At 41.3% G+C, this 252171-nt stretch overlaps 5 protein-coding genes and 3 long non-coding RNA genes across 28 annotated transcripts; 6 read left to right on the forward strand and 2 right to left on the reverse strand.

Moving 5' to 3' along the window:
• Positions 1 to 72964: 72964 nt before the first annotated feature.
• CHD9 (chromodomain helicase DNA binding protein 9) lies at positions 72965 to 146275 on the forward strand. 12 transcript variants are annotated; one of them, XM_082232826.1, is made up of 42 exons: positions 72965 to 73070; positions 74845 to 75011; positions 81851 to 81953; positions 83873 to 83965; positions 88246 to 89833; positions 102658 to 102995; positions 110962 to 111073; positions 111185 to 111331; positions 112656 to 112724; positions 112818 to 112873; positions 113332 to 113449; positions 113816 to 113902; positions 114512 to 114649; positions 115229 to 115350; positions 116258 to 116501; positions 116984 to 117160; positions 119003 to 119146; positions 119830 to 120085; positions 120861 to 121071; positions 123215 to 123410; positions 124412 to 124579; positions 125205 to 125384; positions 125606 to 125716; positions 126994 to 127190; positions 127866 to 128065; positions 128494 to 128653; positions 129359 to 129448; positions 129561 to 129664; positions 129751 to 129868; positions 130699 to 130756; positions 131094 to 131136; positions 131271 to 131490; positions 131631 to 131833; positions 132695 to 133603; positions 136070 to 136233; positions 137376 to 137648; positions 138327 to 138495; positions 139933 to 140072; positions 141129 to 141350; positions 141658 to 141786; positions 142365 to 142469; positions 142900 to 146275. In XM_082232826.1, the coding sequence occupies exons 5-42, from the start codon at positions 88409 to 88411 to the stop codon at positions 143761 to 143763; spliced, it is 8667 nt and encodes a 2888-aa protein (XP_082088952.1). In that variant the 5' UTR covers positions 72965 to 73070; positions 74845 to 75011; positions 81851 to 81953; positions 83873 to 83965; positions 88246 to 88408; the 3' UTR covers positions 143764 to 146275. The 12 variants fall into 12 exon arrangements, with proteins under 12 accessions (XP_082088952.1, XP_082088948.1, XP_082088955.1 ...); XM_082232822.1 differs by lacking the exon at positions 74845 to 75011 and having other exon boundaries at positions 72966 to 73070; XM_082232829.1 differs by lacking the exon at positions 74845 to 75011 and having other exon boundaries at positions 72966 to 73070; positions 141156 to 141350.
• Positions 146276 to 148678: 2403 nt separating this feature from the next.
• RBL2 (RB transcriptional corepressor like 2) lies at positions 148679 to 179720 on the forward strand. The gene is made up of 22 exons (XM_082232862.1): positions 148679 to 149281; positions 151852 to 151982; positions 156816 to 157016; positions 157577 to 157641; positions 160732 to 160860; positions 161567 to 161727; positions 161818 to 161882; positions 164729 to 164915; positions 165667 to 165833; positions 166476 to 166585; positions 166891 to 166994; positions 168322 to 168459; positions 168628 to 168792; positions 170093 to 170204; positions 170537 to 170812; positions 171375 to 171643; positions 174787 to 174963; positions 175061 to 175132; positions 175616 to 175718; positions 176383 to 176588; positions 177705 to 177869; positions 178139 to 179720. Exons 1-22 carry the CDS (start codon positions 148934 to 148936, stop codon positions 178307 to 178309), a joined length of 3522 nt encoding a protein of 1173 aa, XP_082088988.1. The 5' UTR covers positions 148679 to 148933; the 3' UTR covers positions 178310 to 179720.
• A 425-nt stretch (positions 179721 to 180145) lies between these two features.
• Positions 180146 to 200830, reverse strand: AKTIP (AKT interacting protein). 7 transcript variants are annotated; one of them, XM_082233006.1, is made up of 12 exons: positions 200650 to 200830; positions 199194 to 199450; positions 193159 to 193276; positions 192332 to 192537; positions 189062 to 189126; positions 188878 to 188978; positions 185942 to 186030; positions 185746 to 185844; positions 184904 to 185011; positions 183261 to 183321; positions 182049 to 182210; positions 180146 to 181229 (listed from the first exon to the last, which is right to left on the reverse strand). In XM_082233006.1, the coding sequence occupies exons 3-11, from the start codon at positions 193198 to 193200 to the stop codon at positions 182064 to 182066; spliced, it is 918 nt and encodes a 305-aa protein (XP_082089132.1). In that variant the 5' UTR covers positions 193201 to 193276; positions 199194 to 199450; positions 200650 to 200830; the 3' UTR covers positions 180146 to 181229; positions 182049 to 182063. The 7 variants fall into 7 exon arrangements, with proteins under 7 accessions (XP_082089132.1, XP_082089129.1, XP_082089130.1 ...); XM_082233003.1 differs by lacking the exon at positions 199194 to 199450 and having other exon boundaries at positions 200650 to 200828; XM_082233004.1 differs by lacking the exon at positions 199194 to 199450 and having other exon boundaries at positions 180146 to 181232; positions 200650 to 200828.
• LOC309537894 lies at positions 186037 to 187409 on the forward strand. The gene is made up of 2 exons (XR_014222047.1): positions 186037 to 186343; positions 186404 to 187409. It is a non-coding gene; the product is annotated as an uncharacterized lncRNA (long non-coding RNA).
• Positions 189067 to 191816, forward strand: LOC309537873. Its single transcript, XR_014222022.1, has 2 exons — positions 189067 to 189210; positions 189443 to 191816. It is a non-coding gene; the product is annotated as an uncharacterized lncRNA (long non-coding RNA).
• LOC309537867 (uncharacterized protein) lies at positions 200140 to 208137 on the forward strand. Its single transcript, XM_082233046.1, has 3 exons — positions 200140 to 200255; positions 206459 to 207023; positions 207839 to 208137. The coding sequence occupies exon 2, from the start codon at positions 206472 to 206474 to the stop codon at positions 206856 to 206858; it is 387 nt and encodes a 128-aa protein (XP_082089172.1). The 5' UTR covers positions 200140 to 200255; positions 206459 to 206471; the 3' UTR covers positions 206859 to 207023; positions 207839 to 208137.
• Positions 208138 to 211511: 3374 nt separating this feature from the next.
• SNX20 (sorting nexin 20) lies at positions 211512 to 217804 on the forward strand. 3 transcript variants are annotated; one of them, XM_082232994.1, is made up of 5 exons: positions 211512 to 211650; positions 212044 to 212258; positions 214332 to 214498; positions 215169 to 215320; positions 216193 to 217804. In XM_082232994.1, exons 3-5 carry the CDS (start codon positions 214339 to 214341, stop codon positions 216859 to 216861), a joined length of 981 nt encoding a protein of 326 aa, XP_082089120.1. In that variant the 5' UTR covers positions 211512 to 211650; positions 212044 to 212258; positions 214332 to 214338; the 3' UTR covers positions 216862 to 217804. The 3 variants fall into 3 exon arrangements, with proteins under 3 accessions (XP_082089120.1, XP_082089121.1, XP_082089119.1); XM_082232995.1 differs by having other exon boundaries at positions 211512 to 212258; positions 214315 to 214498; XM_082232993.1 differs by having other exon boundaries at positions 211512 to 212258.
• On the reverse strand, positions 212592 to 242021 carry LOC309537877. 2 transcript variants are annotated; one of them, XR_014222027.1, is made up of 5 exons: positions 241870 to 242015; positions 229044 to 229277; positions 227749 to 227958; positions 219229 to 219398; positions 212592 to 213715 (listed from the first exon to the last, which is right to left on the reverse strand). It is a non-coding gene; the product is annotated as an uncharacterized lncRNA (long non-coding RNA). The 2 variants fall into 2 exon arrangements; XR_014222026.1 differs by lacking the exon at positions 229044 to 229277 and having other exon boundaries at positions 241915 to 242021.
• Positions 242022 to 252171: the final 10150 nt, after the last annotated feature.

Below are 252171 nucleotides of genomic sequence, written 5' to 3' on the forward strand. Positions count from 1 at the left end.
AGGATTTACTCCTTAGCGTTTTCTTCTCCCAAAGATACCTCACAAGGCAGCAGAGGTTTAGGGTCAGTTTTCCTTCTCCTAGATGGGATACCATCCCAGGCTGACAAGCCCCATGTGCCCCTCACCTCCCTCTACAGCATGTGCAGAAACCACCTTCTTGACCCATGGACCCACTATTGGTCTCATCCACTCAACCCACATGGACCTGTCTTTGCATGCAGTGGAAGTCTGTAATTCACTGAGGGTTTAAGACCCATTGGCTATTCTCACCTGGTTTAGCCAGCTGGTTAAAACCATTTCCTAGGGTGTGGCCACTGTTGCATGCTGACAGCTTCTAGGAGCTGGGTATGGCGTGGGGACCAGAAGGTGGACAAACTGCTCTACGCATAGCACAACCTTTATCAGTCTCTAACTATCCATGAGACTGTCATAAGCCCACCATGCATCATTTTGTCTCTCCAGAAGAGGAGAATGAGTTTGTGTCCATTGTCATCCCTTCCACAGGTACTGATTCTCCATTACCTCCAGCTAAGATGTTGCCAGCCTGCTACTAGGAATTGTTCACCTGCACATACAGGAGACAGAATCTGCAATGTCACACGTATAACACGAGTGCTGTAGTCCTTCCACCCCCATCGTTGCTCACCAACTCACTTCAAGAGATCGATAATGCTGAAGACTTCCATGTTCAAATCCTCCCATGTCTCACCTGAACTCTTGAGTGCTTTTCAGCAATTGTCTGAAAAGATCGTTAGCGTTCACCCAACATAGACCTTTCCTATTTGTTCAATTTTTCGATCCACTACATCTTCAAAAGCAGCTGCCTCAAATAGATTCCCTTTTAACCTCAGAATCCATACACTTGCCTGTAAAGCAAATAAGTGGTAAACTGTTCAATGTCCACATTAAATGGAGCCTGGCCTTTACTACTTCTCTATCTATCTATCTGCCACCCCCTTTAGGCTTATTTTCCTACTCACAACCAGGATAATTCAGAACATTTATCACAAGGTTTACATTACTATTTAGACTCACAGAACTGCGCTGTTTCAGAGTGGTTTAGTGGTTTAATGGTTCTTCATGGAAAACTCTGGGAATTGTAGGCTCTGCAAGGGGGCAAAGGGCCTTCTAATAACTTTCAGCACCCATAACAAACTACAGTTCCCAGGATTCTTTGGAGGAAGCCATGACTCCTTAAAGTGGTATAATACTGCTTTAAATGTATGGTGTAGAGTCTATAAGAGTATGGTGCAGTAAAACAGCTAAACTGCACAATGGAAGATGGAAATGGAAAAACAGACTTGTAAAATATGCTGCTCCCCAATGATCTGTTGGTTGGATCTACACTGACCTGTTTAACTTATTAGAATGATATTAGATATATTGTTCTAAAATGTCACCACAGGGAATAAAATAAAGTGTTTCTTACCTCTGGTTGTTGTTGTTGTCAAAATGGCTATCTCCCTACTGCTGGCCGCACTGTGGTGTCACATTTCAATAACGCATTACAAACATTAAAAGTAGAATGTCATGTGTCTCTCCATGTTATGAAAACCATTCCTTAACCCTTCCTTAATGTTAAATACCATGAATGCAGATCTGCCCCAAATTTCCTAATTTGCAGAGGGCAGCCCTATACTTTGATCAAGCAGAGGTCATTCCTCTGTTTTTTGTTGGGAATATGCAGCCTTGTATGTCTGCAGTTAGCAGAGGACAGGGTTGAGACTAATAGATAGACAGGGGAAATGACACTTCGTTGTTTCCTACTAACTTCTTAAGCTCCGCCCCCTCCTTCAGCTTTTGTTCCTTTATCTCTCTCCTGCATGAGGCAGCCATAAGAAACTTGCTTCCATCATGTAGGCTTCGACTCCAAAGCCATCACTGTAAATATGAAAACACTGTAAGTAAAGAACCTTTATTTTTCTTCACCAATGGGACATGTGTGTGTTTTGTTTACCTTTATTTAAGCAATGCTAGTGATGTGTGAATGAGACAGAGTGGGTAATGGGTCCACAATAGTTATGCAGGTCAATTTTTCATCACCATGAGCCATTTCATTTGGTATCCGTGAAACCTTCTGTTTAGCAGCATCCTTCTTGACTTAGCAAACAGGATGGGGGTTGTCTCCTACCTTTTGATGATCTCTGGGAGTGTTGAAGCATGGGAGGCACAGTGCCTCAAACTGCACATTCAGGATTCTCTTTAAGAATTACAGCATAATCATCTTCTGACAGATGCTCACGAAACCTGCAGCCATTAACGTCCATGAGCAAGGGCCCATTAAATTTGTAGCAAACTTCAGCAAAGAAAAAGAAAAGCACAAATGGAAGGACTTTAAAAAAAATATGCCAACTCAATAGAATCAGTGCACAGAACCTCAGCCATGCATACTGAGGTCATATATCACAGGACAAAGTTAAGTGGCATTATAGTTTTGCAGCCATCTAGCTTTATGAAGCACTGGTGTAATTCTTCTTTAAAAGTAAGTCATCCATGACAATAGAGGAAATCGTCCTGGTCCCAGTCAACTCGTCAGTGTTCTCTCTGATAACTTTAGGGAAACAATGTGGACAACACAGAAGAGAGACAAGGCAGGCTTTGATTCTAGCAATTATCTCCCTTCAGACTTGTGCAAAGGAGATATTCAGACTTCTAAAACTGGCTTCAGTCTGCCTAGAGCAGACTTATAGATGCCCTCCAGATATTCAGACTCCCGTCATCCCTGGCTAAGGCTATGGCTATGGCTGACTATACCTAAATGGAGTTGGAGCCCAAAACATCTGGAAGGTACCAAACTGAAATAAGATGACTGAGTGAGAATATGTACCCCTAAATAACTTGGAACCAGCTCATCTTGGGCCAGGCGAAGTGAAGATCTCAATGTTTTATTTGGATATGTCAGGGCTTTAGTTTTCTTTTGCGGTTCTCTGTAAGGCACAATTTCCCCAGCTTGGTGGCCTGCAGATGTTTGCTGAGCTATGGCCATATTGGTAGTCAGACTCCAACAACATCTAGAGGGCACCAGGTTGGGGAAGGCTGATATAAGGAGTTATCTTAGGCCAAGTGGCTTGATGTAAGAGAGCAGATTTTCTGGTTCAGGGATTTTGTTTTGTTCTTTTTTGTTAATAGGGCCACCCTACATCCATCAGGCAGAGCCAAGCTCTTCCCATTGTCTTACCAGATGTTAAGAACAGAAGAGGAGCCCTGATGGATCAGGGCAAAGGCCAATCTAGTCCTCCATTCTCAAAACAGCCAACCAGATGTCTGTTGGAAGCTTGCAAGCGGGACCTGGTTGCAACAGCACTCTGCCCACTTGTGGTTCCCAGCAATGGGCGTCCAAGACACACGGTGACCAGAAGGGGAAGGAGAGCATTGTTGCAACATGCTGATATGTGCTTCTAAGTTCCACCCCGACTCGCTCCAAGCCCAAAGGGCAATTTTGCAGCTGGCCTACCCAAGGCACATGGTGGTCAGGGGCTCACATGGCAAAAGCAGGATAATCCCCCACTCCAGGGTTGTTGATGTCCTGGGTTGTGTTTGTGAAGTGACTCTCCTATGTGGAAAGGTTGCAGCATTGGGGACTTTTCAGTTTAGAGAAAAGGTGGTTAAGAGCCGGCATGATAAAAGTTTATAAAATGGTGGATGGCAGGGTGAAAATGGATGGAGTTTTTCTCCCTCTCATAACACTAGAACTTGTGAGCATCCAATGAAGCTGAACGTTGGAAGAATCAGGACAGAGAAAGGAAAGCACTTCTCCATGCACAGTGAAATATAGTCAGAGTCGAGTGTGGATTTCATGCTCTTTATTCAGTTCATAGTAGTGAGGAATGGAAGTTCCCCCAAAATGTCTGCTTTATATACATTATTTACACAATGGGTGCCACGTGATTGGCTAATTCGGGATTCTCCTGTAGGCCAATCAGGTTGCGGCTTCACTTCCACCTGGAGTTTGTATTGGGTGGGTCCTGCGGACCAATCAGACTACTGCATTCTGGATCCTATTGTTCTAAGACCAATCAGACTGCTGCATTCTGGATCCTATTGTTCTAGGACCAATCAGACTGCTGCAATTTGGATCCTGTTCAACTCAGTACATAACACACAGCATACATAGTTAAACTGTGGAGCTCGCTGCCACAGGAAGCAGTGATGGCCACCATCATGGATGACTATGAAAGGGAATTGGACAAATTCATGGAGGACGAGGCTATCGTGATGAAGGATATGCTCTGCCTGCATGGTCAGAGGCAGCAATGCTTCTGAATGCCAGTTGCTGGAAACCACAGGAGGGAAGAGGGCTCTGGTGCTTGGATCCTGTCTGCATGTTTCCCACAGGCATCTGGTTGGCCACTGGGAGAACAAAGTGCTGGACCGGGTGGGCCATGGGCCTGATCCAGCAGGATCTTCTTCTGTTCTTGTGTCTGGACTACAACATGCAGGTTGTTTGTTGTACCAAGCATATCTAGATCCTTGTATATTGCAGTACTACACCCACACTAGAGCCCAGGATGTTGGGTGTCATTGATAAAGTTTCTAAGGCAAGAAGGATACCAGTTGTGTCAATATTTCTCAAGGTGCCGTAACACATATTCATCTTGTCATATCACTGAATAAATAGATGGGGAGCTGAAGCAACATGAGAAGCACCGAGTAGGTAAAGGTGATACATGGCATTTCTTGTACTTCAATTACCTTCTTTGTATAATGTCAGGAGGTAAAAGCTAACAAACCATAACTTTTCCTGACATTTCCTCCCTCTGGTGACCAGTGATGGATTTGCCTTGAGAAGCATTCATCATTTTGCAGTGTTCGGAAGCCTTTTATGAAAAAAAGAAAGAAAGAAAGAAAGAAGATGAAGAGGAGGAGGAGGAGGAGAGAAAATGAGGTTTAAAATTTGACATCTCACTGTTTATCTACAAAGATATCAAACATGCCTTTAAAAGTCATTTAATGTGTGCTCAAGGCAGGGCTAGCTAACATGCTACCCTCTTGGTTTTGTTGAACTACATTTCCCATCATCCCTGAATATTGGCTGTGGGGAAGATGAAAGTAGGAAGCCAAACCACATCTAAAGGGCACCAGTTCGATTGTTTTTCATCACACACATCTGATTGGCTGCTGTCAATTCCCATAGTTCCCTGGGAAGGGAGATTGACTGTTAAACCACCCTGGGAACTGAACTCTGGGAGGAAATTTGGAATCTGCTAACAACTCTCAGCACCCTTGCTTCCATTCCCAGGGTTCTTTGAGGGAAGCCATGGCTGTTTTAAGTGGTATCACAGTGCTCTAAATGCATAGTGCAAATAGGATCTACGATTCGAATACTCGTCTGGTTGGCTTCTGTATGTGGAATTGGCAGGCAACCTGCACTTCACTTCAGACAATAAACTCTCCTGGGCCAACCCTGGGATTAGTGTGTGACAAGCAGGGATAGTGTTTATTTGTTTCATGTGTGATCATTCCAGCCTAAGTTTCAACATAATCTACAACAGTGGTTCCCAAACTCCACCACCACCACCATGAACCACTTGGAAATTACCAGCGGTCTTGGTAGACCACTTAAAGATTCTTTTGCCTACTGTAGAAGTTGCAATGCACCATGCTAGATGCTGTATGGTTTCTAATTGCATTTTCATGGCTTCATTTACTTCTCATGCTGTATTTGATTGTATTACAGCTTGCATTCCAAAGAATGCAAATGACAATAGAATAAAATATAAGAAATAATAGAGTCAATTGTATTGTAATTAAAGATTGATATAAATATTTTATGCGGACATGCTGTGGACCACCTGGATAAAGCTCATGGACCAAGGGAACTGCAGTTTGGGAATCCCAACAATTAAAATTATTCGACTCAGCTCTTGCTGGCTTTCCTCATCCTGGTGCCCTGCAGATATTCTGGAATCTAACTCCTGTCAACTCTGACAATTGACCATGCTAGCTGGGGCTGGTGGAAGTTGTATTCTGGAGGGTACCAGGTTAGGAAAGGCTGTTGTAGGCTATTGTGTGCATTCTGAGACTCAAGGCACTTTAAATATTCTGTGCTTGCAAGAGATCATTTGTAAAGGTGTTTGAGAAGGAACGTCTGTTTCCTTTGCAATCTGACAGATCTACAAAAGGGACTCCACGGAGAGTTAGGAGTTACACAGAAAGTGAACTGAGGTGCCATATCAGTGTTCTGTACTCTCGCTTCTGAAAAGTCCATTAGAGGTGTCCCAGAGCTTTCTAGGGGATTTCCTATGGTTTAATGCATCATAACATCTCGCTCAAAGTTTCAACTCTCATGTAAATTTCACAAGATGGAAGTCTGGAAATTAACAAGAAGTTACAAAGCCTGCCCACTGATACACAGCTGTCTCCCCTCCACCATCAGAAGCAACAGGACAGGGCTGGCTTCTTGAAAGCCTGGAGCGAGAAAATCTCCTGAGAGGATAGACTGGAAATAGATGAGTAGGTGAATGTGCTGTGGAGAGAAATGTTCAGAACTATAATGCAGAAATGAGAGATTTTGCTGGGATATGGAAGAAATGGTTCAACTCCCTCCCCCTCTCACCATGGTCCTGATCCTTACCCCCCCCCCCAGACCCACATACACACACACCACTGCTGTTTAGTAGATAGGTATAAAAATAATCAGGTGTGGAAAACTTGTGGCCCTTCAGATGCTGCTGAACTAGAACTCCCATCAGTCCTAACTATTGACCATGCTTGCTGAGGATGATAGGAGTTGCAGTTCAGCAACATCTGGAGGGCCAAAGCTTTCCCATACCTGAGGTGTACAAACATATATACAAACATATATTGCAGGGGCGTCCCATAGGCATCCCATTGGCTACTGTGAGATCAGGTTGTGGGACTAGTCAGGTCATTGGCTTGACCCAGCACTATGTTCTTATGTTTAATTTCAAATGTATAATTTGGCCTTAAATCTGCCCTCCACAAGCCGTGCTGCAAATTCTATGTGTAAGGCGTTTGTTTTATGCACCAAGTATGACATTTAAATCAGGACTCAGATTCGAAAGCAGTTTGCCCTGTGGAATGGAGGCTTGACATTAAATTGACATTAAAACAACAGTGCAGTCCTATGTGTATGTACTCAGAAGTGATGCCATTGAACTAAATGGGGCTTTTCTCCAGCTGTAATAAGTCTAACCGTTGTTGGCTAGATAGGTGTTGCTGTTGTCCAGGGTGCTGAATAAAGATGGTCGCTGGTTCCTGCCTCCCTGTGGAAGATGCAGTTTAGAATTAGGATGCCAGAGGTCCAATCCGTAGCATCTCTAGTTTAAAAAAGCTTAGGGTGAAAGGTAAAACACTTTATGCTTGAGAACTTTGGGAGCTGCTGCCCATCAGCATAGACCAAGGATGGGGAACTTGTGGCTTCCAGATGTTGTTGGACTGCAGCTCCCATCACACCTGATCCATGGCCATGCTGGATGAGCATCCTATTTCACTCAGAGAGATGAAATTCCCAGAGTTCCCTGGGAAAAGGGACTGATTGTTAAACCACTCTGAGAATGGTAGCTTCTGTGAGGGTGAAAGGGGTCTTCTAAGAACTCTCAGCACTTTAACAAATAACAGTTCCCAGGATTTATTGGGAGATGCCATAACTGTTTAAAGTGTTATGGTACTGCTTTAAATGTATAGCACAGATAGGCCTAAGCAAAGCTTTGCAACCAGCCACTTTTAATTAATAAAAAGCTAAGGATAATTAATAAAAAAGATAAGCATTTGGGGGGAAGAGTCCCAGAAATGTTGGCAATTTTATGAAGCATTATGGTTGGTTTTTTATCATTTTTACCATCCCTCCCACCCGCAACTGGATTTAGAATTAATGCCCTTTTGGAAAGAAAAATCCAAACAGGGGAGCCAAGAGAAAATTACTTAGATCTACAGACTGCAATATACTTCTGCAGAATCTGGTATTGAAGAAACATTTTTACTCTTGCCTATGCCACCTCTTTTCATGTCTCCAGGAAGGACTCTGTCTACCACAAGCATCAGTTAGATAAAAATACAGACTTAGAAAATAGTTTAAGACACTTCTCGGAGGCAGAAGTGCCAGAAAAATAATATATTTGAATTTCACTAGCTGAAAACAAGACTGTCTATATTTACAACTGTGGGATAAACTTAGATGTTCCCTTAGCGGTTGCTTGTTCCCAAACCTTGTGTGAATTATTATTATTATTTATTTATTTATTTATTTATTTATTTATTTATTTATTTGTACTCTGCTCATCTGACGGGATTGCCCCAGCCACTCTGGGTGACTTCCAACTGCCTTCAGATATCTACGGAAGGCCATATAATTGTTTATCTCTTTGACATCTGATGGGAGGGCATTCCACAAGGAGGGCACCACTACCAAGAAGGCCCTCTGCCTGGTTCCCTGTAACTTCCCTTCTCGCAATGAGGGAACTGCCAGAAGGCCCTTGGAGCTAGACCTCAGTATCCAAGCTGAATGATATGGGTAGAGACACTCCTTCAGATATACAGGGCTGAAGCCTTTTAGGGCTTTAAAGGTCAACACCAATACTTTGAATTGTGCTCGGAATATTGTCCTTGAGAATACTGAAAGGAGAAATGCCCAGGATGGTTTGGCACAAATTTTCCTGTCCCAACAAAATGAATAATCCTCCTATTCTCCTAAAAAGGGATTTTTGAAAACAGCAATGCAGGACAGAAAAAAGTAATAATGCTTGGTGCCACCATTTCCTGTGTTATTGTCATTTTTTCTCAGAAAACAACACTCTTCCCTAAGCTGAAGAAAACCATTTCAGATTCTATCTGTGCCCAATGCAGGAGGACTCAGTTAAGATGTACATGTTTTTCTGTAAGGTTTGCTTGTGCCTGGAGATAAGTAGGGGGCACCGGGGCACTGATGTTTGAGCTCCTGTACACCCCTTTTGCTTTCATGTGAGAGGTGAGAAGCCAATTGCTTCTGAATGTTGGAATCTAGCAAAATGTGTTTTAGGAATTTAGAAAGTGCTATGATGCAGGCCCATCACCACAATTGCCCTTTGTTTCTTCTTGCATAAAAGCTAGCCATGACATTCTCACAAATGCGCACGCTCTCTCTCTCGCTCTCTCTCTCTCTCTCAATTTGGCAGTTTTTAAAAAGCAGTTTCCACAGCAATGCTTGCTTGCTTCTTCTTCTTAAAAAAAGAGAAAAAAACTCTCCACATGTCTCTTCAACTCGCCATGCCGTAAGCATAACCAATCACAAAAGGTTTAGTTCCCATGACAGTTTGAGAGAGGCAGACCTCTACTCTATCTTTCTTGGATTTAATTAAGCCTGCTGGAGTGGAAAAAGCCAATAGAAAAGGGGGCCAAATTCTCTTTTCTCCCTCCCCCCCTTCCTTTGCAATAAAAGTTGCCCTGGATTTATACCAGACAAACTGAAGCCCACGAGGGTGGGGGAGTGGGGGGGGGAGAGAAAGATTATTGGGGAATTGCAGGAGAGGAGAGGAGCTTCAAAGACAGTGTTATTTATTACTAAAGTACTGCTTTATTTTAATTATTTCCCACCCTTCAGTTCAGTTATGTCCCCAGGAAGGAGTACTGTTTTGTAAAATAAGTAAATGAAAACAATAAATACACCAGATATTTATTTATTTTGTGAGATTTATATGGCGCTCGATTGCAATAAAGAATTTTATATACCGCTTAATAAACAGAAATAATAAAACCATAAAATTATCAGTAAAAATATAAATATAAATTTGAACCCACTATTTAAAACATTTGAAAAATCATAATAATCAGCAACAAGCCAGTCAATAATCAGCAACAATGTCAAAATTTTACATGTCTGGAAAGGTTTTTAGCAGGTTCTGAAAAGTGTATAGTAAAGTTGCCTGATGCCAATAGGCAGGGAGGTCTAAGCGATCACAATGTAAAAGCAAATTCAGCCACATACTAATTAGGAGAGGGATTTCCACTAAAAGCAGATGATAGGACTGGGTCTTTTAAAAAGTATTGGTGCCGAATGGACAACATATTTGGCAATAGGTATGCCTCTGATAAGGCCGTTTCTATTTAAATAGTTGCAATTTTAATTCTTGTTATCTATACACGAAAATTAGCAAATGAAAATTTTACAAAATTGGATAATCTATTTGTTTTAGTTTTTGGAAAATAGTTTCCACTTTCTTTCTTTCTTTCTTTCTTTCTTTCTTTCTTTCTTTCTTTCTTTCTTATGGCAAAATAAGTGGTTACTCTAACTGCATAGGCAGCTGTGCAGTGTAAAGAAAGTGAGTTGGCCTGTAATTTCTCAGAAAACTGTATTACCTGATTACCTATTTTGAGAGGCTCCACCCAAGCTGTTGGGGAATTTTAGTCCCCATCCCCAAATACATTATGGAAAAACCACCTGGAGAATTTGGGGAGGTCATTTTTTTGCTCAGCTGACATCATAAGGCACAAGCATTCTCCAGCCTGCCCTGAGCATTCTAATGCCAAGTCTGATTCGAGGCATAAATGCTGCTCCTTTACCTTCTGGTTGTCTTGGGCGCAGGTGTATTTGTGCGTGCGTGCATGCATTTGAATTCAAATTGCATTGTGATAACATTAAACACTTTTATGTTGTGATAAGATTAAACATTTGGCAAAACAAGCATAAGCTGTAATGATTTAACCAAGGCATGCTGGCTTTGTTAGAGAACATGAAACGGAAGACACGTCTCACTGGGTGATCATCCCCAGGCACGCTCGCTTATAATAATGCGGCACTTAACGCTGTGCAAACATCATTGGGGGAGGACAGCATCCCAGCAAAATCCTGCTTTCAGGGTATACAGGACCATTCTTATGCCTTCCCCCCCTGCGATTGTTCTTAATTGAAAATGTGTGCTGTCGTCACCCCTTGCTCTGAAAACTTGGGGCACCAGGCCCCCGTGGGAAACCAGGAAGCAGGACGGAAGCTCAAGAGTACTCTCTCCTCCTGTGGTTTTGCAAAACTGGCATTCAAAAGTGTTGCTGCCTCTGACTGTCGAGGCAGAACATAGCCATCATGGCTAGTAGCCATAAGTAGCTGTCTCCTTCATGAACTTTTAAAGCCATCCAGGTTGGTGGCCATCATTGCCTCACCTGGGAGCAAGTTCCATAGTTTGACTATGGCCTATGCCAGGGGTCAGCAAACTTTTCCAGCAGGGGGCCGGTCCACTGTCCCTCAGACCTTGTGGGGGGGCCAGGCTATATTTTGAAATAAAATAATGAATGAATTCCTATGCCCCACAAATAACCCAGAGATGCATTTTAAATAAAAGCACACATTCTACTCATGTAAAAACATGCTGATTCCCGGACAGTCCGTGGGCTGGATTTAGAAGGCGATTGGGCTGGATCCGGCCCCCGGGCCTTAGTTTGCCTACCCTGCGTGAAAGAGAGCTTTCTTTTACCTGTCTTGAATCTTCCAACCTTCAGCTTCATTGGAAGTCCATGAGTTCCTTCTTGCCTGTTGCCCGACGCCACAGGATTAATGTCTCTGCTCCCCAGCTGTTGAGCAGAGGCATCGATCCTGTGAAGCTACACAAGTGACTTTCCTGCAGGAGAGCTGCTTGGAAAGCAGCGCCATGCAATATTGGATCCTCCTGTTTAACAGCTGGTAAGCAGTAGGGTCCAATCCTGCATGGTTCCAGTTGCTGCTTCTTTGGGAGTGGCTGTTAGCAGAAGGATCCAATTTTGGAGGGTACAGTGCACACACACACACATACACACACACTTTTTAAAAACTCAATTTGAACTATATGCTAAAATAGGCTCCAAAAACCCACAGCCCTAACCCTAAATTCTTTCAGGGACAGATCTCGGATGGGGTAAGTGGCCCCAAAGATGGCAGCAGATGAACCACCCTGATCTGGGGGCCACAGATTGGGACCATGGGGCAGATCAAGGGGTCTGTGTGCAACCCTATCAATTACCTCCATGTTGGGAGTTAGCTCTTTTCTCTGTTTTTCTTTAGCTATTTCATATACCCCCCCCCAAAAAAAAAAAGCAGCCCTGTGTAATTTCTATTTGCCTGCCTTTTGAATCCTCACGGTCTAAAAAGACTCCAGCCAGGAATGTTAAAAGTTCGGTTTCTCCTTTCATTATGGCTGACAGTTCTCTTGAAATGCTATTTTAAGTTTCTGCCTATGCTTTCATTAAGTTTTAAAGAAGTGTTTCTTTTTTAAAAAAAGCCAACAAAAAACAGTACATGCATTTGCTTTTTGTTCTGAAATGGAAAATGAGTCTGGAGCATAGCTTTCTGGAAAACATGGCCAATGTTTTGACTGTTGTGCTGAAATGCCATCATATTACCATGGGAGGCTTTATATCGTTCTAGTTTACTTCATAAAAGTTAGTGAGGGGTGAATGACTTTGGCTCAACTGAAACTGAAGTTCCTGCTCAACATTAGCGACATATCTGGAAAGCATTTTATTCCATGCATTATTGCTTCAGGCTAACACATTATTGTTTCTGTTTGGCATATATCCTTTCATAAATGTGCCACAGTTCTTTTAGTGGGGACCTGAATACATTGTGCATGCAATATAGTACAAGACAGCACATGTCCCCAAAGGCTGGATAGATTATTATTATTTATAAATGACTATGTTTATGTGGCTGGTCCCTTTTACCATTATTATGTGGTGACTAAGGATGGGCTCAGTGGTCAGTTTCAGTTTCTCTCCAGTGTGGTGTGGTGGTTAAGAGTGGTGGACTCGTAATCTGGGGAACTGGGTTCGCGTCTCCGCTCCTCCACATGCAGCTGCTGGGTGACCTTGGGCTAGTCACACTTCTCTGAAGTCTCTCAGCCTCACTCACCTCACAGAGTGTTTGTTGTGGGGGAGGAAGGGAAAGGAGAATGTTAGCCGCTTTGAGACTCCTTAGGGTAGTGATAAAGCGGGATATCAAATCCAAACTCTTGTTGTTGTTGTTGTTGTTTCTCCAGCTGTAAATTCTGTTCTCCACATTTCAACATTTGTTCATGATTTTCTTTTTCATTCAAAGATCCTCCCACAAGCTCACCAACATTTTAGTGCAAATTTCTCCTAAAATGCAAATGTTTGCATGCAGTGTTGCCTAATGTACACATTTTGGCAAAGCCATTTTCCTGGATGTGATGCATTTTGTTTGCTATTTTCACTAACGTATGCATTTTATGTGCACTTAACCCCCAGTATGTGGACACATTACTTGGCAGGAGAACAGCAAGGCAAAATGCATGGCTGTGTTTTAGAAAGTGAAAATTAGGTAGGTTTGTATTTAAATGCCAAATGCAGTGAACGTCTCCCCCAGTCCTGAATAGTAGTAGCCAGGAAGAAAAGATAATTGAGAAGTGACATTTGAAGGGCCATCACATAGATTATCAGGCAAGTTTATTCTCTGTTGCTCCAGAGTATCTGAACCAGTGGGGGCAAGTTAGAAGAAAAGGGATTCCCAGCTTGGCTTTAGGAAGTACTTCCTGATGGTTGTGCTGAACCAAAGGTGAACTGTTCCAGAAGCTCTGCAAACGTCATCTTGATAATCAGGATAACCCCACAATTAATTGGTAATCGTTACAGCAATGAGCTCCTATTCACTTGCTTTGATATAGGCTAATTGGCTTGGTTTGACACTATCCTTATCTGTGGGCTTGGGGTGCTGGGCTCTGAACCCAGAAAGGGGATCTATCTGTAAGATTTGGGTAGTTGCCACCTATGGTGGACTGCAAAAAATATATATTTATTTATTGCATTAATATCCCACCTTTTTTTTTTCTTCAGGGAGCTCAATGTGGCATACATGGTTCTCCCCCTCCTCATTTAATCACCACAACAACCCTGTGAGGTAGCCCAGGCTTAGAGGCAGTGACTGGCCCAGGTCACCAAGGCTGGATCTGTATTCACTCTTTAACCATTCTTAGAGTGGTGCTTTTGATATCGTTTGATATCGTAAAAGCATTTGGTTTCTCACTTCCTTTTTTTACAAGGGCTACGCACTTACTTGATGGGGAGAGCTCTACATCACATTTTAATAACACATTATTGACGTTTTAAAAGAACGTCATATGCCTGTTAGCCTTTTAAAACTGATTTTTAGCGTTAAAAACCATGAGTGTAGATGAGTTCCCAGTGAGCCTTGTGGCTGAGTGGGGTTTGAACCCTGTTCTCCCAGGCCCTACTCTGACACACTATATCACACTGGCTCTGAAGCCTTAAGAATAGAAATGACACTGTCGCCACCGCCGTCCGCCTGCCCTGCTGAATATTAAGAAAAGTAAGCACATTAGTTTGTGTCTCTTGTTACTGAGCATTAAATTAACTTCCATTTGATTCAAGTATACCAGTAGCTTTATGGAAACGGCTGCTCCAAAACTTCCAAACAAAAGTCGCACATGCACACACAAACTTTGCATAATCTAAGATCCTGAATGCATGAAGGAAAATAGCTGGTTCCTTGTACTTCATAGCATTTAACTAGGTTTATGGACTGCTGTTCTTCTGGTTCCACCCCTCCCCCCCCCATTTCTATAATCATTTTTAGGCACATTTTCCTCCAATTATTGCAACAAAAGCACCTTTCAGGCTCTAGAAAATGATGCTATTTTCTTTCAGGAGCTAGCACCTTTCTGTCGGAAAGTGGGGCGGGGGGAGTAACAGTGATGCTAAACATTGCCGATGATTGTTATGGAAATCCATTCCTCCGTATGCTGTTGTCATGGCAGCTGAAGATCAAGACGACGCATGTCACATACAGTAATTTATACTGATTTGAAAGAATGTTTTGGGGAAAACATTTAAATACACTACCAATTTTGTTTCAAAGCCTTATCCCGATTCAGCTTAATGTTGTTGTTGTTTTTAAATAAAGTAAGATGCATCGTCTGGTTTGATCCAGGTGTACTCTATTATTGATGCTCATTGAATTGCTTTAATGGCCAATGTACTGGGCAATTTTATTACTTAGACATTCAGAATCTGTTTGTAGGAGGAGTTGTTTTTGTTCTTTTCATGCTGCCCCCAGTTTAATTTTAGCCGTCCACATCAAAGTCCACATCAAAGGACGGCATGATGTCATATAGTTCCCCCCCCCCAAGTAGTACAGATTACAGGGATGCAAAATTACTTTCTTATACTGAATCCCCTTTGATTCATAACAGGGATAGGGTAGAAGATTAGATTCTCCCCGTCAAGGCACATGGAACCCATCTTTAAGTTCTGAGCAAATTAAATGCATTTTGTCAGCAAACTCTGTTTACACAACCACCAGCAAAGCGAATGCTACGTTTAAAAAATATTTTCAGGCAACGTTGCCTTGTAATGGTGTGTGGGTGTGGGAGGGTGTGTTTATATTGCTTTTCTAATTGTAGCAGAGTTTTATCCATCTCTGTACTCAGTTGTTGTTGGAGCAATGGATGTTGTTGTGGGGAGCACCCAACGCCTTTCAGCATTCTGGAAATTTCAAAATTAGGATCCTATCCTATGCTCTCTGCTTGGTGCCTGCATAAAGATGCTACAGAAGATAAAAATGCAGAATTTTGACTGTTTCATGCTTCAGGGTTTGTTTGTTTTTACTTGAGAGGTGCAGTGGTTTTTAACTGAGGTTTTAACATTTAGTCAATTTGTCGGTTAGATGACTCCATGATTTAAAACTTTTTTTTTCAAATTCACTCTTTCAATGCTCAGCATTTATATAAATGTATTGTGGATGTGGCAGTCCAGCAGCAGCAATAAATAAGTAAGTAAGAACTGGGTTGAGGTCTGAGCTATGGCTCAACCCCAACAAATCATGAGCTCTGGAACTTGAGACCCCCAAAGCAAGACCTCCAAACCTGTGCCTTCGGAGTGTGAGCCCCCTAAGGAGTCCCTAGACTGATCCCACTCCATGTTAGAGACACACATCCCTAAGCTGCCATGTTAAGAGAGGAAGTATGCACTCCCACAGGCAACCTGTGACCTCTGCCCTTGGTGAGGCCCTCAGTGCTGATTTCAGGCAAGCTCATGTCCATTTGGGGCAAGCTCTCACCCAAAATTGGCAGGATCTTGCTTGAAATCAGCACCATTCGGCAGCAGCAGTGACAGAGTGACAGACCAGGCAACGGAATTAGCAGGTCTAGTGGTGGCGGCGGCAGCAGCAGCAGGGCAGGCAAAATGGGATGTGGGATATAGAACCCCACATCTAAGTACCACGTTCTGTGCTACCTTGAAGTGTTTCTGAGGAGACAAAAAGGGGTGGGGCTGTTTGGTGAAAAGCAGCCTGAGCGGTAATAAAATCTCTCACCTGGTAGCAAGTAGAGTTTATTGGGAAGGGTGGGCAAGGGAAACTGGGGGTGCTGTGGCATCAACATGCCAGCATCGCCTCCTGACAGAGGATGTGGGATGCAGGGTTCAAGGGAAGGATATGGGACGTGGCCCCAGAGCTCCCCCTATAAGGCACTGAGAAATTCTGCACACTGATGGGAGTGGCACACAATGCTTGGTTATACCTCAGGGTAGCACGTCAAAATTAGCCATCGGCATCACTTAAAACTGTGGTTTCTCTGATAGAGGCCTATCCAGAACTTGCCTTTGAACAGCATAGCCCAAAGAGGAGAATTAAAATGGAGAGGTTACTGTAACCTCAAACAATAATGGTATCTTAATAGCATTCTAATGAGGAGATCATAAATGAACATTAACATCATTTTGGCATTTTCTAATTCAGGCTGTAATGGCTTGCAAATGATAATTCAATGGGTGCCACTCTGCCCACCATTTAGCTGAAATTGTTTTGGCATTGTGATATCATACCCTAAATGCACAGTAATTGGATCATATTATATTCTCCATAATCCTTTGCTGAGATTCTTCTGCTATTATGATTTCACATAGAGGGGACATCCTCAAGTGGCTTCCTTGGGAAGAAAAGGCACACAGCCCGGAGAAGAAAGTGGTCAAAAGACATCCATAGCGAAACGCCGGGGAAGGGGGGGAGAAAATCAGCTTGGTTAATGAGCCCTGCCTAACTTGCGCTTCCTGACACAATCCATGAACCATAACACAGCTGTCCTTCAAAACTGACACTTCTCTGAATTTTGCAATGTGGTTCTCCCACAAACAAATATAGAATCATACAATCATAGGTACCATAGAGCAGGGATCATTTGCCCAATGTGGAGCTCAAACCCACAATCCTGAGATTAAGAGTCACATGCTCTACCGACTAAGCTATCCCAGATGTGTATATCAGGGGGAAACATGCGTAAAAAGGCACACGGCCAGCTTCAGCACCCTTTCCCATTCTGGTGTGGCTCCTTATGACTCTGAACTAGATGATACTTGTGGTCACTACCAAGTCTGCAATTCTATGTATCCACCCTTACCCTGATAGCAGCCATTTCTCCATTCAGTCTGCAGTCCTATGCACACTTAGCTGGGAGTAAGTGCTATTGAATTCAATGGAGCTTTCTTCTAAGTAGACACTACTAAGATTGCCCTAGAAACACCCTTTCCCTGTAGCTTGTGATTGCATGAGGTTTCATTGCAAAGTGCATGGAGAAGGATAAAGGAGACATAATTATTAGTGGTGAAACACAAGTCATAAATGAGATCGCATGAGGTTTCATTGCAAAGTGCATGGGGAAGGATAAAGGAGACATAATTATTAGTGGTGAAACACAAGTCATAAATGAGAATAGTAATGTGTTCTGCATCTTTCAAAGACAGTGACATTGCTTTGGGGAGTGGGGAGGTTCATTCCCCAAATATTGATTAAATAACTATATGCATTTATTAAATTATCGAATGAGCTCCATTAGAGGTTTTTTCCTGGGTTTGATGTCAGTCCCCATCACCACCACCTTCATCCCAATTAACAGGGAGAAATGTAAAGTATTGCACTTGGGGGGAAAAAATGAGAGGCACAAATACAAGATGGGTGACACCTGGCTTGAGAGCAGTACATGTGAAAAGGATCTAGGAGTCTTGGTTGACCACAAACTTGACATGAGCCAACAGTGTGACGCGGCAGCTAAAAAGGCCAATGCAATTCTGGGCTGCATCAATAGGAGTATAGCATCTAGATCAAGGGAAGTAATAGTGCCACTGTATTCTGCTCTGGTCAGACCACACTTGGAGTACTGTGTCCAGTTCTGGGCACCACAATTCAAGAAGGACACTGACAAACTGGAACGTGTCCAGAGGAGGGCAACCAAAATGGTCAAAGGCCTGGAAACGATGCCTTATGAGGAACGGCTAAGGGAGCTGGGCATGTTTAGCCTGGAGAAGAGGAGGTTAAGGGGTGATATGATAGCCATGTTCAAATATATAAAAGGATGTCACATAGAGGAGGGAGAAAGGTTGTTTTCTGCTGCTCCGGAGAAGCGGACACGGAGCAATGGATCCAAACTACAAGAAAGAAGATTCCACCTAAACATTAGGAAGAACTTCCTGACAGTAAGAGCTGTTCGACAGTGGAATTTGCTGCCAAGGAGTGTGGTGGAGTCTCCTTCTTTGGAGGTCTTTAAGCAGAGGCTTGACAACCATATGTCAGGAGTGCTCTGATGGTGTTTCCTGCTTGGCAGGGGGTTGGACTCGATGGCCCTTGTGGTCTCTTCCAACTCTATGATTCTATGATTCTATGAACTCAAGCATTCAGATTAATTTTGTATGGTTAGTCAAAGGGAAGATCTGCAGCACCTGCGTTTATATAACAGCAGACGGTTGTTGAAACTGATCCATTTAACAGCAGGGATACCAATTCACTTATGTCAATATTATAACAGGTACGACTGATGCAGCACATTAAGAGGATTGTTTTAGAAAGAAATGAGTTTTGTGGGGAAGCCCTAGCCTGGTCATCACATACTAACACTTTCTAAACTCACAGAAGCTTTGCGTAGGATGGAGGACTGGATGCCATTTCAGACATTCTCCTAACCCTCAGCAACTTATGCCAATGTATGCCTTTCCATGATAAAGAACTTTGAACAATTTAATTCAGTAGCCAAATCTGAGAACTATAGGAAGCAAACCGCCTTATGCCATGACAGACCAGTGCTGGATCTTGCTCAGGAACGTCTACAATCCACTGTAGGCTCTTCAGGTTTCAGCTTGGAGTCTTCTCTGCACTTGGAGATGCCAGTGTTTGAACCTGGGACTTTCTGCAGGCAAAGGAGGGGCTCTCCAGAGCTACAGCCCTTCCCCTTACAGTTCAGTCTGTTTTTTCATCCAGTGCTACACACTTCACACACAGGAGGTACCGTCTGAAATATGTTGTGATGAAGCCCAGATTAGATCTGACCTTCATGCAGGTTCCTCAAATTAAATAAGCCTCTTCAGCAGAAGATGTGCTCTGGCAGACTCCATCCATATGCATATTTGAGATAAATGTTATTATTGCTCTGAGATTGCCTATTATACACATATCCAAGCTGTACACCTCCTTCATCCCTTATCTGCTAAAATGAATTATTACCCTTGGTTCCTCTTGTTTGAATAGGTAGCCACCTGTTGTCAACAAAATAATTCAAGTGAGAACTGGAAAATTAAGCTGCTTTTCCCCTTCCAAACATGATCAGCCCTCTCCATTCATGAAGTTACTGGAAATAATGCATTGTGGAGTGTTATTTTTTTCTTGCCACTTCATGCTCTTTGATGGTTACTGGGCCCTTGGGTGACTGAGAAGATGCAAATTAATACTGTGTCACGTCCTTGCTTTGAGTAGAAAGCCAGGTGGGCAACAGAATAGTCTCTCCTTATCGTTTAAATGGCAGAATGTTAAGGACTTACAGAAATATGAAATCTAAAGCTTTGCGAAGTCACCCTGTACATGCTGACAACACCACTGTTCCAACACAGAAAAACTGTGGCTTTCCATGTACTTGGAATTTTTTGTTTGTTTGTTTCCAATAATCATAAAATCAAATGGTCCTGAGGGAAAGCTCAGTTAGTAGAGCATAGAAGTCTTCATCTCAGGCTTGTGAGTTCAAGCCCCATGCTGGGCGAAAGATTCCTGCATTTCAGGGGCTTGGACTAGATGATCCCTTTCCAATTCCCACAAGTCTATGATTCTACAAAATGCCATTTTTATAAGCGATCAGAACCAGCATAATATATAGCTTCTGGGATCCTTTAAAGGTCCACCACTGATTCCTGTCTTGACCATAGACGTTGCTAAGTACTTGGGACACAGGCCCAGGACGCAACTCTGCATAAAATTTCCATATGCTAATTTATATTTAAATCTCTACATATTTCTGAGCAAATCAAGAAAGCAGTTAACTTGGGTCTCTCCACCGCTGCATGTTGCTGTGTACATAGCTGTCCTGTAAACTAAGGATAGGGAGCCTGTGGCACTCCTGGCATTCCAGCTCCCATCTGCACCTACAAAACAGGCTACAAAACATTTTGATGCTGCATGGTTTTCGTTTATATGCTTTATGAATAAAAATAGAGCACTGTATAGGCCCCCAACGACACATGTCTCTATGTGGCAAAGCTACCTTGTCAATATATATGACTCTGGCTTCCAAAATGTCCCTTTGAGGAAGCTATTTTATGATGATGCCTGTAAGCATGTCCTGAGCCTTCTGTTTATTTTATTCCAACTGCAGTATTGCGCGCACAAGCCATTGTTCTTTGTTTCTTTATTGTTTGGATATCTTTTTTATTAAAAAAATAATAATAATTGCATTTGTTGGTCACTTTATGCAAAAGAAGTCTCAAAAGTGTCTTAACTGGATAAAATACAAACACATAAGATCAATTAAAAGCCAAAGGAAAAGGAAAAACAACAATATACAAAACAAAAAATTCTAAAGTGCGCATAGAACCAAAGGCAGATTTTGGGGAGTGCAGCTGTCACATCCAGTGGAAGGTGAAAGGGAGGGAGGGGAGCCGGATTTTGGCATCACACAGGGCACCACTGAGACGTCAAGGGCCTCCACTGCCTAGTACCAATACAGGCTGTGCTAGCTGGGGCTGATGGGAGTTGTAGTCCAAAATGTCTGGAGGGCACCAAGCATATGAGGCGACAGATTACTGCTACTGCTGTCTTACAAGTTTTTCTTCCTATTTTAGTTGCTGTCATTCAATCCTGGAAGACTGTCTTCATGTTATGCTCTTCTTCTTCTTCTTCTTCTCTGATCCAAATAAGACTATTACAGACGCTGCAGCTAAATTCCTGTTGAGAGCCATGAAGACAAGAGCTGAAATCTTATCCAAATAAATGTAACAGCATTTTCCTCCCTGCCAATAGATTTATTTGATCTAGTGTCTCGTTTTCAAATGTGAACAGGAGTCTCATTGTGAGACCTGTTGCCTAGTGTGATAAAGCGATTGAACTGGATAATGTTTAAGAAGAGTTGTCATGCGCATTTTTTCTTTAAAAAATCATTTATTTCTCAATATCAGGAAAAGGTTTGTTTTATTTTATTTTATTCTTTACACTCCATACTTTATGCTACTGAGGTTGAATTGCCCACAAGGAGTCTTGTGGTGCTGCAGCTAAAATATCAGATACATGAAACTGAGGACTATAGCTTCCCTCTCAGGCTTAACATTCAGCCTAGGGCTGGTTGCTCTCTCTTGTTGGGAGCTGCCCAGAGTGGCTGGGGCAACCCATTCCAATGGGCAGCATATAAGCAACAAAACTATTATTATTACAGATGTGGTTCACCAGGTAGGGCAGAGCCACTACACTACCTTCTTGGCTAGTAGGTCACTGACCTCCCTGTCAACTTCCCTCTACCTTTCTTGCTCCTGCCAATCCAGGAAACCAGCACAGTGTCTGCGCCCCACCTAGTAAGCTGCCTTGCAGAATTGTTGTGTTCTTTTGTCTAATGAACATCTTATGCTACTATTATGTAAACTACTTAGAGGTTGGTTGGTTGGTTTATTGTTAAGCGGTATACTTTATAACCCTTGCTAAATTTAAATTAATGCCTTCTCTTGTAGGGAGAAATTTGAAATTCACAAATAAGGAGTATTACTTGCATTTGTATTATTTATTTATTTTACACACAGCTTCAACTATTTTTAAGCATGGCCAGTGTGCGAACGTGCAACCATAATCTGGTCCAGGCAGGGAAGGAGTGGCTGTCTGAATATTAGCCTTCAACAAATTTATAAGTTGGGGTGGGGGGGGGAGTACCTCATTCAAAATGCTAACATTCAGAAGGTTTTTAAAAAATAAAACATTGACAGCCATGATATTTTTTTCACTGCAATTGTCATGCAGCCTAATAAATCATTATGCAGAGTATTACACATCCACTTGTATTCCTGAAGCTAGCTGATCTGAAGGACTGCTAAATTAAGCAGCCCCAATTCATCTCTGCTCTTTAGAGAACCAAATAAAGGGCAGCCTCAAAAGGGAGGGGCACAGAGGCCAGACAGAGGCAGATGATAAATTATTGTCGAATAAAGCTGTCCCCTCCAGGATTCAAAGTTCCCAAGCTGTTTTGAAGGCTTGTGTGATTTTTCTCAACATGCCTGAGACCTGATCCACAAAGGAGATGGTCACTAGGAGGCAGTATAAATGGGGAGAAAGTGAGATGGATCAGGCCAGTGACCCATCTAGTCCAGCATCCTGTTCTCACAGTGGCCACCCAGACGCCTTAACAGGAAGCCCACAAGCAGCAGCTTAGTGCAACAGCACTCTGCTGTTCTGTGGTTTTGATATTCAGAAGCAGAAGTGGAACATCGCTATCACAGTTCGTAGCCATGAGAAAAGTTGCTTGGATGGACCAGGAAGTTGCTTCACGTCTTCATGATACATTTTGCATTCAGTTCTTCTTACATTGCTCAGATGCATCTATACATATAGCTCAGTGGTAGAGTTCATCCTTTGCATGCAAAAGGTTCCAGGATGGACCAGGTCAAACTCTTTGACTGCTTATCCCAGAACCTTCTGCTGATGGGGAAGGGTCACAGTTCAGTGGTAGAATGCAAGCTTTGTATGCGGAAGGTCTGCATCCTTGAACTTTGAGGTGGCGCAGCTCAGAGCACCCTCAAATGGACCACCTCCTCCATCTCTACAGTTAGACAATGCCAGGAATCTCCAGCTCAGTCTGGATTTTATATGGCCACTTTAAGGCTGACAGCAGCAAGCAAAGGATAACAGGGGGCTGTTTAAATGGTCAAGTCTTATTGTCTCTAGAGATGGTAATTAAGAAGAAGAAGAAGAAGAAGAAGAAGAAGAAGAAGAAGAAGAAGAACTAATAAATTTATGCCAACTCATTGGTGGGGGGAAGAAAAGAATCTGCTAATGATCATTTCGGCCCTTTGCCATAGTTTAGCATCTTAAGCCTCACTAGAGTAGATAAATGAGATCATTAGAGGTGGGGGGGGTCTTGCTAATGACTGAAGAAGTTGAATGTGCTTTTTATTCACTGCCTCAGCCTCTAACAGTATTGAGCACATGTCATTTTAAAGGATGTTCATGTGAACATGTTACAATCATAGGAGGCTCAAGGAATAGGCCAAAGGGGGCTCATCTAGTCCAGCATCCTGTTCTTACACTGCCCCCCCTCCCGCTAATGTTGGAAACCCACAAGCAGGACCTGAGCACAAGAGCACTCTCCCCTGGTGTTGTTCCCATCAACTGGTATAACCAAAGACTGCATTGAAACTAGTCTATTTGAGGAATCCCAAATCCCTTCTATTCCTTGTGGCTTTTGGAGTAGAAGTTGTGCTTCGAGGACCCGACCCCCGCGATGCGAAATGAATACACAAGGACACATGATATAAGGTTAATGGGCATGAAAAGGCCACAACTTTATTGGTTACAGCAGTGAAAAGGTATTGGCTTAGGCATTGGATCTCACAAACAAGTGGGTTTATTCACCAGTAGGTGGAGCCTGTTGATGCTAATCCAACTATAGGCTCCCCCCTGATGTCACCGAGGGTCGTGCTATGGCCTCCCAAGCAGGCATCGGACAGAACACACGACCGCCAGATTCCTTTAACGGAATACGACGAGACGACGGGAAAGAATGAGGCCGGGGAGAGGCTGGCGCCGCAGCAAAAGGCTGCTGAACACGCCCCCTCCGAGGCACCTGGTTGGAAGCCTCCAGAGGGGCGTGGGCACCAGCCAGGTGAGGGGGAGGAAGGGGGCTACGCCCCCTGCTAGGGGCGGTGCTCTGGCTCCCGCCCACAACAACTCCCCTCTCTTCCAGGGAGGAGAGTCTTAAACAGTAAGGGTCATTTCTCATGTTTGTGTTTGTGTGTTTACACATACGGATTCAAGAAGTTAGGAGGTTATAAAAATTCTTATTTGTTAGGACAAACTTGTGGTCCCTTCTGTTCAGTGCCTTGACTGTGCAATGGTCGTCTGACCAGCTTGCTTGAAGAAACAGCATTTTGCTGCTCTCTTCTAGTCAGCCTATCGGTCCACATCCTTCTGAATCATGACCAGGAAAAGTATTGCCAGAAACTTAAAAGTAATGCATGATTGTGTTGCAGGACCTACAATCTTTCACTTTGTAGCGAGCTCTCCCCACTTCCCAAAACACACATAGGAACTGCATAGGAATAGCTTGGCCTACTCATGCTTGTAGACTTGTAGAGCATGATCAGTGCCTCTGTGACATCAGCAGCCATTGCTGAAATCCCCATCCTCACTTCAGATCTATTTGCATGCTTAGCAACCAACAAACTTCATGCTAAATAAAGACACAAAGTGGTTGGCAGGTTTGAAAACAAAGCACAAAAGGGTGAATGTGGCATGCAATTGCCAGCACAGTTGCTTTCTAGAAACACAATTGTGTGACAGCAGGGGAAACAAGAGACACAGCTGACAGTGTCGGTGGATAAAGAGAGAGGGGAAAAGAAGAGAAGGGGAGAGAAGGGGAGAGAAGAGAAGAGAAGAGAAGAGAAAAGAGAAGAGAAGAGAAGAGAAGAGAAGAGAAGAGAAGAGAAGAGAAAGCGGAGCATAGTTATCTGGGAAGAGCAGCTATGGTTTGCTCTCATCTACCAAGTTCTGCTTCCATAAAAGCATTATGACAGATGTTTCTCATAGCTTCACATAATCCACACTCCCATTTGTTAAACACCTATGCAATACGCAGAGCCAGCCTGCCCCTGACACGGAGTAAAGCACCCACCTCAGGTGGCAAAAGTGCAAGAGTTGGCATTCTGCCCACCGCACCACTTCTGCCGCCGAGAGGGAGGCATTTCAATGTATGGCATTGGCACTCTTCTTACCCACTCCCAGGTGAAGAAGCTGAGTGAGCAGCAACAATGAGCAGCGCCCTAGCTCCCAGTGAGTTTGACAAGAGAATGTGGTTTTCAATGCTGCCTTATACAAAACACCCTGGAAGTAGAAAACTATTATAGCAGACAGAGGACTGAGCTACACCCTTTCTCCCTGATGTGCTAGATGTCTACAAACAAAGTTTTTACTAACCATTCCTTTAAAAACTTGTAGCTTGAAGTGGTCCTATCCACGACCACTTGAAGGCATAGCTGTCAAGCGTCCCTTATTTGGCGGGACAGTCCCTTATCCCAGCACCATGTCCCGCTGCTGTCCTTTATTGATGCTGTCCCTTAAATTTCCAGGGTTTCAAAGGAAGCAGGTCCTCTCCCTCCCTCCCTGCCAGCCAGGTAGGAGGGAGGCTCCAACTGTGTTGCTTGGCTGTGTTGCTCACCCAATAAGGAGTCTAAGAACGACTGGGGGGTGGAGCTTGCATGCCTTGTGCCGATCAAATCAGCCGCGTTGCCTGGGGACTCGACTTTGCACAGCGCTTCCCAGCAGAGAGGTGATGGTGGTTTTCCTTGCTGCACCCCCTTTGCCGGGTTGCTGCGCTATGGGAACTACCACTTGAGGCTTCGCTTGGCTGCTGGTTGACTAAAATCCCTTATTTTGGCTGCTGGTCCCTTATTTTCGAGGCTGCTGGTCCCTTATTTTCAAATCTGTAAGTTGACAGCTATGCTTGAAGGACTTCACCATCTCATTCTGCTACATGTGTAGATCTGGCCCATTGCAAGTGGTGGGGGGGTAACACAGCAAAAGTTTGTGTTGCATTCTTATTTTTACCTTCCACCAAGTTTTCTGTAATTCCTGCCCCTCGGTGACCTCATTTAGCAAGGTGGAAGTCAAATTTTCCTGGTCTATTAAGACTTCAATAAAACCACCCATTCACAGTTAACCAAAATTGTACTTGCATTTAGAGCAGAATATTAATTGTCTGATAATGAGAAGATAAAGCTGCTTCTCTCTGCAGGTGCACCAATCAATTGTAGTGAAAATGGGGAAAGTTGGGGGGGGGTGAAATTTTTCCTCTTATTGCATGTGAAATTAAAAAGTGATTTATATTTTCTAATAAAGTGCTTTTTCATTGATCCCCTTCTGAAAATGTATGGTTTCATTTGCACTCTTTTAAATTACAGCGGTTTCGGTTTGTATAAGAATGATTTTTCCAGTATAATTTTTTTGGCCTCCAATTGATTATTAGCTCTAATGTGACTTCAGAAGATGTTAAGGGGGGGAAACATGGAAAATTTCTTTACTTTTAATAAACTTTGAAATACATGATCAGCAGAATGATTCAGCTAATACACAAATCAGCCCAGACGGCTCTTTTGAAGAAAAGTCTTTATTGACTCCATAGACTTTTTCATTGGCGTACAATGTTTTACTTTGTTATGACTCTTCCTCAAGAAAATAAATTATTTGCTTGAATACAAAGAAATACATAAACTTTCTTAAGATTTTTTAAATTAGGTAAAACAAATGTACAATATTTATTGCTAACCAGACCAATTAATACTTAAGGCTAAAGGTTTTCATAGAATTTCATAGAATTATAGAGCTGGAAGGGACCATGAGGATCACCAATCCAACCCCATACAATGCTGGAATCCTTTGCGCAATGTGGGGCTCAAACCCATGACCTTGAGATTAAGAGTCTCATGCTCTACTGACTGAGCTATCCCAGAAGTGTATATCAGGGAGAAGCATGCTTTTCATGTTTGAACCTGCAAGAGGTTTCCAGTGATTCCATTTGATGCTGGCTTGTTTTGTAATGGCCTGGGTTTTGTCAGCTACAGATATCAGTGTGAAGTGCTAATTAGAGGAATAAATCTATTCTGTAGTACAGATTAACTCCGAAAGTTATCCAAGCAACTTTGAAAGGGACTTCAGCAGGCTGCACTTTGCGAAAATGCTGTCAGTACTTCTCCCTCCAGCTCTGCCTCAAATCCCAGGTTTTTGTGCTGTTTAGTACGGGCCAGGGAAAAGTAAAACAAAGTAAATATCATAATATTAGGTAACCTAAATTAAAGTATTGCACGGCAGCAAAGCATATCTCTAGTATACTTTATGTCCTGTAATCCAGAGCTTCAAGTTCAAGCCATGGGCTCCAGACTGAAGCACACAGTTTTAGGACAGAGCTGCCTCCTACATGAAACTGAGTCAAGCCACCAAGTATAGCAATGAACACATATCACAATGAACATGCATATCATAATGGCATCAGAACACTGGTCAAACTTAACTAGACCAAGGGTAGCCAATGCAATGTACTGCAGATGCTGTGGACCTCAACTCTCATCATCCCAGATCATTGACCATGCTGGTTCGGGCTGGTGGAAGTCCAATCCCATCTTTAGGGCACCATGATGTTTACCATCGAACTAGATGCTGCAGAGGAGCAGAATGGGGGATGGGAGTGAAACCTACCTATATTGAATCAAATCACAGAGTCCAGTTTCTACTCCAGAGATGAAGAACCTGTGGTCCTCCAGTTGCTGTTGGACATGCTGCCTGGGGCTGATGGAAGTTAGAGTCCATCTAGAAGACCACAGGCTCCCCACCTCTGGTTTACACCAACTAGAAGTTGGTCTACAAGAAACCTTGCCCAGTCTTACAATCTGGTAGCTTTTAAACTGAAGGACCAGGGACCCTTTGCTTGCAATTTTTTTGCTATAGGCTGTGTGTGTGTGTGTGTGTGTGCGCGCGCGCGCGCGCAATCAGAGAAAGACAGACAGACAGACAAAGAGAGAGATAGGACTTTCTTTTTTAATTAAATATGCTTGAAAATGATTAAAACTTCTTTTCTTATGGCCAAAATATACCTCTGTCTTTGAAGGTTAGTGACTTTGCTAGAGATCTCTAACTGTGCTTTAAAAATACTTATGAATAAGTCATCAGCATTTTTCCCCTCCTCTGTGGTATAAATCTATTTCATACGAGGAATTTTTAGCTTCTTAATGATATAGTCTAGCCATACCATATTATTGCACATTTAGAAGTAATTAGTTTTCCAACTGCAGTAGAGGAGAGTAATGCATTTAAATTAAAATTGATTTTTTAAAAACGTACTCAATGTTTCTAATGGTGGGGAGGGCATCAAGCTTTATTTTACAAGCTAAAAAGAGAAAGTGATCTTTTTTTCATACTAATCTTTGGGAGCCATATGCCCTCTCCTCCCCCCCCCCTCCCATTGAATGAGATGCAGGGGCACAAAGTTTCATGGAGCTGCTTACATACCTGCCGCATCATTTAAATTAAGTAGCCCATCCCATGTCTGTGATTGTACCCAGATCTAAGGAATACGTAGCTTCCATAATAAGCAATCCTTGCTCATCTTTTAGCAAGTATAGAAATGAGCTGTATTGTGCTGGTGGAATGGCCAATGAATCCCCTAAATGTTCAGCCTAGGACGAGAGGGGTAAAATATATAAGAAGCAGGGAAATGGTAGACCAACAATGACTAGCACACGTCCAGTATCTGCAGAAGCACCAACAAAACCCACCAATTAGAGACTCTGTTGGCAACAATGTCTCCATGCAACACCATATGGAGTGATGAACTTGTGAGATTGTGACATGCACCCAACATATACCCCACCAGTACTCAAGACTATGCCAGTGTGACCCTGATCCAGCAACACCACCTTGCATAGGGCAACTGAGGATGATCAAGGGGATGGAAAAGCTTTCCTATGAGGAAAAATAACAACATTTGGGGCTCTTTAGTTTAGAGAAAAGGGGAGTCGCTAACAGGATTCTTCTTCTTCCCCCTGCCTCAGGGGTGGCACAGAACCCCACAAATCACTGGCCCCTCTAGATCATCTTCTGCTCCCCTGCTCAACCTTTGGACTCCTGCCTCTCCCTGGCATGTGGGGAGAGTGCTGTCACAGTTTCTCCTTGTGGTCTTCCCATAGGCAACTGTCTTGTTACAGGAAGAACAGAATGATGGACTAGATGGGCCCATGGCCTGATTCAGTCTGGTCCTTCTTATGTTCTTAGGTTGAGAAAGAGTGACTTACTGAAAATCACCATTGAGCTTAAGTGGGAATTGAAAGCTGAGCCTTCCCAAACTGAGTACAACGCTCTAACCCATACATCACATTCAGCTTGGCTACCATATACATGCTTAAACATTATGGATCAGCTGCCACCATGTGTCGTTTAGCCTAGAGTGATACCAGGATGGGTTTCATTGGTGCCCATAAATTTCAGACTGTACATTTTCCATAAAGAAAATGTGTATACTAGCTCTAAAATATCTCTCTGTTACACATTCCCGTCTCCACATGCCACCATAATGGATTTCTTTAAGAACTGAAAAGGCCTGTCACTATGACAGAGTAATGTTATCTGCGCAAGAGTTGCAAATAAGTATGTGGAACTCACATAGGTGCAAAAACTACTCCGTTTCCCCCCACAAAAGTGTAAGTGCATGTAAGAATGAGGTGTCTCCATCGAAGCTAATGGGTAGCCTGTGTGTGCCTGTAGAGCTTTGTATTGGGGACACAGACTTCATGAGCATAGATTCCATTCTGTTGAAACCATTGTCAATGCCTCTTTGATGTGCTGAAGCATTAGTAAGACATTATCCGGGCTCAGCTACTGAAACTGTTGCATTGTTAATGAAATTGGTTTTTATTTAAGCTCCTTTAATTCACTGCTTCTTCTCACATTTCTGCCTGAAGGAGGGAGAAATCTTTGGGTTTTTTAACCAAAATAATAATAATAAAGCTGGAAAACTTGTGTTCTATCGTTGCAAACAGATGTTGAACCTTTTGGTGTATACATGTGTACCGAAACCTAGAGGTGCACTATTTATTTGGCAGATTGGTTAGATTAATTGATTAAAAACAATGGGTTGAACTGCAAAGATGCCTCGGGTAGTAAGGAGGGCCCATAATACAGGCTCTTGGGATGGGTGGCTTTCATGTTAAGGAGAAAGACAAGTTAACCAGTTCTGGATGGGAGTGGACTCCCTATGGAGGATCAAGTGCATGGCTTGGGGGTACTCTTGGTGTGGAAGCATCCTCTGCGCCTTTTACCAACTCCATCAGGCTAGACAGGTATCTTAAGCACCAAGGTATGGGGGGCACCCACCGCTCCTGCGCACACTTCTCCCCCCTTCTGTAGAGTGCATCTTGCTCTGCTACACACAACTGGGTACAGGCCTCCCCTTGCCTCTTGCTCCCCCCCTGCCCCCACACAAGAGGTTTCTGCCCACTCATCCATTCCCCCCGCCCTCTCACCTGCCCGCCTCTCCTACCGGTCTACCTGCCCATCTGCCTCTCCCCAGCTGCCCTAGCTCAGATGCACTCAGAAATGGTACCTAAAGCTGCGCAGCAAGCCAGGAAAAGAGGGGGGTGCCTGGCTGGGGGGGGGTGTCTGCCCAAGGGAAGTAAGTACCACTGAACCCAATAGGGCTCAAAAACTTTAGGATTTCACCCTTGCTTTTATTTAATTTCCTGAAATGATAGTGATTCACATATCGTTTTTCATTGAGAGATGTATTTGTTTGTTCAGTGGGGGGGGGGGAATCAAGGGGGTAGATAAGGAGGGAACTACCCGAGACTGGGATTTTTACATTACCCTTTTAGCTGCAGTAATGGGTTATGTTAGAGTTAAATACTGACTCTGATTATTATTATTGGATGGAGCTAAAACTCCTCCCTTTAGCTTGTTCTTGTAGTCACTTTCATTTTGTTATGCAGTTGTGAATTAACCTGTTTTTCAACAAACAACCTCTTGTTCTTGGCCTACAAAGCGACTGGCCCCCTGTCTTGTAGTAAATAAGCACTTAACGCCAGTGAATTCTAAGGGAGCAATGGATGCAGTTCTGAAAAATCACCCATCTTTTTTGCAGCAGGGCGAGGGGTTGGTTGATAACGCAGAATGATCCTGCTGTATTGCATCAGTACATAGAGGTCTCTCTCACTGAAGAGCTCTTAATTCCTTTTACATCAGTGCCATCTAGTGTCTCCTCATTCAAAAGTGCCAAGGACCATATTTGAGAGCAGACGGCGCATCGTTTAGCTCCAGTGAGTTAGAACATTGCCAATGGACTTTCATGTCTTTGATAGCTTTGCATTCAACAGATATCCCATGGCTGGGGGGTGGGTGGGAGATAAAGAGTGTTCAGATGGTTAGCTGCCTGCACGTAACAACATGTTTACTTGGCAGATTAGCTAATTATGATTTAAAAAACCACACAAAACAGATTATTGAGATGTGGCACGTTGGCTTTGCCTCGTGTAGCAGGAACCCCCCCACCCCAATCATTCTGTTTCCACAAACTTCACACACACTCACACTCACACACTACATACGCCACATTTCTGTTATAAATTCATAGAAAATCAACCATACATCAGATTTGCACTGTTCCATTTTTTACTCCATGTGACAAGGACTATCAAAGGGGGGTGCTTGGTTTCTGGTCAGCCATAATCCCTTCACCATCCCAGCACATCCACAGGAGCCCTGCCCAGTTGCTATGTCAACCCTGATAATCCCAGACAGAAGACAATCAAAATCACAAAGAACAGTGGATTCACCACAGGCTGAAACAAAGGACAATGATCAGATCTTCCCTCTGGGGGCAGGAAACTGCAAACTCCCCATTGTCACCTGGAAAGTACTCATGGGGAGGGGGAAAGGAGGAACCAGCTGGGTGACTGGACACTCAGGTTACCACCACAACTCCTCCCTCAACCCCTCCTTTCTGTAATGTATGCATGATGTCAACCCCTTCTGTAATGTATGCATGATGTCAACCCCTCCTTTCTGTAATGTATGCATGATGTTTCTGGGGGTGGGCTTGACCTAGAGGAGGGGAATTTCAAAAGTTTTTATAAGGTCTTGCAGCCCATTGTTCTGGGTCTTTCCTCTCTCTTGCAAGGGAAGGGAACCCTGTTGCAACAGTTCAATAAAGGCCAAGCCTACAGGCTGCTGTTTTGCTCCAAGTTATCCTGGTTGGTGTCTTTGTTTTTGTCCAAGGGAGCCCTCGGATTTTTCCGTTAACAGTTGGCGACCAGACTCTGGGACACTTGGTTCTCCTGCAGAGGTGAGGAGGGAGATAGAGGGGATCAGGCGCCACTGGGCAACCTTAGCCCAGAGATCCTTCTTCCTCTCCCTGCCTCCTCTTTGTGGGCGGTAATCAATCGTCACCAAAAGCTCAACCAGGGGAGCAAAGGCGAGGTCAAGCCGGCTAAAAAGAAAAGGATCCTGAGATCTGCGGGGGGACATCTTCGAACGTGAGTATGGTTTGAAGTAAATACATTGGGAGGGGGGTGGAAAAGTAACGTCCCCACGACAGCCAGACTTTCCTTCTTTCATTTCTGACGTTACCCTTCGGAGTCGGCCGGGTACGTTCTCTCTCTCTCCTTTTCTCCCCCGATTCTCCCCCTCGGAGGGTGGCCAGGGAAATCGCGGAACTTTTCTGTCTGACGTTATCTCTCGGGGTCGTCTAGGAACGTCAAAACCTTTCCCTTTCTCTCCGCACAAATTCTTACGCGGTGCTGGGCCGGGGAAATTGTGGTACCTTTTGCTGTTTTCCGACGTTCCCCCCGGGGTCGTCCAGGAACGTCTTAATCTCTCTATCTCTTTTCTCCCCCGTTTTCCGTCTTGGAATTGAGTCCGGGAAAGCGTGGCTCTTTTACTGTTTCTCTGACATCCCTCTCTCGGAGTCGTCCAGAGGAGTCTTTCAAGTATTCTCTTACTCTCCACCTACCCTAACTCTGCAAATGAAGCTGCCCCTCCTGCCTGGTGACCTTTGTTAGGGATGACCCGGGTATGTGAGAACGCAAGGTCGTTTGCTCCCCTTTCAAAACTTTGTTTTCTCGGACCCCCAATCTGGCACTGCACAGCGCAGGCGTCCAGTAGGGAGCCCAAACTTAGTCTCAAAGGCTAGGCAGGAGGCTGTTGTGGAGGGTAGAAGGGGCGGTTCACGAAGTGGGGCCCCACACTAGGATTAGTCTTGTGAAGCAGCGCTGAGGAAAAGGAATTTTAGTTTTGTGGCTGAAGTTTTCTCGGGCAAGGAGTCCCGTGGCTGGAGTTTGAGTTCATGTATAAGATTTCTTGAAATGAGTTTGTAGCTTGTAGATATGTAGGAATTGTGTTAGTCAAGGGTACTTTGAGTACTGAAAGGATATTTTTTTTCTGTCCCCCCTTTCTTTCCCATTGCCTTTCCTCCCTTGTGTGTGTGTTTCCACTCTTTCTGTCTTTACCGTACTTCATTAACGGGAAAAAAAGCCCAATAATAACATATGAGAGAATGGGAGCTCACTAAACACCCTAGCTGGACTCCTCCTGGCAACAAAGCTTCCATGAAGCCTTTTTGCCCCAGAGAGGATTCTAATATGCCCCTCCAGCTTGTCATCTCCAATTGGGAAAGATAAAATAAAATAAAGGGGCAAAATGGTCTTTCCAAGTACAAAGTACGAGACCGCTGTAACTTTTAGTGGGTGGCTTAGGCCCACCACCTAGAACCCAGGGCACAGTGGCCACCTCAGGGATCCTTCAACAAAATCAGGGTGTGAACTCTTAGGGAGAGCTGAACACATCAAATTTGTGTTGTTAAACTATAACCTAAAGCTAGAACATGAAACTGTAAACTTAATGGTGCTCAGAGGCAAAAAAAAAAAAATGAATAAGAGATGTACTCAAAGATTTAGAAATATTTCAAGGGTTTGTATTTACATTGGCCTCGGCATCCACAGACTGTTCTTAAAATGCACATAGTTTTAAATTGCAAGCTTGCTTCAAAAATCTCAAATCTAAGGAAGCCATGTTGCGCCTTATCAATCTTAAAACAAAACAAAATGGAGAATGGAGTGTGCAAATGTTTGTTATTTGAGAGAGGCTCTAAAAGAGAGTTTCCCTCCCAAGTGGTGAAATCCTGTATACATGCTACTTGTGTTCTGAAAGGGGGATTACCCCACTCCTTCCTCTAGTTTAAGTGAGGAGGGCGATTTTAAGTGTAATGGTAAATGATGTTGTGTTGTAACTTTTGAGTTTGCTCCAGTCTATTTTGGAAGGAGAAGTTAACCTAATGTTTCTGCTGCAAAAGCCTAGTTGAGCACAACTGCTCTCTCAAGCTAAAATGCAGTGTATGTATTTCATTAAGCGTATGCCTATAAAAGTATGGTGTTCATTCTAAGAAAAAACATTTGAGTCCAGTTTTAACTTTGATTTGGTTGGACAGAAGAGTTATTGTAAGGCTCCTGATATCAGTCTCTATAAGACTTCATGGCCTCTTTTGTTAGAAAATGCCCCCCCTCCCCCTTGTTTCACTCTGCCTCTCTCAGTTGTTTTCTCCCTTCTTACTTCTGTGCCAGGTAAATTTACTCCCGAGTAAGCTTCCTTTAAAGGAAACTGCAAAGAGGGGAGGGGGCAACACTTGTGTATTCCCTAAAAAAAATCAAATCTAGGGCTGCTTTAACTGTGCTTTATAAGAGATCCTCTCAGGAGTATAGATGTTTCCTTTCCCAGCTGTAAATCTGTACTTAAATGTGTATGCCTCTTTGGTAGTACAAATCTTGCTGCGAAATCTTGCTGTGAACCCTATATTTTGGAGGGTTGGACTAGATGACCCCAGGGTCCCTTTCAACTCTCCCAATTTGTGGCTGTGTGGAAGACCATGTGTCTGCAAGCATTGGAGGGTAATTCTTAAATTCTGGTGTGGTAATGGAGTTGAAATTCAGCCTAGCTTTGCTCTTTAGTTTTAAAAGGTGAGAGGTGAAGCCCAACTGGTAATATCAAGCATTTGAGTGATTACAGTGTTTATCATTTTGTCTACTATTTAAAAATCAGACTTAAAAGTCTACTCAAAGTTTAAGCACATACAAATGAATAATCAAGTAGAATTAGCCTTGACCATTCCTGTAAATAAAGGGCAGGAAATAATAATATTAATAATAATAATAATAATATTTTTTTGTCTGCAAATGGTAAGGCTGAAATGGCTGAGAATGTTAAAAAAAAAAAATCCTACGAATTCTAACTCTGGCCATTTTTACTCATAAATAAGAGAGCGGTTGATTGTTCCGCGAATGGCCAGAGGGATATTAGCCCTTTCCTGTACATAAAGGAAGCAGTCTCAGTTTGCTTGGGCTGAAATTGCTAGCTTTGGTGAATACTTAAATTGCTGAGTTTCTCTTTTTTGTTTAAAATCAAACCCTGTTTTCAAATCTACTCCTTACCCTTCCCTTCCCTTATTCAAATGGTAATTTAGCCAAAGGATGCAACATTTTCAATAGTATAAAAGGTTTGCTGAGACATGAACTCTGCACATGCACAGAGGCTAGATCAGCTAAAGAAGAGAGAGAGAGGAAGGGGGGAACTGTAAGGGGGGAGAGGAGGTTTCTTCCAAATGTAAAAGAAAACTTGGAACCATTGAGGAACCATTGAGGGAAATCACCCTTAATCTGTCTTTGCTCCAGGGGCTACTTAAGACAAAAGGCTAAAAAACAAAACAAAACAAAGCAACAACTAGCCCATCAAAAGTCAAGAGCTTTCCAAGTTCCAAATCTTAACATGCCAAATTCTTTTCACAGGTAAATATCAAAGCATTCCCCCCCTCAATGGGAATTTTAGGAACAGCATTTCCTGACAGGCTTCTCACATGAAATAATTTTCCCTTTTAACAGGATATGTGAACCCCGATAACAAAGTGTTTGTCCCTTTTTCCTCCCACAGCAACTTTCTTTCTGTTCTGTGAAGCAAGTCTGAATCCCTGCTATATTAATGACTTCCATCTCTTTATGGCTTTGACACTTTTTTTAAAGTTACAAATAATCTGTTTTCATTTATTTAATCTGTTTCCCCATGATGTCTATGAAGTTAATCGAAGCACAACCAAACATTGTTTGGTGAATGGTATTTGTTTACCTTTTTGCCTGAGCATTTCTTATTAATTCTGTCATTTTGGCTAGTGCAAGGTACCTGCACAACTTTAAATTGCCATTCATTTTTCTTGGTATTAACTCATTTCCCGTATTAACATTACAGTTGATGTTGTCACATCAAGAAACACTATTTTATTTTCATTTGGGATGTTAGAATGCCAAAACAGATTACTTCAGGTTACTTATTAATTGTGTGTTTTAGCATTTATTTATTTGGTTCCTCATAGGTCATTTTGTGTGTGTGTGTTTTACTTTGGGGACATGTTCATCACATGTTGAAAGTCAGTTTCATGAAGTTCTTTTATCAAATAGCACATGGTGAATTTAAAGTTTTTTCCCCATGGTTTTCCCATTTTTTTCAGTCTAGTAGTAATCTGCGTGGTTTTGATAATATATATAATAATAATTCTTTTCTAAATCTGATGTCTTTGTGTCAAGTTTGTTTTCATCTGACTGGTAATCTAATTTTTTTGCTTTCTTTTGTATTTCTTAACCTTTGTATTTTTTACAGTTCTCTTTCTCTCCAAAGTGAAGGAAAGCAAACGAACTTGGCAGATAATAACAGTAGTTATAGGAAAATGTGATAATAATATTGGAATGAATGAAACGCTTAATTCGCTAAGATTTTTATTATTTGCAGCTTCCAACAGAAACCGAAGGACATCCTTTTTGCCTTTTGCCCCCTCCCTTTTCTAACTGTCTTTAAGCCCCCAAACCCTGCCCCTTACAGGATATCATCTATACAGATGTGCAATGATGAAAAGCAGCAACAACCCCTCAACTCAGTTCTTCCGTCATCACAAGACACCAGAGTTTTCAAGTGCCCACAGCTATCTCTTTCAAAGGATATAGACTGCCAGGGGAGTGGGCCTGACAAAGGGGGGTGGAGTTGACTTGCAAGGACATCTTTTCACTTGAACCTCAAGCCTCTGTGCTCCAGGATTCAAAAGATACATGCGTAAAAGATCACAATTGTGTCAAGATATGCAACTGATATTTAATTAGTTTGTTTTGTATTAAGTGTTATTATGTAGGAATGTTGAAATGTGTCTGACAGTGTGTTATTTCCACAAGGGGGGTATTTTTGTGTGTAATTTTTATGTTTAATGTCTTATTGCTTGCACACCAATTCTCATGCATTTTATACTTTCTGATAGCTCACACTATTGTGTAGTCCAATGTTTAGATAACCACATTTCATTGTCCCACCTGGCACTCTGCCAACTTTCCCTATCCATTTTAAAATGTGCTAAAACTTGCTTTACCAAGGAGAAGCTTATAAGATACATAAAGGTGCACATGCTTTGGTTTAGCAGGAATGATCCCTTATAGAGTTAAATTGACTTATTTGGACAAAATGCCCTTTTAAGAACGGTTTTCCTTTAACAGACTGGTTTGAAAGGTTGAGAACCATGGGCACATAAATTCAAATTGGACTCAGTTTGAATTGGGCAAGTGTATCCAGGCTGCAATTAGCTTTTTGGCCACCTTTGCAATCTTATCTCCGAAGGGGGGAACTGTAGCAGGAACCCCCCCACCCCAATCATTCTGTTTCCACAAACTTCACACACACTCACACTCACACACTACATACGCCACATTTCTGTTATAAATTCATAGAAAATCAACCATACATCGGATTTGCACTGTTCCATTTTTTACTCCATGTGACAAGGACTATCAAAGGGGGGTGCTTGGTTTCTGGTCAGCCATAATCCCTTCACCATCCCAGCACATCCACAGGAGCCCTGCCCAGTTGCTATGTCAACCCTGATAATCCCAGACAGAAGACAATCAAAATCACAAAGAACAGTGGATTCACCACAGGCTGAAACAAAGGACAATGATCAGATCTTCCCTCTGGGGGCAGGAAACTGCAAACTCCCCATTGTCACCTGGAAAGTACTCATGGGGAGGGGGAAAGGAGGAACCAGCTGGGTGACTGGACACTCAGGTTACCACCACAACTCCTCCCTCAACCCCTCCTTTCTGTAATGTATGCATGATGTCAACCCCTTCTGTAATGTATGCATGATGTCAACCCCTCCTTTCTGTAATGTATGCATGATGTTTCTGGGGGTGGGCTTGACCTAGAGGAGGGGAATTTCAAAAGTTTTTATAAGGTCTTGCAGCCCATTGTTCTGGGTCTTTCCTCTCTCTTGCAAGGGAAGGGAACCCTGTTGCAACAGTTCAATAAAGGCCAAGCCTACAGGCTGCTGTTTTGCTCCAAGTTATCCTGGTTGGTGTCTTTGTTTTTGTCCAAGGGAGCCCTCGGATTTTTCCGTTAACACTCGCAATCCAAACTTTTTTTAGATTTATTGGTTTCACTCATTAATCACATGAACCCCAGATGTAAGTCGATGAGGGATTCTGGTTTTACATTACCCCCCCCCTCCTCCTTTCTGAAGCTGGGACTGAAATGCAGGATGCCGTCCCAGGCCTTTGGTCTGATCTAGCAGGGCTCTTATATTTTGCTTCTACTGTGATTCACCACATTAAAACTGGCCTGGCCTAATCCTTGGTACCATCAGGTAGCCTCCGTAAAAAGAGTTTCGGCCGTCAGGTAGCCTCCGTAAAAAGAGGTGAAGAGCGCGGCGGAACGAGCAGTAGGCGATCGGGCGACCATTGCAACGGCTAATAAGCGAAGCCCCGAGCCTGGGGGGGATAGCGCTCCGCTCTCGAAACAAAGAAATTCGGACACAAAACATCTAAATTGGCTGGAACGAATGAGCAGTTAAAACAAGGAAGTCTTCGAATTAATAAGAGAGGAGCTCGAGTTCAGCGGTCGTCTGCCTTCGTTAAAAGACACAGGCTGTATGCGGAGCCTAAAAATGAAAGTAAGTTGCCGCTAGCGGTTACCGTCTTCGTCTCCCCTGCAACAATTTATCTTTGTGGACTACGGTAGGAGAAGTAACTCTCTCCAAAAGAAGAAAGGGGGGCAGAAACTTTCGTGAATGAAGAGGGTTCCCAGTGTGGGTGAAGCATCGGAAAGATAAAGAGAGCTGTATAAATACATCCCTGTGAGTTCTGTGAGTGACTAATTATAGCCAATAACTGGAAAACTGTGAGTGAACTTCATGCTAAGAAAACCTCTGACGCCATATTAAGTTCAGGAGGTATCTAGATGCTATACTAAATAACTTTCTAAGATATTTGCTTTGCTTTTTGTTTTTGATAAAGAAGGCTGGTCTTTGGTGATTAGCCTAATAATTTTTGTATCCATTTTCTGTCTTTGTTCGGGACACTAAATTGGTGAAAATTGGACTTTAAAAAGAAATTGCCGGAGCAAAGGAACCATTTTAGGATTTTCCTTTTCCTCAGAACTTTCTTCAAGACTGGGTAGAGTCAGACTCCCTCTAGGGGTCTGAACTAAGTATTACTACTTAAAGTAGAAAACCTGTGTGGAAACAATCTAAGACTGTGAAATAGAAGAAGATTACCTTTAAAATTTCTTTAACACCGAACGGAAAATCCTCCTGGAACTATTTATTTTAGAAACCTATTTCCAAGGGGTAAATTTATCTCTAAGGGACTTAAAGATACCTGGAAATTTGGATGTGAAATCTGAACTTGAAATTGGAATATATCTGAACACATTTGGAACTTGAACTCATTTGGAAGTATAGTTGGTTGTTATATTTGCTATCTTTGCTCCCTGAAATCTGAATTTTGTTTCTATTACTTTTGCCTTCTGGAATATCTCTGGACCACCAAGCTGAAGGGAAATTGTTTGCTTCTTCTTTGGAGTGCCTTTGGACCCTTAAACTAGAAATGGATTAATTAAAACTCTAATTGGATTAGCCCGAATGGGGGCAAGAAGAACACGGATTAACAAATAAATTCCTCTAAACCTTAGTGGACGGGACAATATTTTACATAAGCCCTTGAGGAGGAATTGCTAAGTTATTTGTAAATTATAATTTATCCCTCTGTTTGGTAGTGCTAACTTGCAACGGATATTCTAAATAGCATTTAAGGATAATAACAATTGTAATTGTAATTATTTAGGAATTGTTTAGAAATTGTACAACTTAATTTAGTATTTGATATTTGATACCCGATATTTGGGGGAATGTCGCATACACAAAAAAGGGGGCGGAGGGGGGGACCCCAACAGATAGAAGAGCTTCAAAACAGGAAGCAGAGTTTAAAACAGAAATATTGAAGATGTTTGCAGAAATCAAGCAGAGTGAAAAGAATTTGGAGATAAAATTAGAACAGGTTGATAACAAAATTGGAAAAATGGACAAAAAGATTGAGGAGACAGTTAGTGAACTAAAGGGACAAATTAAAGAGGTCTCAAAGAGAGTGGATGAGGGTCTTAAAAAAACAAAACACGAAATGAAAGAGATGAAACGGGAAGAAGAAAAGATGAAAAATGAGATTGCAGATTTAAACAAAATACAGGAAGAAATAAAAGACTCTATCGCAATGAATGAATTAAAACAGAGAGAAGTGAATTTGAGACTGAGGCAGATACCGGAAGTGCAAAATGAAAATATAAAAGAAAGATTGATAAAAGAGATTGCGCAGTGGATGGGGTTATCGGAGGAAGAAGTTGGGAAAACAATACAAAATGCTTTTAGAATGAAAATAAGATCAGGCAAAGCAAAAAAATTCCCAGGTGACTGCCTAATAACATTTAAAGATAGAGAGATGAGAAATCAGATTTTACAAAGAAACAGAGAGAAAAGATTATATATTGATGGGAATTATATAATTATATTCAAAGATATTCCAATAAGACTGTTGAAACGAAGAGAATCTTATAAACCATTGGTGCAATTGCTTAAGAAAAATAAGATTGATTTTAGATGGGAGTTTCCGGAAGGGGTCTCGTTTTTCTACAAAGGGGTAAAAAGAAGATTGATTAGCCCGGAGGAAATAGGGAAATTTACAAGGAGATACAAAGAGCTTCAAGTAGAAGAGGAGGAGGTCAAAGGGGCAGAAGGAGGACTAAATTTAAGGGAGGAATTCAAATTAAGAGAAGAAGAAGAACAGGTTGAGAGAGAATCAGAAGAAGAGGAAGAGGACGAGGTAGGAGAAGAGATAGAAAGACTATAAGGTAAACCTAAATTCAAGTAGGGACAAGAAGAATGGCGTTAAAATTGTGGAACTGGAATGTGAACGGAATGAATGATAAGAGAAAACGGAATAGGATTGAACATATGTTAAAAAAGAAAAATCTAGATATCATATGCTTACAAGAAACCCACGTGATTAAAAAACACAGAAAAATTTTAATAAACAAAAGGTTGGGAAATGAATTTGTATCCTCGGACAAAGAGAAAAAAAGAGGTGTTGTATTATATATTAAAAATAAAATTGAATCTCATCAATTATTTAAGGATCAAGAAGGTAGAATTATAATGGTTCAAATTAAGTGGCAAGGTGAAAAGTTGATAATTGTTGGGATTTACTCACCAAATGGGAGTAAGAAGGAGTTCTTTAAACTACTGGAGGAGAAACTACTTGAATACATGGACCAAAAAATTATAATAATGGGAGATATGAACGGGGTGGTTTCATTAGAAATGGACAGACTGAGGAAAACGAAAAATAAGGAAGGAAAACTACCTAAAACGTTCTTTGCAATGACGAAGAATTGTAATTTAGTAGATATTTGGAGGCTCAGACACCCTCTGGAGAAGCAATTCACATACCACTCAGAATCAAATCAAACAATGTCAAGAATAGATCAAATATGGGTATCAAATGAGTTAACTCCAAGAATTCAAAAAATAGAAATACAGGCAAAGGTGATTTCAGACCACAACCCAATAGAAATGGAGTTAAAAGGCTTTGAAGAGCGAACTTTCAGGTGGAGGCTGAATGACAATATATGGGATGATCAAAAATTTGTAGAAAAAGCACAAAAAAATTTATCCAATTACTTCAGAGACAATATGGATAAAGGGACAAAAATGAGTGTGGTGTGGGATGCGAGTAAGGCGGTGATGAGGGGCCTTTGTATTCAGCAGAATGTATGGAAAAGAAATAATAAGGAAAAAAAGACAAAGGAGATCTTAGAACAGATTATGAGTAAGGAACAAAAACTGATTAAAAAACCTAACAACGAGAAGATAATACAGGAAATAAAGATTCTTCAAACTCAGTTTGCGATGTTAATAAATAAAGAGGTTGAATGGAATATTAAAAGGTTAAGGCAAAAAAATTTCGAGTTTGCTAATAAATCAGGAAAATGGCTTGCTTGGCAAGTCAAGAAGAGAAAAGAACAAAATACAATCAACAAAATTGAAGTGAATGGAGAAGAAATAACAAATCCAAAAGAAATTAGGAAAGGATTTGTCGATTTTTATAAACAACTATATAGGAATAAAGAAAGGAATAATAAGAAGAAAATAGAAAGATATCTGAAAGAGAAGATGGTGAGGAAGATCCCAATAGATCAAAAAGAACAGTTGAACGCACCAATTTGCAAAGAAGAAGTAGAGGAAGTCATAAAAGAACTAAAAAGAGGGAAAGCACCGGGCCCGGATGGGTTTACTTCAAGCTATTACAAAGAAATGAGAGACACGTTGATGGCCCCGTTAATCAAAGTAATGAATAACATCTTGAAAGAAAAGGACATCCCAGGAACATGGAAAGAGGCATTTATTACAATAATACCAAAACAGGATTCGGACTTGACCCAAATTAAGAACTATAGACCCATATCGCTATTAAACACAGATTATAAAATCTTCACAGGAATTCTAGCAAAGAGATTAAAAAAGATATTAGTAAAAATTATACATAGAGACCAAGAAGGTTTCCTACCGGGCAGACAATTAAGAAATAATATAAGAAACATAGTCAATGTTATAGAATACTTGTCCGATAGGTGTAACAAACCAGCAAGTTTAATATTCGTAGATGCGGAGAAAGCCTTCGATAACGTGATCTGGGAATTTATGTTGAGAAATTTGGAGGCTATGGAGGTGGGTCAAGAATTTTTTAATGGCATTGAGGCAATATATACAGAACAGAAGGCAAGGTTGATTATAAATAACATCATCACGGAAGATATAAAAATATCTAAAGGAACAAGGCAGGGTTGCCCGCTTTCGCCATTACTATTTATAGTGGTCCTGGAAGTTTTATTAAATGCAATAAGACAAAATAAGCAAATTAAAGGGGTGACATTAGGTGTTAACGAATATAAGGTAAGGGCCTTTGCGGATGATGTGGTTGTAACTCTGGAAGAACCGATAGAAAGTATAAAAGAAGTACTGGAAGAGATGGAACAATTTGGGAAACTATCAGGATTTAGATTGAATAAGAGGAAGACTAAAATGATAGTGAAAAATTTGGACCAAGACAAAATTGAAGTATTAAAACAACAAACGGAAATTGAGGTAGTCAAGAAGATCAAATATTTGGGAATTTGGCTCTCGGATAAGAATATAGATTTATACCAATACAATTACATCCCTATGTGGAAAGATATAAAGAAGGATCTGGAGGTTTGGAATAGATTGAAACTATCACTATGGGGAAGAATATCAATGGTAAAAATGATGGTGCTCCCTAAGTTATTATTTTTATTCCAAACTTTACCCATATTAAAAGGCACAAAAATTTTTGGGGAATGGCAAAAGGTAATATCAAGATATGTCTGGGAAGGAAAGAAGCCCAGAATTAGATTCAAGTTATTGACGGAAGCAAAGGAGAGAGGAGGCTTCGGCCTCCCAGACATGAGATTGTACTATGAGGCAGCGTGCCTGTGTTGGTTGAAAGATTGGGTAAAATTGGAAGACAAAGAACTATTAGATTTGGAGGGGTTCAATAACAAATTTGGGTGGCACGCATACCTATGGTGTGATAAAAAGAGGTTACATAAGGGATTTGGAAATCATATTTTTAGAGGAGCATTAATAGAGGTCTGGGATAGATATAAAAACATTTTAGAACCAAGAGTCCCACATTGGCTATCTCCGTTAGAAACTATGTGTGTTAAGAAAATTAATATGAGAGGAAAGTGGGGAACATATGGAGAAATGGTCATTAATGAAGGAGGGAAGTGGAAAATGAAATCATATGACCAAGTTAAAGCATTAACATACGATTGGTTGCACTACTTTCAAGTAAACGAAATGTTTAAAAAAGAGTTGAAGGAAAGGGGGTATGTAGAAAAGGAATCAATTTTTCAAAAAGAGATAATAAATAGTGAATTTAAAAACCTATCAAAAATGTATAAAATAATGTTAGAGTGGCACACGAAGGATGAGGAGGTGAAGTCAGTGATGGTGCAATGGGCAAAGGATTTGGGATACAATATTCAATTGGGGGATTGGGAAAGGTTGTGGAAAGAGAATATAAAATTTACAGCTTGTATGACATTGAAAGAAAACATGATGAAGATGCTTTACAGATGGTACCTGTCACCTGTGAGACTGGCAAAGATGTACAAAGTAGATAACAAATGCTGGAAATGTAAACTTAAAGAAGGTACATTCTTCCACCAGTGGTGGGAGTGTAAGAAAGTCAAAAGCTTCTGGGAAGAAATCTATAACGAGATGAAAAAGATATTGAGGTACACTTTTGTGAAAAGACCGGAGGCTTTTTTATTAGGTATTGTAAGGAAGGACATCAGAAGAAAAGACCAAAATTTTTCCAGTACGCTGTAACAGCTGCCAGAATAGTATTGGCTCAGAGGTGGAAGCAGGAGGAAATTCCAAGGGTAGAAGAATGGAGAGCAAAGTTAATAGAATATGCAGAATTGGACAAATTAACAGGGAAGATTAGATATACAAAAGACCAAAAATTTATAAAAGACTGGGAGAAATTTGTGTGTTATCTGGAAAATAACTATGGTGTAAATACAACGCTGGTGGGGTTTAAAGAGGCTTTGTAAAGAACTAATGAATATTGTTTAATAGAAATATAGGAGGAAAGGAGGTGTAAATGGCAATATGGAAGAATGGAATGTGTACTAAAAGAATAACTATGAAAGAATGTCAGCGACGTTGAAGGAAGTCGAAAATGCATATGATTTGTTGTAAAATGGATAATGTATAATGAGTTGGATTTAATAAAAGCATTTAAAAAAAAAAAATCCTTGGTACCATTCTTTCTCCACTCAAGCTTGCAGGATCCACATCTGACACAATGAACATAAAAAGAGCCCTGCTGGATCAGGCCAATGGCCCATCTAGTTCAGCATCCTGTTCTCACAGTGGCCAACTGGATGCCTGTGGGAAACCCCCTAGCAGGATTCGAGCACAAGAGACCTTCCGTCCTGCAGTTTCCAGCAACTGCTATTCAGAAGCGTGGCTGCCTCTTATCATGGAAGCAGAGCACCCAAGGGTCTTATTGTGCAGTTAATGAGCAGCGCGTTACCCCCTCTACCCCCTGTGCACCATAGATGCCATACCAAGTTTAACTCTTAAGCTTCTACCTTGTGTATGCTGTCATGCAAAGAGTTAATAATGCCTTTCTGTAGTCCCTGCATGAGGAAGCATTCAGTGTTTTAGTTACAATGCAAAACTAATGTTGGAGGCATGTTAAAACTTGCACAGTTGTCACAAGAAGCCTGACAAAGGAGTTGAAATTAAGAGCTTGGAAGGTCCAGTTCCATCCTTGTGCCATTTTAATTAGCTAGCCAACTTACCCCCTGCTAAGCACATTGTTAAAAAGGAACTCTGGCGTGGGTAGACTTTGAGCCAAATTGCGCATGATGTGCTCACTCTCATTTCTTGGGCTGTGTGCACACCCTACATCCAGAGCACATCCAATTCACATTTGATGCACATGACTTCTCCCAAAGAATCCTGGGAACTGTAATTCGTTAAGGGTGTTGGGAGTTGTAGCCTTGTGAAAAGTAAACCAGGGTTCCCAGGATTCTTGGGGGAGAGTCACGTGATTTAATTGTATTGTGTGGTTGTGTGTAAAGGTAAAGGACCCCTGGACAGTTAAGTCCAGTCAAATTCAACTATGGGGTGTGGTGCTCATCTCTGCTTTCAGGCCAAGGAAGCTGGTGCTTGTCTGCTGACAGGTTTTCCAGGTCATGTGAGTAACATGACTAAATCGCTTCTGGCACACAGAACACTGTGACGAGTGCCAGAGTGCACAGAAACACTGCTTACCTTCCCACCACAGTAGTACCTATTTATCTACTTGTACTTTTATGCTTTCGAACTGCTAGGTTGGCAGGAGCTGGGACAAAGCAATGGGAGCTCACCCCGTTCCGTGGATTCAAACTGCCCACCTTCCGATCGGCAAGCCCAAGAGGCTCAGTGGTTTGTGTGTACACAGCCTTGGTCACATATAAAGCAGAGAATGGGGAGGTCTATTTTTTACATTAAAAGATGCACATTTTACATCGAAAGTTTGTGTTCTAACAACAAACAGCCTCTTGTTCTGAGTGAAAAGAGGCTCGGGGTGGTATTCAACTCAGAGTAGAGCTGTTGAAATGAATGAGCATGGCTAAGTTGGATCCATTCATTTCAGAGGACCCACTGAAACTTGAATACCACCCTTGGTGTGAAATGCATGGAGACAGTTCCAGGTTCAATCCTTCAGCTGAGAAGAATGTAGCTGACACACAGTTTGGAAAGCTGTGCCTCACAGAATTTGGAACCCAATCCCTAGTATGCCTGCCAATGAATTCTTAGGGATAGGAGTTGGTTCAGGGGCATATACCAGTTTGCACAGGGTGCCTGAGCAGGCTTGGCGAGTCTCAAGGCCACCTTACGTGAACTCAATCAATCAATCAATCAATCAATTTATTACAATCAATAGACCAAAAAGAAAAAGCATGCAGTACACAAGAATTTCAGAGCAAAACAGATGGTGAAATACAGCATGAAAACAATCATACAAAACTACAATCATCTCCTGAATATAGTTCTTCCAGTTTAAAGTGGCGTGTTGTTGTCTTGTTAACTCTGCTGTCAATAGAAACTTAGCCACTTCCAATGACACATTTGGGTTTTTTTTATCTTCCATTAGATATTCAAGATAATATTGAATTGACCTTCCTGGTAGTTTGGTCAGCAAAGGGCCCATTGTAATGCTGCCAAACTCCAGACTCCAGCAAAGAAATTACAGAGCTGAAGGGCATTTTCTATAGATTCTACCGCCTGATGGCAAACCTTAAGGAAAGAGAGTTGCCAGCACACCTGCCCCCAAACGCCTGAGATGGAAGAATGTTAAATCTAGCCAGAATAAAAACTCTGCAATGTTTAACCACTTGCAGTTTCCTAAAGTAGGCAGCTAACTAGAATGTATCATCATAAGAGATATCCTTGTGTGAACTGAGCATACTCTATCAACGAAGCCTATGGCTAAGTGCTCTTCCAGAAGACCTACTTATTAAGCATTCATTCTGATTTCTTTCCACAAAGCTTACATGGAGGTTATATTATATCTGATCTTTACTGAGCATTCGTTCTGATTTGTCTGCAGGGAGGTTATACAACAGTGAGCATTAATCCTGAATTCATCCTGACTTGCTTGTGCAATATTTACACATTTCTCCATCCCTTCCCTAAAAAGTCTGTTTGTTTGTTTGCTTGCTTGCTTGCTTTTCAAAAGTGGCTTTGTTGCACTAGGATGACAAAATGCTTTAATTGCCCATTTCCCAGTACAGTAGTATCTCAGGTTAAGTACTTAATTCGTTCCGGAGGTCCGTTCTTAACCTGAAACTGTTCTTAACCTGAAGCACCACTTTAGCTAATGGGGCCTCTTGCTGCTGCCGTGCCACCGGAGCACAATTTCTGTTCTCATCCTGAAGCAAAGTTCTTAACCTGAGGTAGTATTTCTGGGTTAGCAGAGTCTGTAACCCGAAGCGTATGTAACCTGAAGCATATGTAACCTGAGGTACCACTGTATACCCTTCAATCGCTCCCACAAAGTACTGACCGTCAGAAGTGTCCTAAGACATGGTGAAGAAAGCTGTTGTTTGCTACTACAGCAGTTCTTACCGAGAAGATTCTGTAAGGCTCCTTGGGTTACCCAGAGCACAGTTTGAAAACCACAGAAAACCAAAATAAGAATAGCCCTCTTCAGACATTTGGTACGCATGGGTACAGAATGCATGATGTGACTGTTGAGAATGTGTAGGCTAGTCCTGTCCCCCTAGAAGTTGGCACATGAACTGACAACAGGGGAGCTTATGCATCTAGGGCTTCCTCCAAGGAATCAGAAACTTTCATTGACTGTTTCCATGGATGAACTTGCCCTAAGTGTACTCACTTAGGACTGATTTGGGTTGACCCTGATCAGATGTTGACCAAGAGTCATGGCTAAGGTGTACATTGGTTTCTAGGTACCCATGGGTACCAAATGTGAACAGAGCAAACATCATATGCAGTTGTTTTTGAATGCAAAAACGTTACAGTGCATAATACCGAGGAAGCTATATTAAAGATAGAGTATAGCAAATGTTGATCACAACTCATAACTTTAATCCCTTCAAACGCTTGCCTTTTAGATCCAAGATCTTGAGCAATCAAGTCCAATTCATGACTGTTAATTTGAGCATAGGGTTGGAATTTCATCTACTGTATTCAAACATGATACAAAAGAGTAGAATATGTGATCATATACAAGTCTACTGCAAGGTAAGCCCTATTAAGCCCAAAGAGACTTACTCAGAGGTAAGAGTGTATACAATTGAACCCATCATGACTATCTGGCCTTCAGCAGTCATGTAAACCTAAATATAGAAAATAAGATGGACCGTATGGTGATTTATATTTATATTTCATTTGCTCTCATTGAAGTTAATTGTCTCACTTCAAACCTGGCCCAAAATGTCCAGAGAAAGTACTTTAAAGGTATGCAGTGTCTTCCCTTTCCTGAGCATTTTTGCTAGTTGCGTTAAATCCACTTCTCTTGAAGTTCCTTAGATCTCTCGAGGTTCCTTAGATTCTTTTTAATTTCATGTGAAATCCTGTGGCAAACAAAACCACTCTAAGATTATGGATAGTTTTAATTCTCTTGCACTAGATTTTGATTCTTGTGGGTGTCCTTCAATCTTCTGGCCAAGTAGGAACCTTGAGAATCATTTAGAGTTTTACTTTTGGCAAAAAATCAGTGGCAACTCAAGTGAAATTGCAGCAAAAATGAGTCTGCCCATAGGAGCAGCCAAATCACCTTTGGAGTTCAATGTGGAAGAATCCTCAGTCTGACATCCAGGTGGAATATGAAATTGCTCCTTCCAGAAGGATCCCTTGAGCAGTCTTTAAGGAATGTGTAATTCATGAAAGAGTTTCTCCTTTCTTCCCACAGTCCTGATTGGGCAAGTAATGAAAATGAACCTCATTGTTCCTCTCACAGGCAAAGAAGAAAGACCAAATTGATAAGTTCATTTGCCCAGTCATAGCGGCTATTTTGGGAGGGGGCACCTCTTTTGTTTCAGCTTTTGCAGGTACCCTCTTTCGCAGACGAGTTCTGTATGGAATCTGCCTTTGTTTCAGAGCTGGCATCCTGGTTATTTTCTTCTCCCTGAGGTGGGTCACCAGGCTTTTCAGCTGCTTCCACAACTGTTGTGCTCTTGCTGGTGGTGCAGCCCATTGTCGTCAGTGGCAAAATCAGCCAAGGCCAAGGCTGCCTCCTTCACACCACGGCAATCCTGAAATGAGAGAATCTGAAGGCTGTGGGCATCTGAGTGGTTTCTGTACGTGTTCAGAGCTAAATAGCTCTTCCCACTAGAAAACACAGAACTAAAAGATGTTTGGGTTCCTTTGACAACCTATAGATGCTGCCACTCAAATCCTCCTTCATAAAGGCCAATAGTTCATTCTTTCGCCTCTCCCACAAAGCAGCCTTGCAAACGAAGAAAAGGAGCTGACTTTCTGACGGCGCAGTGTTCTAGCCCACTGACTCACAAAGGTCGCACCCAAAAGAATTCTGTTTAATTTTAACTCTGAAAAAGCCCTGAAGCCTAGCTACCCAACAAACACTTCTGGTTACGGTAAAGGAGCCCTTGTTGTTATGGCAACACATTGTCTGGCCTGGTAAATATTTGCTGTATTCTACCCTGATACGATCTCTAGCATGACACAGATATTTCTGTTATAAAAGAACACATATAATCAGGCAAGGGTTCGTAGTCCCCCACAGGGGACAAAGAATATACCACTATTGAATCTTATATTTATTTATTGCATTTTTTGCTCTGCCATTCCTTCAAGGAGCTCAGAGTTGCCTGTAAGGTTCCTTCTTTCATATTATCCTCAAAGCAACCCTGTGGTGTAGAACAAGCTGAGAGACAGAGTGAGTGGGCCTGAATCAGGAATTGAATCCGAAACCCTCTAGTCCTGGTTTAGCATTCTAACCACTACAACAAACTAGCTTACTATATACAGTGGTACCTCGGGTTACATACGCTTCAGGTTACATACGCTTCAGGTTACATACTCTGCTAACCCAGAAATAGTACCCCGGGTTAAGAACTTTGCTTCAGGATGAGAACAGAAATTGTGCTCCGGCGGTGCGGTGGCTGCGGGAGGCCCCATTAGCTCAAGTGGTGCTTCAGGTTAAGAACAGTTTCAGGTTAAGAACAGACCTCCAGAACGAATTAAGTACTTAACCCGAAGTACCACTGTAGTGATAATTACTTATCCAGAGGTATTCTGCTCCCAAATGGAGCTGACACCCTTTCATGGTGTTGTAGCCAACTAACTTTTACTCAGAGCTGATCCACTTAAATTAATAAACGTGTTTGCTTTTGTAAGAATTCTTACCCACACTTGACCCTAAAGTCAGTGCTTTTTTTCTTTAAAAAAAATGTTTAGGGGTACTCTCATCTTCCTACTCATATTGAAATACTGCCCCTCAATGAGGCCAAACTTAGATTCACAAAATGTTTAGGGGTATGCGTACCCCTGCGTACCCCCAGAAAAAAAGCACTACCTAAAGTTATAGCAATAGAAAGCACAATGATGAAAACAAGATAAGATAGAGTTGCCATATGTCTGGGATTTTCTGGATATATCTGGACATATCGGCAGCAGAGTCCGGGCAGAAATCTCAAAAATGTCTGGGAAAATCTGGACGTATGGCAGCCCATGTTGGCCATTTTTGCCAATTTTCCATAAAAATAGCTTTAAAACGGCCAAACAACTTTGCCTTCAAAAAAAATAGCAACCCTAAGATAAGATCACTACAATACATAAAACTATTCCAAATGGAACAGAACAGGATAAATATGTTAATCATGCCCATTAATTTCAATGGGTCTAAAATGCAGGTTGTTTACCAGTCTTTCATTGGTTGAACACATAGACCGCTTTCACACCATACATTTAATGCAGTGTCATACCGCTTTAAACAGTCAAGGTTCCACCAAAGAATTATGGGAGCTGTAGTTTGATAAAAAAGCAGAGACATCACCTTGCCAACAAAGATCCGTATAGTTAAAGCTATGGTTCTCCCAGTAGTGATGTATGGAAGTGAGAACTGGACCATAAAGAAGGCTGATCGCCAAAGAATTGATGCTTTTGAATTATGGTGTTGGAGGAGACTCTTGAGAGTCCCATGGACTGCAAGAAGATCAAACATGTCCATTCTGAAGGAAATCAGCCCTGATTGCTCACTGGAAGGACAGATCCTGAAGCTGAGGCTCCAATACTTTGGCCACCTCATGAGAAGAGAGGACTCCCTGGAAAAGACCCTGATGTTGGGAAAGATGGAGGGCACAAGGAGAAGGGGACAACAGAGGATGAGATGGTTGGATAGTGTTCTCGAAGCTACCAACATGAGTTTGACCAAACTGCGGGAGGCAGTGAAAGACAGGAATGCCTGGTGTGCTCTGGTCCATGAGGTCACGAAGAGTCGGACACGACTAAATGACTAATCAACAACAACAAAGTTTTATAAGGGTGCAGAGAGTGGTTAGGAGACCCCATGCATGCACACTTCCTCTCCCAGAGCTGCAGTTCCCAGGACAGCTTAACAACCAATCCGTCTCCCCAGAGAACTTTGGGAATTCTAGTCCCATAAGGATTTTGCTTTAAATGTATAGTGCAAGGGGGGGGTCTGAGTTGTATCCACCTTAATAAAGCCTGTCCTTAATTTTCCAGGGAAGATCTCCCAGCCACACAATTGGATACAATCCTTTGTGTCATAGTCCCTCTTCTCCCACCCCACCCCGCTCCACACTCTCTACTGCTCTTGCTGTGTCTTATTTATGTTTTTACCTGAGAAACAGCCTTTTGTGTACTGATGTGTTACAACATTTCGTATAGCATCAGGACCGGTGCGGGCTGGCTCCAGCCAACCCCGGTCTCCATAGCAACACAACTCGTTCTCCCTACAACCCCCCCCCCATCCTGAGTTTCCAGTTCTCAAAGGAGAGACACATAATAGTCCAACAAATGAGAATGTATATTGAATGGTCAACTTTATTTTTTATTTTTTCGCAGATACAGAAATAAGGAACTTCTTAACTCCTGTGTGAATACAGAAAATAATAAAAAATAAATTCTGATCAGCTCTGGCTGGTTAGAAGATACATATTGCCTGTGCTTTATAAAGAACCAAAGGAGACAACAGTGTGCATGGATGCATCTGATATTTTTCAGTTACTCTCATTTTTTCAATCTTAAGTTTGCCACATTAGCTTGTTTTCCTCCCCCCCCCCTTTTTTTTTAAAAAAAAGGGTCCTCATGAAAATTCAGCAGCAGCTTAGGGTGAATTTTTTCTTGTAAACAAATTATTGTAAAGCAATTTTCCCAAATATAACACATTTGATGGCTATTGCTTTTATTGGTGCATGCATTTTTGTACTCATTACTTGGCTGGAGAACTGCACTGCAAAGTCTAGAGGACCGCAAATTTCAAAGGATGGCTGTCTTTCAGTCCACATATTGTTTTGGAAAGGGAAAATTTGGAAACTTTGCTTTTAAATGTAAACCAAATAGTATTTTGCTCCCAGCCCATTTTAGATTTACCACAGTTTGTCATGGAATTTTAACCCTAAGTGGGTTAATTTTAACTGTGTTTTGTTGCAAACCATACATGTAAGGTCAGTGGTTTGTTTGTTTCTAATATAAAAAAGGTGCCAGTACTCACTATTAAGTTGTTATAATAAGTGCCACACTTTTAACATTGGGGGCGGGGGGGGGAGGTGCCGGTATTGCTTTCCCTTGAGTAACCCCAGGGAAAAAAGCACTGGCTAAGGTTAATCACAGTTTTTTTGGGTTTGGACAACATGGCAAGCTGTAGTTGGTTGATGTTAAATGAAAGCTTAAAAAAATGTTCTCATGTTGCCACCCTCCTGACTTCTCAAGAAGGAGGCACGCGAAGAAGGCCCTCAGAAGTTGATCTCAGGGTCCTGGTGGGTTCATATGGGAAGAAGCAGTCCTTGAGGTATGGCCGCAGAAGATCTCAGGGTCCGGGTAAATGAATCAAAGCTAAAGCCTCTGATCTTCTCATGGTTGCACCAGAAGATGAGGAAGGCCTGAGGTTCACCTCATTCTTGTGACTATGGTTTAACATTACACCTGGTTCAGTATAATCCCACCCTTACACATCATACTAGATGGCGCAGCACACCACTGCCATAGAAATGTTTCCTTCCAAGCATTTGCCAATGTGGGCTGAAATACTAATCCTGCAAATGATATCTGGCAAATGAATGGGTGCCAGCATGCACAAGATTTACCAATCCTGTTCATATCAAGAGGCCCATTAAAGAGGGATGTGCCACTTCCCTAATGGATGGTTAGTTGGTATGCAAGTGTTGACACATGTGTGAGAGGGAGTGTGTATGAATGAGCTATCACAGATCAAACGGCACCACTAGAATTTGGGTTCACCTTGAAACATCCCCCAATCAGATAGTTCAGATAGTCAGCTGTGAGGCCTCAACTGATGACATTATGTGATGCAGTATCACAAGTTGTGTGAATGGGTGGCTCAGCTCTAGCTAGTTTGCTGGTATACGTGTGTGTGCCAATGTGCAGATCTGCATCATGAGAGCAATGTGAGACGTTTCAGTCTTTTCTCTGTTCATAATGGATTGTATCCAATAATAATCAAACTCAGACGAAATTAAAAGACACCTGTTCCTTGGGAGAAAGGTGATGGCAAACCTAGACAGCATCTTAAAAAGCAGAGACATCACCTTGCCAACAAAGGTCCGTATAGTTAAAGCCATGGTTTTCCCAGTAGTGATGTATGGAAGTGAGAGCTGGACCATAAAGAAGTCTGATCGTCGAATAATTGATGCTTTTGAATTATGGTGCTGGAGAAGACTCTTGAGAGTCCCATGGACTGCAAAAAGATCAAACGTAGCCATTCTTAAGGAAATCAGCCCTGAGTGGACAGATCGTGAAGCTGAGGCTCCAATACTTTGGCTACCTCATGAGAAGACTCCCTGGAAAAGACCCTGATGTTGGGAAAGATGGAGGGCACAAGGAGAAGGGGACGACAGAGGATGAGATGGTTGGACAGTGTTCTCGAAGCTACAAACATGAGTTTGACCAAACTGCAGGAGGCAGTGGAAGACAGGAGTGCCTGGCGTGCTCTGGTCCATGGGGTCACGAAGAGTCGGACACGACTAAACAAATAAACAACAACAAAAAGTTAGTTAAGTCCTTTAATTTGATTATGACTGATTTTAGAGACAATTCTCAAACTTTTTTGAATGTTTGGTTTGACTGATGGATTTAGTTATCTTTGAGGGTGGGAAGAATACCGTTTTCCATTACTCTACTAAGTTTTATTAATTTTTTATTGGTCTACTATTTTTTAAACCACTTTTATGGACCTGAATGCAAATAAATGCATTGTTTAATGTGGATTATATGGCTGTACTACCTTCAGTTTTATGGATATGCAGTTCTCATTTTCTGTACTTTTCAAAGGCAGAATATTAAAACCACCAGACACAAATCCTGTGTCTCCTTTATTAAATTCTCTCCACTATCTCTCAGAGGTCATATGGTTTCCATTTTTTAAAAAACAAGCAACTTTTGACAAGTTTTATTCACCTTCTGGATAATCCCCTTTTCTCATTATATAGTTTGGGCTTCTTAATTAGTTTTTCCACTTTTCAAGCTCAGACTCTTCTTAATCCTTATTTATTTTCCCTGTGTTTTATAATATTTCACTCTACATGTAATATACCATCTCCACTTAATAGCTTTCACAGTTTCTTTTAACAGCTCACCTGCTTTGATGTGTCACCCTCCTTCCTGAGATTTTTTGCACAGTCTGAGCTTCGTAGGAACTTCCATACCAGTAGAGGAGCCCATAACGCAATTTAATGAGATATTATCGCAGGGCATTGGCCAATGGAAAGTCCTTTAGCAGGTAATGCAAGTGCTCCCTCTGGTGGTCAACAAGGACATGGCTAGTGTACATAAGGAAACAATTTTCATTGCAATATGTAAATTCCATAAATAATGCAGATTCTGTTTGTATAATCATATGAGTGTGGATACAAAATCTTTTTAGCACCAGCAGAAGTAGCTGCAATTTCTCAGAGACAGAGCCACTACAGAGACTGCAATCTTTTTCTCACTTTCCCAGGAGTAAGTCATCTCAACAAGTCTTACTTCTGAGTAAAGGTGCACAGGGCTGCACTGTTAAATACGGAGCCCCACCCCCACTTAATATTTTAGGTTCCAGGTCCTTGGACCAAGCAATTTTGATTCATGCCAATTATTCCTTGTTTGGGGGTGTAGAGAAATGCTACCTAGGATCAGCCCATCTCATCACTTACTCATAAGTCGAGCCTCAAGGCAGAAGAATGCTACTGAATGCAAAGCCAAACATGCCCCCAGCTGTTTACCATCCTTATTGGACACAAGAAAATGGTCACCCTAGGCCTAGAGGCTCACATTATTCTCAGCTGCATCCACCCTCCTATTCTGATGAACTGTCTGGTGAATAAATGGATTGACTCTAATAATAATAATAATAATAATAATAATAATAATAATAATAATTTATTATTTATACCCTGCCCATCTGGCTGAGTTTCCCCAGCCACTCTGGGCAGCTCCCAATCAGTGTTAAAAACAGTACAGTGTTACATATTAAAAACTTCCCTGAACAGGGCTGCCTTAAGATGTCTTCTGAATGTCAGGTAATTATTTATCTCTTTGACATCTGATGGGAGGGCGTTCCACAGGGCGGGCGCCACTACCGAGAAGGCCCTCTGTTTGGTTCCCTGTAGCCTCACTTCTCACAATGAGGGAACCGCCAGAAGACCCTCGGCGCTGGATCTCAGTGTCCGGGCTGAACAATGGGGGTGGAGACGCTCCTTCAGGTATACAGGACCGAGGCCGTTTAGGGCTTTAAAGGTCAGCACCAACACTTTGAATCGTGCTCGGAAATGTACTGGAAGCCAATGCAGATCTCTCAGAACCGGTGTTATGTGGTCCCGGCGGCCACTCCCAGTCACCAGTCTAGCTGCCACATTCTGGATTAATTGCAGTTTCCGGGTCACCTTCAAAGGTAGCCCCACGTAGAGCGCGTTGCAGTAGTCCAAGCGTGAGATAACTAGAGCATGCACCACTCTGGCGAGACAGTTCGCGGGCAGGTAGGGTCTTAGCCTGCGTACCAGGTGGAGCTGGTAGACAGCTGCCCTGGACGCAGAGTTAACCTGCGCCTTCATGGACAGCTGTGAGTCCAAAATGACTCCCAGGCTGCGCACCTGGTCCTTCAGGGGCACAGTTACCCCATTCAAGACCAGGGAATCCCCCACACCAACCCGCTCCCTGTCCCCCAAAAACAGTACTTCTGTCTTGTCAGGATTCAACCTCAATCTGTTAGCCACCATCCATCCTCCAACTCCCTCCAGGCACTCACACAGGACCTTCACCGCCTTCACTGGTTCTGATTTAAAGGAGAGGTAGAGCTGGGTGTCATCTGCATACTGATGAACACCCAGTCCAAACCCCCTGATGATCTCTCCCAGCGGCTTCATATAGATATTAAAAACCATGGGGGAGAGGACAAAACCCTGAGGCACCCCACAAGTGAGAGCCCAGGGGTCTGAACACTCATCCCCCCACCACCACTTTCTGGACACGGCCCAGGAGGAAGGAGCGGAACCACCGTATGACAGTGCCCCCAGCTCCCAGCCCCTCTAGACGGTCCAGAAGGATGTTATGGTCCATGGTGTCAAAGGCCGCTGAGAGATCCAGCAGAACTAGGAAACAGCTCTCACCTTTGTCCCTAGCCCGCCAGAGATCATCAACCAGCGCGACCAAGGCAGTTTCAGTCCCATGGTGAGGCCTGAATCCCAATTGGAAGGGATCCAAATGGTCCGTTTCCTCCAGGCGTGCTTGGAGTTGTTCAGCAACCACCCGCTCAATCACCTTGCCCAAGAATGGCAGATTTGAGACTGGGCGATAGTTGGCCAAATTGGCCGGGTCTAAAGATGTTTTTTTAAGAAGCGGTTTAATGACTGCCTCTTTCAGCGGGTCTGGGAAGGCTCACTCACAGAGGGAAGCATTCACCACCCCGCAGAGCCCATCGCCCAGCCCTTCCCGGCTCACTTTTATCAGCCAGGATGGGCAAGGATCAAGGAGACAGGTGGTCGGTTTCACTTGTCCAAGCAGCCTGTCCACATCCTCGGAGGTAACAGATTGGAACTGATCCCATGTAACAGGACTAGACAGAACTCTAGCACTCTCCCGCCCTGGCCCTGCTCCCACGGTGGAGTCTACTTCCTTCTGAATCTGAGCGATTTTATCTGCAAAAAACTTTGCAAAAGCATTGCAGGAGATCTTAGGGTCCCTACCAGGCCCCAGTGGTACAGGTGGTTCCGATAGATAGTCTCCTGCTGCTGTTTTCTGCAGATGCAATGGAGGCGGCGAAGAAGGCATCCCCTACCACTCTCTGGAAGCCAATTGGATCCATTAAGTGGCGGGGGCGGACCATCCGAATCGGTCCCACCTCCCTGCAGAGGGGAAGGGTTGCGGAGAAGTCCAGTTGCACCAGGAAGTGATCTGACCATGGCACTTCTTTTGTTTCGCTTTTAGTTAGTGTCAGATCACCAACATCCATAGAGGTGAACACCAAGTCTAAGGCATGTCCACGGCTATGAGTTGGGCCAAACTTATTCAGGGACAGCCCCATGGAGGCCATGCTTTCCACGAAGTCCCGAGCGGCTCCTTGTAAGGTCGTGTCGGCATGGATGTTAAAATCCCCCAGGACAACCAAGCTAGGTGTCTCCAGGAGCATATCCGCCACGACCTGAAGCAGCTCGGGCAGGGAATCCTTGGTGCAGCGGGGAGGTCGGTACACCAGTAGGAATCCTGTACTTCCCCTATTGCCCAACTTCCAGAACATGCACTCAGAAAACTGGGTCTTCCCAATAGGACACCTGGTGCAGGCTAATGACTTCCTAAAAATCACTGCAACCCCCCCTCCCCGCCCACATGACCTGGGTTGCTGTGCATAAGAGAAACCTGGTGGGCAAGCAGCGGCAAGGACAGGCCCATCTGCTTCATCCAACCAGGTCTCTGTCACACATGCCAGGTCAAATCCTCCATCCACAATCAGGTCGTGGATGGCAGTGGTTTTATTCATCATTGACCTGGCATTGCACAGCAACACTTTCAGGTCATGTGGGTTTCCCTTGTTGATTCCAGTATCCTTCCGGTCAGGACCAGACCTGGAGGCAGGGATAGTCCTCAAACAACGACTAAACCTGCCTCCTCGGTAATGACATGGTCTGCTCTTAGCATAACTCCTCCTCCTGCCCGTGATCACTGAGATCGGGTGTCCCAATACATCCCCCCCTGTGGAACCTGCCCCACCCAATCTATTGGCTGAGGCCCACTCCCAGGCAGCCATGACCCTTCCCCTTAAAAAGCAAAATACAAACTATATAATAATTTAACAGAATAATAATAATAATAAAACAAAACAAAGCAAAGCAAAGCAAAGCAAGAAACAATAGCGCTGACTAAATGCTTATCCCACCCCAAGCAAAAATAAAATAATGAAATAATATAATATTATAAAAAACAACAACCACCATTTAATGGTGAATAGATGGATTAAAGATAAGGCTGGGGAAGAAATTCAAACCAGTTACATTTCACAGCGAACTTACAAAGTTTGCACTTTCCAGAACAATACGTAAACTGAAACACAGCCATTCTTCGAACTTTGCACTTCTGTGAATTTTGCAAAGCAGTTCTCCACCCAAATATTGCAGATTGTAAGGTAAAGTTTGCATATATGTGCATATATTAGTGTAAAGAACAACAATATTAGGAGAAATTGCTTTGCAGCAAATGTGTAATTAGGCCAAATTGCATATCAAAATATGTATATTAGGAGAAAATCGCACAAAAATGCTGATAAATTTTCACAGGGACTTTTAAAAAAAATGCAAACTGATGTGGAAATTTGAAGAACAGAAGGATAGAAGAATTAGAAACTGAGAGAAGGCAACATTGGTTTCACATATATCTAACTGAAGATGGATGGTAGATAGATAGATGAGAGACAGACAGACAGACAGACAGACCTATTGCAAAATCATGATCTTAATCTCATCTTCAGAAACACACATTAAGCATGTTAAAGTGCTTTGTATTAGAGGAGATATTTATTCACTGTACTGTGGATTATCAAGTTGGCTTATTTGATAATACTATTCAGTTAGAAATAATAAATTCTGCAACTATGCCCTTGGTCAATTAAATTAGGCTGGACTGCAATTCAGATTACTGTTTCTTCCTGTGCCAATGTGCACCTGTGTTGTTTTGACTAATCCCAAAGAGGTATGGGGAACTTGTGGCACTCCAAGTGTTGTTCAACTCCAACTTCTATCTGCCCCGACAATGATGACCAATGACCAAGGATAATGGGATATGTAGTCCAGGGGCACAAGTTTCCCACCCCTGCTTTAGAGAACAGGATTTCTTTGATTCCAACATGTGAGAATTCAGAGGCAAAGGAAGTTTACTAAAGGACTCGTTGGAAGTTTTAGCAAGTTAGACTGTTGGACCGTCTAGCTCCAAAGTGTCTACAGCAGAGGTGGGCAACCTTAAGCCCGGAGGACAACTGTGGACCTTCAGGCCTTTATATCTGGTCCTCGGAAGTCTCCCTATACATCACACCTCTCACTGGCCCAGCCTGAATGTGTCTTGGCTGTAATGTGCCTGTCAGCTCCGATATCAGAACTATTCCATTTTACAGTGGTACTTCGGGTTACATATGCTTCAGTTTACATACGCTTCAGGTTACAGACTCCGCTAACCCAGAAATAGTACCTTGGGTTAAGAACTTTGCTTCAGGATGAGAACAGAAATCGTGCTCCAGCAGCGCAGCAGCAGCAGGAGGCCCCATTAGCTAAAGTGGTGCTTCAGGTTAAGAACAGTTTCAGGTTAAGTACGGACCTCCGGAACGAATTAAGTACTTAACCTGAGGTACCACTGTAGTTTGGATTCCTCAGATGCAAGAAACTACTTTGCTTGCTTGACTGCACAAGTCTTTGCTGAGTTCAAATGCAAGGATCCAGCATTTTCGCAGAGCAGGCTGGTTCTAGAAGACTTCCTTTCCAGATTATTTGTGCAAGTGCAAATCATGAACTGTAGGAATGCCTTGGCAGCTAACAGCAGCTTCTCCCCTTGAAATGTGCACTTTGCAAATAGTAACAAACTTCTGACAGCAAAGTGCTTGCACTGGTCTAAAGTATATGTTAAAGGCATTCTGATAATAAGGAAATTTCCATTGTATTATGCAGGGAAAATGTGCAGAGGTCAGTGAAGAATGTCATGCCAGGTTTTAAAAATATACAGACATACCACAAGGGGGCATCAAGACCTCAGAGCTGAGAGCTTTTTCAGCAAACTGGACTTGGTTTCATTTTGAGGCACAGGGACATCACAGCTTCTCCATGGAACACGATGGGCTTGTGCTATAGCTTTGTTCAAGCCGAAACCAGGGGGGGAATCCCACTTTCTACATTTCATACAGTAGACAAGTTTTGACCAACGATGGCATTAGCAACGGTTAGCATACAGTTGCGGGTCGTTTCACATTTTTACATGCACAGTACATTGAAGACTGGCTGTTATATTTAAAATATAAATTGTAAATGAGATAAATAGGAGTTAGCATGTATCCTATACGTGGATATATTGGGCTGGCAACCAGGATTAGCTGAATAGCAAGTATACATACCTGGTTGGTGGCTGTGTCATGTGTGAAAGACCAAGGTGACACTAGTGCAACATGGTCCTATTGGTGCCACTTACACTGGTGCTACTACTCTTGTGCCGGGGTACCCTGAGCCCGTCTAGCCATCGTTTGGTTCAAGAATTGCATCACAAAATTCAGAAAAGTGTGCAATTTCGAAGGATGGCCATGTTTTAAATCTCAGATTGTTTCAGAAATATGAATAGGTGATAAACTCAGTTTTGTGTAATGTGAGGCCCTGCTCTGTGCCCCCTCTCCCTGAGAAGTTTGGACAGTGACAGCAGCATGAGAATTTTCTGTTGTGGTTCCCCATATATGGAATGCTTTCCCCAAAGAGGCTAGTCATTAAGTAATCTATGGCATGTTAAAAATGGGGGGTCTGTTATTATTTTTGATTATTATGTTATTACTATTCTTTATTTTATGTTTTTATTATTATGTTCCATAAAATACGTTTTTAATGTTGAACACTTCCCTGAGATCTTTTGATACAGGGCAAAACAAACAAACAAACTGAACATCTCCCCCACCCTTGCATGAGATACAAAATGGAAACTCTGTCTAGGTATCCTCACCATCCAAAACAATGGCTTTTTGTGTATCAAGTTGCTAAGCCCATGATATGCATGCATTTGAGTGTTACACCAGAAGTGATCTCATTTCAGTCCAGACAATTGAATTAAATCCATATAATCTGCTCCTCGGTATTTACGCTTCAGGAAGCAAAAACATTCCTGAACTGGCTCTGTGCTAAATTATTTCCTGCCTGGTTTGAGCCATCTTTTCTGTGATTCATGGAACAATTACCGCAAAATGGAAAAAAAATTCAGGTTTGGGACTGATAAGCAAAAGAACCATATGCTAATTGGTCCAAAAACAAAAGAAAATGAAAACTGAAACAAAAGAAAAATGGGTTCTTGTAGCTCTTGTAGTGTGAGTCAGCTAACTTTGAAGTGAATCCTACAACGTTGAATGGGGCTTACCCCAAATTAAGTATGGATAGGGAAACCACCTTCGGCTAATTATGCTAGTCTCTTGGACAGAGATAATTTAGATAATTACTTTAGGTTACAATCCTACACCAATTTACTTGGGAGTAAACCTCATTGAACTCAATCAGACTTTATTTATGGGCTACACAGTGAGTGAATTAATCAGCCCAATGACTGGAAGTATTATGATGTGTTTTAAGTGTTATCTCAATTAACTGGTCAGCAGATTTTTAAAAAATACATGTGCTTTTAAAAATGGCACCATCTTAAGAGGCATTCTGCCCCCACAGAAAGAGGCAACTGGGCTCTTGCCACATTCCAGGGTCAAGGGGGATGACTGAATGAGCAGTAAAATGGCAAATGCAATTCAACGAAAAGAAGTGTAAAGTTGGGGCAAAAATTCCTTAATTTCACATATGCACTCATGGGGTTTGAACTGGCAGCGTCTGATCAAGCAGGAGTGGGCAACTGGATCTGGCCAGGTTTGGCACCCACCTGTCAGCCATCTGATATCACAATGACACCAGGTGACTTTTTATATCCCTGAGGATAACATACCCAAAATTTAGTACATTGCAGAAAATGGCTACTCTGGCCAGAGCTGATGAAAGTTACAGACTAAAACATCTGGAGGACACTGGGTTGGTGAAAGCTGTCCTAAGCGTTTAGCCAGCACTAAGCAAGCAGTTGAATGGGAAGTTCAGTGTCCACAAACAGAACTAGCTGTACTCTCGATTGCCTTTCCAAGTGCCGGATGAAGAGTCATCTGCACTAAAGAGTCTATGGCCTTTATGCAAAACGTGACTGCAGCCATTACATCAGGCTGTATCATGGGAAGGAAGACCCAAGGCCTCTCCATCAATACAGCTGAGAGGCCAGCAACTTTTGCCTGCATTGGAGAACGTTGGACTAAATGGCCCTTTGTGATCCCTCCCAACTCCACAAGTCTGATTCTCCTTGATTTCCCCCCATCCCAGCGGACTATTATAACAACTTGTAGCTAAGAGCTTGAACCTAATTTTGCTTATTTCCTCCTCCGTCCCACTCCATTTTCCTTTTGAGTCCTTTTATTTTTAGATTGCAAACCTGAGGGCATGGACTTTCTGTTTTAGTTATTCGTAAGCTGCTCTGGGAACCTTTCTTTTTTTGGCTAAAGTGTGGGATTAAAAAATTCTGCACAGAAATAAAGTAAAAATAGGATTTCCTCCGCGTGGGAGACACAGCAATTTGCTTAGCGCTCAATACACATGATTTTCGCATATTTCACAGGGGAGGTGTGGCTGTGGGTACTTGAGTGCTGTTCACCCTCAATTGTGAAGATGGAGTCATACTTTTGAGATGTGAGCTCCTCTTCTCTGGTGAGATTCTCCCATTGTTTACCTGAAAGGGGCAACTTCTCCATGCAGCCCCACCTGCTGCAGTGGAATTGAGGTGGGTGTTTTTGCCAGAAGTCCTGAAGCAGGTTACCTGTGCGTACTCTGAGAACAAAAGAGATACCCATCTGCCCATCTGCTGCTAGCCTTGGCTGTTGGCTGATTGTGCAAAGTGTTCCCTTTGGACAAAGTGCGTTTTTATCAAGTTCTCCTTCAGCAAAGTCCACATGTGTGTTCAGGTTTACAAATACCGGGACAAAGTGATGTTGCCCCGTGTTGTGTGCGTTGTTGTATGAGCTTTGTTCTTTGGCTAGAGCTTATATGCCCCTGTTGGTGTGCCATGACTGGCTCTCTAGTCAGAATCCTATCTTCTGATCTGGCTGTGGGACAGAGGAAGCGAAGGGCAGTCAACTGGGATTTCCCATCCACTACAATGGGACTGTTTTTACTTAGCCATAAGAACATGAGGGGCCATTGGTCTGGCCCAGCTGGCTCTTTAATCCTGTTCTCACAGTGGCCAACTAGATGCCTGTGGAGAAACCTACAAGTACCACCCAGGAACAACAACAATAATAATAATAATTTATTATTTATTATTTATATAGCATTCTCCCTTCCTGTGATTTCTGGCAACTGGGATTCAAAAACATTACTGACTCCAGCTGTGGAGGCACAGCATAGTCATCATGGCTGGTAGCCATTGATAGCCTTTTCGTCCATGAATTTGTCCAATCCTCTGTAAAAGCCATCCAAGTTGGTGGCCATCACTGCCTCCTGTGGGAGAGAGTTCCACAGTTTAACTATGTGCTGCATGAAGTCTCTCTTTTTCCTGGCACTGGGGACAGGACTGACCTCCAATCTTCTACAGGAATCCACACCACAACATTTCCAGTCCTCTTCATCCTCCTCTATACTCCCAACTCCACCCAGTTTTGCCCCTTGCACTGGTGCTGTTCTACTGTCATAGGAGTTATGCTGGCACAACAGTATCAATACACTACTGTAAATCCACTATGTAATGTTTTGTTCCTCTGACACAAAGATATTTGAGATCCTATCCCTGTCCAGTTGGCATAATACAGGGCTATCCGATAACCAGTAAATCACTAACAAAACTATAAAGGAATTAGGCTTGCCGTATTTTTGAAGAGGGGAAAAAAGAGGGCACATTTGCCAACTTCTACTTTTAACTATGGATCACTATGATGAATCTACCATGAGAAAGAGGATGTGTCCTGCAAAAAGAGGACATATGACAAACCTACACAGAATTCTGTTGTTTCTTTGGGAGATTCTTCACTTGCTGGTATCAAGGATAAGGAACAGTCTTTCCCACCTCCACCCCCTCAAATAAGGTTTGGATTTTCCTTTGGAAAATTCCCCAGTTAAGTTTTGCCACCTGGCAGAGTTTCAGCATGTGGTCTCCATTTTAGCTTACGGTCTCCAGACCTCTCACTCATAAATTGCACTGCACTGGTGTGTGCGTGCGTGCGTGCGTGTGTGTGTAGATAGATAGATAGATAGATAGATAGATAGATAGATAGATATAGATATACACACACACCTCCTCATCCGTCCCGCCTCCTCCCCCCCCCCCGGTTTTATTTGTGCTAGGCAAACTCTGGTTCTGTAGCAGGTTGCAGATTCCTATCTGCCCCTCACCCAGCTTGAAGCTCTCCCCAAAGTCCTCCTATTCTTAACTACTAACAACACACTGAGCAGAAAAAAGTGACAAGCAGTTTAAAGTAGGATTTTCTGGGGGAGGAGGTGTTCCCCTCCCCACGATGCAGCCACTGCCAGCACCTTCATCAGTTCCTGTTGCAGCACCTTCCTCCAACATAACACCAAGGCAGCTTTTTAGCTGCAAGCAACATGAATTAATCTCTGCAAACAATACTGAAACATCAGCAAAATGAACCAGGGACTAGTAGAGAAAATGTATTACTAATACATCCTGCAGCTCTTTTAGGCATCAGAGTGTTATGCAACCTCTCTCTCATTTACCTACACAGCAGCCATGCTATAAATTGAGTTATTAATACTGCAATCTTGTGCACATTTTCTTGGCAGAAAATCCCCCTGGACTTTGGAGGGCTTACTTCTTAGTAAGAGTAGGCAGGATTGGCCTGTACAGTAACGAGCTGGGATTACAGGTAAGACCTCCCCCCTACAGCAGGTGCTTCTAATCTCAGCTCCTTACATACAGTGAAGATACCAGGTAGCCTGACATCTGGCTGGTTGATAGGGGATCAAATACTTATTTCACTCATTATAATGCACATCGATCTCCGACTTTTGTCTTCGGAGTTTCTGGGGGTTTTTCTGTTGTCTCTCACAGCTACAATAAACCTACCATTAAAATTATGGAGAGGTCATTTCCTCGTCAGAGGGCAAACGGGCAAATTAAGCAGCGGATCAAATACTTCCCCCCCTCACTGTAAGCCTGTCTTCTCTAACAAAAAGACTGGGGTTTTCCTTACAACCAAGGAATTGTAACTTTTCTTATTTATACATGCCTTGTCCCTTGCAGAATGCACGGTCTGAAGACAAATATCACATAGGGCTTAGAAATGGGGGAAGATCAAGGGACCGGGAGACCACTAGGACCTGGATAACTTTCACAGGGACCCTGTGCTGATGTGGAAGACCGTTCCAAATGCTGGTTCAAAATAAGAAGGCCTAACCTACCTCACAGGGCTGTTGCGAGGATAAAAATGGAGACCCAAGTACACCACCTTGAGCTCCTCGGAAGAAAGGTAATGATGGCACCCCCCCCACCTTGTAGTGCAATAGGAGAGCACAGTGGATGCTTAAGCTTCCTCTCTGGGCATGAATCATGTCCATTGTGCATCCAACCTTCCTGGGTCTCTCAAACCAGCGAGAGAATGTGCACTTTGGAGGTACTTCTGCACAGTCATCTCCTTTGCCAGATGATGAGGGCGTCCGTTCTTACAAGAAATCACAAACAGTATTTTGCATGTTAGCTAAACCATTTATTTTTCATTCTGGCAGCTCAATTATGTGGAAATAAGCTCTAATTAAGCTAATTGAGCTTTACTTCCAAATAAATTAGTTTCAAATTGGGAGGTGCCAGTGCTTTTTTTTTTTTGCCAAGCTTGTTATGTATTGCAGCAAAATCCTATTTGTTACTTGTAAGTAAGTCCCATTGAGCTCAATAGGGCTTACTTCCAAGTAAGTACACATAGAATAAAACCGTGTAGGGTGACTTACTGGTAAGTCTAATTAAGTTTAACGGAATTACCAAGTCTGGTTTGGTACAGCCATGAAGTACAACCAAACGCATGTCTGCTGGAAAGTAAGCGCCACCGAGTTCACTGAGACTTACTCCCAGGTAAACACATGTAAAACTGCAGTCCTTTTCAGGGATTGTTACTCAGGGATTGATCTGCCCACCTTCATGTCTTTGTATGGCATGTAAACATGTGCATATTAAATATCAGGTGGCTCACAGGTTACACATTAAAACTCATTCATTCAAATACAATTAGGCAGGTTACAAACATTTTTATTCCAAGCTAAGTTCAATTGGGTTGATTCCATGGTATGCAAGCACTTGGCTGCAGTAGCACTACAATCTTAACCATATTTATTGGAAATCACGACCCATTGTTCAGTGGGGCTTCAGAGTACACATATTTAGAATCGGGCTGTAAGGGCATATCCTCACTACTAACTTAAAGTGGTTCAACAGTCTTGTCAGCTTCCCAGAGGACCCTGAGAATTGTTGATTTGAGGCTTTGGGTGTCCGACAGAATTCTGAGCATCTCATAAAAATAAAATTCCCACATTAGGCTAAGACAAATGAAGGGTGACAGGATAAATATTTCAGATATTCTGAACTTACTGATGAAGGTCTCATTCATTTCCAGGTTTATCATTTTTTCCTTTGAGTCTGTGCTCCTCCAGATGGCGTTGGACTCCAACTTCCATCAGCCCTGGTCAGAATGGATAGGGGTGACAGGCCCAGCAATGTCTGATTTGTAGACTGACCTTCTAAATTGAAGGCCGTTAGCTGGGGCAAGACAGCTGCTGTTTTATTAATAAAGCAAGAAAGGACGTTAGATAAGTATGCAAAACTCTGTAATAAGATTGCCAACATGAAAGGCAGGCCTTTTTATTATTGTTGTTGTTTTAAAGTGAGGGGCAATTGCATAACAGGGAGATGAGAAGGCTACAGCTATCTCCCCTCAAACCCGGGGCACATGCAGAAAATCAACGTATTTCCCTTCAAGAGAGAACCTAGAGAAGGTGATCTCTTTACTCGCCCTCCCACTAAGCTGCCACAGCTGGAAATGCATCCTGCGAGAGGAAGAGCATCCACCATAGCTAATAAGGCAGCAGGAACTGTAGTCTGTGTCAGTATGAGAAAAAGAAGGAATGCTGTTGTTGGTGTGTTTGTCAGGAAGCAGGGAGGGAGCGAGCAGCAGGGCTGCCAAGTGTCTGCTAGAGGGAGCCACAGGCAACCAGAGCCTGATCTCTCCACCAGAATAGTACAATTTCGCCATAGCACGCCTGTAGAATTTCCCATCTGAAGCTCTCAACCAACGCTAGAACACACACATACATAGCTGATTATAAATACTGTAGTTCTGGCCTTGCTTACACCTCCATTTGAGACTTTATTTGTATTGTTCTCATTAGCTCTTCATTGTCTTATAAAAGGGAATTAGGCGATTTCGTGGAGGAAGATAGATCAGTTCCAGACCCTCCAAGTGTTCCTATTTTCCAGGGACAGTCCCGGATTTACAGAAGCCGTCCCAGTTTCTGATTTGATCCTGGGATGTCCCACTTTTCCTTAGGATGTATCTATTTTGGCTGGGTCGGGCTGATATTGGATTGGGGGGGGCAACTCCCATCTCTTGCAGGGGCGCAATTAGTGCCAGCACCGTCCGTTAAGAGTTTGTGTGTAATCTTCAACACCTCCCTTTCCATGGAGGTGCAGATTGCAGCAAAACAAAGGCGGCATTTTTTCATCTCTGCCAAGCTAAGCAGTTGGCTCCTTACCTCTCTCGCCCTGACCTATCCACTGTGATCCACGCGACGGTCACCTCCAGGCTGGATTATTGTGGCTCGCTCTACGTGGGGCTGCCCTTGAGACTGACCCAGAAACTCCAGTGGGTACAAAATGCCACGGCGAGACTCCTTATGGGGTCCTCGCTGCAGAATCACATTCACCCAGTGCTATACCAGCTGCACTGGCTCCTGATAGAGTACAGGATCAGGTTTAAGGTGCTGGTTTTAACCTTTAAAGCCCTATACAGCCTAGGACCCTCGTACCTACGGGACCGCCTCTCCTGGTATGTCCCATGGAGGACCTTATGGTCTTCAAACAAAAACATATTGGAGGCCCCAGGCCACAGGGAGGTTAGGCTGGCCTCAACCAGAGCCAGGGCTTTTCGGCTGTAGTTCCGATCTGGTGGAACGCTCTGTCACAAGAGACTAGGGCCCTGGTTTGGAACTGATTCAAAAATTTGGACAGGTTGCAGGTTTCAAGTTGAATAAGATGAAAACCAAGGTTCTAGAGAAAAATTTAACTATGAATTAGAGAGAGAGGTTTCAGGAGGAGACAGGACTAACATTGGTTTAAAAAGTGAAATACTTAGGGGTTAACATGACTGCTAAAAATGTGAACTTATTCAAGGATAATTATGAAAAATGTTGGACTGAAGTGAAAAAGGATTTAGAAGTATGGACAAATTTGAAGTTATCATTGTTAGGCCGAATTGCTGTGATAAAAATGAATGTGCTGCCAAGGATGTTATTTTTGTTCCAAACATTGCAAATTTTGGATAAGATGGATTGTTTCAAGAAGTGGCAGAAGGATATTTCTAGATTTGTCTGGCAGGGCAAGAAGCCTCGAATAAAATTTAAGATATTAACGGATGCTAAAGAAAGAGGTGGATTTGCCCTGCCAGACCTTAAACTTTATTATTAATCAGCTGCTTTTTGTTGGCTGAGAGAATGTCTGCTTCTTGAAAATACAGAAGTGTTGGATTTAGAAGGTTTTAACAATGTATTTGGTTGGCATGCATATTTGTGGTATGACAAGGTAAAAGCACATAAAGCATTTAAAAATCATATTGTCAGAAAAGCATTGCTTAATGTTTGGATAAGATATAAGGATTTGTTAGGGGGGGAAACCCCAAGATGGTTGTCACCAATGGAAGCGAAGGCTCAGAAAAAACTCAATATGAAGGCCAAATGGCTGAAATATTGGGAAATTCTGGAACAAGATGGAGAGAGAGAATAAAATTGCAAAGCTTTGAAAAATTGAAAAACAAAGTGCGAGATTGGCTCCATTATTATCAAATAATGGAGGCATACAAATTGGACAACAAAGTTGGTTTCCAGGTGGAAAAATCAAAATTGGAAACAGAATTGTTAGATCCAAAAACTAAGAATTTGTCAAGAATGTATAACTTGCTGTTGAAATGGAACACTCAGGATGAAACAGTGAAATCAGCTATGATTAAATGGGCACAAGATGTTGGACATAACATAATGATGGCTGACTGGGAACGGTTATGGACCACAGGTATGAAATTTACAGCATGTAATGCCTTAAGAGAAAATTTAATGAAAATGATGTACATGACACCAGTTAAGCTTGAAGAAATCTACCATTTGCCTGATAATAAATGTTGGAAATGTAATGAGACTGAAGGTACATTCTTTCACCTTTGGTAGACGTGCCCAAGGATTAAGGCATTCTGGGAGATGATTTATAATGAAATGAAAAAAGTATTTAAATATACCTTCCTTAAGAAACCGGAGGCCTTTCTCCTGGGCATGGTCAGCCAATTGGTGTTAAAGAAGGACAGAACTTTTTTTTATGTATGCAACAACAGCAGCAAGAATACTCATCGCAAAATATTGGAAGACACAAGATTTACCCACCAGGGAAGAATGGCAGATGAAGTTGATGGACTACACGGAATTGGTGGAAATGACTGGCAGAATCCGAGACCAGGGAGAAGAGTCGGTGGAAGAAGACTGGAAAAAGTTTAAAGACTATTTACAGAAATACTGTAAAATTAATGAATGTTAGAAAAATGTTGGAATGAAGTTATATGGCTTTAGTAGAAATGTTATAAGGAATTAAGTATAAATAGATTAATAGAGCATTAAAGGGAAAAATAAGGTTAGAATGTGTTAAGATAATTATAGGATAGAAAACAGAGGAAGATGGAAAGGAATTGCTGAAACAATTAATAGAAGTGGAATACAAAAAGGGAGGTGTGAGGAGGTCGTGGAAATTAGTGAAAGAAAGATAAGATATTGAAATTGGATTGTTTTAAATGGATTTTGTTTTGTTTTGTTAGATGTATGCTAGTGGGGGTTTTTTGTATTGTATTGTATGTTTTTTCTTTTTTGGTTTTTTGTAGTGTTGTGTTCAATTTGTTGGAAAACTAATAAATATTATTATAAAAAAAGAGAGACTAGGGCCCTGCAGGACTGCAGGACATCTTTCCACAGGGCCTGCAAGACAGAGCTGTTCCACCAGGCCTTTGGCCAAGGCACAGCCTGACCCCCCTCCTTTGGTAATCCTCACAGAACTCTAGCCCAATGGTTGCCATTAATTTGTTTTGAACTGATTTTATAATGAATTGATTTTAGAATGCTGTATTATTTTACTGTTTTTAGGAGGGCGGGATATCAATAAATAAATAAATAATTTTCAGCAGAGAAATTTTGGAGGGTATGGAGTTATGCGACCCCGGAGATAAGTAACTATACAACCTTTAGAAGACATCAGAAGGAAGTACAGTGGTATCTCGGGCTAAGTACTTACCGTATTTTTTGCTCTATAAGACTCACTTTTCCCCTCCTAAAAAGTAAGGGGAAATGTGTGTGCGTCTTATGGAGCGAATGCAGGCTGCACAGCTATCTCAGAAGCCAGAACAGCAAGAGGGATTGCTGCTTTCACTGCGCAGCGATCCCTCTTGCTGTTCTGGCTTCTGAGATTCAGAATATTTTTTTTCTTGTTTTCCTCCTCCAAAAACTAGGTGCGTCTTGTGGTCTGGTGCGTCTTATAGAGCGAAAAATACGGTAATTCGTTCCAGAGGTCTGTTCTTAAGAGGAAACTGTTCTTAACCTGAAGCACCACTTTAGCTAATGGAGCCTCCTGCTGCCGCCGCGCCGCCACTGCACAATTTCTGTTCTCATCCTAAAGCAAAGTTCTTAACCCAAGGTACTATTTCTGGGTTAGCGGAGTCTGTAACCTGAAGCGTATGTAACTTGAAGCATATGTAACCCGAGGTACCACTGTATAGGCAAGTTCTTTTTAATGTTTAATTCTTTATTGTTTTTATATATGTCAGATGAGTGGGGTATAAACAATAAAATTAAATAATAAAATGGGGGTTGGACTAGATGACCCTCAAGGTCCCTTCCAACTCAACAATTCTATGATTCTAAGCACAAGAGAAGCCCCACAGAGTTTCGTTTTTGTTTGTTACCATGTTGTGTATTTTTGTTTTTATATTGTAAACTACCCTGTGATTCTCAGGTGAAGGGCAGTGTAAAAATTTTATAAACAAATAAAAATAATGCAAGTAACCAATGCATGAATTACTGTGGCCAGAATGTAAATATATACATATATAAGCACCCCCACCCAGTCTCATTTCTCCCACAGGAGATGTCTATGTTCCCTAAAATGATATTAATAAAAATATTTTTCTTATACTGTATTTATATTATTAATGCATTATTTCTGAGTAGTAGCCGCACCAGGATTTCCTGAGCCTCTCCTGCCCCCTCTCTTGCCAAGTCCTTTGCCCCGCCCACTCCCCCCCCCGCAAAAAATGGGGCGGGCCAAAGTCTTCCCCTTTTTCAACTCTCCCCCTCTGCCAACCACCCACTGACTCCACCGCTCACCCTGCCTTCTGACCAATCAGCGAGCGGGTGACAAATATGCAAATACAACCTCCCTCCTCTCTTACCTTATACCACCCGTAACCAACCACCTCCTCCCAACCGCCAACAGACATACACGCGAGCCCTCCTCCCCCGAAAAAAGAAGAAGAATAAGAATTAAGTGTCCCCTCCCCGGGTTGGCTGGGGTCGCGGAGCAGGCGGTTGGCGGCGCGCGCGCGGCTTCCCTCTCCCTCTCTGCCCCTGTCACTTCCCCTAGTGAGAGGGAAGGCGCGCGCGAACTAGAGAGAGAGAGAGTCCGTGAGGAGAGAGAGGGAGGGAGGAAGGGGGAGCGGGAGGCGAGGGCGGCTCCGCCAATAGGCTATTGGCGGGCGACGACGAGAAAGGGAAAGGGGAGGGGACGGGGGAGTCTCGGGGTGAGCAGGGAGAGGGCGGGGGCAGGGAGCGAATCACGCCGCGTCGCGCCCCGCCCCCCTTTCCCCTCAGCCACCGCCGCCGCCGCGCCACCTCCTTGCCTCAGGCAGGGCCTTTGCCAGCCTGCCAGCTACCCGCCCTCCTCCTCAGGCTCAGCCACCGCCACCGGGTAAGCGCTTCCTTCTCTTGCCCTCCCTCAGGCAAGGAGGCGCTGAGGGAAGGAGAAAGCCCGGGTGGGCGGGAAAAATTAGGCGGGGTGGGTGTTGGTGGTGGGGTGTGGGGGGGGGAGGGAAATGGGGGGGGGATTCCCTGAGGAAGAGGGGAGTGGCCGCCTCCTCGCCCACTGCTGCCGCCGCCGTCTCCTTCTCCCTTGTGCCACCCTTAACCACATGGAGGAGGAGAAGGACAGCGAGTCCTCTCAGGCGGTGGCCGCCGCCGGGGTCGAGCTGTCAAGCCGAGGCGGGCGTGGGGCATCGCCTCAGACGCCACCTCTTCCACACACGCGCGCGCGCAAAAGGGGGAGAGAGGGCGAGGGAGGCTGCCCTGGCGGGCTTGGTGAGTACGTGAGAAGCCGAGGCCCTGCCGTGCCTTGCCCTTCCGACACCCCTCATCCATCTCCAGGGACCGACGCGGCCAGCCTGAGCCCTCTTGCTGCTCCCACTCTGCGTTCACACGAGGAGGAGGAAAGGCGCAGCTTGGGCCTTGCTGCTGCTGCTGCCGCCGCCGCCTCTCTGTCACACCTTCTCTAGCTGTCTTTCCCTCCCTCTCTCTTCCACCTCTTTCTTTCCCCGCGCCCTTTCTTTGCTCTTCCCTTCTACCAACCCCCTTCTGCCTTCAGTGCTTTCTTCCTTCACCAGTTTTTAGCCCAAGACTGTTTAGGGAAGGAAGTCCTTTTACTTGTTGGAAGTGGGGGGGGGATTAATGAGCAATGATTGCAACCCTCTTATACCACACAGACACTCCATGCTCTCCATTCTTCTTTGAGTTATCCCTGGCTTTACCTCCATATATATATAGTCAGGTGTATATTGCCTACAGCATACCTATATAGTGCTATATAGTGCTATTTTAGCAGTATCCCTCTGAATACCAGTTGCTGGGGATTAGGAGCTGGAAAATGTCATTGCCCTTATGTGCTGCTTGTGGGCTTCCTGTGGCCACCATGAGAACAGAGTGCTGGACTAGATGCAAGGCTAAATAAGGCCTAAATAAGGCCTCCGGTCTGTTCCATCAGGGCCCTTCTTACCAGTGCATAGGGTAGTAAAGACAAAATAAAAATATCCAGTTGCACCTTAGAGACCAACTGGAAGGATTTTTAAAATTTTGTTTTGACTACAGCTACCTACCTGTAACTAGGGTAGTAATGAGCACAGATCACCACCCACCCAATATATATGTGTGTGTGTGTGTGTACACACACGGGGTGTAAATGGTGGGCATGTGCTTCACATCAAATTTGGTGAGGTGCTTTTTTTCCTGAAGTGGGTGTCACAGAACGTCCAAGTTAAAAGGTAGAATGCCACTAAATCACAGCTGCTGGGAGGGAGAGAGGGCTGTTACTTTAATGCCCTGTTTGTGGACCTCTTGGAGGAATCTGATTAGCCACTGGGAAACAGGTGCTGATCTAGATGGGCTACTTTAATGTTTCTGCAGGGATATGTTTTGCATGGTGAGGAGGTCATTAGGGTGGTTTGAAGTAACTTTTTAATCACCGCCCCACTTTCCAACAGGTTTGAGAGCAAGGTATACTTCTCTGTTGGCCTTGGATGTAGTTGGCTGCCTGCTACATTGGTTGGCAAACATTGTCCACTGGTCATATCTCCGGATCAGAAAGTCATATATGCATTTTACATACTCTCACATGGTCTTTGGTGCCACCTTCTACTACTGGTAAATTGGCAACTCTTCTCCATAAAATGTATTTACTATCTTCTGCTTGTCAGGAACTGGTTGTCACCTGGTACTCCAGTCTCTAACACAAGACCCACTTCCAAGAACCCATGCAGTCAAGAGGAGGGGCTGACTGATAAAGGGGCAGAGCTCATGCTTAAGGGTTGAAGCCATGCACCCCAGGAGGAAATGGAATGTTAAGGAAAATGCTGTGTTTAAGGTGTGCTTTTTCTTGTGCTTTTGAATCCTCTGCCACCAAGCAGCTTCACTTTACACATTGTGCTCCATGACCTGTTCACTTACCTTCTTCCTTGCCAACCCAGCACTTTGATGTCATTGTACAAAGGAGGAGACAAGCACCTGGAGAGCCTCTGCCCAGTCCTGGTGGGATATGCAGCTATTGCTACCCCCATTCTCCTGTCTCTCATGACTTGGAGCCAAGCATAGGGATATGGAGATACAGCCTCAGAACAAATGGGAAGAGCTCTCTGGGCATGTACATTGTGCCACACTCAGGCTTGCACTGTGTGAAGGGACAGTAGAGCTGCAGAGGGAGACACAGCTACCAAATATACCCATGGAGTTACATTTTAGCTTAAAAGTGGTCACTCTCTCTTACATCTCATTTCCTTCTGAGTGTGTGCTGTTCCACCCACTGTATTCTCCCTGCAGACAAATAATTGAAGGAGGAACAGCTTTTCAGTAGTGCATGCTCCAAGCAGGAGGAGGCTGCTCTTCACAAAACAAAACAGCAGTGGCATCTCTGCCAGGACCATCCTGAGATTGGACCTCCAGCCCTGAGCCACCTGTTGAGGGCCAGTGTGCTATTGTAATAGAAAGGTGGTCAAAAGGTGGAAAAGTTACTTACAGCTTGCTGGAAAGTTGGGATAAATGCATGTTGATTTCAGTTGGGGGGGGGGACAGAAGAGTAGAAATTTAGTATTGGATCACAATGTAGCAAGTAGGGTTGAGACCAGTGTGGTTGGGAATGTTAACAAAAAGTTAGAGGAAACTTCTCAGAATGAAAGTAGCAGCCCCAGGGCTCATTTTTATTTTGAGAATTGTACTGGAATTGCTTTAGCACTAGATGGTAGAAGTAGTGCAAGTAAATGAGTGCGTAATAACTTTTGGCTAAAATCGTGTAAAAACATGTTAATTTATATATTCTTTAACAGTGCTTTACCATATTTTTAGTGAATATGACTATAGTCTGATAAGATTGGATCATTATTTTTACAGATGAAGAAAGCCGGTGTAACCTGGCATTTCTGAACTGAAATTTGAATTCAGGCCTAGGTGCAGCACACTGCTCCATGAATCATCTAATCAGATAAAAAGTTGAGGGAGTATGTGGGAGTAAAGAGTAATAACATATCGTAAACTGTTTGGATGGCACTGTCTTCTGCTAATGAGGAAGCAGGGATAATGAAGTTGCTTATGCCATTTGATAAAGGTCTGTTATGTAGACCAAATAAAAGGATGAGGTATATACTCTTCATCATATAGACATTTCTGTTGATGGAAGTTATTTAATTGGAGTAATGTAGGGATTCCAGACTGTAATCCTCATGTGCTAGATACTGACAAAATTTAAAGGGCTTGGAATGTGAGTGGTTTTCCATCAGTAGCATTAGTGTAGTGAAAGTAAAAGTAGTTGGCTGGTATCTATTGGCCAATATTTGAAAAGTCTGAAAGTTGATTGTCCTTGAGAAAGGTTGGTGAATATTGAATAACTTTTCTAGAGGTTCAAAATCCAGGGTAGTCATGTTTATCTTTCCCAAGAACCTTCTTGTATTGCTGCTTTGTAGCTCCACCTGTTGCCTCGTGTCTTTTTCTTAATTATCTTAGGTTATAGGGTTTACGGACAGTTAAACATTGATATTTCTGACACTATGTCTTGTGTGTTTTCTTTAAGCGGTAGATTAAACTTTTGCATGTGGTTACAATACCACAAATAATATCTCAATCAGATGCATCCATAGGAACATCTTATCCAGAAGAGGGACTGGAATTTTCCTTCTGGTCAGCATGTAGCTGCTTCCAATAATAACCACAATGATACTGATATTCTTTCTCATTTTAAATATGTGGAAAGTACAGAAATGATCATTCTCATGAAATTAATAGGGAATGAAAATACACATTGACAAAAACTCTGTTTAGAAACTTAGTTTGTGACTATTGGCCTGCCATTTGTATTGATATCTCATAAATGAAAGAACGTTCAGTAGTGTATATTGCATGTTGTTATATTAATGCTTGGTATAGAAAGGAAAACTAGACAGATTCACACATTTTTGAAATATAGTGTTCAGTAGCTTTTTTGTACAAAATAGTGTAATAGACTGTTTTATTGCTATTAATCAACATAGAAGTGAGACCTTGCAACTAAAGGGCCTCCCTGTGCTATAAGAGGAGTTATTCTGTTCAGTGTGCCATTGGACCTCAAATAGGAACCTTGTAGTTCAGGTCTCTCAAGGGTGGATGATTTTCTTTCAGTCAAACCTCAGCATTTCATTGCTATATAGGTGGTAGGGTTTTGTAGAGTGGAAAAGGGAATACATGTCATTTCCCTATTTCCTGCCCTCTCCAAGATACCTACAATAAGCTGTCAGGGGCTTGAGCAGGCTAGTTTCTTCTCCTGCCCTTCAGTCCCCCTTGCCCCACCCCCCGCCTAGCCCATAGTCAACTGAAACCCTAATACTTAAGTGTCTCTATCTGCCATAGACTTTACTGAAACTCACATATTTTGCTTGGCCTCTGCTTTCAGTTCAGACTCTCTTCTCCCCCTGGACAGAAATAAGAGCTGCCTATAGAAAGCAGTGGTGAAATCTAGGATTTTGGGGCAGCATTATGTGTCTGCTTTCTCCAAACAAATAAAATGTGGCAGCCAAGACAGGAATTCCTATGTTTGCCATATAGTGTGAACCTGGAAGTTCCATCTGCAGACAAGGAACTGACTTACTCTAGTATTTCTAATACAGTGGTACCTCGGGTTACATACGCTTCAGGTTACAGACTCCACTAACCCAGAAATATTACTTTGGGTTAAGAACTTTGCTTCAGGATGAGAACAGAAATCGTGCAGCGGCAGCTCAGCAGCAGCTGGAGGCCCCATTAGCTAAAGTGGTGCTTCAGGTTAAGAACAGTTTCAGTTTAAGAACGGACCTCCAGAACGAATTAACTCTTAACCCAAGGTACCACTGTATATATAGGCCAAGCTATCATCAACATACTGTACCTGAAAGCTCATGGGTTCTTGTTGGTCAGGTTTGGGTAGTTGTTGTTGATTTAAAACATTGTTTGATCTTCTGATCCGCAGAAGAGGCTCAGTGGTTTAGACCACAGCACTAATTGGGAAGGGAAGGCTATTGCTTGAACTCAGAGTTTGTAGAATATTTATTTTTCTGATACCTGAAAAAATTGAAGAAAGAAAACTTGATATAAGGAGTACTGTATTTCTGTGATGTAATTATGTTTAGGTTCAAGTCTTAGGATTGCACCCTTAGGGAATCTGCCCTTTGATGTAAGGGTTCTTCTTAATAAAAGTCTGTTCATGTTTTATAAAGTAAGTAGCACACTGCACATGCTATTTTAAATACACAAAATTTCAATGGCTTTCCTTTCATTGCTTGTTATGAAATACTTCCATCTCTATATCCCTGTTTTGTAAAAGGTCTTAAGAAAACATATCTGTTTTTTAGACCTTGGGTCAGATTGTATAGAAGACAGATGAGTGCCAACAATTTCTCAGTCTCTTAGGAGTTGGATTGCATTATGTTTTCCTCTTTTTAAAAAAGCTTTTTTTCCTCAAGTGACAGATGTTTGAATACAATAATTCTGAGTGATTTCTTAAGGGTTTATCAACTGCCTTAGTTTTGGAATAAAAGTTGAAGTGAGTGTAGAGCCTGCCATTTCCCCCCATCCAGGAGTCAGATTAAAATCTCCCCTGACTTTCCACAACAGAAGCCTAAATTTTCTGTTGGTGGCAGTAATTCTAGGATACTTTGCTAATGGTCAGTTTATGTGCACTTGAAAAAATACTTGGTAGGTGGAAATAATTTGAACCATTGGAAACCTTTACCTAGCATTCTTATTGTGTGTTAGAATATTAGTCTCCAACTTGTTTAGCTTTTCTGTAGCTAATTTTGCATTGGGGTAACATTCATGCTGAAGAAGCAGTATTCACTGGCTTAAAATGTAAATTGTAACTAATTATACCATAAACAACATGTTAAATAAATGCATCTCCTATTCCACTTGGAAACTTTACATTTAAGTGTGGTAAGAAAATGATTTTATAGCCTGTATGTAATTAGCATGTGTGGGACGCGGGTGGCGCTGTGGGTTAAAGCCTCAGCGCCTAGGGCTTGCCGATCGAAAGGTCGGCAGTTCGAATCCCCGCGGCGGGGTGCGCTCCCGCTGCTCGGTCCCAGCGCCTGCCAACCTAGCAGTTCGAAAGCACCCCCGGGTGCAAGTAGATAAATAGGTACCGCTTACCAGCGGGAAGGTAAACGGCGTTCCGTGTGCTGCGCTGGCTCGCCAGATGCAGCTTTGTCACGCTGGCCACGTGACCCGGAAGTGTCTCCGGACAGCGCTGGCCCCCGGCCTATAGATGTGAGATGGGCGCACAAACCCCAGAGTCTGTCAAGACTGGCCCGTTCGGGCAGGGGTACCTTTACCTTTACCTAATTAGCATGTAGTATATAATGAGTGAATGTGTCTGGTTTGGGAGTAACAGGGAGGAAACATACATGAGGAATAGCTAGGTTGGTAGAGTGTGAGACTCTTAATCTCAGTGTCATGGGTTCAAGCCCCACACTGGGAGAAAATTCTTGCATTGCAGGGGGTTGAACTAGATGATCCTCATGGTCCCAAGGCCAAGGTCTAGGATTCTATATCTAAACGATTTAAAACTCAAATGGATTACAGGGCTAAACTGCCCACGCAGCAGATGCCATGAGGGCCAATTATAATTTCCCCCAAATATTCCAATTGTAAAATCATCATCAGTGATTCATTTTATTCGACAATAAATTGAATATTTATTCAATTATTCCCCCCCCCCAATAATTTGGGAAAAGTTGACTAGGAAAAAATGTAGACTCTCTTACTGTTTATCTTAACTGCCAGATAAGTAGAATGTGAGTGAATCAGGAAGACTGTTTCTTTGCTACAACAGCTTCCAAACTGGCACAGTGAAAGGTGATGGGATGGGCCTTTTGCTGTCACATGACGACAGGAGGGCTAGCTCTGGGTCCAACGGATTTTGCACTTGGCCAGGTCCACCTCTCTGCTCTGGAGGATACCTCTATCTGCTAGCAGAAGCTTCCCACTAGCCAGGTGCACTGGAGCATTCTGATAGAGCTGCACAGAGGGGAATCTCCACCTCATTCAAACCCCATTCAGCATAGTAGATCTAGGGTTTAGAATGCTAAGTAAGAACCTTCCAAAATTACTAGAAAATAAAAGCTTGTATGAAAACTTTTAGCCACAACTTGTGGAAATAAAGGAAGAATACCTGGCTCTTAACGTTTTAGAACACCATATGTAGACAACTTTACAAGCCTTTCTGTTTTATTCTGGAAATGCTACAAACAATATTTCATGCAGTAACAAATAAGGTAACAATATTTCTTTTCCAGTAAGCTTACAAGTATAATGTTATAGAAACCCTTGTCTTGGTTTCTGAAAAACTTACATATATCATTTAAGAAAAGACCTTCTGGGTCAGATCACTGGTCAGTTTGTTTCTACTTGTAGCTGTAGCCCTAGATAAAGTTTCTAACAGTGCAAGACTCTTTGAATATTTTTATCTCAACTGACAGCTAATGTTGGAGTCATTGAGGTTCATTTCATCAGTTGATTTCTTATAGTTTTAAACATCTTAAATATAATGTTGTCAATATGTTAGCAGAGTGAGTCTCACATTCCTGTATTTTCCACTGGGGGTGGAAATAGAAGTAATGTTGATTTACAAAACTGCCTTGGGAGTCAGAAACCTTACAAAATTTGGTTGAAAAAATAATAATTATAAAAATACTACCAATATAATAATTAAACTTAATAAAACAGTAAAAAAAGGCCTATATCCAGTTGTTATTTATTAAAAGCTTGAACCAATAAAAAACAGTTAAGCAAAGCAGAAGAAAGCATTCCAGGACCAGGGTACAGCTCCAGGAAAGGCTGTTTCGTTGGTTACCACCTGTCCAACCTTTGAAGGCACAAGAATCTCTCTCTTTCTTTGACTCATCTGCCTTTATTCAGTAAATAATTATCATCGAAAAATATTGATTTGACGGAATTGGAAAATATTGTTTGCACCAGAAGCTAATAGCCAGTTATATTTTCTTGCTATCATATGTAGGTAGTACATCCTGAGTATTTTGAGGACTAAGCATTTGACTTAGTATTACTAAGTATGGTGTAGGTCTTGGAGAAATTTTGCCCAAAGCACTTGTATTCATGCATGTATTATGTATCTCTTGTAATTTGTGGAGGCAAGAGGAGAGGAAAATTTGGCCTCTGAATTTCCAAATATTTTATAATTTCCTGTTCATATAAACCAACTTTGTTATCATTTCTGAGTGTGTTCAAATAATTGTCTATGATCCTTGCTTAGTTAAGAAAAGTTTCTCACTCTTCTCAGACACGCAAATGGGGGAAATAATGGGTCCTAATTAAAGAGCTTGGAATTAGAGGACAGTTTAAGGCATATAATGAATGTCATGTTAAAATATTTACAGATAAATATAGATCATAGTAAAAGCAGAAGTGAAAATTGTAGTTATATATTTTTCTTGAGAACTTCAAATAAATATTCCTGAGGTTGTTATGCATACATACATGATCAATGTTTGATATTAAATATATGTGTATACACACACATTTATCTGAATAGCATGTTATGTAGTTTGCATATCACCTCAGAAATACTTATTAAAAAGGGTATAAGGTTATTTGCAGACTGTTAGCTGTTTTTGTCTTGCAGATTGGTTATGTGATGGCTCTATCTTAACCTTCATAATAATCTGGGTTTTCCCCTTTTTTCTTTCCCAGTTCTTCTGCTGTACTGACAGTATTGCTACAAGGAAGTATTTGTGATTGACCACAATGTGACACAGTGTAACCCACCAAAGGGAACCAATTTTTACACCAAATGGTATGGTGATTGTTCTGAAGCTAGAATGTATTTATCAAGCATCTGTCTTAGAATCATTCAACAAAATGTATTAATTGCTGAGGTGATTGCAGATCTATATTTTAACTCTAGTAATGTTGAATACTGTGTGCCACATCTCGGTGGTTATTTTTATTTGCTAAATAACAAAAGGGAGTAGTTTTAAACTGACTGTCCTGGAGATTTATGGGTCTTCAGTTACCTCTGCATAAGCAGGTAACCAAACAGTGTCTCATAGTAACATATCTGATAGAACATATACCGTAAATACTGCATCCCTGACATAAACCATGGCTTATGCACATGAGGTCATCTTGTGAACCTTACAGCTGAATGACATGTCTTCCTTGATTACAAGAAGAGGCTCTGGGACAGTATTTCCCTGTAATTTCTGATAAAGGTATGAGTTGGACAGAAAATATATGCTAAAAATTTTTTGTAGTTTGATTAATTCATCATATTCTTTTATGATTTTATATGTTATATTGGCTTAACACCAAATCTGTTATTATGCATGTTACTACTATGAAATTCCAAATCTGTGGTTCTACAGCTCCTATTTTGGAAATAAGTTGTTTGCTGTCAGTATTGTTAAAAAATAAATTTTAAAACTTTTTTTAAAAAAAGAAAGTAGTTTAATTAGTTGCTACTTTGTATGACCCTGCTTCACGAGGACAGCCAGGATCCCTAAGTGTTTCTATTAAAATAAATTGTCATCAAGGCTGTGAAACATAGGGTTTAGAAGGAAGGATGAATCCTGAGAAGCGCAAGCAGGGTGCAAGCACTCTTGCAGTGTGGTTTCCCAACTCCCTCTTCTCCACTGCACTTATCTGCAACCCTGAAAATTCATTCATGAGGTTTGGGGGACTCTCTTCACTCTTACACAGATCCTCCCCACCCACCCCGGCTCCAATCCCTTTACAGAAGGGGAATCTGTAGTGCTCCATATATTGTTGGACTTCAGTGTCCTTACTGGCTGGAACTGGTTGGAGTTCAACATATGGAGGGCCAGATGTTTCTCTTCCCTGCTTTACAGCATTGACCATGGTACAGCATTATTTGGCATTAATGCCAACCATGGTTGATTTTAACCAGAACGTGCAAACTTTAATCCTTCTTTAAAATTCATGGGAGGAAGTTCATAAAACCAAAGGGTATTCTCAATCTCATAACCTCTCCTGTTTTTTTATTTAATTTAAATATTGGTTAATTTTGTAACCTCATTGTTACAAATACAGTGGAACCTCTACTTACAGATGTAATCAGTTCTGGAGGTCCATCCATAAGTCGATCCGGGTCACTGGTAGAAGCGCCGTTGTGCGCAGGCGCAATCGGCAGCAGCACACTTCTGTGCATGTGTAGGCGGCGGCCGCTTCTACACATGCGGAAATGGCAGAAGCTGCTTCTACGCATCTGCGAATCACGGCAAACCTGGTATTTACTTCTCGGTTTGCCACGGTCGCAACTTGGATCAGGCCCAAGTAGAAGCGGTCGTAAGTAGAGGTTCTACTGTATGGATTTTTCAGGAAACTGCATTTTTAAAAATTAAAATTTAAGTATTTACTTATTTGAGGTTTGTAGTGACAGGACATGTGCCATGATTGAGACTGACTGAAGTACAGCTGTTCAACCAGTGCAATAATGATAAAATATGATGATGCACTAGCACACAAGTTCTTGTTTTCTTTTGTTTTGATCTGAGTGAGTCTGTTGTCAGTTATAGTTTATATTTGTACTTGTGGAATGTTTAGTTTGGGCATCAAATTTTTCTACTTTTAGGCTGTGATGTATTTCAGATAGCATTCCTAAGCAAATATATGGTATTTGAAGTCAGCTGAAGCAAGCAATTAGTTTGAAAATTTGTGGTTTTCTTTAATACAGTACTGTAATTTGTCTTTCAGATCACTAATACTAATGAATTACCTTTTGGGGGGTCAAGGATTTCCTAGGATTATGTAAGACATTTGCAATGGAAATGCACTTCATATTAATGGGTAAGGATTATTTTGATTATTTCACCAAATTTAACAGCAAATGAAAGACCAACAAATTCTACCCTATCTGAGCTCTAAGCATTGTATACAAATTCTGTCCAGTTATATTGTAGTTCTGCCAGGTTAATTGTCATCTAAACAGGTGGTTTCAAATTACCTATTTTTCTACCATGTCATTGAATTACAAAGATGACATACGGTGGTACCTCGCAAGACGAATGCCTCGGAAGACGAAAAACTCGCAAGACGAAAGAGTTTTTCGTTTTTTGAGTTGCTTCGCAAGACAAATTTCCCTATGGGCTTGCTTCGCAAGACGAAAACGTCTTGCAAGTTTGTTTTCTTTTTCTTAAAACCGCTTGAAGAGGTGCAGTTGCGACTTGACCGTGCTTCGCAAGACGAAAAATTCACAAGACAAAAAAACTCGCAGAACGAATTAATTTCATCTTGCGAGGCACCACTGTATATAGATTCCCGTAGGTAATAGATAATTTGTGTTCCTGGCCTTCAATATTTTCCAGGGACAATTGGCTAAAGTAGGAATCGATGTTTTATGCAATTCTGTTCACCAGTAATTCCAGCATGGAGTAAACTAAGGAACTGGTTTTTTATCTTACATTCTTTGCACTGATAGATGTGGATATTTTCTCAAATTTCTCATTTCAGGAAACTTTCAGATCTGTCAGTGCAGTGGATGTAAGTTGAATGAATGGATGCTAATACACTTACCAAATAAAAACAGGATTTTTTTTAAAAAAAGGCAGAATCATACTTCCTGAATTTTATTGCCTTTTGGGAAATGCACATGCTCAAGCAATTATTATCACTGTTGGACATTAAAAGAGTATATATGATTAACTGATAATCCTCAGAATAGTATGCTTTACACTGTCTTGTTAAAATTCAGGCTTCTAAGACTGCTGTGCAGATGCTCAGGCAATTCCAGTCTCTCTTTTTTACACACACACACACAGTGCAGATTTTCCTGTGGCTTTTCATGCTGCATGTGTTGTGAAAAGGGGCACAATGACTGCAGTGGGAAGGAGTAACCCCTGAACTCCATTGAACTTGCAGAAAATCTTCCTGCATCTCATTGAAGTTCCAGCTGAAGTAAATGCCAGTGATTTAAATAAAACTTGATTCTTAAAGTTTGCTCTGTGTTACTTGGAAGTAAGTTACATTTGAAATTCCGGGAAAGTTATTTAGGATAATAATGCATACTTTTGTAGACTGAAATGTTAAGCAATTCAATCTTGGATAGAATTCTCTGGGATGTTGGAGCAGATGACACTGATAAATCTTTAGTAATTTGGATTTTGTGGATTATTTTGTTGGTGGTGATTTAGCATTTTAAATGGAGTTTCCATTCTGGACCTTGTATAAATGCTGTTAGCATTGATCTATATTTCTTGGAACAGTTTCATTGTTTTACATCTCTGCAAACAGAGTAGTACTTTCAGATAGTAAGTCCATACTGATATGCATGCCCAGTTTGCAAGTAGAGAAAAAATATAAACATTGAGGTCAGATAGAAATGAAGTGCAAAAAATACAGTGTGGTATTCCATGAAGTCATTCAGTTAGTGCAAGGACAGCTGAAGTTCCTCTCTGTCTTCTTTCCCCATGTGCTCGCTAAATCTGTTCCTGGGGCTCCCCCAAATCTCTGGAATAGATTTGCGTAGGGTGCCGGCAGAGAGGAAGGGGTACAGAGCCATTGTGCAAGTGGAAACTTTGTGTTAACAGAACAAATGCATTGGATACTATCCACAGTTGGTGACAGTTATGTTAAAACTTAATTGTATTCAATATAACTACAGTGGCAATTCATAACAGCAGTAGCTTCCATTGGCTAGATATTTCTGGATTAAGCAGTAATTGGTTGGCCATCTGTCATGGATGCCTTAACTGAGATTCCTGCCTTGCAGGGGGTTGGACTAGAAGACCCTTGGGGTCCCTTCCAACTCTACAATTCTATGGTTCTATGGTCTTGGACTTGCTTATTTGCTTTGTTACATATGGTTAACTGAAAAGCCTTAAGTGACTGTACTGAAGTTAAGGGGCATTACTTTAGTCAAGAGCTATGAAATGGATATGCTGATACAGTTTGTGGGTTTACGTAGGAACTACCATGGTAGCCAAATTAATATAATCAGTTTTTGTGTTGCTGCAACATAAATTATAATGCAGAAATGTTAGATAACGTGTAGAATGTGTTATGACTCTACCTGAGGCGGAAGATTGAACAATTATGTTAAATGATTGTATACATCCTCAAAATGTGAGTAGATGAACCTGATAAATTTTGAAGATCCCCCCCCCCTGTAAAACCGCTTGAAAGTTCAGCAGCTTGGTAGGGATTAAACTACAAAAACCCTCCATTTATCTTAAGATCAAAACAATGTCACAAAAATGTATCAAACCAAAGTTTTCACAGTGCCAACTCAACACCTATGGGAAGCCTGCAAGAACAGCATTACTTCCTTATGATTTCCAGCAACTTCCTCCAACAGTGATGGTAGTACATAGCCAGCATGGCTTGTAGTCGTTGATTACTTTACCATCCATGAATTTGTCTAATCCCCTTCTAATACTGAACTGAGTCATAACAGTAATGTCACTGACAAACAAAAACATAAATAGTTAAAATCCAGTATTGATCCACATTATCTTGAAGTTTCAGATCATTGCAAATAAAATAGATTTGGAGAAACTTGTTATAGCCCTTTTGACAACAAATCAACAAATTCCTTGAAAGAATACATTTTTAAAAAGTAAGAAGCTGTAATAAATCTTATTTTAAAAAGTAGCATGAGCATCCTGAGCTTGGATTGTCATGACATTTACTGATATGATGGGAGGGGACAGCCTGCAAATATAAATAAACTTTATAGTTTTAAGTATGATGTACCAAGGAGGAAATCAACAGAAAGACACTGGCTATGTTCAGACATCATATTAAACCATAGTGTAACATGATGTGAATGATCCTAGGCAAGCCCTTGGGTTCACATTTTCTCCCATCTGGTAGGAATTATGGATTCTGGGGGTTTAGCTTTTGCTTAACAAGTAGTTTCATCAGACCTGAAAAACTAGGTTTACAATGACTTTTTTCAAACAAGCCACATGGTTAATTTGACATCATTGTTTGGAAAGCCAGCTTGTTTCAACAAACTGTAGTTCAGATTAACCAAAGGTTAGAATTCTGATCTAATGCTAAACTGTGGTTAAGTCAAATCAGAAGAGAAAGCTTATAATCTCCTACTTGCAAATGCACTTAAAGAGGAGGGGGGGTGGCAGGGATGGTGATGTTAGGAGGAAACATTTGAACCTTAAGTTCTTTCCCATCATGCTATACCACATACTTCACATTATATATTGGTGAAATTTACAGCTCATTTATTTTAGAGCAGTCATTTTAAAATCCATATTGATATGGTTGAAGATTGTTTTGCAATCACTGTGGAAGCTCTTTATATGATACTTATGATAACACAGCATTACATTCTGTCAACTTGTTTGTGTCCCAATAAACCGTGGTGAATAAAAATCAATATTTTTGAAGCTAGTTTTTTTAAAGATTGACAGATTTATTTAAATATAATAAAACATCAAACTCTACAACCATCTCTTAAAATTGAATCCATGATTGTTTGTCAAACATTTAATTAAAGGCTCCTTTTCTATGTAAAAGAATGAAGCGGTGGCAAAATAATGTTATGAAATCAAGTGCTGTAGATATGACACAATTGATTGTTAACTGCATGTATTATTATGCATACAATGAGTAGTTACACTCTTTTAACCAGATAGTTACTTTCAGTATCATGGACAAACACAGGTTTTCCCAGTATCTACAAACCCTTCCTTCTGAAATGTTATGGGCATTTAACTGAAGATTAAGTTATCCTGCTTTTGTCTTCGCTTTTGTATATGGAGGTGACTAGAACTCCTTAATAACTGCTCCCCTAAGCTGATAAGATTTCTGTGTAAAAGGCATGACCTGAGATTTCAGCTTGTGTTCCTATATAGTAAAAAGGTTACATGTCTAATGCAAACTTATGTATTGTTATAGCAATTGATTAGTGGCATGCATATTCAGGAAATATATCAGAAAGTTGGAAATTTGGGTTCACATCAGTCCATCTGCAACAACATTTCTGTATTTTAAGTGTCACATGACAGGAGACAAAACATGATTTGGGGGGCGGTGGTAATTTAAAATACAGCCCCATACATTAACATTTTAAAGTAACCGCTTAATTGCTTTTTTCCCCTCTTACCTAGGGTATTTTAAACACTTCAAGACATTATTTCTTCAAATGTGCTAATGGATGTGGACATGGCTTAGATAAGGTGTTGACCACTGCAAATTCTCTGTTGCTGTGTGCTGCCGAAAGGCTAGCTGACTCCATTTGGAGTAGTGTCAAACTAGCACAGATATATCAAGATGACAGATCCTATGATGGACTTTTTTGATGATGCCAACCTCTTTAGTGATACCTTAGAAAGTTTGTCTGATGATGCTTTTGTACAAACTGGACCTGTTTCACTTGTTGATGAATTGAACTTGGGTGCAGAGTTTGAACCTTTACACATCGACTCGTTAAACCATGTGCAGGAAACACAAACTCAACAAAAGATAAATGAATTTGGGCAGCTAAATCAGTATGATTCATTGAAACTTCAAGTAAACCAGTCCTTCAGCAGCCCAGCTGAAAATGTTTTATCACCACACTCTGAGTTTAATTGCTCACCCATCCATCCCCAAAGCCAAACCAATGGGATGTTTCCTGATGTGGCAGATGGAAGCCCAATGTGGGGACACCAAACTTCTAGCAGTGTTTCAAATCAGAATGGATCCCCTTTTCACCAAGGTCGTTCACAATCTATGCAGCAGAACAAAAGCTTTGTAGCACACCATGACTTTGCCTTATTTCAGGCCAGCGAACAGCACCATCCGTGTGCCTCATTGCAGTCGCAGCAAAACAGAAATGGCATCAATGCAGAAGAGGACACTCAAAGTCAGTCAGAAAACTTCATGGAGGTTAATGCGTCTGTTTCACATAGAACCAGTGTTTCTCATGCACCTCAAGGTGCTACTCTTTCAGACTCACAACAGTCTATCTCTGTGCAGTCATTTTCTCAGACTGCAAGTAACTCACCTCACTTTTGTGGGACTCAAGACGAAAACTTTGATGGACACTCTCCTACTCCATGCTCTGTTAATACACAGTTTTCACCTCCTTATTCCTACTCTAGTAACCATGTCTCTCCTACCAGTCTTCTACAGTCTTCGACAGCTCTTTCTGTTAGTCAACAAACTCATTCTCTATCTGATTTTCCAGAGAGTGATGCCTTTGCTCCTCAGATAGGGACCAAGCAAGAAAATACAGATAACCTCCTTAACTCAAGTCCATCTTTAAATTCAAATAGTTTCCATGTGTTGCATTCAGCACATCCTCGGGGCAGCTTCAGTGGTTCAAAACTGTCTGCAGTGAACATTAATTTTTCTGCCCCTGCTGGCTCTGGTCCTCAGCTGAGCTATTTCAGTGATCCTATAGAAGGCAATGGTTTTTCGTCTTTGGATGAGAACTTGCTTCATCAAGTCGAATCTCAAGCTGAATCATTTACAGAACTGGATCCAGAAACTCTCCTTCAGGAAGATCTCCTTCCCCAGTTCAGTGAATCTACATTTGTGCAGGACAGCTCAAGTAATGAGTTAGAACACCACCTAGAACACCATGTTACCCCACAAGTGACAGAGCCCTCCCACCTTGTTCGGACTCAGACTCAAAATTGCAATCATCCCTGGTATCCTCCTAGTTCTAATCAACACCTGCAAGAGCGAAAACGTGTAAATGCTCAAGGGCAGGTAGGTAATGCTTTTCTGGGAGGGTTATATTTTGCTATAGCTAGTTCATTTTTACCTTGCTATTAGTCAAAAGTAGTTAGTAGTTCAACCAATATAAGGAGGGAGAACCATAATCCATTAGTAAGAAGAACTATCCTGAAGTAGAGGATCCTGTTTAAAAGGGGGGGGCGGTTTGGAGAGGTTTTTATAACTTTTGGCTGTTTGAGATGGAATACTAAATAGCATTTAAATCTTAGCTCTAAATGCCTTTTGCACACTTCACTTTACAGTGTCTTCCATCTCAGAAAACACAGCATTCTGCCATATCTTCCAAAATTGAATACACATTTCAGTTTGTTTCTGTACGACTTGGCAGACTGTTATTTTTGCTTTCGTTACTGCCAACTGTTGTTTTGTGGTATAAACTGGAAGGAAAAAAAATACAAAAAAGTGTTGAGAAATAAGCTTTATAATGCTGCTTGCTTTGTTTTTTCTCCCCCATCTCAAATTAATTGAAGTTATAAAACACCTTTATGGTCTTTTTAATAACACATAGAGGTATGACTCTAGCTTTGAACATTGTTGCCATGAAGAGTTGTATATATAACTATTATTGTTTAAATTAATAAGCAGAATTGAACATATATATATATATATATACACACACACACACACACACATACATACGTATATATAATAAAAAATGTAACAAATATTAGCAATATATAATATTGATGGAAATACTGGATTCTGTTTTTTATATTTATGTAGGTGGCTGTGGATTTTAATATTTTATTATGAGAACCTAGTATTTACTTTGAAAACATTTTGGAGCAAATTATGGTGTAATTTATAGTAGTGAGCATAAAACATCCCTTTGATTTCAAATCTGTTATTAATAGTGACTGCTATTTGAGCATAATTTTTCCAAGAGAGTATTCTTTTTGACATTTTGGCTTGACCAAATACTAGTGTAATATATTCTTTATATTTCATTTGTCTATTTACTTTTGGGCTGTAAAATACTTTTTTTCTCATGTGTTAAGCATAGCATGAATCTAGGAGAATGCATCTTTCTTTTCTTCGAAAGGCAGGTGTTGCTTAGCAGTAGTTAACTACATAACAGTTAGATGGCAGAGGTACTTGATGCTGTCAAATCATTAAGTCTTTAAGGTCACAGTGATTAATATGGTAGAATGTCTAGGGAACATAAATGATATTGCTCATGAGCCCTAAATATGAGATCACCGAGCTTTCAAAATTCTGCACAATGGGTGACAAGATAATCATTTGTATGAACTGAAGTGATATGTCAAACACTAATTATTATGTTGGCCATCCTAATCTTCAATTTAAGCAAGGGCGCCTAACTCACAGGCCATTTATTTTCATTTACAAATTTGTAAACCACTTCACACCCTGAAGCCACTGACCATTTTTAGTAGCCAGCTAAGCATCGAGACTTAAGACGCCTGCCTAATTTCAGCTGGTAATTGATTCTAGAGGGCTAGAGTTGTAACACAAAAAGCCCAGTTTGGGGTGAGGTGAACATCTGGGGCATGCAGAATTCTCAACCATGCCCCTTCTGAGGAGTGCATTGTCTGGGCAGGGATATATGGGACGAGGCCATCCCTTGGGTAACCTGGCCCCAAGTTCTTGACCTTCAAAAGTTTTATGTGAACCCCAGAAACATGCACACCAGCTTTGTGAGGTCATGTTTAACTCTCTTTGCACTTACCAGATGGCTCCTGCTGTGTCCATTCCATTCCCTGGCTGTTTTTGTCCCAAAACTGCATCCCTAAGCTGTTTGACCTTGCTGATATTTTGCACTTCCACATACTGGTAAACTTTCTGCTAATGTCAGGTGAACTGCATTTTGCTGATTATGTTCTGGGGCTAGCGCGTAAACCAAATTTCATATAGTCAAAACAGATTGTGTTCAATGGCAGGTGGGATTGGCAAAGTCTTTTTTCCTGGATGCCTGCCCCCTTTTAAAATGTGTTGGGGTTTTTTTTATAGCCAAGCATGTATAGCTGAATCCACATGAGTAAATGTGTGTAAGTTGCAAGTTACCTGTATTATTAAAAAGATAATATCTAGAGTGCAGCTGAAGCATCTGCTTTTAGGGACAATCATGAGGTATCATCTTTTCAGAAGACCTCAGTGGGAGCCAAATGAAGCAAGCATCTCAAAGTAACATTGAGATTTGTGATAAGGGCTGAATGAAACCAGCTGAGCTGAACGATAGTGTATTTTATCGTCGTCAGGGCAATCCTGGTGTAGGATATCCTCCACTACCAGTGCTGCCCTGAGAAAGAAAAATGCTGAATGAGTATGTGTCTACTGAAACAATCCCCCACCCTCGTTCTGACTGCTTGCTTGCATGTTTGCAGACTGCTCATCCATCCCCCTTCTCTGCTGAGCATGTGGATTGTTGTGTGTGTGGCATGTGGCAGTTTAGGTGTGGCCAATCCTCACTGCATCCCTCAGGCCCAAAAAAGTTAGTGCACCTGAGTTAAACCCATGATTTAGTTGCTTACATCCTAAATAGTTTTACTTTCCCACCTGCACACACATACAGTACAGTGGTACTTCAGGTTACAGACGCTTCAGGTTACAGACACCGCTAACCCAAAAATAGTACCTTGGGTTAAGAACTTTGCTTCAGGATGAGAACAGAAATCGTGCGGTGGTGGCGCGGCAGCAGCGGGAGGCCCCATTAGCTAAAGTGGTGCTTCAGGTTAAGAACAGTTTCAGGTTAAGAACGGACCTCCGGAACGAATTAAGTACGTAACCCAGAGGTACCACTCTATCTACATTTGCTTATGTTTTACCCGAAAGACAAGAAAAAGCAACTCTTCCAAAAGCTTCCCTGGATGTAATTCTTAATTGTCAGTGCTGACCAGGTGAGTGGTTATTTTAGAAGTTTTGAGTTGCAGAGCTTGCCGTTCGTAGAATGTCTGTTAGGAAGTATACCATTAGGAGAGGTGAAATCAGTGTTTTGCCAGTAACCTCATCAGCCGTGAAAATAAACTGTTAGCCTGCAAAAAAAAAAGTTACTCTTCCTGCTAGAGGATGACAGAGTGAGTAGTGGAGAGCCCTGCTGGGTTCAGAGGCCCTTCTCTAGTAGGCCTTTTGGTTTCTGTGCTTGGTGCAGAAGAGAGATGAAGCATTTCATTCACTTGCATGGAATTCTGTGCACTCACCTGTATGCTATTTCTTTTCAGCTATGACTACCAAGCTAGTTCTAAAATGCAAAGCTAAAGCTGGTGAAGGCTGCTAGTGAAGCAAATTTTAGCATGAGAAATGAAAATGTGGTAGCATTGACATTGCTTGAAATATTACTGACTTGGTGCTTTTAGACGTTGGCTTATGTTATTAAGCTCTGATGAAAAATTAAGCAAGATAAATTTCCAGTTATGTGGATGCATCTATGGATGCTACAAAATGACATGGATATGTAAATGAGACCTTATGAAGAAGGTTGATGGGTGCTACGATGGTTAATAGGTGTCAGTTAAAAGTCAGAAATTGCTAACAATATTTTGAAAGTTATAAATGCAGGTGCAAGTTTCAAAAAAGCCTACAGTTTTTCATAAGCGGCACCTAAAATGTCAACACCTAATTTTTCTCATTAATATCAGTGCAGAGAGGGAGATAACATTTGCTAAATATGTTAAGAAATCAGTGACATTTAATTTGTCCTCTTTTATTATTCAGAATAATAAAATTACTCCATGACACCATGTACTGTTGCCCATTTTTTTATTTGTTGCTTTAAATTTTGGCCTGCACAAATTAAATCCTGCATATAATAATGTAACATACTTAAAAGCAAGCAGATACAAATTCTTCCTATTAATGTTCTTTACAAACTTTTTTGGTACACGGGGTATGGACAAATTTCTAAGATGTCAGGTCAGCTTTTACATTGTAAGTATATTACAAAAATGTTTTATCCATTTTTATTAATATAATGTTTCTAAAGTCACAAGTTAGACCTTGGTGGTTGTTTGTTGTCTTTCTTGTCAATTCTTTGTTAGTATGAGTCCTCTGTGTCCTGGATTTGCATGGAATGACTGCCAGCAGTGAAATACGATCCTAGCTATTACTTGGTGTACTGCACTGCACAGGCTGCCTAGCACTCTGCCAGGAAACTAAGTAACAGAAAGCAGAGTTGTTAACAGTAGCTTTCGTCCTATTGGCCTCCTCCATGCATACTCAAAGCAGAGTACAAACAGGAAGTGGATTCCAGGAAGGGGAGGAGAGGCTGGAATTTGTGGATCACTCCAGTATATAAGGAGGATGTGGGTAGGATCAAAGCCAAACTAAACTGTATGTTTAATTTCTCTGGAACTGGAAGATATTAAACACTGTACTCAGATCTTTTGCAAAGTTTAAGATTTAAAATAATCCAGTAAAAAATAATAGTTAGAAACAGCTGTAAAATAAATTTCAGTACCTATAGCTCTCATTTTGGGGATCATGATAAATCATGGTTTACTGTAATGGGAACAAGCCACAATGAGTCTTAGGCTCACCTGTGTTTTGGTCCCCTTTCATCTAAATCACCTTTATAACCCATGGTTTGAAGTTGATTTGTTAGAAACAAACCAAAGTTAAGATTAATCACAGTTCATCAATGACAAGCTGAAAATAATTGGGGGGGGGAATAAATGTAAAAGCTTCCAATATCCTCATGGATATGTTGGAGCAATAGAAGAGAGAGGGGAATACACAAGCTCAAGGTTCACTGTAGCTCGTTTCAACAACAAAAAAATCCAGTTTATTCAACCAACTCACAATCACATGTCTCTTACTTAGGAAAGTAGAACTGATTCTTGTCCTTTCTTCCTGTTAATATTCCTGAGAAGTGAAACCTACTGAAGTGTTCCAAAATGCATAGCTTATGTTATGTGAAGGAATATAACAGAAGTTTTCAAACCGTGGTTTGTTGAAAGGTGGAACAAACTCAATTTCTGCACTTGACCCTAAAATTGATTTTTTCTTCTTCTTCTGGCAATATCAAGGCTCTTTTGCTCAAGCCCAGATTAACAAGCATCCTAACAAGGCCCTGGTTTAGAGCCTGTAATTTTCATAATATGGTGCTGATGTGAACTGAGATTTTCACCTCTTGCTGCTCTCAAGTCCAAATGCAGAAGCAGGTTGAATGCCAAACTTGACTTGAGGGTAAAGTAAATTTAACATTCAATTTTTAATAAATTTGTGGTTACAAAAACAGGCACATCCATCACATTAGAAAGGCCAGATTGTGGTTTATAAAATATCACTTATTTTATCATATGTGCTCTGATTTTCAAACATAAAATAAGTGGTCCAAGACCCCAGCAATGTTCAGTTGGTCTGCAGAGGGAAAATTAAAGAACTACTTGTATCTAGTATATAACATACATATATGACTTAATGTTTCTTCCAAAATGAATTTAACAGAGCCAATAAGAGGAAAAACAAAGCTTTATATTATGACCAAAATACACTCATAAAGGATTAAGTCTCATTAAATTAAGAAGGATTTGCTTCTGAGTAAAGAGGCTTGTGATTGCACTGCATGTGTTTAATTATATTGCAAATTTATCGAGAAAGCTGTGAAATAATATAAAATCCATATTTTGAGTATAGGTGGGATAATCAAGATATTTGCTGGTAGATTTTTTAAATTTTAACAATATACAAGTTTAAATTAAATTAAATTTCCAGTATCCTGGAAAATGAGTGATGATGATGATGATTTCATTTATTAAATTTGTATACCGCCCTTCATCCTTAGCTCCCAGGGCAGTTCACAACATAAAATTACAAAATAAAAACCACAAAGTACATAGTAAAGATAAGAACAAGAGCAAACAAAAAATGTGAAAGATATGCAGTGAGGAAATCCATCCAGTGTTTTAAGCAATTACATGCACTAGTACAGCTGTTATGGCATGAATGTGAGAGCTTTGATGCACGCTGGGAGTTGTGCATGAGGTTTTCCTATTCACTTCAGTGGTCTAACAATGCTCCATCCTCATAATCCTTTTGTGGAGAGCATCCTCTAACTGTAAAGTTTGTGGGGAACTCATATGAGCTCTATACTGACTATGAAGTTCTGTATAGATTTGGATTGAAACTAAACCTTGATCTTCTCCTTGTATTGTTTATACCATATAAAAATATAGTTTAGCATTTGAAATTTATACTGATAGTTGCTTATATTGTGGGACTCCATTTGTTTAATTATATGTAGCCTACACTTCTTGAAACTACAGCATCTTCCAACAATTACAACAGAAAAAAATAAAATTAGTTTATTATTTTAAAATAATAAAACCACACATCTAACCAGTCAGAATCTAGCAACATTTAGTTAAAAACTTGCATATACAAAAATGAGTTCACTTTCATGTGTTACAAGGAATTGGAATCAACCCATTAAAGTTCCCAGCTAGTAGGAGATTGGATCAGGCTCTCTTCCACGATCTTATAGGTAGATAGGCTCAATTGTGAGAAGATGTAGTGAAGATATACCAGATTTAAGCCCAAGTTTTTATTGTACCAGGAAGGTAGTTGGAAGTCAGTGCCATTAGCTATAAGTTTGCCTATCTGGTATACGATTCCAGTTAAAATATGGGCAGCTGTGTTTTTGCACACTTTTACATTAACTTAGTAGTAACAAAAGCATTGGCAGTGAATGAAATCTATTCTTCAGATAAGTGTCCAGTGGTACCTCTGGTTACGAACGCTTCAGGTTACAAGCTCCGCTAACCCGGAAGTAGCTGCTCCTGGTTGCGAACTTTGCCCAAGGATGTGAATGAAAATCGCGCGCCAGAGGCATGCATGCAGCAGGAGATCCCATTAGCGAAAGTGCACCTCAGGATAAGAACAGTTTCAGCTTAAGAACAGACCTCCGGAACGAATTAAGTTCATAACCAGAGGTACCACTGTATAGCCTTCTTATTAGGTTTGCCTGTGGGAGGAAGGGCAGGATATAAATTTAATAAATATATATAATAAATAAATATGGTAAAAATTGTTTTTGAATACAGCATCCACTTGTAAGTCAAGGGTGTGCTTTAGATCCATGGGTATCTGATTCCCCAGGGAGAATGCTAAAGAAAGAGAAAGGGTTCCTAGACTGCAGGACCACATCGTTCCAGATTTGTTTTTTTGTTTTTCCTCCTCATTCCAAAACTTTTTTCCAGAACTGAGGTCACCACTTGTAGATGTGGTAATAATGCTGGAAATCAGAATATTTCATATTTACCCTACTTGTGGCTTCATAATATTTATTTGTTTGATACTTTTATTCTACTATGTAGTCCTAAAAGACACACAAAGCTGCTTAAAAATATTTGCACAATACAATTACATTCAAAAAGATTTGCACAGATAATAAATTATGCCAGGTTTTTTGTCCTCATTCTTGGTCTTCTCTGGTGTCTGAGGATGTCCACTTAGGACCTCTGAGGTTAGTGAGTCTGAGCAGCCAGATCTTACTCAGTGAAAGTTGAAGCCTGCTGGAAGTTAGCAGTTCACATGCAACAGCTCTTACTGAGCACCTCTGAGGCAAGGGAGTGAGGCTGAGTTGCTGGAAGTCACTTAGCCCATTATGAAAGAAAGAGCTCCCACTGAGGACCTCTGAAGGCAAATCTTGATAATAATGTAAGAACTGTGTCCATCCTGGTGCATGCAGGAAATACACAGGCAGGATATGAGGCAGCAGCCCTCTCCTATATGGGTTCCCCTATCTGGTGTTCAAATTATATCATAGAATCTTAGAATTGGAATGGACCCCAGGGTCATCTAGTCTAACCCCCTGCAATGCAGGAATATCAGCTAAAGCACCCATGACGGATGGCCATCCAACCTCTGCTTAAAAACCTCCAAGGTAGGAGAGTCCACAGCCTCCTGAGGGAGATGGTTCCACTATCAAAAAGCTCTTACTGTCAGAAAGTTTTTCTGTATGTTTAGTTGGAATCTCCTTTCTTGTAACTTGAAACCATTGGTTTGAGTCCTACCTTCCAGAGCAGGAGAAAACAAGCTTGCTCCATCTTCCATCTGACAGCCCTTTAGATGTTTGAAGATGGCTATCATATCTCCTCTCAGTCTCTTCTTTTCCAGGCTAAACATACCTAGCTCCTTCAACAATTCCTCATAAGGCTTGACTTCTAGACCCTTGATCATCCTAGTTGCCTTCCTATGCATATGTTCCAGCTTGTCAACATCCTTCTTAAATTGTGGCTCCCAGAACTGGACACACTATTCCAGGTGTGGTCTGACCAAGGCAGAATAGAGCAGTACTATTACTTCCCTTGATCTGGACCCCATACTTCTGTTTATTTATTGCATTTCAATCTTGCCTTTGTAGTTCTGAAGAAGTGCTAAAGATGTCTAGTGTCAATACTGAAAACAGAACAAACGGGGAGGGATAAACCATGAAAAAACTTCTTTAAAGAGAATAGCAGACCAAATAATAGAAGGCCAATAAAATAATTTTAAAAGCTTGGTTCCTTTTTTGTGAACAGCACCAACTTTGATTTTGTCACAGAAAAGCAGGATATAAATGCCCAAATAAGTAAATCAAATTTGAGTAGCAGATAAACCACAAGTTCATTGAACAGTACTGTTTTGGAACATGAACATTTTATATAGTCTACTTTCCAATTAAAGCATGATCTTTCTGAAGCAATTTGTAGTCCTAAAATAGCCTATTAAACATAATTTGCAATCATACAACACAGAAAAAATACAATAGAACATTGATAAAAAATATAAGAGCATCTAGTTCTCATCATTTAATATAGATATGAAACAGTAGAGAAAGTTGGAACCATAAGAAAGTACCCTTAATAGCTGCTTAATTCCATTGGTGTTTTAACCTGTACTGATAGATCCAAAAGAATCTGCAGGAAAATTTCCTTTTGACCTTCAAATGAAGATCATCAACCAAGACTACTAAAGCAATCTGTCCCATGGCCAAGCTAGAAACTACAGTGGCATCATTTTCAAAACCATTTGTATTAATATTTTATTGAAAATGTTTCAATTATAAAGTAATAAAGTGATGGATAAAAATAAAAGGCACAAAAATGTGTAGAATATATATATATAAGAAAAAACATCCTCACCCATACATTATTTTCAGCAAGTACCTGCTTGAGACACCAGCTCAAAGACTGAATTGTAGGATCCAAATTCAAATGATTATTAGTATATTAAAACTATTTTTCAGACTCATTATTGTGTGTAGCACCTTGACATCTGGTTGTGATCTTTAGGTGCGTGACCCATGAGTAGGGTTTGGTATTTTCCAATCCATTTATTTCACTGGACACATTTCTTCAGCATTCTGGGACAATCTTCTGCCATGCACACTTAAGTCGTCTCCCCTGCTCTCTTAGCTCTTTCTGTCGCCCAATAAATCAAGGCGTGCAGCCCTGGAGAAAATGCGTGGTGCTGCTGTATTTATGCCCAAGGTCAGTCTTCATTGCAGAGGCGAGTAAGGCCAACTGCACAGAAGTTTATTAAATCTCTCAGAATTTTGGAAAACAATTAGATCTAAAGGTCTCCAGGGATAGGCAAACCTAGCTCACCTCCCACTCGGGGACCACAAATTCTGTGTGGCCTTGATATCTAATCATTTTCTACAAGTCAGCTGTGAAGTATATTCCTTCTGTGAAGGATATGGTGCATATTTTCAAAACTGATACAGTTTTCATCAGATTGAATAAAGCTGTGTATTAATAACTTTGACTTTTATAAAGATTAATACTTCTTAAACTTTTATTTTCAGTCTGTTACCCATTTCATGGGTTTTGACCATTTCTTCTCTTTATAATATTTAAGGCTGGCCTCCTCCTCCTTGTGCAACTGTATTACAGAATTGTTGTTGTTGTTGTTGTTGTTGTTGTTGTTGTTGTTATTAACAATATTACTTTTTATTATTTACTTTTTACTACTAATATTACTTCAAAAATATGTGAGTAGTATGGATTTTGATCAGTAAGGTCTTACCTACCTGTTCTGTCCAAATAGATACATTACAGAAAGGGAAGGAGATTAAAGGAATATAAAGCAGGCATGGCTCAAAATAGCTTCCGCAAAAACACCTCTGTACTGTCCTGCTAAAATATCAAGTGTTCACGTAGAAAAAAAGGATGCATGTCATTTTGTAACAATAAATATCTTATATGGTCCTTGTGCTTCTGGACTTCAAATATTTTTGCTCTGTGGACCTAGTATTATAAAGCTGTAGGAGGGAGGCTTTGAAATGGATGTCAGATTTCGGTGTGTTACTTGCGTGTGGTGTGGAATACATAGGTATTATTTTCAACTACTGTAGCAGCTGGAAGAGTAAGAGTTAACTACTGTACCACATGTAGGGAAGAACAGTCTATTGAGGGTTAAATTACAGAGTCTAATGGAATAATAACTGGTAGCACCATCTGCTGGCCTACTTCCGCAGAAGGAGTCAGTATTTTTAACGACATCTCTAATATTCATGCTGATGCATTTTGATGCTTTGTGCATTCATTTCTTTCTGTGTTTTGTTGGAATCTGGCTATCTGCTTACAGCTATTGTTGAAATTCTGCTGTTCCATGGAGGTTGACGGTTTCTCATACAGTAGATAAACAGAGGACTCTTGCTTGTCAAGGAAGGAATATGTTGATAATTCACAATGTGTATTTGTGGAAGGTTGTGTCTATCCTGGCTTTCGGCTTACTAAATAGGCCATTTAGCAATCTTCTTTCAATGCTTTTCTCTTGAGCACTACCTCGGGTGGTGAAAAATCAGAGGGCAAGCCTTTGTCTAATGCCAAAAATGTCTTCAGTGAAGAGGCCAAGAGGAAGGGTAAGTGAAAGCTTGAATGAGTGGGAGGAGGAGGGGTTCTTTGGGCTAAAAGGCTAATGGGATTGAATAACCTTCCTTATTACTGGCTGCTGCGGGAGTCGTGCTGCATCGCCATCTTGAGCTTGTTGCTGTTTTCTCGAGTCTTGGTGATTTGTTGTAGCCTGCAGGCCTTGAGGTGGCATTTTACTTAGCTATCATAAACCCTGCTTTCTTCTTCGTGCTGCAGCACTGCTGTTAAGCTTTGATGAGGCACGTATAGAAAAATGTATCCAGTAAAGCGAACTGGATCTGGCCTGAAAATGTGTTTGGAAATTCCTGGCTTTCCCCTATGCTGTAGTCAGAGGCACATTTATGGGTGAGAACATAGCAGAATTGTTATCTGCTTTTTTTGTCTGTTTGGATAGGAAATTCTTTCCATTCCTTACGTTTGTTTTTTTTAAAAGCTGTCCTCCGTCAGATATTCGAGAGGCTGCTCTAATTATTTGTGCTAGAAACAGGAATTTCAGTGTGCGTACATTTAGAAACAACAACCAAACAAAGGAGCTGTTTAACTGTTTCCTGTGATCAGTTCTACATGAATTTCTAAACAAAGGGTATTTTTTGTAAATAATTGACTGAAATTGTTTAGCGTTATATGCCTAGTTTACCTGTGAAAGCTAATTCGGCTTAAATATATTGCATCTGAATGTTGAACATTGTATTATGTACAGATTTTGCTATGACGTTAACTTTTATGTTATGTAAGTTTTTATAAATTTGCTTTTTCTTCATCAGTATATAGTTTCTGTATCTGGCTAGAAATTCAAGATTCATAAAACAGTATTTTTTATGTATAAGCATTCTTTTTACATGGGAGTTGTATAGAACTATTTGGCTTATCCTGAATATTTTCTTAATCAGTGTGCCGTAAATAAAATGTTTTATTACATATAAAATACAACTTAAATGGTCACAAAAAATTGGTAACTGTAGGATGAAAATTCTTTTAAATTATGTTTATATTTTTATTCACACTGGTGAAGGGTGAGTAGGCTGTGAATGTAGATTAATTTTCAACTGAAGTGAGATAGCACAGAAAATATGGAAGTAAAAAAGAAGGTAAACAGTAAAATGGAGAATGTGAATAAATGCAGTTGGAACAGGAGTTGTATTATGGCCCACCCTCATCAGTACATGAAGACTGTAAACTGGAACCTCCCCAGGCACAGATGCTAATTTAGTGGACACCACCCCTTTATTTTTACAAGGTTGTGAACAATTCAGCCTATGAAAATCTTATGGATAGAGAATTTTCACACTAGACAAAAGTTTTTAGAATTTAGAAGTTACAATTTTTAAAGATTTATAACTTCAAACTACACCATTTTTACCTTTTACTTTTCTATAGTACAGCTGCCAGCTCTATTAAAATGAGAGGGGGAAAACTTAGAATACTTCTTTGAGTTTAACATTTATATGTCTGTTTCCCAAGCCGCCTTTTATTGCACATGCAAAGACCTGGTCTAATACACAGTAATGTAGTAATTTTACTATAACTTAAAGCTACAGTATCCCCTCGATTTTTCTAAATATTGTCTGTGACAAAGAATGTCACAAAGAATGCAGATAAAAAGTTGGATAGCTCCCCCCCGTACCCACTCAAGAATACTATAGCTTTAACAGATGGTATTTTTATACTGACTTTGTATGATTTTATGATAGAATTAAAATGTTTTATTTTTATTGCATTTGCATGAATTATCAAACTATATTATATGTGATTAGGGCTTCAATCTGCAGCATACTTATCAGTAAGCCTTAAAGAACACAGTAGATCTTTATTTTAAGTATACATGTGTAGGATTGTGCTGCATGACTGCAGTTAGACTATGGAATAAGCACTGGGACTATCTCCTGAGTAAACATGTATAAGCCTGCACTGCAAATGTACAGTATAAGACAACACATTTCTTTTAGATGAATAACGTATATATATATTTTTTCTTTCTTGCAGCCTCCTTCCTCCAAGAAAACAGATGGTTCTGGGACATATGCTAAGTTGCAGAATACCCAGGTGAAATCTATGTCTGAGAAAAAACAGAAAAAAAAGGTGGAATCTGAAAGTAAGCAGGAGAAAGCTAATCGCATAATATCGGAGGCAATAGCAAAAGCAAAAGAGAGAGGGGAGCGAAACATTCCACGAGTAATGAGTCCAGAAAACTTCCCAAGTGTTTCAGCAGAAGGAAGAGAGGAAAAGAAGGGCAGGAAAGTTAAATCAAAACCAAAAGACAAAGAAAGCAAAAAACCCAAAACTGGCTCTTCATCCAAAACTAAAGAGAGAGCAAAAATTGGGTAAGTGGGCTAACATTCTGTTGTCTGACAGTTTAGCATCCCAACCATAGCCAACGTTTATGTGGAACTTGATTTCATCAGGGCTTATATACAATAAAACATGCATAATATTGCAACCTGGGGGTATTTGAAAGAGTTGAGATAGCACAGAGAGGATTTTTTTTTTACAAGGGTTGAGGAAGTAGTTAGATAAGTTCTATTTTTAAAAAAAAAACAAAATTCTTGTGAGAGTCTAGTTTTTCCTGGGTTGTTGTATATCAGTGCATGAAAGCAAAATGCCCCAGGAACTCATAAGCTACTGCAGAAAGTGTTGGAACTGCTAAATGTAGGTGGCATATCTGCTGCTGATTTTTAGTCCAGTTCCAGTCCTTATCCTTAATATGAGTGATAATACAATATTTGATGTATTCATTCTTAAGTGAAGTTTGCATGAAGCAGAATCCTAGGATCTGTGGTATTTGCAGTCTCTGCAGCTCAGACTGGGCAGGAAGATACCCTGCCAACAATTTATTTCAGGTCCCATTTGTTTTCATATATAATACCCTAGCCTTAATCAAAACCAGTTTTGGGCTGGCTGGCTTTGTATATAATATGCAGGATGTCTCTGTGTGCGTCCCTTACTGCTAAGAGCTTTTGTTACTACAGTATGTTGAATTCAGTTGTTAGAACTAGGGTATTCTAATATAGTGTATTAACTTAAAACTTTCTCTTATATAATAATTGTGCTGTGGGATAATTTTGTAAGCATTTTGGCCATGTGTTATGATCAAGCGCTATAGTTCTTAGCATTTCTCATAGCAGTATTTTTGTAACAATTGGCTTCTACACCAAATATGTATTGTCCTTTGCAGTCCTTTTCCCATTGCTGTTGTGCACCTATGTGTATGTGCAGATATAGATATGTACTGCATAATGTACTTGGGTTTTGTGGGGTTACTTGCACAGCTTGGAATTACTGTTGATGCAAAACTTTTAAACAATCAGATGGGCTGATGCTTGTCTTCTCCCTGGGACCTGCAGGGTTCCATTTCATCAGTGCTTGTGTTCAAAATGGAATTGAGGATGCTACATAAACTCTTGGAATGAGGGGCCACAATGTCATTGATGGGTTTCATCCTCTGATCAAGCTTCCACGTTTGAGTGCTTATGTATTTTTTGCATTGACTGAAATGTCATATAGCAGAAGTGGACAGATATGCTTTCCATCTGGTATGAATTCTGCAGTCCTTTCATTTACATTCCTTTTCAACAGACATAGCTGTGTTTTTTTTGTAAACTACACTGAAAGAAAGAATATAGTGAAAGAATTTTTTAACCAAATAGATTTAAATTTGAAGTGTTTATAATATTATGTATTTTTTAAAGAAAAAAATCAACATTGAGCATTGAATATTATTTTAGAATAATGTAAGCTTTTTAATATATACTTTGTTGCATAGTTCTACACAGGCTATCCTTAGACAGAGTAATATTTCTGACTTTTAACAGAAAAATACTTATTCTTACTATTTAGTGTGTATTTAAGTATATTGAGTTGTATCCAACTAAATCACACTCAGGTAGTACCCCTGAAAGCATTAGGCTTGATTTAGCCATGACTTGAACTCATCATGTTGTCTTCAAAACTGTACATACTAAGACAATGTCAGGAAGAATGAAAGTCTAGACATTTTTATTGGTTGTGAAATATCCAATGTATAGTCCTGCCTTTGTCTAATTCCATTCTACTTGTATATATTTTGCCATATTTCTTATTTTGCCTTGATTAGCCTTCGCATCTGCTTTTATCAAGCACATCCCTCTTATTTAAGAAGCAGTTTATTTATACAGTGCCATCTATGTACATGGTACTTTTCAAAGAACAGGTTTGACAGATAACAACCCCAAAGGGCTTACAGTTTAAAAATAGATAAAAGGGAAATGGAGGCAGGGTAAACAGGGAAAATATGTAACTATTTGGGTTAGACTTTGTTAAAGTACATAAGATAGTATGCCTAAATTCTTTGTCATGACCCACTTATGCAGCAAAGCTTTCCTTTACCTAATCTGAAGTCCCTTAACTGTTTCTTCATTGCATTTCCAGAACCCACTAAACTTCCCCAACACATAGCTGTTGCCACATAGTTCTCTTCATTCAGCTTTTCCTTCCATTTTGTATTAACCATTGTTTTAGCATTTCATCTGAATTTGGACAAAGCGGTTTACTAACACCAGCTTCAAACTTTGATCTATGAAGCAGAATTATTTTCAATACATTTATTTTATAAGCCTCAACTTCATCAAAAAATGTATTTCAGGGTGGTATGCATTGAATTTAAAATGTACAAATACAATATAAAATGTAACCAATAATCCATGAAAATGTAAAGTAATAAAAGCTATCTAGATGGCTAAAAAATACTATATTTAAAAATGCCTGGGGAAATAGAAATGTTTTCACCTGACATTGGAAAGAAAGCAGAATCTGTGCCAGGCATCCTCCTTTAGGAAGGCTTTCCACACAGGGTACAAATAAGGGCCTCTTCTAATTATCTTAATGCATCTGTAGGTTGGTTCCAGAGGAGGCCCTCCTTCAAATATTTGCATCCCAAGTTGTTTAGGGTTTTAAAGGTAAGCACCAGTACCTTTAATTGGGTTTTGTAGTGAAAATGGAAGAAATAAGAGTTCCTTTAGAATTGATTTAACTTGCCTCAGCATAAATCAACCAGAACCCTAGTAGCCAAATTTTGTTATAGTTGAAGCGTCTGAACTGTGTTCAAGGACATCCCTACATATAATGCATTACAGTAATCAAACCTGGAATTTACCAGAGCATGGTCAGACTGTCTTAGTCTAGGAAAGGCCAAAGCAGACAAACTTATCACATTTTAGGATTTGGACAAAACACCAACCTGTGGTTAATAGAAAATAGAAGCAAAAGCTTCTGACAGCATCCTCATTACTACACCAGTAGGGGAGAGTACATACCACTCGGGGTAATTCCACTATGTTATTGTTATGTGTGAATGAGACCTAATTGCTGTGTAGGACTTAGCACAATGTTGCTAATTCGGTAAATATTTAGAAGTTGTCAGGGGTGGCTGGTTCATAAGGGGGAAGGGGGCAGTTCCCCACCAAGAGCAGCCATTGTGCCACAGCAGACCCTGGTTCTCTCTTAACCCCAGAGCTTCAGCTCACTCTTCCTCTCCACTTCTCTCACATCCTAATTGTTCACTCTCTGCCTGTCTTCCAGCTTGGAGTCTGCATTACTATGACACAGGCAGGCCTGCCCACATACCTCTCCAGAAAAAAGGGAGAAATGGTAACTTACTTCAAAATTTCCCATAGGAAAAGCTTGTTCCATTGAAACTGGAAACACCTAGTCAATTAGGACAATTATTTACTTCAATTTGTATGAAGTGATTTGTTCCAGACTGATGCCTGCACCCAATTCACTGCAAGAACTTCATACCATTTCCCTCACCAGTGGTGTCCCTAGACCAGTCAGAATTCAGTTAGGATGCTTTCAACCAATCATGTTTTTGCTGCAGTACTGTTCTGAGAGAGAAGCTTAGCTAACACATCATTTTGGAGACTGGACTGAAGTAGCAGAAGGAACAGGCAGATTGTGTTGTGTTGATGGAAAGCACAGGCAGAGAACTACTACAAGATAGGAGGACTGCACTTTCTGTTGAATAGAAAGTTCTCCCCCTACACCTTTGTTTCTTCTTTTCCCCTTCTAATCCCTAGACTTGCTCTCTCTTCACCCTACTTCATTCTCACTGTTTCTTCCCACTCCTAGACTCTTCCCCTACTTCAATCTCTCTCCTTCTCTCCCAGCCCCCTTAAACTCTCTTGTGTTTTTGTCTCTATTCCAAGTGTGCTCTATTGTGGCATTCACCTTTATCAGCTGTTTGCTGACTTACCCTACCTTTTGCTCCATCAGCCGCCACGAGTAGTTGTATGAACAGAGAGAAATTAAAGATAATACTAGAATAGGAGATTGAAGTGTGGAGTATGACTGTGTCTGCTTCAAGCAAGCCATCCTTTTCATTACACACACACACACAGAGAGAGAGAGAGAGAGAGAGAGGTTTTTCTTCACTGTGACTACAAGGAGAGTGAAAGACACTCCTTATTCAATATATAGTCTTAGTCAAACTGTGGTGTTGCGGCAGATGCTTCATTGTGAGGTTGAGATAGCAAACATTAGTGAGCTGCCTCATAGTCCTAACAACTTAGCTGAAAGTAATTTCAGGGCAGATAACCAAAATGACATGCTGGGGCAGATACAGGAATTAGAAGGGTGTTTAGTCATGCTGGCCATATGACCTGGAAAGCTGTCTGTGGACAAACGCTGGCTCCCTCGGCCTCAAAGTGAAATGAGAGCTGCAACCCCATAGTCGCCTTTGACTGGACTTAACCATCCAGGGGTCCTTTACCTTTTTTTACCCTTACTTCAGTGATGTAGGCAATTGAGGAGGAGGAGCTCTCCTTGTCCTCAGAACTCATAAAACCTTTGTTGCCAAAGACCTTGTAGAGAACAAAACTGATTTACCAAGTTTCCAAAAGAAAATATTGGTAGTGTGCAGATCCCCACTCCATAATACTCATGTCTATAGTTATAATTTGTGTTGCTGTGGGAAAATGTAAGTATTCCACATGTCTAAGGCTCCACAAAAAACAAGATGATTTATGTATTCTGATTTATTTATTTATTGAATTTCATTTGCACCTTTCCTCCCCATATGAGCTTGGGGCAGCAGTCACCAACGTGGTAATACAATACAAAATTCAATAAAATCACTTTAAAAAGGTGTAAAAACATTTTTTTAAAATGTATGGCATAATCATAAACACTTTTGTTTCTGAAACAAGAAGCATGCTTTCTGTTGTTTTTGGATGCACTGCTAGCACATTTGCAAAGCTAAGCAGAAACCATGTGTTGAGATTCTTGTATTACAGGGCATTGGACTAGATGACCCTTAGGGTCCATTCCAGCTCTGAAGTTTTATGATTCTATTTGGCCAAGCAAACATAATCCTGAAGGAGACATGCCTGCTGCCCACCAGAAAAAGCCAAATGTCTCTTAAGAGAATTTTTGCCACCTATAGTTTGGTCACATCCACACCATACATTTTGTTCATTCATTCTTATGTTCAATTTATATCCCACCCAGGGGAGCAAACACATCTATAATTAAAACAGTTTTAAAGCATTCTAAAAATAATTTAAAGTATTCCTTCAATCAGTGATTTCAGCATTGCCAAGAACAGTATCTTTCAGCCATCTAATGCCTGGAAAATAGGAATATTTTTAAATACCACGTCCACCTGAAAGTGAGGTAAACAATGAGGGCATTCCACGAACAGAGAATCACCACTGAAGAGACCCTGTTGGATCAACACCAACTTGACAGCTTCCACTTTTAGTTGTTACCCCTACACAGCCTACCTAATATTTACTGCTTCTGATGTACTGCCTTAACATATTCATGATTAATCCTGAAAAAGATGTGTAATTGTATAGTTAAAATCAACAGTAACTGTGAAGGGAAATGTTAGTACTAATGGCTTATCATAGGCAATGTCCTATGCTGTGTTGTCCTTAATGAAGCATACCTTTAGACATTGGTTTGGACTTTATGGTCTTCAGGTACATTTCAGAATTATGAGTCATAAAGTTGGCAAGATGAATCATGTGCAAGGTCTGGCTGCAGCAGCTGCGTAATGAGAAAAGGGGAAAATATTTAAATGGGGGTTGGGAAGTACAGAGGATGATGGGGATATCTGCTGTTTGGTGCATATTTTCAAGTCGGGGTTGTTTTCTGCTTATCTGTTTGCTTTGTTAGTTAATGGATTTTGTGGTATGGTTATTAATGCATCTTAGTGCGAGTACTGATTTTTACGGTTTATTATTTATATGCATGCTTTGGAAAGAGTGGGTGTTCAAATGTCAGGCTTTTGACTTGTTCTTTATGTGTATAATGTTTTGATTTGATGTTTAGTAGCACTAGTGTCCAAAATATTTTTCTCCTGACGGACCTTGCCTGGCTCAGGATAGGAGTTCTTGAGCGAATTCATCAAAGGCTAGGAACAAACATAAATGTTCTGTATGTAGTCATTGTACTGCTAATTGTCCTTTTAAAAATAATTATAAAATATCCTGCAATCTGAGTTTATATACTGTGGATATGAATTCAAGCGGAGATAGAGAAGCAAGGTGGTCTTAATGTGTCATGTTGCAGATTTAAATTTTGGTTTTATGGAGTTGCATAATTTTACAGTAGTACGTTGGTGACATTAGCAAACAGTTTTCTTCAAGGCTTTTATGATCACATTAATCAGAGATCCAATTAGGTTTTCCATGGCTTTTGCCTAGAGTTGTCATACATCTGCTATGATTCCTTCAGAACATCCAACTAACCAATGATAGCTTTTTGTTTAATTTGAGGGAAAGCACTAAATTAGTCAATCAGATTCTTTTCAGTAACCTTTAGGCTGCTATTTGGGTTAAAGGGGCTGTTATCTCAAAAAACTTTACTGTGGGTTTCCTTAACTGAGTAATGTTAATACAATAGTAAATTTTCAGGATCATTGGTAACAAAAACTAGGCTTCTGTCATAAAAAGAAATGTAATGGGCTTCCTGGATTACTATTCATTCTTAAAAATGATTTGACATTTATAAGTAATCAGTCATCTCAGCCATATGTGACTTGTAATGTAGAAAGCTAATGAAAACTAGTGGTGTTGCTCTGGTGAAATAAGATCAGGATGCTTTTCTTAAGAACTTGAACGTTTAAAGGGATCCAGATAGTCTTCCTAATTTCTGTAATTGCTTCTACCAAATTAGATGTTTTGTACATGCACCATCTACAAACAAGATTTTATGTTATTAACTTTTAAATTTCATAAGCTCAGTAAATTGCTGAGTAATTATAATGGGTGCCATCTGATCTAAATTGTCCCCAAAGTAGATCCAATGGATGTAACTTGGGCAGGTACCACTGTTTGCATATATAGTGATTGGTGAATCATTTCTTTAAACCAGCTTCATTTATTCAATTATTTCTTTTAAATATGATACAGTTGAAAATGGTTGAGTTGCCCCACTTTCACTGCTTTGAATTATCTTCCAGTGGCCAGTCATGTTTACTGTTTTTGATGAATAGTAACTGCAGCAAATTAATAAAGGCCAATTTTTTTTTATAAAAGGGATGGGAAAAGTTCTGTGAAGCAACATAAATTTCTATAGTAAAGCAATTCTGTCATTGCTACATAGTATGTAATTATCAAATCTACATTATGTAAAGTGTGCATCTAAGGACATCTCTTTATCTGAATTTGGGTTTGATTGTAATCACATTGTGATTATTTTGAGAATGCATTGAAAAGCAGCACTTGTCAGACTTTAAATATGGAAAATTATATGTATTTGCAGCCCTCTGATTAAAACCAGATGGAATGATATTAATATTGTTCCTTTTTCTGTAACCCTTTGAATGTAAACTCAGAAATAATTAGCACTGTTGCATTAGGGCTGTAATTTCCCCTGCAATTCTGTAGTCATTATCAGTTGTTACTAATGAAATGGTTTCTGTACTTTTCGATGTTTCAAAATTTCAAGCTGTCAACTTGAATATATTTTTTAGTGTGCTTACTCTGAATTATATATGAAAATACTTTAGACTGATGCAATATGCACCACTTATATCAATAACTTTTTTGTTTTGTGTGTTAATAATAAGCACTTCCAGGCAATATGTATAGATATTATTCTACAGTTGTCCAGTCTTCTACTAAAGTAAGCTTTTTTTCTGGAGGGGAAAATTGAAATCTCCTCCTCCGGCTAGCACCACATCAGGATTAGGAGGAAATATTTTAAAATGTTGCAGCTTGACAGTGCATCTTTGATGTTAAATACAGAAAACATTTAGTATCTTAAATTTTATGACCAGGCTTAACTTTGTATTTTGTTTCAAAACAGCAAGATTATTATTACTTTGGGCAAAAAGCAAAAGAGAAAAAATGAGTCTTCAGATGAAATGTCTGATGCTAAGCAGACAGCTCAGCAGTCGTTCAAAGATGAGACTTCTCAGGTATTCAGAAATTAAAACTTTTATTTTGAAAATATGCTTAAAACATTAACTCAGTCCCCAACCTTTAGCAGTTTGGTCAAAACGCTTTCAATATTTGCAATTCCATTGTAGAAGAGAAGATCAAATCGACAAATTAAAAGGAAGAAGTATGCAGAAGAAGGTGAAGGAAAACAATCTGAGGAAGAAACCAAGGTTTCTGTCAAAATAAAAAAGAATTCTGCCCCTTTACCTGCTGAACAGCCTTTACAGTTATTTGTAGTAAGTGAAACTCATTATTTGTGGGGTTTACCTCTTGCAGTTCTGTAGTTAGTTTCCAAGGCTACATACACTCAAACATGTTCATAGCACAAAAAGTTTTTCTTAATCCAGAATCTTTCGTGCTAATTCTCAACATGCTGCTTTCAGTCTAGATTGATTATAGATCCTGCGGTCTACAAGAGCGGGTGTGGTTACTTTATATGCATTTGAAAACCCACTCCTTGCTTAGGTTTTCCAAACCTTTTCTTCCCTGCACATGCCCCAGGTGAGGGAAGAAAGAAGTAGTGATTTGAATCTTGGTATATGCCCACCCCACAACATAATTGGGCAGGTGTAAATACCCCTCCCCCCCCAAAAAAAAATCTCCTGTGCTGCATGATACAGCCAATCTATGACTTGGAAGACCAATCAAGGCCTGTCTTACAATAGACAGAGCAATATAGTGTGTATTTCAGGAAAGGGGCCACTGCCACCTTTTCTACCATGAGCCTAGCAGAGAAAACAAGTCTTTAAAATATTTTGATTTATACTACCCATTTTGCCAGTGTAACTTTTACCAGGTTGCTAGGTCACATGACAAATCTCATGACTGAACCAGGATGGAGGGAGACTTTGAGACTTTGCCTGAGCCAGGATGAGGGAATACAACCAGTAGCCTAGAGATCCACTTGTTCCAAACTGCTGATACCAGCAGGCCTAGAGTTTAGATCGCTCCTAGAAATGTGAACTAATGAAGGCAGCAGTCCATCAAATTATGTTCCTTGTATTCCTTACTGAAACAGTAGCTATATGGGAATAGTGCATTATGCATTGCACCATATACTCCCTCTCAGGTCAGATTCCTTGTATGGGTGGGAACTCATATGCATGCTTATAGGTCTTAACACCCATAAGAAATTTCAATGGAATTGGTACTATTTTTGTGTGCCCGGAACAGTGCATGGGCAAAGTTACCCACTTTGTGGAATGAAAGGGTCTATTTACCCTAAAGTGCACATGGGATCTGCATCAAGGAGCTTATGTACACTATGTACTGAATAATACTAATAATATATATTGGTGCTATTAGTAAATCTAAATGTGTTCCTTTTTTGTGTGAAATATTAGTCCTAAGAACAAAGTAGTTTCTGTTCTACAACTGTAAGAATTAATAGCTCCATAATAATAACTGTAGAGGGAGATTGAATATATTGAGTTTTAATCATTTGATTCCCCCCCCCCCACACACATTTATGTATAATCCTTCTCTGCTAATATCTGCACTCAGGACTGCTTTTAAATGGAATATAGCCTGTTTTGTTTTTGTTTCTTTGCACCTGATTAGGAGAATCCAAGTGAAGAAGATGCAGCAATTGTAGATAAAATTTTATCTTCCAGAATCATTAAGAAAGAAGTGAGTACATATGGGGATATGGGTTTTGGTTCATAGTTTTTAAAATGCTTTCATATAAAAGAATCTTAAACAGAACACTGTGTACTCTTTCAGATTCCTGGGGGAGCGACAGTGGAAGCCGAGGAATTTTTTGTTAAATACAAAAACTAGTAAGTATTGTAGTTACGTTATTTAAGTTAAATTACAAGTTTGAGACTATCAGGCTGACTGACAGTTTCTAGGGCTAGGTAGAAGAGATCTGTACATAGTGTTTGTCCCCCCCCCCCCCCATTTTCCATGGTAGCAGCATGGTTTCCTTGCAAAGCAGGGACCCCCATCTACAAAGAGTAAATATTAATTGGAACTAGGTAGTTACACCCCTGCTTGTAAATGAGGACTGTAATCGTGCTTTTTGCTTAAATTATTTTTACTGTTAAATATGGTTCTAAAATGAGAGAATGCAATTGTACGCAGGTACAGAGAAATAATCATATAAAGCATAGTGTATTAAAAATATGACCATCATTTCTCTTCGAAGGATTTATCTAATATTGCTAAGGGCATGTGTTGGAAGAAATATAACAAATTCCTTGCAGCAATGTGCTAACATACTGTTATGCCATTCTAGCTCCTACCTCCATTGTGAATGGGCTACTGAACAACAGCTTTTAAAAGATAAAAGAATCCAGCAGAAAATCAAACGTTTCAAGCTGAGGCAAGCACAAAGAGCCCATTTTTTTGCAGATGTGAGTATGCGGGAGGGAAACAAAAAACTACAAAGCTAATTAAATACTTGATTATCAGAAGCCTACACATATTTTGCTGTTTAGTATTTTGTTACATTCATGTACGTGTGCATTCTCTTTTTCATTTTAATTATAGGCATTAAACAGTATAAATGGGTTTTTATATTAAAAACAGTGAAAATGCAATATATTACTAGGTAATTTTAGCACATAATGCTGATCAATAACTTTTTTGTTCTTTATACATATATTAACAGCAAACCTCAACCCACCATTAATATACTTCAGTGCAATTTACATGGAATTGAACCATGCTATGCTGTTAACTAGATCAATTAATTCATTATAAAATGTACTCAATTTCAGATGGAGGAAGAACCTTTTAATCCCGATTATATTGAAGTAGATCGTGTGTTAGAAGTGTCCTTTTGTGAAGATAAGGACACTGGAGAGGTATGGATGTAACCAAAAAGGATCGTATATAATCTAAGGCACACATTTTGCAGCATCATGATCATTTTTAGAGTAGTGTGTGCACTCACATATATATGTATGACCTGTGTTGTATATATCTGTGACTGTGTTCAAATTGTAAGCTTCCTTGAGCCATAACAATAGGACATAATAAAAAAGGGGGGAATAATTAAATAACCTCTATAATGTAGGCATGGTGAACCTCTGACATGCATGCAAAATTTGGCCTGATACAAACTCTAATTTGGCTACAAGGCCATTTCCCCAAATCACACACATGTGCCCCGCATCAAAGTCCCTACACAGGGAACTTTGAGACATGGGTTATCTGGCTGACATTCTGACACCAATTGATTGGCCTATGGAAATGGGGACAGATAAAAATCTGGCAAAAAAAATGTTCCCCATCTGTTGTCTAATGTGTTTTCAAGTGTACAGTGTGGAAAGCATATAGGAATAATTAACCAAAGGGGGCAACTACAGGAAGAAAGCAAATATGTGAAATGTGTTGAAACATCTTACTAAATTGAGGCAGCATATATTCTTTCGTATTTTGTTAAGTCCGACTAATCATTTTCACCACTACAGCCTGTTACTTACTACTTAGTAAAATGGTGCTCGTTGCCATATGAGGACAGCACATGGGAGCTGAAAGAAGATGTAGACCAAGGAAAAATAGAAGAGTTTGAACAGCTGCAAGCTTTAAGACCTGATTCAAGGCGGTTGGTAAGGATAAATCATTTATCTCAGGTGTGGTTTGTTGTCGGTAAGCAGAGGTGCCAGCTTGTTCAGAAGGTGAAGAGGGGCTGATGACGTTTGCTTGATATTGGGATGTGTTGTCAGGATGTTGAGAGGAGCAAGGGGTGGAGCCCAACACAGCAGCGCGGCTTCAATGGTCAGTGGATCCTCCTCTCTTGTGCTTGGTCTCCTCCTCATCTTGCTGCCACCACCACTGGCCAGGGGCTCATTCCCCTCTGCGGCAGGAGGAGGAAGAGCTGGCGCCCAAACTGCACTGCGCTCTTCTCTGCACTCGGCCTCCTTCACCCCCTGATCGTTCTAAACATTGGAGGGGGGGCAAAAATTGGGGCCCAAAAGAGCTGGGCACCTAGGAGTTGGCATCTATGTCAGGAAGAGTTTCCACTCCCTCCCATTTACATATCTTGAGCCAATCTATCCCCAACTCTTTCAGTCTGTGCAATATACTGGACTGTGTGCATAACCCCTGAAATAATGTTTCACTTCAGTTTCTTTTTTCAGGTGAATAGAGAGCCAAAAATGTCATTTATGTTATGCTTTATTCCTAAGGATCGACCTCCTTCTAATTCATGGAAGAAGATAGAGCTGTCCAGGGAATATAAAAATGGCAACCAACTCAGGGAATACCAGTTAGAAGGGCTCAACTGGCTACTTTTCAACTGGTATAATAGGTATGTGTTCTGAATTAATCAAATCAATTTTTATGTTAGTGTTGCTTCAAAAGTAAATAGGAACAATGAAACTAGGAAACATTTGTATTTGAAATTTGTGTCAATGAGCAGTCTAGTTTTCATACCTTTTGGCATGTGTTACTTATTTAATGAACTTTTATTTACTTGTGACTTGGAAGAAGAAGAAGAGGAGTTTGGATTTGATATCCCGCCTTTCACTCCCCTTCAGGAGTCTCAAGGCGGCTAGCATTCTCCTTTCCCTTCCTCCCCCACAACAAACACTCTGTGAGGTGAGTGGGGCTGAGAGACTTCAGAGAAGTGTGACTGGCCCAAGGTGACCCAGCAGCTGCATGTGGAGGAGCGGAGACACGAACCCGGTTTCCCAGATTATGTGACTACCGCTCTCAACCACTACACCACACTGGCTCGGAGCATATGTACCCCACTCTACAGCTAAAAAAGGCTCCCATAGTGGCTTACATACAGTCAGTTTAAAAAGACAGTCCCCACTGCACAGGCTTACAATCTAAAAAACATAACAAGCAAAGAAAAATGACAGAGAAGAAAGAGGAACATGAACAGATCTACATTTTTTAAAAAATAAAAAATGCAATGGTATTGTTTTTAAGTGAAGACAAGTCTTTTCTGCTGGAAGCTCAATAACACAATAATAATAGATGCGGAAGAGAGATAAGAGTAAGACAATAGTTAATCTATTACCATGCAGAAATACGGTACCTATAGGGAGCATACAAAATTCAAGGAATCAGGTGCTAAATCACTACTCATTCTTTGCCCTGGGAAACAATGCAAAGAGATTCTTCAAATCTTTCTTATACTTAAACATTGACAGCCATCCTGAATGTGTGTTCTTCTAGCCCTGCTAACAATGTTCTTGTGTTTTCAGACAAAACTGCATTTTAGCAGATGAAATGGGTCTTGGCAAAACCATCCAGTCAATAACATTCCTGTATGAAATCCTTCGGACTGGTATAAGAGGGCCTTTCTTGATCATAGCTCCACTTTCCACCATAGCCAACTGGGAAAGAGAGTTCCGCACATGGACTGATCTTAATGTTGTGGTATATCATGGGAGTATGGTTAGCAGGCAGATGATACAGCAGTATGAGATGTATTTCAGAGATTCACAGGTAACCTTCTATTTTGTCTTATAGCTAGTAAACCAGTTTGATTTCTGTACATAGCGTTATCATTTATTTTTGTGATTTATGTAATTGAGAGTCTGTTTAGACCCTCAACTTAATGCACTAAAAATGTCAGTAGTATATGTAGGCATAAAATTATTCTGTTTCTGTATATCCTGTCATAGCAAAATATGTGGATGGAAATTTGGCAACCTGAGACTGCCATTATGGTGGCTGTGCATGGGTGGAGATAATTGTGGCCTTGTATTCACCCTTTCAATTATTATTTCGCTGGTTCATTATATATTGTTTCAGAATGTGCAGCTTTGGCTTCTTCTTTTTTAGGTTTCATTTAGGCTTGGACACCCAGCTTTCCCCCACATGTTAAAGAACATCCCAGATATGCAAGCACAATTTCCCCCTCCAGAAGCAATGGAAAGGTTCTAGATAATATCATATATTGTGTTCTGTTCGTTCACTCTTCCTAGGGTCGCATCATTAGAGGTACATACAAGTTCCAGGCTATCATTACCACATTTGAAATGATTCTTGGTGGCTGTCCAGAACTCAATGCCATTGAATGGCGCTGTGTTATTATTGATGAAGCACACAGATTGAAGAATAAAAACTGCAAACTTCTAGAGGGGCTCAAACTCATGAATCTTGTGAGTGTTTACTTTTCATTTGCATATATAGCCCTTAAATCTGTAGGGCTTATGGAGGCCAAGTTCTCAATAGTTTGTCCAACTGCTTGACCTTCAAAAGATGTATAAATATTTTATACTTCTAAATCAGGGAGTTGTATGCTCCTACTTGCACAATGTTAATGTTGCTTTACTACTCTGTTTCTGCATGACTGTAATCATTAGAGGCTAATGACTGGGCATGAAATCATGTGTTTGCAAATACAAGCTAGTTTCTCCAGCACTATAAACCCTTCAATCTATCTACCTTGTATATAGCATGTCATTTGTTTTATTGTTTGAATTATTAACACATGCCTTATTGCACTATGATGTAAATGTCTTTTTTAAAATGTAATTTGTATTGCTGAAAAATATAAATAAAAATTATTTCATAAAATAATCACACTTACAATAACATACCATATTTTCACTAGATCATCTACTATTTTTAAAATGTGAAATTCGGTTCCAAGCATTAAATCCCTGAAAGTTTGAAAATTCCTTATAGCAGTAAAATTTCAAAGCAATTTATAAAATGTGCACAGTCTTAAAATACATATACCTACATGCTAAAAAGAATCCATATTTTTGGTATAATATTGACAGTGCATCTTCTCTACACTAAGTACCAGGGCCGGGGAGAAATACTTCAGTTTAAAAGAATGGTTGATTAAATTACATAGTTCACAGGTTTTGAATAAAATTACATAGGGTGGAATTCAGTGCCACACTCTTCCCATCATTCTGCCTGCAAAGGCATCTAAGTTTGCCACACAAAATGACTCCCCATCTCCTCCTGTGCACTGCTCTGGAGATTCTCCCCACCACTGCTGCCAATTGTGGGGGGTGGGGGTGGGGAGAACCGAGGAAAGCCTTGCTGCACAAGGAGAAGTCCTTGTTGAAGGCTTCCACTGACTAGATTTGTTAGGTGACTCCCACCCATAGATTTTCTGGGTGAAGCAGGAAAATATAGGACCAAACAATTTGAGGGAGAATGGAAAACATTTAGAAAATAACAAAATTATTTACAGTGTGTGACAGACAAGAATCCCTTTCCATAATGATCTAATTCAAATACTGTAATGTAAATAAAGCTTAGTGTGTATGTGTTATTATTTTTCCTTTGTACTGCATGCTTTAGATAATAGTTCTATTTTGGAGTTAAAAGGAATAGAATATTGTAACAGCTTACTAATAATAAGATATTCATTAAATCCATAATGCATGAAAACAGCTCTGACTTGTCCACAGTTTCACCAGCAGTCCTTACAATCTTTATAAATGATGTAATGTATTAAAGGCAGAAAAGTTATTACAATGCTTGTTTATCATAGGTTATTTTATTTATAAATTAGCATATGTGTATTGTCTGTATGAGGGACGCAGGTGGCGCTGTGGGTTAAACCACAGAGCCTAGGACTTGCTGATCAGAAAGTCGGCAGTTCGAATCCCTGCAACGGGGTGAGCTCCCATTGCTCGGTCACTGCTCCTGCCAACCTAGCAGTTAGAAAGCACATCAAAGTGCAAGTAGATAAATAGGTACCGCTCCGGCGGGAAGGTAAACGGCTTTTCTGTGCGCTGCTCTGGTTCGCCAGAAGCAGCTTTGTCATGCTAGCCACATGACCCGGAAGCTGTATGCTGGCTCCCTCGGCCGATAAAGCGAGATGAGCGCCGCAACCCCAGAGTTGGTCACGACTGGACCTAATTGTCAGGGGTCCCTTTACCTTTATTGTCTGTATATTTCCTCTCAAAGATTCAAGATTGTGCATAACATACCCAGCTATATTTTAGACAATCATGCAAAATGTGCATCTTCTATAGGAGCACAAGGTGCTATTGACAGGCACACCACTGCAAAACACAGTAGAAGAACTTTTCAGCCTTCTTCACTTCCTTGAACCTTTGCGCTTCCCAGCAGAATCGACATTCATGCAAGAGTTTGGAGACCTTAAAACAGAGGAGCAGGTATTTAAAACTTTTTATTATGTTACATTCACACACAGGCCTTGTTCAAATGTCACAGTAAGTAATACTTTGTCTTAAATCTTGGTTTAATCATGAATGTGCCTTGCCCTTTTTGCGTGCATGCATGCACAGCTTCTTTCCCCGCTAATGACTCAAACAAGCCATAGTATGATTTGTTGGGTTACAACTCCAGAATGTCGTTTGTTCCATGCTCTAGGTTTGGATGGAACATGGGCGGGAGTAATATGTTAGGAGAGCAGCTGGACAGTGACACATACAACAGTGGGGAAGCACATTGGTATGGTTTGTTGTGATGTATGAACCAGAATACATTCAAAAATTAGAATTTAATGGGCTGTTTGTCCGGTAATGACTATCACCTCAACCATAACAGTAAATCCACCTCTCCCATCTTTATTACTATTTGAACTAATGATAAGTAAATTGAAAATGTTGTGATCAGCCATAGTATTGCTACAATTCATGGTGGCTGCAAGAAAATATGCAGAAATAATATGAATTTGAATCTATACATACATTATGTACATTCAGGTTAAGTACAGACCTCCGGAATGAATTAAGTGCTTAACCTGAGGTACCACTGTAATGATTTTCGCTCCCTTTATAAGCTTATGAAATGTAGCAATTTATATAGGGTTTCAACTAATTTTTACTTTATGTAGGTGCAAAAGTTGCAAGCTATACTGAAACCAATGATGCTGAGAAGACTGAAAGAAGATGTAGAGAAGAAGCTGGCACCAAAGCAAGAAACTATTATTGAAGTGGAATTAACGAATATCCAGAAGAAATATTATCGAGCTATTTTAGAGAAAAACTTTGCATTTTTGTCAAAAGGTGCAGGCCAAGCCAATGTACCCAACTTGGTTAACACTATGATGGAACTCAGGAAATGCTGCAATCATCCATATCTTATCAAAGGTAAATGTAAAAATGTTAAATTTTACTTTAGGCATTTTTCTTGTGATGTAAAATAATGCTTCCCTTGGAGTTATAATTTGGATACGGTTGCCATATTTCAAACAGTGAAAATCCAGACTTCTCTGTTGAGCCTTTTTTTTTGACAGTGGTTGAACTTCATTGGCAAATTTTCCCAAAAAATAAAATTAGAGCTATTTTTAAGGAAAATTGCTAAAAACAACACTGCCGACATGGGTTGCCATATGTCCAGATTTTCCCAGGCATTTTAGTGATTTCTGCCTGAACACTGCTTTTGAATGCAATATTCCAGATATGTCCAGGAAATTCCGGACATATGGTAACCCTAAATTAGGATGAGTGCTATAAGGGTGGCCATAGTGAACTGCCCTGAGACCTGCAGGTATAGGGCGGTATACAAATTATAATTAGAACAACAATAACAATTCAATTATTAATCTGTTGTATCATATTTTACTGGCGGAACAGAGGAACTTCTTTGTATTTTTAAAAAATTGTATATAAGTGCTTTTGAATTTAGTTGCATATGCTATAGTTTTGACGGTGAAATGTAAATAGCCACAATGAGGATCATGTATTACTGTGGTCAGTGTCAAGGGATGGGGACTGAAAAATGAAAAACAATGTGATCATAAATACTGTTATGAAATACATGGTGTATGCACTCACAATATTATGATGTGCACTTTGTATCAAAGCTATATGAAAATGTCAATACCTTTTAGAAGAAGCAAATCATACCTACTTTATGTGACAGGTGCTGAGGAAAAAATCTTAGGAGAGTTTAGGGAGACCTATAATCCAACTGCTCCTGATTTCCACCTGCAAGCAATGATCCAGTCTGCTGGAAAACTGGTCCTCATTGACAAACTTCTTCCAAAAATGAAAGCAGGGGGCCATAAGGTGCTTATTTTCTCTCAGATGGTTCGCTGTCTTGATATCCTTGAAGATTATCTGATACATAAAAGGTATGATACTATTCATAGTGCAAATAGCCATACTAATGGTATATTAAACAGTTTTGAATGGACTTGGTTCATTCATCTTTGAGTCATCGTACTGAGATATCAAGTGATAATTTGCTTTTAAATTACTAGTCATGCACTTCCTTGCACTACAGTTTCTGGCCTGATCTTGCACAGCAGGAGAGAGAAACTTTTTTTCCTGTTGATGGCCATGTGGGACTAATCTGTTGGGGACCATATGTCTATGGTGGCTGGAACCAGAGCCAAAAATGAGCAGGGCTACCTTTCTGCCTTTCTTCCATTTTCTGACACCTTCTCTTTGAGTGGGCTGCCAGGAGCAGTGTATTTTTTCCTTCTCTTCCATCAGATGCTTCTCCCCTGCATCAAATTAGGCCAAGGACCATATGCAGTCCTTTCAGTTGTAGGATGCCTATCCCTGCTCTTCCTTCTTTGGCGATCACTCGTAGCCAAATAAGATTGTCTTCCATGAATATGGTATTAATGGTGTATCCATAAGTGACTCTGGAGGCCTATTCTGGATCCGCATGTCCTTTCACAGTGGGGACATAGGTTTCCAGGCAAAAGTTGATCACAGTGAGGATTTGCCTTCCTCTTAGCTCGCTTCTCCTTTTTGTGCTGAGTTTGTGCTTCTTCAAAACCCATGACACCTTTGGTAGAGGCTACTCCAATTGGAGCACTGTCCCTGCTATACCCCAAGGCACCAGCACAACAGAGCCATAAGGTTATGTATTAGATAACATGTATAATTACCTGATTTTTATTTCATATAGAAAACAAATATAAACAGAATATTATGTCAGCTTCTCATAAGAAAGGAGCTAAAAATAAGCTCTGTTCCAGCAGAGGTTCCTTTCATCGTAGAGAATTTCAGAACTTCCAAGTCAGTGTGGTTCAGACTCCACAATTTAATGACATGTCCCAGATTTCCTCCACCAGACCTAACCTAGCCCTCATATGCAGAGGGACCAGAGAACAGTTCTGACTCAAGGCCTCCTCTGGTTCTTTTTTCTTACTTGGGCGGTCTTGGCCAAGGATACCTAGGAACATAATACCATTAAAAACAGCCTAGTCATAGAATTTCTGTTTCTGTCCCCCAGTTCTGAGCCTTGAAGTCTACTGAAAAACTATTATTTAGCAGGCTATTCACTACTTATTAGAAATAGGGAACAGAGATCCAGTTCCCCAGAAAAGAAATTAACCGCTGTCTGCTCTGTGTTCTTCATTGTCTTCAGGAAAGGATGGAAATTAAATTCTGGATTTGAAATATGAAAACAAGTATATAACATAGGTTCAGGATGGAATCCTCCACCAAGGCAATTATAATTGGGAACACTACCAAATGCAGCCATGACTGAACTTTAGGCTTACCTTAGGCCACTGAATTTTCAACAAACACTGCTTTCAAAGCAGCTTATTTGGATGACCTCTTTAGGTCCTCATCTGGAGCAGGACAAACAAAGATTTGCTTCAAGCTAACCTTCCCCCCCCCCCCGACTATGGCTTCTTTATCTATTGGCAAAGGAACGATCAAGTTCCTTCCAGGAGGCTCCAATGCCTTGATGTTCTTATCTTATGATATCTGAATAAAGTTTTTCAAGTTTCTATAATGATAATACCGTATTTTTCTGTGTATAAGATGCCCTCATGTATAAGACGGCCCCTATTTTGGGGGACTCCAAATTAAGAAAACACCACTCAGCACTACCTGTGTATAAGACGATACCCAATTTTAAACCTAATTTTTTGGTTAAAAAACCCTAATCTTATACAATACGGTATATGTGAATATATATTAAATGCCCCAAGAAAATTATTGTTGAATGCTTATGGGGATGGAATTTCACATACTTGTTAAGAATTCTATCATTCAAAGTATCTGAGGAGTGGAAATAACATTGTTATGTTTTACTGGTTCACCTGAATATGGACTGGATGCATTTTAACACACTTTCAAGATGGTGTGTAATAAAAAACCTGACCAAAAAAATTACAGCATCTGCTTGCAGTGTAGGCTCATTTGATTAGGACAGTAGGATAGTAGTATTCAGAAGTGCATGGTTATACTTGTATTCTGGTTTGCAATTACAGCCTTTCTTTAATGGTCCTTTTTTTTTGCACTTCAAAGGTACCTGTATGAGCGAATTGATGGAAGAGTAAGAGGGAACTTACGTCAGGCTGCCATTGATCGATTTAGCAAGCCAGACTCTGATCGGTTTGTTTTCCTTCTCTGTACCAGAGCTGGTGGATTGGGCATTAATTTAACTGCAGCGGATACTTGCATAATTTTTGATTCTGACTGGAATCCTCAGAATGATTTGCAGGTAAATATATTTGAGCAGTTTAGCCTTCTGCCATAGGGCTAAATACCTAAGAAACACCTACAAATGAACCTACTTCATCTGATCCACAAAGAGAGAGCAAGTATGAACAAGCAGGATTGCTTGCAGGTGCTTGCTAACTAGCTAGGTCATATGAGGAGAGACATTCTTAAATCTGCAGTGGGTTCAGGCCATTGTGTGTACTGTTAAATATATTTAAGCAAACCATCTATCCAGCAGGATCTAGGCAGCCCTTGTTGGCTGCCAGTACCATATATCTTCTTCAAGGAAGGGAGTCTTGTCCTGAACTTGACATTGTGCCTCTAAAACACAAATTGGAGATAAGAGGAAATCTCTTTCTCACTTTTCCAAGTCCATGCTTTATGTTGGGAAAGAGAGTGGAGGACTCTGTGCAATGTGAAAACAAGCTGTTTCCCCCTCTAGGTCTGAGCTAGTCATAAGGAGTCAGAGGTTTTTGGTCTTGTCTCTGCACTTGCTGGATTCTTCAAATACCCAGCAACAGCAGAGACAAAAGAAGCTTCCAGTTCCAAGCTGCAAGGTATAGATGGCATTGTGAGGGCTTTTCTCTGGTTGTTAGGTGCTCCAAACTCCTGAAAAGTCCAAGCTGAAACAGGTCCTAGGCTTTCTCTGAACTTTAGAATGTGGTTCAGATGGATCGTCCCACCTCCTCAGTAGCTCCAGGTTTCAGAGGAAACTTGAGCCATGCCAAACTAGTCAGACACTATCTGAGCACTTGCCACGGGGAGCAAACTTGTGAATCCCTGTCATACAAGGTAGAGAAATATTCTATAATACACAAAGCTAAAGTCCGTTTGTATTGACCTTAATTTTATATTTTATTGTTTTCATTTACAGCTTCAGTTTAATTGTATTTTGTTTTAACAATGTCTATTTAAGTAATTTTATATTTAAGTAATAATATATCATTATATTACATTTCTACTTGACCATGTGTCCAATGGATTCATGTACCTTTTTCTTAGGCCCAAGCTCGTTGTCATAGGATTGGTCAGAACAAAGCAGTGAAGGTCTACCGACTAATAACTCGGAACTCTTACGAAAGAGAGATGTTTGACAGAGCAAGTCTGAAGCTTGGCCTGGATAAGGCTGTCTTACAGAGCATGAGTGGAAGAGAAAATAGTGTTGGTGGTGTATGTACCCATTTCCCCCTCTTTTCTCTCCTCCAAAAAAAAAATAGGAATTTGAAATGGGTTTTTATTTTTGTAACTGTATCATTTACTCAAGAGAATAGGGGAACAGTTCAAAGCTTAGTCTGAATGAGATCTTAAAGCTTTGCACCACTTCCTAGCTCTCTGCTTTTCTATTACCCCCACATAAAGTCCTGTTGCTTTTCTAACCAATGTATCACCAAAGATTGGCCATGTTGGAGAGAGAATTCTATTGTTTGAGACTTTAGACTCTGTTGTATGGATGATCTTAAGGAACAGGTAGGCAAAATAATAGGTTGGGAATCCTTGAGATAGTTTACTGTGTATACAATAATAGGATTTTGATACTGTAAGAGACTTTTTAAAAGATAACAAAAATAATACACATAAAGTAATTATGTATTGGCTGTAGTTACATACCTTGGAAAGGACAACCAGTTTCTGTCAGTAACAGGCAATATTTACTGTAAAACTATTTTTTAGATATCCAGTGGAACTATTTCAAAATATAACAATTATATTATTCCATATTATCATTTTAATTGAACATTTTTATGTATCCAGCTGCATTAATAGCATAAGACTTACCAGTTTCTCTTTTACATAGATTCAACAACTTTCTAAAAAAGAAATTGAGGATTTGCTTCGAAGAGGTGCATATGGTGCCATTATGGATGAAGAGGATGAAGGTTCTAAATTCTGTGAAGAAGATATTGATCAAATCTTGCAGCGTCGCACAAAAACAATTACAATTGAATCTGAAGGAAGGGGCTCCACATTTGCTAAGGTAGTTACAAGCTCTTCTGGTGTCCTTTTTACAGAACACAGAGAAAAGTATAAGCATCCAGAACAGTTCTCTTAGAAGTTAACAGATATAAAATACCTAATTGATAGGCTTCACTTGAATGTAGCTGGTGTTTTTCCTTCCTTGAGAGCATGTGGTACCTAGTCTGTGATACTTGAAACTGAACAAATATACTGGTGACACTTTATATTGTGCTGTTACAGGCTAGCTTTGTTGCGTCTGGAAATAGGACAGATATTTCGTTAGATGATCCAAACTTCTGGCAGAAGTGGGCCAAAAAAGCAGAAATAGACATAGACACCATCAGTGGTAGAGTAAGTATGATTTATTTATTCATTCTTTCATTCATTTAGGCTCGAGTGTTCTTTTAATTGTCCTATTCACTTTGTTTGCTTTTTAAGTTGAGGCTTATTGTAGCAGTTTGGATCAAATCACTATTGGACAACTAAGTTAAGTTCTTTGGACGGCAGTATCCTAACTTAAAACATTTCCTCCACTAAAATAGTATATGTAGACCTATGCTTAGTATTTTGTTTACTCGAAGAACTAATTCCCCCCCCCCCAATCAAACTTGCCTTCTGTTGATCCTTGGAGGTATCTGGAACTAGATTGTGTCGAAAGGAAAACGTATGTTTAAATAGACCACAAACTTGATCTATGAAAACTTCATTACCAAAAGGATACAAATTGTGTACTAAATTTAAAATATCTGTTTTTGTATTCTGGGGCAGAGATTTTCATGTTGTGTCATGAGCTTTAATTGTACTTTTCATTACTTGAGAGAAAATATTTTTGAAAAGTGCAGTAATGTGTCCTGTCTACCTGATCATTGCTGGATGTTTCCTTACCAATTCATAGAATTGGGAGTGGGAAGCGACAGAAATGTTCTCTCTAACTCAGCAATGATTGACTGTTCTGATCATGAATCAGGAATGTCCTATCATCCTATGCTGTATTTGAGTGTTCGTAGTTTTCTTGAAATGCTACCATACTTACAGTTCAACAAGCTTTTGTTGATATAGTCGTTGAAGCCAGTATTAGTTCTACTCAGAATAGATCCGTCGAAATTAATGGACATGGTTAATGTTGGTTGATTAATTTTAGTGGGTCTTCTCTCAGTATAATTATGTTTGATGTAGTGAGGACACCCTCTTGACAGTGTCACATTTGCCAGGAATTTGATATAGGGCAGCCTCAGAGAGGATATTCTCGATAGACACTCTGATTGTGGAACTGTCTTGCCCCTCAAATATGGTTGAACCATGTCTTACAAGCTCTAGACACCTAGTGAAGACCTACTTATTCACCCAGGCTTAATTGAATCTCTGATACTGCACTATGTAAATGGTTATTTGTCAGTGTACATGCTTATTTTCTCTCTTACCGTTTATTGGGAGATAGATGCTAAGATTTGTTGTGTTTTAAAATCTTGCGTTTGGATTATTTTAAAATGAAAACCTGATTGCAAAATTTATAAAAACAAGTAAAATAATAAATAAAATATCAGACAAGGATGTTTTGATGAATTTTATCATTTTGTATTTTGAAAATGCTCACTTCTGTTGACTCAGAATATTGTTACATTTTACAGAATAGCTTGGTTATTGACACTCCTAGAATTAGGAAGCAAACAAGGCCTTTCAGTTCTACAAAGGATGAACTTGCTGAGCTATCTGACATTGAAAGCGAAGGGGATGATAAACCAAAACTTCGGAGGCCTTGTGACCGCTCCAATGGATATGGAAGAACAGAATGTTTTAGGGTGGAAAAAAACTTGCTAGTTTATGGGTAAAAATGTTTTTTGTTTCTTTGGTGTAAAGAGAGACAAAAATATAAATAATAAAATTATTATTATTTCCTAAATTTCATTTTCTGTATGGATGGTGTCTTACTTTACACTTGCTATTGTACCAGATTCCAGCAGTTTAGTAGTGATGCTGCAGTACAGTTACAATGTAGTATTTTGTGGCAATAGACATAATGACCAAAGTGCTTACTTATTGATCAGCAGACCTTAGGATCAGGCCATGTTGCTTTTTCTATTGCGGTCATGTAAAACACACACATATAATGTTACTATAGTTCTTCTCATAAAGAACTGTAGTAACAAAATGTGCCATAATCTATGTGTAGTAGAATAGTAGTTATAATAGCAAAGAGAAAATCTCCCTGTGGATATTTTTAAATATTTTATAGATACAGAAAAACCTGTGAGGGACCAAACTAATGCTCACAGACTCACAGATTTGCATAAAACTAGTGGCTTTCCCTATTAGCTTGCAGGATGATAAGGGGAGAAAACCTTAGATTCTCAAAGCAACACAAAAGGGGAAATTGTTAATGCATTAGAAATATAAAATATATTTTTACCTCTTAACACTTTGCAGCAAAACATTCTACAAGTAGTCTTAAAGATGCCATTTTTGTTTAAAACGTTAAACTCCAGTGTTAAACTCTAAACAGGTGGGGCCGTTGGAGAGAGATTTTATCACATGGGCGATTCAAGAGACAATTAAACGAACAGGATGTAGAGATAATCTGCCGAGCCCTTCTAGCATATTGCCTTGTCCATTACAGAGGAGATGAAAAAATAAAAAGTTTTATATGGGACCTTATTACACCAACGGAGGATGGGCAAACTCGAGAGCTACAGAATCACCTAGGTAAGAATCTGTAAGAGGACTATTTTTTGACATGCTTGTGATGAAATTAAAGACTCCTCAAAAGTACTGAAGGATGATACACCTTGTGAAATAAAATGGGGAAAAATACAAATGCATGTATTATTCTATTTTGTGGCTTTGGGGAGAAAAACAGCTGGTGGAGACCATTTTGCATGCACTAATGTATCGGAAGGGTTAAATGACCCACTCCATCTGAAACCGCAGCTGCTTTACCTTGGGGAACATTGAGAGTAATCATGGTATTTTATTACATGCAGGTCTACCCTCTATTGTCGTTTAGCATTACTGTTTGAATTATCTACACTTGCAATGTTAAGGGAAAACAGATAGTATTCTCTGTCTTCCTGAAACAAGGAAGTTCTGTTATACCATGCAGTTGTTACATTGTATTTTCCTATGTTGCATAGGTTTGTCAGCTCCTGTCCCCAGGGGCCGAAAAGGAAAAAAAGTTAAAACTCAGGCCAGCACTTTTGATATTCATAAAGCAGAATGGCTTCGAAAGTATAATCCAGAGCATTTGTTGCAAGATGATGGATATAAAAAACACATAAAACACCACTGCAACAAGTAAGTAGCAATATAAACACATGATTTAAAGTTTGTCTCCTTGATGTACAAGTAAAACTTTCATACTAAATGCTAATAATCTTTATTAATGTTAACAAGTGAGGTGCTATGGATTACAAAACTAGCATAATTGTAGTAGCCATGTTGTAAACTAGTCTCTATATTTGCACAGTGGTTACACCTTGTGCAGATGCCAAAAGTTGGAAGGGAGGAGGAGCAGACAGTAGGAGAGAACCTGTACATTTTGGCAGGAACTCTCCCTACTCCTGCAAAACAAAAAAATTGTGTGGGATTTGCAGAGAATGTCACCCTCCTTTGCCTTCCTCCAAATCACAAATTGTTTGGGCCTGACAGATGTGCATACGAATTGTTCTCATGTTGCCAGAAACTGTTGGCAGTAAACATGCTGCTGCAAGCCCTTAGTTAGCTGGGACTAAGCATTAGGCCCAAAGCATCAAGGTCATTAGGTATGGAGAAGGTGCGGGGGACTACTTTTACGGACTCGTAACCATTAAAATGTTACAGGTGTGTGGAGTGATGAAATTGGCCTCAAAATACACTTGGAAAATTTAAGGTTTTGTCTTAAATTTGTTGATAATAATGCTGAGCATGATTCCTATATATTTCAAAATAGTAGCTTGTTGAACTAAAATACAATCTGCCCGGGGCTGAAGAATTAATTGTCTTCTGTGTGTTTATGTTTAGGGTCTTACTTCGGGTTAGAATGTTGTATTATTTGAAGCAAGAAGTCATTGGTAATGAGTGCTCAAAAGTTTTTGATGGAGTTGAAGCCAGGTACACCATGTTGAGGCTCTTTCCTCTTTTCTCCTTAACCGTAAATAAAGTTGTTTCTCAGAATTCTTTAATTGAGTTGACTTAACACCAGCTTTCTGGGTAACTATTTCAGTGAAATTGATATTTGGGTCCCTGAGCCAGATCATTCTGAAGTGCCAGCGGAATGGTGGGATACAGAAGCAGATAAATCTCTCTTAATAGGAGTTTTTAAACATGGTAAGTGATAGGGATACTACTTGTTTCTTTTTCACATATAGGTTGCTTGTCTTTTGAAATAATATTAATAAATATCTGTTTCTCAGGTTATGAAAAGTACAACACAATTAGAGCAGATGCAGCTCTCTGCTTCTTGGAAAGAGTGGGAAAACCTGATGACAAGGCAGTCGCTGCAGAACAGAGAGCCAATGACTATATTGATGGGTATGATTTTTTAAAAAACACTATTTAAAGTGAATCACCCTCCAAACAAGATAAAGGGTGAGAACCAGCCAGAGTTAAGCCCTTTTAGTGGTGACTTCAAATGCAATAACAATCGTAAAAAGAAAGCTACTTCTTGTTGAATTGAGTATGAGAGAGTTAAATGTATTTTACAGTCCCATTGAATTTAGTAGGAAAATTAAATGCTTTGTTGTCTGGATTGCATCCAAAGGTTATACTAGGCTTTGTTGTTGTTTTTTTACAATAAATGCACAAAATGCTTTGACCCCAAACCAGTCAAATGTGGTCATAGCCCCAAAGGGTCATAGAGCCCTCTTTTCCCCTAAAGCTAACTTTTGCCTAGCACGAGTTTACAGGCCATGGAAATGAGAGAATTCTTTGTATGTCTCTCATATGCCCATATGGTCCTTTCTCTGAGCATAACATACATGTAACAACAGTGATTCTGCAGTACTGTACAGAAATTTGAGGTTATTAGAACCATTATTTATCACTTGCAAGGTTAAATCTGGGATGAGGAACCATGTTGCTGTACAACTCCCATGAACCCCTGCCAGTACGGACAGTGATCAGGCATGATGGGAATTGCAGGCCTGCAACATCTGGAGGGCTAGAGTGTCCTCCAGATGATAATTATCAGGATACATAGAACAAAACTTTAAATAAAAATGTCCAAATAGTTAAAACCATAATACATATTCTTTGTAGCAAGTTTTTTCTTCCACAAAATAATTTAAAATTTTCCAGTAGCTAAAACAATTGTATGAAAAAACACATACTTTACAAGCCTGTGCTGAATGTGTATTTTTCAGAGATGTAGAAGACCCAGAATATAAACCAGCCCCAGCAATGTTTAAAGACGACATGGAGGTAATGTGTTGTCAGTATTCTTTTTTTCAGTTACACCAAAACTTAAGAGTTGATGAGACTGTCATATTTGCCATTGATTATAAACATTTATATTGGTTAAAACAGTAGCTTTTTAATTAGTTTCTTGGCAACTTTTCAATTAAACTATAGGGAGTTTTTTTCTATGGAGAAATTTTGAGCCTCTTAATTTAAAAATGAAGTTAAAATAATCCATATTAAGATGAGCTATTACTATTCTTAGAGTAGTCAGTCATCTGCAAGATGTGTGACTTGTGCTGTGTCTGAATCATGCCTCTGTTCATTCTGCTTTTTTTTAATTAAAAAAAATCTTTTTTAGGATGATATATCATCACCGGGGGATCTTATAATAACAGATGGAGGTAAAAAAACCCAACACCTCATGATCTTAAGATACTACAGTGAATACTCTTGTTTGTATTACATTAGAGCAAACTTGTGTTTTTATGGAGGAAAAACAGAATCACCAGGAAATTCTTATGTTCCTTAATTATAGATGGTCAGATGATTGAAGGGGACAAGCTTTATTGGCCAACTCAGTCTGCCTTAACTACACGCTTGCGCCGCCTAATAACAGCATATCAGCGTACTAGTAAGAACAGGCAAATCCAACAGATACAACCTGCATTTCCAGTCCAGGCCTGTGTGATGCAGAATCCATATGAAGAAGCTGCTTTAAATCCAAAAATGGCTGCCAAAATTGAAAGACAACAAAGGTCTGTACATTCTAAACTTACCAGGTTTAAAAAGCTGATCACAAAAAATTTTTTTGACTACTTTCTAGTCAATCATTCTTTGTGCTTTTGGAGGAAAGTTACTTAATTGGAATTATTGTTCTTCTTGCTTTTCAATCTAGATGGACAAGAAGAGAAGAAGCTGATTTCTACAGAGTGGTTTCAACTTTTGGTGTAGTGTTTGATCCTGACAGAGGCCAATTTGACTGGACGAAGTTTCGAGCCATGGCTAGGCTACATAAGAAAACAGATGAGAGTTTAGAAAAATACTTGTATGCATTTATGGCCATGTGCAGGAGAGTCTGCCGCTTGCCTTCAAAAGATGGTGGGTTACTTGCTTATTTTTTCCTTTATGAAAAAGAAACAGGCAGCAAAGGCTACAACAACTTTTTTATTGAAAAATGCTAAACCAAATTGTTCTTTGCATGAAGCAGGAGCAACAATATATACAAACAGTTTCCCCCAGCATGTAAGAATAGCAGTCTTTATGAGACAGAACTCTATTGTATAAAGTGATATTGACTAGACAAAAATCTATCAGACTACAGTATTTTATTGCATTTATATATCGGGTAGTCAAAATGCTCAGCACAATTTCCTCAAGCAAAAGGCAGCAGATACATGTTTGTGGATAAGGAATTTTTCAGCTTAGCGACTGCCACAGAAAATGCCTTCTCCTGAGCAGCTATCCCCTGAACTTTTGAGGGTGTTGAAACTATCAAGAACCCCCCACCCTGAGAGAGGCTGAAGGCAGGGAGGCAGTCTTTTGGATATTTGGTGCTGAAGGTATTTAGGATTTTAAATGCTAATGTGAGTATCTTGAATTGATCCTGGAAAGTAACTGGCAGCTAGTGACACTGCTTTAGAACAGGGGTTATGTGAGTTCTAAATGGAACCTCAGCTGGTATTTCGGCTGTGACTCTTTGAACCAGTTGAAGTTTCCCAGTCATCTTCAAGGTCAGCCCCAATTAGAGTATGTTACAATAATTAAATCTGGTAGTGACCAGAGTATGGGGCATAGTTTCCAAGTAATCTCTGACCTAAAAAGGTAGTAGCTGATCAACCAAAAGTTATATTAATACTTAATATTACATTAGACATTCTAACCTCCTAAAGAGTGCTGTTATTTTTAAAGTTTAATTATAATTCCTGTTCTTGCTCATTCTTGTGTGTGTTTCCTGTGCAGAACTTGTGGATCCCAATATTTTCATCCAGCCAATTACAGAAGAGCGTGCCTCTCGAACCTTGTATCGCATTGAACTTCTCAGGAAGGTGCGAGAACAAGCTGTCCGTCATCCACAGATATTTGAGCGATTAAAACTTTGTCAGATTAATCCAGATTTGCCAGTTTGGTGGGAATGTGGGACTCATGACTGGGATTTACTGATTGGAGCTGCAAAGCATGGGGTGAGCCGAACAGACTACCACATCCTTCGTGATCCTGAACTTTCATTTATGTCAGCCCAGAGGAACTACAGTCAAAGTAAAGTAGCACTTCCAATAACTCCTACACCACTTTTGCATCAGTATCAGATGGTGTTGTCTGCATCTCCTCTTGCACCTCAGGCAAGGCTGCTGGATATTAAAGGGAACACACTTGAGGATACAAAAGTTAAGAATGAAAACCATAAAGAAGATCCACATTCTTCTGGAGAGGAATCCATATCTGCTGAGGATATGCGAACGGGAGTAAAGACTGAACCTTTGAGCCCAAATAATGGCACACCATCTCATGCTACAGACCAGAAACCTGTTGTAAAGGCAGACAGTGACAGGCGTATGGTTGCTGCAAGGACAGAACCCCTAACTCCTAACACTGCTTCCAAAAAACAGAGACCTAACAAGAGAGGATCAGAATCAAGCTCCGATTCAGATTCTGATTCAGATAGATCAACCTGTTCTTCCAGATCATCTTCATCTTCATCCTCCTCTTCATCCTCTTGCTCACGTTCCAGATCAGGATCCAGTTCCTCATCTTCTTCATCTTGTTCTTCAGCATCATCGTCATCTTCATCATCCTCTTCCTCATCATCCTCATCCTCATCCTCTTCGTCAGAAGAAAGTGACAGTGATGAAGAAGAATCACAAAAGAGACGTAAGTGCTGTTTCGCTCATTTTCACATTCAAAAGGCTAATTAAGGGCTAATTTGCTTTAAACATGCTGGGAGAAGGTTGACATAAGCCCCTTTCTCCTTAATATAGCATGTAAATAAATATTTTGAATTGTAGGAAACTGGACTACAGGGGTGCCATATAATGCTGTAATCACAAACAGGCTTGAAAAATATTGTTCTTGCTCTGTGAAAAGTATAAATTTGGCTACATGAATTGCAACAGCTGTTTCTGAAAGTTAAATTAGAACATATTTTTAGCTTTTTTCCATATTTGATTTCTTTAAAAAAAAATAATTAGGAATGCAACTACAAGAATGCTGCCTAGCCATTCATATTTGATTTTATGTAAATATAATAATATGTATTTGATATGTTAACTTCCTTTGATGTGCATAAAATTAATTTGCAAGGGTTTTTTCGGGGGGAGGGGAATATGAACATGAGTTTGACCAAACTGGGGGAGGCAGTGGAAGACAGGTGTGTCTGGCGTGCTCTGGTCCATGGGGTCATGAAGAGTCGGACACGACTAAACGATTAAACAACAACAACTTAATCTTAGTATAAGAGCTCAATAAAAGTATAGTTTATTTTTTTCTAAAGAGAATATATAGTATACACACTGTTTGGGCTTTATGACTGAATTATTACACTAAACCTCTAAAATATTTTGGCACATTCAGACCTCTCAGCTCTTCAAAGTAAAATTCCCCATGTATTTTGTAAACAACATCAAGATTATGGACAGCTGTAGTTACTGTTTTAGAATTCTAATGTCTCATATATATAAATCATATGTTCATAAATTTACAAGGCAAACACATATATAAGTATATAAACCACGTGTCTGAAATAGTACAGAAGAGCAATCCTGAAACCATTTTGCCTCTCCCAAATTGACCTCAAATATTTCTCTGCAGTGAGGAAGGAAATGGGAAAGCCTCCCCATTGTCTGTTTGCTCAAATCCTGTCTTAAGGGCATATTTATGTATGAATAGGGTGAGCCTGCGACCTGTATTTAGGATCTAAGTATTTACCATCACAAAAGAATGGCCAGGCTGTCCAGGTAGAAGAATCAGTGGTGATTATTAGTTATCCTTACAAACAGGAATTTTGTTGGAGACCGCCTCCTTCTGTGATGTATTTATGATGTTTTGGGGGTGGTCTCTGGCTACAGGGTGGGCAACTTCAAAAGTCTATAAGGGATTCCGCACCATTGTTCTGGGTCCCTCCTGCCTCCTGTGTGTGGTAGTGAGCACCCTGTTGCAATAGTTAATAAAGATCAGGCTTACTAGCTTCCTTGCTTCTCAATATTCTCTGGTTGGCCTCTGTTATTTTTTCCTTCCAATAGGACTCTATACGGGCTCCTTTCTACCCCATAAGGGAAATGAAGGAGTTTTTTCTTATAACATTGCATTTGCCATATTCTAGAGTGGTGAATGAAACCAACTTTTGCTAGCATTCACTACTACAGTGTTGACACTAAAAAATGTAAGACAGGATTCAGAGACTATAAGGTCTATTCGGATATTATTTCTTCCTATGGTTATCTCCAGAGAAGAGCTGGGCTTAGAAATTCAGGCCAAGCAGTTATTAGCTTGGTATCATGCTTTGCAGCCTAGAATGAAGCACTAGGTAATTGATAGAATCAGTTTATTTTGTTCTCTTGGGTTTCTAGCTTTCCATTGCTCCTGTTCTCATTGCTGTGCACTTGGTTTATCAATTTCTTGAGGGTTAAAATTATTGCCCATCAAATTTACCTAGTTATGATATTTTCTGTCTAAAGTTATGGCAGTAAATTGTTCATACCATGATAATCTCATGTCTTGATTTTCAGTGTAATGGCACTTGAGGACTGTTTTGGAACTGTTGTCGTAGCAGTTCTCAGCAGTTCTGTTCCTCAGAGTCTTGAAATGATGGTTTGTAAAGAGCAACTTGTACACTAGTCCTCCTGTATCTCATGCACAGTTGTCCCACAATGGCCTCTGATTCATGCTGTACTGTTTGTGTACAATCCAGACTGTGAGAGCAGTGGGCAATAGCAGCGCTAAGAAGTAATTTCTATTATAAAATATGATCTAGAATGTTTGATTTTTTTAAAATAAAAATCTTTATTTTACTATTATAGATGTTTGCATACTTGCATAGTATTCAAGGATCCTGATTAAGATGTCTCAGTTTTCTTCCTTTTTGACATCCAGAAGGACTGGCTGATAAAATACTCTCTTTTGGCCATAGAAGCAATCCAGGTTTTCTCAGGATAAAAGCTATCAAGTGATATCAAATGTTAGTCATACTGAAAGTAGACCTATTGAAATCACTTGGGTCTACCCTGAATATGACTAACGTTTAATATCACCATTTGTATATCAAATCATTATGTGTTGCAGAAATAGGGTATCCATTATTGGAAGTTTTATGTTCTAATAACCTAAAATTGTTTCCCTCAGCAGAAGGAACGCCTCTTTTGAAAGCATATGATGAAGAGAGTGTAGCTTCCCTAAGCACTGTGCAGGATGAAACCCAGGACAGTTTTCAAATGAATAATGGAACACCAAATTCTAACTGTATCTTACAAGGTGGATATATGTTGGCTGCTTCCTACTGGCCAAAGGTAAGTTAGGCTGGATCTAAACACATCAAAGAAGTGTTTCAGTTTAAAACGTAAATTTAAACAAGGGAAAACAGGTAAAGAAAAAGTGGCCTCCACATTATATTGCATATACATGGCATATAAATCACTTTTTCTTTACCAGTCTAGCAGAGTCCTAAGACTACATGTATATAAATCTAGGTAAATTTCCTTCCAAAAAATACTGAATTTGCTAATTCATTTTCTTCAAACTTCTGAATTTCAGAAGTATATAAATTTGGGCTTCAGTTGCTTCCTGACATGGCTGGGAAGAAGTAGTTATTTTATCATACAGTATCAGAGATGCCCACTGTGTTCCTTTCACTGGCACTACTGCATTTTTTTTTTCTATAATTGGAAGCATTAATACTACTGTGTTCTTGCCTCTTGGACTGGCCACCACATCTATAATTTCTCCAGCATATGGTGATTCTTTTAGAAGATATGTGGTATGGAAATAAATATTCCCCTCAGTCACATGCTGGTGACACCCTACTCTTTGCCCAGCCACTCAGTTATGCCAGAGATCCAGTTGTCTGCCACCAAATGTTCACTTTCACTATCAGTGCTAGAAGAGCTTAACCATATGACTTCATTCTAGAAGCTGCAGTCAGTTTTCCTGCCTAAAAGGAAAGGGGGAAGGAGACACAAGAATCTGTTAATGCATCCTGTTCAGAAAAACCCTTCTGACTATTGGCCTGTTCAGACCTGTTTTTTTTCCAAGCACTGCCCCCAGCAGTTCTGTTCTCTGGAAGTAACTATAACTCTTTGCTGTGGACAGGCTTCTGTCCCCGTTCCACCCCACCCCCCGCCAAACAGTCACATCAATCCTGAACAGTGATGCTAGCCTCAGTGGAATTTAAAACATGGTTTGTGCATCAGTAGAGATTATTGAAGGAAGTATTATTACCCTTCTTATGTACAAAGCAAGAGAAATCATAATGCCAAATTATGTCCACAATCAGAAGAAAATATTTGTTAAGTGATAGATCAAAACTCTCCTAATGATCCTGCAGCCTTGCCACATTTTGTTGGTTGTTTATTAATTACTCAGATTAATTTAGCAAGTTGTTTAACTGTTGAGATAGAAAAGTAGGCTATTAACTGCCTTCTGTTCCTTCTAGGATCGGGTTATGATTAACCGTCTGGATAGTATTTGTCAAACAATATTGAAAGGTAAATGGCCTTCGGCACGGAGAAGTTACGACAGCAATACCGTGGCTTCATTTTATACCACCAAGCTTTTAGACAGCCCGGGTGCCGCTGCAGAGTACAGTGAGCCCAGTGTACCAACACCTCCAAGTGCAGATGTTAAAGAAGAAAATGATCAGTCACCACAGATGTCAAAGGTGAAGAAGCATGTACGGGAAAAGGAGTTTACAGTGAAAATCAATGACGTATGTTTATTTTTATCGCCCTAGGACCTGATTGCGATTGCGGTGTGCAGCATGCTTTACCTACAAGTGGCTGCCTGCTCTCAATCTTATTTCCTTCACACACACATTTATGGGTATTTTGGGATAAATTTCTATGGGGCATCCCCCCTTAAAAAAAAAAAAGAATTCAGAATTGATCAACAAATGACAACAATTCTTGGACTTTTGAAGCCTTGCTGGTGGGATGCTTTCTCATATAGCCTTTCTTCTGCTGTCTTTAGTGCTGAAGGTGCTTTCCAGAGTGTCTAGCTCTTCTGAACTCAGTCTTGAATGTCTGAAAACAGGAACTTCCAGATATCCAGTTTTTAAATGCCCTTGGTGAACAAATCAGAACAATTATTCACATACTCAGAATTGCTTAGGCTCTTATGCTAAAAGGTCAATAGTAATACATACTAATGAATACAAACCCTTTATAATAATTAATTTGATATCCACAAATTTATGTTTTAATACATACTTATTTATAAAAGTATTCAGTTGCAGTCATTACTGTACCTGACTAAAGGCTGCCAGTTACTTAGATGCGTGTGTGAGAGAAGATCAATTCTTGAAAGAAATTGCAAATGAAGATCTTAAACTATTTCATTGGTTTGTTCTTCCCAAAGAAATGTGCTAACCCTCATGTTTGTTTAACAGGAAGGGGGTTTGAAATTAATTTTTCAGAAGCAGGGGCTTTCTCAGAAAAGACCATTTGAAAGTGAAGATGGTACATTAGGACAGCAGCAATACCTTGCCAGGCTACAGGAACTCCAGAATGCTTCAGAGACCAGCCTTGCCAATTTCCCAAAGTCTTTGCCAGAGTTGGGTAAGCATTGTGTGAAAGCCAGTGTCTAATGCCAAAAGGTTTGCTACTTAGATATTGTATTAATAATTTTTGGATTGCCATTCCAAGCTGTTTAACTGTCTGTCACCTAGTTTTACTAATGTGATAAGCTTGGTTCTGTGCTGTGACACTTCATACTTCAGGTGGGTGCTCAGCTGGATGCTATGTCATACACAAAAGCGTTCCCTGCACATATTAAACTGGTATGTCAGAGAGAGAGAAGACCAGACTAGAATCTCTCTCCATGGCTCTCTAACAAGGAATGTTACCATTCAATTGAGTCCCTGTTTGCAGTATGATGTGGTACAGTTTGAAGAGATTGTTTTGTAGCTCCTTACAACCCTTTCTGTTCATAACTTCCCTGAACAATTTAGTGTTATCAGTAAATGTGGTTACCTCACTTGCTTGTCCCTAACTCTGGAACATTTATGAACAAGTCTATTCTATTATTGCCATTGATGATTGCATAAGTGAAAGAATGCAAACACTTCAAATAATTTGGATGATGTTCTTCTATCTAGAACCTAACTCAAATAAGTAAGAATGTTACAGCTTTACAGGGCTGAATAGCAACTCTTTTGAAGGAAGAGCTGTAGCATAAAATAATGGTGATAAGTGAGCTGAGAAAATGCTGAGGTTTTCTTTGGCCTTGACAAGATATACTAGGCTACAATCTGTATGTTTGCAGGCCTGTTATTCCCCTGGTGTCAGGTTGTAATTGTGAGGAGAAAAGAATATAGAGCCTATTGAAGTTGGATACTTTGACATCAATATTAATATGTATGCCACATAATCCTGGAGTGGTACAGTGGCGGGGCATATGCCCGTGCTGCCCAGGGTGGACACGCTCCCAAGGGGAGCGGGGCACGAAGGGTGTCCTCCCAGGCACTCGGGTGCATGGAGCAGCACACATGCCCTGTAGCCAGGGGCAGAGTGAGCTGCCAATGGCGGACATTCGGCGCGCCACCCTCCACGACTCCTAACCCTCCCCCAAGCTGTTAAAATGAAGAGGGAAGGGGAGAATGCCACCGGCAAAGCGTTGCAGCTCCCCCCCTTCCGCCGATGGCTCGGGGTAGGCTTGGGAGTTGCAGGCAGGCGGCGCATCAAATGTCACCTCCCTCAGTGAAGACACCCAGGGCAGTCCGCCTCCACCACACACCCCTTCCTCCACCCCTGGGGTGGTATTCAACTAACATTTCTTCAGTGCATGCCCAGATAAATTAATGAACCTTAGTCATGTTCTTAATTTGAATGGGCCTACTCAGAGTAAAACTCTGTCTCATAGATACGCTAGAACCTTTTTCTATAAATTCATTTTACTTTCCGTGACTTTTTTCGTTGCTGCTTTTACAGATGTTCATATTCATTTGGAAAAAAAGTCTTTTGTTACTAATTTTATGAAACTGTTAATTTGATTAGGAGCTTCCAGTCAATCCACAGCTACTGCAAATGGAATAATAGTTGATGACCAACCTGTAATGAAAAAGAGGAGAGGAAGGAGGAAGAATGTGGAAGGAGTAGATATCCTGTTTATAAATAGAAACAAAGCACCTAACCACGTAAGCAGATGTGAATTGATATTTTAAGTATGCATGCTGTTCTGATGTAAATGTTATTAATTTTGAAGGCTTTAATGTCTTTAGATTGGCCAAATAGAAGCCCACCTGCCAGCCTGCTTCAGTAGATTTCTTGTATTGTACTACTGGTATTAGCTTTGGCATTGATATTATAAAATGCATTGACTTTCCCATCCAGCATCTTATTTAATCAGGTTCATATATTTTTGCAAGACAAAACTTTTTTAGCAGGGTTGACATCTTGAATATGTAAATGTGATGTTGCTTTCCATTAAATATCTATCTCTAGGTTTTCTTCATAGAATTGTAGAATTGTAGAGTTGGAAAGGACCCCAAGGGTCATGCAGTCCAACCCTCTGCAATGCAGGAATCTCAACTAGATTGTACATGACAGGCGGTCATCCAAACTCTGCTTTAAAACTTCCAGTGTTCTTCCTCATGTTTAATCAGAATTTAGTTTCTTGTAACTTGAAGCCATTGGTTCAAGTCCTACCCTCTGGAGCAGGAGAAAACAAGCTTGCTCCATCTTCCTTTAGATACTTGAAGGTGGCTATCATCTCTTCTCTGTCTCCTTTCATCTAAGCCAAGCATACCCAACTCCCTCAACCATTCCTCATAAGGCTTGGTTTCCAGACACTTTAGAATTCTGGTTGCCCTGCTCTGCATTTGTTCCAGCTTGTCAATATCATTCTTAAATGGTGGTGCCCAGAACAAGACACATTACTCCAGGTGTGGTCTGACCAAGGCAGAATAGAGTAGTGCTATTACTGTACTTCCTTTGATTTGGACACTATACTTCTGTTGATGCAGCTCGAGAGAGAGCTCTCAGACTGCAATCAGCAATCTCCAATCAACTAAGTCAGGCATAGGTGAACTCGGCCCTCCAGATGTTTTGAAACTACAATTCCCATCATCCCTGACCGCTGGTCCTGTTAGCAAGGGATGATGGGAGTTGTAGTCCCAAAACATCTGGAGGGCCAAGTTTGCCTATGCCTGAACTAAGTAGAACAGTACTCATAACACTTTGTATTTCTGCAGGTTTGCCATAGCATTAATGTCCCTCAGGTTGCTCCAGGAATAAACCCAGCACTTCCATATGTACCATCCCACGGCGTGTGTGATGCAGAAAGCCCAGTTCCAGTTATTAACTTGAAAGATGGAACAAGACTTGCAGGCGATGATGCCCCTAAAAGAAAAGATTTGGAGAAATGGTTCAACGAACATCCTGGCTATGTTGAAGATTTAGGAGCTTTTATTCCTGTAAGTATTTCCATTCTTTCTAACTGTGCTGTGATATTTGAATATAGAAAGCAAATGCTGTGTAATATTCATCTTTTAATATAGGGTTGTAATTTTGAACACGCCATGAGTACATATATGATAATTTTAGCATGGTTTGAGGCCATTTTAAAATATTGTGGTGTTTATTATAAAACGTAATGTGCAGCATATTTAAGAAGTAAAACCTTTGTTAAGTAGGTCCTTAAGCATAAATATGTTATTCATAAGCAGCTTGAATAATAGTGAGGGGTCACATATATGTGTATTTTTAATTCTGCTACCACAGAAAATGCAGCTTCATGAAGGAAGACCCAAACAAAAAAGGCACCGTTGTCGCAATCCTAATAAGCTGGATATTAATAGCCTTACTGGGGAAGAACGTGTTCAACTAATCAATAGAAGGAATGCTAGAAAGGTATTTCTTTAACTTTTGCCATCCAGAGACATGCCAGCTTGGTGCCCTACCTCAAGGACCGCCTCTCCCTATATAAACCATCACAGATTCTGCTTTAATCATCAGAGGCCCTTCTTTGTGTGCCTCCTCCAGAGGGTGGCAACACGAGAATGGGCCTTCTCTGTAGTGGCTCCCCGTTTGTGGAATGCTCTCCCAAGGCAAAAACATTTCTCTCCAACCAGGCTTTTGGCTGATTAATATTCTGCAACCTTTTAAATGTGTCTGTGGGAAGGAAGAGTTATTTATTTTGCTGTTTTGTTTTAATTATTTACTTGTTTTTATCCTGTATTTTATTCTGTGAACTGCCCTTAGATCTTATGATGAAGGGCGGTGTATAAATATAATAATAATAATAATAATAATAATAATAATAATAATAATAATAATAATGATGATGATGATGATGATGATGTGTCACCATAACTATTCTAGCATAGACAGAAACAATATAGCTTGTTAAGCTATGTGTGCAAACTGAGTGTTGGATCCATGAAGTATACTGATATATGTTTGATCCATTTTTGATCCTTACATTTCAGGTAGGAGGTGCTTTTGCTCCACCACTGAAGGACCTGTGCAGATTCCTGAAAGAGAATTCTGAATATGGAGTAGCTCCTGAATGGGCAGATGTTGTAAAACAATCTGTGAGTACTAGAGGGGGTGTCATAATTTTGTAGCTTTACTTACCAAAGAAAGGAGGCTAGCCTTAAAGCAGTGTGATCCCTGTTTTAAGCAGTTTGGAAACAACTAGGAAAATTTTGAGCCTTGAGACCACTCTTGCTTATTTGTATTGTTATGTGCCATGTACATTGAAGGCACTATATAAATTAAAGTTCAAAAGATGTAAAAGGCAGCTTTTGCAAATGATTTTATTTGAATTATTTTTCTGGTTTCCAGCTAACATTCCTAACTATGCTATATATCTATTCTACCATATTATCGGCAGATTGCTGTGTTTGAAATTGATTTTAATACTTATTTTTTCAATTTAGCTACAGCATATTTTTATGATGCAGAAATAGGTAGGTGCATTAAAGAATGCAATAACCCAAGTTTCATTTCCTCCCCCCTTAGGGATTTCTTCCTGAAAGCATGTTTGACCGTATTCTCACAGGGCCTGTTGTGCGAGAGGAAGTAAGCAGGAGAGGGAGAAGACCTAAAAGCGAGATTGCCAAGGCAGCTGCTGCTGCAGCAACAGCAGCAGCAAGCATACCGGTCAACCCTTTGTTAGCCAATGGGCTGCTGCCAGGGGTGGATCTATCTACTCTCCAGGCCTTACAGCAAAATCTGCAAAATTTTCAGTCACTGCAAGTGACAGCAGGCTTAATGGGAATGCCGACTAGTTTGAACACTGCTGGGGAGGCGAAAAACATGGCTGCTGTGTTTCCCATGCTGCTTTCAGGAATGGCTGGCTTACCAAATTTGCTAGGAATGGGAGGACTCCTCACAAAATCTACAGAATCTGCTTCCGAGGAAAAAAAGGGAAATGACTCAAGAGAGCCCGACGGGAAAAAAGAAAGGACAGAGAGCCAAAATGCACATAATGGTGGAGAAAACTCTGTGTCGGGTTCTCCTTCCACGTCTTCTGCTGCTGCTGCAGCCGCCAGCCCTCTTGCTCTTAACCCCTTACTGTTGTCCAATATACTTTATCCAGGGATGCTTCTCACTCCAGGCCTTAATCTCCATATCCCAGCTTTGTCCCAATCCAATATTTTTGATGTACAGAACAATGAAAACAATGGCACAGGCACAGCCAAGCAAACAGAAGAAAAGGAGGAAAATTCTAGAGTTAAAGATCAAGACGACAAAAGGGGAGCAGAGCCTAGCTCTCGCAACGAAAACAGCACAGATGAGGGTTCAGAGAAAGCCGATGCTTCCTCTGGGTCAGACAGTACATCGTCCTCGTCTGAGGATTCGGATTCTAGTGATGAAGACTGACCCCAAACTCTGCACTTAAATTATAAACTGATTTTGAATTTATTCTTGAATTATTTTGTTGTAAATAACCAGTGTTGAGTGAGTGCATCAATAATTTAATGACCGAACATTTCAGTATTTGTTTAGAAGTGCAAACTGCTTTCAAAGACGTTTTGCATGTAATATTTCTTGAAGTTCATAAGTTTCTGAACTTGTATGTACTATCAAATACACAATTGTGTAAAAAAAAAAAAAAGAATTACAGCAAAAGGCATTATAATTTTGTTTGGGGGGGGGTTAATTTTTAAAAATTGCTTAGTAAGAGCTGTATATTTAATATATTTGTAGTGAACACAAAATTCTTTATGCGCATTATTGATTTAATTTGAATATAGTTTTACAGCCTCCTTGACACCTATAATTTACAGATCAAAACTCAGCAATAATTTGGGCAGCTAATGAATGTCATGAAAGCTGTAGAAACTACATCACCATCCATTGTTTTAATTACAAGAAAATGCTCTAGTGTTGTGATGCACTGCTGATGTTTCCAATTCAGGTACAACTCTGTTTTAAAAGAAAAGTTTCCCATTCAGCCAATTAGATTGGCTACTTGTTACCTCAGCTGAGTTAGTTTAGGAAGTTTACATTGGTTTCTCTACTTGTTTTCATATTCTGCTTTGCTTTTTAAAGGCATCCTGTGTATGTTAATTTTGCAAGGGAAATTACCATTACCAGTTGCACTCTTGTAATAATAGTCACAAAAATCCCTTTCTTACTTTCTTCGACACCATGGATAGCTTTTTAATGTTAAAATTTTGCTCCTTCTACAGCCTTCATGTTGTTGAGGAGCTGTATCCACAAGCTGAAATAACTCAAAGTGCCACTTCAACACTGCATACTTCATGTTATAAGGATTAGATCCTTGTGAAAATGGCTTGTTTGTTTTGTTTGTTTCTCTTTTGTGTATGTTTGTCATGTAAACTCCTGTAGTTACCAGTTAATAATGGTAAGAGGAAATGTAGTCATGTTTAAAAATACTCATATTTCTCTACAGGTTTGGATTTGACTATGTAGAATAATGTTACCCAAAATCAAAATTTAGGGTATCATCTATCTGTTAGTTGTAATAATGCTGAGTTGCCCAATAACTTAACTTTTAAAAAGCACTTTCAACAATGATGTGAGAAATGTGTTCCATGAAACCATGGTATGACAGTGCTTATAAAGCATCTGTTTGAATACAGATCCTTAGAACCTTGATGCATAAAATCAGATATGAAATAGGATTCCTTGTTCTGATGAAGCTGCTATTACTCTGACATGGTAGAATCACAGATTCACACCATACAGTGGAACTGAGGTGAAAAGGTGTGAGCTTGTATTAATTTCACTTCTGGTCCAAGAATAGGCAAGTTGAGTGAATGGGTAAAAAAATACTGATGATATAGTCAGTGACAAATCTTTTCAAAAGGAAATAATTTAGTATTTTGATACAGTTCTGTTGCTTGCTTGTACAGTAAACAAGACTGTGTTGTTTTTTACCAAGATCTTTACCAATAAAAATAAAGTTTGTACATGCAAAATTATTAACCCCTTTGACTAGAAAGCAGTATTACATGTAATTACAGTTATAAAAGTATCATTTGGATTGTGCTGGTTTACTGTATTTTCCCTCCCCGGAATAGTATGACTTGTTTGGCCCTTCAGTGTCTTAGCAATAGTCAAAACATGCCACAAGAAAAGGGGTAGCAATTATCCATCATGAAAGGATGTATTACATATTTAATATTTTGCCCTTTGTAATATAGCACTTTTATTTATCTTGTATGTATCCATGATATAGCCAAAGTTTTCCAAACACGGTTGTTGACTTAGTCAATGGAGTATTTCAACAATATCACTTTGCACCATACCCCTACGTACCTCCCCCCAAAAGAAATCCTAAACATAATTTTTAATAAATTTATGAAATAAAGTATTTTCCTAATTATGGTCAAGTGAATTTTACTTACCATTCTAGTGATATCTCTCTGTAATAAGGAAATTTTACAGTTTCAATGTGTGACTGAAAGATTTGAATATGAAGTAAAGGTGTGTTTTTTTAAATCAGCATCAGCTGAAAGGTGAGAAATATGTAGCTCTGTCGGCTAAACAATATGCAAGTGTGACTGCATAAAGTCAAGGGTTGTAAAGGAGCCTTTATTAGAATTACATTAATACTGAAATTTCAGTACAAAAGATATCCAATATGGTGAAGAAGTGTATGTTGGTAGTGACTAAAAAGAAATTTAGCTCTTATTGCCTTGTATTTCTATCCCTTGTTTCAGGCTTCATGATCCGTCTTAGTCCTGTTTTTCTTTTGGACATTTTGCAATATTTGCCAGTTGTGTTCTGTGTAGTCTGAATTTGCTTTCTTGTAGTTGAAAAAGCGTCTTAAAGTCATTTGTAATTTATTGAATTACTTTCTATGATGTTCTATAGAGCAAATGGAAGTTTAATTATTTTTTATTAAACATATTCTTTGACAACCCATGATGTTGGCCTCAATACATTAAAAATGCCTTTTAGTTATCACACAATGTAGTTAAGCTTGAGCAGAAAGTAAACAGTTGTTACAGCAATATTGGAGAGCTAAACATCTGCAGGTATTCAGTATTTAAAGAATTTGTGGTTTCAATTTTCTGCAATTCATATGAGCGGCTAATACTGAATGTGCAGGTAATATGAGCTGTCAAAATAGTTTTGTCTTGCCAAAGGTATTATATAGTAAGATTTTGTATTAAAACATCAAGAAATACTTTAAACTAAAGGCTATAGTTTAGTGATCAGGTGAATGCTGAATACTAGAAAACGTTCTGCATCCTGCACTTGTCTTGGCAATTAGTGGTGGAATGTGCTTCTTCCTTTGTTGAATGAACCTTTGTTCATTCAGTTATACTTTTATCATTAGAGTATAATTTGAAGAACATTGTAGGATTGATGCAATACACAACTGCACCTTGGCATTTGCCAGTTACCTGAAAATGCATAATCAAACTGATTTCATGGAACTAAAAGATTTGTATTAGGTCCAATCTGTGTTATGGCACATCATAAATTGGAGGATAGTGCTAGCTAATTTAAAATGATTCTTAGGTTTATATGGTTAAAATATAATAGAGTTAATCCAGCAGGTTGGGAATTGTTTGCATATAAATTTTCCATACTTTCATCTGCACTATTAAATTGGTTTGGGGATTACCCTAAATTTCAGAAGCAACTTCGTGTAGGTGAAAAGAACTGTTATCAACTAAAAGTATAACACTGTATGGCTAGATGCAGCCTTGAGATCTTTGCAAACATACTGAGGCATCTAACTTAAGACTCATGGCATTCATTTTTGTGATAATAGTGGCGTGGAGTTCTTTCCTTCAGCCAACACTGGTTTTGCTACAATACCATGTTAGAAATGTCATATGGATAGTGCATACTCTCAATCTCTAGAGTGAACTTTGTTTTGTTACCATATCTGATAGTGAATAATTTTATATAAAATATATTCTGCCATTTTCTACGGAAGTTATAAAAATACAAATTAAGCAGTGCAGTGGGGAAATGGTTGTTGCTGACAACCATTAGGTCAGCCATTCTGCATCCTTACACCCATGGTAGATTACTTTTGGCTAGGGGGTGCAGTGCAAAAAGAATCATATAACTGCAGTTGAAAGGGATCCCAGAGGTCATCTTCCAACCTCTTGCAATGCAGGAATTGCAGCCAAATTATCCCTGGCTGAGGTCATCCAGCAACTGTTTAAAAACCTCAAATGAAGGAGAACTCACCATCTTCCATGGTAATCTGTTCCACTATTGAACAGCTCTTACCATCAGAAAGTTTTTTATAATGTTTAATCAGAATTTCCTTCCTTGCAATTTGAGTCCTTCGGTTCAGCTCCTACCCTCTGGAGCTGCAGAAAATAAGCTTGCGTCAGCCTTTCAGATATTTACAAACCATGGATACAGTTGGTAGGCATGTGCTTATAGGAATTGTATAACATTTCTCATTTGTCTGAATGTAAACATGGCAAATACTTTTAAATTTATAAACAAGGGCTTTCGTTGATTATGGGCATGCCACCGATTAGAAAACAAGACAAGAAATTAAACAAGACTATACATGGCCCCTAAATGAACACTATGAGCCTGGTTCGAACTGTATGCTGATCAGTGGTTCTAGAGGGGGACCTTGCATGGCAAACCAATTTTTCTGTGGACGTATTTCATTCCAAATTTTAATTGCCACTCGGCTTCTTGCAGTCCACAGCAGCATGTAATACTTGGTGTATCTGGGCTGTTTTTCTATCCCATTCCCTTGAATCGCTGCTCCCACCCACCACACTACGTACTACCTTTATCCATGATGGGCATCCGCACCTTTTTATTTTTAAAAAAATCGCAGGAATTGTGAAAAAGCAAACTACCGGTTTTATCCAGTCATTTTCTCTATTTTTTACAGGGGACAAAAATTGAGGCCTGTGTCTTGTTGAGTGTTGGCGTGTCAATTTCGTTTTTTTAAAGACCTCGCCGTGAAACTTAGAAAGAAAAAGCCTGGTGTGATGTACTATGATTACAGTCCCCAATTAATTAAACACAGTGTCGAACGTGTGAGATCCTATCATTTCTGAGGCAGCTGGCGATCAGCGGTAATCGGTTTCTTCCCTTTGCTTATTGAGAGGGAGGAGGTAAAAGACACATTACACGTTCCCCGCTTCGCCCCGCCCCTCACTGACGCTGACGCTTTATGGGAATTGTAGTTCCCAGAAGAAACGAACGCTCCCACTTCCGCTCCCCTCCCCGCCGCTCTTGACTTTTAAATCTCTTGCGCAGACAGCAGCACGCTGATTGGCTTCGCGTGGGCGCGCCCTTGCCCAATCAGCAGAGCGGTGAGGGGCGGGGCCGCGGGGGGGTTGAGGGAGACGAGGTGTTTAGATTCGAACGCCGCGGCGGTGGCGACTGAGGGAAGGAAGGGTCCAGCTCGGCATCGGCTTCTCTCTTTCCACCCAACCTTCGCTTCAAACGCACGAAAACAATCCGCTGCGCAGGCGCAGTCCGCCCTTGTGCGCGAGCCGCGGCTCTCGAGTTCGCCGGCGTTGTTGCGCGCGACCCTCGCCGCCTTCCGCGCTCCTCATCCTCTCCACGCCCGTCAGTGGCGATGCTGAGCGGAGACGAAGGAGAAGAGGAGGCAGCCGCGCCTGCCTCTGCCGGAGGGGGCGCTCCTTCGCCGACCCCCGTCGCCTCACCCCGAGCGACCGCAGAGGAGGCGGGGGCCGCCATAACCGACGCCCCCGTCCAAGAAGAAGGAGCAGCGGACGGCGATGAGGAGAAAAAGGACGACGACGAAGAGGAGGAGGAGGAAGCGGCGGCGGCTGCAGCAGCTGAGGCGGAGCGAGACACCCGGCAGCGCTACGAGGACCTGTGCAGCAGCCTCAACATGGACGAGCGGGCCCGAGCTGAGGCCTGGCTGAGCTACCAGAGCATGAGGAGGAATTACACTCTGGAGGTAGGGGGAGTGGCGCAGCGAAGGGGGCGGGGTCTGCTGCTTGGTGGGAAGGGCTTGGGTGAAAGGGGAGGGGCCTTTGCGGAGGGGCGGGGTCACAAAGTAGAACATCTTGGCAGCAGGGGGCGTTTTTTGAACTCTGGGGAACTGAGTTCCCTTACTTTTATTAAATTAAATAATTTGGGGGTGGGGGGCTAGAACGGATATATACCCAATGCCTGAGCCAAAAACCCACCTATATTTGCAATCAGTTGTGACCATTTCCAGTCCAGATCATTGTCCGCTTGAGTTTGTCATACATTTAGCCACTACCCCGGGTGGGAAGTGGCATTGTGACTGTGCCCACAATAAACTAACTAGCTAACTTCCCCCATGTTTTGTCCCAAGAAAAAAATTACTGCTTGGCAGAAAGACCTTTGGCACTGGGCTGGGCTTGTGGTGGAGAGGATTGGCCTTGACTTTGTAGAGGGGCAGAGTCGTGAAGCAGAAGTAAATCTAGATAGGATAATCTTAGACAGAGTTGGTGGAGCTTGTGGTAGAGGCAGTGAATTAGAAAGAAACCTTGATTGGAGGGGCTTTGAGGGAAGGGGGGTGTCCTTAGCTTGGATAGTGGGGTGGAGGCCATGAGGTAGAATTATATATCCCACCAGAAAGGGGCCTTGACAGAGGTAGAAGTTACCCAATGGTGTGGACACTATGGTCCTCCAACTTTGATCAGATTCAGCCAAAATGGGAGATGATTAGGGATGGTGAAATTTATAGCTCACCAGCATCTCAAGGGCTGCAGGTTGTCTATTCCTGTTCCATTTGCCACATGGCTGTATGCCTGCTGTAATAATTTACCAGTCAAAATAGTTGTCTGTAGTCAACCTCTCGGTTTTTAATTTCTAATCTTCTTTTCCTCTCCATCCCAGTCTCATGTAACATGACACTTTTGTACCCTATGTTAATTAATCCAGACATTTTATGAATTGCTCTGTGGAATCAGAGTAAAGGACCCCTGGACAGTTAAGTCCAGTCAAAGGTGACTATGGGGTGCGGTGCTCATCTTGCCTTTCAGGCCAAGAGAGTACTTCTCTATATAATGTGTATTTTGAAGTGGATTGAAAGGGATGTGAAAGTGTAGTAGTACAGCACTTGATACACTTGGAAACACACTTTAGGAATGATAAATGGAAACACACTTTAGGGATGATAAATGGAAACACACTTTAGGGATGATAAATGGAAACACATTTTCAGAATGATAAATTACATGTAAGAAAATAAACAGAAATTTAACTTTGAAGTTGTTATTTGCAGAACTACTTTTGATAAATCTAATGCTTTCTCTGAAAAGATTATTACTTTTGGATATTATCAATTCATGCTTTTGAGAAATGTAATTAATTCAACAGTAGCCCTATATTTCCCACAACTGCTTTTACTTTAAAGTTCTATTTTCTGGTCTTTTCCTCACCTGTATATCGTTACAATGCTAGGCTGGATTTAAACCAGAACAACATGCAGCTGAAACTGCTGACAGTGAGGGCTGTCTTTGCAAAACTAACAAGATTCTGTATACAAGAGATGTTGAAAACGCTTTCTTTGTATTTTAAAATGTTTTACTTATTTAAAACATGTTTATTTTGGCCTTCAGCCAAAAACCAGACACCCAGAATGGCTTATAACTATCAATGCTAGGATAGTACCTGTTAACAGGTTTACACTAAAAGAGACAACACAAAAGGGAAAGGGATTGGAAGGGAGAAGTGAAAGAGAAAACTCAAGCACTATTACTTGGTTAAAGAATTACTGTAATGACCAGCAAAAATAGAAAGATTTAAAGGAAAGGAGGTGCCAGGGAGAAAAAATGTATTTCAGCAGAGCTGATGGAGATACCCTGCAATCCTACCTCTCTCCCTCTACTGATGAAAAGGCTGCTCTTGCAAATATAGTCTTATATTTGCTTTAATCTCTGACCTTGTTAAATATTTTCTGTGTCCAGTTGCCTCTTAGCAATTTCATTTCAGTGAATGTTACTTCTCTAATGTGGTTTGTTACTTCACACCCTCTGCTTTATAAGACTTTACTGACATATAAACTGGGATTTGAAATAACTGTGCAATAGGTTGTGTGTGCCCAAAGGGGATTGCAGCTTCTGTTTCTCCAATGCAGCTCCTCTGCCCCACACTGGATGGCAAATTGTATTTTGAACTGAAGGAACTTCCAAGAGGCACATAGAGAATCCATATTATGCTAATAAGTATAAATAATTTTAAAAAGCTGGTTGTGATATGGCCTTGATGCTTTCCGTTCAGAGAGTAGTTTAACATGCCATGATGTAGCTCTTTGAAACCTCATTCCACTCCCTGATCATTCATCTTATCTGTAGTTCAGGAGTGGCTAACATGTAGCGCTTCTAATGTTAGCACTCCAACTCTCAACAGCTCCAGTGAACATGGAGTGTAATCTAGCAACAGTTGGAGGGCATAGGTTAGCGACGCCTGCTGTAACAAAATAAAGCCTTTCTGTTTTAGACATATGAGTTAGAGAGGAGTCAACTTCTGCTTTTGCTTCTTTTAATGTAACAGGGAAATGATCTACATTGGCTAGCATGTTCTTTATACGTGGCTTGCAGAAAAGCTGTCCCAACAGTGAGCAGAGGAACCGTTGAAGGAAACTATGTATCTTTAATAAGAATATTGCGCTGCTCAGGACAAAGGTAACTTCTATTTTAACAAATCAGAAAGTTTTAGAATTGATACTAATGTGTGAATTGCTATAGTAAGTAACTAGTGAGACTATTATCATGACTTAGGCATGCCCTCAGGTCGTTAGCTGTATGGGGATCAAATATAATATTTCAAGTGACTTTAATCACTTTGACTTGTTAAAAATGCTCTTGCTTGTTTGACCCTTTGTAACAACAGTATGTTTATATTTATTTCCTGTCAGATATACTGTATTTGTTTAACATTTATTTAAGTGCAGTATATCAACTAATAATACAAACATGCATCAACCGCTTAAATGTTGGCATGAATAATTTTTGTAATGAAAAAGTGATTCATTTCCATCAGCATTGTTGTTTAGCACAGCTTGTCCAAAGTTCTGTTTTCTGTACCATTTCATACTTACACTTGAGGTGAAAAGTTTTACAGCAGAGGAAAAAAGAGGGAGATGCATTGAGTTAATCAACATGACTAATTTAGGTCCATTAATTTCACTGTAGGACTAGAATAACATGCACATGGTCACATACATGAACATTGTTGTCTGATCATGGATACTTACCAGATTAATTATAGACAGAAAGAGGGGGAATAATGGGGACACAGAACATGTGGTAGACCTGAGGAAGCATTCAAATCAAATTAGAGAGATAGCTGAACAAAATATAGTCAGAAGCCTGAGTTGGCTTCACTTAATCTTTACCTAGGGGACAATACAAATATGCATTTTAAGCATCTTATTTGCCATCTTTCATTAGCAGCCAAGCTAGTAACAGCTAGGTATTGGAAATTCTTAGAGGATGCGACATTGACCACATGGTATAAAGAAGGATGATAATAAGCTCTGACAGAAAAAATAACCAGTAAACTAAAAATAGTAAAGGGAATGAAACAGACACTTTTTCAGTGGACTGGCATGCTTTTATGATGTACAGTGTAAAAGAGGAAAGCATGGGACCACCTCCATATTGTAAATGATTGATGTGGTAACCGTAATTGCCATGCAAAAGCAATACAACAATTTAAGGGATGTGAACTCCTTATAATGTGACCTCATGTCTTCGGAAATGATGGGAGGATAGATTTTGTTCCAATACTGTTTATTGTTGTTTTGTAATGCAAGAAATAAATAATATTTTTTTAGAAAAAAATATGAGAATCATTGGATTGGCATAGAGATCATAGGTAAAAGCAATTAGAATGGACAGAATAAACAAAAATGACTTATACTTGGGTAAGTTTTTTTAATAGAAAGTTGATAAGAGAACAGGTCTTCAGTAGCAAATATGCTTAAACAGATTTTAGCATTAATATACTACAGCTCAAGAGTTTTAGCAAGACAGTTTGACCAAAAAAATTGGGGGTGGGGCAGGAGGCATGGCCAAATTTGCTTAGCAGGGTAAAGAACTAGGTGAGAGATTATCACTGAGGGGAAGAAAGAAAGAAAAACTAGAAAGCCAATCAGAAAGGGATACTCCAATTTGAATGAAGATTGTAAAAGGGGATAGAAGCAGAGGCATATGAAGGTCAGTTGGTACCCAGTGCGGAAAATTTCTTGTCGTCCCCCCCCCCAATTGATTTATTATTATTATTATTATTATTATTATTATTATTATTGCCTGCAAAAATGGTTTTACGTTATTTCATATTTTCTTACAAAGGAATGTGGATTCTGGGACTCTGATAACAAGTAGGCGACTATGGACAGATACTTAAACCTACAGGATGGATTGTGTTTTGGCTTGTGTTATTTTATTTATATTTATTGTTTATTTATTTAATAAAATTCATTTAAAAAAACCTGCAAAGTGGTTTACTAAAACAAAAACAAAAAAACCACAGCAGTAAAATCAAGAAAAATTAACAATCCTACTTTAAAACGTACAAAAGCTAAAATATTAAGATTAAAATTACTTCAACTTCCTAAGCATCTAGGTATGCTTGCCTAAAGAAGAATGCTTTTAGCAGGTGCCCAAAAAGAGTCTAGCAAGTCACATGCTTTGTTGCAATAGGCGGGGAGTTCCAAAGTGCGGGTGCTGTCACAGTAAACAATGCAGTACAGATATTATGTGGAACTTGTAGTAGTGCTTGAAACTACTGAAGGGGAGGTTTTATTTATCGTGATTTCACCATGCTCTGTATTATCTGAAAAGGAAAACATTTATTTAAAAAATAGGACTGCACAGCAGCAATCTACTCTCATCATGATCAATGGGACTTATTCCCGAGCCAACAGTGCATAAGATGGGCTGCAATCCTATGCACCCCTTGCATCCAACTTGTACCTAAAACTCTGCATAAGCCTGCACCAGAGAATTGTAGAGTTGGAAGCGACCCCTGAGGGTCATCTAGACAAACCCCTGGGGCAATGCAGGAATCTCAACTAGACCATCCCTGACCGATGGCCATCTGTCTTTTGTTTTTCCCCTCAGCCAGGACACACAACAACAGAGACTGGAGGTGGGGGGAAAGATAATTTTTGACAATGGGGCAGATTTGTCAGGCGTGCACAGGAATAGCTTGAAGACTTTACACAGACCCCACACGGGTTTCCCCGCATGTAACGTAACAGGCAGGGAGCCAGCTCAGATAGAGAGAAAGACATTGGGGGAGGACAGGACAAAAGAGTGCCAAAGTCCGCCCATTTTATCCTCTTAGGGATGGTGGCGCTAGGGCTCTGGGAACACCCTCCCCAAAATATTTACTTGTCTTCAATGTATTGTTACCACTGTTATTCTATGGTACAGATCCTTTTTAAATAAAGCACTTTCTCTAAAATTAAAACAGCAGAGGTAATCAGTAGCATAGATACCAAAGGAAAGGCGAGAGAATAGTCCCTAATAGATACAAGGGAGACACAGATACACGAGCACACAGAAGTAAATAATCCAGCCTTGGGGAGAGAGGTGGGAATGTACAGTTTGCTGTACTTAGCCTCAAGATGGGAGACTGAAAGGGAATAAATAATAAAAGTCTTGTGTTTAGGAATATTTTTCTGCAAAAGCATCAGACTGATTGTCAAAAGTGTGAACTTCATTAATAGACCCTATTTAAAGGAATTGTTCAATTAGCCACAGAATTGCTTTGCTGATTTTTCTAATAATAATAATAATAATAATAATAATAATAATAATTTATTATTTATACCCCGCCCAACATAATAACACAAACATTAACATACTATAATACATCAAACATAAACATCATCTTTTAATTACACAACTGCTTTTGGGGGGTCCTACCTTCATGCAGGGGAGGTTGGGGGCAAAGGGGAGGCTGGCCTGCAGAGTGCCCAGGGTGGCACTGAGCTGCTTCTCCTGGCGCCCTGCACAGGCAAAATGGGATGGGATGGCAGCACTGCCCTTGACCTTCACGCTCCACTTTTGGGGGCAGCAGAGGCTTTTTGGAGGGGGATTGGGGCCCAAAGGGGGTGCTCAGGACAAGCAGCAGCTTTGGCAGGCCTCCTCAGCAGCCCAGAAAGCCGGCCTATGTGAAGAAAATGAGACCGGGCCAAGTAGATTTGGCCTTGCCTTCGCCCCACCCCCAACCCAGCTGGCCAATCGGCTGCGTGTAGGGGGCAGGGTGAAGGCAAGGCAAGGCCTAATCTACTTGGCCTGGTCTCAATTTCCTCACATAGGCCAACTTTCCAGGACCCAGGAAGCCCAGCGGAGGGTAAGGCAGTAGGTCAGTTCATAAAAAACTTTTTAAAAATAAATAAATATCCCTGCTCTACTGAATTGAAATTTCAGCCTTCACGACATAGGAAAATGGCCAAGTAAACAACTATTTTCGTGGAGGAGGGTCAAGATATTAACTGATATGCATGAAATTTCATCTATAGCTATATAATCCCCAGTGTAGTAAGATAAGACCTTTGGAGCAGGCATTTTGTAAAAAAAAGTTTTTTATGAACTGCCCTAGTAGGGCAGTAATTGTTCCTTGATAATTTGTCACACACACACACACCCTCCATGATGGTACCTGGGGGGGTCCCCGCCCCCCCCTTTCCTATGCCCCTGGATAAAAGACAATGGACTATCTGCATGAGAAAAGGAAAGAGAGTAACTAAGTAAATGCAGGTGGAAACACTGGCTCTCAGGTGAGACCTAATACTTAAGGCAGTCTGAGATCACTTATGATTGCAAGTTAAGATACTTTCATGCATTAGAAACAATATCTCTATATGTGTTGCTTTTTCTTTGATGTGTGCTTTAGTTGTAATTATTGCTTTTAAATCCTGCCAACTTGTCTCATCTATCACTGCTTTGTATAGATGGTGGGAGGTTCTCCAATAGGGTAGTATGATCCCTGTTGGGGTCATATTATAAGATACCTTCAAAAAATTATACAACCCTATGTCATTTGAGGCAATATACTATTTCGCCTACGTAGCATTTTTATAGCAATTTTCCTTAAAGTAGCCTTAAAGCTACAGGATGTTGCATAGTCTGCCATAGGACTGGCTAACAAGCAATCACAAAATATGTGATCACCATAATTGAAGAGAGGCTATAATAGAGTTGAAAATGGAAACATCACACATGTTTTATGGGGGTAACATTGAATAAATGTTGTTCTACTTGGGGCGGGGGAGAGAACATTCAGAGGAATAGACAGCAGTGACACACAGATAGTCTTAGCTACTTAAATTTTAAAATAGGAAAGAGGCTGTCCTTCGTTTTCCTAATTAATTATTAAAGCGTTTGAAAATTAAGATTCCTTGCATATTTTCTATTGTAGTCATGCAAAGTTACATAAATCACAATCAGTTTTTAGAAAGATACTTCATAAGACTATATTTCTGATAATCTAAATGTCTTCAGTTTGATAGAATTTTTTAACAAGATGAAGAAATGGGAAGATATGGCAAATCTACCCTCCCAGTTCAGAGAACGTACCACAAGATTAGAAAGAAACTTTACAGTTTCTGCTGTAATTTTTAAGAAGTATGAACCCATTTTTCAGGATATTTTCAAGTACCCTCAAGATGACCAACCACGCCAGCAGAGAGGAAGAAAACAAAGGTATGGATTTCTTATATTAATTAAGGTATTAATACATTGTTGTTGTTTAAAAAACTAAGATTTGTATTCTGACCCCATTTAATTGGAAGTAAGTTGCGTGTTAGTTTCATTGTAACCTAAGTAAATATGTTTAGTACCTTTTGTTAGCTAACTTCTTAGGGAATGCCCTCCCCAATCCTTGCTTCGCTCATCTGCACTAGTTCACCTGTCCCCTTTCTCTGTCCCCACCATCAGTTACTCTCCTGCTTCTAAGTGTCTTTCCAGGCTTCTGACTGATGGGCAAAATTAGATGGCCATGCATACTCTCTGTATCCTTGCCCTGTTTAATGAAACAAAGAACTATGAGGACTGTATGTGCTGCACAATTTCCCTCCTAGCCTGAAAGCTCCTGAACTGTCAATCTAGAAGGAAAAGAATAAGGAAATCTATGTGTGCAGCATTCACAATACAGCCCAGAGTGTATCTGACTTTTCTATAGGAGTGGTATATTTTTGAGATCCTTCATCGTATAAATGAAAATATAATAATTTGTTTCTTTTTATGGCGTCATTACTAAAAAGGAGACAGCCTTGCACAGTCTCTGAAGTTTTTCAGTTTTCCTGGGTGCTGTTTGTTTATGCAAAAGGTAAGAACTGATGTTCCATAGCCTTCATGATACTATCTTTTAAGAGGTGTAATGATAGCAATGCACCTTAATAATTGCTCCAAAGCTGTAGAGTGATCTTTCTTTCATAACTGCCTCCTTTTTCATTTGGATTTTGACTTGGTTAGCTAGTCTTCTGGTTTTCCTTTTAAACAAAAGGTGTGATTAATATGGCCACGCTTCCCTTACATAGTTAGTGAGGGATGCTGTCCCTGTTTTGATGGTGTTGGTTTGTCTTTCTTTATTCAATTTTTACCCCTCCCCTCCTCACAAAGGAACCCATAGTGTTAAACACATCAGTAATAAGATTATTTGTTTAGTATTTAAAGCAAACAAACCCACAGCATCATTGTCTCAAACAGTGATTTCAGGGTTTCCAAGAACAGTATCTCTCCGTCCATCAAATACTTGGGTAAAGAGGGATGTTTTTCAGTTCCTCCTGAAAGCTATTAAAAAGGAAGACTCACCTCACCAGGGAAAGCCTTCCACAAATTGGGAACCACTACTGAAAAGTCCCTTTTATTACCATTTTCATTGTGTTTTGTTTCTCTGAGCTTATTGATTTCAGTCAACCTTGCTCCCAGTTAAGTACACATAGGATTGTATCTTTAATACAGTCTTGCTTGTAGTGTTGTTTGGGTATCTGAAAATTGGTTGAAAGCTCTCCCTTTTAAAGCTTGATGGGAAATAGCATAGCCATTCTTCTTGTTCTCTTTAACAAGCTTGGAATTATGGGTGTTGGCTGTTAAATGGGACCTCTGTTTTAACCTTGTGTATAGATTTATCTTAAGTGTCTCTAATTTGTCTGAAGGTATGAAGTGTCTATATAATTTGTGGAAGAGGCTTTGGTTTACACCCATTGTAGACTGTTGTCCTAACAATTCTTACACTCCTGATGGCTTAAATCAACTATAATATAAGTACAAAAAAATTGTTGTCTAAACTGAGTATTTCTATTGGCTTTAAACATCTAGTCCTACTTTATGTGCTGCTTTATTTGTAGTAATAACTGTTGTCAAAAGGTTGACTGAGTAAATATATAACATTCGTAATCTGTTACAATGTAAGAAAATAATATGAGCATCACAGCTCATTGAGATGGAATACAGTTCGTAGAACAGTTCCTAGAATGCGTTCTATTTCAAAACCCACCATGAATTTGTTTTCAAAGGAAAAAAGAACCGTTATTTTATTGCTGAGATTCATACCAGTTGAGCAGGGGTGGGCAGAAGGTATATTGAGATCTACTGGTAGATCTCTGGATGATTTGAAGTAGATTGGCAAGGATTTCTGACTCTGTAGTTTAACATATCCCTGTGAGCTGAATTCTGATACTCAAAAAAAATTTATTGACTCATAATTCGTTTCTTCTATGCCTTTTGTACCTGGCTCTGGATAGTGAATCTTGGGTTTCAAAACCAATGTAGATATTGCAACCCTGAAAACCGCCCACTTCTGCAAGTAAAGTACAGAATAATTGCTTGGACATTGAATCTAAAAAGGGAGACTGATGGAAGCAAATTGACTAGGATTATAGGGGTTAGTGTCAGAAACTACAGGACTTTTTGTCTATCTATTTTTTATTAACCTTTTTATTTTTAAGTATTAAAGACTTGCAATTTAATGAGAACCATTAATGAGCTTCTGTCTTCTAGCTTATTATTCAGTCCATGAGAACAAATTGTTTTTTGTTGTTGTTGCAAGAATGGCAGCTACCTCCCATGGAATACTTAAGGCTTTAAAATGGGATAATGTAGCTTGTAAACTGTGAAATGGAGTTTCACATGCACAGGCTTCATTTGCTTTTGACAAATAGCCATGGGACCTTGTTTGCACTGTTTTTGAGGGTTTCTTCTGCGTTTATCATGGCAACCACATTTCAAGGACAAGTTTGGGCTTGCCTGTGTGACCAGCTTTGCTTAAAGATAAGCACTTGCAACTTCCTTTCTCTGCACAGAAAGTAATATAGATTTATTGCTTACTACTTCTGGTGCAGATGAATTAGCCTCTTGCCTAATGTGTGCGGTAAGACAAGTGCTAAGGTACTGTAAACAAGCATAGTATTAACAATACAGTTGCTGATGATTAGTTATTCTGCTTCTCAGATTTTAAGTAATTCAGTATTATCTGTGGTTTCTTTAAGGTGGAAATGTTCTTTATTTGAGGCAGCAATTAAACAGTAGCAGTAGTCTCACTGTTTTGCTACTTAATTTTTTAAAAGGAAAATAGCAAATAAGAAATTAGAGAGTAATATGGCTGAACTTTGAAATATCAGTTGTCCTAACACTCCTGCTTTGGAAGTTATTATATGTACAGTTTTTAGTTTATAGTATTACAGTATTAATGTGACTTATCTGTAATTTATATGACAACAGTTTTAAATCTGTTGTCAGTAGGTGTCTGATCCATGCATTTACATTTATAATGTATTTACATACCTGTTCCAGTATTGCATATGCGCATGGATTAATGAACACTGTTGATGCTAAGCTGGTGCTCTTCAGATGTTGTTGGAGTACAACTCCCATTTAATTCTGACCACCACTCATTCTGACTGAGGCTGTTGGAAGTTGGAGTCCAAAACATCTAGAGGGCAGCAGGTTGGAGAAGTCTAGTTTATTCTATGAGAAATTTTCTAAGGATTGCACTCATCTTGTTAAAGTTTGGAGCGCTTTTTAATCAACATTTCTTTGTAATACGTTGTAGGATATCATAACACAAATTGATTTCTAAACAGTGAGAACTTAAGTACAGTAAGAAAGGAGTAGTAGTTTTACATTAACATGAAACTTCTAAAAAGGAGCATGTAATATTTCAGAATGCATTTTTATATTTACCCAGAGGGAATACTGAACATTTCCCCATGCTTTATTTTTCAGTCAATTTTTTTTTGATAGTAACAATGAACGATGTACAGTATGTGTTTTTAAAAGATTCATGAGTAAAGGACTGTAAGGTAATATTGGTAACTGTCCAATCTTAAAATTTACAGTCATTTGCATTTTTTTTTGGGGGGGGGAGAATTCTGAAATCTTCTTAAATGTAATTCAAATCTTGTTTGTAATCTCTCAGGCAATTTCCCTATGATCAGTGATGACTTAGTCAATTCCTACCATCTATTATTATGTGTCCTCGATCTAGTCTATGGAAATGCTCTCCAGTGCCCAAATCGTAAGGAGCTTCTGAATCCTAGTTTTAAAGGTACATTTTAAAAATCTTTTTATAATGCTGCTCATGGTATGCTACAAATTCATTATTTTGAATTTTTTATTTAAAAAAGCTTGCTTTTTTTAGTTTGGCTTTGAGTGTAGTGAACCAAATATTACACTGAAAGATTAGGTGCGCCACACTGAGCGGAACTCTAAAAAGGATTAAATATAGTGCAGGTTGTTCACCCTTTTGCTTTATCTGCACATTTAATGTTCTCTAACTTTGCCATAGAAAATACAGCAGGCCAAAGAACATATTGTTTATCCATACACAGGGCTGGATTGATGAAAAGTGAAGGGAGAGAAGAGCATGGTTTGTATCATAGTCTTCAAGAAACAAAAATTCCTTCATTCCTTTTGATTCACACAAAAAAGCCCAAATGTTTGCCGCAGTGACAGCGATGGTCAGTGAATGAATACTGATTTTAAACTCTGAATCATAGATTTTAGTTGAGAAAGTGTTATTTTTAATATAAATAAGTATATAGGGAATTTTCGATTTTGCCTACTGCGTCCGCTCCTTGGTGCTGATGTAGTACCTATTGCTGATGTTATTTCTGTTGTCTGGTCTTTGACGGCAATAAAGATTGATTGAGTGTTGGATTTTTTTTTCATAATAAATTTAGTAAACCTGGAACATGCAAAATACTTTTACTCCTCTCTTCCCCTCCCTACCCCGATGCTACTTGATATCATAGGGCTGCCTGAAGACTTCCATAGTAAAGATTTTAAGGTGTTGTCTGAAACTCCTTGCATCATTGAAGAGCTCTGCTCCTTACATGATGGTTTAGTATTGGAAGCCAAGGGTATAAAAGAACATTTTTGGAAGCCCTATGTGAGGAAACTTTTTGAGAAAAAGGTATGTAACTAATTTGAAAACTTTATGCTTCATTAATGATTTGTCATTATTCCATTGCTGGCACTTAGCACTAGTTCTGTTTTCTTGTAGATTCTAAAGGGAAAGGAAGAAAATCTGATGGGCTTACTGGATCCTGGAAACTTTGGAGAAAGCTTGTGAGTTTTGTAGAACAATAGCATTGCTAGTCACAGAATTTGCTGAATACAGAGGTTCCATTAGTTTGCTTTCAATCTATCACAACATCTCTCACCGCTTAGAGCTAAGTTTTGAAGCCCAGTCTATCACTGGTAATGGTATGAAATTTGCTCCTGTAAATCACCATATTTTGAACCACTCAGTTTTAGTTACTTGTGAAATCCTGGGCTATAATTTTTTAGCTTCCTCAAATGCATTTGTACCTTTTTAAGGTATTTTAAACAGGAACATCCTTGACAAATTGCCTAAATGTATGTATGTGTTTATGTGGGTGTGTATGTATGTATGTATGTATGTATGTACAGTGGTACCACGGTTTAAGAACAGTCCTGTTTACGAACGATTCGGTTTACAAACTCCGCAAAACCAGAAGTAGTGTCCTGGTTTGCAAACTTTACCTCGGTCTCAGAACAGAATCCGAACGGTGGAAGGGCACCAGCAGCAGGAGGTCTCATTATCGAAAGCGCGCCTCAGTTTAAGAACAGTTTCATTTTAAGAACGGACTTCTGGAATGGATTAAGTTCATAAACCGAGGTACCACTGTGTGTTTGTGTGTGTGTGTGTGTGTGTGTGTGTCTGTGTGTGTTTATTAAATTTCTATCCCACCCCTTCTTCCAATCATCCATTTGCCTTTGAATGTGCACCAAGGTCCCAAGATTAGTTGAGTTTTCCCAGCTCTCTTTTCACCTTGAAATATTAAAAGTCAATGGTTGGGCCGTAGTTTTCTTTCTGTCTCCCCCTTTTCCTTTAACCCCCCAAAATCTGCTTATAGGGGTTGGGAGATTTGGGGTGTGGTGAAGAGGGTTGCAGATATCTTCCTCTACATTAACAAATGATCAACTTAAGATCCAAATCATTTCACATGTTTGCATTATCATAACTTGGTTCAAGATGAAGCTGGGGGATGAACAAGCGTTTTGTCCAAACATGTAGCTGCTGGACCCTGACTTAATATCTTGGCTTTGGTTACATTTAATGGAAGACTTCTTGGTTTGATTGCTTGCCTGGGGAAGCAAGGAACAAGGCATCTGCATATGTACCTGAAAGGTTAATCCATATCTTGGCTTCATAAACTAGAGAGGTGATAATCTGAGCAGAGCAGTTCTGTCAGCAGTTTCATCTTATACAGTTAGATATCTACTGGTTACTTTATTATATTTTGATAGTACAGTGGTGCCTCGCAAGACGAAATTAATTCGTTCCGTGAATTTTTTTGTCTAGCGAATTTTTCGTCTTGCGAAGCACGGTTTCCCATAGGAATGCATTGAAAATCAATTAATGCGTTCCTATGGTCAAAAAAAGTCCAAACAAAGCCAAATTTGGTACAACAAGAGTTTATTAAGTGCTCTTTAAAGTCACACATACTGTAAAGAGCATTTCAAAATTCAAACCCAGAATTTTTTTAAAAAAACAGCAGAGTGGCCCAATGGTCACAGAAAATCATAAAAATGCAGAAAAAAACCCACAAGCTTCCAGATTCTTGCAAACCCCTCCCCAACTGTTCACCCAGCACACAGAAATTCAAATCCAGAATTTTTTTAAAAAAACAGCAGAGTAGCCCAATGGTCACAGAAAATCATAAAAATGCAGGGGGGGAAACAAGCTTCCAGATTCTTGCAAACCCCTCCCCAGCTGTTCCCCCAGCCACCCAGCACACAGAAATTCAAATCCAGAAATTTTTTTAAAAAACAGCAGAGTGGCCCAATGGTCACAGAAAATCATAAAAATGCAGAAAAAAACACACAAGCTTCCAAATTCTTGCAAACCCCTTCCCAACACCAAGTCCTTGAATTCCAAACACCCCAACCCAAAATCCAACCCCCCAAAAAAAAGTTTTAAAAGCTTAACTTACCAAATGGCTGCAAAAGAAGTTTTGGAAAAGCTTCAAAAATCACCAAAGTCTTTAAAAACCTCAAAAAAGGCTACTATGTACACTGCGTTCTATGAGTTGCTCCTCGAAGTCAAGTCGCAACTGTATTAATGGTGTTAAGAAAAAGGAAACAAACTTGCAAGACGTTTTCGTCTTGCGAAGCAAGCCCATAGGGAAATTCGTCTTGCGAAGCAGCTCAAAAACGGAAAACCCTTTCGTCTAGCGAGTTTTCCGTCTTGCGAGGCATTCGTCTTGCGGGGCACCACTGTACTTAGTAGGGCTTTTTTTCAACTGGAACTCACCAGAACCCAGTTCTGGTCCCCCTCCATTGTCATTACAGTGGTACCTCGTGTTACGGACGAGATCTGTTCTGGAGGGCCGGCCATAACGTGAAATGCCCGCAACTCAAAGCACTGTGTCTGCGCAGGCGTGCGGCGCAATTTGGCGCTTCTGCGCAGGCACGAGCAGCGAAACCCGGAAGTAATCCATTCCAGTACTTCCGAGTTGCCGCGGGACATAACGCAAAAAGATGCGACATGAAGCGGACGCAACATGAGGTATGACTATAAGAGAACAAGGAAGGGTGTTCATGGTGAGTTCCGGCACCTCTTTTTCTAGAAAAATAGTGCTGATTCTCACTATTTAGATTGATGCTATAACAAAAGTCTCATTTTTAATTATTATTTTGAGGAAATAAATGTTGGCTTAGTAGTTACACTTTGTAAAAGTTATCATAGAAGGAATCAAAGATCCAACAGTTTTCTGTGGTAACACTGTAGAAATTCTAACCCTGTTTGACTTTTCTCATGACAGAAGCGAAAAGGCCTAGGAAGACCCTTTTTACTGAAATGCTTCCCTCTGTTCTGTTGCAGTCACTTATATTTTGAGTACTCAACACTGTTTATCTCTCCCCCCAACACACACACCCAAATATAGCAAAGCCATCAACAAGGCCTATGAGGAGTACATATTGTCAGTTGGAAATCTAGATGAGCGAATATTTCTTGGAGATGATGCAGATGAAGAAATAGGAACCTTGCGTAGATGCTTAAATACAGCCTCAGGCATGGAAACAGCCAAAAGAGTTCAAGTGAAATATAATCTGCAGGAGCATTTTGAACGAGTGAGTATAGTGTGGTCTGTCGTGTGTTCTGTTGGTGAATTGTTGTCTGTCCTTAGAACAGTCATAGTAGCTTATTGCCCATGGTCAGTAGGTGACAGAATTATATCTCTGGGTGTATTTGTGTTGCTCTGGTGCATTTCCAGGCCCAAATCAAAGTAAAGGTTTTAAGCTTTACAGTAATAACTTTAAGATCTTCTGCTGTGCTCACCCTCAGGTTGGCAAGGTGGGTTGCCAGGGTGGAAATGCACTTCTTTATGCTGGTCCCACGGCCATTCTGGCCCTTCCATTGGGCCAGCACCAAATCTCTATGTTGCAGACTTCAGGAAAGGACCTGAAGATGTACCTATTCCAGATATGATGCTTGTTAACCAAGTGAGGGTCTAACTCAGGCTTCCTCAAACTTGGCCCTCCCAAATGTTTTTTGGCCTATAACTCCCATGATCCCTAGCTAGCAGGACCAGTGGTCAGGGAGGATGGAAATTGTAGCCTCAAAACATCTGGAGGGCCGAGTTTGAGGAAACCTGGTCTAACTGAATTACATTCTCTCCAGTTTTGTTAAGTGTTGATTTGTAGCATTTTGAAGTTTTAATTTTGTAATACCTTTGTCTCTTATTTTGCTTGTAAGGTCTTTAGATGGGCTTTGACCCAGAAAAGCGGCTTAAAAATATTTTAAATCATGAAATAATTATTTTTTATGTAATCATTGTAGTAACTTCAGTTCTTAAAATATTTTCATGTTGCTGCTGTTTAGGCAAAATCCTTTAGAATAGCAACACCTCTTACTGGTCGAAAGTATATAAAGGAGAGCGACCCGTGTACAAGTCCTATTTCCATAGCCACATACAGCTTGACCCGACTTCATACAATGCTGACAGGCCTGAAAAATGCCCCTAGTGAAAATCTTGAGCAGATTTTCAGGTTAGTAGAATCACTGCTTTGAAATGAGTTGGTCTAATCTTCCTGGAACATTACAGACCAGAAAGCCAAATATAGAAAACAAGATTTTTTAGAATACTTGAAGGAGTTTGATATTATATTACTTCAGAATACATAGTATTGTGATCACAGATGCATGAACAGCTTTGTCATTTCCCCCCTCTCTCCATTTGTGCAGAGATACAGGTCTCTGGAGTAATTACCTTTTAAGATTACATGTAGCCTCTTTGTGTATAAGAAAGCATACACTGTGTTCTTCTTATGCTCCCCTGTTCATGGATGAAATAACGATACCTGTTTTTATAACTGGCATTGAATGGTATTTCATTACCATGGTAAATCAGTTTATTTGTTGGAAATGCAACACGACAAAATGTAATAAAATTAGCAAAACTAAACATGCAGAGTTCCATCTTGTGGTGGCATTTCATGCTAGTCCTGTTAGTTTCAGTAGGTCTACCCTACCCTAAGTAGACCCTGGCTGAAGGCAGTATGTTAAAAATAAAATAATTCTATGAACAATGGCTGGATAAAAGTGGTATTACTTCATAGTGTTCTGAAAAACCATATCACCCCTTTCTTCTTAATTTTCAAAAAAAATAAATTGTTTTTTTTTCTGGCCAGGGCTTGTTCCAGGGATCCTTCTTTGTCAATTGCCAACAGGGTGAAAGAAATGTATGACATTTATTGTCAGAGAACACCGTCACAGGGAGAACCTGGTAGCTTCTCTAAAGGTAAGGCCATACATATATAAAGCAACTTCCATTGTGTTCTGATATTTCCAGTGATCCCTGTACACAGTGCAGCTAGTATTTGAAAGTTGCCTGGCCTTTGAACATGTGTTCTGTCCGAAATCTGAACCATCTGGAAATAGTGCAGTATAGCCTTATAAGAACATGTTTGTAATTTCTATTTGTTTCAAGGGATTTAAAAGTAATTGTTGTTGTTTGGAAGCATTCCCCTCCCCCATTATGATTCTTTTTAATGGCAGCTGACGAAATCTAGCCCCAAGTCTTGAATTTCTTTTCTTAATGTGCAGAAATTGTTGGAAAACACTTTCGTCTTGCTGAGGTCCTTTATTATAAGGTATTGGAGTCTGTCATTGAGCAAGAAAAGAGAAGACTAGGAGATGCTGATTTATCTGTAAGTAAGTCAGAATAGTTCGCATAAATTTTCAACATCTTTTATTTCAAAAGAAACTAATACAAAATGAAATACTTACCTACAATAAGAATTATGGTAATCAGTCCATAAGCTGGCACCAATTTAGTCATTGTTTTCTGCAGGGTCTTTAAGATTGCCTAACCTCGTAGTTTGTGTAAACATAATGTTAAACTAATGAAATTTCTGTTGCCTTGAGATCAAAGCAGTTTATCCTCTTCTGTGCAATAGTATAACCTCTCCTCCAGAGAAATTGCTATGTGAGTTGCAGTCTCCATGACAGTGAATAAAATGGTCATTTTAAAATGCTCATATATAAACCTTGGCAGTATTAAAAACATTTAATATTGTTGACAGGTATTGTTATCCCAGTTGTCCCAGAATAACCAACAGACACTGGCTGCATGATAAGTCCATTGCCCAGAAGGGATCTGTCTTTATAAGTGGATGAGACCTGTGAGGTGTGCATATTCCCCAACAAAGAAATGCTGCCTTCCTAAATTGAAATTAAATGAGGAGTCTGTGTGTGCAGGAGATTCATGAACATGGATCTTCTTGTCCTATTGATTGGCCATAACTGTGAGGTTTAGGAACGAGTGATAGAGATGCATAACTCAGACATTTTCCTTTGCCTGCTCAGTGTCAACTTCCACCTTACTGGTGCAAATTAGTTAGTGGCAAATTACCGTATTTTTTGCTCTATAGGACACACTTTTTTCCCTCCAAAAATGAAGGGGAAATGTGTGTGCGTCCTATGGAGCGAATGCAGGCTCCTTGGCTTCGCTGCAACGCGCCTGACCTGGAAGCTGGAGGAGGAACAGAAGGGTCTCCTTCTGTTCCTTCTCCAGCTTCGCTGAAGGGCGCTGCGCCTTCTCCCTCTCTGCGCAGCGCCTCTCCTGTGAAGGAGAGGCGCTGCGCAGAGAGAGAGAACTGTGCAGTGTCCCTTCAGCGATGCGCCTGTCCTGGCTTCTGCCTTAGCCCTGCGCAACCTCTTCAGGCAGGGGGAGCCTTCATCCCGCTGCCCTGAAGAGGCTTGGTGCGGTTATCCCAGAAGCCAGAACAGCCACACGTTATCCCAGAAGCCAGATCCCTCTTGCTGTTCTGGCGTCTGGGATTCAGAATAATTTTTTCTTGTTTTCCTCCTCCCCAAACTAGGTGCGCCCTATGGTCCGGTGCGCCCTATGGAGCGAAAAATATGGTATACCGTGTTAGATTTTTTTAAAGGACTTGCTTGAATAAAGAAATGCTTTTTGCGTTTTTATGCTGAACTGATTGAATTCTTCACTGTACAACACTTTTTCTATCCTAGGGGATTCTGGAGCATGATGTGTTTCACAGATCTCTCATGGCTTGCTGCCTTGAGATAATTATTTACTCTTACAAAGCAACTGATAGTTTCCCATTCATCGCCGATATATTTGATGTTCCTGCCTTTCACTTTTATAAGGTGAATTTTTTTTTACCATTTGCTCTGACTTCTAAAAGTCAGCAAGGAAAATGTTATAATTTACTAAGAAGTTAACACCTTTTAATTTTTAAAAATGCTATTGAATTTCATAGTAGTTTCAAAGACATAGCAATGTATGTTTGTTTAAACTTGCAATATTTGTTATAGGTGATAGAGATTCTGATTAGAGCAGAAGATGGCCTTTGCAGAGAGGTAGTGAAGCACCTCAATCACATTGAAGAGCAGATTTTAGAAAGTCTGGCATGGAAAGTGGAATCACCATTGTGGGACAAAATGAAAGAAAATGAAAATAAAGTTCCCACGTGTGAGGAGGTAAAATATGGGGCTTATCTGCCGTGTGTGTGTATACTTCTTTATTTAGTACTTGGGAATTTATTCTGCCTGTTTAACCAAAATGGGAAGGATTTAGCCTCCGTTCATCAGCTGAGAAGCAGAGGGCTGACTCCTGTTTAACTCCTTTAAAACTGTCTGCAGTGTCTGCCAGCAGTGCTTTTTCTTGTAGTCAGTGAAGCTATTTAGGATGCATGGATTCAGGTGTTCAGCCAATTCTACATTAAAACTGCCAGCAGCTTAGCCTCTATTAATATAATGGGCACAACCATCCCTTGAGTCTTCATGCCCTGCTATTGGTCAGTAATGGGTCCTCCTTCCTTTAGACATCATTTGATTGTTTGGTATCTCATTTTCTTTGCCCAGTGAGAGCAAGAGGGTGAGTGAAATGGGGGGAGACTATTTGGCAGCGGGCTCATCATAAAGGTTTAAGCAGACTTTCATGCAGATCCAGCTCGTTATCCCTCACTACTTTCTGCAAGAAAACACTGAACCAGCAATTTTTAAGAAAATCTAAATATGTACATTAAGTAAAGAACTATTCCCCTCCAATGTGCCCAACTGATCTAGTTCTATTAGAATGTCATTGAAGTCTGTCACAGCAGTCCAAGATTATTACTGGAGTTTCTGGCTCCTGCATGAAGTAACTAGAAAACAGATTAATCGTGTTTATTTAACTGGTACTGTGGCTGCAGTCTTGTACCACCTTCCTGTGAGTAAGTACCATTGAATTAAATGGGACATGCTTCAGAGAAGACATGTATAGACATGTATAGTAGACAGTAAGGCACAGATCAGATGTCATGTTTCTAGATATCTCAACCATGCTATGAGATTGTGTGCTTTCCTCTTCCTACATGTTTGTTTATTTGTTTAAATAAATGTATGGTCTCTTAAAAAAAAAGAAAACGGATCACATTAAAATCACCCATCCCAGTTTGCTTATAACTGGAATTTTCTATTTAGATCCCAACTTACTATTGTTACAGCTTCCTAGGGTTTCCCAAAACTGTTGTTCAAATCTTGGGTTGTAGGCAAGTCTGGGACATCATTAGCCACAGTTTGCACTAGATTAAAACCATGATTTGGAGCAGTTTTGGTAAATGGTAACTCCTGTTTTGGACATAACAGTGGAGGTTAAAAAAATCAACAAGAAGCAGCACGGAGAAAAAACTCTAAAAGGCCACAAAATGTTATTCTAATGGCTGACCTGGACTACAGAGAGCAACATTTTTAAAGAGGTTTTGCAAGGATAAAAAATGCACGAATCTTGTGTTTTTAGGTAATGCCATCTCAGTATTTTGAAAAGTCAAATGGGAACAGTGTGGCAGGTTCCCCTTTAACCCCAAGGAGACTGAATGAGATTCGTGCTGAAACTGGAACACTGGGAAAGGGTAAGATTTATTCAGCTTATCACAAGGTGCATCTTGTCTCAGTGTTTGCACATCAAGAATATTACTGCTTAAACACCACCTCATATTGGACAGGGCATAATCATATTGGGAAAAAGGCCTGAGGATGATAATAATCAGCTGTAAGTTACAATGGCGTATTCACAAGGAGCATTCTCTTCCATGAAATTGACATAGTAAAATAATCTGACAACCTTGCCACATACAAAATGTACATGAGCCCTTAATCTGATGTTTTGAGTGGGATTAAACTTTTAACAAGAAGGCATTGAATTACATGCACTTCTCCCCCCACTTTCTTTGTCAATCTGCAGGCCTTTCATCTTCTCCAACCACGCTTTATGAGAGATACAGCTCTCCGACAAGTAACCCTACGAGGAGAAGGCTCTTTGTTGATAATGACCCCCCTACTGAGGCCACTCGGACTCCTGTGAGGGTCTCCCAGCAGCCCGTGATCAGTACAATGTCTGTTCAGAACGTCTCCACAGAAACAATACCTGTCACTCCTGTGCCTGGGCAGACTTTAGTAACTGTAGCGACCGCAACTGTGACTGCAAATAATGGACAGACAGTTACAATACCGGTACAAGGTAAGGAGGATGCATGGTCTTTGCAAGATGTAGGAAATAACCACTACGGTGGCTCCCAGTGCCATCGTTGGGGTGAGGATTGTAGTGAAGTGGGTGAATCATATAATTGAAGAGTTTGAAGGTACCCCTTTTCAGTAGGGACCCTCTTAGGAGTTCCTCCACCCTCAGAAGGGGGGGGGCAGTGGTGAGTGGCAGCCCAGAAGAGAGCATACTCTCTGGAACCCCTAAATAGCGGAATTCCCTCCCACGAAAGTATGTTTGCACCTTCTACCATATAATGAAGGTGCAACTTTTAACCCTGACCTTTGACACTTGAGGTATCTATTTTTAGACCAGGGTGAGAGGGTCTGTAGGGTAGAAGTAAGAGAGTAAATAGTGTCCCCAAAATTCAGACTTCCCAGAAACAAATTGGCTTCCCCCCTTTTTCTCAAAGTTCAGTATGTATACATATTCATATACTTCCCTAAGTAGTAGGCACCTTTTGTTCCAATTGTTTCTCGGTTTTCTCCCAGCTGTCCATTTGCAGCATTTCTTTGCTCTTCCTTTGCTCTTCCTTTTACAGGCATTGCCAATGAAAATGGAGGAATAACTTTCATTCCAGTCCAGGTCAACGTAAGTGGGCAGGCCCAGCCACTGCCCAGTTCCATCCAGCCTCTCAGTGCCCAGACCCTTGCTGGGACTCTCAGTACTCAACAAATGACTGGCACAGCCCTTCAGTTACAAGGCCAGTTCCAGCAGATTGCCCTTCCCGGAGAGCGACAAAAGCAGCAAATGGGCAGTAGCAGTGCTAAGTCCAGGAAGGCCGGCTCACTCGCACTCTTCTTTAGAAAGGTACATCCAGCATAGAAAATCACATGTGTCACTACAGTGCTGACTTGGCTGGAAATCCAAGCTTGCTTTCTTAGAGTAAGAACATCCTCAGACAGGGAGATGTGTATGATAAACTCAGACCATTTTTTTCTAAGTCTACTCTGCCCATCGTAAATAAGAGTTCAAAATCCACATTGTTCTAGCTGATTTTACTGCAACATTCCTCAGTCCTCAGTCATGTTCAGACATATTAGTTTGAACTTCATGCAATCTCTTACCTTTTATGATGGTGATTTAGAATAGGTTGTTGTGCTTCTCACATTTATACAGAGTACCACCCCATAACTGCTTCTGATTGATTGATTGATTGATTGATTGATTGATTGAATCGAATCTGCAAAGGGCATTTTTGGCTGCCAACCAGCCAGATGTTCTCCTAGAAAGGGATGCCTCTCTTCTTCCCAACCCATTTTTCCACCCCCATAGCATTCCCTGGCTTTACATTCCTGTTAAAAAGGGGGCTTTGTTCTTCCTTGGTTGCTTTCCAGCCACCTTTTTTGAAAAATAATAGTTGAAGTGAAATTCTGTTGATAAAATTGGGTATATAAGCTTAAGGAATACAACTCACATATGTTAGGTTTGTGACCATAGTAAAGCATTGTTTTTATAATAGGCATCAACATTTTTTGTATCAGTTCCAATGTTCATTACAGTCTATTGACTAAGAAACAAAAAGTACAAAATAGAAAACCCAGCCTCAGTAGAACCCGTTATTAACACTACTCACTCCTGAACAGGCTGGCTATTGCTCAGGCAGGTCAAATTTAGACAACTGCTTTATGCTCAAGCATATTATTGATAAACATGTCTTGCAATTCCAGCTAAATATTTATGTGGCTTTCATTGATTTGAAAGCTGCTTTCAATTCTATCTTTTGGGAGCAAACTATAATCAATGGGAGTTGGTATGCAGCTTTTCAAATGCATAATGGTGCTATATTCTGGCAAATCATTGCGAGTTAGAATAAATGGAGGGCATCCATCTGACACTGTTCCAGTTACAAAAGGAGTAAGACAATGATGTCTACTTGCCCCTTCAATATATTTATAAATGATGTAGCTGAGTTTCTAAGAGGTGAGCACTGTTTTCCAGTAAAAATCAGAAATATTTAGTCCACCTTTATGCAGATGATGCAATCCTGATTTCCTGCACCCAATTGGGCTTGCACAGACTGCTGAATTGGTTCAGCTTGTATTGCAAGAATGAGCATCTTACTATAAATTCCCAAAAAGCAAAAGTTATGTATGATATTTGGCAAATCCAAGAAAACTCACAATTGGTCCCTCAATGGAAATACACGGGAGCAAGTATTCTCTTGTAAGTATCTCAGTGTGGTCTTTCAGTGGACAGGGAAATGGTCTGCACAGGTCCACTCAAGCACCCTATTAGCTGGTAGAACTTGAAATGGACTATTACAATTCCACCTTACAAAAGGGGGCAACTTGGTTCAGCCTACTTTAGAACTTTGTAAGACTAGGGTATTGCCAAAGTTGTTATTTGGAGCACCACTGTGGGCCATGACTAATTTAGATCACTGGAGATAGTGCAGAACAAATTTTTACAACCTCTATCTTTCTTAGGAACTCCTTTATGTTGGCCCGTCCAATTTGCTAATAGAAGGACATTTAGTCTTGTCTGTGTAAAGGCTATCATTTTAACATTTGGTAAATCTACCTTGGCAGAGATGGATACAGTGGAATAAAAAAAAAAGCATAAATTTGTTAGATTGACAAATCCTGATCCCAGAAGGGAAGGTTGTCTTTTGCAAAGACTTGTTTTTTGTTGTCTGATGTAGAGAGATATATATACTTTAGAACATCCACATATCTTGCCACGGCTTTACAAACTTGTGTAATAAAACTTAAAGGGGGAATGGGAAATGGTTTATCTTCTAAAGGTCAAGGAGTAAAAATGTAAACCACTACAGTGGTACCTTGGTTTACAACCATAATCTGTTCCGGAGGTCTGGTTATAAACCAAAATAGGTTGTAACCCAAGGCACGCTTTCACCAATGTGGCCTCAAAAAAAAAATAATGGTTGTAATTTTTTAGAAAGGGGTTGTAATCCAAAAAATAGGACACACACTTCCAGGTTTGACGTGGTTGTAATCCAAGACAGTTGTAATCCAAAGCAGTTGCAAACCAAGGTACCACTGTATTAGTAGTAGTATTCTTGTTATCATCATTTTTATGTGTGTAATGGCTGTTTGCTAAACACAATAAACCAAACTGACTAACAGGGACTAACAGTCATAGCAGTTCCGAGAAGGAAATGACAACATTCAGACATTTTGCCACTTGTTTGGTAATGATTTATTACCCCTTTCAAGGAAGATACTTCAAAAGGGTCTCTTTGAATTAACCAAGAAACTTCATCTTAAGAATTATGCATTTTCTTAACTCCATTATAAAATCCACAGTAATAGAACAAACAACAGATGTTTTCAGTCTCTGAATGTTTACAGCACCTATCCTTGATAGGATCGTTGGAGGGTAAAACATTAAAACAGAACAACAAAATGTTCTCTTACACTTGGTTTAGTTGGAAAATGTAGATATGGCATAAAGGTAAAAAGGTAAAGGTACCCCTGCCCAAACGGGCCAGTCTTGACAGACTCTGGGGTTTGTGCGCCCATCTCACATCTAGAGGCCGGGGGCCAGCGCTGTCCGGAGACACTTCCGGGTCACGTGGCCAGCGTGACAACGCTGCTCTGGCGAGCCAGAGCCGCACACGGAACGCCGTTTACCTTCCCGCTGGTAAGCGGTACCTATTTATCTACTTGCCCCCGGGGGTGCTTTCGAACTGCTAGGTTGGCAGGCGCTGGGACCGAGCAGCGGGAGCGCACCCCGCCGCGGGGATTCGAACCGCCGACCTTTCGATCGGCAAGCCCTAGGCGCTGAGGCTTTAGCCCACAGCGCCACCCGCGTCCAGAGCGCCACCCGCGTCCACAGCGCCACCCGCGTCCAGATATGGCATACGTTTGTTAAAAATACCAAGGTAGGACCAGTGACCTTAGTGTACATGGTTCATTAACAGATATGAAACACAGAATTCTATAAACACCTAATATAGGGTAATTCTGACAGTCTCCTCTCTGTATTAGGTATTCCACTTAGCAAGCATCCGTCTGCGGGATCTCTGTCTTAAACTGGATATTTCGGATGAGCTGAGGAAGAAAATATGGACATGTTTTGAATTTTCGCTGGTACAGTGCTCTGAACTCATGATGGACCGGCATTTAGACCAGCTCTTAATGTGTGCCATTTATGTAATAGCAAAGGTAAAGGTTCACAAAAGGTACATTTTGAAGGGGGTGCTAAATAACTTGAAAGAAGAGAGATCTAGTTATGGCAATGAATCCCCCTATTGTGTTTTAGGTTACAAAAGAAGACACATCGTTTCAGAACATCATGCGCTGCTATAGGACCCAGCCACAAGCTAAGAGCCAAGTAAGCAGGTTTTTCATTTGTTGGTTGGTTTTAAACCAGTATGCATTAATGATCTTCCTTCCTTCTCATTTCACCATTTAAAGATTTTGCTAAATATAAATCAAATAAAACACGATAAATCAGATCCCAGTCAACTGAGGGCACTGGAAAGCTTTCCAGGTCCCTACCCCGCCTGCCCCCCAGAAAGTCCACATCAGTGTAGAACACCCACTGAATATAGTGACCCTACGTTAGTTGTGCCCATTAATTTCAATGGGTCTGACTATGTGCAGTGCATACAGAAATTAATCATTGCTCACTAGGAATGTCCCATTGGAATGAATGGTCCAGGTCCTGATTGCAGCAGTTCGTATAATAGAGCATATTTAGAGTTTTCTATAAAATAATTAACATTTATATATGAAGCCTCTGTTTATATTGAGACAAGGGAGTAATATTCTGTAATTCTTCTCTTTCATCTACCACAACTTTGGCTTTTGGAAGGTGTATCGAAGTGTCCTGATTAAAGGCAGAAGACGAAGGCATTCAGGCAACAGTGACAGCAATAACCAGCAGAATTCCCCGACTGAAAGAAATAAGGATAGAAGTAAGTGGCTGTAATATGTTTTGATGAAAGATTTGGCCCCTGCGGTTGCCCTACCCTTCTCCAGCTGAAGGAATCCTGAAAAAGGATGCAGCCATATGTGCACTTGCTTGAGAACAGGCCCCATCAAGCACAGTAGGGCTTATTTCTTTGACCATGGAGAGGACTGAACTGCATGTGAATCCAGGATTGGAATACTCTAGAGCAGGGGTTCCCAACTTTTTTGGCCATTCCCTACCCAAGCATCTCTAAAATCCTATTGCCCTGTCCCCTGTGACATATAACTCTTATTATTCAAAAAGTGAATCCTGATTCATGTAGAGGAAGCCTAAAAGGCCATTCACTGTTAACTCATTCTCGAATTGCCCCCCGTGGGGCGTGTGCCCCATGTTGGGAATCACGGCTCTAGCGTGTCCCAGGCTTCCTGTAAGCTTCTCTTAAGCTGCCTGCAAGACAGTTGTTGAGCAGAAAGAGCAGCACTTAGAAATCCTTGCATTCCAACAAAGGCCATATGAAAAAGCAGCTGGATAACCTGCACCTGCTTTAAAGCGTTATTGGCTGGGACTTTTGATGATCATCCAGTAGCAAGAGGAAAACGTTGATATGTATGTTTTGTTTAGCAAGTTCTTTAGAACTTGATGAAAAAACTTCCATTGTGCCTTCACAGCAAGCAGAGACTCCAGCCCAGTAATGAGATCTAGTAGCACCCTGCCAGTGCCACAGCCCAGCAGTGCTCCCCCTACTCCAACACGCTTGACTGGAGCAAACAGTGAAATTGAGGAAGAAGAGCGCGGAGACCTGATCCAGTTTTATAACAACGTCTATAGTGACCGAATTAAAGGTTTTGCCCTGAAGTACTCTTCATCCAATGGAGTAAGAAGCCTTTCCTGCTTCGTAATAAGTCTTATTAATGTCAGAAAAAACCCAATGTTGTGCAGTCTACTTTGTGGTCCTAGAAACAAGGGCCCATTGCTGCTTTTAAAATAGTACCATAGACAGCGGCAGTAATGCTTCTGAATACCAGTTGATGGAAACAATGGGAGGGGAAACGGCTCTTGTGCTTAAGTCCTGCTTGTGGGTTTCCCAGAAGCATCTGGTTGGCCACTGTGAGAACAGGATGCTGGACTAGAGGGGTCACTGGCCTGATCCAGCAGGTCTTTTATTATGTTCTTACTGGTGAAGGATATGTTTTGTTTTTGTGTGCTTACCTCCAAAGGACATTTGGGGGGGGGGGGTACAAACTATTTATACCACATCTAGATTATTATAGTAAAAGGTCTATGTCTAGCTCTAGAAACTGCACTGCTAGTAGGACTTCTTTTTTACTCTGCATCTAGACATAGTCTGTTATGCTAGGGTTGAGTCTCAAGCAGCAAAGCTTTAGCAATATTTGTTGCTTTTGAATTAAATATTGGGGGGGTGTTAAAAATGCATCTCTAGATGTAAAATAGTGTGGCACAAGTGTACAGAGTAACATGAAACAAGACTTCTTGAACTGAACTATCCAGAACGGTTTTAAAACTAGTTACCATGTAGGTAACTAGTTTTAAAAGATAGGTATCTGAAGAAGTGTGCATGCACACGAAAGCTCATACCAAGAACTAACTTAGTTGGTCTTTAAGGTGCTACTGGAAAGAATTTTTTTATTTTTCTCTGTAGGTTTGTCACTTGAACATCTTTGACATTTGTATATTTGATGCATTAGATAAATGTACACTGTGGAACACAGCATTCACTTTGTGTGGTAAATGCAGGTCCTCTAATATTTCCTTAAATATTGAAATAAATATAATTGAGTTGAGTGCTGCTGAATCTATTCCAGATTGGTTATCCCAGTGTATCCATCTCAATCTTACTGGTGCAAAAACAAAAGCATACTCTGAGTCATTTAATGGTGTGGATCACCATGCAATGACTCAAATGCATAGCATCCTGGTTTCTTTGCTGTGTAGATAACTGCAGATTAATTTTGCTATCTTTGTATGACAGGCTGAAGCTCCTCCCCTGTCTCCATATCCTTTTGTAAGAAGTGGCTCTCCCCGCAGAATACAGCTTTCTCAGAATCACTCGATTTACATCTCCCCTCACAAAAACGAGTTTGCACTTTCTCCACGTGAGAAAATATTCTATTACTTTAGCAGCAGCCCATCAAAGGTAAACGTTTACTATCGATTTCCAAACTCTTCCATTAGCTAATACGTTAAAGGTTCTAACAAGCTTAATTTTAATGAACTTGCATATAATAGTAATTATAATTTAGCAAAACATTTATATATACCATTTTCTTTGTAACATCGTAGCTTTTTGAGACTGGTGTTTTTTGTTATGTATGTGACACGAATCAGATTCAGAAAATCAAAATTCCCTGTTTGACTTGAATGAGAAGTAGACAGCATTCAGTTGTTCTTTGTGGTATGTTTCAGAGGCTTCAAGAGATCAACAGTATGATTAGAACTGGAGAGACTTCGACAAAAAAGCGTGGCATTGTCCTGGAGGAGGGGGCTGAATCACCTGCCAAGCGCATCTGCCCAGAAAACCACACAGCCCTCCTGAGGAGGCTACAAGATGTGGCAAATGACAGAGGTTCTCACTGACCTGGGGTTTTATTTGTTCTTTTCCGTCTGTTATGTTGCCAGTAGTGACAGAGCTTGCAATCCTAATATCTTTGAAGCACTTTCCATGGAGAAATGAAGTATTTGAGCCCTTTCCAAGGATGTGCTGCTTCTAGTACCAGGTGCACTGCAACTCTTGAAGAGGCTTTAGTCTACCTTACACCAGAGGACTGCAGCGCTATAATCCTACTGAGCTGGGAAGAAGTGGAGACTGTTTCCTCCAACAGTCTTGAAGCTGGGACAGAAAAGGTCCCACCCTCTCTTAACTTAGGTTATGCGAGTGGCAATGGCTGCAGTTAAAACCACAGCTGTTTAAATTTATTGGCAGAAGTGACTGATAAGTCCAGTAGGAACCCCGCTGATAACTATTTTTCCTACTAAATTGAGAACATTATTTTTTGTGCTATTTGGTAAGCCTATCAGTGCAATGCTTGGAGTTTGTAGTATCAGGAGGGAAAGGGTAATTCAGATGGTGATGATGGGACTGATACTGTGACCTTGGCTACCTATTTCAGGAAACTGGCAGTACTGATGGCTCCAGCACACATAGCAGGCCGTAGTTAAGACTACACTGGAGCTAGACTAGAAATGGTATTTTAGGCGGTCTTTAGGAAAAATTAAGGTCATTCTTTCCTAGATGTCTTTTTCATGTGCCCTTCCAGTAATTAAGATAATAAGGGGGGCACTTTATGTATATACAACACTTTGGTTTTTAGCTGTCCAATGTTTTAAGTGAATTCCTACCAAGAGTAACTCTTAAACAGCTCTAAAGCATTCTTTCAAAATGCGGATTAGAGGTGTGGCTACTTCACAATGGCACTTTTAAAACAAAATTAAATAGCCAAACCATAATATAGAAGTTGTGCTGAATTGCCTAAATTGTATTTATTCTCAAAGTACACGGTGGTAATGCTCAGCTTCTATATGAAAATTTTCTAGGGTGTGATTACATGCCTCCCCACTTCAGCAGCTGTAGGTAGTGCCTCCAACACCAGCTTTTAACATTAAATTATGCCTTTTGCAGAAATGGCATACCATTATGTGGCAACAATGCAGGGATCCAAGTGCACTGCACTGCTTAACCTATATTAGACTGTTTTTACAAATTAGCACTTTTAAGAAGAAAATGGTGACATGGACTTGCCAGCAATCAGTCTGCACAAGGCAAAGCAGCTGGAATTTGTCATGAGCGAAACAAGCAAAAGAAGGCAGTGAAAAACTGTGCACAACGGGCCATCAAATGGGTGAGTTTTAGAGTAGTGAGATTACTCTTTTGTTAACTGCCAGTGTTTCTGAACAGTGGCCATATTGTGTTTTAATGGTAGTGTGCAAATGTTTGCAGCAAATCTACAGCAGTTTCAACCCTTTCTAAGATAAAATCAAAACTGTTTAAGCCTGCAGTGTTTACTTCTGCTTTGTTAGGTGACCAGCTAACACATACATATACACTAGTAGTTTCTAGAATTTCCACCAGCATTTATTTATTGCTAGGCCTATGCCCTTCAGGGATATATTAAAAAAATCACTGCTGCAAAAACAAACTGACCTTTTTCTTTAAGTAGACCAGTAATCTGTCACCAATGAACTACTGTCTCAGGCTGTACCCCTGCAGGACCCAACAGGTAGGAACCTCAGTATACAACACATTTGCATGCTTGGTTGTGCTAGAAGCCAAGCCTTCCACATAGCACAGGAGTCTTGGGACAACCTATGTTTAGTAACCGTAGTGATTAGACCGAAATTTTAAGGAGGCCTTTCTGTTTAATTCTGAAGTTGATGAACTGAAATATTTCCAAGGAACAAGAGTGACAAGACACATTTTACCATGATCGGTCTTTTATTTTAAGATGCCACTATTAACACATTAGTCATGTCAGTCTCCAACCTAGCTCTCCTTACAGATTTTATTAAATCAACAAATGTGCACAATGAAGAGCACAGATTTTTCTTCTAGTGGTAAAAAGCTCAATGCTCTACAGTCCTGACTAATGTGCAAATTAAGGCTGCCTCTAACATTACTTTGACACATCTTAAGGCCACTGGTATAAGATGCCTGCAAACCGCATGAAGAAAAGCGTTATACATATATTTTCTTGAAAATCCTTTGAGATTTGCTAGTTGCATCCATTTAACTTTTCTACTATATGATGCTTACAGGCAATTGGGTTGTAGGTCTAAAGATTGTTGAACAAGTTATGTTATAAGCAGCCTATAGTGACAATATCTATTTGGGGAGGAAGGAAAATTAGATACACATCATACATGCCAATCTCAGCCTCACTGCCCCTAAAAGGGCTAGAAGGAATCAGAACCAACTATTTACAAATTCCATATCCTAATGTATTTACAATAGAAACCAATGCATTTAAAAGTTTTAAATATAGTATTTTACTCTGCTATATTAGTTTACATAAACACAGATTACCTCTGGAAAGTATTTTTCCCACCTGCTCTTTACATTTTAAAAAAACCTACCCCTGGAAGGAAAATTTTAAAAGCTTTTAAAAGTAACCCAATGAAGAGCCTCAGATATTAGACCCCCGAGGCTTTCGTTACCCACCAGGGTGGACTTCACTAACTGGAGTCCAGCCTTGTTAAGAGCGACTTCCAACCTGCAGTTAAAACATATGTAAAATACGAAGAGTCTGAGCAATCCCATTGAGCAGATTTACTTGAGTCATTGCTACCATTTAACTCTTTACTAATCCAAGTCAAGAAGGAAAGCCGCTGTTTGGCTCCCCATTACATTCCCTCTTCCTGCAGAAAGTGTTGAGTGCTTCTTCATTCACAGGAGCTAAGTAGGTAGAGTCTTTTCCTCTTTGCTGAAAGGCTGAACTGAGCCAGGCTTCACCCATGACAGGCCAGACACCTGCATGCTTTTGCACTGTTGATCCTCTGCCTTCTTCTAGGAAGACGAAAGAGTGCCATTAAGATGAACTCAGTACTCTCAATTCAACATGAATACCATTGTTTTGCAAGGACTGCTTCACATCAGCCATACTTGAAAAGAAACCCCACACACGCAACTGTACATGCACAATTCTGTTTCCTCATGCACCATGTTGCTGATTCTAAAAAAGATATTGAGGGTGGGTTGGTTCAAAGGGGGCAGGGAGGGAGGGAGGCATAATTCAGCAAGGATCCCCATTCCCAGTATGTTGGCTTTGCCAGTATGTACAGGTCATGGGAATATGCCCAACCTGGCTGGCTTAGGTGAGTTCAGGATGTGTCTTCCTACAAAAGCAACAGGCAGGTAAGACTCTAAAAAGAGAGACCCTTTCCCTCCTAGGCAAACCACACATCTTGGAGGGAGATGTTTGCAAGAGCATGTGATGAAAAATGTTAAGGCTTTGACTTAAAAGTAGCAGCAGTCTGCAAACTTCCTTTGCTGCCACAGGATCAGCAGAGACGGAGCTCCACCTTCTCTCAAGTACATGTGAGCCACAGAGGAAGCAGCGGCAAACTGCTTCAATAGTTATTTCTCCCCCCCTCCCCTGTTTTGATGGTATGTTATTTTCATTGAATAGAGCTGGACATTGTCCAGGCCTATCATTGACCCTCCTTTGGGAGTAGCCTCAATCAGCTTCAGAGCAAGAAAAATGCTTTTAAATAAAGTAAGTAAAAATGTAGAAGTGTGACAAACTCCCTACAGATTTCACATATCAAAAAAATCCACATGCACCTCAAACACTGCCAGGAACAGGGCAGTCTGGGCTCTTACCTGAACATGGTCTGATTATAATATGTGCATCCACCAGTCTGAATGGGTAAGTGAGTAGGGTCCAGCCTTTGAGGGTGGAAGCAGCTCTGCTGAGGGCTTTGGGAAATAAGACCTTCCCAGCCCCAGAGAGAATTCCAGAACTCTAAAGACATACATGTAACCCTAGCAATGATAAACACGAATGTTAATAACTTGACTGGTGGATGAGCCTATTTAAGAAGATGGGGTGGTGGCAGTATGGAGAGAAACTTTAGTCCAGATAAACTTCTGAATTCTAACCAGCAGAAGGGCTTCTAGGTGCAGAAGGTAGCAGAAAATGTGGTTTTTTAAAAACCCAGCATAGTACCCTTAACCAGTGTTATTTTTCTAGAAAAAGAGGTGCCGGAACTCACCATGAAAGCCTCCCTTGTTCTCTTGAAATTGTGCCCACCTGAGAGAGCCCTGCTTTTATCGCAATAAACTTTGACTTGCTACTTTAGGGAAGATGTTTGCTTTTAAAAAGCTTGTTGATTTCTTCCTCCTTCAGTCACTTCTACTATGAGATTAGCCAGCTCACTACCAATCCCAGGAGTTACGGGGCCCTTGAGCAAGATGCTCCTCAAGACTACCTCCTCACCACTTCTGTTGCCACTTGCCTCTCTAAATCACAACCATATCCAAGAGAAAAGAAAGAGTAAAGGCTTGTGGAGGTTACTGCACTTTCCCCCTAACTGCTTGCTCACACAGAAGGAGCATGTGAAAAAGCCAGCAACAGCAAAGAGAACCAATAGGACGAGGAGACTCTAGGAGCTGGCAGGGGGCCTCTTTGAGGAACATGGGTCTTGGCAGTCACCCAACAATGCCAACCACCAACAGTGAGCCAAGCCACCCTGAAGAAAGTCTTCTGGGCAAAGGAGGTATGTGGGAGGATTAAGCTCCTCCTGGAGGAAAACCCAAACATGTCTAAAATGTTGCCACCCGCTAGCCTGCCAGCTAAACACAATTACCACTTCCCTCCCAAGTGCAGGATGTACTTTGTAGGGCCAGCACAACCGGATTTACAAGACACAACTAACTCTTTAGGACTACGATACTGCCAACATACGTCTGAGATGAGGTTTTATAGAAACATTTCATTTGCATAGAACTTGTATCAGTTGTGCTTCATAGCAAATCAATAGGTCTTGTTTTCAAATCCAGCTACTTGGAGCAAGCTCAATCCCTCTTACGTACCTTCTGGGTCAACATCTTCTCTCTAGCTTCATCATGTATAGCTGGATTCCAGGGTGAAAAACTGTTAACACATAAGAAGAACATAAGCCTGTAACTGGTCTCCAAAACTGAAATAAAATGTCTCCATAGTATAACAGAAATTTGTTTTAAAGACATGCAATAAGTCTGAAAGTTGTACAAATGAAAATGGCTACTTTTCCAAGTATATCTATGGGACACCACAAGTATTTGTGCTTACTTACACACTTCGAACAACAAAATTGGCAAAGTAATTATTCACTCTACAGTAGCTTTCCCAACCTGCTGCCCTCTAGACATTTTGGACTACAATTCCCATACTTTCTGACCACTGACGATGCTGGCTGGGGATGATAGTAGTAGTATTAGTCTAACACCATCTAGGAGGGTACCAGGTTGAGGAATGCTGCTGTACAGGTAATCTCGGTAAATTTACTTCAGCTACAAAATGTATTCTATTTATGCTAAGAGGATTAACTTAAAACAGTGTTTGAAGGTTGGGCTGCTGTGATGGTGAAGTCATCCCAGCTGAAAGGTGAAGGGAAAGAGAGAACACAATTTGCAAGCAAGCACAACAAAAGAGTCTGGAATGCATTGCAGGCCCAGCAGCATTGGAGCCAGTGGCAAGGTGAAAGCATATGCAGCCATACAACAAAAGAGAATACAACATGTTGGAATAAAATAAGTTCTTAATTTTATTGACTGCAGATGTTGGGCGGTTTTATGTAGCTATTAGGTATGTCTCCCAAGATCAACCAGTCTGTCAGCTGGCTGATGGTAAAACGGTGTTGACTAAGGTTAAGGGTAACCCTGCAACGTGCATTGTATCCAGGCAACCTGCCAATGTCACCAATGGACTGTGGCCCATTCACTCCTGAGTGGAATATCTGGACATAAAATGCCTCCCCGGGCTCCTTTAGGAGGATACCCGTGACAGCAGAGCAGGGGGACTCCCTACCCCCTGCCCATATGGACTAAGGATCCAACCAAATGCCTTTTCCACCAAGACGTGACAATTGCTATGAGGTAGGCAAAACTCGTAGAAGGTCCCAATTGCTCTGCAATGAACATTCATCCCTGGCCCCAAATACACTGAGCAATGTAATCCATAGCAAAGTCCAGGAAGGGTATGCCTCCTAAAATTCAGGCAAATCTTACTCCCTGAAAAGGAGGGAGGGGAATCCAGTGCCGACTACTGCCTGGGCTCCGGCACAGTCAGCTTTATATGCCCAGGGAGTAGGTAGGAAGGAAAAAGTTCCCTCTTGGCTCTGCTCCCAAGCCCTACCCCCTCATGATGCCTGTGACTGGCTACACAGGTGAGTCCTTGGGAATTGGCGCAGCAAGAGGAGGTGGAAGTGCCTTTTCCTGCCATGCCAAAGCCAGGGATGATGGGGACATGCTGCTGGGGCCACAGCAGAGTTGCAACAGCCTCTCCCAGTGAGGTATGGCAGGAACAGGTATTTGTTGCTTACGTGTTGCAGAAGTGAACAGGAGCACATTAACTTTCATTTTTTGATACACAAGTACCTTAAAAACTTTAGTTGCAGAGGTGTTTTGATCTTAAGACTTTATGCTGTTATGAGAATGCTGATATGCCACATTACAACTGTAGTACAATTTCCTACCTAATTGCATAGGGATCCTCTATTTTTGGTGGATCAAATAAGTGACTGCTGCATAATTTCACACTGTCAACCACCTTACTCTTGAAAAGTTGAATATCCTTGTCATATCTAAGAGAGAGACCAAGACAAAAAAGGAGGAGACACATTAGATGAAATCAGAACAGTCTATCAATGCGTGAAGAACAGAGATTTGTAATCTCCCTTTATCCACAAAGGACAACAGTGCCTTATTTTTACAGAAAGCTTTAATATCAAGAGTTGGACTAGACACAATGCCAAGGCTAAGACAAGAGAAAGGCCCAGACAAAATGCCATTTCCACCCAACTGGCATAATTAGGCTTAACTGTGAGCCTCCTGTTCTGCAGCAAGCCTTCCCCAACCTGGTGCCCTCCAAATGTTTTGAACTATAACATTTATAATCTCCAGCTCTTATTTGTAGTCCAAGCTATCTGCAGGCACTAGGTTGAGGAAAGCTGCCACAGCCAATGCAAAATAGAGAAAGGCCACATACCTACAACCTCCCAGCTATCAACTATCAGGAAAGCACAAAGCTCCTTGCCCAAATGCATGATGTTAGTTACAGGGCAGGACACATTACATCACAAGTGCAGAGGAAGAATAAATTGCCATGTACCCACACCACGCTAAAACTATCTTCCTATCCAGGTTGGCCCCTCACATATGTGTGTCTAAATGTCAGAAGCCAATTCTAGGAACTTGCAGTTAAAAAACAATTCTGGAACCGATGCATATAGGAAAATCCATGACATTTGGTAATATGCATGTACTCGTGAGAAAACCTGGAGAAGTTCTAGAAAGTTCAACCCTGATCGTAACTTACAGCACAGCAGCCTCAGGATTCAAAGGAATGGTTGTGTCAATCTTGTAGAAGACCCTTCGAGCGTACATCAGTATTTGCCATATGTGATTATGGTTTCGCCTTTAGGAGAAGCACAAGAAAGCCACAGCGGCACCTTTAGTGAAGCACCCAGACACAACTTCTGCTCAATATTTGCATTCTAGAGCATCACACTAACCTCCACTTGGCAAATGCTCTTTTCACATCCAGTTCACCTGAGATGGGATCTACTAGCGGGTGGAAGATGGGCAGATCAAAAACCAAGCGCTGAAAGACAAAGGAGACTTTAAAACCAAGCTGATAACCAACCTTACAGATTAGCCGGTGGGCTATTAACCCCTTTGCATGCAGAACTAACTTTTTGCATTAAAAATGCTTTCCTCTTTGGTCAGTAGAGAGATTGTTATGTAGCTCAGCCAACTAACTAGTTACAAACCTAGAACAATATTCTATAACATTTTGATAACATGCAGCATGAAAGGGTGCCTATTCTTATATATCACCTTTCAGGGTAAAGCCTTCCTAAGGCAGCTTAAAAAGTATACCTGAAGGGGCGTATCTTCCCCCATTGTTCATTGAGGTCTTCCAAGGGTCTTCTGCTGGTTCCCTCACTGCAAGAAGCAAGGTTACAGGGAACCAGGCAGAGGGCCTTCTCGGTGGTGGCGCCCTCCCTGTGGAACACCCTCCCTGCAAATGTCAGGGAAATAAACAACTATAGTAGTACCTTGGGTTACGAACTTAATTCGTTCCGGAGGTACGTTCTTAACCCAAAACCGTTCTTAACCTGAGGTACCACTTTAGCTAATGGGGCTTCCTGCTGCTGCCACACGATTTCTGTTCTCATCCTGAAGTAAAGTTCTTAACCCGAGGTACCACTTCCGGGTTAGCAGAGTCTGTAACCCAAAGTGTTTGTAACCCAAGGTACCACCACATCTGAAGGCAGCCCTGTATCGGGAAGTTTTTAATGTTTGATATTTTCATATGTTCTTATATATGCTGTGAGCCACCCAGAGTGGCTGGGGAAATCCAGCCAAATGGGCGTGGTATGAATAATAAAATTAATTATTATTATTATTATTATTATTATTATTATTAGGGGGGAAGCTTCATATACATAGCAGGGGAAATGTTGAGTGGAGCTGTATCCAAGCACAAAGCAGAAGATATTTCTACATGTAACTAAATTCTGCAGTGGTTTCACAACTGCTTTTGAACAGCATGTTCTTAGAATTAGCCTCTGAACTGCACTTAGTGTCACTGCTTTTGATGGCTTCAGTAAATGTGGTAGGTAGCTAGAGAAAAGACAGCTCTGGGCTGGCACTGTATTAATGAATTAAACGACATGGGTGGGCAGAGAGCAGAGATGTACCTTCAGAGAATGCAAGCCCTCAAAAGGCACAATTCTTCATGAGCACACTGAATACCAGATAGGTAAAGAGCCTGCCTCAGCTGCACCTTCTCTCCCCCTCCCTAGTCCCCTGACAAAGCGATCAATTATCTATTCTATGTGAATGAGCCTGTAATGCTTTACGAAACTAGTTTAATGTTTTGTGTTAAGGTATCACAAGAGGATTTGTATCCTGAAAGGTGGGATATAAAGGACTTAAATAAATGACTATTGCATTGCATTTCCTGGGAAACCAGAACTAATTCTAGTTTGTACATCACTTTTCAGCTACAATTTGTTCTCAATGCAGCTTACAATTATATCCATAGAAAGGGGCAATACAATTAGGAATGGGGGGGGGCATGCATGGTAGTTGGTCAAAAAACTTTATATTTTAATTTCTTGTGGATACCATTTGGCTAAGGGGTCACTTACCTAATCTAAAAGCATTTGCAATTGGCTAAAATGTGTTGCTGGTGGATTATAGGGATGTGGATTGGCTTAGTGGAGGGGTGCGGGGAGCAAGTAACTGAGAATCAGGCTTCTTTTTATTCAGTGCAGCCCAGAACACTTAATTCATCATCATCATCATCATCATCATAGACTTTCAGAACACTTAATTACAGAAGCAAGTGGAGGAAGAGCACAGAGCAACTCAGAAAGAGACCGCAATATTTTTTTAATGCAGTGACACAGTTAAGAGACAAACTTTGTTGACCATGCACACTCCTGGTAGATACCATGTTAAATATTTAAATGCCTTTTAAATTTAAGCACTGTTAATTTCTCTTTAAAGCTTAAAGTAGCCTCTACCACTGTGTTCTGCCAAAAGCTGCTCTGCCCATTGCCATAAAAACGTCCAAGCTTGGCTGACTCTCTTGCCTTTTGAGATCTGCCAGAGCCAAAAGAGGTAACTGAAGTTGGTAAACAAGAACGTTCCGCTGTTTGATCCAAGGAGTCTGATTTTAAAAGCAGATCTCCGAAAGCAATAAAAAGATAACTGTGCACAGCAGATGTGGCCAGATCATTTAACTAAGAGAACAAAGCTATGGCAGGCAGATGTTTCTACAGATAACTAAATCTCATAGCTGAATCTGAAACAATCACTTGCTAGGAACAGCTGAGACTTGCTACCACCAGAGAAGTAAGAAATTGCCCTCTGCTGACAATAAATGGAAGCTTAAGAGTTGGCGTCATATGAATAGCTAAGAGAATGGTTCAAATCTCTCCTGCCACAAATGCACTAAGTGGCCTTAGGCAAACTATTACAGGGTGAGTCCTTTAAAAGAGGCCTCATGGATACAGAGTACACATGTTCCACAGGGCCTCTTTTAAAAGACTCACCCTGCATATGTATTTTATCAGCCACCCCATTCTCCTTAAAAGATTTTAATACTGATTTTTAAATTGTAACCTTCCCTAAGACCTTATGGTGAATGCAGAGTAAAAAAAACAAACAAACCCTTAAATAATAATAGCTGTCACCAGCAATATGGAGATATACTGATCTACCTTAAAGGCTACAATAATAACATATTTGAAGCACTCCTGAATGTTTTAAAAGAGCTCTATAAATGCAAAGTATTTATTATGTAAGCCAGAATTGCCAGTTCTGCCATGGTCTAGCTTGCTGAGCAAAGTCCTGTCCTGGAAGAGAAACATCACATGCCCCACAGCCATCTAAGTAAGTCCACAAATGATGAATGTTTCAGCCTACTGATACTTACTGGGCAGTCACCATCTGGGTAGTTGTCAGGGATGTAGACTGTAAATTTAAACACACCATCCTGGTACAACCCGTGCCTTATGAATATTACTCCAAACCACACTGCAAAAGAAAAAAGGAAGATGATGAGATGTAAAAAAATAAATAGCTTTGCTATAGGAAGAAAAACCCAGAGATATACTTACTTAATGCTGATTGGTAAGAAGGTTGCACATAGACACCTGGCAGCTTCTGCTTCACAACCAACGTGCTGTAAGGAAACGTAATCCATCCAGTTAGGTTTAAAGTGGCATACACTAACCCCTATTCAAAGGCTCTCAATTAGAGTACAGTGGTGCCCCGCAAGACGAAATTAATTCGTTCCGCAATTTTTGCCGTCTAACGAATTTTTCTTCTTGCGAAGCACGGGTTAAACGGTTTAACAAAGTCGCAAGACGTTTTCGTCTTGCGAAGCAAGCCCATAGGGGAATTCGTCTTGCGAGGCAAATCGCGAATGAAAAAACCTTTCGTCTAGCGAGTTTTTTGTCTTGCGAGGCGTTCGTCTTGCGGGGCACCATTGTACACAGTGAATTTCCCCATGATCTTTTTACTTAAACAGCTAAGGATGTTTCTTCCTCACCACCAAAAACGTTCAGAAGCCAGTCAGCCTACCTGCAACAGGAAGACACTGACTTGAAAGCCTCTCCCCTTCCACATGTCCACAGCCAAAGTGCACTCCAATTTATCTAGAGGAGTTGCCTGTGAATCTCAGGACTGGAGGTTTCCCCATTGCCCTGAACCAGCAGGCAGTACAAGTCAAGGCTTTGCAAGAAGGTTCTTTCTGACATCAGAGAAGCCGAATAAATGCCAGCCACACTCAACTCACTTGCAAGAGCAACAGAAATGCACTTTAAATATCATACAGGCCTTTGCAAGCTTGTAATAAACCAAAACGGTCAGCCAGCTATTTTACTGGCTTTAGGGACTCACTTGGACAGAGTAAAAGACAGGCACGGAAATGGGAGCAGGCATCAAGACAGAAGCCAGCAATGAGAACAAACCATAAATGCAAGTGTGGGAAGGGGGCAGGGCTATGGTTTCTGAAGGCAGGCAATACAGCAACCTTGATGAAGCTAAGCAGGTCTGAATCTGGTCAGCGTCTGAAAGGGAGACTGGGAATCCCCATATATGCCACATGGAGTTCTATGATCGATTGAAGGCGGGATATAAATGCAACAAAGCAAGCATACTCCATAAGGCTAAAGTCAATCTCTCTTTCCATCACTCAGATACACAAAGAAGCTTCCTAGTGGATGAGGCTTTTGATGTAACTGATGCATTTGGGGAGGGGTATATTGGACAATTTAATTTCTGTCCCTGCAGATTTTATCTGTAAACTAAGTGCATCTGTTTCAATCTTGTTTGATTTTGGTTTAGACTATGTATGTCTCTACCCTGTGACCTTCAGGTAAAGGGTAGATACATAAAACTGTTTTCTAGTCCTGCCTGCAGCACATTGAATGAAGCTATAGGAACAGCAACAATGAATGCATCAGATAAGTAAAACAGAAGCTTGTCCCTTTGTGCTCTCCTTGGCTGCTACAGACAAAGTTCACACATGTTTGGAGGATGACTTGATCATTTTCCCCCACAGTTTCTGGTACACATTACATAACATGACCAGATTACAGTCCTAACGGAAGAGATCCAAGGTTTCACTTCTGCTGAAAGACAACTACGAAAACAAGAGAGTTGTGTTCCGGACACCACAGCATTAATGAATGGAATTTTACCCAGCCATCCTATGACAGCAGAGCGACGGCCATGGGCGGCATTTTGCCAAGTGTGCCTCAAATAAGCTTTCATCAACAAGCTTTTCAGTAGCTGAAGCATGCAAGCCTGTTTACTTGAACAAAGCCTGCCCACAGAACAATAATGAGCCCCGTCACCAGCTGTGCCCCCAGCAAAGCCTGAATCACAGAAAATGATTTAACCTCTGCAAGCTCATAACACTCATTTTCTGTTCCTGGTTCAGTTTCTACAGCAGCATGAGGAAAGCACTCTCATTTACTAAGCTGGCTTGTCTCCCCTTCTAAAGGCAAGCTCACAACTATAGACACTAGACTTGGCGATTTTTGCAAAGGCGATCCACATGGGAGCTGTACAACTTATGAAAGGGCTCCACACATTCAGCTGTAAGCCAGCAAAGCAGAAGGCAGCCTTAATCCAACTTGCCCTTTTGCTATGTCCCAGCTTACAACAGACATCTTTACAAGAGCAAAAGCTACTACAGGATAAGAAGAGTTCACACACAGTGGAAGAGAGAATCACACAGATCCACTCTTATTCATATAGTGCTATCTATCTCATGTATTGAAATACACTGCTATTAACTCCATCTCTTTTTCAACAATTTTGCTAATGAACTACCAGTTATGATGTGCAGCTGGGCCAGATAAAAGGAGACTTTGGTGACATAATACGTATATGTGAGTGCTTTGCACATAGCAATGTATTGTTCTCCACTGAGAGGCCCCTGTAGTGAGTGCCTGGGCCCCTACTGCCAGGGGCAAGTTTTGCACTCCTTGAACTGTGCCCTACATTGTAGCCTGTTGACTTAGACCCATAGAACTGAATCTATGTGGCATAGTGTCACCCCTTCATTTGCCTAGTCCCACTCTAGATCCCTTGGGCATAATGCAGTGTGAAAAAGACTGGAATGGACCTAATGGCTTTTTAAAAGCACCTTGCTCTAATAAAGACAGCAGGACAAACGGTTCCCCAAACCTTGAAGAATGGATGGGAATTTGCATTCTATTAAGGAAGCACATTTGGTTACTTTGTGACGATAGACTGCTCTGCTTCCTTTCTTTTAGCAAATGTTTTGTGCCACTGGGGAAGTGGTAATTCTGTATTGATTTTGGATGTTTTATGTGATGCCAATAAAAGGTTTGATGATGATGATTTGGTTACTTTGCTTCAGGTACTCCTTCTGTTTACACAGGCTTTTTCTGACCTATAGCTCAACCTTTGGCTATTGTGTATCACTACTGATACTAGGTATGTTTACACTGCTTTATGAATGTGTTACTTTCACCACCTAGGTACTTTGTTTACTGTGCGGTATATCGAGTCTATAAATAACTAGCCTCAAAAGATACTACATATTAGCAATTGGCCAACTGCAGCTCTGCACACTTTCAAGGAGCATTTGAAAACAAATGTCACATAATTCCAGCTGCTCAAAGAATCCCTCTTCAGCTCCTGCACAGAAGATCAACCCTCAGGAAACTGCCTCACTTCACTTGCCACCAAAGTGAATGCAGCATGCAAAACCAGCTAACACATTGTTCATTTTATACATTGCTTTTTGGCCTCAATAGACTATTATAATGAAAAATAAGCATTGATAAGGAACTCCTCTATAAAGCACGAAGTAGTGAATTTCTGAACCGAAAACACACACAAAAACGTACAATTCTGCCAGGAGAGAGTATTCTAGGTAGAAAGGTCCGTAGGAGGCATGTGTCCCATTTGTAGACTGCGCTGAAAGGGCGGGTGAAGCAGGCTTGGTCAATGGCACAGCATTTTTGGGAATCGAAGGCAGCTGCTTTTTTTGAGTGGTGCGTGGAGGACTGTTCTTCAGCTCGCCAACCAGAGCCTTTTCTTCTGTTTCAGATCTCTGTTAGAAAATGTAAAACATGGGGGGGGGGGTGTTAATTGTTCCAGTTGTATCCAATAGTCAACACTCCAATTCATATTCACTAACACTCCAGTTTGGGTACTGAACAGAGGACGTAAAAGATATCCTGCCAGTCCAAACAGTTATGATATATCCAATTGCTTAGCTGAATTTGGCAATTATATAAAATTGGCTACTGTCAACTTAGGAACTGGCTGAGATCTGGCCACAAGTTAAGTAACACACCCAAGTATGCTTTTAAAATGGTCCACATATATATTTGCCTCACCAGATGATCTGTTTAAACTACTACCCCAAATCTCTTGTGAGCAATCCCCACTGTTGGAGAAAATGTAATCAGAAAGGTCACCCTGAGAAGACCTGTGATTATAGTTCAACTGAAACATTAAGCTGAGCTTTCTTGCATTCAAGTTTCCTTTCTAGTGGATCCCATGATGGTAATTTTTAATCCACATCAGGTTTCCGATTAGCATATATTATTTAAAGATCCTTCGGATACTCTTTCAGAATATAATAAAACCCAAGGGGGAGGGGAGAGCGTCATATAGCACACATTTCATCAACTCAAAATGGCCTGCCTTGCAGTCAGCCACAGCCCACCTTGCGTGTAGAACTTGTAGACATGCTCCAGAAAGGGTTCATAACGTGTATTCCGAGTAGAGGGTGGTAAATCTGCTATGCCACCCAGATAGCCAGCTTTCTGGGATTAGCTTCTGCCCTAGAAACAAAAAAGCGAAGTTACCAAATCAGTGTCCTGTTGGTCATATTGTGGTTCCACCCAAATATTAAGAGACACCCCAAACATGTTATACAACCTAAACCACTTGTCAATAGTCTCTACATACCCTCCCAATTCTCTTTCAAGATTGCAGTATGGTTTCGTGGCCACTGAACAGGTTGTTTTACCTGTGCTATTTTACTGGAGCTGAGCGAGAGGACTAGCATGGTATCTATCTTTGTGAAGCACACAAGAATATTTTGTTAAAAACGAGTAGGACCTAATCAGGTAACCTCACCTTTGTTTTCACAGACGCCACCAAGTATGCCACGGCCCTTCCCAAGCTATCCAGATAAAACCCGTATAACCAAGGGCTTTTTAGCTGCTATCATGAGTCAAACCATCAGCAAAGCTCTGGCAGAGAAAGGAACTTCTAGTTGTTTTAGTTGTTGGTGTTGTTGTTATGTGTGCAATTTCAGCATTCAAGTTATACAATTTTGCTCAGGGTCACCCACATAGTTTGATTCTCAGATATATGAAGTATGAATTTATTGCACTCAGCTGGGCTTCCACAAGGCAGCACAGGGCGTTACCTTAGGAAGCACATATTTCCAAACCATTGTTTGGCAAGATGACAAAAATGCAGGGGCGGAGCACTTGCAAGGGAAAATCAGAAGCCACAGGAACAGGGGGTGCAGCCTGCCCCCTACTTATTTCTGGTTTAAGAAAATGGAAGGAGGGAGAGAGAAAGTCAAATGATGTGCAGCAGTCTCGAAAAGCAACACTGGCAGATCAGATATAGCAGGTGGGGAAGAGTTAAAGACCACCCCCTCTCACAAATGCCCCGCATCGCATTATGGTGTGGACTCAGGAACCTCGTGTTTTAACTGCAACATGTAGTCGCACCCTCATGAAAACAAGCAGTAGAGGCCAAGTAGCATTTTTATTGTCAGTGGGAACAACTCATGTATCATTGCATGAAACTTCTCCCTTAATAGATTATCAAAGTAATCTACTACAGTATACTATGACTCACTGCAACTCAGGCTTCAAAGGAACAGTAAAAGACACAAGTGTCACCTTATTGTACATCTCTAGTCCCATCTAATAGACCCATGGTTACTTAAAGGGTTTTAGGACAAATTCATTGCGCTCATTAGAAAGTAAGAATGGTGTAGATGTTACCACTCTTCTAACTTCCTGAATAGTTAGCATTAGGAAAATGAGATTTCAGCATCTGAATATAGCATGTCCTGTCATTGCTGCATGCTACTCTTCTAGTAATCTTCTGTATCTTTAATTAAGAAGTATACTTAGAAGATAAACCTATTACATCAGCACTTGGAGTTAACATTTCCTGGGTCACAGAGCTCACAGAGCGGATGAGGCCTCACATACATGAGCCAATCTTGCTGGAACTGAGTATTGTTTATGTTGTTTGAGCAAGTTGGCCCACTGTACTTATTGCTGTTGATACACACCCCATGCTGAACTAAAGTTTTGTGTTGATCAACCATTAACGTCATGCTTTCAAGACAGTCACCAAACAACAATGGCAATTTCAGGTACCCCCTTCTTAAAATATATGCTATCACTTTAGAATATCCCAGCTGATATGCAAATGCGTTTGTATCCCATGAAGCCTTTACTATGGAAAAAACTATATTCTTACCACAACAGTTCATACATCTCTAATGAAAACTCCAATATAATTTTGACTTGGTCAGCTAATAAGTGTGGAACCCAGTTTCCCCATTTCCCAGGGGAAGCAGCAGGAAGAGCACAGTGCTAATCCTAATCTATATATCAACACCAAGGTGAATTGTTAAAAATGTAAATGCTAAGTTATTCATAACTGATGAGGCATATATACATGTCAATCCTAAAGCTGATCTCTAAACTGAATGCAGTATGCCTCTACCAGATACATTACAGAAGGTTTTTGTATGCAAATGCAGAAGAACCAATTTGATCAATCACTTCTCAACAAAATCTTTTGTTTTATAGCCCACTTTTTAAAGGAACTCTTCTACAAAAGCAGCTTGCATCAGGTTTAAAATATACATCCAAACCATAAAAATCTACTCAAAATGCCCAACCAAACATTAACAACAGAATCATTGTGAGTAAAAGGACCACAATAAAATTATCCATATTCCAATAAGCAGGTATTCTCCGATACCATGTTTAAAGCTTAGAAAGTTACACAGGATGCAGTCTCTAGCCTCTTCAGGAATTGAATTCCATAAGTTTAGGACCACCATTGAAAAGGTCCTGTTCAGAGTTTCTGCCAACCTGTTTGCCTTCACTAGCAGACACTTAAGGTATATCTCAACATATGAGCAGCAATGCAGGGGTGTAGGCAGTCCTTCAAGTAACCCAGCCTCAGCTCATGGAGGGCTTTAAAGGTCATAACCAGGACTTTGGACTGGGCCCAGAAATACACTGGCAACCAGTGCAACAGATACAAAAATCAGTGTCACATGTTCTGGCCACCTGTCACCCACCAAAAACTAGGCAGTCATATTTGGTACTAGCTGAAGTTTCCAAACTTGAAAGGCGGCCCCACAAAAAGCATGTTAAAGCCATCCAATCTGCATTTAACAAGGGCAGGGAAAATGGAGGTGAGATCATATAAACAAATTTCTTACACACCTTGTCATGCAAGAGCACTCAACACTACAGGATCTTAAGCAGAGTAGAAATGATGACCACTCCCATACCCTGGATGCTTCCAAAATGGCTGAGAGACCAGATCTTCATGTGCTTTTACATTTTGTACTCTCATTAGTGCACCCAATCTTGTCATATTGATGCTAAACCTAGTAAGCTAATTGGCTAAATAATATCTCCCTCCCCAAAGGGACAATAGATTGTTTCAATAGGTTTCCACCACTACATCCTGTTTTATGTGGCTTTATTCAACCACAAAGGCTCTGTGGTTTACAAGATGACCTTAACTACTTCTCCCTTTCTCAAAGCATTAGAACTCATGGCCATCAAGTGAAACTGAATGTTCAGGCCAGATAAAATAAACTATGCACGGTGTGAAGAAGTACTAACTGTGGAACTCATTCCCACAGGAGGCAACGACGGCCACCAACTTGGATGGTTTTAAAAGAGGATTTGGCAAATTTATAGAGGATAAGGCTATCAATGGCTACTAGCCATGATAGCTTTGCTCAACCTTCTCTGTCAGAGACAGTATGCCTCTGAATATCAGTTGCTGGGAATCACAGGTGGGCAGAGAGCTGTTCCACTCAGGTCCTGCTTGCGGGTTGCCCATAGGCATCAGGTTGGCCACTGTGAGAACAGGATGCTGGTCTAAATGGGCTGTTGACCTGATCCAGCAAGCTCTTCTTAACTACCATCAGTCCCAGTCAGCACCATTCCCAGTTAACACACATTAGCCAAGAGTATAGCTAACTTCGCATTTCTGCAAAAAGGAGGAACGCAGCTTAGGGAAATGATTTTGAGCTCAGAGTTGGCAATCCTCTGCCAGACCTGTTATAAAACAGAAAAGTCTATACAGTAACCTGACTTTAGCATCCACTGCTTTTTCTCAATCCTGGAATAAAGTATACAATACTTCCAAGGGAATCTCAACAAGCCCCAGATATATATGCTGCTCTCAAGCTACTGTCTCATGTTCTATAATATGCAACAAGTTAAACTCAGTAATATAGTCAAAGGAGGTTGACAAGCTCTTGAACACCAGCACTCAACAACTTCCACTTTTATTTCAAGTGTCCTCTTATAGATTGCAGCCCTTAACTCAACTCTTTTATGTTCTTAAGCCTCAATGATTTTGAGGGAAGTTACAAGAACCCAGTTAGGTTCAAGGATGGAGCAGATTTAGAATAAAAAAAAATGGGGGTGGGAAGGAATTCTCACAACCAGCACTTACCAAGAATTTCACAAAACAATCTGTTTTGAAATTTCTATACAGGGTTTAAATCACTACTATCCCCTCAAGAGGCAGAAATTGTTTTGTTTCTGCCACTGGGTGATTAAAACAATACAAAATGAATATCCAGCTGTATCCTCCTCCTTGGGTCTATTAATTATCCAACCTGTTATCCTAGATCTGCACTCGCACCCCCCCAATACAGCTATAATTCATATAGCTACCCATGCCATATATGAACTACAACTAAAGGAACACCGCATGTGTGCTTCCCATGGCACTAGCTTAAGGTTTTAATGCTAAACAAGTGTGTGTGAAGCAGTTCCTGAACAAATAAATATGGTTACCCAAAAACGCATATACTAACATACTCTTTCCCTGCATGGACCACACAGCAAATTAACTGTGCACATGTTTTAAACAGACAGCTGAAGGGCAAATTCTTGCTAAGGGCACTGCATGTTTCACAGGAGAAGGAAGGGGGACTAACAAGCACACCCAGCCATGAAACACCTTGGATTCTGAACAATGCAGTCAGTATTTGCTGTTGTACAGTCTCTCTTCATTTCAGAGGGACTTGAGCAGGGCTCATAATAGATCCCAAAAAAATTAATAGCAGATTCTCCAGTGTTTTCCCCTCTCTGTCCTGTATTCATGATCCACTTCTTTGTACATTTTAGCAAGTTTTATTCATGACCCCCACTATGGCTCTCCTTTCCTTTCCTCTGAGTTTATATATACTCTTCACAAGCCATCTTCAAAGAGGCATGAGCTCACCTTATGAGCATGCAACATAAAAATAGGCTAGTTGAGAAATAGCAACAGGTTAAACTCGTCTGCCAGGTCCGTTAAAATGCTGTCACACCTCCCCACCCCAGTGCCTCTTAATAATCTCCTATAGCAACCCTTCTTATATGTCAGATTCTGGACACCTATATTTGTCCACCTAATTGATTTGGTTGCAATATGCAAGGGTATGCACCAAGGCAGATGAACTCCCTACCGATGAAGAGAGGAGCCGAAATAGGTCAGATGAAATGGTGCTGCCTTAACATTTAGTTCAACCATTTCACAGGCAGATAAACCCCAGAGAGCTGAGGGGAGAAAACGAGAAGAGTTCAAAATAAGCAAAAAAACAGTGGGGTGAGAAAGCTTGCAGTTAAAAAACCACATACATCTTTGAGAGCAGGCTTAGTGGTAGGGATCTCTTTATTTCAACCCAGACTGTGTCACCAATATACTCAACTGACTTAATTTACTTACTGATTGGGTGGCTAAGAACATTAGCTGGAACAAACCAGAGGTCTACCTCATCCAGCACAGCAGCCAGCCAGGTGCTTATGTGAAGCCCACACAGGTGCACCCTTGATGAGCAAGGAAACAACACAACCTCCCAAGAGGCATTCACAGAGAATTAGCACAGCACTCTTAGGAACAATAGCTCCTTGTGTAAAAGTCATAGAATGGGTGGCTGATACAAAGCAGCACAGAATTTGAAGCTCAAATCTATCTTCACTCACCAGAAGTGAGGTTCTCCGGCATAGGCCACATAAATCCAACAACGTAAGTCCCTAACCCAGCTAACTTCCTAGCTACCTTTTCTTCAACATGTTGTCTCGCCATCATTTGGAGAGCATTCCTGTACCCAGTCATATTACAACGCAGCATTCAACATAGCCCTTTTCCTACTAACCCCTAAACCAGAAATGAACTCTCCATTTCTCCCTTATGAGGCGACTCTCCTCACCCTCCAGAAATAACCATTCCCCAGCAATGTTGTTTGCACACAACCCCTTTACCTCCAATTCCTCCTCCACCTAAGCCTCACTGGCTGCCAGAAGCAGAGCTTCCATCCCCAGAGGGAGACACTACTGTACTTTACTCAGATCCCTTCTACTCATGAGTCACTCACCCCATTTAACTTCCCAGAAATGCAACACCTTTTGGACCAAAACTCCTCTTGCACCTCTTACCCCACCCCTCCACCTCCATCACCCAGATGGTGGATACCTGCTCTTTTGGCTCGCAAGGAAATCCACTGGTCCATCAAGTGCTCCTCATCAACATCTTTTCCAATTCCACAAAAGAGGCACCATTCAGGTACATTTGGCTTCAAACGACTAGCCTCTTCTCACCTTCCACATTCTTTCCCTTGCTCTGAATATGTCACCTTTTGTTTTGTGCTAACCTCTCATGTCTATAAGCTTTCTTTTGGGGGGGGAGGGGGGAAAGAGATGTAGAAGGTTTCACCAACTGAAGTTCAAATACTACTATTAATAAGAGAAATAGTAACAAGAGGTAAAAATAAAAAGTATTGCATCTAAGTTAATTTTCTCTCATTGAGATATAGCAAAAAAAAAATCACCTTGCACTCTAGCATACCACTTTTAAAAGGCAGGCTTGCCACTGTGAGCCAGGATCTTGACAAGCAAACACTTACTCACCTGCTTACCTTTCTTCCATTGTGTTAATTTTAATCAAGCCAGGGAAGCTTCACCTGCTGAACCACTTGTCAAAATGACCAGCCAAGGCTGGTACCCTGAATGGCCCTGCACCTTTGTACCAGCAGCATGGCAACCAAGTCCTCAACAAATGAAGCTTCCCCTGCCCGCCTCACAGGGAGAGAGAGAGATGAAAAAGAGCATCACCCACTTTTTAAGAAAAGTGGCTTTGCTCCTGCGAGCCACCAGCGCGTCAAGCAGAAGTTCAGCAGGTGAAGTTTTATTTTTTGCCAGGAAAGGATGGGGGGGGGGGAGAGACTTTGAACTTCTGCTTGTTAAGCTGCTAGCTCAAAAGGCACAGGAAAGGAAGGGATAACACAGGCGCCTTTGCATATGTGCCTTCCAGCTAGCAAAAGTTCAGCAGGTGAACGTTCGTCCCCGTCCCCCGCCACACCTAATTTCCAATCCCCTCGCTGGCAATATGGGAGGGATGGAGGGGGAAGGCTCTACCTGCAGGACTTCGGCTTGTCAAGGTGTTGCTGGCTCAAAGTGCAGGCGCCAGGCCAGGTGAACCGGGAGGCACCACGGAACCATTTGCCTCCTCCCTCCTCCAAGGCAACAGCCCTGCCAGGTGAGACCCGTCATACCTGCCTCGGGAGCCCCAGAACCTCTTGGGCACCCACCTTCTTTCCCCTCCATCCCCACCCCCGCTCGCCGTCCCCTCCCCACTCAGCAGACCTTCAGCTTCGAAGGCGGAAACCTCCCGCGCCCGCCACCGCCCTCGAGCGCAGGCCGGGCTGTCAGCTCGAACAAACGCGTTTCTGAGGGAGGGGAAGGAGGACGGGTGGGGGGAGAGAAATCTGGTCCTCCTCAGCCACCGTCGCAAAGGCCGCACCGGGCAGCGCACATGCGCACTCCTCGCCCTCGCGCCCATCCTTCCACCGACTTCACGGCGGGCGGGCCGCGAGTCCAGGTAACGCAAGAACACCTCGCCACGCGCACCCCCCTGCCTTCCGCCAGCTCACCGCGATCGGCTCGCCTGCCCCAGCCGCTGCTCCTCCTCCCAGCTTGCACCCATCGGGGCTAGGTACTCATCCTTTTGGCCGCGGATTTCCGGCGGAGGTTGGGCACCCTCATTGGTCCGCGCGCGGGCCAATCAGAGGACAAGCCCCTCCCCGCCATCCTTTTGTGACTACCATAGTAACGCCTCGACGCCCCCTTGTGAGGCGAAGAGGGAAACGTGAAGCCGCCTCGGTCTGTTGTTAAGAGGCGGGTCCCGGCGACGCCCAGTGCGTGGATCCGGATTGGAGAGCGGAACTGTCCACCTCGAAGGGAAGCGGGCGGCAAAGAGAGGTGGGAGCGTTCAGGATTGACAGCCAATTTCTGGACGCAGATTGGTTGGTGGGCGCGGGAGCTACCAATGGACAAATGCACGACGGGAGGAGAAAGGCACTTATTGGTGACTCAGGAGAGGGTGGGACTAGTGAGTCGTGAGGCGGGGCCTGAAGTGTAGCCAAAGGGCTTGGTTCTCCTTCGCTATTCTGTTTTTCAGTACAGATTCAAGCGAATGAAAACAGCTAATCGGTTGTTATGAACAGTAGTAGTTATTAATAACAACAACTGTAGCATTAATCATTAATATTTGCAATCAACTGTTGCTGATTATATTGCTTGGTGCCTTATTACTTTTAATTAAAAAATTAACATTATTTGTCTGTTGTCTTTTATTGCTTTTGATTAAATAAATAAATAACATTGCTTATTGTATTCTACTGTTTTTAAATTAAATAATTAACACTGTTATAGTGGCTGTTGTATTCTATTCTTTTTAACTTACTGCAAACTGGTGCTGGAAAGGCCAATATAAAAATCTTGGCAATAAAACAAAAATGCAAGAATGCAACGAGTACCATATTCATCCTTTCATTGTTTTTAATTATTTGGCACCTGGACTCCTAAGGCAAACCTGTCAGCTAGCAGAGGAAGGAATTGAGGATATATATTTCTCATAGTGTATTTTATTGTATTACACATTGTACCCTATGCAAATTGTAGTACAACAAAATACAATATAAGAAACAAAAGTAGGAATAAAAATACAATCAAGAATCAACACAGCACACAGAGTGGCTGTGGCAACCCAATCAGATGGGCAGAGTATAAAAATATTATTATTATTACAACAAATGCTACAGCAGGCAGAAATGTAATTAAGTGGTCCATGGGGGAGTTTTGGGAAACCATTACTCTCAGGGTTCCACAGATTCCACAAGCCAGTCTCACTGATCTTGGATTTTTCTGCTGTTATAATTGTGTTTATCTCCTGGCTTCAACCACCCTGTGTCATAAAATCTCACCTTACAACCCTTTATTTAAAAATACCCAATAATGGATTATCCTCAGGTTGCTCACAAAAAATTAATATAATATATATACTATGAAAAATAAAATATAAAACAGTAAGAGCAGCATACAGAATAAAACTTGTCTCATAAAATGGGTAAGTCCAGCTTATTGATATTTATTTTTTAAAGTTGTTTAGAAGCCGTTTGTGGATAAAAAGGTCTTCACCTGACACTGTATAGCATAGCAGTTCAAGTGCTGGACTAGGCCATGGGAAACCAAGATTCAGATTCCTACTCAGTCAAGAAACTTGCTGTCACAGTTTCTCAGCCTAGTCTACCTCACAGGACTGTTGTGAGGGTAAAATGGGAAGGAAGAGCTATGTATTCCTGATATACAATGTCTAATAGTTCGTTACTAGCCCTAAACAAATAGTTGGCCCATGTGCCTGCTGTTTAATACTGGAGCTTGTATCAGGTTCCCACAAAAGTAGAAATAAGTATCCCACCTAATAAAAGTAACATATTTGTGTTTTGGGGGGAAAGGCATCAAGCACAGCAGGTCTTCACAGTTCATCTGCTAAGTATACTGGAATTTGCATAGATTGTTCTCTTCAAGATGAAATAAGAAGGTTAAGGATAAAATCAGAAGGAATTGACAGTCCAGAACGAATAATATTGTTGATAGCATATTGGAAGTCAGTATGAATGTACAGCAGACCCAGCTGGTTACGTCAATGGCACCACATCCATAAGGAAGAATTTCAATAAATGTCATCCAAGGAAGAAAGGAAGGATTTTATTGTTTCACTACAATACGCTTGCAATTTTATTTTCAAATACCATTTGAAAGTACATTTTCTACTCACTTGTCGCCCCCATATGGACAAATGGATACCTAGCAAGGAAAATCTGGAATTGCAGAAAGTACAATTGTGACGCTTAAGAGATGGGGGAGATTTTCAAACATGAGGGTTAAATGTGTTTGGGTATAAAACATAACTAAACGCTATAATACAGATAGAAGCTGCAGAAATCTTAGGGCAGAGATAAAATTATAGATTTTATTTTGTTTATGCATTCAGCTCCACATTTATCACTTCATGCGTGGCACAAAGACTTTTGGATGTCACCTCTCAAAACAGCAATGTTTGCAATTTCACACATTACAGGGAGCAAAGCTGGGTGTGCCACACAGTGTACACACAACAGGTTGCCACAGGCAGTCCTTTCTGGAGAGTGTAATTGTGTGATATATTTACTTATTTCTTCTATATACTACCTTCTTCAAGGAGCTCAAAGTGATGCATATAGTCCTCCATGTTCTCCTCACAACATCCCTGTGATATAGGTTAGGCTGAGAGGCAGTGATTGGCCCATGTTCACCCAAGTAACCTTCATGGCTAGTAGGGATTCAAATCCTCATCTCCCGGGTCATACATAGTTCAGCACTCAAACCATCACACAGGTCTGTGCTTCACTGACTTACAGGTCACGTTTTTGGCCATTTTGGGGTCACAATTTTGGCCATTTTCTGGCTTCCTGGCCCATGCATCACAATTGGCTCCTGACCAGTGGGTCAGGTCTCTAAAAAATGGGCAAGAACGTGACCTGTGAGGTAGGAGTGAAAAAATGAGCCAAAACATAATATGTGGGTCAGGACTTCTTTTTTATTTATTTTTAAAAAGCACAAAGTGACTTGCATATGAGGAGCCCAAAAATAGTGAAAATGTGACTCACAGTTCAAGCACCAAAATATGAACAAAAATACCTCCCATGAGAAAGCAAGAATAATAAAACATAGCCTGTGTGTCAGGAATCTAAAAATAAGCCAAAACATTATTCAGGGGTCAGAAGCCCCCCCCCCAAAGGGTAGGTCAGGTGTCAGAAATGAATTCTGGTTGAGCAGGGATTTGAAGTATGGTCTCCCAGGTCCTAGTCCAAAACTCTAAGTACACTATGCTGGATCCTTGCTCAGTCCCTTTCCTTCTACTCCTTGCTGGCACACTTCCACCAATGTGGTCCTAGCATGCAAATTATTTGGGAAGATGGCAACAAAGCATTGGCTGAGAGCTGTCACAATGGCAGTATACAGCTAGTGAGATGACATGACCCTATCATGGAGTCATAAAACTTTGGTGTGTTGACTATTCAAGAATCTGCACCCAAGCCAATAGGAGCAGGGTAGGGGTGGGCAGATGTCTGATATCAAAAGAGCTGAGATCTAATTTAGACCTTAGTGGGTCAATCTGGTTACAAGTTTCTTGAGTCTCTAGAGCTCATTTGTTATTCCCAAGGGATACTGGACATAGCATCAATAACTCAAAACAAATGAGGACATCTAAGTGCTTGAACTGCTTCCAGGAGACTATCATCTGCTGCCTTTGCTGTTTTAGGGCAAGAAGAAGGTACCAGATCTGCTTTCTGTTCCAGGGCTTGCTTATAGGGTGTTTTAAGACAGCATCAACTTGAGGTGCTCCTATGAAGATTTACTTAGCTATGTCAATGGTGCCTCTACGTTCATGATTCAACTTAATAATTTGCTTTTAGCATTGTGGCACCAGTGTCTTACCCTATTCAGTGTGAGGTAACTAGTGTCATATAACCAACATGCTTAAATCTAATTAATACATGAAGGGGTTAAGACCATAGAGTCAGCTGTCCTGCCAGGCTTAGCTCACCTTGGAATGGACTAAGTAATCAAGACTTTGTTTCCCTCCAATCTACCTGAGTAGCTCAGCCAATGAAGAGGTTTGTACTGGTTGCTCCAGCTCAGACTGCATGGCTCTCATCAACCATTTTTGAGTTCATATATCAATCATTTAGGAACTTTCATCACTGTAACTAAGGCAAGTTTTATTGCCTGTGCAACTTTTTCTGAATGCTATATGGAAAAGCACATGAATCTGAGAGTTTTACCATTTTAAACTTACCAAATGTGTGGTCTTTTTTCTATGCTAGAGGAAGAGGACTGTGGAAGGAACTTAGAAGGGTGTATTTAAAAGGTCTAACAGCCTATATTTACACATTTTACTTTGCTGCATCTTTTGTGATTTTAAATCTGTACTTGAGTTCTCTCACCAAAGAGTATTTGCTCCATACTTGGATCTTGACATCCAGGAATTCCCCTTTTATGGCTACTTTATCCTTGCAACCAATATTCAAGTGCTTTGTACTTTGTACTTACTAAATGTGTAATAGGGTTCCCTAGAACATGCAGGCTAGACATGCCATCCCCCCAGACAGCAGAACGTGTCCACTGTAGATGCTGATAGACCACGGAACTGCCTTTGTGGGGTTGGGAACCCTGCTCTATTTCCAGGTGCTTAGGCAGGGTTAGAAGCATAGGCCCCATCTGCACCATACACCTGAAGTGCTAGGAAAACACTTTAAGCAGTCAAAAGAATTATGGGAGCTGTATTTTGTTGAGGATGTTGTGAGTTGGTTGGAGGCCCCCATTCCCTCACATAACTGCAATTCCTGTTAAATCACCCTGGGATTTGTAGCGCTATGAGGGGAATAGATATCTCCTAACAACTTACAGTGTCCTTAACAAACTACAGCTCCTATAATTATTTTGGGGGACGACATGGCTGCTTAAAGTGCTTTCAGTGTATGGTGTGAGTGTGGCAGTAAGGCACAGGAGCGAGGTGGCAACATTGTGCCCAACGGCTTCATGGAAAACATTGGTGTAATGTGAGCAGCAGGAACTAAAGTAATTTAGAAATGGTTACATGGTGGGAATCAGTTCTAGAAGACACCAGCAGGGAAAGGAAGCCAATTAGATCTGACTAGCTTCACCTTTGCATATAGTTTGGCAGCAGCCCACAGCTAAAGAAAATTTGTTACTTCTAATTCAGTCTCTCTGGCTCATTTGTCATCTTGCAAATACAACAGACACTGAGGAGGAATCTAAGAGGGGGAAGGAGAGAGGTGGTATCCTGTAGGTGTTCTAGGAGTTTGTTGTTGGGATAAAGGGCAGGAGGGGAAAGTGGGAAGGAGCTTGACAGAGCTGACTGTGGTGGAGCAGGAGCAGTGAAGGCTGTAGCAGCTGATGCTCATTGGAACTGGTGTGGCAGAAGGCATGGAGGGCAATGGTAGGTGGAGCCTGAAAGTCAAAGACAGACAGGGCCTACTAACTCTAGCTTTGCCCCAAACCTCCCCTCCGCTGAGTTTCACAAGGGAAACTCTGAGACTGAGAAGTAGGAAGCTGACAGCCAGAGGGCTACTGCCCTTGGGCTAGTTGTAAATAAGGAAATAGGTAGGTGAGAACAAGTTGAAGGCACTTGCCTTAATGGACCAGCCACCACTGAGTGAAGGTCATGGACAAGGATGTCTTGGCACATACAAGCAGAGAGATAAGGGAGGCCATGGCCACAGCAAGCTTTAAATATTATGATTCCATAGAAAGTGAAGCTAGCTCACCCCAGCAAAGTAGTCTGCCCTTATCCATTCAGATCTCCATCTGATGATCAATTTGGTTCCTTTGCAGTTCAGTGAAAAGGATGCTTGACTTTTCTGGAACCAAGTGGAACACACGAGGTGTGGAGCCAGTGATAGTCCACGACATCTTATCCAATGACATTCCGGATCTCAGGGACAGCAACAGTTTGGAGATTGCTGCTATGATGCACGGGACCAAGGACGATGAGGATCTGCTGAACAGTGCTTCTGAGCTGTGTCTAGAACAGAACATGGAACAGACAGATGTTCTGGTAAAGCTACATGTGGAAGAGTGGAAAGGATATGACACACTAGCCAGCAATGAAGCAGAAGCGTGTGGCACAACAGAGAAACCAACAGAGCAGGAAATTAAGAAGAAAGAACCGGATGATACCTGTGTGGGTGATGAAGAAGAAAAGAGTCATTCTGGACCAGCAGGAGAAGACTGAGAGTGCTGCTTTCCATAAAGACAAAGCCTTCACTGAAGGAAGCATCGATCCAGGATCTGACAAAGGAGAATTTGCACAGATGTGATGTTGCTCTGGCTCTTGTGGAGGAGCTGCTGACTAGGAATGGACAACTAACTTCCTTCAAAGCCTGGAAGAGCCAAGTTGGTTAGTCAGCCACATATTCTCTTGCAGGGTGGAACCTGGGGTGAATCTTTGGCCCACTAAGTATCCATGGCTGAATACACACCATACATTTAAAGCACGTGACTTTGCCCAAAGAATCCTGGGTACTGCAATTTGTTAAGGGATCCGGGGATTCTTTGGGGGAAATAGTGTGCTTTGAAATGTGTGGTGTGCACACAACCTCTGTTTCTTCTGCATTACATGGGCTCATACATTTCCCATATCCTCTCCTTTAATTGCCAAGTCTGGAAGTGTGTATCAGTTGTCTTACACTGGTCCTGAATTTCTTCCATTTCACAGAGCCTCTGGAAAGATTTCATATTTATTAAAAGTATTTTTTCCAAAAAGGACGCTCAAAGCAGCAGACGGCAAAATGAAAACACAAAAGCTTACTAAAAGTTAGGCCATTAATATTCTTAGGTTATTTTATTCATTTATTCAATGGTATGCATATTGGCCCCCCACGAGCACAATTCTCTGGGCAGCTCCCAAAGAGGTCCATCAATTGGTCCATCTAGCTCAACGTTGTCTACAATGACTGGCAGTGGCTCTCCAGGATTCCAGTCAGGGTGCTTTCCCACCCCTACCCAGAGTTGCTGGGGATTGACCCTGGGACCTTCTCCATGCAAAGTCGATGCTCTCTCACTAAGCAAGACCAATGCTTTACCAATACAGAGATACAGACAGGCTCATTTGAGAAGATGTTGAAATGGAGCAATGGTTAAGACTTCTGGGATTCTGTGAGGCTGTGCTATTCTGTTGCTTCATGCGCACATTTCTTATTTTCACATCTCTAGGGTACTTCAGCATCCTTGATGTACCAAAGAAGAATTTACGTACAGTGTGTTGAAGACAGAGATCCAAGGCTGAATCCCAAAGAGTCCCAAAGACGCTGGTTTCCTAAAATATTTCCAACCCAACCTTTTTGTCCAGTGTGCTTCATTCTTTCCAGTTTCATTTGCCTCTTCAGCTAAAAACTCTTCATGGAGAGACATCAAAGAACCACCCCACTGGCATATTGGCAATGACTGAGATACTTCTCCCCACCCCCTCAACTCTAGATGAGAGGGAACATTAAATCATTAAACGTATTTCAGTATTGTTTGTTTGCAAGAGCACGTTCTTCATAGTTGACTCCTTTAAGTATCTACTTGTATATTAGATGGGGAGGGAGCATATTCTTGCTGCTTCCATATATGAGACTGGGTTTGAAGACATGTTTGTATACCTTGTTGAAAGATAGACTTGCTTGCTGCTCTTTGTATAGAGGCAAGTCACAATCTTGCTTTTGTTAAATATGGCAAAGGGGACTCTGCCTGGCTGATCTTTGACAGCATGGCTGATTGTGATGGTGCATCTTCTCATTTAGCATCTTCTCATTTAGCCTTGTTTCCTTTTCTGGTTAACATATGAACAGAAGGAGAGCCATGCTGGATCTGATCTAGTTCAGCAACCTGTTCTCACAGTGGCCAACTAGATGCCTATGGGAAGCTCACAAGCAGGACCTGAGCAGCATTCTTCCCACTTACAATTCCCAGCACAGGCACCAGCTCCAGGGGGCTAAGGCCCTTTGGGCCCCCTCAATCTTTTTTTGAGAGATCCGCACACACACCCTGTTGCAGTCAAATGCAGAGCTGGGTGTGGAGCAGTGTCAGGACGTAGTGCAACTTCAAGATGTCACATTGGGGTCCCTCAATGTTCTTCAGAAGATGGCTCCTGTGAATCTCAGCAACTGATAGTCGGAGACAAAATATTAACAGTAGACTCACTGAAAAGAATACACCTCAGTTTGTCATATGCTGATGTGCACTAACTTCAGTGCACCTGCTGAGAAGGTCTAGACTAGCATGGGATGAAACAACCCAGAATCTTTTAAAGTCACCTGAGTTGGTGGCCAGCACTCTAGCTTGTGGTTTTCATGTTGCTTTGAGACACTATAACTGGTTTCTAGCACTTAAATTGTTCACTATTGCAGGGCAGCTTCTGTAATAAGGCTTCTCTGTTTAATTTTGCATTGTGTTAAGATGGTATGAGCAACATTAGCAGAAGAACGGGGGTGGGGGGAAATGCAGCAAAAAATAAGTGTGAAATAGAATAGTGGCAGTGACAGACTAGGACTTTACCAACAATGCCTGAGATTTTCTTTATTTAACGTGTCCTTTTGCGATATATTGTGCTAGAAATTGAAGCATTGATACAATACCTAAAACGCAGTGGGATGGCTCAATTAAATTCTATTCAGAGTATAAAAATTTATAAATGTCAGACCAGGACCTGGGAGAGCAGGTTTCAGCCATGAAACTCACTGGGTGGCCTGGAGCCAGTCAGTCTCTCAGCCTAACCTACACCACAGGGTTGTTGTGAAGATAAAACGGGGAAGAAGAATGCCACTTTGTGTGCCATTCTGTGTGCCACTTTGATCTCTTTAGAAGAAATGTTTTTACATATGTGGGGAGAGCGATCGTCCCATAATCTTTCTAAGCAGGTATCTTGGGAACTGCTTAAACATGCTTCAAGCCGTAGCCACTAAAAAAAAAGCACCCAATTTTTGAATTTTAAAAATAAGGTTTAAATTGTACGTCCTATATAAACAAAGGTATTGGAGGAAATTAATTTTTCATAAATCCGAACAGTAAATTGGTACTCATCAGTCTTCTGTTATTACACTAACCCATTTCTAATCCGCATTTTCTTTCACCGATTGACCTCATTGCGGATGTGATCATCGAGAAGATTTCTACCACCCCTTTTTGTGGTTTTTGACAGGAAGCCGTTTGAAAATTATATTTATAGTTGAGGAACTGTCTGCTCACACATCTGTAGAGCTTATTTTAACAGTGACCTGCTTATCAGGCAATAACCAAGCCATTGAGCCTTCAAATTGCTGAGTACAGTGAAAAGAAGAAAAAGGAGATTCTTTGCTCCTCTGTTTCCTTTTGCTTTAGAGAGATCAAGGGGGCTTTGTGCAGCCTGGAAATATTCCTTCTTGGTTACATATCCATTTGCAGATTTAGGATAAGTTTCAGATGGCATGCCACCGGCACGCTCGTTGAGTGGCAAACAGCAAGCAGGATCAAACACAAAACTCCCGACGAAGAACTCCAAGGAGGAGGAAAGGAAAATAAATAAATTCTGTGTTAAGTTTGGCCTTTAGTCTGGGTCTAGTACTCTAGGGCTGCACACATCCTAGAGAAAACTCCACTGAACTAAGAGTTACATCTGTGTAAACGTTTATTTATGTTGAAATAAGCATGGATTTCAGAGTGATGGTAATAACAACAACAACAACAACAACAATAATAATAATATTTATGAATCACTTCCCATGAAGCACCCCAAAGTGATTTACGATATAACAATGTATTTTTAAAACTGTTACATATATGCAGTTAAGACAACTTCAGTTAAAACAACTGCATATATAAAAGCATATTTTAAAAAAACTATTGAAATATAAAAACCAGTTTAGAACAACAGCACATACATACAAAAATTTAAAACCAAGACAGATGCCAACTGAGATAATATATAAAAATACCAAATATCAACCCAGTATTAAAGAATACAATAATAAGAATCAAACCACAATAAATTCCGAGCAGTGATACACTAAGGGTGCATCCAGGCAACATTCATATTAAGCATTCATTGTTGAATGCTCTCCCCAGGGAGGCTCACCTGGCACCTTCATTACACATCTTTAGGCACCAGGTGAAAATGTTTCTCTATAACCAGGACTTTGGCTGATTAAACATTCTATGGGCTTTTAAATGTGTTTGAGGGAAGGGGGATTACTGGTTTGTTTTTGTTTTATTATGTATTTTCTATTCTTATTTTGTATTTTTATGCTGTGAACTGCCCTGTGATCTTCAGGTAAAGGGAGGTATACAAATTTAATAAATAATAATTTAATAATAATAATTTGTTTGCACAAAATTTGCAGAAGCTTGTAAGACACTGGTAATTTAGTGAGCATGAATCAATCAATCATTATCCCACACTTTCCAGTGCATATTCTGACACTTTCCACCCCAGAAAAAGGACCATTCTGCCCCCCAAAAAAGTAGGTTTGTTGCATAAGAGTCCCAAACCCATTTTAATTATGCAACCTCAATTTGACATTATGCAATTGAAAACTGCTCACAAAATGGCAACAGTCCAGAAGTGGTCCAAAACTGTTCAGCCAGCTCAAATAATATGGAAAATGTTTTTTTAAAACCCGTGCAAATAAAATCAACTGGTGCCAAAAAGAATTCAGTGTTGAGGGCCACCACTGAAAAGGTCCTCTCCTCCATGGATGCATAATGCCTCTGGTCCTATAGAATATTCTTACAATTGCACTATAGAAGGCTTAAAAGAGAAGCAGGGAATCTCAGGCCCGGAGGTCAGAAGCATCCCTGCAGTGTCCTGTAACTGCTCCTTGGAGCTCTCCTTAGGCCACACCCCTTCCCTCCAGGCCACACCCCTCACCTATCCTTGCTTCACACCTTGAGTGCTTTTGCCTGGCTGGAATCCATCTGTGCCTGTACTTTGAGAATGCCTTTTGCTTGTCTGGATGGAGGGCAGAAAGAGGAATGTGAAAGTATGGAGAAACTCACCTGTATGAAAGGTTAAAAAATAATGATAATTTGTTGCCCTACCCACTTTTCTCTCTGGTCCCACCAATCCCTGGCACATGACCCTCAGAAAGTTGCCCAGAAGGGAAAGCGGCTACCAGACTAAAAAAAGCTAACCATTTCCTGCTTTTATGTATTTAATTGGGCTCCGTGGATTGTAGTACTATTTGCTTGCCTAGTTTTCACGTGGGACAGGCCATGTTTGGCTCGTCATATTAATGTAATTAGCAGGGAAACTAATTGTGCTAATAGAGACATAACGGGGGGAAGGGGCACACTAGTCCCCTATTCCAACGCAGAGCAAGAAAACAGGCACCATCTCTCTTAAACACAGAATATGTGGAACAGCACACACTGAAGCTGCTCTCCTGGTTTCATTATTGCAGCAAGCGCCTTCTCGACAAACAGCAAATAAACTGAAGCAGGAAGTCCAAACACAGCTTCCTTCTTTGGTACAGTAAAAAAGAGAAGTTGGCTGATGAGATGTAAAGTGAAACTTGGTACTTTTGGACATTTTGAGAAAGCAGAAACGCAGCTGCCATGAAGTTCTGGAGACTCTAAAAACCATTGTCAAGGAAACAATTTCTAGATTATTAACCAGGTCAGTATTTTATGTCTGTGATCTGTGGGTGGCCAAGTAGCAGTTAGTAAAATTAGTTAGGTATTTGTTACAGAAATGTGTGATATATATATATATGGGGAGAGGGGTGTGGGTGGCTGGGTGGGTTTCTGCCTTTTATTAATTCCTTTGTTAGCTAGATCACTGAATAATTGAGCAGTCCTCCTTGCTTGCTCTCTGGCCATGTCTGGGAAGAACAAGATAGTAGAAACAGTGTGGCAGAGGAGGAGAGCAGCTGAACACAGTGGCAAGGAAGGGGCTACCCCAAAAGAACTTTGAACCAGCTCTGTGTTCAGGGTTCCTGCCAACCAGGAACTGCTGGCAGTAAAAAGCTCAAGCAGGGGCTTTCCAGAAATGTCTGGCTGTCCTCTGGATAGTGGGCAACGTAGAACCTTGCATGGTTGTAACCAAGGTTTATTTTAATGGGTGCAGGCTTTATGTTAGGGAGGGCAGAACTGAGATCTGTGACGCAACTGATCGGTTAATTATTTTTTATTTACTTACTTTAGGGGGGCAGCTGCCTCCCTGCCCACACCCAAGGAACCATGGAGTCTGATCCAGAACTCTAGAATGTGAGGCTATGCTAGGATACATAGATTACTTTAGAGATGATTGTAAGTGTGATCATTAATGAGCAGGAGGTGGGAGGAAAGGGAGAGAAAAAAATGGTCCGCAAGTTAGTAGGCTAACTGCTTTTTTTCACATCTTAAAGGTGAAATTCTTGTTAATGACCATTTGTGGAAGCTGCTGCTTTTGCAAGTTTAAAGCTGATTGTTTGCACTGATTTCCCCTCCCTCTATTAATGTGCCACCTATGCCAAAATGACAGGCTCTTTATTCATGCTGCTTTTGAACACCTTTGGAAACGTGGGCTTAGCTATTTGAACTATTGCAATTACTAGCATGTCACCGGTTTGGCGGCCGACTGCGGCTATGAAAGGTTGAAGGCTCGAACGTGAAACCTACTTTTAAAAATGGCTCGTTTTTCATCTGAAGTGGCTTTGGGGGAGGAGGGGACCTGGTCCCAGTTTGCTTAGTTAACTCACAATGACAGTTTGATGTTGTGTTACATGTCAGGGGAAGAGACGTAGGTGGCTGTCTCTGCGTTCCACCATACGGAGGCACATTTATAACAACAAGCTGTCATGATTCGCACACCTAGGGGAGTGGTGCCACCCTCTCTTGCTCTTTTCTATATAAGTCTTCGCCTGGGTTTGCTCACAGAGGCAGGAATCTGCCTCCACTCTCTATACTCTGGGATAGGGAACCCTTTTTCAATTCAGGGGCTGTGTTACCTTGTGGGTCACATACGTGGTGGATGGGGCCAGAGGCAGACTTATGACAGACTTACGTTTGGTAGCTACATTCGTCCAGCTGCTATTTTTCTTTTCTTCTCTGTACAATTACTAAGCTCTGTTTTCCTTGTTTGGGTATCTTTTGCTACTTGAAATATAAAATCATTTAAAAAATGAAATGATGAATTTAAAAGTTAAGAGTACAGTAACAGGAGTAGGATGGGCCCTGAAAACAAGTGTCAGAAGAGGTCCCTTTGCTTGCCTGCACTGAAGATAGAGAGATGTATGGAGGTGTATGTAGAGACCCATTTTTAGGGAAGATTTTTATGGGGCCCAGAGACATGGCATAGGGCAGAGACATGTGGGAAAGTACACATGATTCGCCTGAACCCTTATATCCCAGCTGCATCACTGAGATAATCTGCAAGAGCGTCATTGATCATTTCTCAAGTTGGTGAGATTCGGTTGACAACAACCAGAAACTGTGTCTTTAAGGTCATCAGTTCAGTAATGTGGAATACTCTGCAAACAGAGATTCAGCACACACCTTCCATTTTAACTTTAAAATGCCTGCTGAAAACTTTTCTACTCCATCAGGCCTATGCAGGCAATTAAGAGGGCATCTTCCCACAATGGTTAATTGATGTCTGTTTTAAATTTTTAATATGTTTCTTCTGTATGGTTTTTTATGTATTTGCGTATTTTTGTTGTAAACAACTTTGATTTTTTTAAAAAATGAAATAGCTGTCTATTTCTGACAGCTCCGCAATGGAGGAAGGCCAACTTTGCTTACAAGACCACCAGAAGGAAGTCCAAGGGGTTATAGCCGAGTCTGCTGAAGACGCCCATTCAGATGAAGGAGATGGCTATGAAACCCTAACTTCATTTCAGACAACCCAGGAGCAGACAGAACCCACTGACATCTCAGGTAAGGCCTGGACAGGTAACTCTGCAAGTCAGGGGTGAGGAAACCTCAGGTCCAGAGACCAATTGTGACCCTCATAGAAGCCAATGCCTAGCAGCCAATAAAATAAATGAGGGGGCCAGCCCCTCAAAAAAGTTGATGGGCAATGCCATTCAAATGGTGTGCATGCACTGTGTCAAATGATTGATTATGTGTGGCAGGGCTTACCTGCCCCCCCCCCCCGCCCGATTTATTCAAGTTAGCACTGCTGGTGTCCCTACAGGCCACTCTGGACATTGTGACCCTCCCCAAGCCACATTCTTCCCTGAAAAATCCCAGGAACTGTAGTCTGTTACTGGTGCTGAGAGTTGTTAGGAGACCCTTATTCCTCTCACAGAGCTCTCACTATTCCCAGAGTGGTTTAACAATCAATCCCTCTTTCCAAGGAACTCTGGAGTAGCCCTATAATGTTCTACTTTTAGTGCAATAAAACAGTTGTCTATGGAAATGGTTTCATATTGGAGGAGTCATCAAATGAGGGGAAAGGTTTCTATTATGTCTGAAAACAGACCCATACCTAAGCAATTTCCCAAGGATCTATCTGTCTGCGTACAGCTGCACACACACTTTAGAGCATTTTAGAACATATTCCCCAACCCCCAAAAGGACTCAGTAAATATATACATTCTTTTAGGTGACAAAAGAGTCCAAAGTCCCAACTCTTCCATGACAACTAAGGAACTCCAAGAATACTGGCGGAATGAGAAGCGCAATTGCAGAGAAGTCAAGGTCCTTTTCGAAATCCCGTCAGCCAGAATTGTAGAGAAGCCCTTCTCTAAATATGTGGTAAGCAAATGTAAGCCTGTATGGGTGAAAACATTTGGAGACATTTTGGCCAAATCACACCACTGTTCTACAAGTGATGTCATACGATGTCAGGTGCGAGGCATGGCTCAGCCAAAAGGGGTTTGGCAGGCACCACCAATCCACCCTTTGCAAAGTAAGGCACACACAGCTTTGTCTGAACCAACGATCAGCTTGCAAAGTGTTCTGAAAAACCATCACTCTGAAAAATAGTGCTCTGCAGGGGGCTTCAAAATGCCATTGGAAAGCATTCTGCAATATAATGCTTCCTGACCACCTGTCAAACAAGGCTTGCAATGCAGGGGGGAGGAGATAACGGTCTAGCGGCTCTAGCCCATCACCCAAATCCAGTTTCTTACCTCAGGCTTCGACAAATTCAGGGAGAATAAGGTTATCACCAGCTACGAACCACCATGGCCATGTTGTACGTTATACCTAAGTTGTCAGAGGCAGTAGGTCCCTGAGCACCAGTTGCTGGGAATCCTAGTGGGCAGAGTGCTGTTGCATTCTGGACTGCTTGCTGGCTTCCCACAGGCATATGGTTGGCCACTGAGAACAGGATGCTAGACTAGATGGGCCTTTTCCAAGCAGGGATATTTACGATCATTTCTGCAGAGTTCAGAATCTGCACTGAATGGGGCACCACAACTACCCCTCTTTAAGACTATTTCAAAACAAGTTAAGGCAGCCCTACTGAGTTTGGGGGGGCCCTCCTGCTCATTCCGCTGAGTGGGGGCCTGGGCATCAGCTCCAAAGTCCATGTCCTGATGGTGCTGCTGGCTTCAGTAGTGCCAGCCTTCTTCCTGAGCCACCAAAGCTTTTCTCAATTGTTTCGTTTGTGTGTTGCCTGCTAGACGTACCAGATCCTCATCATCCAGACGGGCAGCTTCGACAGCAACAGATCAGTGATTGAGCGTCGGTATTCAGATTTCGAAAAGCTGCACATGAATCTTCTGAAGGAGTTTTATGATGAAATGGAGGATATTGCATTTCCCAAGAAGTGTATGACGGGGAACTTCACAGACGAAATCATCATCGAGAGGAAGTTAGCCTTCCAAGATTACTTGCGGCTTCTGTATTCCATGGAATACACCCGGACATCTAGAATATTTATTGACTTCTTAGTGAGACCGGAACTGGAGGAGGCCTATAGTTGCCTCCGGGGAGGACAGTTTATCAAAGCTTTGGAGGTACTTCTGGAGGTTATAGCTCTGCAAGAGAAACTTGTCAAGCATCGGCCCACCCTATTGGTCCCAACTCTCTGTGCCATAGTCGTCTGTCACAAAGATCTGGAAAACTCCAGAGGTGCCTACGAATTTGGAGAGAAAGCTTTGCTACGCCTTGAGAAGCATCCTGGTCACAGGTACTACATGCCCCTGCTGGAAACAATGATTTCCTTAGCATACGAACTTGGCAAGGACTTTCTATACTTCCAAGAGAAGATGGAGGAAAGGAAGGCCAAAAAACGGCTAACTAAAATGGTGTCCCTAAAAGAACTTGCAGTTCAAGAGTACATAGACTGAGAGAAGCTGGGAAAGGTGCAGAAAAGGCATAAATTCAATAATTAAGCAATTGGCACACCTTCTAGAAGGATGAAAGGCGAAAGCCTGTTTGGGACTTTTTTGCTCAGACCAGAGGCAGGGAGCCTTCTTCAGCCCAAGGGCCACATTTCCTGACGGGCAACTTTCTGGGAGCCAAACTTATTCCATTTATTTAATACAATTTATATCCCGCTTGATTGTAAAAAAAAACAACAACCTCAAAGCAGTTTGTAAAAAGAAAAAAAAACTATTAGATTATCAGCAGCAACAGTTAAAAACAACTTTTTAAGACATTAAAAAAAAAAAATCAGTAGAAAGCGAAAAACCAAATTAAATCACATGTCAGCATTCTGCATTTCTAGATAGGCTTACGTAAACATAAATGTTTTTTAGTAGACACTGAGAAGAGTACAGTGAAGGGACCTGCCTAATGTCAATAGGAGGGAGTTCCAAAGTGTGTGTGCTGCCCCCAAAAAACACTGATCTCTTACAGATGTGGAACAGGTATTATGTGGCACCTGCAACATGCCACTGGCAGGTGGGGCTAGAGGCAAAGGTGTGTGATGATCCAGGTGTGACTCTTGCCTTTGTGCAGTATTAGGCAGAGGTTTCTACATAAAATGTATCCACATTAAATATAATATCCACATACCCATGTTTGCATCTGGTTCCATCCACCACCATCATGTGGCCCCTAAATGGTTGCCCGGGAGGGAATGTGGACCTTGGGCTGATAAAGGTTTCCCATCCCTATTATATGTGAATAGTATTTGCTGCTTTCCTTTTCTATGAATTCTCGATCATTGTTTTGTATTGTTTTGTATTGTGAGGAATCCTATTAGAACCTCCTCTAAGAAGCTGGTTGGTTGGTTTTTATTATGCAGTTCAGACATTTTTCTAAATGAATAAATAACATCCATATTGACCACACTGGTTGGAGTTTGAGTCCAGTTCCCCAGACTGAGGAGAAAAGCAGTTTAACAGCCAGCATTTCCCCGAAGAACACTTGGGATTTGTAGTTTGGTGAGATTTCTGCATTAGGGCTCCTGGGCATAGAACTACAGTACCCAGAATTCCCTAGGAATCACTCATACCAATTTACATCTGAGATGAAGATACGCCTTCTGTTTGGCTTTGGGGGGGGGGAGCGATGTTTGCACCACCTGGAGCCTCAGCTATGTTGACTCTCTCTTGACATATTAATAATCGGTGTCAGTCAGAACACCAGTCTGGAGCTGTTTCATCTCAAAAGAAATAGGAGATGGCTAACATCTGTCTCGTGCTCTTTGCAAGCCTCAGAAAAGCACATTACAAACAAACCGCCACGGCTGCACACACCCCGCTCCCCCAAAAGGAAATTTAAATAAAATCTGGGCAGACAGTTTTGAGCAGCCTCTGGGATTTGAACTACAAGCAACTTAGTTTGGGCCTATTTCCATATCAATTGTTACATCATTTGGGCCATTAAGTAGATAATAGTGCAGGCATCTCTCTCTCAAACAGCAGATGACGTCCCTGAGGCAGCTTCTGAAACACTAGCAGGCAAGTTATTCCCTGCACAAGGTATCATTTCACATACACAGGCTCCTGTGCTCTTCCCCACTTTTGCCTCACAATCAGTGCTCATTAGCTGGTTATTCATTTTGTGTTCCCCCTGCCCGCCCAGCCCTCCTCACTGTTTGTTGAAGAATGCTAATGAGTTTCACTCACTAGAGTCATCTGGAACTATTGCTGTGCCTGGCAATCCATACGTTGTCCATAGCACATTGATCTCTGGACCTGTTTGCTAAGGGAATTACTTGCTAGGTTGAAAACTAGAGTGCAGGGGACCGTGTAATTTCCCCAAGGCCCCCAGCAATTGAAAGACTGGGTTGGGAAATTTTCCCAAGGTTCCCTAAGACAAACTCTGCAAACCAAGCTCCTAGATCAGGGGTCAGCAAACTTTTTCAGCAGGCAGCCAGTCCACTGTACCTCAGACCTTGTGGGGGGCTGGACTATATTTTGGGGAAAAAATGAATGAATTCCTATGCCCCACAAATACCCCAGAGATGCATTTAAAATAAAAGCACATATTCTACTCATGTAAAGACACCAGGCAGGCCCCACAAATAACTCAGAGATGCATTTTAAATAACACATTCTACTCATGTAAAAACATGCTGATTCCCGGACCGTCCGTGGGCTGGATTGAGAAGGCGATTGGGCCGGATCTGGCCCCCAGGCCTTAGTTTGCCTACCCATGTCTCCATTCCTAGATGCAATGTGACACTTTATATCTCCAATAGAGAGAGCTGTGTGAATTTTTTTTTATAAGAAGGCAAATTAAGAATTAGTTCCAATTTAATCCACCTACCTCAATTCATTCTTGCTCTTGTTTCCAATAAATCAGTAATTCCAAAACTACCAGCTGGGCAGGGCTGAGCCATGGGCAGAAATCTGGAGTGAGCCAGAACTAGGAGTCATGAAAAACTGGCCGATAGAACTGAAGAGTAGACCAGATCCGAAGGACAAACCAGGCACTGGGAAAGAAAAGCAAGTTAAGGATCAAGATTGGTGAATAACCATGAATGCAAGAACACACCAGAGTTCAGGAAGGCCCTGCTGCTCAAGCCAAACTCAGTTGTCACAGGAAGCCCTTTTATGTTCTTCCTTGTCTAAGAGGCTCCAATGGCCAGCCTGGGTGGAGTCAGTCTAGGACCTGAAGATGTTTCACTGCAAACCGGCCACCTGCAGTTCAATGGCTCACCACAAGGGGGAGCTGTACATAGATCCAGTAGTTCCTGGTTCATAGATCATAGAAGGGACCCTGAGAGTCTTCTAGTCCAACCCCTTGCAATGCAAGACTATGCCCCTTGGCATTATCAGAACCACGCTCTAACCAATTGAGTTGTTTCAGGACACCCACCTACTTCCAAAGTAAATGGAAGAGGGTGCCCACTGTGCCTCTGAATGATTCATTGCTATAGGTTGGTCTCCTTCACACCAAATACGGAGAAGAAGAAGAAGAAGAAGAAGAAGAAGAAGAAGAAGAAGAAGAAGAAGAAGAAGAGTAGTAGTAGTAGTAGTAGTAGTAGTTTGGATTTGATATCCCGCTTTATCACTACCCGAAGGAGTCTCAAAGCGGCTAACAATCTCCTTTCCCTTCCTCCCCCACAACAAACACTCTGTGAGGTGAGTGAGGCTGAGAGACTTCAAAGAAGTGTGACTGGCCCAAGGTCACCCAGCAGCTGCATGTGGAGGAGCGGGGAATCAAACCCGGTTCACCAGATTACAAGTCTACTGCTCTTAACCACTACACCATACTGGCTTTCTCGGAGAGACATCCTGAGAGAAATCACACCCAGAACAGTTACTCACACTGAAACACAGCGGGTGAACTCTTCAGTGACAGTTCTTACTTTTAAATGTGTTAAAGTAAAACCTTTTCTAGCATCAGCACGGAGCGTCCCTCCCACTTTAATTCCTAAAAACAATTGTGCCCATGATCGGGAGTTTGGAAAATGTCACAGTAATAAACAGTTCACACCTATGATTAAAGCTTATACCACTAGAGGGCACTGTCGCACTGACTGAACCCATGGCTGTAGGCATGCACCACAAACTTAGCACTTAAAAAAAAAAACTTTTTTAGAAGGCAGAATATTGGAAAGAAAGAATTTCTACTCCAAAAGGCTAACATTTAAATTTTTAATGTACGTATTTTTTTATTTTTTTAATCAATTCCATTGTGAGTTTTGGATGGGAAAGCTTACCTTTCTAGTCGTCCTTAAGGACAATTTAACATATCCCTTTATCAGGAAGTTGTATGAGCCAGGCTAGAAAGCTGAAAGGGAAAATATTCTTGCAGGCTTTTAGACCTGGTGAGTTCAAAGCCAGAGACACTGCAGCGCTTCGGCTCCAGCACTGCCGTTTCCTTCTGATCAAAAGCAGCCAAAGTAAAACTTGCAACTCTTTAAAGAACTATCAAATAATGAGGGGAGGAGAGGAGCAAAAGTAAACGAACTCTTTTCTGCACGGTTAAAGGGAAAGTGGAGATCCAGCGTTTTCTCAAGCTAACATGTTAGCCGGGGTTAATAAGTCACCTGTCACCCTCGCCGACAGACTTCCATTCAAAATGGCAAACTCTTACCAGGACACCCGCAAAAGGTCTAATTTGGGCCAAGATTCAACCTCTCAACTTGTTTTTACTGCTGAGGATTCTAATGAAAACAGTGCCACAAAGCATATGCAAAGTGCTTTCCCCTCCTCACCACTGCAGGACTGAAGTGGGTTATCTGTCAGACACCCACCCACCCCTCTGAAATAAAAATCAGTCAGGACTTTCGAGTCGTAACAGCTGGTGTTGTTAGTGGTTGGAGTGTTGGACTAGGACCTGGGAGACCAGGGTTCCAATCCCCCCTCAGCCATGAACCTGGAAGAAGGTTTACTGGACAAGATCTCCCAATCAACTATAATTGTGCGACCTGTTTTGGCGGGCATGTGACCGAATTTCATCTGAACATGGTGAAAATCTGGAAGGGCGCCATATATCTTCTTCTTGCAGAACACTAGAATTCATGGGTGGAAGAAAGAACTTCTTCACACTGCACATTGTTAAACTACAGAATACGCTCCCACAGGAGGTAGCGGTAGCCACAAACGTGGACGGCTTAAAAAGATTACAGCTATTTCTTGCTTCCATGGTTGGACGTAGTGTGCCTCTGAATGTCAGCTACTGGAAATCACAAGTGGGGAGAGCTGCTATTTTGTTTAGGTCCCATTTGTGGCCAGTGGCGTAGCGTGGGTTGTCAGCACCCGGGGCAAGGCAAGTAATTTGCGCCCCCTAACCCATGGATTTTAGCAGAGGGCAGAGAGCTGCAAGTACGAGCGCCCCCTCCCCATGTTGCGCCCGGTGCGCCCGGCCCCCCCTGCACCCCGCTACGCCACTGTTTGTGGCCACTGTGAGAACAGGATGCTGGACTAGATGAGCCATTCGCCTGGTCTAGCAGCATCTTCTTATTTCCTTAAAGCCCCATCTAGTCCCAGTTTTTTCTTCCAACAGCTTGATACCTCACGGAGCTCTATAAATGAAGAGAGGCGCAGCTATCCTAATAATATTTTTTTATTTGTTTCATCTACATTCCACCTTTTTCCCCAAGGAGCTCAAGGTAGAGCGCGTGGTACTTCCCCGCTCAATTAATCCTCTCGAGAACCCTGTGATGTAGGTTAGGCTGGAAGGAGGTGACTGGTCACCCAGTAAGTTTCATGGCTGGGTGGGGACTTGAACCCCGGTCTCTCAGGTCTTCGTCAAACACTTTGCAGCTCTAGAAACACAACACTAGAAACATAACGAAAGTGAATTAACTCTTACTTTTTAATAAGTGGCTTCTAAGCTGGACTGCACATGCAGACATCAGCAGTGACACTGTTGGGGGAAGATGCTCTTTTCAAGAATCAGTGGGGGGGGGGAGAAGCTGTTATGCTTCACCACCACCAAGTACACATTTCAAATTCCAGAGAATAGCAGCTTTCTTTTAAAAAAGAAAAAAGATGATGTTTCTAGTCCTTTTGGGTGGTGCAAAGGCATGAAGGCTCTTACGTTCTTAGCCATTGCTAGGGGGGTTGATGCTGCAGCGGCAGGTATGAGTCATGCAATCTCAAAGAATCAGTGACTTACTGAAACGGTGTTGCTACCTGAAGAATTAATGATAGCGGCACGTTCTTCATGGGGAAACCACAGGGTCTGGAGAGGCCCCCAGTTGCACCAAGGAGCACAAAACTGAGGATTTGCACAACAGCAGCTTAAGGGTTGTCCATGTAATATCCATTGACAGGTCAGGAGTGTGTCACATTCTTCAGGAGCGAATTGTTATGGAGCCAACAGGCACCATCCCAGCTCAAGAGGAAGCTATCAGTAGGCATGGGGAGAACCCGAAGTTTGCAGAAGTACAAGAAAAACCTGCAGAAAAAGTTGAAACTCAGAAATACAATTTGATTTGGAGTTTAATACTAGCCTAATGAATTTGCAAAATTTGCAGAACTCCAATATCCTTCAAAGTTTGCACTTCTCTGAATTTTGTGGCACAGTTCTCTAACCAAATAACATGTACAAAGGTATGCTTATTAGGCAAAGGTAAGCAAAACATGCACATATTAGTGGAAATAACATTATAGTGGGGAAAACTGAGTGCATATTAAAGAGAAAATTGCACCAAAGCGCTTGGGAATTTTCACGAGGCCTGTATTTGGGGCGGCGGGTAGTTTTCTTTTAACTCCTCAAACAGATGCAGAAATGTAGAGAAATGAACTTAAGACTGAAAAACCAGAACCTGAGAGAAACTGAAATGGACAAATCTTTCCATCCCTAGCATAGGAGAACAGCCACACGAACCTACTCCCTGGGTGGACTGAATCCCATCGGTGTTAAATCTGCCTGCCTGATAATGATAATTTTATTATTTGTACCCTGCCCATCTGACTAGTTGCCCTAGTCACTCTGGGCAGCTTCTAACAATACACACACACACACACACACACACACACACACACACACATATAAACACAGTGAAGCATGTGTACTCTGGTACACAACAATCCATTCTTGCAGCAGAGACCTCACTTTGTGTCATGGTGACATGGCCACTGAGCTTCTTCTGGGCCCATTTTGTCCAATCAGTAGGTCGTAAACAGCTTATCTGAGGCGTGCCAGGCATCTGGGACTAGCTGCCATTGAAATTTCCCACCATACCCCTGACGTAGTATTGCTCTCGGGCATTGTGGGGGATTTAAATAGCAGACTGGCCACCTAGTGCTGTTCACAGAACGGGGCTGGAAAACAAAATTAAAGGGGAGGCAAAGGAGGGAGATGTCAGTAGTGGACCTTGCCATGGTACTGGGGGCCCAGCAACTGCCCAAGGATGCCGGGTGCTGATGCTGGCCCTGCACTGACGCTTCCAATATCAGAGCTAATGGTGGGTGGGTATGACCAGAAATCAGCTCCACTATCGGTGATAATGTTGGGGGGGAATCAGCTCAGCGAAACGGTCCTTTCCCTAGATAGCAACACTTTATTCTCACCTGCAATACCGAGAAGAGACGAGCCTTTCTCTCCAGGTCCCTTTGAGCGTTGAAGGCCCTTGAGCTCAGGAAGGATAACGACAAGATGTTCCCATTTTTGCAGACATTTCTCCCCCGCTAACACCCAATAAAATAAAACAAGAATCCTACCTTTCTCTCAAAGGAAAAAGAACCTTGAAGGCATTCAGGCCCAGCTCTCCCATGAGAACTCAATCGTGCACTACTTTCCTAGCTTTATTTTTGTTTTTCAACCATTTCCCCACCAAAAACCCGCAAATCCCTTTGAGACGACCCATCTTTCAAGGTATCTTTTTTTCCTCCCTCACTCCCATTGATATCACCTGCCCTTACCGCTGAAGAGCGCTTGTTTGCCTGTTTAAAGAAAGAAAAGAAAAGAAAGTGGGGGGGGGATAAAGGATGCACACATAGGATGCAGCATCATTAACAATTCTTTAATACATACAAGCAAATCTGGCAACTTTAAATCATGTTTCTTTCTTTGAAACACGCTACAGACTGTCTTTCCCACTTTCTACTTAGCAAATCTTCATAGAGTTTTTAATACTCTTTCTCCTTTTGCCATGATCAAAGGAATCGCTCTCCGTTTGCTTGTTCCTCTGATAAGTGATAAAAGATGTCAGTGAGACTAATGAGAACTCCCTCCAGCTCCCTTCATAAAGCCCCTGTAGAAAAGGAAAATCACAATGCATCATCAAACCTTTTAGGGAAGGGAGGGGGGAGAGGGAAATGCTAGGTACAAAGGCAATGGGAAGCAGAGTATTTTGGGTGGGGGCTTTTGCAAAAGGGGGGGGAGGATAACAGTGAAAAGAAACTAAATTCTGACCAAGAAGCTCAATTTAGATTTAAAAAAAAAAGTGGGGAGGGGGGGAACCAATAGGATCCTTGGCTAGACTGTTCATAGGCCAGTTAGTTGTTGTCTTAAAACAAAATGCCCCTATGTTGCTTTTTTATTTTATAAAAGCAGTAAGATAAGGTCAAAGGCTTTGACTGTGTCGACCACAGCAAACTATGGCAAGCTCTTAAAGAAATGGGAGTGCCTGATCACCTCATCTGTCTCCTGAGAAATCTCTATGTGGGACAAGAAGCTGCAGTCAGAACTGGATATGGAACAATTGATTGGTTCAAAATTGGGAAAGGAGTACGACAAGGCTGTATATTGTCTCCCTGCTTATTTAACTTATATGCAGAAATCATCATGCGAAAGGCTGGACTGAATGAATCCCAAGCCGGAATTAAGATTGCCGGAAGAAATATCAACAACCTCAGATATGCAGATGACACAACTTTGATGGCAGAAAGTGAGGAGGAATTAAAGAACCTCTTAATGAGGGTGAAAGAGGAGAGCACAAAATATGGTCTGAAGCTCAACATCAAAAAAACCAAGATCATGGCCACTGGTCCCATCACCTCCTGGCAAATAGAAGGGGAAGAAACGGAGACAGTGAGAGATTTTACTTTCTTGGGCTCCATGATCACTGCAGATGGTGACAGCAGTCACGAAATTAAAAAATGCCTGCTTCTTGGGAGAAAAGTGATGACAAACCTAGACAGCATCTTAAAAAGCAGAGACATTACCTTGCCAACAAAGGTCCGTATAGTAAAAGCTATGGTTTTCCCAGTAGTGATGTATGGAAGTGAGAGCTGGACCATAAAGAAGGCTGATCGCCAAAGAATTGATGCTTTTGAATTATGGTGCAGTCCCATGGACTGCAAGAAGACCAAACCTCTCCATTCTGAAGGAAATCATCTCTCACTGCTCACTGGAAGGAGAGATCCTGAAGCTGAGGCTCCAATACTTTGGCCACCTCATGAGAAGAAAAGACTTCCTGGAAAAGATCCTGAGGTTGGGAAAGATTGAGGGCACAAGGAGAAGGGGACGACAGAGGACGAGATAGTTGGACAGTGTTCTCGAAGCTACTAACATGAGTTTGACCAAACTGTGGGAGGCAGTGGAAGACAGGAGTGCCTGGCGTACTCTGGACCATGGGGTCACGAAGAGTCAGACACAACTAAATGACTAAACAACAACAAAGATAAGGTGGTTTTCAGCACTAGCCCTACCCAGGGTAGAGTCCATGAAGTTAATTAGTAACTTAGGTGCATTAATTTCAATGGGACTACTCTGAGTAGGACTTAGTTCAATACGGTTCAAAGCTTGCTAATGAATCAGGGTGATGATGTCACTGGCTTATGCCAGTACAGTGGTACCTCGGGTTACAGATGCTTCAGGTTACAGACCCTTCAGGTTACAGACTCCGCTAGCCCAGAAATAGTACCTCGGGTTAATAACTTTGCTTCAGGATGAGAACAGAAATTGCACAGCAGTAGCGGGAGGCCCCATTAGCTAAAGTGGTGCTTCAGGTTAATAATGGACCTCCAGAACGAATTAAGTTCTTAACCCGAGGTACCACTGTACAAAAGAAAAAGCCCTCAGGTAACCAAAAGTGGCATCTGAAAAGAGAGTAAATGCTAGGTCATGAATGGGGAAGCTGTGGTCCTCCAGATTCTTGGGTTTTAAAATATATATAGTTGTTCGGTTTATAGCTTGGAAGATGAATCTACCCACTCCCTCCACCACCCATTCTGTCTCATCCACACACCACTAGCATTGCTTTAAAAGAGTAAATAAAATGCACAGAGGTCCCATTAGTAAAGAAAAAAGATTCTTTGCTTACAGTTTCTTCATATTTACAAGGATGGCTTTAGTTTCTAAAGCCTACATGGCGAGAGATGGTTTCATGGCTGCCTGGTGCAGGAAGGAGGGAGAAGGCAAAGGGACAAGATGAAGGGGCGGAGCTTGAGGGATTAGTAGGAAACCCCAAAGTGTTTTTTCTCCTGTTTATCTATGTCTCAACACTACCCTCTACTGACCAGAGGCATGCAAGGTTGCTTATAGCCAACACAGATATCATTGAACTATCACACCCCTCATGCCTGAAAATTGGATGGGTTAGCCAGCGCTGCTGTGAGCTGGAGTCCAACAATGTCTGGATGGTCACAGGTTCCCAACCATTGCTTTAGATTCTGCTTGGCTGTATCCATGAAATGCCATATCCAACCTAAACCTGGCCCACACCCTTAAAGGTACACTGAGTTGAACTTAAGTCAAGTACAACCCTATAATTTAAGCAGAAAAACTTGGGGAACTGTGGGAAACTCCCAGCAGCCTCAGCCATCATGGCCAATTGTCAGAAATGAAGGGAGATCAACAATAGCTGGAATTCACCACACTTGATACCCCTGTTCTAGACCCTTTCAAGCTCCTTGTTGGCTTTACTTGGCACAGGCCCACCTAGGCAACCAATATCACCACCACGACCACCATTTTAGCTAGGAAAACAAAAGCAGAAATGGCCCCAGGTCTCTAGTTCTTTTTTTGTAGAATATTTCCTTGACCTCAGATGACATCTGAGCAACACAAAGAATCAATGTAATGGCTGAACCAGACATTTAACTGCTAAGCTAAACACCAGACAGGGCTGGTGAAAGTGGAAGCAGCAGCCTATTCCTTCAGCAGAGGTCTGCAATGCAAATATACGGCAGAGGAAACGTAGTTCACCACAACACATAGTTAAACTACGGAGTCTGCTCCAACAAATTGATGTGATGGGCACCAATGCGGTTGGCTTAAACCAAGGCCAGCCCAGGATGTTTTGCAGCTTGAGGCCCCCATGGGGCTCACAGAGCTCCTTTAATGTCCTGGGAGAGAAAGCAGACCGGAGCTATGCACTGTTCTGCCCAAGGTATCTTCTATTGGTAAGTACGGATTGGCAGTTAACTAGAGGCTATTACCAGGCCTGGGGAATCTCAGGGTCTCCAGAGGTGGGGAATCAGAATGTAGCCCTCTAATCCTCCTTATCTGGTCCATGGGACTCTCTCCAGATCACCCCTTCCTCAGTCGCACCTTCTCTCTCCAGGACAAACCCCTCGCTGACCTTACTTCTTTGAATGTTTTGCCTGGCTGGAACACGTCCCTGACCACTGATGATTTCTTTTCCTCACCTGGATGGAGGATAGAGAGGGGTGTGAGAATATGTATGGAAACTAGCCTGCTGTATAAAGGTAAAACAGTGGTACCCCGCAAGACGAACGCCTCGCAAGACGGAAAACCCGCTAGACGAAAGGGTTTTCCGTTTTGGAGGCGCTTCGCAAAACCTCCCTATGGGCTTGCTTCGCAAGACGAAAGCCCATAGGGAAATCTCCGGGGACCTCTTTTAAATGCTAGCGGTGGGGAGCAAAGCCTTTCCCCCCACTCCGGCCTTCAGAAGAGGTCCAGGAAGGCTGGCGGGGGCCGAAAGGCTTTGCTCCCCAGCGCCAGCATTTTAAAAGCAGTCCGGGATAGCAGGGAAGCGCTTCCTGCTATCCCGGACGGCTTTTGAAGGCAGGAGAGTCTCCGCCAGCAGCGGCAGCGCTGCCGCTGCTGGCGGAGAGATCCGCGAAGCCTGGGCGCGCTGCGCGCAGGCTTCGGCATGCCGGCAAGTCTCCGCCAGCAGCGGCAGCGCTGCCGCTGCTGGCGGAGAGATCCGCGAAGCCTGGGCGCGCTGCGCGCAGGCTTCGGCATGCCGGCAAGTCTCCGCCAGCAGCGGCAGCGCTGCCGCTGCTGGTGGAGAGATCCGCGAAGCCTGGGCGCGCTGTGCGCAGGCTTCTGCATGCCGGCAAGTCTCCGCCAGCAGCGGCAGCGCTGCCGCTGCTGGCGGAAAGGTCCGGGAAGCCTGGGCCGGACAGCTTTTGAAGGCAGGCGGGGGGAGCAAAGACTTTCGCCCCCGCCAGCCTTCAGAAGAGGTCCGGGGACAGACTGTCCCCGGACCTGGTCTGAAGTCGGTTTCCCTAGGAACGCATTAATTGATTTTCAATGCATTCCTATGGGAAACCGTGCATCGCAAGACGAAAAACTCGCAAGAAGAAAAAACCTGCGGAACGAATTAATTTCGTCTTGCGAGGCACCACTGAATTGTCATCCTTTGCCCACTCCACTTTTGCCACTGGCCCAACCCGCCACTCACATGTGGCCCCCAGAAGGCTTCCCAGAAGGGAGTGTGGCCCTCAGGCTGGAAAAGGTTCCCCACCCCTAATCTACGTATACTTACCTCCAAGCTACAAACAGCTTTGCAAGCTCATTTCTGCTGATCAATACTGTGGCACAGGGTGCAAGAGCAGGCCACACCCTGGTCAGTTGGCAGCTCTGGGTTGCCTGCATGCTTCTTGTCTGCTCCTTGTCCCTGACCCCACCTGAGGTCCTTCCTTCATTTTGGGAATTTTTCAGTGGCTGGACCAAATTACCCAGGTAGAGAGGGGCATGGCGGGAGGGCAGGGGTAGAGATCTGCAGTATGAATAGGGTGGGAAAGCTGGCAATTCCGACAATGTCCTTTAAAAGGATGTATTAAACTCAAATTCTTTGGAAAAATTAATACGCCACATACGGTGCGGTGAGAAACTTGAAGCAATTTGGAGCAAGGAGGGCCATTAGAGGCTTTAAGCTCATTATACAAAGCAAAGCATCTTTGGGGGGATTTTTATAAGGAAACCTATTATACTCGCAGAGGAGAGCAAATTATTAAGGATTGGGAACAGATGTGGGGGAGGAGAGGCTCCCAACTGTGGGCACATTTAATGCTTCCATTTTTGCAGTTGGATTGGAAGAACAGAGCATGCCAAAAAAGTTCAACAACAAATGAAGAAAGGGGCAACCAAAATTATCATGGAGATAGAGCGATTCCCTTACAAAGGACTTTTTAGTTTAGCGAGAAAAAGAAAGGAAGAGGTGACATGATAGAAGGATATTTTAAAAATGCATGGTGCAGAGAAAGTTGATGGAGAAAAGTTTTTCTCCCTCTTTCGTAACACTAGAATTCATGGACATCCAGTGAAGATGAATGTTGGAAGATTCAGGAGAGATAAAAGAAAGAACTTCTTCACACAACACATACTCAAACTATGGAACTTGTTCCCACAGGAAACAGCCATGGCCACCAAAAGGGATGACTCTAAAAGTGGATTGGACAAATTCATGAAGAAGAGGGCTATCAATGGCTACTAGCCAGGATGGCTATGCTGTGCCTCCAAAGCTGAAGGCAGAAATGCTTCTGAATACCAGTTGCTGGAAACCACAGGAGGGGAAAGTGCTCTTGTGCTTGGGTCTTGCTTGTGGGTTTCCCACAGGCATCTGGTAGGCCACTGTGAGAACAGGATGCTGGACTAGATGAGCCTTGGCCTGATCCAGAAGGCTCATCTTAGGTTCTTAGGTTCCTATCCCTATGTTCAGAAAGTTGCAACTCATCAGTCATACTGAAAATACTCTGCCCATGCTCAGAAGCCCTGCTATTTGCATTCCTCTATCTGGCACATTCCAGAGCTGAGTCCCAGTCCTGAAACAAGATCCTGGTGGTTCTAAATGCTCAAATTCAGCTAAAACCTTTTCTATTCTCACTCCCCCCGCCCCAACCTCTCATTTCTCAAGTGAGAATGATGACATTTCTGTTTCTTTCTCTACATCTACCCCCTTTTTCTCTTCCCTGATTCTTCTTCCTCTTCTCTTTAAAAGGGAAGAGCTGGCCTCTTCCTGCCTCCTCTCTTCCCCCATTCCCCTTCTCATTTCTATATGATTTGACTCTTATATATTTTATAGTACCCGAGGCAGTCACTTTGCAGGCCTCCTGCTGAGTAAATCGCCCTTCACAGAGAAAGATCTTCCTGTCAATGACAGACGAGAGGTGCCAGCAGCGGCTGAGGAGGCTTAAAAAACCCACGAGTTGGCAAATCAGCAGGTATCTGTGTGCTGTTCTGGGTCCGCCCCTAGAATTAGTTCCTATCTTGTATCAAAGGAGCTTTCCTTCTTTTTTTAAAAAAAGTAAAAGTACAAAAAGGAATGGTGGGGCCTAGAGGCTGTGTTTCAGGTTAAAAGACAAGAGCGTGGTATTTGCCTTCCTTTAAGAATTCACTTTTTTATTATTAAAAGAAGAAAATAAAAAAATACTAACACCAGCAGTTTGCTCTTTTACTTGTTTTGTTTTTCTTGTTCACTTTAAAAAAATCCTGAGAGATTGCCGAGGCAACAGGTTTGCTGAAGCTTCACTCATGCTAGGCCATGTCCGCATGAAACATCTAAAACAGTATCACACTGCTTTAAACGGCCACGGCTTCCCCCAAAGATGCAAAATGGAACCTTCCAGACCCCTCTGATTGGCCCTTGGGATGCTGCCCTCTCCTTAAACCACACTTCAAATTCTTTTGTCCGTTCTCGAATTATGATAATGCCTCTTGCTTGCCTGGAGAGCAGATTTGTGTATTATGGCAAGCATGGAAACATCTGGCTGAATGTAGCTTTCCATACAAAGGTAAGAGTTGCTTTTTTGCTCCACCTACTTTGGCCACTGGCTCCACCCACCAGTGTCATGTGGCCCCCAGAAGGGAATGTATGGCCCTCAGGTCCTAAAATATTCCACACACCCTGCCTATGTGCAGTGGAAAGAAGATCGTCACTGTTTGCTTATAGAAGGTGTATGTATGGTGTTCAACACAGTAATACTGAGCCACAAGATACTTCCTTTCAGTCAACCCACAAACACCTGGGATTGGGCATTTCAGATGTGAAGGTTTGAGGATTGCAGCAACTCTAGGAAGAAGTGAGGTTGTGGGGTTGGCGAGGCAGAAGGCTGAAGAGGCAATGCTATTAACCATTTGGACAGTGTATAGTTCTGGTTGCCTCACTTCAAAAAGGATATGGCAGAGCTGGAAAGGTGTAGACTGATAAGATTCAGTCTGCAGGAGGCTCTCACCTGCAGAGCACAGTGTTCAGCTGGGAATATAAGGAGTGAGATTATATTTTACGTCTCCTGGTCCTGAGATGTATAGGACTTTGTACACCAAAACCAGCACCCTGAACTTAGCCAGGCAGCTACGGTAATTGTTAGACAGTACAATTCTTTCAACAGTAACATGTTGGCGATATCCTGCCTCAGTGAGCAGCAGAGCCATCACATTTTACACCAGTTGCAGCTTCCAGACCAACCTTAAAGGCAGTCCCACATGCAACATATGGCAGTAGTCCAGCCTGGAGGTTACCAGTGCATGCACAGCAAAGGCCAAGCTATCGTGGTCCAGAAATGGCTGTAGCTGTCTTGCCAGCTGTTATGTACTGAAGTTCTCACCCTGGGCCAGCAGGGGGATACTGTAGATAGTTTTCACTCAGGTCCACGTCTAAAATGACGGGAAACCCTGGGTTGTTGTTGCTACAATGTTGACAGCCGGCTGCCTATAAAAGCAGGCCGGCTGAGCTGTTTGCTGTTCGGTTTCTGTTCCAGCTTACAAAATAAAGAGCTGCTTTGGAGAAATCGCTGTGTAGTCTGCCATGTCTACCCACTATTCAACACTGGCGACGAGGATGGGATCGATGGACATCAGAGCTATCTTATCGACGCCTCCGGCCTACACCCGACCACATCCAAGATCCGTGCTATCCAGCAGGCCCCCATCCCAAAGAACAAGACGGAGTTGCAGCCATTCCTGGGGCTGCTGAACTTTTATAACATGTTCCTGCCCCACAAAGCCATGGTGGCTGAGCCTCTTCACCGACTCCTCAGCACAAAGACGCCTTGGTCCTGGGGTCATCGGGAGACGGCGGCCTTCAACGCGGTCAAGGCTCTCCTTTCATCGGACAGTGTGCTGGTACAGTACAGTGAAGCCAGGCCATTGGTCCTTGCCTGTGACGCCTCACCTTTTGGCATCGGCGCTGTCCTTAGTCACAGTTTTCCAGACGGAAGAGAAGCACCGCTCGCCTACTTTTCCTACTATCTCCAATGGAACGGAATTACAGCCAGCTTGACAAGGAGGCACTGGCACTTGTGACTGGAGTGAAGAGGTTCTATGGCAGGACTTTTGACCTCATCACTGACCACAAGCTGCTCCTGGGCCTCCTCGCCGGTGATCGTCCAACTCCACCGGTCCTCTCACCGCGCATGCTGCGATGGACTGTTTTCCTGGCTGCCTACCACTACTGGCTCGTCCATCACCCAGGGAAATCGATGGGCCATGCCGATGCCCTCAGCCGTTGCCTCCTTCCAGCGTTTGTGGAAGACCCGGCTCCAGCTTAATCGCTCCTCCTGATTGAGGATCTTCCGGCAGGGCCTGTATCGGCTGCCACTGTGGCCTCCGCATCTGCCCAGGATCGCACCATCAGCCGTGTGCTCAACTGGGTGTGGAGGGGGTGGCCACAAGGGCCTTTTGCATCGGAGTTCCAGCCATTTGCAACCAGACAACATGAACTCTCGGCTCATCGCGGCTGTCTGCTGTGGGGAGACCGCGTCGTGATTCCCCAAAGACTCTGTCAACGCGTCCTGGAGGCTCTGCACGTTGGCCACCCGGGAATTTTCAAAATGAAGGCGTTGGCTCGGTGTTACGTCTGGTGGCCTAACATGGATGATGCCATCACTGCCTGGGTGTCCGCCTGTCAAGCGTGCCAAGAATTGAGGCCTGCACCACCGGCAGCTAAGGGACACACCTGGGAGACGCCAAAGACACCCTGTTCGAGGATGCACATCGATCTGGCTGGCCCCTTTCACGGCCGGACCTTTTGGAGAAATCGCTGTGTAGTCTGCCATGTCTACCCACTATTCAACACCAGCCAAAGCTGGTAAAAGAAGCTCCTATGTGCTGCTGTTGTTATAAGCAAGAGTTATCCAAAATGGCTACTCTGCTAGGTTTCTATCCCTTACTCAGTGCTCCCTAGCAATGCTTCCTTCCACAACCACCTATAGAACGTTTTGGTTCCTACTATGACTCACTGTCACTTCAGACAGGATCAAGCTACTAATCTAAAGCAAGTCCTGCAGTTCATGGCCCTAGGGCGGATGTAGAAGATCAAACACACACACACACACACACACACACACACACACTTTGCAGAGGCTGTGAAGAAAAATTTGCTCTTTTCTGGCTGGACTGCATTACAATTATTCAGCACATTTTGGTGAGGGAGGAAATTAGTGTAAAAGGATGTGATTTTATAGGCAACTTAGGTTGATCAGTTTAGAGACAGGATGGATTCTTTTGCCCAGGCGATCATGCTGTCTCCAGCACCCGTCTGCAAACTCTTAGAAACCGTTTCAGCCAGAGAATGTGAAATTTCATACAACTGCAGCTGTATGCCAGTTCTTTAAACAATCGTCAAGCATTACAGCCAAAAGGGCCTCTGAAGTTCTAAATCAGCCGGGGGAGAAAATATTATGGAGGGATGTGGGATTAATATCGGCTAACTTGTTAAAATTAGTCACGGACATAATTAAGAGCATGCTCGAGAGTGTCCATGGGAAAGCAAGGGTTTTCAAGAAATATTTCTAGAGGTAAAATTATACATTGATCCCCAGTGATAATGGGATAATGCTGTGAGTTTGCTGGCAGTGATATTGGGCTTTTGAACCTGGCAAAACTAACAGACCAGAAGCTAACGGGGAAAGCTAATCAGTTCCAGGCAATGCTGGAGTGTTTTTCCCCCTTTCGTTCTAGGGCAGGTGGGGAACATTTAAAAACAATTTCAAATAGCAATTCAAAAGGCTTGAAGGTCCAGTAGGAAATTTTGCTGCTGTAGACTGACTACAGTGTACCTTAGCTAATACAATCAGCTGAACCCATATGTTCACTCTGTAGATTGCAAAGTTGGTGGACATTATGGCAAATTTAGGTGCAAAATGTGACATTAAATTACTGGAACTAGTGATCAAGCCCTTGGTTGCTGGTGGGAGCCATTTCTTAGACCCACAAGGCATCCAGAGTGAGGGAAAGAAGCAATAAATGGCATATCCTCCAATGTTACAAAATGACCTTATTCAGTGGATTTATTTGAGTACCTGTACCAAGGAAATTGTAGCTAACTGAAGGTACAATTATAAATGCAATGGACAAAACACAAAACTGAGTCCCAAAATGTTCCCAAACATTACTTGTCCATCTGTAAAGTGCAACTGATGCTATCTGACAACAGGAATGTAAGAAGACAGCACTTTCCGTTCTGCTCTGTATTCACCACAATCGATGCTGTTTACGTTCCACTGCATTTCAGCTTCTGCCAAATACTGCAGTATTAGTTTCACTGTCCACTATCTTTCATAAGTTATGTAACTTACATGCATTTTATTGTGAAGGAAATGCCAAAATGATGTAGAAAACTGTCATTAATTACTTATTGTTTGAGGACTTAAGAACAACAGCTATGTGAGCAAATACTAGTCGTCCCAATCAAAGATCCCAGGTACAATCCCTGGCATCACCAGGTAGGGCTTGCAATGTCTCCTGTCTAAAACCCTGGAGAACCATTGCTAGTTAGCACTGACAATACCAATCTAGATGCACTAGTGGTCTGACTCAATATGAGGCAGCTCCCCAAAGTTATTGGCTAAGAAGAGCTATCACTAGGTTTTACAAACAGGTGCATGAATCAAGGAAATGGCAGCATTCAAATATTTTAAAAACAGTCCCTACACAGCATCATTAAGGTGCTCACAGCTTCAATTCCTTGCTTGATCTGAACAGAAGGCAAGCTACCATTAGCCCCATTCACCTCCCACAAAATTCCTTGGAGAGTTATATCCAGGCACCTAATACCAATTTTTGTGGGACTGCTTGGAATTATGGAATCAGCACAAGGTGTCAATCGCCGCCTCCTTCCTTACACCTGGTCTGATCTGAGCTCCTACAAACTGATGCTTTTGGGTAAGAAAGGAAAACATCAAGAGATCTGATCACAAAATCTCCTATATCTTCTCTGTTCCATCCCTCCTTTCTATGACAAGGCTAGAGTTTTGTTTGCGGGAGTACAGCTTTCTTCCTCCCTCTCTCCTTTCTTTTGCAGGAGACATGATTGCAAATGCATTGATGTTCCACTTCACACATTGGGAGGTTGAGCCCTAACTCCAATTAAGTGCTGTTTGAAAGCCTTATTTCAGCTGTCACATAAGAAAACTATGTTGGTTTTAAGAAGGGGAAAAAATAACTGTCAAAAAAAATGTTAGGGAGGAAAAATGCCCACCTGAGTGACAGCTGTATCCACAAGTAGAATGTCACACCATGTCAAAGCTGTCAAGAACTCAGAAAGGCTTGGGGAATAGGCGGCTGCCTGAATTTGCAAGAGGGAGGCTTAATTGAAAAACAGGGTTGAATTAAGTGCACCAGTGTGCAGGGCCCCAGCATAATCAGAGTCACTGCTGAAGTCTGCTTCTCTGACAATCCCTCTGAACGGAGAAGGTATTTAAACTAGACCCGCAATTAGAAATTCCGGTGCTTAGAATGAACTAGTTGGGTTTCACAAAATTTCCTGAATTTCTCCAATACCTGAAAGACCAGCCTCCTTCGCTACAGACACTCTTGGGTGCTACTATCACAGAGGAAGCCCTGGAATTCCACTGCAAACCTGCAAGGTCCTCGAAAAGATGGTGGCGGTCCAACTTCAGGCATGCTTGGAGGAAGCTGATCACTTGGATCCATTGCCAAAACCTCCAACATCTCCGTATGTTTGATTTTATGGGCCTGCCACAAAGATTTAGGTGGGTCCATTTCAGTGAGAGTCACAATCTTGGGTGTCAGTGATGTAAGGTGGGGAAAACTCCAGAAAATTTTCCACTGCCTTCCTTTTCCATGGAAGTTTTTCCATGTTGTAAGTTTATTCCTAACAGGGGACAGGTGCTGATTCCAGATAAACATTAGGCAAGATTAGCAACTTAGGAAAAAAAGCAAGCTTTGCTTACCACATACAAGTAAAATAAACAGGCTAAAGTACTCTTGAGGGTGGGGATGGAGAAACTGTAGCCTTCCAGATTATTTATTTATTTATTTATTCAATTTAGACCCTCCTCTTCAGGGTGACAAACACATCAATATATATGAAAACAGTTGAAAACATTATACAAGCAGTGGTTTCAGTGGCCTGGAACAGTGTCTTTCAGCCATCAAATGCCTAGATGAAAAGGAATGCTATTACATTCCTCCCAAAAGTTAATAATGAGGGAGACAGACACACCTCACCAGGGAGGGCATTCCACCGACATGGGCCAACGCCAACTGGGCAGCCCCCAGGGTTGGCATCACCAGCATGGCCAACAATGGATGTTGTTGGATTCCAACTCGCATAATCTATGAGCAGTGGCCATTGTGGCTGGTGAGAGTCCAACAAAAGCTGGAAAACCATGTGCTCCCCATCCCTGCTCCAACCACATTACACTGCCTCTCTTTGACAAAATCTATTGTACAATCAATTTTTTTTTAAAAAAAGAAGTCCCTTGAAATGAGGTGACAACAACTCGCTCAAAAACGCCCTGAGCACTTTACTTCCACCTGATCAGAAGCTGACCTATTTCTCTAGTGCTTCTGTCTGTCTGTCTTCTAAAGAACTAATAACAAATGCTCTGCTCAGAACAAAAAAAGTCAACGATCTTCATACTGAAATGTCTTTTGGCCCTTGCTATATGTTTTGCAATGGACATAAATCCAGTCTTGTCTTCTAGCTTGCTCACTTTTAAAAGGAGGGGGGGAGAATAAGAGGGGGGGAGGATTGGACTTTCAGAGAGGTCAGTTTTCACATCAACAAGCCTGCAAGATCTAGATGTGTATCTGAAACCACACTTCCTCCAAAACAATCCTCCTCTGTTTTAATAATGACGCTGTCCTTACATCCCAGGGCTTGCTTCCAGGTCACAATAAACATACAACATGGTTTATAGCTCCCCTCCCCACCCTCTCTCTCTTAAAAAAAAAAGAACAATAATTTAAGGGGGATCTTTTTCAACAGTTTATGTCCCAGTGAGCTCCCTGGAATCCAAGCTTCTCTCTGCAAAGGCCATTATTCTCAAATTACAAGCAGCCCTTGGATATATCCCGTCCCCGCCCCCCCCCCGCCCCGCACATTGTGCTACAATCCCTACACTGGTTAGAAAACTAGGATTACAACAGAACAAAACAGGGAGGGGGGCAGGACACGTGTCTTCAGTCACAGAAGAATCAACATGAAGCACTTCAGATGTGCAACTGGACATCCAGTGTTTGGGGGGGCGGAACACTGTTAGAAGTAGAGTTTGTGGAAGAATTCCAGCATTTCTTCCATGACCCAAAACAAGGGTGGCCAAGATAAAGCCCCAGGGATCAGATGTGGCCCTCTGGGCATCTTTACCTGGCCCTCAGAAGTCTCCAATGCATAACTGAACTCTGCTAATGCCTGTGAATGTAAGGAGAGCCCTGCTTGATCAGGCCAATGTCCCATGTAGTCCATTATCCTGTTCTCCCAGTGGCCAACCTGATGCCTCAATGGGAAGCCTGCAAGCAGCATACCCTCCAACATTTGTCCAATGAAAATAGGGACGTCCTAAGGAAAAGTGGGACTTTCCAGGATCAAATCAGAAACCAGGACGGCTTCTCTAAATCATGGATGTCCCTGAAAAATAGGGACACTTGGGGGGGGGCTTGAAGCAGGACCTGAGCACAAGAGCACTCACCCTTCCTGTGGTTTCCAGCTACTGATATAAATATTGCTTGCCTCTATCTTGTTTGCCTGGACAGAGAATAGAGAGGGCTGTGCAAGTGTGTATAGAAACTAGACTATAAATTATATGTGTTGTTCATTTTGTTCTGATTTCTGCAGTGGTGGCAGACCAGAGGTAGAGGTGCCAGCAAGTCCCCATAGCCCCACAGCTGTGCCAACAGTGCCTAGTTCCAGGTTTTGCCTATGTGCCATGCACACAGGGGTAAGCTACCATCTCTGAAGGGCCGGCATGGAATCCTCTCTGACATGCCACTTGGAAATGGAGTATTCCCCACCTTGAAACATAGACTGTCTGCAGCCCTACCCATCCCTGTTCTCCACTTAATAAAAAAGGCATTTGCTGCCCAGTTCTTCGAAAGGAAGTTCTCTTTCTTCCCCCACCCCTTGCAAAACTCCAAATGCTTTTATTTGTACATCAGAGAGAAGGGGCCCACAGAAAACAGATTGATTAACATTTGGAGGCATTTTGCTTTCTGCAGAATCAAAGCCCAAAGATTCCAAAGGGAAGGACGGAAAACGTCCCAAATGTTAATCAGTCTATTTGCAGCTTCTCCTCAGATGTTTGAAATAAAGAGCGAGTTTGGGGAGGAGGAGGAGGAGGGGAAAGGAAAAAAATAAAAAATGCTACAATTGCATTTTGCTTGGCCAGCTGCCAAGAGATACCTCCTTCAGGAGATGGTCGTTAGCTGCACCTTAACTGTCTCATCCTTTTGTGCAGCACCCCAAACTGTGCATGTAATTCTTACATGTTTCACTGGCTTTTTTTTTTTTTTAAGAAACAAAGAAAGAAAAGGAGGAAAGGGAAGGAGAACAATGAGCCAGATGGCTGCAGGCACAAACTTGCAAGCAGCAGAAGCATACAGAAAGGTGCAGGAGGCTTCATTTCATTCGGCAATGCCCTAAAATTGTCACAATGTATTCCAAGCACCTGCCACATCCTGATTTATTTTGGATTTTGGTACATCTGTTGCAGCGGCAGTTTAACAGTCAATTCCTGTTCACAGGGAATTCTGGGCATCATAGCTCTGTGAGGGAAATAGGGGTCTCCTAACAACTCTCAGCACCCTTAACGAACTAGGGTTCCCAGAATTCTTTGGGGGAAGCCATGTCTGTTTAAAGTGATATCAGAGCACTTTAAAGGTATGATGTGAATGTGGCCTAAATGTGGTCCATTTCTCCAGCAACCTGTTATCACTGTGGCCAACTAGACGCTGGCGTGGAACATGCAAGCAGGACCTGAGAATTCTCCCCCATTGGTTCATTTTTGTCCAATCTTCCAGGAATTAAAAACACAATTGAGTTTTCTAGAAAGGTTAGTTTTGATTCAAAGATGTGTTGTTGGTATCCTCTGTCAGAATTGAAATGGATGCAGATTTGGAAGAGCAGCCCTTGCCCCCCTATGGGAAAGCTGCTCCATTCTTTGTTTTATTTTTGTTTATAGTCCCTCTGTGTATTTCATCTTCTCCTGCTGGAACCACTGCTCTGATGCATGCTAGGCATTAGCAACTGTCACACTAAATTAGGAAAGAAAAAAGGAGAAGGAGAAAATGCCCCATGGCCTTTAATGGAGAAAGTCCTATACGGGTGCCCAAGTAACATCTCTGGGGAAATCATGTACTGTATCTTATTAAGAACCACCCAATTTCACAAAAAGAACCGTACATTTATTCATTTAAAAGGGGAGGAATTCCGTTTTCAAGAGGCTTAATTCTCCTTATGTGAAAAGAATCCAAATGACCTCAAACTCTGAAAGAGCTAATGGCCTCCAAAGATTCAGCCACTCCAAAAAGCATTCTCAAACAGATGAAATTTCTTTAATGATATTTTGCTTCCTGAGCTAGCATGGTTAGCTACAACATGTTTGTCAAACAAGAGTACAGTGGTACAGTACCTCGGGTTACACACACTTCAGGTTACAGACTCCGCTAACCCAGAAATAGTGCTTCAGGTTAAGAACTTTGCTTCAGGATGAGAACAGAAATCATGCTCCAGTGGCGCGGCAGGAGCCCCCATTAACTAAGGTGGTGCTTCAGGTTAAGAAGAGTTTCAGGTTAAGAATGCACCTCCGGAACGAATTAAGTACTTAACCCGAGGTACCACTGTATAGTATATACCTTCATATTACCACGTACTCAACATCCAGTGCACTTTCCACTGCTAGTTTTTCAAGCTGCATTCCCACAATGTTAGACACAGTCTATACTTTCCAACATGACGCACTCCTGTGCAAGTCACATTATTTGTGTGAAATTCCAGCCCCGTAAAAAGTGCTTTTTGGGTACACCTAAAGAGCGCAGTGGCCATTTCAGCTGCTGTCCTCTTGTGAGAAAAAATGGGATGTCCCTTTTTTTCCTGGGGCAGTTGACAAATATGCACAATCCATACCTATCACGTTGTTTCTTGACAAACACTGCTGTTTGATGCATTTCCCCACCCCCACCCCTCAAACCAACTTCAATTCAACTTGAAAACATAAGCTGCATTCACTTCATACTTAAGAATATTGTATACATTTGAGATGGCTGAACATGCGCAGATGACCGCTCCATGAATAGTAGTTCCCAGGTGTATGTGTTGGGTTGAATAAACCCCAAAATGTCTCTCAGCTTAACCTACCTCACAGAGTTGCTGTGAGGATAAAATGGAGATGGGGGAAAGTGTTATGCCACTTGGATCTCCTTGGAGGAAATGTGGTATATAAATACAATAATCAATAATCAAGCAAGCAAGCTGAATGTTGGCGATTCAGAAAGGTCAAAAGGAAGTATTTCCTCATGCAGTGCACAGCCAACTACGGAATTTATTATCATATGATGTAGTAATGGCTGCCTATGTGGCCGACTTTAAAAGGGGAACTGGACAAAGGTACAGAGAATAAGACTCTCAGTGGTTACTAGCCATGACAACTATGTTGCCTTGCATAGTTTTTATAGGAGTGGAAAAGAGAACTACGGCAATTAAGGGGCAAACAACCCAGGGCTGTCTTCCACATTTCCTAGCAAATGGGAACCAGTGTCTAATTCCCACATCTGCGTGGCCAGTGTGATAACATAACGCTGGACAAGATGGCTCTTAGGTTTGATACAGCAGGGCTCTTCCAGTGCCCAGGGCTATCCTATTCCCGGCTTATACCTCCTTCCCCATACCTTGTAGTATTGCTCACCATCACCATCACCCCCACAGCCCACTGAGGTCCTGTTATTTAATTTAAAAAACCAACAACATGATTACTAATTATACTACTAAGATAATCTGCAGTTATTCCAGGAATGGGGAATCTCAGGCCCAAGGAGCAGCAGCGCCCCCCCTCCCCAGACGTCTCTATTTACCCTTATGACACCTGGGGCACACCCAGGGCTAATTTTCTAGAAAAAGAAGTGCCGGAATTCACCATGAATGCCCCCTTGTATTCTCTTATAATGATAATGGCGCCCACCTGAGAAGTTCTGGAACTGGGTTAAGGTGAGTTCCGGCCAAAGAAAGGTGCTGGCCACACCCCTTTCCTTCAGGCCACACCTCTCACCAGCCCAACTTCCATGAGTGTTTTGGCATGGATGGACTGGTGACCTTGGAACACTGATAATGCCTCTTCAGTTGCCTGGATGGAGAAGAGAGGAGGGTGTGGGTGGGTGTGTGGTTGTGTAGAAACGGACCTACTGTACGAAGCTGAAATTGCCTTCCATTGCTCCACCCGCACTGGAACATTCCCCAGAAGAGAGCCCAGGCCCTTGTCAGTCCTCACACCCCTGAAAACACACACACACTGCAATTCAATTCCTAGAGGAGACCTTGGAGAAGATGCTGGAAATGTCTTGAAGTGCAATTCTTGTTTCTAAAAAGGCTGTTAGGTTTTGAATGTGTGCCCCCCCCCCGCACCAGCCAAAGTCCTTCCCTGTCAAAGTAAGCGAGGTGAGAAAATCCAGTTATTTGTTCAAGCCGGAAGTATTAAGTAAATGTATTTTCCAACACTGTCAAAGTTGCCCATGAACTGCACACCTGCGAGGGACATCTTTGCAGGCTCTTCCCTCTCTCAAAAGCTCTTCCTCGCCAGCAGCAGCCCTGAACCACAGACTCAGATGTTGTTAAAAAGCTTACAGTATCAGCAGGGCCACGGCAGCCTCCATTAGAAACATGATACTAAGATGCTGATTAATACCAGGAGGGGGCTTTAATCAGCCAAAGCCATATGCTATTTAACTTAAGATGAAAGTGCAAATGATAATCATTATTTCAGAAAGGATGTATTTAAAAGGAGAGCAGAACAGCAAGTGGCATCTTTTTATCATTAGAGTTCTTCATGCAGGCGCTCACTCTTTTTTTTTTTAAGCTTTATAAGCTTTTATGAACATCTGGACCATTTTCTTCATTATATGGGTTTCCAATGGCATTATGTTTGATGTTGTGTGTGTGTGTGTTTTTCTTTTAGCAGAGCTATGCTAAATTTCTAAATAAACAATTAATTCCTATTAATTATAGTTTTCAAACTGGCAAAATTATCCTTCATTAACTTAATCACTTCTATTTTATCTGCAAATTGTATTCACTCTTTCATAATCCCCTACATCTAAAGACTCCCCCCCCCCCACTTCTACATGCCAGGCTTCTTCTGATGCCATGCATGCTGTTTGTAGCAAAGGGGTTTATTTTTTTTAAAAGCAGCCATTTCTCATTCTCTTGCAGAACATTAGATGTGAACCACAGCCTCCCACCCGCTCCCCAGTTTCAAAAGGCAGCCTAATGCAATCTCGGTTGTTTTTAACCAAGCAGTGCTCAAAGGAATGCTCCCTTTGCCCCCAGCTCAATGGTGAAATTGGATCTACAAAGAGTCAGGACTTGATTGTCACTGATGAAACTTCAGTGTTATCATGAGGTTTGTCTGGGGTGAGGAGAAATGCCAGCCAGCATGAATAGGCAAGGCAAGTTGAAAGTAATTCATAAGCTCACATTCTATGGGATTCTAAATCATTATAAATGCAGGGGTGAGATTAATAAACTCTCACTTTCAAAATAACAAAGATTGTTTGATTATCTTAAGGACTAAGCAGGAGAGAGACAAGCTACTCGACCTACATTTCAATAAAGCACTTGAGATCCAGGACAGAAGAGCACAAATTTACAAGGACATACCTAAACAATTACTGGATCTAAGATCTAACTATACTGACCTAACTGGACTTTTGAGAGGCAACGGAATACCTTACAGGTGGGAGTTCCCACAAGGCCTTTCGTTCAAATACAAAGGAAAGAAGATAAAAATCAAAACGAAAGAGGATAGCCAGAAGTTCCTACACGACCACGGAGAAGACTTGCAGAAAGGAGCGGTAGCTATTTGGCCACCACCAGAGCTAGGAAAAGAGCCACCACCCTCGGATTTGGACAAAAAAGAAGACACCCAACAAGAGTAACAACAGATTGATACAGGATGTCTCTGCAGCTCTATAGTTGGAATATTAATGGCGCGAATTCCCCAGAAAAACGTAAAAGGATTTTCCATATATTAAAGAAAGAGAATTTGGACATAATCTGCTTGCAAGAAACTCATGTGACCAGGCTACACAGGAAGGTGTTAACAAATAAAAGATTAGGTCAAGAATTTATTTCATCAGATAGAGTTAAGAAGAGAGGCGTGGTGATTTACGCCAAAGAGAATCTATCACCAAAATTTTTGTTTAAAGATGAACAAGGAAGAATCCTGGCTATTGAAATTCTGACCCAAGGAGAAAAAGTTTTGATATTAGGAATCTATGCACCAAACGAGGGGAAATCAGAATTTTATAAGAAGCTGCACGAGACACTACTGGACTATCTGGACTACTCCAACATCATTATGATGGGAGATATGAATGGGGTCGTCTCTACTTTGATGGATAAGTCACAGAATCAGAATTTGACTAGAGACGGAAGACTACCAAAAACTTTCTTTGAACTAACTGACAATATGGACCTAATTGATTTATGGAGGACGAGAAACCCCCTAGGTAAAGAAGGAACCTTTTTTTCTGAGGCCCACCTGTCATGGACAAGAATCGACCAAATTTGGGCAACTAGAGGGCTGGCACCTAAGACTACAAAAATAGAAATCTGCCCAAAGACTTGCTCCGACCATAACGCTTTGAAAATGGAAATGAGATTTACTACTGCCGACTCCTTCAGATGGAAAATGAATGACAACCTGTTAAGAGATCAAGAGATTGTAAAGAAGGCCCAAAAAACTTTAAAGGACTATTTTGAAATCAACTTGAATACCTCGGTGGAAAAAAGAATTATCTGGGACGCAAGTAAAGCTGTTATGAGAGGGTTTCTGATACAACAGAATACAATTAAGAAAAAACTTTGGAATAGTAAAAAAGATAAGATATTGGAGAAGATAAGTGATGGAGAGAAAAAATTAAGAGTGAATCCAAAATCAAAAGAGACTTTAAGAGAAATCAAATTTCACCAGTCACAATATGCGAAATTGATTAACCAAGAAGTGGAATGGAAAATCAAACAAATGAAACAAAGATCTTTTGAATCTGCGAATAAATGTGGGAAACTGCTCGCTTGGCAGTTGAAAAAGAGACAAAAATTAAACTATGTTACCAATTTAGAAGTTGAAGGGAAAAATTTTCAGAAACCGGGAGAAATTAGAAAGTGCTTCCAGAAATATTTTAAAAAATTGTACACACAAGAACCCGAGGAGGCAACCGAGATAGAACAATTTTTGAAAGATAATGGCCTACCAAAATTATCTCAAGAGAAGAGATCAATCTTGAATTGTAAAATAACACAACAGGAAATCGAGGATGCCATTCAGAATATGCAATTAGGCAAATCTCCGGGCCCCGATGGACTTACCTCCAAATACTACAGGACTTTAAAAGACTATTTGATGCAACCATTAATGGAGGTTTGCAACCAGATTATGGGGGGAGGGAGGGCACCAGATACGTGGAAAGAAGCATTCATCACATTGATACCTAAAGTGGAAACTGAAAAGACTCAACTTAAGAACTATCGCCCCATCTCACTCCTAAATGTGGATTACAAAATATTTGCGGATGTCTTGGCTAACAGATTTAAAAAGGTATTAAATGCAGTAATCCATAAGGACCAAGCAGGCTTTCTCCCAGGTAGACATTTGTATGATAATACCAGGAACATTATCGATATTTTGGAACTCTTACAAACAAATATTAACACCAAAGCGGTGTTAATTTTTATTGACGCGGAGAAGGCCTTTGACAACATTTCTTGGAAATTTATGAAGAAAAACTTGGAAGGGATGGGAGTGGGAAGGGGGTTTGAGAATGGAATAGAGGCAATCTATTCTGAACAAAAAGCTAAGTTGATAGTGAACAATGTGGTGACAGAAGAACTTCATATTGAAAAAGGAACACGCCAGGGGTGCCCCCTATCCCCTCTGTTGTTTATTTCAGTCCTGGAGGTTTTGCTGAAAATGATAAGGGAGGATCGGCAGGTACAAGGAATACGGGTCGGAGCGAAACAATATAAACTGAAAGCATTTGCAGATGACTTAGTTTTAACATTACAGGAGCCAGAATCTAGCACAAAAAGAGTTTTGGAATTGATTCAGAAATTTGGTCGGGTGGCGGGTTTTAAGTTGAATAAACAAAAGACTAAGGTGTTAGGGAAAAACTTGACGGTTACTGAAACAGAGGGGTTTCAGAGGGAAACAGAACTAAACATTGTTAAAAAAGTGAAATACCTGGGGGTCAATCTGTCCTCCAAGAACTTGAACTTATTTAAAGACAATTATGAAAAATGTTGGTCAGAAGTCAAAAAAGATTTAGAAATTTGGTCAAGATTGAAACTATCCTTGTTAGGCCGAATTGCAGCTATAAAAATGAACGTTTTGCCAAAAATGTTGTTTTTGTTTCAGGCTTTGCAGATCGTGGACAGAGTGGACTGTTTTGGAAAGTGGCAGAAGGATATTTCTAAATTTGTCTGGCAGGGCAAAAAGCCCCGAATAAAGTTTAAAATATTAACTGATGCAAAGGAGAGAGGGGGGTTTGCCCTGCCGGACTTAAGGTTATATTATGAAGCTGCGGCCTTCTGCTGGATGAAAGATTGGATTTCATTGGAAAATACTGATGTCCTAGATCTGGAAGGCTTTAACAATTCGTTAGGTTGGCATGCGTATTTGTGGTATGACAAGGGGAAAACACATGGAATGTTTAAAAACCATATTGTCAGAAAAGCAATATTTATGGTCTGGAAAAAATACAAAGACTTATTGGAAAGTAAAACTCCGAGGTGGATTTCACCAATAGAGGCCAAAGCTCGGAAAACATCCAATATGGAGGCATACTGGCCGAAATATTGGGAAATAATAGAAAACATTGGAGGTAATTGGAGGTTGCAGAGCTTTGAAAAATTAAAGGATAAGGTGCAAAACTGGTTACATTATGCCCAAATTAATGAGGTTTTTAAGCAAGACAAAAAAATAGGATTCCAGGTGGAAAAATCGAAACTTGAGACAGAGTTGTTAGAACCAAAGACCAAGGTAATTTCGAGAATGTACAACTTGCTGCTTAAATGGAACACTCAGGATGAAATAGTTAAAACAGCCATGATAAAATGGGCTCAAGACATTGGTTACAATATCATGTCAGAAGACTGGGAAAAGTTATGGACCACCGGTATGAAGTTTACGGCATGTAATGCCTTGAAAGAAAACATTATGAAAATGGTATACAGGTGGTACATGACCCCAGTCAAACTCGCTAAGATATACCATTTGTCTGATAATAAATGTTGGAAATGTAAGGAGGCTGAAGGGACATTCTTTCACCTCTGGTGGACGTGCCCAAGATTGAAGGCCTTTTGGGAAATGATCTATAATGAGTTAAAGAAGGTGTTTAAGTACACCTTTCCCAAGAAACCAGAGGCCTTCCTTCTGGGCATTGTCGGCCAGAAGGTGTTAAAAAAGGATAGAACTTTTTTTATGTATGCTACAACTGCAGCAAGAATTCTTATCGCCAAGTATTGGAAGACCCAAGATTTGCCCACACTGGAGGAGTGGCAGACGCAACTGATGAACTACATGGAACTGGCTGAGATGACTGCAAGAATCCGGGATCTGGGAGAAGAGGCAATGGAGGAGGATTGGAAAAAATTCAAAGACTATTTGCAAAAGTATTATAAGTTGTATGAAACATAAGATGTCGTATGATTTAGAACGTTAGCCCCAGCAATGAAGTTTAATTATTTAAGAAATTGTTAACATTTGGGAAAGAACCAAAGTTTAAATGGGTTAAATGATATCAGGTTATATTTTTAGAGTAAACGGAGAACAAGAGATTTAAACTTAAATTGCAATTGAAAATATAAAGAAAAACACGAAATAAGGGTATAATTTGCTGATGACTTTATTATCAAGAATGCACTATGCGGGAGACGTGGGGAAGTCCGATGGAAATTTGAAATAAGTTATTGAAATGGATGTTATTTTCTGTTCTTTTTTCTTATCTTTTCTTTTATTCTGTCTTTTCTTATTTGTAATTTGGAAAAATGTAATAAAAATTATTATAAAAAAAAACAAAATAACCGTTGCTTAGTGAGTTAGGGGCATCCTCGGAGAAGGTCCAGAAATGTGTTGTTAATTTTCTCATGCATATGATTATTATAATTTTATTTTGATAATTTATATGCCACTTAATTACAGTTGCCTCCAAGCAGTGTACTGGAGACTCAACTAAAAATAAGTTAAAACTCTAAACTCAGAATTCAATTAAAATGCAGGCTGGAGCAAAATAGACTTCAGTAAGTACCAGAGGTCCTGTCTGACCTCAACTGAAAGGGAGTTTTCATAAAATTGGGCCCACAATGCTGAATGAATGTGGATATGAGCCATGTATCCAAGCCCTGGGGGACCACTAACAGTGATTCTGTCTAAGACCTGAGTGATCAAGGAGCAGGTCATGGGGTATCCTGAGGTATCCTGGATCCAAGTTGCTAAGGGCCTTGTAGATCAGGGGTCAGCAAGGTTTATCTTGCCTGGGCCAGCTCGGTCCTGCAGAGATCCCTCCGCGGGCCAGATTGTGGGTGCGCATGAGCATGCGTGCCTGCGATTTTCAGCATTTGCGCAGGCGCAGATGCGATTTTTTGCATCTGCATCTGCACAGGTGCGATTTCCGGTGGTGCCGAAGCAAGTCCCTGCACCATGCTGCGCCGGTTTAGTGCAGCACACAAGTGGGTGACTCGGTTCGGGGCGGCTCGTGGGCCAGTCAAACGACCTCCGTGGGCTGCTTCCGGCCCATGGGCCTTAGGTTGCTGGCCCCTTTGTAGATTAGCACAGGAACCTTGAACCCGACCCAGTAGTGTATAGCAGCCAGTGCAAGCTTTTGAGCATCAGAGTTATGTTCTGGCAATAGTTCCAGCAACAGTTTAGCTGCAGTGTTCTGCATCAGCTAGAGAAGGACGCATTGCAACAGCTGAGTTTTAAGATTATGTGGTTTAGTGCAGGGAATAGAAGGAAAATGGTCATCCACCAGTGTTAACATCTACCACTGGCTGGTTGCTGGGATTCTTGGATCGTGCTCTCCACATACCGAAGTACTTTTATACTCTAAAGAAGGAGTGGGGACCCTATGGCTCTTTGGATGCTGTTGGACTACAACTCCTGTCATTCCTGACCATTGGCCATGTTGGTTGGGGCTGATAGGTGTTGGAGTCCAGCTATATCTGGAGGGCCATAGGCTCCCCATCTCTGTTCCAAGGCATACAGTTCACTCTCAGAATAGGAGAGATTTGTTGTCACAGAGTCCCAATCCCCAGAGTTCCTGGGAAGAGGGATTGCTTGCTAAACCACTTGGTTGACTGTAGCTCTGTGAGGGGAGTAAGGTTCTCCTAAAAATTCCCATCACCCTTTACAAATTATAGTTCCCATAATTCTTTGGAGGAAGATGTGGCTGTTTAATGTGGTATAGCAGTGCTTTAAAAGTATGGGTGTGGTTGTGGCCCCTGAGCAGGGGTGCCAACTCCCAGGGACTGAGCCCTTTTGCCCCCCAATATTCTTTGGGAGGGGCTAGGGCGCTGTGGGTAAAAGCCTCAGCACCTAGGGCTTGCCGATCGAAAGGTCAGCGGTTCAAATCCCCGTGGCGGGGTGCACTCCCGTTGCTCGGTCCCAGCGCCTGCCAACCTAGCAGTTTGAAAGCACCCCCAGGTGCAAGTAGATAAATAGGGACCGCTTACTGGCGGGAAGGTAAACGGCGTTTCCGTGTGCTGTGCTGGCTCGCCAGATATGGCTTTGTCACACTGGCCACGTGACCCGGAAGTGTCTGCGGACAGCGCTGGCCCCCAGCCTCTTGAGTGAGATGGGCGCACAACCCTAGAGTCTGTCAAGACTGGCCCGTACGGGCAGGGGTACCTTTACCTTTACCTTTCTAGGGCCCCCCAATGTTCAAAGGAGGTTGAGGAGGCCGAGGGCAGCTTCAGTAGCCAGTTCCTTCTCTTCCTCCTCCTGCCATGAAGCAGCCCCCTGCCGGAAGCTAGAGGAGGATGAGCTGCCAGCCATTGAAGCCATGCTGCTGCTACATTTAGCTCCACCCCTGGCTCCTCCCAACATCCTGACATCGTGTGTTCCCTCAGAAGTTGGCACCTCTGACCCTGAGATAGGTCCCACCCTACTATAAGGTAGACCTAGGTAGCTGCCTCAAACAGCTGATTTTGGGTGTCTTGAATTTGTTTTTTTTAAAACAACAACAACAATAGGGTATACATTCAAAAATAAATAAATGGTAACTGTAATAGTCAAGATGTTGTGACATTGTGCAGAAGCCCGCAAAACACCCTTTTGCAAAGCACATTCCTGAAGCATTGGCCAAAAAGTGACAGATTCCTACAAGGGCCACTCCCCCTGCTGCCCCACACCATTCTCTGTTGAGAATGTCTGGTGTTCCCCTTGGGAACCCTAGACCCGGTGCTCGTTACGGTTGGCCCTAAACCACTCCTACATCAGGAGCAGTGGCAAATTAATCCATTAATTATCTTAACCATTCAAATGAGGTCCATTTGCTAATAACCTTTTAGCCGAAAATGGTATCTTCATCTGACAGAGCTTAGACATCAGAGGAGAAACCACAGTAAATGCCTTTACTTGGACAGTTAAACTCTTCCAAAGCAAGCTCTGGAAGTGTAAAAGTTTCCTGCTTTCAAAATCTCCAAAGAAGGCTGGTTTTTCTCCCCCTCCGCCTCCTTTTTTTTTGGGGGGGGGCTTCTCTGTTACATTTTGATGTTGCTTCCTGCGAATATCCTTGTCAGACGATACTAACTCTCCACCTACTCTCCCTGTCAGGAGCATTCACTGAGCTGACATTCCAAAGACTCCCTTTTTGAAAGCTGATCTTATTCAATGGTTATATTTTCCAGCAAATATTTGGAAACCTATTAGACAAGTAAAGAATCTACGGCTGCCCCCTTTCCTCCCCACCCTCTTATTATTTTTTTAAAGCAACAATGTGAAGGATGATCAAAAAATTAAAGTAACTAATTAGGCTGGCAAATGGATTTCAGAGGAATGAACTGAAGCGAGCTTGACATGCACGGAAGACATTCTCCTACTGTAGACAGAAAAAAGGGGGTGGAGGGAATCAGCTAAGAAAACTAAGGAAAAAGTATTGGTTTGAAATGCCAAGAAGGAGAAGGTTTTGGCTCTGCATAAATCCCAGATCAAAGAGTTTGGGAAGGGATGTTAATTTCAAACAAGGTATTTGCTATTTGGGCTCTCAGAGAAGGGTCCATAAGTAGAGATCCCAAGTGCAACTTGTTGGAATCCCCAATCAAAAGGACCATGTCCCTCTTGGGTTAAAAAATAAAATAAATTTGGTTTTATAGTTTATAGCAGAGTTAAAAAAACAACAACTAGGAAGCTGGAGTTTTCCAGTCCCATTATTATCCATTCTCATTCACACATTATGAGCATTGCGTGAAAGGAGTACTGGTACATAAAACACACTGAGGTCCCATTGGTAAAGTAGCGGGGGGGGTGTCCTTAGCTTATGGTTTCTTCATATTTACAAGGATGGCTTCAGATTCTAAGCCTACATGGCTGGAGCAAGTTTCATGGCTGCCTCATAGAGGAAGGAGGGAAGGGGGAGTGAGAGAGGGAGAGAGGGAGAGAACGCAAGAGTTAGGGGCAGAACTTAGGGTTTTTGTGGGAAACCACAAAGTGTACTTTCCTTGACTTATCTGTAAGTCTCAACCCTGTGCTCTGCTGACTGGAGGCATGAAAGGTGGCTTATATGCAACTGTAGCAAGTTGGCAGGTGATGGAGAAAGACTCTTTTCTGCATGAGAACCTGAAGGTGACTTATTTCTCTCTGGCTACCTTCCCCAGAACCTAAATGAAAGCAAGTAGCTGTCATCTTATTTTTCCAGGATTTGTATTACTTTGGCGTGTTTCCCTGCACCCCCAATTCTGGGGTCAGAAGAGAGATAATATAAAAGATGGGCTCTTTAAAGACATAAATGGCTTTCTGGACAGAATGGAGGCATCCTCTACAGTTTTATTTTTATCAATTCACAGAACAGGTCTCACATCTAAGTATGAAAAGCAAAGAAGAAATGAAACCGATGTTCCTTTGCATTGGACTGAACGTCTTTCTTCCGTGACTCAGCATCTGAAGTTTCCAAGAAGAGATTCTTGAAAGTACAGCCTTTTCTTCTCTAGTATCATCTCCTTGCCAGGCGAG

Source organism: Podarcis vaucheri, assembly GCF_965113315.1.
Source record: "Podarcis vaucheri genome assembly, chromosome: 7".
Lineage (NCBI taxonomy): Eukaryota > Metazoa > Chordata > Lepidosauria > Squamata > Lacertidae > Podarcis > Podarcis vaucheri.

Coding starts and splice junctions, on each gene's coding strand:
- CHD9 (XM_082232826.1), top strand. CDS start 88,409: ATGACAGATCCTATGATGGACTTTTTTGATGATGCCAACCTCTTTAGT. Junction 113,450..113,815: donor GAGCCCATTTTTTTGCAGAT/GTGAGTATGCGG, acceptor ACTCAATTTCAG/ATGGAGGAAGAACCTTTTAA. Junction 120,086..120,860: donor TCATCCATATCTTATCAAAG/GTAAATGTAAAA, acceptor TTTATGTGACAG/GTGCTGAGGAAAAAATCTTA.
- RBL2 (XM_082232862.1), top strand. CDS start 148,934: ATGCTGAGCGGAGACGAAGGAGAAGAGGAGGCAGCCGCGCCTGCCTCT. Junction 165,834..166,475: donor AATCTTGAGCAGATTTTCAG/GTTAGTAGAATC, acceptor TTTTCTGGCCAG/GGCTTGTTCCAGGGATCCTT. Junction 175,133..175,615: donor AGCCACAAGCTAAGAGCCAA/GTAAGCAGGTTT, acceptor GGCTTTTGGAAG/GTGTATCGAAGTGTCCTGAT.
- AKTIP (XM_082233006.1), bottom strand. CDS start 193,200: ATGAACCCTTTCTGGAGCATGTCTACAAGTTCTACACGCAAG. Junction 185,012..185,745: donor AATCCTGAGGCTGCTGTGCT/GTAAGTTACGAT, acceptor TCTCTCTCTTAG/ATATGACAAGGATATTCAAC. Junction 182,211..183,260: donor AGAAGATGTTGACCCAGAAG/GTACGTAAGAGG, acceptor TATCATTGCTAG/GGTTACATGTATGTCTTTAG.
- LOC309537867 (XM_082233046.1), top strand. CDS start 206,472: ATGCTTGACTTTTCTGGAACCAAGTGGAACACACGAGGTGTGGAGCCA.
- SNX20 (XM_082232995.1), top strand. CDS start 214,339: ATGGAGGAAGGCCAACTTTGCTTACAAGACCACCAGAAGGAAGTCCAA. Junction 214,499..215,168: donor AGAACCCACTGACATCTCAG/GTAAGGCCTGGA, acceptor ACATTCTTTTAG/GTGACAAAAGAGTCCAAAGT. Junction 215,321..216,192: donor AGCCCTTCTCTAAATATGTG/GTAAGCAAATGT, acceptor GTTGCCTGCTAG/ACGTACCAGATCCTCATCAT.